Genomic DNA, 252,348 nt, shown 5'->3' on the forward strand with positions numbered 1-252,348 from the left:
GACATCTAGCTGCTGGGTTAGGTCAAGGTACTGCTTTTAGCAACTCTGGAGATTGAAAACATGGTATATTCTGTACGTAGCGCTCCGGAGGGGGATGGAAGTGGGGAATGACAGACTGGGTAAAGGGGCAGATTTTGTTTACTGCAGAGTAGGTGAGAGGCATGAAAACTTTCCACAGCAGTAATGGAAGGAACACAGAGAAAATGGCTTTGGGAGAATTTCAGGAGACAGAAATGCCAGGTGAGTGAGGGGCTGCTGAGAGAAACAGAGAGTGGGGAGTCCAAGGTAACAGGAAAGTTTCTGGTGTTAGTGGCTGTGCAGATGCTGGTGTCACCACCAGGACGGGAAATACAAGAGGCAGGGCAAGTTGGGGGAAGGGGCAGAATGGAAAGATGAGTTCAGTTCGGCACAAGTATTCATTAGCTTCTTGGGTCATTACTGGCGGCAGGTCCCTTGTCAGGAACAACCAGAAACAAGAAACAAGATCCCTGCTCTCCTGAAGCTTAGACTCCAGGGGTAGACGGTCAGCTTAGAGGAATAAACCAGCAAAATAACTGCAGGGGCCTATGTGAGCAAATGAAGTGGAATCATGTGATCGAGGGTGCTGCAGGGCGACCAGGGAAGGCCTGCCTATCAGACTTGGAGGGAAGATGCCAGCTGAGCTTGACAGTGACCCAAGGACAAGTAGAGAAGCAGCTTGAATATAGAAGCTTGGAGCTCGGAAGCCTGGGTGGCAGATGATCAGAAAGGATAGGCCAAAAGCGTTTTTGCAGGACATAATGCTAATTACAGAAAAATCAAAAATAAGTTAGGCTGTTTTATGTGTTTTCCCTAAGCTGGACGTTGAATACAGAGCTGCGGGATGCAATATGTAATTTATACACCTTTTTGCACATCGTATCACAAAAACTGAACTAAAAATACACTAAAAAAAAAAAAAAAAAAAGGAAGAGTCCCGGCCCTGGGTCCCCCTAGGCTTTGCCAAGGCGGCTCTGTCTGCATCAGAGCGCGGACCGAGCGGCGTCGGCCGGTTCTCACTCCCGGTGCCTTGGCCCAGGCCGGCCCCGCCCAGCCTTTCGCTCGGAGCCGACGCCCGCCCAGGCTGCGCCGTCGCCCCGCCCACGCTCACATGCCGGCCAATGGGCGCGCGGGATCCGGGCCCACACCCCCGCCGCGTGCCGCCCCGGGCTCGCGCCGCCGCGTGACGTCACGGCCCGGCCCCCGCCACGTGACGGCCGCGCGCCGGGCTCCGGCTGGTGCTGGGCTCGCGCCGCAGAGGCCGGTGAGGCGCCGGCGGCCACGCCGCGGAGGGCGCAGAGCGAGGGAGCGGGTTGTCCGGCCGCGCGCGCATGGAGGCGGCGCCGGCAGCCGCCTGAGGGCCGCGGGAAGAGCGGAGCGGGCCACCTCGCGCATCCCTCGAGCGGCCTCGCTCCCCGGGCACCCGGAGGCGGCGGGCCGTGGAGCCGGCGCGGCCATGGCGACGGGCACGCAGCAGAAGGAGAACACGCTGCTTCACCTCTTCGCCGGCGGGTGAGCGTCCCGTCCAGACCCTGCGTCCTCCCCCTCCCCACGCCCTGGGGCGCCCCCTGCCCCCCGGTTACCCGCCCTCGCCGGGCCGGAACGCCGGCTCCCAGAGGAGGAAGTCCCGGCGGTGGGGAGGCCCTGGGGGCGCGGGCCTTCCCCCACCTCGGGCCGCATCCCCCGGGGGTGGTTTCACCCCGAGCCCGCCGCGCTCCCACGCCCTTTCTCCCCCGCCTCGGCGAGTCTGGCTTTTTCTCCTCTTAAACAATCAGAGGCTGGCGTGACGAGTGTCACTCGGGGGCGGTCCTGCCTGGCCACTGTGGCTCGGTCCGCCCCACATCCTCCCGGCCGGCCGCCCTGGCTGTGCTGCACTCGCTGTCCTGCCCGGATTGTGCTCCAGGGCCTGTTTCCCAAGGGCCTGGGCAGTCTCGCGGGTGCTGGGGTGGGCCCGGGGGGGTCCTCGGGGTCGCACCGCGGCGAGTTCAGCCAGCCTAGAGGGCTGCAGGTGTTGGGCATCAGCAGGGGCCTGGAAAGTAGCGCTGGCGAGCCGCGATGCTGGCCCGCAACCCGCGGGAGGGCCTCTGGGGGCCTTGGGGTGGGGGTGGGAGGATGAGGTCGGGGCGGTGTGTTGAAATGCTTCTCACCTGCCGGTGGACGCGTCCACCGTAAGATGTGCCCTGTTTTGAGAGCTGCATTTTTTTGATCGTCATGCACCTTGTATTTTTCAGCGGTGGCAACGCAGTTTTAGGGAGGTTGGGTGGTAGGGGGGTTAGGAAGGGAGCTGATCTTTCGATTCTTCGGAAAATAGTAGTGAAAATATTTTTGAGTATTAGTAATTTTTTTTTTTCCTTTTAATACAGCTGGTGGCTGTGGGTCCTTTTGCAGCCTTCCAGGTATTTGGTCTTATTTGAGGACCTCAAATCAGAGGCCTGGCACAGCAATTTTTTAAGTGTGGGACAGTCTGCATAAAATAGAATTTATTGTGGATTATCATCTTGACTTGAGTATTTCAGTTGCAGCTTGGCCTGAAGTGTGCTCCTTATTACAAACCAGTAACGGTGGAGAACTTAACCTGCCCAAAAGTAAGGGATGAAAATGTTCCCGAACTCTTTGTTCTTATGTAGGTGATCACCTACTTTGTTTCTCCAGCCAAAAAGTTTCGGTTCTTCATAGATAGGAAGAATTTCTCATTCATCTCTAAGCTGTCCTTCCTTCTCCATCCGGTCACATCATCCCCCAGTGTTTCCTGAGAGTAACGGGTATGGGGGTGTATTCCTAAATTCATCTAGCGTATTAATTTTCATTCTGGGGAGTTTGAAACAGGTTGGCCGTGCACAAGTCATTTCTCAAGCCAAGAAGGGTAATTTTTAAAAATGAGTTCTTACTCCGTAATTTTGATTTCCTGTTTTTAGTGAGGTGGTTTTTTAAAAAAATTCTTTGTATCCCAGACTAGGAGAGTTACCTGGTCTGGAGCAGCTTCTGTGAGGCTTACTGCAAAATCTGTCGCCCTGTCTTGATGAATTTCCCTACCTGCCCTTCACAGTGCCCTCTGGCTGCTAATTCTCCTACTGGAGCTCCGGCCTCTTCCCTTGTGATGGAGGAGAATTGGCAGCAGCGGCCCAACTCACACGGACTGATTAAAATGTAGAGTTGATTAGGGTGGTGCCCGAAGCCATCGTGTTTAAGGGGTTTCAGTTCCATCTTCTACAGCAGCTCCGGATTGCTTGTAGATACTCGAAGGGCTGTTTTGGCAGTAACGAATTGGATTTTGATACATTCCCACTAGCTTAAGATACGTATGTTACTTCCCTTTCCTTTTATGAAAGAACACTAGTATATCATATAGTTAAAATCAGTAAAGCCGGTGGGGCCACCTGGCCCAAAGGCAGACTCCCTGCTTCGCTCTAACTAGTAGTTTCCACTGTTGTGAAGCTGGCATCTTTCCAAAACTCTGAGATTCATTATCTTTGGAAGGAAGTCAGAGCCCTTTGTTTGTAAATTTGTCACATTCCTCCCATGTAGTGAATAGCCACTGGGAACTAATACCAAGCAAGTTTAACGTATCAGTAATTAATGATATCGAATAACTATGTATCAGGTATAAGAGGCTTATGACTAAGTTGAAAATTAACCTTAGAGCCTGGGAAATAACAACTTCGCCCCAAACAACTCCTAGTCCTTTAAGTTTCTTTAACTTTGTTTTTAAAGACAGTTTCTTGGGTTCTTTGCAAAGGCAAAAAATACTCCTACATTAATCTGTAATAGTCCTCTTTTTAGCACAGTGTTACCCTTAAAGAAGAGAACTGCAGGAAAAACCACCCACAAAGCAACACCTAAAAATAAGCTCTTTGGAAAAGGTTCTCTGCATGTATATGGGTACCAAATGTAATTTCATAGCTAATTTTAAAATAGGCTCGTATTCTTTATGTTGCTTTCTTCTTAGTAATATATTGAGTTTTAATGACAGCACGGGAGTGAATTTTCTGAGTATACCTGTAGTCACTCCACTGTTCAGTGGTTGCCATGAAAAGGTGAACACAATTTCCAAGCCCAGTGACTGGAGTTCAGTGAGGATGTTAAAGTAACTTTATGACAGGGCTCCCTAACTTATTCTGATGACATAATTTCTTTTTTTTTTTTTTTAATTTTTTTTTTCCAACGTTTATTTATTTTTGGGACAGAGAGAGAGACAGAGCATGAACGGGGGAGGGGCAGAGAGAGAGGGAGACACAGAATCAGAAACAGGCTCCAGGCTCTGAGCCATCAGCCCAGAGCCCGACGCGGGGCTCGAACTCACGGGCCGCAAGATCGTGACCTGGCTGAAGTCAGACGCTTAACCGACTGCGCCACCCAGGCGCCCCGACATAATTTCTTTTTAATCTTATTTCTAATTTTTTACAAACAAATAACTGGACATCCTTACGTGTACATGTATGTGTAGGTCTCTGATTGGTTTCTTAGGATAAACCGTTAAAGGTACAATCACCGAGGCAAAACCCGTCTTTAAGGTTTTGACACCTACCAGCACATTGATTCGTAACCAGCTCTCACGATGTGTTACTTCTGCATGGGTGGACGTCATTCGTTGGATGTTGATTTCTAGTATCTTTAGGGATACTGCAGTTTTCTGCTTTCTTCCCTCTCGTCCCCAAATCTGGGTTGTATTGTTATCAAAGTAAAAAGCACGTTTAAACAGATTTTGTTACTACATAACAAAACCTGTGGTTCCTTTTCTGCTGTTTAAGCATTCTCAGGAAGAGAAACGCCGAAATCCTTTGGAGTGGCCCTTCTGGGTCCAGACGTTATATCTATTAAGAAAAATCCTTTAATGGGGTGCCTGGGTGGGTTAGTCAGTTAAGTGTCTGACTTCCGCTCAGGTTATGATCTCAGGTGAGTTCAAGTCCCGTGCGTCAGGCTCTGTGCTGACATCTCAGAGCCTGGAGCGTGCTTCAGATCCTGTCTCCCTCTCTCTCCGCCCCTCCCCCCTTCTCTCTCTCTCTTTCTCTCTCTCTCTCTCTCAAAAATAAGCATTAAAAAAAAAAAAAGAAAAATCCTTTAAACTTTCCTTCTCAGATGTTTCGGGGGTTCTGGCAGTCCACATAATGTTAGTGACACCCTTCGGCTGCAGCCAGGCGACGACTTAGTAGACGTGGCTCAGCACCTGGAAGAGCCGGGCTAAGCTGTCCCGGGAGTTAGAGGCAGATGACCTGGATTATCTGCTTTAGCCCTGTTTTGGTGGCATGTGTTTTTTCCTTTGTCGTCAAAGCCTTTAAAATGTATCTTAGTGGGACTATAGTATGTCTTTAAGGTTTTAAAATAGGTAATCCAAGGTGTGTCCAAGATGGAGTATCGCCCCCCTCCCCTGCATTATGGACATCTGTCACCTGGTATACTTGTACTTTGCTTGTGCCTAGGAACGTAATCTGTATCAGCTAATGGTCCCCTTGGGAGTGTGAGGCGCGTGTTGTGTTTGACAGGGGGCCTGCCGGGCTGAAAGAAATTTTGGTAAAAGACATGTCACAGTATGCACATGATATTTTATATATATAAGACTTAGTTATATCGAGAATATACGTTGGCTTTTGCTTCTTCAGTGTATTTTACATATGTGACAGACATTTTTTTTAATTTTTAATTTTATTTTAGAGAGTGCGTGAGAGCGGGGTAGAGGGGCAGAGTGGGGGGAGGAGAGGGAGAGAGAGAATCCCAAGCAGGCTCCATGCTCAGTGCAGAGCCCAGCACGGGGCTCAATCCCGAGACCCTGGGATCAGGGCCTGAGCCAAAATCAAGAGTTGGACGGACGGACGCTCAACCTACTGAGCCGCCCAGGCACCCCTGTGACAGACGGTTTTAAAGGCCGTGTGGTGTTTGTATGAAGGATTCCCGCTGGAAGTAGCCTTCATGGGAATAGCAACCGTGTCAGTTTTCATCACCTTTCGTCATCGGTACACTTCGAGTACAGTATCACACTTGTTACAGATGCCTAATCGATACTTATTTAATGATTGACTAACTGAATAAAAGGTAGTGTGTGGCTTATCTGGGGTTTAGATTTATGTGCTCTGTTAAATTGTCCCAAATAAAAGTAGTGCTTTGATTATTTATGAATTGGGAACATGGTTCTCTATTAAGATTTGCTGAAACTCTAATTGGCATACAGTAACATTATTTTGGATTTGTGGATTTGCTAAAAATGATTCTCCTCAGGTTTAGAAAATACTGTAGAGTTTTTTATTCATTCGGTAGGGCGCTATTTACCGGCGCCTAAGTGGCTCAGTCGGTTGTGTCCAACTTCAAGTTCCTGAGTTTGAGCCCTGCGGCGGGCTCTCTGTGCTGACAGCCTGGAGCCTGCTTCAGATTCTGTGTCTCCCTCTCTCTCTGTCCCTCCCCCACCTGCACTCGCTCGCATGCTCGCTCTCTCTCTCTCTCTCTCTCTCAAAAATAAAAAAAGAAAGTAGGGTGCCATTTAAATGTTCTTTCTAAATGATACAGAATATAGGAAATAGCATCTAAAAGATAATTAGCTGCATAAAAACGATGCATTTTGCTTTGAGTAAATACAGAATTTGCATTAACTGAAATCTTCTAAGCCTTATGCCAGGTACTCAAATAAGACATTCCAGAATATTATATATAAACAGGTACTAGTGTTTTCAAGTCGTGACTATGGAGGTAGCCAATGAAAAGGGGAATTACTGAAAACTCCATAGATTGGGATCACAGGTTGTCTGGCGGGTACCATTTGTTGGTGGAATCCACGTTGTAGCTATTATGTGGAAGCTGTGAATCTGGAAAACAGTTTACTCTCGGTTGGGTAGCAATTATAATAAAGAGCATATTGATCTTGGCTTTAGTGTCTAGGATGAGTGACTGTGTATGTGGAAAACCGGTTCTTGTTGAAAACATCTAGCTTTTGAAAGGTGTCCTTGTTACTTGATACTCAGAGTTTAAAAGGTAAAAATTTGCGTAATTAAACGTTTTTGTGTCGCTGGTCTAATAAAGATAGAAAAAAATCTAGTGTGAATGTTGTAATAGTGATAGTCTAGCTTTGTTCTGCATAAACTGGAAGAGAGAAACCTAGTCCATAGCGGGAAAATAATCAGGTACGGCTTATGTGGGTAAAATGAAAAGGTTAAATACATGTTTATGTGATAAACACAAGACTTCAGTTCTGGGCTGAAGGAATGAGGGGGGTGGTGCATATAAGAATAATTAGTAAGAGGGGGAAAAGACACAGAAAAATCCAGGTAATAGATTTTTTAGAAAATTGGGCAAATAGATTCTAGAGAGCAGCTCTCTCTCATGACCGCTTCAAGACATAATTTAACCGCTCGCTGCTCATGGCCTTTCTGCTACCCTGTTCAAACCCTTTCCATGGTTTCACTGAGTGGAATATCCCACAGAGAGTTATCTCTGAACTTGGGCATCAGTAGTTAGAGCAGTATTACCTTGGGAGCAAAATCAAAATCCTATCCAGGGAGTTTCCTCGTAACTGTTGGAAGAAACATAGCCTCCTAGAAACACAAGTCCTAACTGCTTTTTGGAAGATTATTGATAATACTTAAATTCTGTGAGTGGTTTCTTGAATTAGTGAGGGTGTAAATTTTTTCTTATTGACTAGGCTCATTTAGGAGGCTTTCATTTGTAAGTAATAAAAATTCACTTCCAACTGGCTTGATTATTGGCACATACACCTAAATTTTAGAGAACAGGCTTCGGGGAGGGCTTATTTAAACGGTTCGACATCACTACAGGACCCCTCAGTGATTCCTGTGTTCCAGAAATAGCCGCATGATTCCAAGATTGGAGATCATGAACACAGAATGGCTTCCAGAAGTTCCTAGTGTTTCTCCACCATTGAAAAGTCTTGAGCTTAATCTGATTGGGCCGACTCTAATGCACCCATCTCTAAACCAGTTACTGCTCCCAGGGGATTATGCCGTTTATTTTGGGCCGAATCATGTGCCCAACTCTGAACAGATGACATGGCAACATAGATGGTGTTACGTTGATTAAGTGAGTCAGGGCTAAAACCAGAAATGGGTTCGATGTGGTCCAAACTGCATGACTTAAGAAATTAGGCATCTTATGAAGACAGGAAGAGGGGAGTGGAGGCTGGCGAGGCAAACAGCAGTGCCCTCCACATTGGTTCTACTGCCTTCAAATATAATGTCCAGTTTGTTGATACAGAACAGCGTTTCTCAACCTTGGCCAGATCATCGTTTGGGGAGGGGCAGGGTGTTACTGTCGGTTTCCTGTGCGCCCCGTGCGGGATGTGTGGCAGCATCCCTGGTCTCTCCCCACCAGATGCCCAGTACCCCCTCCCCCAAGAGCAACAGCTAAAAATGTCTCCAGACCCAGCTGGGTGTCACTCGGGTGGGGGCATCATTGCCACAGTTGGGAACCACTGGCCTAGAGTAGTGTTCTGCAAATCTTGATCGCACAGCCCTATGATTAAAATGTTTGCGCATATCTGCATATGTTTATATTCTGTGGATTTCATACATATTATAAAGCATATACACAAAACAGAAAGTAAATGGTGGAGATTAGAAATAAACTGGAATTTTATTTTATTTTTCCTGTAATTATTTTCCTGTATTCCACTGTGCACACTTAGAGCGTGTCCCCCGCTTTGGAGACGAGTGGTCTTAAATATTGGTATCCAGTCAGGCTTGCTTTCCTGACGATGTGTTGCCAGCACTGTCACCATGGGTGTGACTTCTCCTGTTGTCCGTGCGTCCGCTGCCTTCGCCCCACAGCTGAACCCAGAGGAGTCTATCCTAAAACTTAGAAAAAGGGGGCAGAATCTGCCTGACTGCCGCTGACCACTTCACCCCACACCGTATATACAGAGCAGACAGGTTATAGTTGTCAGCCATGTGGAGTGTTGAGAGAGGGTTTTGCTGTCCCGTCCCATACCCTGTCCCGGTCCCTACTGATCTGGGCTGTAGTTAGAGGGGACTAGAAGCATAAAGGACTGACTGGTACCTTGCGCCATGGCCAGTGCCCCCTGCAGGTGAGAGGCTGCTGCATTAGTCATGCCAGATGGATGAGAAGGGACCGGTGTGGTGTGCTTAGGGCGGACATGGGGGTGTCTTCCCACCAAGTGCCAGTTTTGCTGCCCCCTGACTGGCATGGGAGAATACTCTGGTGGGCCCATTGGCTTGGCGTCACGGAGCATGGGGAGCAGAGGAAGGAAAGGCGCCTAGTGCTGCCTGCAGGTAAAGCTGAAAGGAAATCGGGGGACGAATTGCTGGTCGGACCAGTAGGAGGATTCCCGGTGTTGGGGCTCGAGGTGGAGATCGAACACCATTCCAAGCAGGCTTGCACAGCATCTACGCTGGAATCTGGAATCGTAACATTTGCCGAGGCCATTAACGTAACACACAGCCAGGTGGACCCGCGGCAAGACCAACCAATTGCGGAAGACCGCCGCGCTCCTCTCTGCCCTCGTGCCCAGAACACCCTGGAAGGAAGGGAAGAAAAAGCGGACCGAGTCCCATCAAGCCACACTTCTAGCTGGCGGTGCTGGGGGGACGTTTTGGGTCAGATTTGGGATTGAAGTTTTAGGGCTGAATTTGCTCTCTCTCTCTCTCTCTCTCAAAATAAATAAACTTAAAAAAAAAGTCTTAAAATAGATGGTCGTTTCTCTCATCTGAGGGGTTTTTTTCCTAGTAGGCAGGGAGGGGCTCACCCAGAGCAGTGACTTCTTACCATTGTTTACAGTTGGCAGTGTTTTTCCCTTTAGTCTTTTCCTGTAACAGCCTGAGGCCGCATCCCCTCTGTCTAGTAGAAGAGGCACCTGGTGAGTGGTCTAGAAGGCCAGGGCCTTTTCACACCCCTGCCCCTCCGGCCATAGGCACAGTGTGTAACACAAAAAGTGACCTGCGTTGAGTGTGGTCTGTTGCCCTCAAAGAGGTCACCGCCCTGCTCTCAGTGGGGCACTTGGCTTTGTTGGGTGAGTGCACCTTCCAGGGGGTCCTCCTTTGATCGGTGGCGTGGATTTGGTTGATGGTTGGCCAGACGAAGGAACGTAACTGACATGGGGACAAAGCAAAGGCGGTTGATCTGTGTTTGAATTTACTGACTTTCTTATGAAAGACTACCCAGAAGTTCTGTTTTTTCCCCGCGGTGTGGAGTGGTGTTATTGAACATGAATAGATTGCAGATATTTCTTTACCTTACTCTGCAGTGTGTAAGTTTTCCAGTATTTCCAAATGTTACACCTTTTAAGCACATGGTCATTTTCCTCATAAGTCAGGGTTATTTATTTTGTGTGAATATACCTGAGTTAGAAAGTTAATTTTTATCTCTTTTTTTAACACCTCACCACCACCACTTTCTTTAGTGGTGACCCATTTTCTTTGGATATATTCCAGTGCTTAGAGCAACTTATACAGGCCAGTATTCAGTTAGGCTCACAATTTTTTCTTGATGCAAAAGAACACAGAGTTTTAAAGGCCTGGTTGTCTAATCAGCCGTTTCCCATTTTGAGTGTGAAAGTAAATAGCCTAAATGAGCCAACAAAACCATCTTTCTGTCATACTCCCGAAGAGTATAGTGAGGGGGGCGCTGACTTTGGAGGCAGAGGGTCTGGATTTGGGTCTCCGTTGAGACACGTAGTCACTTTGTGACGTGGAGAAAGCGTGTGACCTCCTTGAGACCCGTGTTCCCCATCTAAAAAGTAAGGCTAATGCCACCTGCAAAGTCCGTGAGGGTCAAATGATAGTGGTTTGCTACTTCAACTCCTTCCTGCCTTTCTCCCTTCCCATGCCGATTGTGATCCCTAAATTGCATCTGTGGTTGGTGGGCTTTGGCCCACAGTTCAGAAAACACTGCTGCATGAACAGCTTCATTTACGGTGTGTTATTATCATGTTTTTAAAGCAGGTTTGCCTAAATAGCCAAAAATTACTGTTTTCCTCTCCACCCTCCCACAGCCCCCACCCCCCAGTCTGTATATATCGTTTTCTTTTTCTACCATTCATACTCCTCATGGTAAATTGGGGTAAATAATAACTCCTACCTCATAGGCTTGTTGGAGGATTGAATGCCTACCGTAATCAGTCATTGGCAATAATGCTATTATTTAAAGTGATAAATAATCACTGGAAGCCTAGTTAGCTTCCAGCTCTTAGTTATCTATATTTCACTCGCTCTATCAAACTTCGGGCTCTTGATTTTAAAATACTGCCTGTGAAGGGGCACCTGGGTGGCTAAGTGCGACTCTTAAGTGTGACTCTTAAGCAAAAATTGTGGCTCAGGTCATGATCCTCACGGTTATGAGATTAAATCCCTCACTGGATGTGGATCCTGCTTAAGATTCTCTCGCTCTCTGCCCCCTTCCCCACGTATATGCTCTCGCTTTCTCTCTCTTTCAAAATAGTAATAATAATAATACTGTTGTTATTATTACTACTACTACTGTATGGGGTTTTACTACTTCAGGGTCTGTGCCGGGTGCTGGATTCACTTCCAGATTTCCAACACTTCTTTCTGGTGGGGTAGGGAAGCTAACTTAAGTAACTCTGTGCCTGCCGGCGCCTGTCCTTGCCTGTTGTTACCGTTTCCCAATCACAGGTGCTGGTGCTTATCATTTCTATTGAGCCACCTGTCTGCCAGGTGCTGTCCTTGAAGTGCAAGAACATGTAAATACACAGTCCCTCCCCACGCGGAGCTCCTGGGCTAAGGGAGCCTGTGACAGAAGGTAGAGAGTATGTGCTGTTTTCAAACATTTAGATCCCTTGAAAGACATTCTCCTTGAAATCTCGATTTAATAATTCCTTTGCTTAGCAAATACTGTTTGTGAACTTGTGAGTCCTGATGCCAGGGATACAAAGATGATTCAGACACGGATCTTGATCATCAGTGTTTTCCAAAGAATAAAACATTTATTTGTGGTGGTAGGATGGTTTTAGACGATATGTCACGTTGCGAATTATAACTAGCACATCAAACGTGCAATTTCATGGGTTTTTTTTTTTTTATTTACATCCAAATTAGTTAGCATATAGTGCAGCAATCATTTCAGGAGTAGATTCCTTAGTGCCCCTGACCCATTTAGCCCATCCCCCCTCCCACACCCCCTCCTGTAACCCTGTGTTTGTTCTTCATATTTAAGAGTCTCTTCTGTTTTGCCCCCTCCCTGTTTTTATATTATTTTTGTTTCCCTTCCCTTATGTTCATGTTTTGTGTCTTAAAGTCCTCATATGAGTGGAGTCATATGACACTTGTCTTTCTCTGACTGACGAATGTCACTTAGCATAATAGCCTCCAGTTCCATCCACATAGTTGCAAATGGCAAGATGTCATTCTTTCTGATTGCCGAGTAATACTCCATTGTGTATCTATACCCCATCTCCTTTATCCATTCATCCATCAATGGGCATTTGGGCTCTTTGCATACTTTGGCTATTGTTGATAGTGCTGCTATAAACATGCACGTGTCCCTTCGAAACAGCACACCTGGATCCCGTGGATAAATGCCTAGTAGTCCAATTGCTGGGTCGAAGGGTAGTTAGATTTTTAGTTTTTTTAAGGAACCTCCATACCGTTTTCCAGAGCAGCTGTACCAGTTTGCATTCCCACCAACAGTCAAAAGAGATCTCTCTCCGCAGCCTCGCCAACGTCTGTTGTTGCTTGAGTTGTTAATGTTAGCATTCTGACAGGTGTAGGTGGTGTCTCATTGGGGTTCTGATTTGTATTTCCCTGATGATGAGTGATGTTGAGCATTTTTTCATGTGTTGGTTGGCCATCTGGATGTCTTCCTTGGAGAAGTGTCTATTCATGTCTTTTGCCCATTTCTTCACTGAATTATTTGGTTTTTGGGTGTTGAGTTTGATAAGTTCTTTATAGATTTTTGGATACTAACCCTTTATCTGATATGTCGTTTGCAAATATCTTCTCCCATTCCGTCAGTTGCCTTTTAGTTTTGCTGATTGTTGCCTAATTTCATGGATATTATTAAGAAAAGTGAAAGTGGGTATTTTAGGATAAACCAGGTGAGTTGTTTTGAAGAAAAATACTTAAATTCTTAATTGTGGTAATATTTTGATTTGAACAAATGGTAAAGGGTGATTAGGAGAGCCCTGATTGAGGGAGACTGAGGGACACGTGAGGACTTCATCATTAAGAGGAGCTTTATGGGGTGCCTGGGTGGCTCAGTCTGTTAAGCGTACTACTTTGGCTCTGGTCATGATCTCACGGTTCATGAGTTTGAGCCCCGCGTCAGGCTCTGTGCTGACAGCTCAGAGCCTGGAGCCTGCTTCAGATTTTGTGTCTCCCTCTCTATCTCTCTCTGCCCCTCCCCTGCTTTGTTACGTCTCTCTCTCTCTCTCTCTCTCTCTCTCTCTCTCTCAGTCAAAAATAAACCTTAAAAAAAAAAAAAGGAACTTTAGCTAAAGCTCCCTGGGATCATGACCTGAACCAAAATCAAGAGTTGGACACTTAACCGACTGAGCCACACAGGTGCCCTCAAATTAATCCTATTTCTTTTCATTTTTTTAGTTTATTTATTTTGAGAGAGAGAGCATGAGCAGGGGAGGGGCAGAGAGAAGGAGAGAGAAAGAATCCCAAGCAGGCTTCACGCTGTCAGCACAGAACCCAATGCAGGACTGAGCTCCTGAACTGTGAGATCAACCGAGAGTCAGACACTTAGCTGACTGAGCCACCCAGGCACCCCCAAATCAATCCTATTTTATTAGAAGTCTGTGTTGTGGTAAACGTTGATTTTTCAAAATAGTAGCATTACCTGAATAATACTTGTCTGTGAAAAGCTGCATTTTCTAGAATATTCATTGCAGCATGGCAGTGAAGTTGGAAAAGACTAACAGTAACAGGCTAAAATGTTGGCACAGAGTGATAGTACGTTGTCATTACAAATGATGATGTAGGTGTGGATGTGACACAGAGAGACAGCATCCAGGTAAGTGGTGGGGGGGGGGGCGGCATGGGGATTTAAAAGTCAGTAATGAAAACCCTAAAGGATCCGCTAATGTGTTAACCGTGGTTCTCTCTTTAGCTGCTGGGATTTCAACAAATTCTTTTTGCCCTCCCAGCATGTTCTAATTATGAAATAAACCTCGGTGCCTTTTTTCTTAATAGGGGAACATTAAATTTTACATTTTCTTTGTACAAGGAATGGTATAACATTTCTGATGTGATTGTGATTTCTTCTCTGACAGGTGTGGGGGCACGGTTGGTGCTATTTTCACTTGTCCACTGGAAGTCATTAAGACACGGTTGCAGTCTTCCAGATTAGCTCTTCGGACAGTCTATTATCCTCAGGTTCATCTGGGGACCATTAGTGGGGCTGGAATGGTGAGACCAGCATCGGTGACGCCTGGGCTCTTCCAGGTTCTGAAGTAAGTTCCCTCCCCTTCTGGACCCCTGCCCCCGCTCTCATCGGGCCCGTCAGATGAGACGGTCCGCTTGCAGTCTCTGTCCAAACTGAAGAATCTGGTTCCGGTACCAGAACCTTTGAGCTCTGACCTCCCCTGGCAGTGGGGCTGCCTGTGATCATCCGGCGATGGTCAGAGTAAACCTGAGAGAGCAAACCAAAAATCCGTGTTGAAAGTGTTGCATCAGAGTTGCTCTTGCCCCACATCTTTTGAGGGCCAGCAAGATCTGGGGTGGCAGAGTGAAGTTGAAAATGTTAAAGCTGCACCAGAGAAGTGTTGTGACTATTTTAAGAGAAAATAACACAGAAACAAAATGTTTGAGGTTTTTTTACTTTTTGTTTGGAGATCATTTACATTTACAGAAAAGTTGCAACACCTGTTTGGTGAAATTGTTTTTTCCCGTGTTTGTTTAATACTGAGGCTGCCTTCGTGGTGTATTATTTTTACTGCATTAAATGTGTCTTATTTGATTACAAAGTGGCTAAACATTCATAGGCTGAATTTGGCTTATTAGTCTCTATGCCTAAGGCAGAAGCAGAAATTCAGCAGGGCACCTGGCAATGCCGGCGTTTTAGTGGGGGGCTGTGTACTTGAAAAGAGGTGCCGTTGAATTGAGCTAAACGTGGTTGTCAGACCTCTGAGACATCACTGGGAAAGGGTGTGTTCAAGGAAGACAATGCTGCTTATCATTGTAGATGTTTACTGGGGAAACATCAGAAAAAGATGCCATAATATGGAAATGTTCTGTCTTAATAACCCCATCACTTAGCACTTTGGACAGAATTCAGTCACATTTCAGATAAGGTGGAATGAATTGGAAAGTGGTTCATTTATTTTTGGGGACATTTTGTTTGTAAAGTCTACTGATGAGTCACCCAGATGTCCATGCCAGACATGTGTATGAAGGAGCCTCTGAGTTTATTGAGTAAAACTGGACAGCAAAACCAGCCGCTGAGGGCAAGGACCCAAGTGGGAGAATCAGCTAGAGAAAAGGAGGCTGGTCCCCAAGACTCCAGGAGGATCAGCTAGTTCAGACAAACACCGAGGACAGGAGTGGAGACGTGAAAGGCGGAAAGCCTGCCTGGAGGTAGGCCCGGGAAAGAGAAACACAGAGACGTGGAGGTAACCCTTCGAGATCAGTAGAGAGAGAGACGAGTCCGCATCCTTAAATCCATGGCTGTGAAAACATCCCCATCCTGGTTTGCCTTCTGATATGTTTGGGCGGTGGCAGTGTCTCAAATGACACCTTTCTTCTGAGGAACACAAAGTGCTTTGGACATAATGAGACAGACAGGTAATTTGCCAACTTTACTGACATCCAAAAAGAACTTCCTCTTAGGTGCTTGCCAAATAACTCATGACCAGTAGATTTATATATTTACAGTAACTGGGAAACTGTTACCCAGAAGTTGTGGGTATCAGCAGGGCCACGCATGTGGCATGAGGATATTTCTCTAGTTGAAGTTTCTAGGGTGTCTGTTCTATATCTCGGGTATCTGTCTCTCCATCTCTTGTAAATCTCTGCTCTGTCTCTGTCTGCCTGTCTCTCTATATGTATGTCCTCCCCCCCCCCCCAAAATGGGCACAATTATGTATTAAAATGTAAATCAAAGGGAAAAAAGCCTGTCCATCTTGTAAAATACAGGAACAGTGCCCACATCACACTACACACAAGACAATTTGTTTTCACTGTGGACCCAAAGCAGCCATCAGTTCGTGCAGCCTCAGCTACACAGAAAAGAGCCGTCACTGACACATGAATACTATTTTTTTTTTTTAATGTTTATTTATTTTTGAGACAGAGAGACACAGCATGAGCAAGGAAGGGGCAGAGAGAGAGGGAGACACAGAATGTGAAGCAGGCTCCTGGCTCTGAGCTGTCAACACAGAGCCAGACGCGGGGCTCGAACTCACGAACTGTGAGATCATGACCTGAGCCGAAGTCGGACGCTTAACCGACTGAGGCACCCAGGCGCCTCGACACGTGAATACTTTTTAAAACCGCTTATTCTAAAACTGTCAAAATAGGAGTAATGGAAGTATTAAGTAAAATTTTTATCATAGTGATATTTTGTCAGAAAAGTATTTGTAAAGTGGCATTTTTCACCCAAGAGCTGTTTCGTTAAGCCTTATGCCCTCAACTTGGTGTATATATAGTTTTAAGATTCTCAACTGATACTTATTAGCTCTCAAGTTAAAAAATGACTACGCTTATGTGGTATTATCTCATCGATTTTTCACAAGAACCCTGAGGTTAGCACCCTGGCGTGGTGTTACCCCTGTTTTATGACGAGGAAAGGCAAATCGACTTGCTCAGTGTCGTTCCGTGTACATTCACCCGTTTCTGAGAACGACTGGAAGCAGCTAAGAGTAGACAACGGCAGGCCCCCTGACCCTACGCCGCTGCCGCGTGGAGACGGCCGAGTTCCAGCCAGAGTCCCCCGGGACCACAGTCCCGCCTCGCCGGCCGCTGCCTCTGCTCGCCTCCGAGTCTCCCGATGACCTCTTGATGTTGGAGGGCCCCGGGGCTCCTCTGGTGGCCCCTGCCCTAGCGGCAGCCCCTCCTTCCGGGAGTGGATCGCATTGAGTCTTGCGGCTTTAAGTGCCATCTGTAAGCTGACCGTGTCTCTCCTCCGAGCCTCGCACGTTAGTCCCCCTGCCTGTTTGCTCGGCTGTTTAGCGGGCGTCCAGAGTGGAACCTGTGCACCACTGAACTTTCCCAAAACTGCTGCTCCCAGAGTCTTGTCTGTGTCCATCAAAGGCAACGCCATCCTTCCCTCTGTGCGGATCTGAAGCCCAGAGTCATCCTGAGATTGTTCTCACGGTCCCACGGGAAACCTCCCAACTCCGCCTTCAGAGTGCGTGCAGGCTCTGACCCCTTTGCGCCACTCGCTCCGCCACTGTCCTGATGGAAGCCGCCATATGTCACCGGTGTTAGTGGTCTCCCCCACCCCCGCCCCTAGCCCAGTCCTCAGTGTGTGCTCCGCAGAGCAGTCGGGAGGTCTTTGGCTCAGATCTCTCCAGGGGCTGTCCTCTCCCTCCGAGGAAAAGCCAAAGTTGTAGTCGCCCCTCACCCCCTCACGAGGCTCCGCACAGGTGCCACCCCTCCCATGACTTCTCCTACTTCACCTCTGGCGTCGCCCCGCCCGCCCCCCGCCACGCTGGCCTCCTTGCTGTTCCGTCGCAGTCTTTTCAACTGGGAACATTGGAGCATTTTCCGGGAAGGGCCTTTGTACTGGACGTCATCTGCATGGCTGGCTCGCGTAGTCACCTTTGCGGGAAGGCCTTGCCGTGACCATGCTATTTAAAACAGCCTTCCCCTCACGCCCCATCCCTTCTTCCTGCTCTATTTTTATCTACAGCGCTCACCCCCATCCAGCAGTGTGGTTTACATATTTATATTGTTTATTTTCTCTCTCTACCCCCACCAGAAGGGAACTTTGATTTGTTTTGGTCCCTGAGGTGTCCCCACTCACCTAGAATGCTGCCTGTCACTCAGTAAGCTTAAGCTTTCAGTACAAATCGAATGAATGAATTTTGGCCTGTTGGGAAGATACGGAGTATAAAGTGCTCAACAGACACACACACACACACACACACGCACACACACGCACGCACACACACACACAAACGTGCGCGCGCGCCCGGCCTTGTAAAGAATACTGACTGCTGGGGTGCCTGGGTGGCTCAGTCGGTTAAGCGTCCGACTTTGGCTCAGGTCACTATCTGACAGTTTGTGAGTTCCAGCCCTGCGTCGGGCTCTGTGCTGACAGCTCGGAGCCTGGAGCCTGTTTTGGATTCTGTGTCTTCCTCTCTCTGCCCCTCCCCTGCTCATGCTGTGTCTGTCTGTCTCTCTCTCAAAAAAAAAAAAATAAATAAAAATTTAAAAAAAAAGAATACCGACTACTGTCACAATAGGTACCTCCTGTGCTTTTTTAACATGATTTACAACTGGGTTTTTTGGTGGCCAAGGCAAAAAGGGAAATATCTATCGTATTACATAATTCTCGTCTGAAGAAAGCATACTTGCTCTTCGGGGGAAGTGTGTGTCTTTCCCTGTTGCACGTTCCGAAAGCAGTCTGTTGCTCAGCACTGGCGTGGAGAGAGAGAGCGCCGGCCTGAGAGGTCTTTCAGGGTGGCCCAGGAGACCCTGACGGCTTTGCTCTGCGCCACTCTCCGCCTCCACCCTGGTCGAAGCTCCCCCTCCTCCTGCACCTAGATCATTAGGTAGCTTCCTCCTTCCTCCGTTGACGCGGCTGAGCTAAGGGCAGCGATGATGGTCCGCAGACAGGGCTTTTGACCTGCTAAGTGACTGGTGTCCGGCCTTTTCTCTAGACCACAAAGCCCGGCAGGGTTCGCAGTTTTAGAAGCACTGCTACCGGAAACCCAAACGAATAAAATGGTTATTCATTTAAAACTCAGCACCTTCTCTCTAGTCTTACTCTCTCAGGCGGTGCCACTTTAGAAGACTTAACAGCCAACAGACTTTGTTTACGGGGAGTTTATTTTTCAAGCTGCAAGTCAGTGTTTGCGTGTGTCTCATGTAAGGAAAGAAAGAATCCTCCGTTGAGCACCAGTAACCTTCACGTTTTTCATAGTTAACTTTAAAAAGGCAAGATGCTAGCATATTCGGCTCTATTAGATTTGCTAAAGGGAGTATTAATATATCCGTTTTATCTCTGAGGTCTGCTTTTAAAACAATCTTGTGAGTTAATCTTTTTTTTTTCTTTTCAGTCAGAGCTCCTATTCTGTAAACTATGCTGTCATTACCTTATTTTTATTTTTTCAGGTACCTTTTTTAATCTGTAAAGTAATTTATTAGCGAGCTAGTCTCTATCTTGTAAAAACTTAGGTACCTGTTCCGATGAGATCTTTGTTCTGGATTAGTCCGTAGTATGCGTGCTGTGATTTGAAACTAATGAAGACAAGGAAATGTTCCAAACAAGACCCTAATTTTCTTTTGTATCTCTTTTCTACGTGAAAGTTTATATGACTGTGGGAAAGTTAGTCTGGATCCCAACATGCTTTATTATGAAGCTTGAAGTGTGCCATTTATAGTAGAAACTTGATTGTTCCAGAAAAATTTTGTAAACATCCTGATAGGTTAGAAGTTTGAATTATGTAACAGATTTGACTTTTTGCCCACTGTTAATATGCGTCACTATGGAGACAGTTTTTCTGCAGTTCTTAAAAGGCCTGAGTCACTTGAGGACACGCGTTCCCTGCTGCATTATAGATGAGGGCTTCCAGCTTCCTGGAGCCAGAGACGCCCTTAATTGTGTTTGACTGACTCCCGGGCCTGGCTGCCCAGGGCACATTAACGGGGGCCACGGACCGAGTCCAAACTTTCAAAATGTTTGAACATACTGACCATTTGAAATCTTTTACGTACTGTATTCTGAATTGTAGGTCACTTCAAGGTGTTGCTTGAGAGAAGTTTTTGTTCAGACAGCTTGGGTTTTTAAAAGCACGGTCCTGATTTCTCTGGGTGAAAAGTTGCTGCGCTTAGTAAAAAAAAAAAAAAAAAAGTAAAATAAAAGCACCGGGCTGTTTTGAGAAAGAGGAAAAGTATTTACAGTTGAAAACACTAAATTGTCACGTCTCGATTAAGAGCCAGTTATCTTTCAGCCAATGTGAAAGGTTACTCGGAGGGCATGAGCTTCATTTGGTGGGTTAGCTTTGCAGAAACCCAGCTTTACCCCAACCCTTGCTTCTGTGAATTTATGAGCTATCGTCAAGAGTTTGGTATTTTTATAACCTATGACCTATACCTTTTTTTTTTTTTAAAAGAACTATTCACTTCGAAAGAATTTCAGACTTATAGAAGAGTTACAGAAACGGTACCAATAACTTGGTTATACCTCAAGTCACCAATTTGTAACATTTGCCACACTTGCTTTTTTTATCTTTGCTCCGTCTACGTATTTTTCTGAACCATTGGAACCTGGGTTACACTCATCATGCCCCTTTAGCCTTAACGCCTCAGGACAAAGGTATTCTCTTAAAGTCACTGCACAGTTTTCAAATTCAAGACATTCAGTATTCATATACTGCTTTTTAAGTGATCTACAGTCCATACTCCCGATGAAGCAGTCACCGTAAGTGATTGATTTCACAGAAGAACTAAATTTTATTTTAAAACTCTGTTCCCGCCAACATCTTTTCTGCTTCCTAGACCTTTCTCAGTGAGCCTTTCATTCCTCCTCACTGGGTTGTTTTTTGGTTTAACACAGCTTTATGAAGATGTAATTCATATACCATACAATTTACCTGTTTAAAGAATACCATTCAACTGTGTTTAGGATGTGCAGTCAACACCCCTAATTTGATTTTAGAACGTTTTCATCCCTATGAAAAGGAAACCCCTCACCCATTTGTAGTCACTCCCCATCGTCTGCCCCCAGCCTAGGCAACCAATCACTGTCTACTTTCTGTCTCCAGATTTGCGTCCTCTGGACATTTCACATAAGTGAAATCATACAACACACGGCCTTTGGTGTCTGGCTTCTTGCATGTAACCTAATGTTTCTCGAAGGTTCAGCCTTGGTGTTGTGTAACAGTACTTCCTTCCTTTTTTATTGCCGAGTAATATTACGTTGTGTAACTAGGTCTCATTTTAAATGCATTGCTTTGACATTCCCCAGATGCCATGAAAGAAAAAGAAAAAGAAAGAAAGAAATGTCCATTGTACTTCTAGCGAGATGTGCTGTCTAGTTGTCCAGTGTGTCAGAGGCCCTTCATGTGATACTCAGGGGTGGCCAGAGGGTTTAGGCTGGGCTGCACACAAACCAGAGTATGTCATGGGATCACTTAAAAGGGCCTGGGTTGATAACTGCCAGTAAGGAAAACATTCTATAATTAGAAAATAAGACTGTTGTCTCCCTAATATTTTAAAGTAATTTAATTATTTCGGTGGAACCGAGGTCTAGTTTAAAAAAAAAAATTTTTTTTTTTTCAACGTTTATTTATTTTTGAGACAGAGAGAGACAGAGCATGAATAGGGGAGGGGCAGAGACAGAGGGAGACACAGAATCTGAAACAGGCTGCAGGCTCTGAGCGGTCAGCACAGAGCCCGACGTGGGGCTCGAACTCACGGGCCGTGAGATCATGACCTGAGCCGAAGTCGGACGCCTAACCGACCGAGCCACCCAGGCGCCCCAAGTTTATTACTTATTTAAAGTAATAGGTTTATTGGGGCACCTGGGTGGCTCAGTCGGTTAAGCGTCCGACTTCGGCTCAGGTCACGATCTCACAGTTCGTGAGTTTGAGCCCCACATCGGGCTCTGTGCTGACAGCTGGGAGCCTGGAGCCTGTTTCAGATTATGTGTCGTCTTCTCTCTCTGTTCGTCCCCTGCTCACGCTCTGTCTCTCTCTCTCTCTCAAAAATAAATAAAGATTAAAATAATGGCTTTATTGAGTTATTATTCACATACCATAACATTTATCCTCTTAAAGTGTACAAGTGGTTTTAGTATAGTCACAGAGTTCTGTAACCACCACCACTATCTAATTCTAGAACATTTCCATCACTCCAGAAGGAAACATGTACCCATTAATAGTCCTTCCCATCTCCCCACACCCCTCCCCTGGCGACCACTGATCTGCTTCATCTCTCTGTGGGTAGGAATGTTACCCTTCTTGATGATGTAAATGGAATTGTTTTTTTTTATTTCCGTATTCAGATTATTCATTGCCGCTGTGTATGAATACAGTTGCTTCATATGTTGATCTTGTGTCCTGTAACCTGGCTGAACTTACTATAGTAATTTTTTTAGTGTATTCCTTAGTATTTTTTTTAACTTAATTGTTTTGAGACAGAGAGCACACCCATGCAAGAGCAGGGGAGGGAGAGAGCGGGAGGGAGAGGATCCCAAGCAGGCTCCGCAGTGTCAGCACAGAGCCCGGCGTGGGGCTCTGTCCCATCTCACAAACTGTGAGGTCGCGACCTGAACCAAAAACCAAGAATTGGACTCTTAACCAACGGAGCCACCCGGGCACCCCATTAGTATTTCCATGTAATAAGATTATGTAGTCTGTATGAATAAAGATAGCTTTGCTTTTTCCTTTCCAGTCTAGATACTTTATTTCTTTTTTCTTACCTAACTGCCGATCTGCTACTTTTGAGGGCAGCTCTTACAGGTACAAATATTCTTTCATTTTTAAGCAATTGAAATATTTTATAAACATCTAAAAATTTGAAGACGAGAAGCTAAGATTTATATTTTTAAGTTTGTACATTCAAGGACTCTAGACCATGAAAAATTACATTGACCTGAAAAAGGAAAGAAAGCTACGAATGGATAAAACTTGAACATTTTCCAGCGTGCCAGGGACCAAAACATCAATTTAACCTCTTCACCAAAAATTTCAGCTTTGTTTTTAGAGACTTTCTCTATGGGAAAAGTGGAAGGTAGCAGAAATAGAATTGGCAGGATTCACTTTACCAATAGCTTTTCCATGAAGTGGGAAGACACCCTTTTATTTTACTCTCAATGTCATAATGAAGCAAAGCATTTTATAAACTGTTGACAACAATTCTAGATAAACTCAGAATGCTGTCAGCTCGGAGGCCCTAATTACCGAGTGCAGAAAAATCTGCAGTAAGAAACGGAGATTAAATTTGAGAAGACCTCAACGTAACTGTAAATTTCTCTTGGACACCATGAAAATCGAGCCATTAAAAAGAATACGTGTAACCACATTTATTCTTCAATTTGAATCCTATGTTGGAGTGGGAAAATGCCTCTAAAGAATGTTCTACACAGTCCCTCCCTTCGTCGCTTTCAGTCAGAACACGGGGCACCTGGGTGGCTCAGTTTAAGCGTCTGACTCTTGCTCTCAGCTCAGGGTGGTAAGTTCAAGCCCCGCATTGGGCCCTGCGCTGGGCATGAAGCCTACTTAAGAGAAAAAGAAGAAAACACGTTAGCACTTTTTTTTTTTTTTTTTTTAAGTGTGTTGCCAAGGGTGTGGGAAAATGGGAACCCCTGTGCATTGTCGGTGGGGACGGAAAATGGTCCAGCCGCTGTGGTAGATAACCGGGCAGACTCTCAAAAAATCAAACCTAGAAATTACCACGCGAGCCAGCAATTCCGCTTCTGGGCATGTTCCCCTAAGCGTTTAAACCGGGGACCTGAACGGATACTTGGACACTCACGCAGTAGCCGAAGGCGGAGGCAGTTGACAGATAAATGGGCAAGCTGCATGTGGTAGACACACAACGGAGTATCACTCAGCCTTCAAAAGGGACATTCTGACACCTGCCGCGACACAGATGAACCTCAGTGACGCTGCCGAGTGACATAAGCCAGCCACAAAAGGACAAATACTGTATACTTCCACTCCTATGAGGTCCCTGAAGTAGTCTGATTCAGAGAGACAGAAAGCGGGACGGTGGTTGCCAAGGGCTGGCAGAGGAGAATGGGGAGTTATGGGGTGGTTTTTAGTTTTTAATGTTTATTCATTTTTTTGAGAGACCGAGAGCAAGTAGGGGAGAGGCAGAGAGAAAGAGAGACAGAATCCGAAGCAGGCCCCAGGCCGTTAAATCATGACCTGAGTTGAAGGCTGAGCCAGCCAGGCGCCCCAGGGAGTTCGTGTTTAACCCGGTGTGGATTTCTGTTTGTAGGAGATGAAAAAGGTTTGGAGATGGATGGTGATGGTCGCACAACCTTGTGGAGACACGTAATGCCCCTGAACTGTACACTTAAAAAATGGCTAAAATGGTAAATTTTTATGTTGTGTATATGTCACCATGAATTTAAAAAAATTAAGAAGCAAAAGGGATATTCTCTTTGACCCTGAGATACTATGCTTTGGCTTTAAATAACATTCGTCCAGGGACGCCTGGGTGGCTCGGTCGGTTGGGCGTCTGACTTCGGCTCAGGTCGTGATCTCACGGTTCATGGGTTCGAGCCCCGCATCGGGCTCTGTGCTGACAGCTGGGAGCCTGGAGCCTGCTTCGGATTCTGTGTCTCCCTCTCTCTCTCTGCCCCTCCCCTACTTACATTCTGTCTCTCTGTTTCTCAAAAATAAATAAATGTTCAAGAAGAAAAACTAAGTAACATTCATCCAGCCTATGAAAATCATGAGGTTTTTCCATTCTGTAGATCCCCGGTTGGGGCTCTTCTGCAATAAGTCAATGTCTGGAAGATAGGATTATTAGAAATAAGGAAAAAATCCCAAAGAAATATCATCCAGAGACATCTCTGAACCCGTTTCTCAGCGAATTTTGCTATAATGAGGGCATTATTCCGTGTATCAGATGCTCTGCCAGATGCTTGTCCTCCCTTACTCGGAGTGCGTGCGGAGTACAGACCCTGAATATCTCGGTCCCGTGTGAGCCAGGGAAAAGGCTCCTTGAAAACGTGTCAAACTGATGCTTTTGAAACCTGCTTCTCCACTGTAATACGAAAGCAGTATTCTTCAGATTTCGGATGCCGTATTGTGCTATAATCCGATAAGAGTCTGGGGTCTTGCAAACATTCTGTTCTTTCTGCAAGGAGCTGTGAGGGCCGATGCCTCAGTGTTTTGCCTAGGCTCTGCCTCAGGATTTTAAAGATCTTCTCTTATCATTTAGGTCGATCTTGGAGAAGGAGGGACCAAAGTCACTTTTTAGAGGCTTGGGTCCAAATTTGGTCGGAGTTGCGCCATCAAGGTAAGCTTTAAACTTTTCAGCTGGCTCGCTACCTGTAGTATATAATACTGACTTCTTTCTTACTGAAGCGCATTACTTCTAGATGGCCAGTGTCTTTTTCAGTATGGGATTTGCCTATAAACGTCTGACACATGGAATAGTGATTAAGTGCTGGTGTGTCTTTTAGTGTGGGTATGTGTGCACGTGTGTCGTGTGTGCGTGTGTGTGAAAGCATCTAGTTCTTTTATTCTTAAATGAAAATTCATCTGCTCACGTCACCTGGAATCTTCTCTAGACGAGTGTTTGCTACATCAAGTACGGTGCGTGGCCAGCACCGTGGGCATCACCTGGAGCTGGTTAGAACTGCACACTCTCGGACTGTGCCCCAGACCTGTATCATAATCTGCATTCTAACAAGATCCCCTGGTGATTCATATGCGCTTGGAACCGCTGATCTGAAGCAATTCTCAAGGCTTCTAGGCTTTACTTGATTTAAAACATCCTCCTTTCTAGCACAAGGCTTAATGCCCTGTAAAGTCTGTTTGACAAGAGTGAGTAATAGGTGAGTGTGTGTATAGCATATCTGTGAAAAGTGGATGAGAAACTGCTTCTAGCAATGGCCTGGAGGCCCGGCGGGGAGCTGGGTGGCGAGTAAGGTACTTCTGTTATTTCATAGAATACTCCGGTCGACTTTAAAGGGAATTATTTTTTAGAACAAAAACGAAAATGTCTTATACAAGGTAAAGACTAAAAGCTTCCTAGAATTCTTGCAGATCAGTGCTCCCAACTTATACACAAATCACCTGAGAATGTTGTAACAATTCAGATTCTTATTAAACCCTTTGTTCCTTTAGAATTTTATAGCATAGGTGTATAAGCTGTTTAAGAAATACAAGTACTAGTCTGTGAGATTATATGGGGTTTGCATTATTAATAGATGGTGGATACATATAGCAAATAAAGGAAATTGAGTTGTATCTCCTTGTGGATAGTTTGGTAACGCCTGTTAACCTGCTGTAGGTTCCTGGCTGCCACACCCGTTTAGAACAGTGGGGACCTATAAAAAGCAGACTAATGTTAAATAACAGATAAGTAGTCCAGATCCTAAGTTGAAAAATACACTCTATGATTGATGCGTTGGCCAGCCAAAATAAAGAAGCATTTTTCCCTGGCATTGCTGGTGAAGAAGCGGGGAAAACACCAACCAGCGCCTACTCCCCAGCCCCAGTAAGAGCCGAGTCAGAAGAGGGAAAGCAGAGACCGGACCAGAGAGCCGTGGGGAGGCCAGACTCCACCTATAGGGGTGGCGGTGGGGGTGGGGGGTGTGCGTGTCCAATGGCGGAAGCTCTGCATTGAAAACACGTATGCTGGTAGTTCCTACTGACCCTGAGTCCTCAAAAACCGGTCAGATTACATTTGACGTACTCATTGTGGTGTAAGGCAGGACAAGCGTGCTGTATTTTAGAAGTAGTATTAGAGATTTTAGAAGGTTTAGTGTGTATTTTGATGCTTAAAGGATTGACATTTATCCAGAATGAAGAATACAAATGGACTCTGTATATTACCCAAATCTCACCGGCCTCAGTTATTTTGGATACTTGACCCTCACTGGGCACTTTCTGGAGGGACACGCAGGAGCTTTCTGCAGGTGCCTGCAGCAGCTTTTGGTTTGACAGATAAGGTCCAGCGTCTGGGTTACACGTTAACCTTCTTTCTCCTAATTTCCTAAACTTTTCAGAGGTCGTGGAGGGACGCATATAGTGCCATGCCGATGTCTGTAGTGTTCTCTCTTTCTTCCACCAGGGCTGTGTACTTTGCGTGTTACTCCAAAGCCAAAGAGCAGTTCAATGGCATTTTCGTGCCTAACAGTAATACTGTGCATATTTTCTCAGCCGGCTCTGCAGGTAGGTCACCCCCAGTGAGTGGAGACCAGCTTCTCGCTTTCCTGAAGCACGTGTTGTGCCATGCAGCTTTGTCCAGGAATTAGAAATTAGCTCTCTTCCTCTTTGGCCTCAAACCATTTTTCTGGCGCTTCATGTTAGAACTAAGGAAGCATGAATGTTCGAGAATAGTTTGTAACTTGGTTCCATTTTCCCCGATAACTAAAACTTTTATTCTCCCTCAGAATTTACATGTGCCCATGCATACTGCTGGTCAGTGTTCTGTTTCTTTTAAAGGAATATCGGGCGCCTGGGGGTTCAGTCGGTTAAGCATCCGACTTCCGCTCAGGTCATGATCTCTCGGTTTGTGCGTTCGAGCCCCGCGTTGGGTTCTGGGCTGACAGCTCAGAGCCTAGAGTCTGCTTTGGATTCTGTGTCTCCCTGTCTCTGCCCCTCCCCCTCCCCCCCCCACACTTTTTCTCTCTCTCTCAAAAATAAAGAAACATGAAAAAAACTAAAAATAAATAAAAATAAAGGCATATAATGCATTTTCATGTCTTTCTGTTTCCTTAAATTATTTTAAAAATTTGAGGGCTTTGGGGCGCCTGGGTGGCGCAGTCGGTTAAGCGTCCGACTTCAGCCAGGTCACGATCTCGCGGTCCGGGAGTTCGAGCCCCGCGTCGGGCTCTGGGCTGATGGCTCAGAGCCTGGAGCCTGTTTCCGATTCTGTGTCTCCCTCTCTCTCTGCCCCTTCCCCGTTCATGCTCTGTCTCTCTCTGTCCCAAAAATAAATAAACGTTGAAAAAAAATTTTTTTGAGAGCTTTTTTGTGACTTCCCACGGTGTCCAGCGTTACCCTGTGTACTATTGGCATTTCTGGCCTTAACAACTGGACACTGTGACGAGGGCTTGGGGCTTGTGGAGTGTTCTTTGAGTAAGGCTCCTACCAGATCAGATAGTATCTATTCTCTTGAGGGAGTCATTGCACTTACTCTAGAAAATTCATAACAGGATTTATTCCCCCAGGAAATACTTGGAAAAGACCACGGACTTGCAGATTGCTGAGGGAAGGCTATGTCTTTACAGATATTGTATGCGGTTTTCGTTTTTTGTTTTTAAAGATTTTTTTTTTTTTTTAAGTAATCTTCTACCCCCAGCCTGGGGCTCGAACTCATGACCCCGAGATCGAGAGTCACACACTACACTGACCGAGCCAGCCAGGAGCCCCTAAGTGTCATTTGATGACTTGTGTAAATAGAAGGTATTTCGGAGAACTTTAGTTGGCATTCTGTGAAAAATCTCTGCCTTCCGCTGGCCTGTGAGGTGTGCGTCCACCAGTCTTGTCTGCCTCTGTCGCTCCAGAGGGAAGTTCTGGTAGCCCATCTGAGTAGTCACGGATGATAATTACTGGACCCCAAGCAGGAGGATAGTGAATGCAGAGCTGCTTCTCTCAAGAGAAAGGGGACCCTACTGAACATGGAGGTCCGGGGCGGGGGGACACGCGGAGCGGGAGCCAGTGGGTCCTCACTTCCGAGGGCGGTAGCGAGCCAGGAGCTCCACCCTGTCATCGGTTTTGAAACTTTTTGCCAAATTAACTCAGAGGAACCTTTGGTAAGGAAAGTGGACCCAGAAGGAGTTTCCTAAACCACTGTCTGGGTTCCTCATGAACCTGCTTCGGACCGTGGAGAGGACGAGGAATTCAGAACTCGCTGTGTGTCAGGCTGACACCGTGACACTGTGTGTTGGTTGGTCTGGAACAGTCAGTAGTACTAAGATGAGGAAGACCGACTTTAAAAAAATGGTTCCTAGAAGCATATCAGTCTTAAAACTTCAATTTCTTGAAGTGATGAGTTGGGTATTAAAATGTAGATGTTTGAATTCAGGTAAGTGGAGATTTCGTGGCTTCTGTTTTACATTTGATGTAAGGTGACCTTTTTGGGTCAGATCACCAGCTTCTTAAAACATACTTCTGGACCTGAAATTTATAAATTGAGGTTTAGAATAGTTTCCATATTTACCGTAGAGATTAGATTTACCAAAATATCAACAGCACCACCTACAGGTTGGAGAGACTTGACAGGGCTCTAGAAAATTGAGAGATTGCTTTTAGGTCCAGCGTAACGATGGATGTTACATTTTAGGGGACTGTAACTTCCATCTGCAGTATAGAATTGCTTCTTACTATTCCTTTTTTTTTTTTTTAAGTTTATTTATTTATTTTGAGAGAGAGAGCGAGCACAGGGGAGGGGCAGAGAGAGAGAATCCCAAGCAGCTTCCACACTCAGCATGGGGGACGATGTGTGGCTCGAACGCACAAACCGTGAGATTATGACCTGAGCCAAAGCCCGATGCTCAACCGACTGAACCATCCCAGTGCCTGTATCTATTTTTAGTATTAAGCCATTTAACTCCTGGCCTCAAAGTTTATCATATGAAATAGACAACTTTAATAAACATGGACTATGTTCAATGATGATACCTTCTGGATTTTATCTTCCAGCTTTTGTCACAAATACCTTAATGAATCCTATATGGATGGTTAAAACCCGGATGCAGCTGGAACGGAAGTAAGTTACCAATTGTTCCTTCCTTAATATTCTTGGGATCTTTTTCTTCCTCCCTATTCCAGTGGTGAAGTGATGGGCACGGAATCCTTAGCCATCCCCATCCTGGTTTTTTTCCTGAACATAAGCCTATGTAGAAACTCCTTTTGTTTTGAGATGTGTGTTGCCAGGCACCGTGGGGAGGTGAGGGCCAACAGAAACAACACCCAACAGAGGTTAGCAGTTCACTCACGTGGCCCCCGAGGTGCTCCTGACTGCCTCTCGGATGGTTGGTGGGTCTCTAGGCCGACCCCACCCCCAGTTGGAGCACTGAGGGATCTCCTCCAGATGGCCTCTCTCTCAAGTGGGCAGAGGGGAGGACAAGGGGAGGACAGCAAGGGCTGTCAGGCCTCCAGGACGCTAATAAAAAATTTTTTAAGTTTATTTTTATTTATTTTGAGAGAGAGAGAAAGTGGGGGGAGGGAGCAGAGAGAGAGGGAGAGCGAGAATCCCAAGCAGGCTCCACGCTGCCAGCGCAGAGCCGGACGTGAGATCATGACCTGAGCCCGAGTCAGATGCTTAACTGACAGAGCCGCGCAGGCGCCCCTGTACTAGAATTCTAAGAACTCTTGTGTGACTATGTCGTGGGGAAATGTGTGTGGGCTCTGGAAACTTTCAGCTAGTCTAGTCTAACTCTGAGCCACCTGTAAAGGGAGAACTAGAACATCCCCTGGAAGCGTAGCTAGGGGTCTGCCTTAGCTTTTCTAGTGACCACAAAAACCTCTGAATTGGTCTCAGATTCCATGTTTCCCTCGAGCCATTCTGTGCGAAAGAACCTTCTAGAATGTATCAGATCTCATTGTTTTGGACAGATCACTTGCTCACTCCTTCCAGGAGCCTTGTTTTCTCTCACGGTCACATCCTAACTGCTGGGCTTAACATCCAAGGTCCTTTGCAGTTTTCTAAAACCGTCGTGTGCTCTTACACGTCCGTCTCCCCGTGTGCTGTCCCTCGCCAGGACTCCCTCTCCCCCTCTGGTCCCTCAAGAACACCTGCTTGTCCTTGAGGCTTCTGAGCAGCATCCTCTCCTGGAAACCTTTGGTAATGACTCCGCACTTCAGGTGTGCCACACAGTCACTCCTGCTTAGTAGCACATACGTGTGCAAGTCAGCTCAGAGCCTTTAGGTGTGCTCTTTTAAATCCACCTGGGAACGCTCCACGTTGAGGACATTTTAAAGCTTCGTTTGGATGGGCTCTGCTAACACGTCCTGCGACAACGAGCGTGGATGCTTGCTGTGCACTGGTCACTGGGGAAACAGCAGGGAGTAAGACCTAGGCTCTGCCTTCCAGAAGCTCACAGCTTTACAGAAATAAAGAGCATTAGAGTCTGACGAGATAGGGGCCGGAAATGGTAAGGACCCCAAAGGGTCCCTAGTGCACTCCAGGCAGGGCAGGCACAGGGAGGGCCTCTTCCAGCAGTGATGGCCCCCTTACCTTCTGGGAAATAACTGGGGGTGGGCCGCACGGCAGGTGCATCGGGCAGAGAACGGAGTGTGGGGAATGTCTAGAGAAGCCTTGTTCGCAGGGAGCCGAAAGAAGGGAAACATCTGGAGTTTGCTGCACGTGCATGTGCTAAAGCAGGGGGAGGAGCCAAGGCTGCAGAAATGGGGGGGGGCCAATTCTTAAAAACCCTGGGAGGGCTTGGAATTTGGCCTTGGGCTGTATTTTGAGGGCCATGGAGAGCCATTAGAGCCATGGTTCAGGGCAGGAGTGGGGAACGCTTTGTCCCCCAGGGGACATTTGACAGTGTGTGGAGACCTTGTGACAATTCAGGTAGGGTGCTGCTGGCATCTACTGGGTAAAGGTTGGGGTACTGCTAAACTTCCCGTGATGCATAGGACAGCTTCCACAACAGATAATCATCTAGCTGAGAGTGTCAGTGCCCAGGTTGAGAAGCCCTGCGTTAGAGGATTTTAAGCAGGGCAGTGGTGTGGTTGGCTCGGTGCTAGAAAGGTCGCTCCAGCTAGGATGTGGAAAGACACAGTGAAGAAGCGAGGGAGCCTGCTGTGACCGGTTGGAAGCGGTGGGCTTCAGCCCCAAGGGAGGGGTCTTTGATGGGGGCCAGTGGAAACAGGGTCAGGTCCCAGGATTCGGCTTGCGTCGGGCAGTTTAGGATGCTTTCTATCGTGAGCCAAGAGCAGCCAAGCCTGAGGCCTTTTACTAGTTACCGGGCAGCGTTTCCATGTTCATAATTTCATAAATTGAGAAATAATGGGATCTGGAGACTCGGGTTAAGGAAGCACTCCCTTACACTCGCTGCCCAGTCAGAATGTTGGTGAGGTTTCCTTCAGCATTTTCTTAAAGCCTGTTTGTACCATGATTGGAATTAGACTCTGCATGTAATTTTGTCCTGCTTTCTGCTCACGCGGTTCCGCCCAGCTTCCTGCCTTTACAACTATTTCAATCTGGTGTGTGTATCATGGTTTACTTATCTATTTCTATTTTTAGATATTTGGATTGTTCTGATTATATTGCGGTTGTGTTTTCCTCTGATGAACATCTTCCTTTGTACAGCTCTTTGCAAAATTAGGTCAGGAGCTCTGGACGTGTTTTTAGGACTCTTGGTACAGATGCACGTAGTGTTCTGTGGGCTTATCGGGTGTCCCATCTGGTGGGCTAGGGCTCAGCCGAACACAGAAGAAGGAAGACACGTGTCACCTGCCGTGCGTACCGTTTCTCTTTATACTCAGCGCTCAGTTTTTGCGGCTTGGGACAGGAACCGGGCTCGTGAGCGTGCCTTTTAACGGCTTTTCGCTGGTCTTGTGTCCGCAGAGTGAGAGGCTCCAAGCAGATGAACACGCTCCAGTGTGCTCGCTACGTTTACCAGACGGAAGGCATTCGTGGCTTCTACAGGGGATTAACCGCCTCGTATGCCGGGATTTCAGAAACTATCATCTGTTTTGCTATTTATGAAAGTTTAAAGAAGTATCTGAAAGAAGCTCCGTTAGCCTCTTCTACAAATGGGACTGAGAAAACTTCCACGAGTTTTTTTGGACTTATGGCAGCCGCTGCTATTTCTAAAGGATGTGCTTCCTGCATTGCTTATCCACACGGTGTGTTTTGCTTTTTCTTCCCAAACAGTAGAACAGCCGTGAGGTTCGTGGCGTTTGGCGGTATCATCTAGTGTATCCGCAGCTCACATTGAAGTGCAGACACCTGCAGGTGCTAAGTAACGGGGCACGTGTGGAACTGGCTTCAGCTGTCTGTAGGTTACACGAGTGGCAGGAACTCAGCTCTACCCCGTTCCAGCTAATTGTGGCCAAAACGTACTGTGCAGAATGTGGGCCCTGTGTTGTAGAACTGGAGATGTTTTCAAAGAAGCCAAAAATCTGGATTTTATTTTACATTCCTCGATTTAAAAAAATGATACGAGTGCCAGACTAAACAAAACAAAACAACAAACCTCTCAGCTTCCACTTTGTGCTGAGTAAGGCTACTCTGCTAAGTCCATTTTTTAAGGAATTATAGACGTAATGTTCCATTGACCTACTTAAAAAAAATAGCTTAGTTTATTGTACCACGCAAAACAGGTTTTGTTTTCAAAAGCCTGCTACACTGTCGGCTATGACAAATGTACCTGTCATTTCACAAGCAGGTAATTGAGTTCCCATCATATACTAGGGCACGAAGCAGCCCCACGGGGCTCACGGAGAAGAGGGCGGGACACCTCCCGTGGGGTAGGGAGACAGAAGCGTGTGCACTGAGGTCTGCGAGACAAGCAGTGACAGGTGTCATGTTGGGGGTGCCTGGGTGGGGGAGGGCCAGGTGTGCCAAGGTTTGAAAATGGAGGAGAGGCAGCTTTTAAGCTGGACAGAGTGGAGAAGGATTTTAATAGAGAAGGTTGGGGAGTACATGAAAAAAAAAATCATGTTAATGATACTGTCACACTTAATAAAAATTACACCTTCCGTGAAATTACAGTGTTGGTTTAATTGAGAGTCGAAAACCACAGACTATCTTTAAATGAAGTCCCATTCAAACCAAGCTTTTTTTAATCCCTTAAAAATTACTTTGTACTTTTGTATTACATGTAATGTCCCTAATTGACCATTTCCCAGAGTCAGAAAAGGTTCTAAAAAGATTGTGACTTCTCATTGTTCCGAAGTGACCGTGCTGTCCAAACAGAGCTGAGATGGCAAATAGCCGGAGATGTACGTTGACAGTCCGGGGCTGTGTGCTTTGAATTCTCTCATCGTATTGCCTGATAATGCAGTCCGTTCGTAGCATAAAGTATGTGTTTCTCTCTGCAGAAGTCATAAGGACACGGCTCCGGGAGGAAGGCACCAAGTACAAGTCTTTCATCCAGACCGCTCGGCTGGTCTTCCGGGAAGAAGGTTACCTTGCCTTTTACAGGGGACTCTTTGCCCAGCTCATCCGGCAGATACCGAATACTGCCATCGTGTTGTCTACGTATGAGTTAATTGTGTACCTGTTAGAAGACCGTACTCAGTAAGAGGCCAGAAAATTGTGCTCTAGAATAAAATTGAAAAACTCTAGAGAATTTTTTTTTCCGTTGATGTTTAGAACGTTTGGGACGGAAACAGGAAAGGCCATAAGATATGTGGCTCGTATCACCTGTCGGACATTTCCTTTTGGATTCATGTTTTCTGGAAGGTTTAAATTCATTAACGTTAATAGTTAATTATAACTTTGGTGGGTTTTGTTTTTTTTTTTTTTAACTTAAAAGGATTCAGGATTGAGCAGCAGCTAAATTAAATCATGCTATTTAATTTCAGTATAAATTTGGTTTGTGTCCTTTTTTATGTTCACTGTGCTATAAACTATGGCTAAGGAATTTAGTGAAATGTAACCCTAGAAATGCAGAGAAAACCTGTAAAATCAGAATCCAACTTGTTTCGTAATCTGAAGCCACACTGCTGAACAGTAAGATGTGTCACATTTTGGTGGCACTGGGTGGACCAGGACAGAGTTCCCAGCCATTTTTCTTTTCTATACATTTCCAAGTCTCGTGCAGATTGATAATTTAAGCTTTCAGGCTACTGAGTTAAAAAAAAATAAATTAATTATAAAACTTTCTGCCACCAAATGTTTTAAACTGTGAACATGTTTCTAAAGTTATCCTTTATCCCCAGTTTGAACCAAAGGCAAGAGTTTTAACGAACTATGTACCAATTGCCTTACTCCTGGACCTATTTCCCGAAGTTTAGCCTGGTCAAGCCCAGGTACCTTGTTAAGTGTCGGCTGTGAATGTGGAATCTGGTGAGTAATACACCTTTCCTGTCAGGTCTTTAACCCTGTTCTTGGTTCTCTAGAACTGGAGGGGAAGAACCTGACACAGGGTTGAGTGCCCACCCCTTGGAGAGTTCACTTCATTCTGACAGGAGGTGTATTTAAATGTTTGTTTTTTTTTTAAATTAAACACCTAGAAATGACAAATTACCAGAATTTTAGCCACACTGAGTCACCACTCCCCCTTTCTTTTTTAACTTTATTTAGTTTTGAGAGAGAGAGTACACACGAGTAGGAGAGGGGCAGAGAGAGGAGCCAGAATCCCAGACAGGCTCCACGCCGCCAGCATGAGCCTGATGGGGCCCGAGCCCACGAACTGTGAGCTCGTGACCTGAGCCACGATCAAGAGTTGAACACTTAACTGAGGCATCACCCAGGCACCCCCACCACTCCCCGCTTTTAAAGGAAATTTAATAAGGGACAAAAAGCAATACAGAAGGCAGGTAAGACCAATGGTCTTTCAAGAGCCCTTTCCCTGGAACTTGCTTATTTGTTCACGAAGGTTGGTTTTCAGTCTGAATATCCAGAAAGATGCCGGATTCCAATGACTGACGCACAGTAGCTTCAGATCCGGTTGTAGATGCTCTGGTGGGGATGAAAGCAGGATGTTTTCAAATTGTGTTTAATAAACAAAATTTTTTTTTTAATTTTTTGTAATGTTTATTTACTTTTGAGAGAGAGAGCGCAAGTGGGAGAGGGGCAGAACGAGAGAAGGAGACAATGTATAACAGGCTCCAGGCCCTGAGCTGTCAGCACAGAGCCCAATGCGGGGCTCAAACTCATACACTGCAAGATCACGACCGGAGCCAAAGTCAGACGCTTAACCGACTGAGCCACCCAGGTGCCCCTAAAAAGAAGTTTTTTCTTTAACGTTTTCTTTTTTGAGAGAGACTAAGGCGTGATCAGGTGAGGGGCAGAGAGAGGGGGAGACACGAATCCAAGGCAGGCTCTAGGCTCTGAGCTGTCAGCACGGAACCCAGTGTGGGGCTCAAACCCGCGAACACGAGATCATGACCTGAGCTGAACTCGGACACTCAACTGACTGAGCCACCCAGGCGTCCCTCACATTGTGTTTACATTAGAGTTTAATTTTGTTCACCTTTAGTCATGAAGGTTATCGGTGTGCTTGAGCTCACTAGTGGAATTTACTTCAACTGTCGACAACTTTGTAAAAGTCAAAATAAATGACTTTAGTCAAGCATCAGTGCTTCTAAAATGCATGGCACTTGTTTCAGATTCTGTGTGTCTCCCTCTTTCTCTGACCCTCCCCTGTTCATGCTCTCTCTCTGTCTCAAAAATAAATAAATGTTAAAAAAAATAAAAAAAATTAAATGTATAAAATGCATGGCAGTCAAGAGATTTCTATTCCAGGAGCTCAGTTTAACTGCTGGATAGTGGCGTTTAACAACATTTTCCTGTTTTATTATTCATATTAAAACCTGCATTTTTCCTCAAGATTTTATCTAATGTGAAGTTTAAAAATTATGGGCGGCTGGGTGGCTCGGTTGGCTGAGCGTCCAACTTTAGGTCAGGTCGTTTCTCGCTGTTCAGGAGTTCGAACCTCACCTCGGGCTCTCCTGTCAGCGCGGAACCCACTTCAGATCCTCTGCCCCTCCCCTGCTCGCTCTCTCCCTCTCTCTCTCAAAAATAAATATTAAATAAATAAAAACTAGGTTGCTTGGGGTGTCTGGGTGGCTCAGTCGGTTAAGCATCCAACTTGATTTCAGCTCAGGTCTTGATCTCAAGGTCGTGAGCTCAAGCCCCGCACTGGGCTCTGTGCTCAGTGTGGAGCCTCCTTTAAAAAAAAAAAAAAAGTCGCTTAATATTCACTAATTGGTCACAAGAATTGTTTGGAAATCATTTTCATTTCTGCGTTCTCGAATTAATAACTTGGATGCTGACCTAGGATAATTTAGTTCTCTGCTTGCTTCTCCTGCACCAGGACATTGACATGAGACAGGTGAGCCCCAGAAATAGGAAGAAAATAAGCAGGAAACTCTATAAAGGGGCTTGTTGTTTGAAATGGGAATTGTCACTGTTTGAGCTGTCAGGGAGAGATCCCACGATTTCTTTCTCTCTTCTCTACAGGCTTAGTCCACGGGATGGCATTAATTTTGAGTAGTCCTAAGACTCGTAAAAGCCCCATTGTTCACCCATTGGGTGCCACACACTGTAAGAGGTTCCATATTTTCTCATCTGAGTTCTTTCAGACGCAACCTTGTGAGGCAGGCATTAACCACCCTCCACAGTTTACAAATAAGAGAGGCTCAAGTTTAATGACGTGCTCGAGGTCTGAGAGACAGTAAGTAGTAAAATGGCCAACAGTGGCTTCGTTGAATAGATGACCAGACGGTAGAGGGGGCATCTGAGCGTGTGGAATGGTCAGACTGAAGCCAAGTTCCAGCAGACCATTCCGTTCACTTAAGGATCACGAGCTCACGGGCATTACCACCGACGAAAGTGAGACGATACTAGTAACACCCAGGGCGGAATCGTTGGGTGCGTTCTCTGTCAACGTAGAACTCTGAGCCCATCCTGTGAGTGGGGGACGTGATGCGGTCGCTGACTCTGAACTTGGAAAGAAAACGGTACTTAAATAGAGTGCCACCAGTTTTGAAGGAGGTTTCACAGCTGCTGTTCATCCATTTGTGGTGAAGGCAGCAACACGCCAAAGGAAAGGCCTTGGCTCTGACACCCGCTTGTTAGGGAAGGGCCAGTGTGGCCACCGCTCAGCTTCCAGGCCCTGCTCCCTGCCTCCGCGGGTCCTAGTAAATGCATGACAAGGGTGTGGGACAGATTAACTGGCAAAGGGAAACAAAGGAAGCATTTGCTGCTAAATAACCGGGACACCGACACCCCACCAGAGGAAGAACTCTGATGTTGACGTCAGAAAACGCTGGAAAAGTGCACTGAGACGTATATTGTGTAATTAAACACAAATATCTACAACCAGCTAGAGGTTTCTTAGTTATGAAAGTAATTCCGCTCAAGCCAGTAACCCAGAAACTGGCACCAAGTGAATCTTCTCTAAATCCACCTGCCCGGGGTGACTTTGCCAGCTCAGTGTTAACAGTCTCCGATTCCCTACAAGCATACACATATTCTAGGGGGTTCTTAATTCAAACGTTGTTATTAGCGAAATCAATGTGCATGTCCCATTTTCTTGAACACTATCCTCCCTCCAGGCCAACGACACCCATGGACATGACCTACCCAAGCAGGGCTATCCTGTGATTTGTTCGCCCTCGTCCCTATGGGTGCATGCTCATGTTTCCATAAGCTAATTTTTTGTCCAGCGGAGTGGCTTAAAGAGCGGCAACTTAGGGCAAAACAGCTCTTCAAGACGGCCGGGCTGGGCCACGCGTTGGGAAGACCACACCGGCGGGAGAAACGACACGCAGTCTGTGGCCCCAGGCGCTAAGGTTGGCGGACTTCGCCAGAGGCGGCGTGCGCGGCGGGAAAGGAGGAAGGCGGGGCTGCCGGGCGCCGTGCCGCCTCCCCCCTCCCGCCGCTTGGGGGCGCGCGCAGGCTGGCGCCTCGGCTTCCGCCGGCGCCCCGCCCCCCGGGCTCGCCCCGAGCTCCGATTGGCTGCGCGGCGGGAGCGCGCCGAGTCAGGGGGCGGGCCCGCGCCGGCTACAAAGCGGCGAAGGTCACGGCGCGAGCAGGCGCGCGCCGCCGCCCCGCGTCCCGCCTGCGGCCCGCGGCCATCGGCCCCCCCCCCCAGCGGCCCACGGCCCGCCGCCCGCCGCCCGCAGCCCGCGCGGGGAGCCATGGAGGGAGTGAGCGCGCTTCTGGCCCGTTGCCCCACGGCCGGCCTGGCCGGCGGCCTGGGGGTCACGGCGTGCGCCGCGGCCGGCGTGCTGCTCTACCGGATCGCGCGGAGGTGAGTGCGCGCGGCCCACGCGGCCTCGACCCGCCGCCCGCCGCCCGCCCCGGCCGGCTCCGGGGCCGCACGGCGTCTCCCTGCCCGCGAGGCCGCGGCGTGGGGGTGGGGGCCCGGCCCGTCTGCCCCCGCGCGGAGACCCGTTCTGCACGCTTGCGTCCCCGGGGTGGGGGCCGGGTTTGGAATCTGGGGTCGGGAAGCGGCCGGGGTGGAGCGGTGGGCCCGGGGGATCCCAGGAATGCGGGGCGGACGACGACAGCCAGCGCGTGGGTTACAAACTTCCTCCCCCACGGAGACGCGTGCCTGCCGAGCCGCGCGATCTGCAGGGCCGCCCCACGCCCACCTCGGCGCCCGACACCCGCGGGAGATTCCAGCGGAGATCGGACTGCGCGGTTTTCCACCTTCAGCCCAGCTCCCTGCTCCTCGGGCGCGCTTTGGGGTGGCAGGGCACTAGCCGGCACTTTCTGGTCTGCATACGCGGTCTCAGGCGTTGTTCTGATTTCACGGGGGCCCGGTCAGAGTCACAACCCCTTGCCCTCTCTAGAGAAGGAAGCTGAGGGACAAAAGAGCTAAATTGCCACTAATTAGAAGAGCCACCGTGTGAACCGAAGCCTGGCCCTGGAGCCTGTATTCCTAACCCCTGGGCGATACTGCCCCCAAGAGCTGGAAAGCGTGATGATACTCTTAAATGGGCTGGGGCTGCTGCTGAGCTGAGCTGGTTCGATAGTTGCCCCAGCCCTTGGCAGGGCTCAGAGATCGTGCTGACCCCCATATTCAGAGCTGGCCTCTCTGATGGGGCCCCCAAGATCAGGGATTAAAAAGCTTAGTGGCCTCCTGCTTCGGCAGGGCCTCAGGAGCAGCCCAGCTGTTTCCCCATCTGATCCAGGCTCTCAGAGGACAGAGGGGAAAAGGTGGGGTTGTGCGAACGTTCTGGGGACAGAATGGGATCTGCAAGGGACCTGCAGAGCTCGGTTATGAGGTGAGAGAAGAGAAGGAACTTGCCTGCGGTCATGTAGCAAGCGGCTAGAGCTGGGATTTGAACCTGGGCAGTCTGGCTGTTCTTCCTTAATCACCGCTATGTACTGCTTCTCACCCAAGGGAGAGAGAAGTGAGGGTGACTGAGTCACAGGCTTCCTGGAGGAGGAAGGGTAGGAGGGACATCAGCTGCATCTGCAGGATGAGCCAGACTGGCAGGCCGAGGAGGGGGTGGCCTCCCAGGGGAAGATAGCTGGGATTGAAGGAGCTCCCAAGGGGGCCTCTGACACCCCACGTCTCCCAGTGTCCCAGTCGCTGCGCAGTTTCTGGAAGCACGGCCAGCGGGTTCAGAGTGGTCATTTTATGCAAGGGAGGGAGCTGAAGTGCAGAGGCGGGTGGCCATTTGCTCTGCTTCCCAGGGCATGTGGACAGCAGAGCAGAGGCCAGGGCCCGGTTTGTCTCCGGGACGCCGCTGCCTCCCAGTTTACGCTGGGATGGGGCGAGTTGCGCTAAGGATCAGGGCCTGGGCCAAGCTTCAGTTGTGTTCCGTGTGGCTGGATTTTGACTGGGTTTGCTCAGTGTCCCTCGAGCTGCTATGATTGTTCTCAGGGGTGCTGTCTCCCCGCCCGGGCTGGCAGCCACGGCTTTTTCCTCCCTGGGAGTCTGGAGACCTGGTGCAGTGCTGGCCAAGCTGGTTCCGAGGGGAGCCCCGAGGGTACCTGGAAGGCCTTTCACTCCAGCAGCACGACACCAGGGTGTCACCGTGTGGCATCGGGACCTCTTGGTTGGGCTGAGAAGGACCAGACCTTTCCCAGGATGCTCTGAGATTTTCAGAAAGCATTGGCTTTTGTCTGGGCGTCATAAATTGGCCACTGTCACGATTCACAGGCAAGACCAGGCTTGCAGAGACTGAGCCCTTCTCCCTCCGGCAGGGAAAACGCTGTGACTGGGGAGCGTTGGCTTTGGCCGCACCATGGGTTTTGAATGACCCTCGGGAGGTCATGTGAGAGTTGTTTCTGGAAAGTGACTTGGCCAGGTGGGTGTTTGTGGGCTCAGCAGTGGCAGAGATGACAGAGGGATATAGAGGGAAGACTGCCCCCCCCCCCCAAGCCTGGGGGAGAGGCCAGTTCCCTCCCCAAAGGACTGCAGCCCTCCCAACGCCGCAGTCTTTCCCAGATTATCATCAGTAACTCACTGCTGACGACCCGCGGAGGCACCTGCACACTGCTACCTCGAGAAACCCATTCTCCAGATGAGGAAACCAGGGCTTGGAGGAGTTGCGCTCCTGTCCTCCAGTGCCCGACTGTTAAACAGCAGATCCAAAGGGGCGCCTGGGTGGCTCAGTTGTTTAAGTGTCCGACTCAGCCCCACATCGAGCTCTGCGCTGATGGCCTTGAGCCTGCTTGGGATTCTCCGTCTCCCTCTCTCTTTGCCTCTCCCTCCCCACTTTCGCCCTCTCTCTCCCTCTCTCTCTCTTTCCCTCTCTCTCCAAGTAAATAAATCAACTTTTAAAAATATTAAAAAACAAACAACAACAAAAGGCAGCAGATCCACTCTAGCCTTTCAGCTCCTAACCAGGCCCCACACTCGCCAAGCACACGCGGGAGGCCAGCACTGTCAGCGTGGGGTGGGAGCCCGACTTACACTTCCGTGGGCTTGCTGGCCCTGCCTCCACGTGGTCATGATGGCTCCTGGGGCCTCCCCCACCCCAGACCCCCCACCTCTGGACTCTGGGGCTCAGCATTGTGTCCAGGGTCCATCTCGTGCCAGCTCCTGCCTGCTCAGGGCCTCAGGGGCCTCCCCTCCCGTGGTGTTTATTGCATTGTCCACTGGTGTTTGGAGACCGAAGAGAGCGGCCTCCTGGGTTAAGTAGCAGAGCCTCTTCCTGGCCTCCAGAGTCCCCATTTCCCGCCCGCCTCTGGCCACACTCATGGAACCGCACGCCGGCTGCGGGGCCCCGCTCCCTGGAACCCCGCCGGGTGTCCCCTCCCCCCCTGGGCCTAGTCCCGTCTGTTTGAATGCCGCCTGCTCACTTTGCCCTGCTGACCATTCTTTAGGATGATGGCAAATGCTCTGCTTGTCGGCCTTTCCTGTGACATCTGTCACCAGCTGCCCCGCGAAGTTGCTGTTCTTGTCCTCGTGTCCAGATCAGAAGTGGAGAGCTGTGCCTGTTTCTGGCTCTCAGACACCTAGCATGTGCTCCGCAATCACAGGTTGCGCCGAGGGGAAGGAGGGCAGTCGGCCGTCTCCAGGCCAGGTCTCCCCTGGGAGAGGTGGACCCAGGGGCTGTCTTGTGTCGCAGGACTGCCGTGGATCTCCCTGAGGTTTGCCTTTAGGCAGGGTGTGAGGCCTTGGAGGCCCCGGGCGACACCAAGTTGCCTTTTTTTTTTTTTTTTTTTAAGTTTATTTATTTTGAGAGAGAGCGAGCGTGAGTAGAGAAGAGGCAGAGAGAGGGGGAGAGAGAATCCCTCTGTGCTGACGGTGGAGCTCTAAGTCACAAACTGTGAGATTGTGACCTGAGCCCAGATCACGAGTCGGACACTTAACCACCTGAGCCACCCAGGCGCTCTGACACCAAGTAGCTTTTCGGCGCTGCTGGTGCCACAGCCCAGGAGACACCTGCTCGGTGGGCAGGGTCACGTATGTTGTCCATTCAAGGCACAGAGGAGCAGGTGAGGAGCCTCCTGGGGGTCCAGCAAGGATCCCCTCACCTGTGAGGCTGTCCTGGGCTGTCCTCTTGGGGCCCTTCGAGAGGCTAACCTCCTGGTTCCTGAGGGAACCATCCTGACTCTCCTAGAGACGGTCTTCCAGACCCCACCCAGCTGATGCACGGTGCCCAGAGTCAGAAGCTATATATATGCCAGGCCCCTCCTGGGAGGCTGGGTACTTCTCGCGGCCTGGTGGGAACATTGACACGACAGTCTTCCCCAGACTCGAAACCCCCTCGGATAGGGATTAAGCCCCATCCCTGTGTCTCCTCCCTGCGGCACCGTGCTGGGCTCACAGCAGGCGCCCGGGACCTAAAGCTGCCTCCCTCCGATGGCGGGCTCCCTCCTACAGCAGACACCCCTGCCCCCATCTGTAGGAGATGGCAGGATGCCCGGGCATGAGCTTTGTTTTAACTAAATGCGCGTCGGGGCTGATGGGGCAATACCGCGGTCGGGGTGGGGTGTGTTTGGGACCTGCGGAGGGGTGGGTCCAGAGCATGTAGCTGCCCCTTTCCCCTCCCAAGGGGCCCACCCTGCTCCTGGCCGCTTGGGGTCTCCTCTGGCTCCAGCAGAGCCCGGGAGCTCAGCACGCCGGCGGCAGAAGCTGGGTGAACCCTTCCAGATCCTCCTGGCCGCCCACCTGCTGGGGCCCAACCTTCCCCCCAAGGCCGCCTGGCCAGGGACCGGCTCAGTCTTGCCTGTGTCACAGGGACGTGCCGTCTTGTTACCTCAGAACTCCTCCCCGGCTCAGAGTGGTGCGTCCGAGAACCTCCCTGGACTGGGGGTCGGTGGCTGGGGGAGAAGCGGTTTGGAGATTTTATGAAGGGACTTGGGGGGACCTCCTGAGCAAGAGCAGGACCAGCGCTAAGCTGGCTCAGAACAGACCCCACCCTCCCGTGTCAGGCCTGGTACAGGTAGAGGTGGAGGTGGGCGCAGCCCAGGTCGGGTCTCACGCGCGGAGCCCGAGGAGAGGCGTCGCCGGTGGGGGAGCCGACTCGGGCCCGGCGTCCGAGCGCTCGCTGGCCCGTCCGCCGCTCCAGGCCCCGGACCCTTTCAGGGCTGGCTGCGCAGGAACTGTGGGGGAGGACTCGGTGGCCCGTGGACCCCCACCTCCCCACCCTCCTCGCCACCCTGGGCAGGGATTACCACGGGCTAAGAGTGACAAGCTAGAGCCACTGGCCCCCGGGACCAGAGCTAATCCCCTGCCTCCCCTTCCTGCCACCCGCTTCCAGGCCAGGCTCGTTTCCTGAGCGACAGGGCTAGAGGTTCAGAGTGGAAATGATGGCTTCCTGGGGCAGGAGGGGCTCCGGGGGCTCCCTGGGCCCAGAGCCACAGGTCCTGACGGCCTGCATGGGCTCCTGGGGCCTGTGTCTTTATGTCCTGCCCAGCTCTCTCTTTATTCTCAGACCTCCAGCTCCTCTGCTTGGCTTCTCTCCAGAGGCTGAGTGTGTCTTGGAGGGATGTCGAGGAGGCCCGTGGTGAGAATGGAGGGAGCCGGGGGTCAGGTGAGAGGTTTCTCACCCTGCATCGTCACTCACTGGGACGTGCCCCCCCCCCCCCCCCCCCCCGCGCGCTATGACAAAGAGGCCTGTAAAGCAGGTGCGGATCACAAAGAGAAAGCCAGAGTGCCAGCATCCAGGCAGAGCGGGTCTCCCCGCCTCTCACCTTGCCTGGCGCCGCCTTCCACTGCTCTTAGCGTGGAGCCCAGGGACGCCGTCAGCTTGCCTTGTGCCAAGCAGCTGCCGGGCTCAGCACTTTCCTAAACTCCCTGGTTTACCCTCTCAGCAGCCTCCCTTCGGGGCAAGGCTTATCGTTATCTCCATTGGCCAGATAAAGAAGTGGACGGTCCGGGAGGCAGATGCCTTTCCGCAGAAGGCCACACCACAAAACCGTGACCGCAGTGCCACACTGCCCGCTGCTGCCGTGGCCAGGCTTTGCTCTGGCCTCTTGCTGTTGACAAGATGCGGCGGTCCCTGGTCCCTCATGAGGGCTTTGGCCTGAGCAGGGGCAGGGAGTATGCCGCTGTGGTTGCTGGGGGTGATCCAGGGTGCCCTCTGTGGACCCTGGGGCTCCTCCTTGCGGCGCCTGGATGCATATCCTCCTCTCCCCCCTCCCCTTCTCACCATAACTACCACTTACTGGGCATTTAGACTGGCATTACTTCCGATCCTTGACACGCTCTTGTGCCCGGTTGGCAGGTGGTTAAGACTGAGGCCCGGACAACCCTCATAACCTGCCCGCGCTCCGTGGGGGGTGATGGAGGGGCACGGCCAGGAGGCAGCTGTGGTGTCAGGAGCTTCCTTTGAGGCCCCCGACAGGCCCGGGGACAGGAGGGTGACAGAGCTTGCCCTTTGCCTCGCACAGCACCTTTACGTGTCTCGTGTCAGCGGATGGTTGTAACACACGGACGCACAGGTTCCGTGACCGCTCGCGTTTTGCAGGGGCAGGCCAGGCTGGGAGAGGAGGAGCCTCCTGGGGCTCACATCTAGAGGCTGGCAGAGCCAGGACTCCTGGGGTCGTGCAGCACGTGTGCTGCGGCTGCCCGGTACGTTGGGGGCCCAGGCAGCGCCCCAGATCTGGAGGTGGCCTCTGGGGGACGACAAGGGGGATTAGGAGTCATGAGGCCGGGACCCCAGGGCTCAAGCAATTGCCACCCATCGCCTGCATTGTTGCTAGATCCCTGGGACTGGAGGCGTTTGTTGGGCAGTTGCTGTACTCCCCCCTTCCCTCCCCCTCCCCCCACCCTGCAGCCAGTGAGGTGGGTGGAGGGGCCCAGAGCCCAGATCCCCCAGTGTCTGGGCCGGGATTATCCTACAGCCCCCACCTGTCACCACACGTGTGGCCAACGAGGGCCACTGTGGATTGCCTGCCCTATCCCTCCAGCAGAGAGGGTTGGCTCCAGTCTGAGCAGCTGTCCCTAGTCCCCGCCCCTCAGCCTCCTTGACCTTACCCTCTTGGGGTTTTTTTTTTCATCTTTGGAGCACAGGAGGCTCCTGCCATCTGCAGACTCCCTGAGGAGCACTGTTTGCACAGCCCAGGGACGGGCTCAGGAGGTCTGCGGGCCTTGGGTGGGAGGGCGGTCCTCGAGCCTGGTCACTCTCGGCTCTGTGGCCTGGCAGGTTCTGGTCCGCGTTGCCCCCATGCCTGAGCCCCAGGATACCAGGGGCTGGTGCCACGGTATCTGGTGCGTCTTCAGCTGTCCCCCGGCGCTGGGAGGGAGGAGGCCAGGCTTCGCCTGGAGGCCTGAGGAGACGCTGTCCCCGCCTCGGCCTCCTTGCAGGTCCTGCAGCCCAGCCCCTCGCCTCGTCGCTTCTCCCGGCTGCGGCGTCTTCAGCTCCGGGTCCCCCGTCCCACTTCCCCATGCTTTCTCTGGTCCCCACAGCACGGGTGGCGGCGCCCTCCCGGCTGACCCCACCGTGTCCCCGTCCACAGGATGAAGCCGACGCACAGCATCGTCAACTGCTGGTTCTGCAACCAGGACACGGTGGTGCCGTACGGGAACCGCAACTGCTGGGACTGTCCGCACTGCGAGCAGTACAACGGCTTCCAGGAGGTACGGCCGGGCGGGGCCGGCGGGGCCGGCGGGGCCGGGGGCCCGGGCAGCTTGTCCAGTGTCCCTGCCACGAAAAGCAGCGGATCGGGGTTCGGACCGAGGTGTTTCCGGCTCTGAGGCCCCATCCACCGCTTTGCCTTAGACCGGGGGTCGGCAGGCTTTCTGCAGAGGCCGGACCGTGTTTTCGGTTTTGCGGGCTGTCCTTGCAGCGGCCCGTCCTTGCAGCGGCCCTGCTCTGCCAGGTGGTGCAGGCCTGAAAACTCGATTCACAAACACAGGCGGCCGGCCCACGGCAGGATTCCGAGGGAGGGGGCAGGCCGCACTCGCGGCGTCTTGCCTGTCGGGCTCCCCGTGAAGCTGCTTTAAAAGAAAGTCTTCTGCCGCTGCTTGTAAAGAAAGGGGGTGTTTGGGATCCGCCGCCACTTCCCCCGGGGTGTTGCCGGACGGGGCATCCGTGGCGGCTCTCCTGAGTCTCCCTCCCCGCTGCTGACTCGGGTCCCCTCCCACCCCCAGAACGGCGACTACAACAAGCCGATCCCCGCCCAGTACCTGGAGCACCTGAACCACGTGGTGAGCAGCGTGCCGGGGCCCCGCCCCCCCGCGCAGCCGCAGCAGTGGGTGAGCAGCCAGGTGCTGCTGTGCCGCAGGTGCAGCCACCACCAGACCACCAAGATCAAGCAGCTGGCCGCCTTCGCACCGCGAGACGAGGTGAGGTGGGCGCGAGGCGGGGCCCCGGCCCCCTCCCCCTCCCCCTCCCCCTCCCCCTCCCCCTCCCCCTCCCGCGCCGGCCCCACGTTCCGGGTGTGTTATTTCTTCCGTCCCCGTTGGAACACACTTCTCGCCCTCCCTCCGTCTCGCGGTTGCTGCTGCCCCGGGGCTCCAAGCCCAGGACGTCGTCTTAGAAACCCCAGTGCCTGCCAGAGGGGCGTGTCCCGGGGCAGGGGGAGGTCGGGTCCTTGGGTGCCCCACGCGGGCCCTCTTGGACCAGTCCTGTCCGCGTCCCTGAGTCCATCTTGTCCACTGGCCGGGCAGGCAGTTTGCCCTGCAGTTCCGGGGAGAGGAAGATAGGGGAGCAGCCTGGTGTTAAGAGTTCGCCCCCCACCAGGCCTCGCCCGCCCCAGGGGTTCCCTGACCGCGGGAGAAGAGCCCGGCTGAGGCCCAGAGACTGTGGCTTTCCCATGATCCCGCCGGGAGGGGAGGAGGCAGGGGTGACCGGGAACCTGCATAAAGAAGGGAAGGCGTGTGCAGTTTGGCAAGCAGAGAAGCTTTTGTGGCACATTCAGTCCCAGCCAGAGATCGGACTGATAACTCTCCTGGCCACTGCAGACTGAGATGTTCGGCTCCCCTGGCAACAGGGAAGGAGAGGTGTGTTGCTGCCTCTCTGGGAGAAGGGGGTGTGGGACTCGAATCTTCTGAAATATTCCTGGAGCCCAAAGAACCCTTCAGCTCCCACTGAAGCCCTTGGTTCCCTGGTGTTTTCTGGACCCTTGGTCTTAAGCACACGGGCACACCTCTGCCTCCATCTAAGTAGCGTCCACCCAGAGCTGGCTTCTCCCTGGGCTCACCTGCCCTGCTGGAGCTCTTGGGACCCAGGAGCGGAACCTGAAGCAAGGACCGCATCCCGAGCTCCTGGCCTCCAGGTGCATCCTGTGCGGCAACAGGACTCGGCTAGAGTGGCTCCTGTCACCTCTGGGCCCCTGCTGTGTGTCGGCTTCTGGGCCGGGCCCCACCCCCCGTGGCCAACATCGCCGCAGGCAGGAGGAGGCCATCGGGCCTGCTGGGCACGGAGGAAGCGGGTTGTGAGTGGGCACGACTCATTCGTGGTCACCGCCCTTGTAAGTGAACCCAGATCTGACCTGCTCGACACGAGCGGCCCCCCCCAGGACCCTGGGCCTCTGTCGTCCCCCCCCCGCAGGGCAGGTATGACGAGGAGATCGAGGTGTATCGGCACCACCTGGAGCAGATGTACAAGCTGTGCCGGCCCTGCCAGGCGGCCGTCGAGTACTACATCAAGCACCAGAACCGCCAGCTGCGTGCCCTGCTGCTCAGCCACCAGTTCAAGCGCCGGGAAGCCGACCAGACCCACACGCAGGTTGGAGCAGGGCACCCCACGGGGCGTCTGGGGAGTCACGGCCCTTGGTTTTGTGCGGGAAACCCCTGCTGGGGGGCTGAGCCCCCCCGAGACTGTAGGCAGCTCTTCAGAGCCGAGACCCTTTGCCTGGAGGCAGTAGCCTTCCCCCGGGACCCCTTTCCCAGCTGTTCACAGGCCCCTTCGTGCCACTGGCCTGAGCAGGTATCCCAAGAAGAGTGGGTCGGTGTTGTAATACGCACATATGTGTTTTCAAAATTTTTTAGTGTTTGTTTATGTTTGAGAGAGAGACAGACAGAGCACGAGCGGGGGAGGGGCAGAGAGAGAGGGAGACACAGAATCCGAATGAGGCTCCGGTCTCCGAGCTGTCAGCACAGGGCCCGAGGCGGGGCTCGGACCCACAGACACGAGATCATGACTGAGCCAGAGTTAGAAGCTTAACCAACTGGGCCACCCAGATGCCCCAATATATGTGTATTTGTGCGCTTGGGCCAGGGGTTGTGAGGGTCCTCCCGGACCCGGGCACTTCTCCGACACAGGCATGCGCTCCCCCCAGCACCCTTCGTGGTGGATACCCCCTGAGGCCCTGTGACTCCCGTCTACAGCTGTGGAAGCCAGACTCGGGAGTTCGCGAACTTGCAGAGGGCTGGGCGCCAAGATTTGAACCCAAGACTACCTGGCCAAAAACTTTTTAATTATCACTATACTTGGTTAATGGAATGTTCTGGTTTAAAAAACCTGAGGTAGTATGCTTCAGATTCTGTGTCTCCCTCGCTCTCTGCCCCTCCCCCACTCGTGCTCTGTCTCTCAAAAATAAATAAAACGTTAAAAAAATTTCAAAAAGCCTGAGGTAGTAGCAAGTGGATTTAGAAGTAAAAACCATCCCCTGCCAGAGACGTTCCTGCCCAGATGTGCTCTGTGTCCAACTGGCATGTGGTTTCCAGTCTGAGCGCCAGGTCCCTGACCGCGAGGCCACACCACCGGCCCGCGCGGCCGGTTTTGCACAGCAGGACGCTGACCTTCAGCTTCCCCCCTCACCGCTGTGTCCCTAGACCAAACAGCTCGTTTTTTGTGTTTTTTTGACTGGGTTTTTTTAACTTCAGTTTGGCCGGAGTCCTCTTCTCTGTTTATTGCAATTCCACTCAAAATCACGATAGGAATTTCTGATGAGAACCTGATGAAATGCTTAAAAAACTTATTTGAAAGAAACCCGATCACCCTACCACCAAAAGGGTTCCTCTGAAGAACGTGACAGAGCAGTCCCCTGCCGGCCGGGGTGACTTCCCTAGCGGGTGAAGGCCAAGAAAGGAGGCAGATGAGTGGAACCCAGCAGGAAACCTAGAGACCAAGCTGGGATTACGTAAGGGTTTAAGGCGTGAGGAAGGCGCCGCCTCTGACCATCAGGAACCAGGTGGACTCTTCGGCGGGCGCTTGGGGGCGCTGGCCGGCCAGGCCCTCGTGCAGAGTGGGCACCGGGAATGGCTGTCGGTGGCTCCGGCCACCCCTCCGACCGGTCTTTCTCCCTCAGAGCTTCTCCGCGGCGAAGGCCCCGGTCCAGGTCATTGTGCTCCGCGCCCTCGCCTTCCTGGCCTGCACCTTCCTGCTGACCATCGCGTTCTGCGGCACCAGCAACCCCTTCGCCCCAGAGGCCACCCTGCCCCCGGCCCTGCCGCCTGGTGGCAACGGCTCGGCCACACCTGACAACGGCACTGTCCCCGGGGTCGACGGCTGGCAGCAGCTGCTGGGTCTGCTGCCCGAACACGCGGCAGAGAAGCTGCGGGAGGCCTGGGCCTTCGGGCAGAGCCACCAGATGGGCGTCGTGGCCCTGGGCCTGCTCACCTGCCTGCTGGCCATGCTGCTGGCCGGCCGCATCAGGTGCGTGTGGGGCCGCGCAGGGCCGGGACTCGGTGGGAGGAAACGCGCTCGGGTTGAAGCCGAGAGGCTCTGCTGGGCACACGGCCACACGCTAGGCTCCGCGGTGTGGCCGGAGCCAGACACGGTCTCTCTTCCCCGGCAGCTGGGAGTCTGAGGGGCGAGAGGAAGACAAGTGGCCTGCCTGAGAGGGAGCGGTGGCACCCAGAGCCAGCCTGCCCCTCACCGCCGTGCGCTTGGGCCTCGTGGCGTGCTTTCGTCCCCCTCGGGCGGTGACAGTCACCTGCCTCTGCGGTCGTCGGGGGTCCGGGTGGGGCCCTTGTGCCCCCTGTGCGGTTGCAGACCCTGTAATGAGCGGCTTCCGTGTTGGCTCAGTGGCTCTGAGGGAGGTTCGGTTGTATAGACTGGGAGGAACTGAGCTGCTCAGCTGTGCAGCGTGGAGGTGTTGGAAGTGGGAGTCCGAGGCTCCCCGCTCTCCTCTTGGCCCTGGACTCTGTCCTCTGAGCCGGGTTGGTGGGGGGGGAGTGGACACAGGAGGGAGGGGGGGTTCTTGTCCTGCTGCTGGGGGCCCTCACCGCCGCCCCCACTCTGCCCCGCAGGCTCCGCAGGATCGACGCCTTCTCTACCTGCCTGTGGGCCCTGCTGCTGGGGCTGCACCTGGCGGAGCAGTACCTACAGGCCGCCTCGCCCGGCTGGCTGGAGACGCTCAAGTTCAGCACCACATCCCTGTGCTGCCTGGTGGGCTTCACGGCAGCCGTGGCCACAAGGAAGGCGACAGGCACGCGGAGGTTCCGGCCCCGAAGGTCAGAGAAGCAGCAGTGACTGCGGGGGGGAGGACAGACGGACGGACGGGCCCAGAGCAGGGCCCCTGTGACTTGCGTCTTTGTCACCTGCCTCACTCTTGCCCCCGCCCAGCCTAGAGCCACCCCCCCCCCCCCCCCCCGTGCTTTCCAGCACCAGCAAGCCACCCTCCCCGCCCACTCCCCAAGTGCCCTAGAGCCACCCACCACTGCCGCACCTCTCTGGCCAAAGAGCCCATCGCTGCCCCCAGACTGGGACACGGGTGGCCCACGCGACCTGCCTCTGACCGGGGGCCTTGGCTGGCAGTGCAAAGAGGCCACACCCGGTCCTGAGCGGGCGGTGGGGGTCAGGTCCCTGCTGCCTGCTGCTCCTCTCACTTTGCCCCATCTCAGGGGCTGGTGACAGTGGCTGCGGGCTGGGCCCTTGCCGTGTGGCCTGACTACTCGGGCTGCTGGGCATGGGCGGGTGCTGTTGAGCAGGGGCCAGAGCAGAGCCCCCCACCCTGTCTCCACGTCACTTCCCCGGTCTGTCCTTTCGGTCCTGCCCATTGTCCAGCCAGCCCTCACGGAGCCGGGGACCCAAGAGGACACAGGGCTCGCTGCCGCCGCCCCTCCACCCCCCCAGGATTCATAGCTCAATTCCTCCTCCAAGACCTTCCTGAGACCCATTGTCCCTCAGCCTCCTGCCCTGGGAACAGAGAACACAGTTCTTGGGTCCAGACTGGCCACGGGTGTGTGGGGCGAGGCTCTCCTCACAGTGGGCCGCAGAGAGGCCCACTGGCCCTGTGGCCAGCAAGCGTCTTAGCAGCCAGGCCGTGGGGGTTTCGCCCAGCTGGGGTTCTGAGCAGTCTTACTCGTCTGTGATTTGGGCACTGCTGGGGGCCAGACGGAACCAGGGCACGCATGCGCTGCTCCCTCTTCCGAGATGCACCTGGCTCTCCCCTGAAAAGGCAGGACTGCAGGGGCTGGGGTGAGGCCTCCTGAGCCAAGGCTGCCCTCGCTGGCTGGCGGTGGAGACCCGAGTGCCCTTGCCCTGCTCCCCCACTGCACACCTGGTACGTCCCGTCTCCTCCGCTCGCCCCCGCATGATGCCTGGGGAAAGTTCTCGCTCCCTATGGGCAGCACAGGGCAGGGGCCCAAGAGCGACACACATGGCAGCAGGTCATTTGTCACCTTGTCCCTCTCTGGCCTGTCACCACCCTCCTGACCTCTGGAGCCCCTCGTGGAGGGTGCCAGGCCTCCTGCCTTGTGCTTCCCTGTGAGGCACTTTCCTTTCTGTGGGTCAGGCGGGAGGGTAGGGACAGTGCTGACCCAGAGTCACCGCTCCAGGGGAACAGGGCTGCTACTCAGTAGCTGTGTGGTCCCGGCCAGGCCCCTGCTCTTCCCAGTCTCCGGTTACCATCTGTGAAATGGAAGGTGGGCCTCTCTCCAGGGTCTTTGAATGCTGACCTTGATGTGGATACGTGCGGAGGAAGCACTTAGCCCGGGGCACTGTCTCTGAGTGTCCGCCCCCCCCCCCCCCCCCCACCTGCGCTGGCAGCAGGCGGCCCAAGGCTGTCTCCATCCAGGCATTCTGCCCTCTGCTGACCCCACATTGGGCCCCAGATCCCTCCAGGGCCGGGGTGCCCTGCCACTCGTCACTCTGACTATAAGTCTCCCTCCAGGAGTGACCCCGTGCTCTCCCCTTTACAACACATCAGAGCCCGGGGAGGACAGAGGCAGATTCCATGCGTGTGAGGGTCACACCCGGCAAGGGGCCACCAGCTAACAGCCCGACGGGCCCCTCATGGGGCCTGAGCCCCACCGTCATGGTCCTCGTGTTCCTGGGGCCCTAAGAAGCCAGCCCACACCACTCACGCCCAGCCTGGCATCCGGATGGGTCTGGAGCGGCCCCCTTAGCCGTGTGGCCTCAGTCAGGGCCCTGCCTGGCTGGGCTCTGCTTGTTCTCTGTAGAGGGCGAGGCGCTAGGTGACTGGCAGACCCTGCTGGGCTGGGGCGGTGGGGGGGACTGCTCGTCCGCCTGTCCCTTCTCCCCCAGTCAGCCTGCCTGAGGGGGGGAGAGGAGGCGGCAGGTACCGGGCAGAGATCTGCTGGTCTGATGGCAGAGCCGCCCTCTTGTGTGGATCCCCCGTTCTCAAGGAAACTGATGGCGTGATGCTAATTACTGCTTTTCTTGGCGTTGAGTAGAAGCGGGACATCTGTGTGTATGTGTGTATTTAAGTTAAATTATTTATAATAACCATAACCGGCTCTCGTGCTGGCCAGGAGCCCCTGCCGAGCAGATGTCTCTCCTGCCCTCTCCGGGGACGGAAAGACGCCCTCGTGAGCCGAGCCTCGTAGGAGGGAGGCTTCCTGCGCTTTTTAGAGTTTTGTGTGACTTTTTAAAAATTACGTGTCTGTCCTTTAAAGTTCATGACCTGGAGCATATTCCCAGCGCCTTCTGATGTTACTGGCAACAGCTGAGGAAGTGCAGGCATCACTGGGATCATGGCTTATTAACTGGAAGTGTGTTGCCCCTACCGAGGACCTCTGTCCCCTCCACTGGGGACGACTGTCAGACCGCCTGGGGTCGGGGTGACCGTCTCCAAGACGCGAGGGAGGCCCCCCCTGGCTGTCCTCTCCCTCGGCGTCCGGGGTCCCCGCCACGGGCTGAGCCACCGCCTCGACGCACCTGCCCGGGAGGAGCCCGTGTGTCTTCTGTCCGTGACTGTTGCGCAGTGTCTTGCCCTCTGGTCGTGTAGTAGAACCGTGGACGATTGGCCGGTGACGCTTGCTGTAACCGTAACTCCTGGCCGTAGATGTCTTGTTTTTCATGCTGTATTTTCAATAAATGCCTCCGGGACTCTGCTTTTACCGGCGGCCGTCAGGTACCATGTCTTTTTTGTTTTTTCTTTCACGTTCCTTCAGAGGTTTCTGTGCCGGGGGCAGGGGACGCGGGGGTACAGGCATGCCCACGGGGGGTCAGATTTGGGTGCTGGCGCCGTGGGCATCGGGCGGCTCCGGGCCTGGCTGCCCTCACGTGCCCTGCTGGGTCGTCTTTTCCTCCGTCTCAATAAACTGCTACGTAAAATGTAGTTCTCTCTCTCCTTCTGCTCCCGTCTCGCACTGGGATTGGGTCGAAAAAGACCAGACAGCCCCCTCAGTGTCAGATGGGACACGGTACAGCCTCCTGACCTGTCCCGGAACCCATCTATCCCAGTGGACGTAGATTCGGACTCAGGGCTGAGTGCCTCTCTGAGACAGGGTGCTGGCTGCAGGGTGGTCGGGGTGGGGGAGGGAGGAGGGGGCCTTGCCAGAGGAAGCTTCGATACTTGTGAGCTCTCCGAAGCCTGGCAGAGATTGGGCTCTTTTGCGGGAGGTTCCCAGGGACCGTCTGCCACAGAGCCACGATGGGAGCTCGCTTGGCACTTTATGAGGATCTGCTGGTTGACTGATGTCACTGCGTGTCACGGCAAGAGGGGTCAGACCAAAGAACTGTCTCCTGCTCGGTGCCAACATTCTTAGTGGGATCAGAGATTGGGAACAGCACCTGTGCCAGATGGATGAGAGACTGAGCTTTAAGCACTGGGGTGGCGGCCCCAGGTGTGAGCAGGATCTGGGAAAAGCAGGGAAGAGCCGGAAAGACGCTGGAAGCCTCTCCCGGGCACAGCTGACCACTTCTGGACCCCGCAGCCCACCTTGGAGCCTCTCCCCTCACTCGCTGGTTGCCGGGGGTGGGTGGTGGGGGCGGATGCAGGAAGCCCAGCGCAGGGTCCTACCGCCTGCCCGACGGGCACTGGCGAGCCCTGCCTCCGTTGCATCCTCTGGGAGGTGCAGGCCCCGGCAGGGGACGGCTTCACACGTGATCAGAGCAAGTTGGCCAACGGTCCCAGGGCATCTTCAGTGAGTTCAGTGTCCCTTCCTCCCCCAGCTAATCCCCAAGGTGGTGGCGCCATTCTGCCATACGGTGTCACTGCTCTACAAATGATGACACAAAATCCTGTTCTCTGTTAAGAGGCAGACTCTATCCCAGCTGATGTGGGGGTGGGGAGGGAGGTGTCAGACAGGCTTGGGCAGGACAAAGTCAGCACGTGGAGTGCGGGCACGTCCAGCCTGGGGTTGTCCAGACCCTTCTGGTGATTGGCTTGATGAGTTCCTGCCTCGGTTTCCCCATGTCCCCCAAATGCAGGGCCCCGCCCTTGGTTCTGACATCCAGGTGGTCTCCTGGTGCTCCCGGAAGGCATGAAAAGGTCCCGTGATTCTCTAGGAGGGCAGCAGCAGACCCCACACTTGCCTCGTAGTAAGGGGTGTTTAAGGGGGTGGGGCTGAGAAGTAGCGAGCGAGTCAGTGGAGTGGAGTGTGGCTAACAGCGCCCTGAGAGTGTGGTCGTGATGGGCACAGGGCGGGTCCCTTAGGCCCCCGGCTCTGCTGCAGGGCCTGAGCCAGCCTGCCCCTCCATCGGCACATTGTCCATGGCCCCAATTGTCCCTTGGCACTGAGGTAAGGCTGGACCTCCCCCAGCTCCGTCCAGACGGCGGACTAATGTATTAACTGCCTCCGTCCCCCCCCCCTTCCCCCCATAATCGGTTGCCTTAATCAGAAGCATGGTTGACATTCTGGCTTTTGGGGCCACCGGGTCCCATCGTGTGATCTGTCCCATTCTCGAGTTAAAGAGACACTGTCACCTTCCGTCTTTTGGGCAGCCTTGCGATCGTTGACGGGTCTTCTCTAAGCTGGAGTTAGGCTTGCATCCCGCAAGAGCTCTTCCCCGGGGAGTCCCCAGCCTGGCCGCCCCAGACCAGAGAGCAGCAGTGGGGTTCCCAGAGGCCGGCCCCGGGGAGCAGGGGGCGCCTTGAGCTCAGCCGTCCTGTCAGGAGGCTCTGGGCACAGAGCCCAGAGTGGCGAGGGGGAGCCCGAGGTTTGGCCTTTTACTGAGCGCCTGGCACGGGGGTCGGGCGTTCTTGCTTCAAGGCGAAGGGTCGGCATGAGGTTGGCAAGGGCGACAGTGTCACTTTAATCCCGAGACTCGTAGTGGAGCTAGTTTGCTGTGAGGCTGAGTGGGACCCGAGGGGGCATGCCGGGAGGGGTGGGTCACGCTGGCACCTCCCAGCCACCCGCTCCTAATGGCGTGACTGTGGTCGAGCCGCTCCTCCGCTTCAACTAACGCACGCCTCCCTGGGACCCCGACTCCGGCCCCACCTGGCACCAGGGGAGAGGGGCCGGGACCTGTGTGGAGGCCGCCTCCAGGGCCTCCCGGGGCTGACCCTCCTCTTCTCTCCCGCGCCCGACGGGCTCCCGCAGGTGTTTCCCGAGAGACTCGGCCGGCCTTTTCCCCACGAGCCCCGGCCTGGCCGTGCCCTGCCCGAGCGCCACCGGCCCTTCGCCGTCTCTGTTCATCCCCACGCCGCCCGGCTTCCTGCCGCTCGCCAGCCAGCAGCTGTTCCGCTCGCCTCGACGGGCCTCGCCCTCCTCGCTGCCGGGCCGCCTCAGCCGGGCCCTCTCGCTGGGGACCATACCCTCCCTGACTCGGGCAGGTAAGAGGCGCTCCAGCGTGGGCAGGCGGGGGACACGGGGGCGCCCGCCGGGCACGGGGTGGGCTGGGGGCGGGAGGTGGTTAGAGCTCCTGCTGTAGAGACGGGCAGAGCTGGGGTCAAACCCCAGTGCATCCGCTCAGTGGCTGCCTCCGGTCAAGGGTCTTCACCGCCGTGAGCCTCAGGTGCCCTCAAAGAAAACGAGGACAGTGGTAGAGTAGAACCTGCCCCGGGGGTGTCTGGGGCAAGCGAGGTGACGCGTGTAAGGTTCCTGGAAGGGCAGCGGGCACCCGCTCGACGTCCACGCACGTTGGGGGCTGTCTCTTCCCACCATTCCCGCTGTTATTGTTGCTGCCGTTGTTCTGAGACCCCGGGGGCTGGAAGATTTGCCCCTAGCCTTTTGGTGTGACCCAGGGGGCCGGGGGTGGCTCGGGTCCGCCGCATTTATCGAGCGCTGGCTGCACGTGGGCTCTGGTGTGGCTGAGACCCACCTGGTCCCTGTGTCAAGACCCTCTGTCTCCTCCTTCACCTTCTCTGGTGGAATCTTCCTGGGAAGTCCGTTGCAAATCAAATCCAGTTTTTCTTTCCTCATCGCCCTCAGCTCTTTGGGAAGCCACCTGGCCAGACTGGGCTTTGCCTCTTCCTCCGGGTGGGTCCTGGGGCCTGGCTCCCGGGGTAGCAGCTTTGGGGGTGGGAAGCCGCCGTGAGGAAGTATCCCAGCCTCCAAGAATATGGGCGGCATCTGGGTTAGAGCAGGGTTGGTAGGGGCGCCTGGGTGGCTCAGTCAGTTGAGCGTCCGACTTCCGCTCAGGTCGTGATCTCCCACGGTTCGTGGGTTCGAGCCCCGCGTCGTGCTCTCTGCTCACAACTCGGAGCCCGGAGCCTGCTTCGGATTCTGTGTCTCCCTGTCTCTCTGCCTCACCCCGGCTCGCACTCTGTCTCTCTCTCTCAAAAGTAAACATCGAAAAACAAAACAACGGGCTCGGTGACCTGCGGTCAGGGTCCCCTTTGAGCCCCTCGGCAGCTCGGCCAGGTTGGGGGCTCCAGCTCCAGTCAGGTGCCCCTCTGAGCTCCCGTTTCTTACCCCCGTGACTTGCCCAGGGTCCCCCTGCAGCTTGGAGCTGAGCTTTGTGCCTGAGCTCAGGTTCCTGGCCCTGTCACGTGCTGGTCAGCGGCCTCCCGCATAGGGGGTGGGTCGTACCTCGGGAGGAACGGCTCAGATGGTGGGTGGGATCCAAGGTGGGATTGCCCTGAGTCCACATGCCTGGACTCCAGATAGTTCTGTGTAACCAGACACGAGCTGACTCCTCCTCTGGGAATGGTCATCCAGCAGAGTTCCTGACCCCCTGCCTGTGGCCCTGCTGCTGGTGGGACCTCTGTGGGCTCTTTGTGAACAGCATCTAGGGGTGTGGGGGCGACTGTGGAACTCCCTGGGTGTGGGAACCTGGGAGGCCCAGCAGCTGAGCCCTTCCCCCGGAGTGTTCTCTGGAACTCTCCATCAGGCCTTCAGGTGGGGATGGGGCTAAAGGGGCCCAAGGTGGGGACAGGGGCCCAAGCTCCCAGGACTCTGTGGGACTAGCTGGGTTCAGATCCTGCCAGAGCCCTCTGAGGGCCCTCTTGGGGAGAGAGGTGCCAAAGGCAGAGGACAGCAGTCTCGTTTTGCTCTTCATGTAAAGAATTTTTTTTAATATTTACTTATTTTGAGAGCCAGCATGAGCAGGGGAGAGGCTGAGAGAGAGGGAGAGGGAGGTTCCAAGCAGGCTCCACACTGTCAGCACAGAGAGCCTGACACAGGGCTCGAACTCATGAACCTCGAGATCATGACTTGAGCTGAAATCAAGAGTCAGACGCTTAACCGACTGAGCCACCCAGGCGCCCCTTGGTTTTTGCTCTTTGAAAAAAGGAGGGGCGCCTGGGTGGCTCAGTTGGTTGAGCATCCAACTTCGGCCCAGGTCAGGATCTCACGGTTCGTGAGTTTGAGCCCCGCGTCGGGCTCTGTGCTGACGTCTCGGAGCCTGGAGCCTGCTTCGGATTCTGTGTCTCTTTCTCTCCCTGACCCTCCCCCGTTCACGCTCTGTCTTTGTCTGTCTCAAAAATAAATAAACATTTAAAAAAAAAAAAAGAAAGAACTGGGGCACCTGGCTGGCTCAGTCAGTAGAGCATGTGACTCTTGATCTCCGTGTCGTGAGTTCAAGCCGCACGCTGAATGTGGAGCCTACTTTAAAAAAAAAAAAAAAAAGACCAGTTAATGTCCACAGGGTGCGAAGCAGGGACCGGGACCTCCGAGAGGCACCTTCCTGCTCCTCATGTTCCCTGTAGAGCAAACGCAGGGTTGAGAAACTGAGGCGTACCCCCACCGCCCCTCCCTCTGGAGAAAAGCCCAGCAGCTGCCAGTCTGACGGGGGCAAAATGAGGGGGCTCAGCCTTGCCCAGCTGTAAGCCAGGCTTGGTGATAATACACACGTCATGGGGTGGTTGTGAGCACCTGATGTGGCAGCCAAGTGCCAGGAGCCAACAGCTGGCAGCAGCCAAGCAGGCCCCCAGCCCGTGACCCTGGGAGGGTCTAATACAGACGCCTGTGCCTCCAGGCTGAGGTAGGCATGATATCAGGGAAGCTTCTAGAACAAAGCCCTCAGCAGACACGACTGCTGGCGTTAGTATGGGATGAGAACACCCTTAACAGCAACGACCAGAGGCTTAGCTCCTCCAAGGTGGCTAAAGGCCATTTTGCTTGTACCCCGAGTTCACAGTAGGATGGCTTTCCTCGTTTCCCTGAGCAGAGACGTCTTTCTCTGTCCCCAGTGGCTCTTGAGTAGAATGTGGAGAGGGGAGATGCCTGGGGCGTCAGGAGCAGCCCTGCCCTGGGCCCGACACTCCTGGGAGGACTCTCCATGCTCGCCCACCAGGACAGCAGAGCTGAGGAGCTTCCCTTTCAGACCCCTTGGGAGGGGTGGGTGGCATCCCAGCCACCATGGAGGACCCACGGTCTCCCTGTTACCCTGTGAGGTGTGAGGCAAGGGGACTCGGGAGCAGCCCTGCCCCAGGGGCCGCAGGGCGATTCTGTGGACACGGGCTGGTCTTGGAACGTTCAGTGGTCGGAGGGACCCCAGGGTCTCCACTGCCGGGGGGCATTAACGAAGAGTTTCTGCAGCTCCTTGGCTCAGGTAACCGGGAGGCACTGGTGGTCTGGGGCTCAGGCACTGGGCCAGGTTCTGCTTCCCTGTGTCTCTCTTTCTCGCCCTACTCGCCCCTGCACCTCCCTGATGCAGGCTCATCCCTGCGCCCCTGCAGCTCACACCCAGCAAAGAGACTGCTCTCCTAGCATCCATACAACCAGTCCTGGAAAGGACGCTGTGCTTGGGCCACGTGACCACCCTTACCCAGACACACGGGCTGGCCTGAATCTGCGTCCCTGGGCCTTATGGGGGAAGGGGCGGGGGGAAGGGGCGGGCAGCGTGCTGTGACCAAGGGACCCTCAGAGCCCCGAGGGTGGTGGAACAGCAGTTGCTCGTGATGGCACACGGTGGTCGCTGGATCTTTCCACACTCCGCTCTCGGCTAAGCGCTGGGGGAACACAGGGTACGTGGGGTGTAGTCTCTGCCCTTGGGGTGCACGTGACTGAGGAAGAGCAGCGTGTTCAGTGTTCCCCGAGGGGCAGCGCAGGCCGGCAGGCACAGGGTAGTGGAGGGGCAAGACCCCAGAAAGAGCAGGCTACGGGGGGAGAGGGTGGGTGTCGGTTTCTTTATCCCTGAAATGAGAGCAGGCCAACCGGATCTCCAACAGTAGTTCAGGGAGTCTGTTGAGTGCTCGTGTTTTCGAGAAAGTTCGGCCTGAGTGACGAAGGCTGGATGTCAGCAGAACGGGGGCTGGAGAATGGAGAGGGTGGGTGGCTGTCATTACCACGGGCCTGACCCGTCCCCCTTCTGTTTCCTCTCCAGACTCAGGGTATCTGTTCAGTGGGAGCCGCCCACCGTCTCAGGTGTCTCGATCTGGAGAGGTTCCTGTTCCAGGTAAGGAGGACAGGGAAGTGTGGGCCAGGGTTTCCAGAGCATCCTGTAGGATGGGACGGCAGCCTGGTTAAACATGAGCTTTGGGGTCCCACGGGGTTCTGTGTTCGAGTCTCAGTCCTGCGCCTCCCAGCTCTGCAGCCCTGGCCAAGTGACCAACAGCCCTGTGCCTCAGTTTCCTCTAGTTTCCTCTTCTGTGAAACGGGCGTGGTGGTTTCTAGGATTAGCTGTAATGCTGTCACCCTTATCAGTGATGACTGACGGAGACCACACTCGGGATTAGCTGAGTTAGCTGACCGAAATTAAGTCAGTGCCCTCGGGGGCGGGGGGACGCGGCTAAGGGTCTGAGATCCTCTCCCTTCCCTCAGCTCCTGGCGGGCTCCCCTCTGTCCCCAAGTTTTGGCACAGCCTCATCTTTCCTCTCCGGTTAACAGAGGAAAAGCACCAGGAACCACGCAGCCGTATCAGGGATAACGGTGCCCGTAGCAAACATTCAGCCTTGTTTTCATTCCTACCGTAAGCCGTCGTCTCTGCCGTCCTCCCGCCCTCCAGATTACTTCTCTCTCCTGTCGGGATGCTGTGCCTCGTCCCCACTCCCTTCCCCGGCGCCCTCCGTGGCCGGCTCCGTGGCCTCCAGCTCTGGCTCTCTGCGCCACCGCAGGCCCCTCATCAGCCCGGCCCGGCTCAACCTGAAGGGGCAGAAGCTGCTGCTGTTCCCGTCGCCCCCCGGGGAGGGCCCCAACACCCCCAGCAGCTCAGACGAACACTCGCCCCACAACGGCAGCCTCTTCCCCATCGAGCTGCCGCACGTCCCACAGAGATCGCCGGCGCAGGACACGAAGCTCACTGTGGGTACGAGCCCCCCCCCCCCCCCCCGCCCCCCGCCCACCCTCCCAGGAGGTGGGAGAGCCCAGCGGGGCCTTGACGGCGCCTGTGGTCGTGTGCGGCGCTGGGACGGCCCTGCAGGCGGCCACACGGGGCCTGCCCTTGCTCTTACCGAGCGTGTGCAGCCACTCTTCCCAAGCTCCAGACGCTCCCGGCCTGGCTTCTGGTGACCTTGAACGCTCCAGGACATGGCCTTCCGTTGGCTGATTTTATTTTCTTCTTTTGCAATTGACCTTGAGAGTCCTTTGTTCCTTGGGATGGGTCAAAAGCACGTGATACCGTGCTGGGCTGCATCTGTCTGGTCACGGATGTTTTTGTTGTGCTCAAGTGATGCTCTGTAAAGCATCTTTAAATTTTTTTTTTTTTTTTTTTAATTTTTTTTTTCAACGTTTATTTATTTTGGGGACAGAGAGAGACAGAGCATGAACGGGGGAGGGGCAGAGAGAGAGGGAGACACAGAATCGGAAACAGGCTCCAGGCTCCGAGCCATCAGCCCAGAGCCTGACGCGGGGCTCGAACTCCCGGACCGCGAGATCGTGACCTGGCTGAAGTCGGACGCTTAACCGACTGCGCCACCCAGGCGCCCCGCATCTTTAAATTTTTAAAATTAGGCTTCAGCGTTTAAAATTTTGAACTTTCACGTTAACATGTGGATTTCCTGTGTCTCTTACAATGTCGGAAGGCCCGGCCACAGTGGGTCTGAACACTGGCCAGACAGGTGGAAGGATGGGTTGAGATCCCAGTCCCAGCCTCTGCCACCCCGTGCCCCGCCCTGTGCCCCCAGAAGCCTCCTTGTGGCCGCCGTCCGCCTGTTGGCGACCGAGTTTGCTGCTGTGCATCTATAACCAGCTCCCTTCACGGCAGCCACGTGGCCGGGATATGAACGAGGACCTGGCCTCCCCTTGCCCGGGGTAGGGCAGGTGGGCTGGGACGGGCACGGCTGGCCCCATCTGAGCACTGTCCTGGGATTGGAAGTAGAGCCGGCCCACGTCTCTGCCTGGGGGTGAGCCGTGAGCACCCGCTGAGACACCTCTTCTCTCTGCAGACATGAGGTCGATGCCAGAAAGAGGCAGTGCCTGCAGCAGCCGCTCCATCAAGAAGGAGGATGATTCCTCTCAGTCCTCCACCTGCGTGGTGGACACCACCACCCAGGGGTGCGTGGAGGAGGCCGCCGCCTGGAAAGGTCTGTGCTCCGATTGGGAGGGGGGCGGGGGAGGGGCGGAGGGGCTGTGGGTCCGCAGCCACGGTCACCTGGTCCGTCTGGGACCCTGAGAGAGAAGGCGCTCCAGGGCCCTCGAGTGACAGAGGGCAACTAGATAACCCACCGAGCGCCTTCTAGGTCCATCTACCGCCCGGCGTACAACGTGGCCACCCTGGGATCAGGCCCCATCAGCAGAAGGTCACAGGGAGCTGTTTACGTTTAAGACAAAATTTTTTTTAATTTTTTTTTTAATGTTTTTGTTTAGTTTTGAGACAGAGACAGAGCATGAGACAGAGGAGGGGCAGAGAGAGAGGGAGACACAGAATCCGAAGCAGGCTCCAGGCTCCGAGCTGTCAGCTCAGAGCCCGACGCAGGGCTCAGACTCATGGACTGTGAGATCGTGACCTGAGCCGAAGTCAGATGCTTAACTGACTGAGCCACCCAGGCGGCCCCCAAAAAATTTTTTTAATTTTTTTTTTTTTTTTTTGAGAGACTCAGGGCAGGGGAGGGGCAGAGAGAGAGAGAGACACAGACTCCGAAGCAGGCTCCAGGCTCCGAGCTGGCAGCACAGGGCCTGACGCGGGGCTCGAACTCACAAGCTGTGAGATCATGACCTGAGCCGAAGTCGGACGCTTAACGGACTGAGCCACCCGGGTGCCCTGGGAGCTGTTTACATTTACCAGAGTTAACATTGCGTAACAGTAGAGACCTAGGTCCTCGGCTCTTCCAGCCACGTTTCCAAGTCCCCATTGCCCTGTGTGGGCAGTGGCTCCTCTGCGCCAGCACAGATACGGGGGGAAGACGCTGGCCAGAGAGCCTGGCGCACCGCGGGGCTAGTGCGGGGGCTGCAGGCACAGTATGAGCTCAAATCCTGGTTCCAGGTAAGGCACCAGGCACGCTGTGAGCACCCAGAGGCCAGCGCAACTGCCAGTGGCCCCAGGGGACACGCGTGTGGAGAAGATGGATGGACAGTCACGAGGGGAGTCTTTCTGCAAAGATGGTTCCCTGTCTCTGGAGCCGACAGGAAATGGCTGCTGTCCCCAGAGCACAGACCTGGGGCGGGAACCCCGGTCCGGAAACCTGGGCGGGGTACTGCTCCTCTAAAGTGTCTCTTTTCCGTCTGTAAAGTGGGGGTCATGCCCCCAGGCCCCCTCATGGGGGACGAGTACAGCACACCCGGTCCTCGCCTGGTAGCACGGGCTCAGGAGACGAGGTGCCTTCCGGGAGGCAGGACTGGGCCCACTGACCCTAGATTCAGGGGTCTTTCTGGGCAGGGAGGCTCCTGGGAGCAGGGCCTCAGGCCCCACAGCTGCATTTCCGGTGGGCTGGGCCGGTGGGCTGCTGCACGGGGACCTTTTAACCGGGTCTCTTCGCTCCCTCTCTCAAAGGTCGTGTTGGGCCCTCCCTGCTCCGGGGCCTCCTGGCCGTGAGCTTGGCTGCCAACGTTCTCTTCACTTCGGCCTACCTGTACCAGGTCCTGCGCTGACCCGCGGTCCGTGGCCCCCAGCGCCCGGAGGGGCCTGGAGACGCCCAGGTGCACGCTGCTTTCACCACTGCCGGCCTCAGAGCCCCCCTGAGGGGCTCCGCCATCCTCGCCAGGGCCTTTGACCTCGCTGGGCCGGTCCCGCCTTCGGGACCCCTGCACCTCACCTGGCCGACCGCAGGGCTGAGCGTGTCCGTGGGGTCACTCTCCTCCCTGCCCGTCTCCCTGGCCGAGATCAGTTGTGTTTGGTGCTGACCCTGATCCCGAAGCCAGGGATCCCCGAGGGGCCGTGGGGCCCTGCGGTCCCCTCCCTGCCACCCGGCCCGCCCGGCGGGAGTGCCACTACTGTAGCTACAGCGGGAGCTGGCTGCCTCTGGACCCTGTGCTGCGGGGCTGTGCCCGCATCTCGTACTGTATCTCCCCATCCCTCTGCGGCTGCCTCGGCTTCCCTGGCGGGGGGTGGGGGAGGGTGGAGGGACGGCCCCTGCGTCATTCGCTCTCGACCCTGCCCGGTGAAGAACAGACCCCTTGGGCAGGCCCCCTTGAGGATGGGCATCAGCTGCCCGTGTCTCCCCCCGTACTACCAGCCCCCTGGCTCTCCTGGGTGGGCAGGCTGGTACTTGGGGTCCCCGGGCCAGGGCCCTTCAGAGTTCCAGTGTAAGCACCCTGCTGCCCCCGGGCAGCGGCCCGTTACCCCGAGAACACTACCCAGGGCCCACCCTGCCCCGCTTCCAGGCCTGCGCTTCTGGGCCCCTCCCTCGCACACCGCCCACAGGGGCCTTGCTCAAGCCCCCGGCCTGCACTGCAGGACGGGCCCCGCCAGCCTGCAAGTCTCCAGTGAGACCACTCCCTGCCCTGCCACTGCTCCTACAGCCCGGCCCCCTCCCCTCCCCACCCGTGCCGGGGTCCTGTCCTGCCCCCGAGAGGAGGAAGGAGGGCCCTTGGCCTGGCCCAGGGAGCCCCCCCACTGCTGTGAGGAGGGAGTGTGTGTGTGCGTGTGGCCGTCCGAGCCCCGCAGCCCCTGCCCCCCGGGGCCTCGCACACAGGTACCGGCAGCCTGTGTCTCACACAGGCACGTGCACCCGGGGAGGAATTGGCAGCCTTGGTGACTCCTGAGACTTGGCGGCCGGGGGCGGGTGGTGGTGGTGAGGGCAAGAGGAAGGGTCTTTATCATTCAGGGATAAAGTTTAATTTTATTTTTCTACACATTTTTGCCAGGTAAGGCATTTTGCTGGTAAGCAGGATGCCCCCAGTTCTCCCTGCCAGGGAGGTTTCGTTTTTTTAAGCCTTGGGTGCTTTTTTAGTGATTTTTTTTTACCATGTGGGGAAGGAGTCGCTCTGACTTTCCCTCGCTCCTCTTCCCCCCACTCCTGTCCTGAGAGCTGTTTCCCGCCCTGCCCCCCACCCCGGGACGTGGGGGGTGGGGGGGGGGCAGGGGCCGCACCAGGACCCTGCGTCCAGCTGCCAGAGATGATTCCAACTCGAAGATGGTGCTTCTTGGCCCCCATTTGTATAGTGGGCACGTGTGTCCAAGTTTTTAAATTTTCTTTTTTGCCTAACAAAGCCAAACTCCATTCCCCAGTACCCTTCCTCTGTGGCTCTGAGGAAGCCCCAAGAGTGCCCTCTCCTCTCCTCGGCCCCTCCCGCCGGGGACCACCGGTCCCCACACCCCGCAGGGGCCGGGGAGAGGCCAAGTGGGGAGGGGGGCTTACTTATGTTTTCTTTCAAACAAAAAACACAACCTTATTTTTCTTTACAAAAGCAAAAAAAAAAAAGCAAAAAAAAAAGGAAACCAAAAAAGATACGAACCTTTGAACTATACCTTAGTCCGTCTCGTCTGTTCTGTTCACTGGGCGGCTCAGGCCTGGGGGAAGCGTCCTGGCTGCCCTTGGAAGTCAGTTCACTCCTGCCTTCAGTACAGCGTTGAGGGTGGGGTCCTGGGGCTTCTGGCGGGGATGCGGGTGCAGCGTGCCGCCCCTGGAAGGCTCAGGGATTTGAACGGGAGACCAGCTGCGCAGGGCAGGCCTGCCCAGGAGGGGCGACCAGAAGCTTGCTGAGCAGGGAGCCAAGGACCGCATGAGCAAGGGCTCCGGCAGAAAGTGCTGACTGTCGCCGCAGAAAAGCCCATCTTAACCAGCAGTCCCCAACCTGACCCCAGAGCTACAGGGGCAACGGACCTTGTTTCCTGAGCCCCTTCGGGATGGCCCCCTGGTCCTCCCAGCAGCTGGGGCTCGGCATCAGCCCCTGAGGCTTCACAGCCCCCCAGGTGAGCAGACCCAGCTTCAGGCCCAGCCTGGGCAGGTGCAGGGTGGGCCTGGAGAAAGCAGTTGAAGGTGCCGTGCTGGACAGAGACTGAGCCCGGAGACTGGGGACAGGGCCCAAGGGGTGGGCCTCCTTAGTGTCCAGTGTATGAGCTCTGCTTGGGCTGCCCGGTGACCACAGGGTCTGTGTTTCTGTGGGCTCAGTTTAATTCCAAAGTAACAGGCAAGGGGATGATCAAACCGCAGCACAACACAGGGGCACAGGCCCAAGGGGAGGATGGGGGGGTGGGGGTGGGGTGGCTCCCCGGGGGGCATTCGGGAGGGGGCCAGGCTGGGCCAGTCACTCTTCCCAGAAACTGGCCCTCTGGGATGGCAGGTGGAACCTCAAACAGACCCCGGAGTTCACTGACAGCGAGGGTCGTCCTGCCCCGAGGCCCTGACCAACCACCCTGCAAGGAGAGGAAGAGCTGGGGGCTCCCAGGTCCCCTGGCCTGTGCTGAGGAGGGAACCGGAGGGTCAGTCCCCTTGCGTTGTCCTTGCTGACGTCTTCTGTTGTTTCCTTATAAAAGGGGAACCTGTTCATCGTAGAAAATCTGGAAATAGCGAGCAAGAAAGACCATACACAGTCCCACAACTCAAGTACTGGCCTGCTCTCCACCCCCCACCCCCCCCCAACTTGTGTCTACATACATCTACTTTCACAGAAACAGGGCCTTTCTGTACCCAACACTTGGTCGCTTTCTTCCTCTCCCGGCTCCGTCAAATGCCCACTTCCATGCCGTCGAGGGAGCTCTCGTCCACCCAGAGGCCGTCTCCGTGCAGCACGGCTCTGGCTTATTGTCCCCGCCTGCTGAGCCGGAGGCTTGTCTGCTCTCCCCGCTTTTAGAACTGGGGCCGCCAGAAACCTCTCTGTACGGGCCTGCGGCTTCTGTATTTCAGGCTTTTCTATGTGTTGGCTGCTTGCGTTCTGGAAAGGACAGAAAATGGTGTCGTCCTGGGGTTTTGCACCGGTGTTTTGTTTGTTTTCTCCCTTCCAAAAGTCCTAAGCTGACTTTGCTTTGCAAACCTGCTCCCCTGGTCACCAGACAGCTTACGTGGCAAGCGGGATGGGCAAGGGATCGGGTTGGAATTCTGTAATGTTTGTGCAGAGAGAACGTGGGGGTGGGGGGCGGGGGACCTGGCACCACCCCCACTTCGGTGTCGGGCTCCACTTGAGTTGTTATGTCAGGAAAAATTCTGCTGATCTTTTAAAAACTTTGGGAAACCGCCGTTGGCGTCCCACCGCCCCTTACCAATAAGTCGTGTGACGCGGGGACCCTTCCGAGCAGCAGGACCTAGTGCATCTGGCCCTTCCCGGAGGTGACCAGAGGCGAGAGCCGCCACCACGGAGGGCACAGCTGGGGGTCCAGAGTGGTTCCCCCACTGCAGAGTGTTTTTATGTGGCAGCAACTCTGAGGACATTTTGCTGGGGGGGTGGACGTGGGGAATGGCACCAGGGTGCAGCCAGCGTGGCTTCAGGGCCACCATGGGACGGTGCACACTTGCTGGCTTTGTTTATGTTCCACACACACACACACACACACACACCCATTCACTAGGTGAGAGAGCTGGGTCACGGTGACGGAAGAGAGGGTCCCAGGATTTCCACGGCACGGTCTTTCCTTCGTTCCTCTGTCTCTGGCCAGATTTGCTCAATGAGTATTAGGGTGTCCCTAGCGTGTGCACGGCTGCGCCAGGCGCTGGGGCAACAATGGTGGGCAAAATGGTGGTGCCCCTGCTCCAGGGAGCCCACCCAGAGCAGGGAGGCGGGCCTGGGTAAGCATACAGTCCACGCGTTCGCGGCGGAGCGGCTGTGAAGTCAGGATGCCGGACGTGAAGCTTAAGGACAAGAGGGAGATCGCTGTGTGCAAGGCAAAGGCCCTGGGGCCAGCTTTCAAGGAATTGAAAGGTTAGTGTGGCAAGAGTCCAGGAGAGAGGAGAGCAGAAGGTCACCCGCGGAAGACTGCTGGGAATTTAGATTCCATCCTAAGAAGGGAGGGAAAGCCAATGCTGCATTCAGGCAAGGGAGTCACAGGAGCGAATGTGCATTTTTTAAAGGGCCGCTCAGCAGGAAAGGAAGACTGGGTGGGAGGAGCACAAGAATGAAATGAGGGGGGCGCCTGGGCGGCTCAGTCGGTTAAGTGTCCGACTTTGGCTCAGGTCATGATCTCACGGTTCACGGGTTCAAGCCCTGCATCGGGCTGTCTACTGCCAGCTTAGGGCCCGCTTCGGATCCTCTGTACCTCTCTCTCTGACCCTTCCCTGCACGCAAGCGCGCTCTCTCTCTCTCTCTCTCTCTCAAATAAACATTAAAAAAAAAAAAAAGAGTGAAAGGAGGAGTCAGCAGGGGCAACCCACAGGACTTGGCTATTGGAGGTGAGGGCGGAGGGGTGTCCAGGTTGACCTCTAGGCTTTTTGCGTGCACCGTCGGCTGGATGGAGGGCCCCTCCTGATGTGGGGAAACGGGGCGGGGGACGGGAGAGTTTTAAAATTCAGCTTTGAGCACTTGCATTGGATGCTTTGGAGACAGCCGATGCGCACCTGCCCCTGCTGAGCCCCGCCTGGAGCCCTCCTCCCCCAACCGCAAGCTTCAGGCACCCCTCACAGGCCACCTGCTCTGAGAGGCCTCCGCAGCCGTCTGGGTTCCCCTGTCATTCTCCTCCGGGTCCTACTGCTTCCATTGAGTTATAGGCAGCGGCTGTCTCCCCTTCGGAGGAGTAACTTCCACGAGAGCAGAGACCTTGGCTCACAAGATACTGTTGAGTGAACGAATGAACGTCCACTAGGAAGCTGGTGCGCAGGTGTTTCCTGGTCTCGCTCTGAGGAGAGGGGACAGGGGACACGGGGGGGGGGGTCTCTGAAGCCAGGGGAGACTGCCAGATGCTACCTGCAGCGGAGACTTAACAGCACCTGCTTTGGTGGGACCCTCACAGAACTGGAGGACAGAACAGGAGCAGACAAGGAGGGGGTGAGCTGGGGGCTGAGCTGAGACCAGGTTCCCAGGGAGGCTTGGGGTCGAGCATATCCTATCTCCATGGCGGGGGTGGGGAGGGGCCAAAGCCCCTTCACACCCTGAACGCCCATGACCCTGGTGGGAGGGGGGGGGCGGGGGGGGGGCAGAGAAGGTGGCAGAGGGCTGGTCTGAGGGAGGGGTCCTGAGGATCTGTAGCATTCGTTTCAAGTTGCAAAGAGCTGAGTGACACAAGCTGCCCCTGGGTGCTAGAGGGTCCCCGGCCCATGAGGGCGGGTGGAAACCCACCTCCAGTCTCCTACTGGAAGTCACTGGGGAACGGGTCTGACTTAGGCAGTTTCGACTTCCTGGATCCGTTCAGAGGTGAGGCACCCACCGGTACTGGCTGGGGGTCAGCCGGTCGGGGACAGGGGAGTCTCTCAGGAGGAGGAAGAGAGGACAGGCAATTGGGAATGGCCTGACTGATCTGGCCACCGGCCTGCTGTGACCCTAACAAAGATTAAGGGAGACAGGCTGGATCTGGGGCTGCGGGGCGGGACCTCACTGGAAAGTGGGTTTCTGGCCAGCAGGGAGGCCATCACAGAGAGGAGAGCAGGGGCGGAGGGATGGCCTCCCTCTGAGGTCCCAAGGTCACCCCCAGAGATGGACCTCCAACCTCGGAGGGAGCGTGCAGGCTGTGACGGAGCCTCTTGCTTTGCACAGAACCAGGGATGAAGCCTTGGCTGACCCTGGGGTATCTGTCCTGACCCCCTAAAGCCAAATAAGAAGCTAATGTCAACAAAGCTCAGGAGCTGCTGGGGACCAGGTTTCCCACCGGGTCGGCGCAAGCCCCGGGGCTGGAGGTTTCCCTGGAGAAAACCTCGGAGAACTGAGTCGTTGCTGCCCAGGAAAAGCACATACGATGTCAAAGGGCCCCTGGGACAGAAGAAGTGACGTCTCTCTTCTATACTGTTGGGTTTACAGAGAACAATTCCGGGGGGTGACTCCCAGGGCTTTGTTTATCTGCCCCACTCAGTGCAATAAAGTCTCCCAACTCCGGGCTGGGGGTGCAGGTGAGATTTCACGGAGGTCTTATCGTTCTGCGGATCCTGCAGATGGGAAGGGTTTTCAGGTGGTGATCTTTTTTTAAGTTTATTTATCTTGAGAGAGACTGAGACAGCACAAGTGGGGGAGGAACAGAGAGACAGGGAGAGACAGAATCCCAAGCAGGCTCCCTGCTGTCAGCACAGAGCCCAACGCCAGGCTCGAACCCGGGAACCGTGAGACCATGACCTGAGCCGAAACTTAAGCGACCAAGCCACCCAGGTGCCCCAGGTGCTGATTTTTTTTTTTTAAACTAAAAGTTGTTCAATTTTTGGAGAACCAAAAAAGGTCTGAGTCCGAGATCCACGTGCAGAGCAGCATTTTCTGTGTTGGGTGTTTTCCTCTGCCGAACTGAATCAAACATTCACTTACTTAGCTTGAATCTTGTGTGGAAATTAATAAACTAGTAAACACTAGAAATTACAGGGGTCACGGACAGGCTCCTGGGGCCACTCGGTGCCTTTTACAGAAATAATTTCTGTAAACGAATCTAACTCTTCCTTTTAATACTAGTGGAGGGGCACCTGGGTTGCTCAGTCGGTTGGTTAAGCATCGGACTCTTGGTTTCGGCTCAGTTCATGATCTCCCAGGTTCACGGGATCGAGCCCCAATGTGGGCTCAGCACCAATGGTGTGAAGACTGCTTGGGAGTCTCTCTCTCTGCCCGTCCGTTCACTTGCATGCTCTCTCTCTCTCTCTCTCTCAAAATAAATAAAGGTTAAAAAAAAATGTAGGGACACCTAGTGGCTCAGGGGGTTGAGCATCCAGATTCGGCTCAGGTCACGATCTCACAGTTTGTGAGTTCGAGACCCGCATCAGGCTCGCTGCTGTCAGCCTGTCAGCACGGAGCCCACTTCTGATCCTCTGCTCACCTCTCTCTCTGCCCTTCCCCACTCACGCTCTCTCTCTCAAAATTTCTTTAAAAAAAAAAGAAATTTTGGGGCGCCTGGGTGGCGCAGTCGGTTAAGCGTCCGACTTCAGCCAGGTCACGGTCTCGCGGTCCGTGAGTTCGAGCCCCACGTCAGGCTCTGGGCTGATGGCTCAGAGCCTGGAGCCAGTTTCCGATTCTGTGTCTCCCTCTCTCTCTGCCCCTCCCCCGTTCATGCTCTGTCTCTCTCTGTCCCAAAAATAAATAAACGTTGAAAAAAAAATTTTTTTAATAAATAAATAAATAAATTTAATATTAGTGGAACTTTCCAGATTAATCCACGCCAATGCTACACATTAGCACAAATCCACATTGCGGGGCCCCGACTTGCAGACCCCTGGGCCTGCTAGGTGTTCCGTCCCAGCAAGGAGATACGGGGTTTCCCCTTCTTAGCTTGCTGCACACCTGACACAGGAAGAAGACCGGGGTGGTTTTCTGAGGTTGACCTTACGGCAAAGTCTAGTACAGAGCGGCCGTCACTGTATTTTATGGTCCAGGCATTTTGTGACCTTGAGTCCTCCCCACAGCTGCTGAGGGGTTTGCTGAGCTGGGATTTCGTCTAAAGATTTAGTTTTCTTTTTGCCGAGACACTGACAATTTGCCATGAACTTGCAGCTTCCACACCCACTGTGGTCGGCCTTGAGGAACAGCCTTCTCTGTTTTGACTTTATAAATAGTAAAGAGGGGAAGCTGAGTTAATATTTCATTTTTATGTGGCCCCTTCACTCAAACCGGCCAAATTGCCGACTGCATTCGCTGATGACTCGACAAAAAGGCTGATATAAATGTCCCCAGGTGACCCCTGGCACGATCGAGCAGTCTAGAAAGAGACCAAATTAGCAGGTCCCCTGTTCTGCCTTTATGCTGAGTAAGCAGCAGGCTTAAGTTGCATGTATTTATTTGTTTGTTTATTTATTTATACTTATTTTAGAAAGAGAGCAGGAGAGGAGCAGAGAGAGAGAGAGAGAGAGAGAGAGAATCCCAAGCAGGCTCCACACTCAGCACAGAGCCCGACGCAGGGTTCGATCCCACGACCCTGGAATCACGACCTGAGCCGAAATCAAGAGTCAGACGTTCAACCAGCTGAGCCACCCGAGTGCCGCAGGCTTATGTTGCTTCTAAACACATTTTGTCGGGGTGCCTGCGTGGCTCAGTCGGTTGGGCGACTGACTTCGGCTCGGGTCACGATCTCAAGGTTCGTGGGTTCGAGCCCCGCCTCGGGCTCTGTGCTGACAGCTCAGGGCCCGGAGCCTGCTTCCGATTCTGTGTCCCCCTCTCTCTGCCCCTCCCCTGCTTGCGCTCTCTCAAAATAAGTAAACCTTTAAAAGCAATAACAAGACAAGCGCCCCCCCCTCCAGCTGCTGCCTGAGCTCAGCTCCCTGCCCCAAGTCAATCCCTGAGAGTGGACCACACTCTCCCCGTCTCCCCCCTGGACCGTCACCAGCTCAGCAGCCCCTCCACTGCTGCTCCCAGCCCCCACCCAGGGCCCTCGGTCCTCTCTTGCCCTCCTCCTTCACATGCTCCTGGGCCAGAGACCCCAAGTGGCCCTGAGGCCTGACAGCCCCTCTCTCCCAGGGAGGGTGACTTCGGGGCTGGCCGCCCCCCTCGGCTGAAGTTTGATGACGTGAAATCGGGCCTCTGTGCCAACTGCTTTCCTTTGTCCTCAATAAACATCAGGTTTTGTAATTAAAAAACAAAAGCCCCCCAAAACCTTAGGGGCCCCGGGGGGCTCAGTCGGTTGGGCATCTGACTCTTGATTTCCGCTCAGGTCACGATCTTGCGGGGGTCATGGGTTCGAGCCCTGCGTTGGGCTCTGCACTTTCAGATTCTCTCCCTCTCTCCTCTCTGACCCTCCTTCACTGTCTCTCTCTCTCCCTCTCTCTCTCTCTCTCTCTCAAAATAAATAAACTTTTAAAAAAGCCAAATATTAAAAAAATAAAATAAAAAAACAGATCAGTCGTCACATGAGACTGAATGACGGGAATGTTCTTTATCCTGATAGAGGCCATGTTTCAAGGTTGAGTACGTTTGTCAAAACTCAGCCAATGCAGTTTACAGTTCTTAAGTTGTGACTCCCAGAGGTTTATTTTACTATTAGTTTTTATTTGAGAGAGAGAGAGAGAGAGAGAGTGGGAGAGGGGCAGAGATAGAAGGAGAGAGAGAATCTCCAGCAGGCTCCTGGCTCAGCACGGAGCCCCACGTGGAGCTGTATCCCACGACCCTGGGATCATGACCTGAGCTGAAATCAAGAGTCGGAGGCTCGACTGTGCCACTCAGGTGCCCCCAAAAGGTTTATTTTTAAGTCTTTTTTTTTTAATTTTTTAAATGTTTTATTTATTTATTTTTTTATTTTTTTAAATTTTTTTTTTCAACGTTTATTTATTTTTGGGACAGAGAGAGACAGAGCATGAACGGGGGAGGGGCAGAGAGAGAGACACAGAATCGGAAACAGGCTCCAGGCTCCGAGCCATCAGCCCAGAGCCTGACGCGGGGCTCGAACTCACGGACCGCAAGATCGTGACCTGGCTGAAGTCGGACGCTTAACCGACTGCGCCACCCAGGCGCCCCTTATTTTTGAGACAGAGAGAGACAGAGACAGGGCGCAAGCAGGGGAGGGGCAGAGAGAGAGCGAGACACAGAATCTGAAGCGGGCTCCAGGCTCTGAGCCGTCAGCACAGAGCCCGACGCGGGGCTCGAACCTACGAACCGCGAGACCATGACCCGAGCCAAAGTCGGATGTTTAAACCGACTGAGCCCCCCAGGCACCCCCACACTCCTTTTCTGTTTTATTTGTTTGAGTCATCTCTACACCCGCCAAGGGGCTCACACTCACGACCCCAAGATCAGGAGTCACATGCTCCTCTGAGACAAACACCCCCCTTTTTTAAGTTTCTTTCTTTCTTTAAGTAATCTCTCCACCCGGTGGGGCTCGAATGGACCCTCCACACTCTCGTCCTCGGCCTGGCTGTTCCAGGCCACATGTTTCCCCTGGCACAACCCTCTCATTTTCCTGACGACCGCACATTCAGGAGGTTCATGTACGAGTGAAGGCCTGCACGTATTTATGAGTGTATTTAAGACGCAAACCAGGGGCGCCTGGGTGGCGCAGTCGGTTAAGCGTCCGACTTCAGCCAGGTCACGATCTCGCGGTCTGTGAGTTCGAGCCCCGCGTCGGGCTCTGGGCTGATGGCTCAGAGCCTGGAGCCTGTTTCCAATTCTGTGTCTCCCTCCCTCTCCCTCTGCCCCTCCCCCGTTCATGCTCTGTCTCTCTCTGTCCCAAAAATAAATAAACGTTGAAAAAAAAATTAAAAAAAAAAAAAAACGCAAACCAGACGGCAGAGCTGGCTTCAGGGGCATGGGGCCCACGCGGCGACACAGCCCCCTCCCCCCACCCCGTGTTCACAAAGGCCACTCTGCCTGCACCACCTTGAAAGTCTTAATATTTTTTTTAAGTTTATTTACTTAGAGAGAGAGAGCGAGCAGGGGAGGCACCGGGAGAGAGGGAGAGAGAGAGAATCCCAAGGAGGCTCTGTGCTGACTCGAGGCTCAACCCCACGAGCCGCGAGATCGTGACCTGAGCCGAAATCGAGAGTCTGACACTTAACCGACCGAGCCACCCAGGCGCCGCCCCGATTCTTAATAATTTTTGAACCTGGGGCCCCACATTTTCGTCTTGCATCAGGCCCCCCAATTATGTGGCCGGTCCTCACTGGTGGCAACACCCAACCCTGCGGAAGAATGAGAGCAGGAAGATTCTCTTGTAACCTTGTGTCTGCAAGCCCTCGAACGTGGGCAACTTACGTGTGTATATCCAGCACGTGAGGGGAGATGTTTAGGGAGAATCCAGGCACCCAGTGGAGAGGGTGTGGGCTGGGAACGGGCAGAGCTGGGTGGATTTCTTGTTTCTAGCAAGTGAGTTACCTGTCCACTCACCTTGGGTAAATTAATTACTCTGCCAAGAGTCTCTCCTCCTGGAAAAACAAATAAGCCCACAAACCGGGGGTTGTTTCCTACCTCCTAGAGCTGCCCGAATGGGACGAGTCCGCGGTGCGAAGGTGCTTGGTCGGGAACACGGGGAACAAACCGCTGCTTGTTACTGGGTGAGCATGACGGGGGCCGGGCGGGGCAGAAGTGCCCTGGAGGACCCACTAGTGACTAGAGACAAGAGGCTGGGGTCAGAAGTCTCGGCTGAAACATTCTGGGCGACAACGTGGGAGAAACCAACTCCGATCAGCTTCAGCCGGCAGAGACCCTGGGCAGGGGGAGAGAGGATCCAGCTGGGTTGTGCCAGGATGGGAAGCCCTCCCCCCCCCCCCCCCCGCCCCGCAGGACCTCGCAGCAACACTTGTCTCTGGACTTAGCGCCCAGCGGGGAGGCCTCCGGTTACCGCCTCTCTCGGCTGAGCCCAGACCCCTGTTGCTAGGGGACCGGTAACTGGGCTGGGTGCTCCTCGGGTGAGGGCAGGTGGGTGGGGGCAGCAGCCCAAGGCGGCAGCAAGAGGAGATGGAGGGGACAAGGGCAGGTGCACACCCACTCGGACCAAAGCCCAAAGTGGGGGAGAAGAGCTGCCACGCGGTTGGCTCTCACTTTAGCTGCATGACCACAAAACCTTGAGGGGCCTTCTGCGGCCCCGAAGTCCCACCCCTGGGGGGTCCTGGGGGGGCCCCTGGGGGGACTTTCCACACCCTCACTTCCCGCCCCTATTCTCAACATCTCCTCCCCTCTCCTCTGTCAGCCAACGAGCTCGCTTCCTACTTCACAGAACAAAAACCCGCAAAACCCAGGAGAGAAGTCCACCCACTCGCGTGATGCAGCCACCAGCCTCCGGACAGCTGCGCCTGCCCCTGCGCCCCCTGCCTGTCGCTGGACTGTCCAGACACCCGGGGCCCCGCCCCTCTGCGGGGCCCCGCCCCTCTGCGGGGCACCCGCTCCCGCTCCCTGCTGCTCCGCGACCCCATCCAGCGGTAGCGCCCCCTGCAGGCGCTGTTTTCTCTTCCCTCCCTTATTCCCACCAGGCTGCTCTTCTACCGGAAAACACCTTTCTTCAGGGTGTATGGGGTTCGCTGAACTACTCTTTCTGCTTTTTGGAGGGTTTGAATTTTTTTTTTTTAATATCCCGTTCAGGGGCCGCCCTCTCTGCCTGCTCCCCTTCTGTTCCTTGCCTTTCCCTCCTTTACAATTCAGTCCAAAGGGCACGACGGGGGGAGCGGGGCGGTGGAGGGGGGAGAGGCAGCTGTCCTGGGTGGCCGGGTGGGGTGTCGGACCCACAGTCTGGTGAGGGGGGAGTCCACACGGGAGGGTGGCCTGGTGGGAGGTATCAGAGCCTGGGGGAGGAATGGCGGGGGGGGGGGGAAATCCTTGCATGGGGTCATCGCCCAGAGAGTGAGGAAGGCAATGTGTGTGGTGAGGGCAGCAGCTGCGTGATGGGGGGGGGGGGGGGTGCAGCCCAAGCAGGGTGAGGAGGGCACCCCCCTGCTTCGTTCTCCAGAGCACCAACTGCCACGGGAGGTATTACAGAGGCGTGCGTTTGTTTCTTGTTTATTTCCGAATCTGCCCCGCCCCCCACCTGAATGTCCCGCAGGCAGAGTCGTTGTCACCGCAGTATCCTCAGGGCACAGGACCGTGTCTGGTGACATTTGACAACGTGTGTTGAATGGATGAGTGAAACTTGGAGCCTCGTCCCTTGGTGGTGGCACAGACCGCGAGGCTTGGTGACACCTGCAAGGGACAGCGGGGGAGAGGGGAGAAGTGAACCGTGAGGCGGGTTTCTGCTTTGGCCAGGGTGTCAAGAGGGACCACTTTCACGGTGGCAGGAAGGAAGGGAAGGACCGGGCTAGGTTGGGCAGGAAATTGGGCCGGGGTCAGATTCCGTTGAGGGGACTGCCAGCGTCCAGGTGGAGATGCCACAGGGCTGCTGGGGAGGAGCTGGGGAGCTGGGAGGGAAGCGCTGGAGGGCTCCCCTCTCTGGGCACAGGAGCTGCTGGGAGGGTTAGAAGCTAGAGGCCGGGCTGAGCGGCCCAGCACCAAGCTCAGCCTGAGAGCGGCTCTGGAACAATCTGCCTCTTGCGTGAAGGAACTGAGAAAGGAATAGGAAGTCTGGGGGAACGTACAATATATTCTCAGCAAAATGAGCTTCGCTGCTGCAATACGTGCCCCCAAATCACCAGCAGCCCAAGCACGGCAACCCCGGGGTGGAGGCGCACGTCCCCACCCCCGGAGGACCCTGGGCAAGGAGGAAAAGGAATTGCCTGCGCGCGGGCTACTCGGCGCCTTCGCCCAACGCGCCGCCAGGAGCGCGTGCGGGACGTCGCTGAGCGCCGATGGGACGGTGGTGGCGTTGACCTCCTGCCGCCACCAGGTGGCGCCCATGCCTTCCTGGAGCCCGAGCGGGAGGCCCCGAGCTGAGCGCCCCGCGGGAGGACTGGAGGGTGGCCCCGCTCCGGACCCACCTCTGCGTCTTTGTCGGGAGCAGCCTCGCGTCCCACCCTGCGCTCCTTTGGGGGTGGGGGTGGGGTACACCCAAAGCTGGCCTCCGGACCAGAGGGCACTGGCAGCCCGAGCCCCCAGCAGACTTAGCCTTGGATCCGTACTCAGCCACTTAATACTGCCTGAACGGAGGCATGTGGCTTCACGTCTGCCTCAGTTTCCTCGTCTGCAAATAGCAGCGTAATCCCGACCTCGCAGGGGTGTTGCAGAGATTAAATCACGTGGTGATGGTGATATACATATATTGAGCTTTATTTTTTAAGTTTATTTATTTTGAGAGAGAGAGGGCATGGAGGGTCAGAGAGAGGGGGGAGAGAGAATCCCAAGCAGGCTCTGCATTGTCAATACGGAGCCCGGCGTGGGGCTCAAATCCACCAACGGTGAGATCATGAGCTGGGTGAAACCAAGAGCCGGATGCTTAACGGACTGAGCCCCCCAGGTGCCCTGTCTTGAGCTCTTACTAAGGGCCGGGCATTGTTCTAACCGCTTTACATAGAACACCTCACGTTATTTATTTCATTTATTTCTTTATTTTAAGTGGGCTCCATACCCAATGTGGGGCTTGAGCTCACAGCCCTGAGGTCAAGAGTTGCAGGCTCCAGCCAGGTGCCCCCATAACACCTCATGTTAATAGTTCCCTTCTACGTGGAGCGGCTTGCGACCCGAGGCTGGGTCTCCTCTGCAAAGGGAAGGAGGCATCCTGCTGGCCCCGGGGTGCTGCTCGGTACTGGGGGGGACTGCCATCCAAAGAGGGCAGAAAGGGGCGGGCATGCCTTTGAGGCTGAAGGCCGGAGGGCCTCTCTCGTTTGCAGTCTGCAACCCAGCAGCCCGGCCTATGGGGAGCGGAGGCAGCAGTGGGGGGTGGGGGGTGTGTGTGTGGGCAGAGCCCACCCACGGCCCAGAGAGCAGCAGAGGGACCGGTGACGCAGACGGTGCCTCCGGGCCTGTCCATACCTGGCTTCTGCTGTGGTCTGGCAGCCCCCAGAGGCTTCTGGGAAAGGGACCCCTGTCGTGACGGGTGAGTGAAGGCCACAGCACGACACTGTGGTTTCGACCTCAGAGATGGGGGGTGGGGGGCCGCGGGGCCTTCTGTACGGGTGGCCAGGTTCCGTGGGCCTGGGGGGCTCCATCTGCGACTCTGTGGGATGACGGGGACCTGGACGTCGTGTCCCGGGGCCGGGAGAGCTGGGGTCCAAGTGAGGGCTCCGGTGGGGGGGGGGGCCTTCGGGGCGTTGTCTCCCCGCTCCTTGACCTCACCCCTGCCTGGGTACCTCTTCTCCTTGCTCTCATTCTGGCGATGCCTGTCAGGTGTGAAGCTAGAGGACTGGGGCTACCCGGAGTCCCCGGCTTGAAAGGGAAAGAGGGTTCTGGACTCATCTGGAGTTCTGAGTCCTTTGGGCTGTCAGCCGGCCGAACCCCCTCCCTGGTACCACCACCCCCGTCTCTAACAAAGGAACCAGGGCACTTGGACCTTCCCGCTCACACATTGCGGGAAACAGGCCCTCAAGGGATGAGCCGTCGGTCGGCAGCCTTTTCTTACCACCCGTTCCGATGTGCTCAGACCAAGGAGCCAGAAACAGTGCTCCCCCTCCGCCCTCCCCCCGCCCCCCTGTCCGCTCACAGGCCCAGAACAAAAACACACCACAAATAGAAATCAAAGTCTGAGAAAGAATCAAGGAGCCATGACCCGGCCGTGGGAAAGGCTGTGTGGCCTTGGCCGAGTCGCTTAACCTCTCTGAGTCTGTTGGCCCGTCTGTAAACGGGGGTGGGCGTACTAACCTTAAGGAGCCGCTGTGAACAGGTGAGAGGAGATGTCAAGTGCAGGACACAGATGTAGCGTTTGCTCTACAAGACACAGCCCCTAAAAATACAGCGGAAGGGTCTTTCCTGGACTCTCCCACCAGCACCCCCACCCCACGCCCCCACAGCCCGGGCTGGGGCTGCCCCCTCGCCACTTTCCTGTAAGGCTGCGGGTGGAAGGGCGGCCAACGCCCGGGGAGCGTTTCTGCAGCCTTGCTCTCAGGCTCCACTTCCTGTTTTTCTCCCCAACGAATTTTGCACCATTGCCCTTTCATCAGCGCACGCTGGGGGGTGGAGAGGTGAAGGTGAAGGTGAAGGCCGAAGCCCGCTGGGGGAAGGAACCCTGGGGGGCGGAGGATCCCAGGGGTGGGGGCCTCAGGAAGCTGGGGAGAGCAGTGTATTCCATGCGTTGCGCCATCCAGCTGCCAGGCTCTGGGCTCTGTGGTCTCCAGCTCGGAGCACAGGCAGCAGCGGAGGTTGGGAGGCTGGTGGGGGAAGCCGGGGTGGGGGGGGGTGTGGGGGTGCGGCTGCCAGATGGGAGGAGCAGAGGCGCCCTCCTTCCCATCCTCATTCTGGAAGCAGTGGTTTTTCCTAGACGTGGGAGCAGAACCTACGGATGGACCGATCCAGGCTGAACCCCCATGTCTGCTGACATGAGGGGTGGAGGGGCCGCTCTGGAAGGTGAGTCTGGACTCCCTGAGGCTGTCAAGCCTCTGAGCATCTGGCTCCCAGTCCCTGGGTGTTGGGCGCCTGCTGGAAGGAAAGGAAGGAGCTGTTCCCACGCTGGCAGGACCAGGACCTTTGTCCTTCCTCTCCCTTGGCTGCAGACCCCTGACCCTTCTGCTGGGCAAAGCCTGTCCAGCCATGACTGGGTCACTCATTCATTCATCCCACACTTCTACAGACTCACTTGTAACACTCTGGGTGCCGACACCGAGCTCACGCCGGGATGCCAGCCCGATCCACGCGGAAGCCCCGCTCTGAGGAGCAGCCAGCACCCAGGCAGTCGGAACTGAGCAGACCGAGTGCTACGGTGGGGGATGCTGCAGCCTGGAACAAAGACCCTTCTAGACAGGGGCCAAGTGGGTGATATCTGTGCCAACCGGCCAGGCAAGGAAAGAGGCGGAGAGGGCAAGAGGAACAGTTGGGAAGGGCAGTCCAGGCAAAGGGAACAGCATGAGTAAAGGCCCAGAGTCAGGGAGCTTGGGGTGGTCCGGAGCCACAAGTCGCAGCCCTTGGTGCAGCGTGAAGGGTGGGGGGAGGTGGTGGGAGATAACCCCAGGGGGCTAGTCCAGTCGGCTCTCTTGATTATTAGATGTCTTAAGTTTGTTCTCCAGCCGCAGCTGAGCCCATGCCCCAGGGTAGGTCGCTGTCCCAGCAAATGAGTGACCCCAAGAATCAGAAATCAGTCGCTGACCGCTCAAGCAGGAAAGGAGACTTTATAGCAAAGGCACAGGATGTTCTCATGGAGCCCGGACACGCAGCCCAGTTTGGAGCACGGGAACTCAGAGCTCTTGGATTCTTTCTCAGCACCGCTTGCTTGCCTGTCCCATTTGCCCACCTGCGTCACACCTGCCACACTGATGTGGCCTGGATCCCTTCTCCCAGAGAGAACTATGTCCGGGTCCCAAACCCCGGGAAGCAGGAATCGGTTATGGCCAGTGGTCAAGTTTATATGCTACACTTCTGTCATGACAAAGCGAGGAAGGGCTACGAGAAGAGGGGGCCAGATGGACAGCCAAGAGCATCCACTCTCCATCACACACACACACACACACACACACACACACGCTTAATTCCTTCGGCTCTCCCCAGATATCTCCATTCTGATTGGTCTTGCTTAATCGTTATACCACAAAGTCCACCGCAAATATCTCGTCCCCCTGCCAAATGGGAGGCGATCCAAGTCAGGTCCAACTATTGCGTCCAGGGCTCCATTCTCAAAGCTGGGATCTTCAGCTTACACCCGGTCCTGCCTATTTCTACGGAGTCTCATCTAAGGTGGCTCCTTGGATCTGTCTCAATCTATAGGCTAAGCGATCAGTTTAACGTCTCCTTCCATGCTTGATCTCTAGAGCAGAAAAGGGAAGGAAGATACAGAGAACACACCCTGGTCTTCTAGCCAGGAGGAGTAAATTAAACCTCAGGAACAAGATATTCACGGGGTTTGCTTTACTGGTTACCTTCCTCGGCTTCTTCGTCGGCACACATGGCCGCCCCCGGTCCTGCCCACTGGGAAGGGATCCCTTCTCTGGGGTCTTGCAGACCTGCCCTTGAGAGATTCTTGGGACACCTGGTTCTAGGAGGGGACACAGCTACCCGGGAACCTGCTTCACGTTGGTGCTGGGACGTGGGCTTAGGAATCACCCAGAGGGTAAGCCGTCACAAGCCCCAGTTTGCCAGGTTTTAGGGTTTCCTGGAATTTCAATTCCCACAGAAGCTTAGCTAGTTGGCTGTCAGTTTTGTTTTGGGTCATGTCATTGACCCAACAACCACTGCCATGAACTCCTGTCCAGTAGAATATTCAGCCACAGACTGGGCCATCCCCCAGGGCTGGGGTTTCTCAACAGCAAGCATGGTGGCTGGTTTTCTTCTTTCAGCCTAAAGGTGAGGAGAGGAAATCATCATCTAACCTGGGCGGAAAGCAGGCTTTTTATCTAATTTCTCTTCTTTTTTTTTTTTTTTAATTTTTAATGCTTATTTATTTTTGAGAGACAGAGAGACACAGCGTGTGAGCAGGGAAAGGGGAGAGACAGAAAGAGAGAGAGAAACACACACACACAGAATCCAAAGCAGGCTCCAGGGTCCGAGCTGTCAGCACAGAGCCTGATACAGGGCTCAAAACCATGAACTGTGAGATCATGGCCTGAGCTGAAGTCGGACGCTTAACCGACTGAGCCACCCAGGCACCCCTAATTTCTCTTGAAATGCTACCCCTACCTGCCTTCATGACACTTGACAATGAGAGGCTAAAGGGCCAGAGGTTGAGGGTTATTCACTCCCGTGACTCTTCCCAAATATCCCTGTTCCACTTGCTAAGCTCACAGACTTTTGTGTTTGGTGCATTAACCTTAGGGTCACGCACAATGTGGCTCCTGCTATGTGGCAGGTTCATGACTACTTGATGCGTGGTTGTCACTGGCTATAGAAAAAAGGACTTCCCCCAACATAGTTAAATATTTGCCCTGCCCTTCCCCCCCCACCCCGATCTTGAGCAGAATTGAACAAAAGCTCATGTTGTGGCACCTTCTGAAGGCTGCTAGAAGGAATCCACATACTAATATGCCGGACAAGTTTCTTAAAGCGTCTCCCTTGGTTGGCACATGTTCTGAGTCCCGTGAGATCACTGAAGACAGATGAACTGATCTGTTACCACCGGCGAGAACTGCTGATGTTCGTCCAGGGAGTGGGAATCCGCATCACCCTTCTCTCTCAAGTCTCTCTCAAGTCACCCAAGTTTCAATACCTTCTTTAAAAAGAGGCTTCTTGGGGGTGCCTGGGTGGCTCAGTCCGTTAAGCGTCTGACTTCAGCTCAGGTCATGATCTTGCGGCTCGTGGGTTCGAGCCCTGTGTCAGGCTCTGTGCAGACAGCTCAGAGCCTGAAGCCTGTTTCAGATTCTGTGTCTCCCTCTCTCTGACCCTCCCCTGTTCATGCTCTGTCTCTCTCTGTCTCAAAAATAAATAAACGTTAAAAAACTTTTAAAAATCAATCAATAAATAAACATTAAAAAAAACGAGAAAAAATAAAAAGCTGTTTCTTTCCATTCCGTTTCTGATGCCCATTTCTGTATTAATTCTGATTTTTTTTTTTCCAAAAAACAGAAATCAGGGAGCCTGCCTGGCTCAGTCAGTAGAACACGTGACTCTTGATCTCAGGGTTGTGAGTTCGAGCCCCATGTTAGGTGTAGAGATCACTTGAAAAACAAAAACAGAAACCAACTCAAGAGGGTTTGTACTGGGTTGAATATTATTCCCCCACCCCCCAGATTCATGCTCACATGGAAACTCAGAATGTGACCTTAATTGAAAATAGAGTCTTTGCAGATGAAATAAGATGAGGTCATCCTGGATTAGGGTATCTTTAGAAGAAGAGGGAGATTTGAACACAAACACAGACACATGGGGAGAATGCCAGTGAAGACGGAGGGAGAGATCAGAGCGTTGCATCAACAAGGCATTGAACGCCAAGAAGGCAGCACCAGAAGATAAGAGAGAGGCCTGGAACAGATTCTCCCTAGAGCCTCTGTAAGGAGCCAGCCCTGCCAACATCTCAATTTCAGACTTCTGGCCACTAGAACGATAAGAGAATAACTTCCCGTTGTTTTAAGCCACCCAGATTGTGCTAAGTTGACACAGCGGTCCTGGGAAATGGATACAGATTTTAAGCAAAATAAGGGAATAAAGCCTAAGGGTGTGAGCGACTTTCAGAAGAACCCAAGGGCAGGGGCACCTGGGTAGCTCAGTCGGTTGAGTGTCTGACTTTAGCTCAGGTCACGATCTCACGGTTCGTGAGTTCGAGCCCCGTGTTGGGCTCTGGGCTGACAGCTCAGAGCCTGGAGCCTGCTTCCGATTCTGTGTCTCCCTCTCTCTCTGCTCTTACTCTGTTCGTGCTCTCTTTCTGTCTCTCAAAAAATAAATAAACGTTAAAAATTTTTTTGAAAAGCTTATTTTATTTTTGAGAGAGAGAGACAGAGTGTGAGCAGGGGAGGGGCAGAGACAGAGGGGGACACGGAATCCGAGGCAGACTCCAGGCTCTGAGCTGTCAGCCCAGAGCCCGACACGGGGCTCGAACTCACGAACCGCGAGATCGTGACCTGAGCCCAAGTCGGATGCTTAACCAGCTGAGCCACCGGGGCACCCCTAAGATCGGCCTTAAAAAAAAAAAAGAACCCAAGGGCAAGAATGCAGTGGAACCTCAACAAGATACACGGAAAGGAGCTGAAAAGTTGCCTGAAATCGTATCTCTCACCTGTGACTGTCTCTCCCTCTCTGTACATCTGCTTCCTGATTCTCAGTCTCTGTCTCTGCACAGCAGCTTCTCTGATGGCTTCAGTCCTTTTGAGCAGCGTACGCGACCCACAGCTCCCTCGCGTGAGTGCACAGCACCCAAGCTCCAGGCACCCGAGGAATCACTACTCTGTATTCCTAAGGGAACCGCTGGCTGGCGAACCTGGGGCCAGGTGACCAGCCCCGGGCCGTCAAGTGGGGCATGCTTAAAGGCAAGGACATCTGACCAGAGACGGTGTGGGGAGCCACGTGGCTCAAGAGTCCCCTCCTGCTACACCCACGTGCACACGTCACATTGCCAGGGGGGCGACCCTGCACAGAGGCAATTCTGCAGGGAGCGTTGTTCGCTTGGCAACATCATCCTTTCCCATGATGCTACAGGCTTCAGAAGGCCGTCTTCGATGGGTGCACACCATTCCATCAGGTGGGCATGCCATGGCTTCCTCTGGACAATTCTGGCCCAGGGGAGAAGGCGGGCCCTTCACAGGGTTAAGGCGACACGCTTTCGTCCCCCCGTTTTTGGTTCAGTGCCCAACCTCCTGCTGCTGCTCGGCCAATAGACCTCACGCTCTTCCAGTCACCTGACTTCGGGGGCCTAGGAAGGCTGCCACTTAGGGCACTCCCACCTGCCCGCCGATGACCTTGGCGAGTTACCTACAGCATTGCCTTAGTTTGTTTGCCTGTGAAGTCAGGATAATAACAGCGTGTGCTCCACAGGAGGCTCCAAGGGGAGGAAACAGGACAGCCTGAAAAGCATGATAATGCTGACCGATCATATCGTTCTGCTTCGGTTCAGTTGCCGCATAGCCAGATTTACTGGTTGCGTGATAATCCCCCGAAGAAACGAGTGTGCATTAGTTTCCTGTGGCTGCTGTAACAAAGCACCACAAACCCTGTGGTTTAAAAAACAAAAGCCACACAGAAATTTGGGGTGCCTGGCTGGCTCTGTCAGTAGAGCATGTGGCACTTTTTTTTGTTTTTTTTTTTTAATGTTTATTTTGAGAGAGAGAGAGCGCGCCTGCGTGCGAGCTCATGAGCGGGGGAAGGGCGGGGGGGGGGGACAGAGGCTCCAAAGTGGGCTCTGAGCTGACAGCACAGAGCCCGACGCAGGCCCCGAACTCGTGAACTGTGAGATCATGACCTGAGCCGAAGTTGGAGGCTCAACCGACCGAGCCACCCCGGCGCCCCAGGCATGTGACGCTCGACCTCAGGGTTGTGAGTTCAAGCCCCAAGTTGGGTGTAGAGATTATAAATAAATACACAAACAAATAAATAAATTAACTAACTAAAAAAAAAAAAAAAGCCCACCAGATATTTATTCTCTCACAGTTCAGGGAGAGTTCAGAAGTTCAAAACCAAGGGCCATTCCCTCCAGAGACTCTAGGGGGGAATTCTTCCTGGCCTCTTCCAACTTCTGGTGGCTCCCGATGTGCCTCGGTTGGTGGCCGCTTTGCCCCAGCCTCTGCCTCCAAGCGCACATGGCCTTCTCCTCTGTCTCCACTTTCCCTCTGTCTTCCTCTCGTACGGATGCTTGTCACTGGATTTAGGACCCACTCAGATAATCCGGGATGACCTCATCCCCAGATCCCTCACTTAATTACGTCTGCAGAGACCCTATTTCCAAATAAGGTCGTATTCCTAGGTCTCAGGGAGTGGGGTTTGGACATACCTTTTCGGAGGCCACCATTCAGCCCCGTCCAGGAAGAACATGGCTCTCCTCCTTGTAACTCCTCTCTCTCCTTCAGCAATTTATGCTCTTTGCGTCTCATTTTCCTGTCTGGGGTAAAAAGTCACCAGACGTATGCCTTCTCATTTGAGGTTTTTGGGGTTTCACCGGGGGGTGCTCCTCAGACACAATGCCTTTAATGATCGATACCTATCTAGAGGGCTACTTATCTAGACAGAACAGGTCTAGATGCATAACGCAGGTGGCATTATGGCCGGGCTCAGCTCGCGAGCAAAACCCAGCTCCATCCAGCACCGTTCGTCTGCACCCTGTTTGCAAAGCTGCGTCTGTCTCCAAACCACTTTCACCGAAACATCTCTTGTCGGTCTTAGGAGCTCTCTGAAGCTGGGGTAATAAACCCCATCTTAAGGAGGAGGGGACAGGCTGGGGGTGGGGTGGGGCAGGGCTGGGTCTCAGGGTCCCCAGGGAAGGTTCAAAAATACTCTCTCCGCCCCAACAGGCTCCAGGGCCTCGCCTTCTCACTTTCTGCAACCGCCCCCCCCCCCCAGGGACTCTGACCCCCGCCCCAAACCATCGTATTCCACGCTGTAACACAACGCTTTCTCCTCCCACACCTCCCCGTTCTATTATTTTTTTCTTTAAATAAATGTTTAATTTTAGAAGAGTTTCAGATGTACAGGGAAGCTGCTCAGAGGATAGAGAGTTCTCACATACCCCACACCTAGTGTCTTCTCTTGCTACTATCTTATGTGACCACGGCACATTTGTCACAACTAATGAACCAACATCGAGACGTTATTATTAACTCAATCCGTACTACCTTAGTTCTTACCTCCTGTCCTCTCTCTGTGCCAGGAGCCCAGCCAGGGCACCACGTGACATTGCCATGACACATGACTCTTTAGGTTCTTCTGGGCTCTGATAGCTGCTCCAGTTTTCCTGGTCTTTGATGGCCTTGACAGTCTCGAGGACTGGGCAGGTATCTTTGTAGACCCCGCTGTCTCTCCTGCATGCCTCTGGCCTGCAGGGCACCTCTCTCCCCCCTCCTCCCCTGCCTCCTATTTCTTCCCGGGGCTTTACTACTTTAAGACACTGTAGCTTAGTTTTATTCTTCATAGTTTCTCTTCCCGCGGAGGATAAGCCCGGGGAGGGCGGGTCTTTGGCTTGTACAATGCTCTATCCCAGGGCCCAGACTGTAGCAGGCATGCACGCGGGCCAAATGAGTCAGTGTTACAAAACCTGGGTCATCCCCAGTTTATGGAGGCAGGAGGTCGGATTCGGCCTCGTGACCCCACACCCTGGTGCTCTTCTTTCCCCAATCCCTCCACAGCATCAGAAGATATGTTGAAAAGCCAACTGCTATTTCTGGAACACTGACTTTGTACCAGGGGCAGGACCCTCCCCCAGCCCCAGGTCGGCAGGGCTGGAGTGGTCCTCCCAGCCTTTGCACAGCTGGTAGGTGGTTGAGCTGGGATTCGAACCCGAGGCATCCTGGGTTTAGAGTTGTTTGTGTTTTCCAAAAAGGATAACTCGATTTCTGTTTGGAGCCCGTATTTAGTTGGGCCCAGACACTCAACCTCCATCAGTTCAACGCGGGCCCCAGAAAAGCCTGGTTCACCTGGGCCACCTCTGAGCTAATCTGGGTCTTTCTGGATCATTCAGTCCAGCTGTGAGTCATCGTCCACAAGGCACAGCCCGGGGATGGGGGCTGCAAGGACCCCTGCCTTCTTTTCCTCAGGCTCCTCCAAGCCCGAGTCCTCAGAAGTCAGCCTTTCCAGGAATCAGTTCTGACCTTGACCTCGTTCTCTCACGGTCTGCAGGGCCCTTCCATCACCACCACTGTGACCTTGTCCAAGGGGCCTGCGGTGAGAAATGCATTTTACATCTTGACCGAACGCACACTCACACATACCTAAAATCTGACCGTTTCTATCCTGCTCCGTTTTTTAACCTTGACCCACCGAACGGGTTTCCGGTACACGAATGTGTTAATAGGTCACAACCTGCGGCTGCTATGGGGAAATACTGTTGGAGAGCCAAGCACGGAGACTGTGTTCTAGGATAGCTCAGTAACGTTTTGGGGGGCGGGGGGTGGGGCTGGCTCACTCTGCTCAGTACTGTTGGAAGCCCTTTACATGTAGCACCTCGGGCGCTTCTCCGAACAGTTCTAAATGCTGAAAGCCAAGATCGGCATCCCTGTGTTTCAGATGAGGAACTGGGGGCACAGAAAAGGTAAGTCACTTGCCTGAGGTCACACAGCTCCACGGCTGAGTTTGGCTCCAGGACAGGTACTCCGAGAAGCTTCCCCACGCGTTTCTCCAAGGCAAAAGGGCAAGGGTTCGAGCTGGATAACGTCTGCCCTGCTTGGAAGGAAAGGAGCCGCAGCCAAGCGGGCAGGATGGGGCAGGGAGGCAGATGCCCGGAGCCCTTTGCGGAGGGGCTGAGGAAGTGGGCTCCCCATCCTTGCACCCCTGCACCCGGGGTTCTCAGCTTGGCTCTGGCTGCCCTGAGATAACCCTGCTTGTGGGCATGTGTGGGTGTCAGCGGTGAAGCCACTCGAGGTCGCACACCGATGCTTACTGCATCCGTGAGAGGCCGCGGAGGCTGGAAGGCTTTGGAGGGGGGAAGTTCTGCAGGAAAGGAGGTAGAAAGAAGCAGGCCCCAAGAGTTCCGTGTGTTCCTCTGGCCTGCAGGGCACCTCTGTCTGCCCGAGCCTGCTCCCCGCTGACCAGCACCCCTTTAATCACCGAGACCTCTTTTCCCTTCCATAAAATGAGGCCAGAGGACTTCCCCGTCAGGAGGTCACATGAGGAGTAAGGCACGGACTTCGTTGCAGCTAAGAGGCTTCTTTTCTCCTAGGACTGTGATAAATCCCCCACTATGGCTGGGTCTCTTTTGTTTAGGGTTCAAAGGGACCGTCAAGTAGCTTCCTCCAAATGCACCGGACAATAGTTAAAAATAAAATAAGAAAAGAGAGATCAGAAACCATAGAGAGGAAGGCGGGAGGCAAGTCTATCTAGCGATGACTGTGCTTGGGGTTACAGTCGGCCCGAATCTCCCGGCACTACAGGCGCAGAAGGAGAGAAGTCCTACGGTGTGGTCTCTAAAGGGAAATGTGCCGGGTTTTCAGGAAAGCGAAGCGTCTTTTTTTTAATCCTTTTTTTTTTTTTTAATTAAAACAAATTCATTTTTGAGAGAGAGAGAGAGAGCACGAGCAGGGGAGGGGGCAGAGAGAGCAGGAGACCCCAAATCCGCAGCAGGCCCCACGCGTCGGCTTCTTACACCGACCTCTGGAAAGCAGGGAGCAAAATTGTTTAAATTGCCGACTGGTAAAAGCAGGGCTCGGACAGGTGTTTGGAAACCTCAGAAAACGGGAAGCCTTCAGTAACCTACGCTTGCCCTTTCTTGGCTGGAAACCGAGGGCTCTGCTCCTTCCTTTGTTGCAGCCAGAGCTGGGCCCGCGCTGGCGCTGGGAGGCCGGCGGATCGCTTGGGTAGAAACAGCCCCTCTCCAGGCCTCAGTTTCCACATCTCTCCAAGGGGACCAAACAGGGGCTTTAGCTCCCAGACCGGAGGGGGGAGGGTCCTTTAAGTCATTGTTTGTGTAAGCAATTGACTTGACTCTTCCCCCACGCGCCCTAGAAGGATTTCTAAGCCACTTTTGTAATCTGGCGACTCCCACCCCCCCCCCCCCATGGTCTTGACTCCCCCAAGCGAGGAGACCACAGCTTTCCCCCCAGGGCCGAGCCCGTGGAACTCTGCGCTCCAGTCTCGTCTCCCAGGCCTCCTGTACCCTCCCTGGCGCCCAGCTACTGCGCTCTCGGCGGGCGGCGGGGCGGGGTGGGATGGGATGGGGGGACTCCCCGGGCGCCAAGAGCTGCAGCCGCCGCCTCCGTCTCCCGCCCTCCAGCCTTCCTCTGGCCACCGTGGAAATTCTTTGGTGTGTGAATGTGAAGGCGTGGGCTTTAGGACCTTTATTTAGTTGTTTTCCTTTGTATAAAAAGAACGCTTGTTTTGAAGACGGGCAAGATGCAGCTTTACAGACACACCTGGGATGATGGCCCTCCAGCCGCAGACGGGGTGCGGATTTGGGGGAGGGGGGGAGGGCGGGGGGTGCAGACAAGCGGCAGGAGGACCTGTTGTTTTTCCTGTTGCAAGTAAAAAGGAAACAAAGTGGGAAGTGGAGTGTGCGGGCTGTCAGCAGGCGGGGCGCCCCCACCGCGCCCCGCCTCCCTCCCTCGAGGCTCACTCGCGCCCAGCGCGCTGGCTCCTAGCGGCCGCCGGGCCGAGCCGCCCAGCCCCTGCCGGCCGCGCCGGGACCGGTAAGCGCTCGCCTCTGGCTGCGTCTGGGGAGGTGGGGGAGAGGGCGCTGGCACCGGGGGGCTGCGGGGGCTTCGGGGGCCCCGGGGACCTGCTCGCGGGCGTCTCCCGGCGCGCACCACCGGTGCGCCTCCCGCGTCCGGCGAGCCCGGCGAGGCGCGCCCCCCACCGGGGCCGGCCGCCGGGACCCGGGAGCGCACAGCTTCCCTGCGCCGCTGCTGCGCGCCCCGCGGAGCCCGACGGGGACTTCCCGGGAGCGGCGGGCGCTCAGCCGCGTGCGCCCTGCCCCGAGCGCTGGCCCGCCGGCCGAGGGGGCGTCCCGGCCGGCCGCGCTCCCACCGGCGGTGCGGCCCGGTGCCCCGGCCCGGGCGTCGGGGAGAGGGGCGCGCACGCTCCGCGGCGCCCTGGCCCTGCGCGCCCTCCCCGGCGCGGACGAGCAAGGTCCCCGGGGAAGGGGGAGCAACCGGAGTCGAGTCCGCCGGGCGCCCCCCCCTCCGCTCCGGCCCCGCCCGTCGGGCCTGGGGGCCCCGGGCCTAGGGCGCCGCTTGCCTCGTGTTTACTGCAGTCGCCGGCGGAGACCAGCCCCCGGATCTGCGGCTGAGCCCGGGTTACGGCGGCAAAACCGCCTCCAGCTTTGCATTTCCGGACTCTTTCCCCCCCCCCCCCCCACTTCTTTTTAATACTCTTACCCGTAATTCAGCCAGAATGAGGCTTCTTCTTTTTTAAAATCGGGTTTCCTGTTTTTATTTAGGCTTCCTTCTCTGCACTTCCCTTGAAATCTAGGAGAGGGGAACAGGGAGACCTTTCGTGGCGACCAGGATGCGGGGTGGGGATGGGGGGGCACGTAGCCGGTGATGCTCTGCCCTGGTGGGGAGATGGGGTCCGGAGAGTAAGGACTGATGTGAGACCCCGAACTGTGCTCTCCCGGAGGGGGCGAGGGCGGGGATGCGATTTCCCGGGCTGGGGTGGGGGCGCCTGGGGCGGCCCAGGCTGGTGGTCCAGTACCAGGTCGTCCCGAGGCACCCTTGCACCTGCCCAGTTTGCGGATGGAGCGCTCTGGAGCTCTAGAATGACCGAGCGGCTTTCACTTGGATCAGGTCCCCCGGAAGGAGGGTCTCGAACCCCAGCAGACTGTCGGGGGGGGGGGGTGGTGCTTCTGCACCTGGGCTCCCGCAGAAAGCCCCGTTGCGCGCCACCCTCAGAGATGTCCTACACCGTCGCGCGTGTATGTGGGGCAGGAGTGCCTTCCGGGGGCGGGGGGTCCTCTTTCAGGGGCTTCGAGGCGACAGTTCCCTGCTCCAAAGGGACTTTGAAACCGATTCATCCCACTGCTGGCTTCCAGGACAGAGGACGCCGCTGGAGTGCCTGGCAGTACCTTGGTATTGCCCTCGAGTGAATGGTACCCTTGGGACTCTTTCCAACCCTCCCAAAGAACCAATCGTTTTTCCAGATGTTTTCAGTTAAACAATGGTAGGACCTGAATGATGTCATCTCCACTTTCCAGTGGAGGAAACTGAGGCCCAGAAAAGTTAAACTTGCCCACCCACGCAATTTCCAAGTAGCTGATCCAAACCCCCAGTCAGTACCTTCCACCACCGAAGTGTTGAGTCGCCTGTAGGTGCTGTGGCTCGCAGATTAACGAAAATATTCCCTAAATGTTCTCTTGATGTAGGGATGGGGACTCTTGGGGTGCCCTTTCAAAGACGCAGCCTCTAAGGTACCCACCCTGATAACCCCTGTAAAAGCCTCTGCTGCTGTCAGCCGCCGGGTTTGACTGGCCTAAGTGGGGGTAAAGAGTCTGCTAATTAAGGAGGCTGCCGCCAAACATGAGGAGATTGGACTAGAACTTTCTCTTCTGCTCTCTAGAGCAGAAATTGCCAACCCTTTAGCATTTCCACGCCTTGCTGTGGATTGATTTCTTGACTTTAGGATTCCATCCATCCTGCCTCCTGAGAGCACTGTCTTGCACACGCAGAGATTGGTTCTTTCGGGGATTTGACGAGGTCCTACAAGTAATGGAGGACCCTCTGGGGTGCGGGGAACCGTGTTCTTGAAAACGAGTTCACAGCAGCCCGTTCTAAGACATCCAAGCGTGCCTCTTTCTGAGCCCCACTCCCCCCACCTCCTCTGCCCACGTTTAGAAACAGTGCTGGCCACTCTGCAAATACCGATGCTTCTGGAATTGGGGCAAGTGCCCCAGAGACGCCCTTGGCCACGCAGATGGTCCCCGTCCAGCAGGACTTTTCTCTTTCTTTACTGTGTCTAATAGGTATTTCTTGAGATCCCCCCTCACAGGGGCTATGTTAAGAACAAGGCAGGCAGGGAGGGTACCAGCCCTGTGGGTGGGGGGCTTACAAGACACGAACGATCCACGCATACTTAGAGACCAACCTCAGGCCTGGTTAGCCAGTACTCCCAGTGCTGCTGTGTCCAGAGAGTTCAAGGGGATGTGAACGTGGGGTCAGTTCCTGCTTCACCTTGTTTTTTCTTCAACTGCACAGTTAAAGGGAGAAGTGAATGTGTAACTCATGAAGCAGTTCCCCTTTGGCTGGCTTATTTTTCAAAACCATTTTTGTTTAGAGAGCAGTTCCCTCCCTCCCAGAAGCCAGCTGCTTCTGTGGGTCTGGTGATGGGGCGTGGGGCCTCACCAAATGTTTCCTTACCGTGGGACCTTAGTAAAGCTCTTTCAGCCACTCCCCAGGGGACAGACACGTTTCCCGGCAAAGCTGTTGTCGGGCAGGTCCAGGGGGAAGCCCTCCAGGAGGATCAGGGAGTGCCCACCGGTCTGATGGTGGAGGGATGCACTAATCGACCACCACCCTGTCTGATGGCGGAGGCGTGTGGTAATTGACCGCCAGCTGCAGGATGGCAGGAGCCTGAATCGTTGGGAGGGAGGCAGACATTCTCTCTGTGCCACTGCCAGTATTTCATAAATGACAAAGGTTGCAAAACTCCTCTCTCCTTGCAGCTAATGCTAAAACTGAATTTTCTTTAATTTGGTGGGTGGAAATCCCCCGCAATCATATCAGAAATGCTGCCAGTTTCAAGACGGAAAAAAAAAAAAAAATTAAAAACCCGGGAACCTCCCTCCCCGCTCTTTCCTTGCAGACAAACACCGTGACTTTCTGTGGGTTGTACCAAAATATGGCCCACTCTCCGCTCCCTGGGGGCCAGCCCAGTCCCCGGGGCCTGAGGTCGGGCGCAGCAAAAGCTCCAGCTGCTGTGGCCTGTGTGTGTATGAGACCCCCCCCCCTCCCCAGGAGTGATAACCTAGCTTCCCCTCAGATAAGGGTCAGGGCTCCTCCTAGAAATGGGTGCTCCCCAAGGCCTCCTACTTTCTGGGCCAAGAGGGAGAGTGATCGTAGTAATGGGTGTGGCATTTCTAAAGCGGTATTTCAGTTAGCTTCTGTTTCACTCGTTTCGGGGGAAATGCTTTCCACTTCGAGAAAATGCCAGAAGAGTGGGGCACGGGGGGGGGGGCGGAGTGGGGGGGAGGAACAGCGACAGAAAGGGAGCAAAGTTGGATTATGTCCTGGAATGATGCTGTATTTGTTTCCTGTGGCCGCTGTAACAAATTACCCCACACTTTGTGCCTTAAAGCAGCAGGAATCTCTTTTCTCACAGTTCTGGAGCTCAGAAGTTCAGAGGCAAGGTGTCGCCAAGGCCTTAACTCCCTCCAGGGGCCCAGGGAAGAATCCTTCCGGCCTCTCCCAGCTCCTGGTGGCTCCAGGCTGTCCTTGGCTGGTGGCAACCTCACGCCACCCTCCGTGCCCTCTTCACGTGGCCTTCTCCTCTGGGTCTGTGTCTTTCTGTTGTCTCTTAAAGGACGCTTGTCATTGGATTTGGGGCCCATCCCTAAGTTAATTGCATCGGCAGAGACCCTTTCTCTGCATAATGATTTTCCCAGAGAATCCACAGGTTCCGAGCATTGAGACACGGACATATCTTTTTAGGGCCACCCTTCAGCCCACTGCAGATGGACAGGATCTTCTGGGAAGGTGCTGGACAGGGTTATCTTGTCCCTGCTTCCGGGCCCCCTGCGGCTGCTTCCCAGTCTCCCCTCTCCCTCACCTGTCTCCAGCTTCCCTTTCCCCCAGCTTTGTGAACTGGCTCCCACCGCAGCCCCCTCCCCAGGGACAAGAAAAGACAACTCCCAGGCTTGAAGGAGCTGACTAAGTTCTAAGTCCTCCTGTCTCCCTCTTTCTCTTCAAAAACAACTCCTTCTCTGCTCAGGGCCCCTCCCGGCCAGGGCTCCCCACCCCCCCCTCTGTCTGGGGCCACACAGCCCCAGACGTTTTGGAGTTTCCTCTGTTGAACAGCCCCCAGGAGAGGTGGGGGCAGGGCTCGGTTTTGCTGCTGGGTCTGCCGGTCCTGCGGAGGGGCCCGGGCTGTGGGATAGGGTGGTGGCCGAAAGGGATTGGGAGCCCCCCCCCCCAATCCCGGTCAGTGAAGCTTGTAGGAGGTTAAGGATGAGGACCAGGGGGTGCGACAGGGAGTGCTCCAGGACTTCCGGGTCTCTGGAGGGCAAGGCCACACTCCTGCCTCCCTCCCTGGGGCAGGAGGGGAGCACGCGTGCATTGCGACTCTTTGCTTTGGTTGTGAAATCCCGGGAGAAGTATGTTCTTATCAACAGGGAGGCAAGATCATAGCCCTGTTATTGAAACTTTGAAAAGTCACTTAAGTATGGTGGGGTGGGGTGGGGTACAGACCGGGTGGAGGGATTGCCTCGGTGGAAGAAAAAATTCTCTCTGGAGCCAGCCAGACTGGGTCTTAATCTCAACTTCTTTTTATCTGCTAAGTGACCTTCGGCAAATCACTTAACCCTTCTGAGCCTCAGAATCCCCAATGGTCACGCTAGTGTGACCCTCAGTCTGTAGGATTTCATGTGCCGTCACGTGTGAAGGGCCAGGCGCACGGCCGCACGGCAAAACACACAAATGCCTGTGAAGGAGACGGTGGGTGGATTCATAACGATCCTTTATCCCACTAACCCCAACACAGACACTGCCGATCCGAGTTCCTTTACCCGCTTGGGGGGTGCATTTTTAATATCGTTGTCCCTAGTAAGCACGTGCTTTTTTATATATTTAAAAAAAAAATTTTTTTTTTCAGCATTTATTTATTTTTGGGACAGAGAGAGACAGAGCATGAATGGGGGTGGGGCAGAGAGAGAGGGAGACACAGAATCGGAAACAGGCTCCAGGCTCTGAGCCATCAGCCCAGAGCCTGACTCGGGGCTCGAACTCACGGACCGCGAGATCGTGACCTGGCTGAAGTCGGACGCTTAACCGACTGCGCCACCCAGGCGCCCCTTTATATATATATATATATATATATATTTTTTTTTTTTTTTATTAAAAAAAATTTTTTTTTCAACCTTTTTATTTATTTTTGGGACAGAGAGAGACAGAGCATGAATGGGGGAGGGGCAGAGAGAGAGGGAGACACAGAATCGGAAACAGGCTCCAGGCTCCGAGCCATCAGCCCAGAGCCTGACGCGGGGCTCGAACTCACGGACCGCGAGATGGTGACCTGGCTGAAGTCGGACGCTTAACCGACTGCGCCACCCAGGCGCCAATATTTTTAAAGTTTATTTTTATTGATTTTGAGAGAGAGAGAGGGCACGTGCACAAGCAGGGGAGGGGCAGAGAGAGGGGGAGAGAGAGAATCCCAAGCAGGCTCCGCACCATCAGCGCGTGGGCCCGAACCCACGAACCGCGAGACCATGACCTGAGCTGAAACGAGGAGTCGGATGCTCAACTGAGCCACGGAGGCGCCCCTGTATATTAATTTTTACGCCTCAATTGTAAAACAGACACAAGAAAACTTACCCTTTGGACCATATACAGTTCCGCGGCATTTAGCACATTCGTATCGTTGTGCAACCCAGATTGCCTTCTCCAGAGCGTTTTCATCTTGCAAAATTGAAACCGTGTCCCCATTAAGCAATAACGCCCCATTCTTCCCTCTCCCCGCCACCCCCCTCCGCCACCCCCCACCGCATCTGGCAACCACCATTCTGCTTTCTGTCTCTATGAATGTGACGGCCTTCCGCACCTTCTGTGAGTGGAGTCACACAATGTTTGTCCTTTTGTGACTGGCTCATTTCACTTAGCAGAATGTCCTCGCGGCTCATCCCTGTTGCCGCGCGTGTTAGAACTTCCTCTCGAAGGCAGAATAACCCTCCGTCGTAAGTCGATGCCATTGTGTTTACCCACTCGTCCGTCCTTGGATACCTGGGTTGCTTCTGTCTTTTGACGCCTGTGAACGTGGATCTACAGATATCTGTTCAGATCCTTGCTTTGAATTCTTTTGGGTATGTGCCCAGAAGTGGGATTTGCTGGATCATATGGTTGGTAATCCTGTGCTTAAGGTTTTGAGGAGCTGGGCATGTGCTTTTGTGGTTTGCTTTTTTCACTTAATGTGGGCTCATTAGGATTTTTCCGCTTTGCTTCGTAACAAGTCATCCTTTTCAGTGGCGCGGTGAGCGTCCTGAGGGGCACCATCATGTTCTCAAGAATCCTCCGTTGGGGCACATTTATGTTGCTTCCAGACACACACACGCGCGTGCACACACACGCATGCCTCCACACACACACGCACACGAGACTCTCAGAATACCGTCATTGACATTTTCAGGTATATGACTTTTCCCACATTCAAGAATTATGTTATTTAACGCCATGGAGTGTTTTTGTGGTTCTTCCTGCGAAATGGTTTTCCAAGAAAGACTGGATCCGTTCATCCTAGCGATACATACTAGCTTCACAACTCGTTCACTAGTGTTGAAGAATACTGGGAAGAAACGTTTTACTCCTGGGTAATGTGTTTCTCTTATTGCTAATGAGGTTAAATAGCTTCCTTTTGGGCTCTAGGTGTACGTATGACATGAAGTTTGCTGCAGCGTAATGCCGCGGTTAAATAAACCCTTGATCTCTGGAATTGGGTGGATTCCGATTCAAAACCTTAGCATCCCCACTTCCCGGCTGTGTGACCTTGAATAGATGACTTACCTTCTCTGATCCTCAGTTTCCTCCTCTGTGAAATGAAGCTAACACGGCCTATCTGTAAGGATGTCTCAAGGATTCAATGAGACAAATTAGATAACGAACATTACGAATCACATGGTCGATACTCAGTGAATAGGAGCTGTTGCTGCTTTCAGCGTTATTCTCATTTAACAACTCTTCATTCACCCTCAAGATTCATCTTGTTTCAACAAGGGGAGACGGTATACCCTCACGCCAAAGGGATTTAGGTTAAGCTCAAGGATCAGTTTTTCGCTACAAACGTAGACAGTCCTCGAAGGAAGCTGAGCTGACCGCCGTCCTCTTGATCAAGTGGACGGTGTCCGTGGCTGTCTGCTTGGATTTGGGTGTGAGCCTCCCTAACGCAAGCAGATGAACCTTGCAGTGGATACTTAATGTCCCTGGGCTGCAACCAGCTGCCCAGAATCAGGAGGCCCCCACAGGGCTGCTTCTCCAGGACCCCGTTCCCCTGGGGTCCTGCAGCCCCTGTGGCGTGCACATGGTGCATAAAGCCTCGCTAATGGTTGAGTCCAGAGTTTCATCTTGGTGGCTGTTCCCCTCTTGACATCCAGGTGCTTCTTCGAACAGTTTAGGAAACCGAGGCAGCCATTTCAAGGGCAGGACCCCTGGGTTTGGGCACCAGTATGGGCTGCCGCCCCTGAAGCCCGCTTTTGAAGCCCCCTGGGGGAAGGTGGGAGTCACTCTCCTCTCAAGGTGGACCTCAGGTAGCCCCCGATGAGGGCGGATGTTGGTAGGCACCCAGAGTTCACGCATGCTTAAATGCACGCGTTTTCCTAGCTTCCTCTGAGGAGGAAGTTAATGAAACCGAGATCTGGGTCTCAACCTCTTCTCGACAAGTTTCTTTTAGGGGGAAAACACCCAGAACCCTCAACTTCCCCCTCCCCAGTCTCTGCTTCTGGGTCCAAGAGCCGGATCACTGGGTCCTGAATCTTTGTTCCCTTCCCCGTTGTGTGATGCCGCGAATATTTGAATAACACAGCCCATCTGCTGTCATTTGGAAACCAGTGATGAATTGTGGTCTTTTTTTTTTTTTTAATTAAATGCAGCAGCCCGTCAAATATGTGGGGGGAGGGGGGTTATGTTTATTCATTTATTTGGGGGGCGGACAGAGAGAGAGATTCCCAAGCAGATTTCACACCGTCAGCACAGAGCCGATGCGGTGCTCGAACTCAGGAACTGTGAGATCATGACCTGAGCCGAAATCAAGAGTGGGACGCCCAACCGACTGAGCCCCCGGGCACCCCTGCAGTAGTTTCTTGAGACATGTGTGGCTTCATATTCCCAGTGGGCAACACAGTGCAAGGGCACAGAGTTGCGCGAATGAGTAGAAAGGAACTTAGGGTCAACAGTCAGAACTTGAGATGACGGTCAAGGTCCTGGCTTTGGGTGTGGACACACGGATGACCTGGCGAGGTACTTTCCCTCTCCGAGCCTCCAGGTTTTCTCCTGAAAATTGGGAACAAGTACCTCTTTTACTGGGTTGTCGTGAAGATTAGAAATGAGGAAAAACCTGTAACAAGTAACAGGCTCGCAAAAAAATTGCTGTTTTTGCCATCGGATGAATGAATCTCTGCAGCCTACGTTACCGGCAGGAGTGGATTTTAAAGGACCAGTGTCTCTGTCACAGATCATTAAGGTTTGCTTGTGGGGTAAAGTCAATCCACCCATTACCTCATTTGGCCCTCCCGGGACTGACCCATAGGGAATGCCCAGAGCCTGTGGCAATAAATACCACCATTTTATTTATTTATTTTAAAGTTTATTTATTTTGAGAGAGAGAGAGAGAGAGAGAGAGTGCACCCAGAAGTCGGGGAGGGGCAGAGAGAGAGAGAGAGACAGAGACAGAGGGACAGAGAGAATCCCAAGCAGGCTCCATGCCATCAGCACAGAACGCAATGCAGGGCTCGATCCCACGAACTGTGAGTTCATGACCTGAAGTCATGACCTAAAGTCAAGAGTGGGACCCAACCCACTGAGCCACCCACCCAGGCACCCCAATACCACCATTTTAGAGGTACAGGTTGGGATGGCTTTGTCCTTTGATATCAGCCTGCTCCTCTGAGGTGGGTCAAAGCCCAAAGGTTTGTTTTTTCCAGCTTGTTCTAACCCTTTAGGGTCTAAAGGAGCTTGGGGCACAAGAGCAGGGATCTTTCCAGATCGTTTCTTGCTTCCCGCGGGGAGGGGAGTTGCAGGAGCAGTCCCTGGACTAGCCCACCTGACCTGGACTGAGAGCGGATGAGAGCGGCCTGCCATCCAATGCCCTTGGCTATGGCAGGGGACTCTGGCTGGCCCTGTCATCTCTGAGCAGCAGCAGCGGATGGGGGCTACGGAGTGGGTGAGGTCCTGGGGGCAGCCATCCCAGGAGCCCTGCTGCTGCAGGTTTGTGGGAAAGTGGTTGGGAGACGGTCTGGTGGCTGGCAATGACCTTGGCCCTCGTGGACCATGCTTCTCCAGCTAGAGGGATGTGATGTGCATCCCTGGCCTTGTGCAGCCTACTGCAGCCATGACCTTGCTTTGAAGCTTCCAGTTGTTTTTTTTTAAATTTTTTTTAATGTTTATTTATTTTTGAGACAGAGAGAGACAGAGCATGAACGGGGGAGGGTCAGAGAGATAGAGGGAGACACAGAATCGGAAACAGGCTCCAGGCTCTGAGCTGTCAGCACAGAGCCCGACGCAGGGCTCGAACTCACAGACCGCGAGATCGTGACCTGAACCGAAGTCGGACGCTTAACCGACTGAGCCACCCAGGCGCCCCATTCCAGTTTTATTTTTAACGCAAACGTTAATTTTACATTCTATTCCATGATAAGCCCGTGTTTATTTATTTATTTTTTTAATTTTTTTTTCAACGTTTATTTATTTTTGGGACAGAGAGAGACAGAGCATGAACGGAGGAGGGGCAGAGAGAGAGGGAGACACAGAATTGGAAACAGGCTCCAGGCTCTGAGCCATCAGCCCAGAGCCCGACACGGGGCTCGAACTCACGGACCGCGAGATGGTGACCTGGCTGAAGTCGGACGCTTAACCGACTGCGCCACCCAAGCGCCCCAAGCCTGTGTTTATTTTACCATGAGGAATATTTCTCCCTAAACGTTGAGTCAGATGGACGCTCCGGGAAGACGCTTGTGTTTCTCCTGTGGCCTCCGCTACTCCCAGGACAGTGTCTCCCACTGTAGTTTAAAAGCGCGGGTTAGGGCAACACGACGCGAAGGATGATTGGCCGCAATCGCGACAAGAAATGCACGGTTTAATAGGAGTCCTTTCCTCCTTTGTGATTCGTTGGTTGAGTAGCTGAAACTCTGGCTCCTGTAGAGAGTCTTAAAATGCTACCCTTCAAGGGCGCCTGCGTGGCTCAGTCGGTTAAGCATCCGACTTTGACTCAGGTCACGATCTCCTGATCTCACGGTTTGTGAGTTCGAACCCCGCATCTGGGTCTCTGCGGTCAGCAGCGCAGAGCCCGCTTTGGAACTTCTGTCCCCCTCGCTCTCTGCCCCTCCCCACTCACACTCACTTTCTGTCTCTCTCAAAATAAGTAAGTAAATAAAAAAAAAAAACGCTCCCTTTGGAATCCAGGCATTTTCATTTAACACATATACACGTACGTCGGTTCATGGATGTACTCATGTGAGGCCAAGGGCTTCATTCTGAGCAGGGACCCACTGCAGGGGATGGTCCCTGTAAACTTTGATCATTGATCAAACTTTTCTCTGCCTTGCGCGTTCTAACGAGATGGAGAGTTTGTTTCAGTGGCTCCTCGTGGGGTTTCTAAAACGTTCTGCCTCACTGTCATAGAAACAGCTCTATCTGTACACACCTGATTTCGTCCTGCTTCTTCTCTTCTAACCGCCAGCTCTGGCCATCGGCCGGCAAGCGTCAAAGAGGGACTGGAGAGCCCAATTCGCCCCTGATTCTGCTGGGTCGAGGTGGAGACCGGCGGAGGAACGTAGGAATCCCAGAACAGGCGCCAGAGGCGGGTTAGAGCTCCCGTCCGAACCCCACCAGCCCCTCCCTCCGAGAACGGGCACCATGGGCTCTAGAAGGGAGGCGTTGCAGACCAGTTTCTTTTTCTGCGGATCCAGTCAGCCGGCATTCGAACTTGCAAGTTTCCCCGTCAGCCAGCTCAGAATTGCCACCTGTTGTTTCTCCTGCCGTCTCCTTGTCTCGTAGTAACGGTGACACTTTTGTTGTACCTGCTCTGTGCTAGGTGGTTCGTGGGCACTTTGAAAGTACACATTTATTCTTTTTGTTTTTAAGTCTTTAAATTTATTTTAAGAGGAAGAATGCGTGAGCAGGGGAGGGGCAGAGAGTGAGAATCCCAAGCAGGTTTCTGTCAGCACGGAGCCCCCCGCTCCCCCCCGCCCCAATCCATGCGGGGACCCATCCCACAAATGCGAGATCATGACCTGAACCGAAATCTGGAGTCCGATGCTTAACCGACTGAGCTGCCCTGGTGCCCCTACGAATTTATTCTTATAAGTTCTATTGTGATCCCTGCTTTATCGATGGGGAAACTGAGTCACAGAAAGCCTTAGCAACTTACTTAGGTATCGCCCAGCGAGGAAGTGGCAGGGTGTGTTCCTAACGCCTGTGCTGTGTTGTCTCCGAATGTGGCTGCATTCGGGAGGGAGCATTTGGTTGGGGCCGGGGGATCTGGACCCCAGGCAGGAGTGGGGGGCGGGCAGGCCTCCGGGAGTCAGTGGCTCTGCAGAGGGGTTTCCCTGCCCATTCTCACCCTTCCCCTCCGCCCCCAGGACTTAGCTGAGCTCCAGGCAGCCTATTCTTGCTGGTCCTTCGTCTCTGGTGGAGTTGGCATCCTGGGCTCTGGTCCTCCGCAGGGACAGAGGCCAAGAGAATGCAGCTTCTGCACCCAGCCCCGCCCCCGTCTGCCCAGTGGTGCCCATTCTGCCCCTCGGTCCCGAAGAAGCCGGGCCTGGCGTCTGAAATCTCAATCCCTTCCTCGCCCAACTCTTGAACCTTTTGCGGGAAGTCCATGGGAGAGTCCTCAAGCTGGTGGGTGACACAGGACAGCGGGACTCAGGTGTCTTTTCCGCCGATGGGCCAAATCCAGTTCCCTTGCGCTGATCCAGGTGGCGCGTCACCTCAGTAAGAGAGGCCGCCCGAGTCGACCCGGATCCAGATCCGCCTCTCCCGTTCGTTAGCGGTGCAGCTCTAAGCTGCTTGAGCCCCGCTTTCCTCTTTTACAAAACACACGGCCTGCCTGAGGGGCTTGGCGGGGCGATGGAAGGAGAGAACAGACATAAGGCACCTACAGTTGCCGGCTGATGGCAGGGGCCCGGTGATGGATGCTGCTGCCTGATAAATGACGCTAGGCTGTTGTTCTGGAGAATTCGGACTTACCCCAGAAGCTCCCAGGGGCAGAAGTGGCCCGGAGCCCTGCTCTGGGAGGGGGCACTTGCCAAGGAGAGACTGACCAGACGATGGGTGATGGAAGGAGGTGTTCAGGGGCACTGTGTATTGTCCTCAACACTCTGCAGGTTGGGGGTCTCGTGGGAACAGGAGAGGAGGCGGTCACATAAGCCCATGGCCAGCTGGGGAACCGGAGTATTGAGTGACCGGGCAGGCAGCCCGCTGCAGAGCAGATGCCAGGAGAATGGGGTAGGTCGCCACTTAGCTTGAGACCCTCAAGGAGGGAGCCCATCTCCATTGCCACCGTCTGTGTGTGTGTGTGTGTGTGTGTGTGTAGGCGACTAGGTTAGGGGTCAGGACAGAAAAGGAAAGTGGAATTTGCACTTTTAAAAGATTTATGTACGCATGCATTTATTTATTTTAATGTTTATTTCTTTTTGAGAGAGAGAGAGAGACAGAGTGGGAGAGGGGAAGAGACAGAGGGAGGAGAATCCAAAGCAGGCTCCAGGCTCTGAGCTGTCAGCACAGAGCCCGACTCGGGGCTCAATCTCACGAACCATGAGATCATGACCTAAGCTAAATTTGGACGCTTAACCGACTCAGCTACCCAGGTGCCCCAAAGATATATTTTCAATGTTCATTTATTTTGAGAGAGGGAGGGAGGGAGCACGAGCAGGAGAGGGGTGGAGAGAGAGGGTGACAGAGGAGCCGAAGCAGGCTCTGGGCTGACAGCAGGCAGCTCAGTGTGGGGCTCGAACTCACAAGCTGTAAGATCATGACCCGAGCAGAAGTCGGAGGCTTAACTGACTGAGCCACCCAGGTGCCCCAGTTTTAAAAGATATTCATTGGAATATTACACGGTGATCCAAAAAAATGAAGTCTTGCCATATTGTTTAATCGTATAGAATCAATACAAGCTAGTTATGAAATGTTTGTAAAGTCCAGATTTGCCAAAGGAAGAAAAAAAATCCATCATCTACCTATCCTAGAAGATCCCACCACCCGGGGGTTCCTAATCTTTCTCAGATTTTAAATCCTTTTGAAAATCTGAAAGATCATGGGCTTCTCCCCCAGAAAAAGGCTCCTACGGGATAAGGTCACGGGGCTCCTGGGTGTTCCCCAAGTTCATCCTAGATTCATTAGAGTGCACTAAAGGATGGTTTGAGTCCAACTGTTGGCTTCTCTGCATTATGGGATGCTGATTTCAAAACCAACGTCAAAGGCCAGAGCGGGTCAGAAGATTCCAGGTACCCTGAGGTCTCTGTGAGACGTGCTTGCCCGACAACTCGTTACAAGTCTGCTCTGAAGCTGCTTCTGTTTTCTGCCTTGACCACCTCCTAGGTACTGCGTGCAAGTTTACTCTGTGATCTTTAAATCCTTTCTTTTGTCTTAAATTCTCGGCTCCTTCGGGGTGGGGGTGGGGGCTTTCAGCAGGCATCGACTTCCCTGGATCATTTGGTGACTCTGTCCTGTAGGTTCAGCTCCTTAATGGGGCCAGCCGACCTTCGGGACAGTTGCAGCCTGCGGTGCTGTGGCCCTCCTTCTGCCTGAAGGGCCTTGGCTGGGGCGGGTAGAAGGGTCTCTGTGGTCTGGGTGCACACTATGGGCAGGTGGCATCATCTCTGGAGGACAGGAGTGCAGGGCCGTGTCTGGGCTCGGCATGTCGGGCTCCAGGCAGCTTGAGACCAGGCACGGTCTCCCTGTGAGAGCAGCAGAGAAACGTCTTCTTGCCAAGTTGAGGGGGGGGGGGTGGCCCTGAGCATCCCCCACCACGACACCGAGGCATCGGTCAGCTACCCTTAGACCTTAGCACCCTGGTCTCTGCCCCAGGCATGGGCAGACCCCTCCGATGCAAGTTTCTCCAGCCTTGCTGGTGGCCGGCCTCCCAGGGTGCCACTCCCTCCTCGGGACCGGTGACCTTGCCTGAGCTCCTTCCTCCTCCTCCTTTCTCCATAAAACAATCTCGATATTTCACTTAAGGTGCACGTCACGGTGGTCTTCACATATTCCCAGAGTTACGCGACTGTCACGAGAATCGATTCTAGAACATTTTCATCACTCCGGAAAGAAGCCTCCTCACTCCCATTAGCAGCCACTCCCATTTCTCCCCGGTCTCCCTGGCCCTCGGCGACCACGAATCTATTTTCTGTGTCTGTGGACTTGCCTGTTCTGGACATTTCATGTAAATGAAATCATACAGGATGTGGTCTTTCGTGGCCGGTTTCTTTCACTCAGCCTGTTGCCTCTTCTTCAGAAACATGTCTGACTCATACAGTTACAGTAGAGGGGTTGTTTGTACTGATCGTTTACTCAGTCGTGAGTGTTGAGGGAGCCTCTGTTGTACTAAGCCTGGAGCAGGTGCTGGGCCACACAGCAAGGAACACAGCCGCCACGGGTGGTATAGGAGTTATCTATTGCTGTGTGACAAATCACCCCAAAACTTAGCAGCGTAAACAACAAACACTAATTATCATCTCACAGTTTCCGTAGGGTCCAGAATCTGGAACCAGCTGGGGCTGAAGGTGTCTGAAGCTGGTCTGTTGGCAGGCCTCAGTGGCTCTCCTGCTGATGGCCAGGTATCTCCATCCCCACCCCCCATATGGGCTTCTTCGAGGGGCAGCTTGAGTGTCCTTACAACATGGCGGCCGGCTTATCTCATAGACAAAGAGGGACAAAGAGCACAAGACTGAGGCCCCACAGTTTCTGTGAACGTAATCTTGAAGGTGACCCGCCTCACTCTGCCATATTCTTTTGGTCCCATAGACCAACGCTGCTGTAATATGGGGGACGGCTGCAAAGACGTGTGAATATCAGGAGGGGCAAATAAGTGGGTGTGGTTTCATACGGAGACTGGCCCTTTTGTGAATGGCTGGCACCCGGCCAGCTTGTTCATGCAGGGCCCACAGGGCTGCCTCTGGATGAGCCTTGGGTCGACTGTGAGTTGTCTGGTCTCCACGCTCCGTTTAGGCCTCTTCCGTCTTTCCCCACTCTGTATTTGTAACCGGGGAATGGAGCATGTAAGTCTATTCATCGCACTTGGCCAGATTTACCCACTTCCCATAGAATCATTCTTACAGATGATCTCTCCAGGTGTTCGTGAATTCTATATGCATATCCATCAAATCGATGAGCCGGGTTTTGGATTTCCTTTCATTCTTGTCGAGAACGGTCCGCAAGACCCATCGCAGTGGGTCCGACACTTCCCGGCAAGGCACTGGGTCATGCCATCGAATAGAAGTCGCTAGAGACAACTTCTTTCCCCAGATGGCCCATGAGACCGTCCGGAGGGGCAGAATCAGGGCTTGTTTAACGGGGCATATATCATGCATTAAAAAACCAGGCCTCATCCCCTAACGAGTAGGATGAGTTGTCGTGAGGAGTTCTAGGTGGTGGTTAAAGGCGGGTCTGATCCATTGTTCTGTCACTTACTGTGTAGCTCTGGGGAAGTCTTGGACCTTAGTTTCTTCATGGAGATGAGGAGAACTCTCTCATGGGGTTGTTTTGAGTATTTAAGGAGATAATCGAAGTTCCAGGTATCTGCTGCTGCCTAAGAAACCACACGAAACTTAGAGGTACAAAGCTGTAACTTTTGTTATGTTCACCTATTGCGTGGGTCAGAAGCTCAGGAAGGGCTCAGAAGGATGGCTTGGCTCAGCTCCAGGATGCCCAGGGTCAGCTGGGAAGACTCTCAGGAGGCTGCCAATAACTCGAACAGCTTGGGAGCTGGAATCCTCTGGAAGTTTCTTCCCTCATGTCTAGTTGTTTGGCTGGAGATGACTCAAAGCTTGGGCTCAGATGGGACTGTTACCCGAGTGCCTACACACGGCTACTCTTTCTGGCTTGGGCTTCCTGGGGGCATGGCGACTTGGGGCAGCCACACTTCCTTCTTAATGCACAGAGCTCCAAGGGCAAGCATTGGAGTTCGGTTCACGACCAAGGCGAATGCTGCGTGGCCTTTTACGACCTAACCTCTCAAGTCACTTAGCATCACTCGTGCTATACTCTCTTGGTTAAAGAAGTCACAAGCTTGCCCAGATTTAAGGGTAGGGGACAGAGAGGCCACCTCTCAACGGGAGGAGTGCTCAAGAATTTGCCTCCTTAAATCTTCCACAATAAATGTAAGGTATTTAACACAATGAGTGCCATGGGGTATGAGCCAGAAAATGTTAGCTGCTGCTGTCCATATTGTTATTAGATTTTTTTTTTTAATGTTTATTTTTGAGAGAGAGAGAGAGAGACAGTACGAGCAGGGAAGGGGTTGAGAGAGAGGGAGACACAGAATCCGAAGCAGGCTCCAGGCTCTGAGCTGTCAACACAGGGCCCGACCTAGGGCTGGAACCCATGAATAGTGAGCTCATGACCTGAGCTGAAGTCAGACACTTAACCGACTGAGCCACCCGGGGGGCCCCTATGATGTGTGTTATTTTTTTGTTTTAAAGGTTGTTTATTTATTTATTGTTTGAGAGAGACAGAGACAGTGCAAGTGGGGGAGGAACAGAGAGAGAGGGAGAGAGAGAGAAGCCCAAGCAGGTTCCGCACAGCCTCTTGAGGGGCTCCAACCCAGGAAGCCCTGAGATCATGACCTGAGCTGAAACCAAGAGTCGGACACTTAACAGACTGAGACACCCAGGCGCCTCTTGTAGTTTTCATGTGTTTGTTTGCTTTAATTTTATTTTAGGAGGAGTGAGAGAGAGCGTGCAGTGGGGAGGGGCAGAGGAAGAGAGAGAATCTTTAGCAGACCCCACGCCCAGCTCAGAGCCGGAGGCGGGGCTCGATCCCCTGACCCGGGGATCGTGACCTGAGCCGAAACCAAGAGTCGGATGCTCAGCCAACTGAGCCACCCGGGCGCCCTCGCGTTGTTGGTAGCTTTGTATCTCAGGTTAGCACACTGGGACCTGACCGCGGTGGATCTAACCCAGTGACCCGGACAAGCCCCCGCCCTCTGTCTTAACTGAGCCATCTTTTTTTTTTTTTTAACATTTATTTATTTTTGAGACAGAGAGAGACAAAGCATGAATGGGGGAGGGGCAGAGAGAGGGAGACACAGAATCGGAAGCAGCCTCCAGGCTCCGAGCCGTCAGCCCAGAGCCCGTCGCGGGGCTCGAACTCCCAGACCGCGAGATAGTGACCTGAGCTGAAGTCGGATGCTTAACCGACTGAGCCGCCCGGGCGCCCTGTTAACTGAGCCATCTTTACGGTGCATCTGTGATCAGGTTTATTTTCATGCTACCAGATTCGTGTTTCTACCTCCTTCAAATGGGGCCCAGCTTAAAAAAATTTCCTAGCCCTTCGTTTGATTTTCATGCCCTCAGTGGCTTCTCAGACACATTTAGAAGCTTCACAAGGAGCGTCTAGAAGATCAGTTTCGTGAGTCCCCAGGGTATGTCTTTCCTGAGCCTTGATGTGTGACTCACACAATGAAAGCCCTGTTGTGCCCTTTATCCCCCTGCCCCTAATTTCGCCCAATACGTAGTCACAGTGGATCTTCTCCACAAACAAGGAATAGCTTTTCTTCCATAAAAGATACAAAGAGGTCTCAGACATGGTGTCCTCCCACGAGGATCGCATTCTGGAACTGCAAAGCTCAGACTCCAGGAAAGGGTGGTGGGGGGCGGCGGATCGCCGGATCTCCCGCTGCGAGGTCCTGGCCAGCGGCCCCCTCCGCATGCTGTCCCACTGCTCCTCGCCTCGGCTGGCCGAGCTGGGCACTGTGTGCCGGCACCCGCTTTCACCGATGAGGAGACCGCTCTGGAGTGGTTGGGAGACTCCCCCAAATCCGGATCTAATGCCAGGGACTCCTGTTCCGACGTCTCGCAGGACAGCCTCTGCAGCCACGAGTGCTTATGGTGTAAGCTTGCGTGAGCCCCGCGAACATGACCCCCCCCCGTTTCTCCCCTCTGCTTCCCGCCCCCTCCACCCAAGGTCACAAACTCAGAAAGTGCCCATTAAGGCAGACTTTTGCTTTAAGCTTGGGGAATTGGCCACAGGAAAAAAGAAAGAAGCTCCAGATGCTAATTAGCTTCGCTTTTTAACTACAGATGAGCCACTTTTTGAATTAACTGGTGGTGAGAGTCTCAGAGATGAATGGAAGTATGTGAAGATGGCCGGGGAACCGGGGCCAGACGCTCCTGTAATTAGGCTCCCTGATCTGTGTGCCTGGAAAGTGAAACATCAGGGGAACAAAAAGCCACGGGGGGATTATGTGAATAACTGTGGAAACTGTCCTCCCTTTCCAGGAGGATTATTTTCCAGAGCCCTTCTGTTTTTCCTAAAAGAATTCAAACAAACACGTAGCTGGGTTTTTTTTTTTTTTTCTTGTTAGTTGCATCGTATTGTTTCTGACTGTAACATTCCTATTCCCGTCTCCACTCAGCATCTTATCTGATCACACCTAAAAATGCTGCAGGGCAGGAAAAATAAATTCCCGTCTACCCTTCTAGATTCTTGACTGAACACCCCCACCCTCACCCCATGATAAAAAGATTAACAGGAGAAAAACAAATGTAATCACTAAAGCGTAGGAGCCCCGCAAAGACAAGAGATTCAAAGAAGCCGCCAGAGCCGGAATCTCTTCTCCTTGGACAAGAAACAATAAGTGTATGAAGGATTGACAAGACAAAGGGGTCTGGGTGGGGGTAGTAAACTAGTGAAGAAGTAACAAGGCTTGTTTATACGGCCTTCTTGGCCCTAAATTCCCAGTCTCTGGTGATCAGGATGCCTTCTGCCCTTCTGGTGCAGGGAGGGGTACCTTTCAAATGTGAGGTGTAGCTTCTGCTTTCCGTGGGACAAAGGAGGTTCACAGTGTCCTTCATTCATTCATGGCTGTTTCTCGAATCCCCTTAATTGAAAATAATCAGGGGGCTCCTGGGTGGCTCAGTCGGTTGGGCAACCGACTCCGGCTCGGGTCATGATCTCACGGTTCGTGGGTTCGAGCCCCGCCTCGGGCTCTGTGCTGACAGCTCAGAGCCTGGAGCCTGCTTCGGATTCTGTGTCTCTTCCTCTCTCTGCCCCTCCCCTGCTCTCTCTCTCTCTCTCTCTCTCAAAAATAAATAAGCATTAAAAAAAATGTTTGATTCAAAATAATCAGTATGCCAAAGTGGCATATTTGGGGACGACATAGGCTAAACCCCTACAATGCTGAGTGCCAAATTTGAGTAGGAAGAGCCCCCCGGAATCCCAGGGAGGTTGGTGGGTGGGATATCGGTGGGCAGCTGGGGGAAGGGGACCTGGTTACCTGGCAGCTGCCGGAGTGAAGAGTGGCTCAGGGAGCAAATAATCTTCCCTCTTACGGAGCGTGTTGAGCCAAGCAAGGGTTCTCACGGGTGGGAACAGAAGTTCATCTGGTTTCCTGCCTTGGGAACTTACAAAGAGGATCTCATCCTTTTCGCCTTAGCAAGCAGAAGGGCCAGCATCTAATCTCTCTGTTTACTCTGATTTCCTAAGAGTGGAGTGGTGAAACCAATTTATTCGCTAAACTAATTTCTTTATACCCTTGTCTGGATTCCAGAAAGGACCTAACAACATACCTGAGCCCTGAACGAGGAATCAGGACACTGTGGTTTTTCTTTCCTCTCTGCCACTGACTGTGTGACGTTGAGCAAGTCACTGCCTCTCTCTGCATGTTTCCCGTCCCGTCCACGAGAGCAAACACTGAGCAATTACTGCATGCACCGGGCACTGTGCTAGAGGCTTGTCTTGTATCTGTATTAATTCACTTCATTCTCTCCCAAACAAATCATTATGTTATGTATCTTTCTGGATTTGTTGGTGCGGTGCCGGTCCATCGTTGTAATATGGGCAGGATGAGTTTTTGGGGATGAGTTTTTGTCGCTTTTGCTGTTTCAAAGAATGCTGGATTTTCCTCTGGCTCCTTAGGAACCAGTACCTGATGCCCCCAATTTGAAACCCAAGCTATGCCATTGGGTTCCATTGCTGATAGGACCTTGTCTTTGCATGCTGGAAAGAAAGGGAAGTCTGCAGGACTGGGCCCCTAGGGAGAAGGGCACCACCCTGAAGATGGGGGAGAGGAACTACGGAAGCCTGTCTGCCCTTGGAAAATCTCCAGGCCTTGGCCCCCTCGGGTCATTATCTTTTCCTGGTTGGGGGTTGTTGGGGATACTACCTACTCCCAGCCAGGATGGCTGTCAGAGAACTCAGAGCAGTCAGCCCATCCAAGGTCGGTCTGTGACTTCTGGCGGCTTCTCATTCTGGTACTCCAACCCTCCCCGCCCCATCCCACCGCACCCCACCGCTCGCCGCTCCCCCCTCCCCCAGGAGTCAAGGGCGGCCCTGCAGGAGGCCTGCCCTCCTCCACCCAGACCTCCTTCAGACTGCCTCCTGCTGCTCAGCCCCCCTTCCCAGGCTGGAGGTGGGAGGAGGGAAGGGCAAAGTGGAAGCAACCAGCGGGCACAGCCCTGGGGTGGACCCGGTGGCCGGCTGGGTGGTCCCCATCCAGTGGCCCAGGCTCCGCCTTCGCCAGAGGTGATCTGCCAAGGGCACCACCAGCGCATGGGTGGCTGGGGGAGGTTCGGTGTGTGGACACGATGGGTGTGAGTGTGTCTGGTCACCGTGTCCACAGCGTGTGTCAGCTTACATTATTGAGTGTGTGGGCTTGTGTCTTTGTGAAAGTGCATCTGTGTGTGTCTTTGATCTCTGTGTCTGAGTGCGTGTGAGGGGGAATGTGACTTACTGTGTGTCAGTTTACATAATTGTGTCTGAGTGTGTAAGTGAATGATGTGTATGGGAGTGTTTGTGAGTGCAAGTCTGTGACATTCGGGGCTGGGTTGCCTCCTCTGGCCCTGAGATGCTGGGGACAGGGACACCAACGTCATCGAGGGTTCCGCGCCCCCCCCCCCCCCCCCCCCCCCCCCCCGCCCCCCCCCCCCCCCCCCCCCCCCCCCCCCCCCCCCCCCCCCCCCCCCCCCCCCCCCCCCCCCCCCGCAACTCGGCCGCCTGGCCCTCTCATCCCGGGTTTCTTCAACATTCCCGGAGCTCAGGGCCCTTTTTCTCCTTTCTGTCCTAGCGTGCACTCGGCGATCTGGGGCCCGAGGGAGGCTCAAGGGGCTCGGCTGAAACACTGGATGCAGTGGGAGACGACCACCAAAGAGTGGGCCTCAAGCCCCTTTCCTCCACCCCATGCCCTCCGCGTCCGCTGGGACACCCCTGGGTGATTCTGAGCCTCACACGCCCCTCCTAATGTTGAGCTCCGCGGTGGCAAAGCTTGAAGTCTCGTGTGGCCCCAAAAGCACATTCTGAGGGACGTGGAACATTGCAGGGCAAGAAGCGTAGCAGCCCGGTACCCAACCAAGCTGGTTCCGAAGCTCGCTCTGCCGCTGCGTGGGGACGTGTGTGCCCGTGAGGGCCTCCTTGCCCTCGGAGCTTCGTTTTTCTCCTTCACACCCCGAGGGGAAACAGCACCCCCCTCGCAGGGCGATGCGCGGATAAATCGGAGCGAAGTGCAGGGGGCGGTTACCGCGTTCCTGCACGAACGCCCTGCCAGCGCGCACAGTTCATTGTAGTGAATGGATGTCCTAGGGAAGGTCCCTGGCAAACCCATGTAGCTCCCGAATCCGACACGTCAGGGGAACCCCGATGGAAAGGAAGGCCCAGCGGCCGGGGAACAGCCTGCACCCTGGATGGGAGCCCAGAGCCCGGGATGGCGGGTGAGGCGGGTGACCCCGGCTCCCGATCTGTGACGGAGGTGCGGTGCCCCGCCCGTTCTGGTGACTCCAGGGGAACCGCGGAGCGGAAAGCGGTCCGGCGGACCACCAGCCCTCTCTCCCTTTGCAAATGGCACTTTCTATCCTCTGGCTACCAGGCAGGAGCGGGGCCGGGGCCAGCGAGCGCACGCCGCCCGGGGTCCCGCGGCGGCTGCGGGGGTGGGGGTGGGGGGCTCCCGGCTCCAGGTGCACGCGCTACCCGCCCGGCCGGAGCAGCGGGGGGTCCGGGGAGGATTTGCAGCGGCGTCCGCTCCGCTCCCCGCGGCCGCTGGCTCTCCGACACTCCGCCTGGCTGGGGCTGCCAGAATTTGCCGACGGTGCCCGCGGCGCGGCGGCCCCTGGCCCCGCCCCCGGCCGGCGCCCCGCCCCCGGCCCCGCCCCCGCCGGCCCGCTGTCCGGGCCCCGCCCCGGGCCGCGCCCCTCCGCCGCTGCCCCGCTAGCCCGCTCCGCGCCGCGGGCCTGCCCTCAGGCCCCCGCGGGCTCGGCGCCGCCGCCGGGAGGCTCGAGTAGCGCCGGGACCCGCCCGCCGCGTCCCCTGGGCAACCGTCTCCCGGGAGCTCGGGCCCCGCCCCCGGCACCCACACCCGGTACGGAGCCCACCTGTGCGGGCGTCTGCGGGGTCCCAGTGCCCCCCTGCACACCCAGCCCCGCCCAGCGCCGGGCTTTGTCCGCCTGGGGCGATCGGGGTCCAGGGGCGTGGGGGCTGGGGGAGGCGCGCGCGTCCCGGGGCGGACCGGACCCCGCTGGGGAGGCCGAGGCAGGGGGCCGCGCTCGCGTTGTGATTCTCTGGTGCGGGCTGGTTCACGCTCTCCTGCTCTCCCGATCTCCACGCATCCCTTTTGTGCCTCCGGGGCGGGGGCGGGGATGCGCGGTATCCCGCTGCCGTCCTTGATGGGTTGAGCGGGGGCCCTGAGCCGGGCTCCGGACGCGGACGCGCCTGTTCTGGGCGAGCTGTTTACTTGTCAGGGGCCCAGCAGTTGCCGTGCGCATCTTCCCCTCCCCCTGTCCCCGATTCGGGACGGAGCATCCTGCGCCGTGTCGGTTCCTGGCGTTGCCTCGCAAGCTTTGCCCTTGAACCCAGAGGGCTGGAGGGCGGCGGACCCAGATCCCGAGGTCCTGGGCAGCGTTGAGGGCCAGAGCAGAAGACGCACCTTCCTCCGGGAAGAGCCTCCTCCTTGGCCGCCCTCTTGTGAATTCTGCCCCAGCTCCCTGTTTCCTGACCTGAATTCCTGAGGACTAATTCCTTCTTGCCTCCCCTAACTCTTCCTTCTCGCGGCTCCGTCATGCTTTCTGCTTTGTCTTAGCTCGTTTTGAAAGTGCTTTCTCTATAATCATGTTTCATTTCCCTGTGACGGAGCTGCTGAGTTTTTGTCCTCCTGTTAACTCCATTGGTCAGCAATGGAAGTTATTTCTTCCTTGGCTCTTGGCGCTGACTTCTCATTTCTCTTGGGAAGCCCTTGCCACCTTCCCCTGGATGCTGGGCGAAGAGACCATTCAAGTCCGCGTTCCAAGCAGGGTCCACGGGGTATCCTTCCAGGAATTGGGCTCTCAGCAGTGAGAATGCCAGCTTGGTCCTGGGAAATACATTCTTGGAACAGACACCTTTTCCAGCGGCTTCCCAGCACTGGGCTTTTTGCCTGTGGAGAAGCAAGTGGTTTCAGTTTCCTGCTCCCTAAGAGTCGTCCCTAGCCGTGCCCGGTGGGCTGCAGGCAGGAGTCGCCCCGCCGTGGAGGTGGCTGTGCCCTGGGTTGGAGGAAGGGGCGTGTCCGACTCTTAAAATCCAGCCGGCTCGCTTCCGGAGCTCAGGTGTCTTCCAGTCTTTGGGGTTAGATTATTCCCAGGAGTGGCCCACGGAGGGAGGAGGGGGGAAGAAATACCACAGATGCGGTGACTGGGCCGCCGTCTTCCCTACACGCTCACTCTCTTCATCTCCAGGAAGCAGGGATGAGTCTTCCTGTATGATGCAATGTAGGACTTTATTGGGACCTCAAGTTCAGGAGTCTGCTTTTTGCAGCCATTGAGTGGAACTTGAACCCAAGCTCGGCTCAGATCACTTATTTTGCTTTCAAAACCAAACAAAAGCAACAAATAACTCGAAAAACCGATCTGAGTCATCTGTGTGTGTGTATATATATATTCCTGCCTCAGGCACTGGAGGTGCTCCTGTGGTTTGCTTCAGCAGCACCCAAAGGAAGGAGCTGGGGGAGGGGGGCGTCGGCACAGGTGGTTCTCAAGGCTCATCGAGCAGGATGTGATTGGTTTGCAAAACGGAAGCCTAGGTGAGACAGCTGAAGTCCTGTAAGGGAATGCAGAGGCTTGTGAGACTTCCTCTTTCAAAAATTTCATTCATTCATTCTTTCTCTCTCTCTCTCTCCTTTTTCTCCCCCCCACCCCCACCCCCAGACAGATAAAGGAGCTGAGAGTCAGGTGGGGGCGGAATGGTGCTCAATGATTCCAAAGCATCTTTGATCTGCCAGACCGAGGGGCCTTTGCTGCTGGCCATTCTTGGACCATTCCAGAGAGGTAGGTTGGGTGATGAAGCCAAGTGTGTGGGCAAAAAGGAGATGCGATTTTGCAGAGAGCTTAGGAAGGTGAACAGAATCCTCCCTCCCTGACTATCCAGTCAAAAGGAGAACCTCTCGGTAGGACTAGAACGCCGAAAGGAACACAACACCCCAGATGTGTGCTAGGAACCAACACGAGGAGTCGGACTAGACCTCGGCCAGCTCCCCAAGGGAGGGATGTTGCTGCCTGCATAAGGAAGCGGGGGAGGGGGGCGGCTGTGCTCCGAGCCCATTATTAAGCTGCAGCATTTGGGATTTGACTTGCTTCAGTCGTGGTAGAGTTGGGCTGGCCTGTCCGGGGAGAGAAAAATGAAAACACTCTTCCAAAGGAAGCGTGTGGAATTGTGAGAACTCAGCATTGCCTCTCAAGGCGTCTTTAAGGTAGGGGCACTTCTAGAAGTTGCTCCAGAGAGTTGACAGTCACTCTGTCAGTAAGACAGTAGTCCTTGGAGCCTCTCGGGTGTTTGCTGGGATATGAATGTAATCCCTTCATCGTGCAAATGAAGATACTGAGGCCAGAGATGGACACTGGCTGAGTATTAGCTGAACACACACCCCCTGCTTTGGGACCTGGGGCTAGCTGGGTATGGTCAGCTCCCCGATCGGTAGTCACAGTCCCTTCTGCAAGCCCTGGGAGTGCATATGTACTCCCCGTCTGCAGAGCACATTCCTCCTTACCTGGTGCTTGAACAACTACTGTCGTTTCTGATGGGAAGGTGCACAGGGTTACAGCATATGGTGTCATCCTTGGAAGATTCCCCCCGGCCCCACGCCAACCTCATGTTCTCTCTATCTTCATCAGTACTCTCCAGGCTTCTTTGTTTAGTGTGGAGATCTTTAAAAAGATCAGAATACTGGGTCAGCTGGGAGGCTCAGTCGGCGAAGCGTCGGACCTCGGCTCAGGTCATGGTCTCGCAGTTCGTGGGTTCGAGCCCCGCGTCAGGCTCTGGGCTGACGGCTCGGTGTCTCCCCGTCTCTCAGCCCATCCCCCGTTGGCACGCTTTCTCTCCTTCTCAAAAATAAATAAACCTTAAGAAAAATCAAAATATAAGCAGAATTTTGACCTATAAAGTAGATAAAAACAGAGCGCCCTGTGGTACAAGTAGAGACTGGCCTAGGATGTCCACTCAGCCCCCTATCCCCCGCCACCCTCTGAAGGTCTTGGGGTTGCCTCTGTGGAACTCGCTGGAACGTGGTCAAAAACCACGGACTGTGTAAACCTCCATTGGGGGATTCTCTTCTACACACCTGTTTACACCCCTGTTTTCAATAGCTTGATTCTTGTTTCAGAAGATGCCTTTTAATAATTGTTAACGCTCACGCTTTTTTATTAATTTTTTTAAATTTTTATTTATTTTTTTTAAAATTTTTTTTCAACATTTATTTATTTTTGGGACAGAGAGAGACAGAGCATGAACGGGGGAGGGGCAGAGAGAGAGGGAGACACAGAATCGGAAACAAGCTCCAGGCTCCGAGCCATCAGCCCAGAGCCCGACGCGGGGCTCGAACTCACGGACCGCGAGATCGTGACCTGACTGAAGTCGGACGCTTAACCGACTGCGCCACCCGGGCGCCCCGCTTTTTTATTAATTGAAAAATACCTGTTATCTGTTGAAAGTTGGCAAAAAAAAAAAAATATTAGCATAACTCTTTTATAACCCTGCCCTCCCCATCCCCCGGAGAACCATTGTCTCCTGGATGGAGTATCCTCCCGCAACCCCCCCAGAAAGCCTTCTCTGTGCCTCTCTTTGGACACTTGATTTTTATGTATTGTTAAATATTACTGTGAACTTCCACGAAAACGTAACTGACTGCGTGCATATGTTTGTCCTGGCTCTGTTTCGAAAGCCCACTAAAATGAGATTAAAGGAATAAAAAAGGAATAAATCCTTAAGGACACAGAGCAGGAGATGGGATTGAGGAGGAGGATGTGAGTAAACACTTTCAGAGGCAGAAAGCAGGCCAGTGAAAGAGATGGAAGGCTTGGAATGTTGAATGTCCTGGGCTGGCGGGGGGAGGAAGGCCCGTGGGTCCAAGGACCCACCAAAGGCCCAAGAGTGGGGCTACAGTGCTCCCGATGATGGGGTGCAGGGTGGGCTGGAAGAAGGAAGATTGACTGAAGGTGTCACAGCATCAGACCCCTCCCTCAGCCCACATGGCCAGGTGGCTCCCTCCTCTGGCCCAGCAGGAGACACTCATTCTCCCCCAGGTCTGCTTAACTAGGGCAGCTCAGGCCTCGGCTGTGTGGAGAGCAGTTGGGGGTGGGGGTGGGGGGACAGGAGGAAGCACTGTCCTGAGAACAGGAAGATTCGGTGCAAGTCTGTGTACTGAACAGTGAGACCCTCTCCTGGCGGGCTCCCAGAACATGTCAGCCTAGTTTCTACTCTTCGCCAGTCAGGGCCTTGGAGAACTTCTCTCTGAGGAAACTGACCTCACAAGACAAAAGGACCCTCAAATACTGACTCCGTGGGAGAGCTAGCTTGCTATTTTGTCATTTCACAGCAACGCCTGCCAAGCGACTGGCCTTACCCGTGCACAAATAGCTTTTGGTGCCTCTCTCTTAAATTTGAATGGGCAGCTCGGGATTATCCCACATAGAATAAAGCCTCTAGCATGAAAGACAGAGACCGAAACAAACAGAAAAAAGGGAGTCAGAAGTCATTAAACATGGCTGTTTAAAAACAGGAATGCTCCGGGGCGCCTGGGTGGCTCTGTCGGTTGAGCATCTGACTTCAGCTCGGGTCATGATCTCACAGTCCGTGAGTCCGAGCCCCACGTCGGGCTCCGTGCTGACAGCTCAGAGCCTGGAGCCTGCTGCAGATTCTGTGTCTCCCTCCCTCTCTCTGCCCCTCCCCTGCTCTCTCTCTGTTTCTCTCTCTCAAAAATAAGTAAACATTCAAATAAAATGGTAAAAAACTATGAGAGTAGAAGCAAAATTTTCAATAGAATAGAGTTGGAGATTGAAAGATAGAGTTCTAGAAAGTAGAACAAAAAGACTTGAGAGATGGGAAACAGGAAAGAAAATGAAAGAAAACTGGAGAATCCATTCAGAATGCCCAATCTCCAACTCATAGGAGGTCAAGACAATGAAGGGAGAAAAATGAAGAAGAGGAAGTTACCAAACTACAGGAAAAAAATTCTAGAACTGAAGGAGCTTCTACATTACGAGTCTCTGAGTAGATGTCAACAATGAATAATAAAAGACATACAAATAGAAGCAAAGTATGTACTACTGGACATCATCATGAACTTTCGAAACTCCAGAGACAGAAATTACCAGAAGCCAACAAAAAGAGGCCACAGATAACAGAATGACACTGGACCTTGCAAAATCAACACCAGAAGCTACAAGACCATGGGGCAACTCTTTTCAAATTTCTAGGGAAGTTAATTCCCTAGCAAGAATTATGTAATTGTCATTCAAGCAAAATAATGGAATAAGGGCATTTTTTAAGATGAGAATTTTCCATAAAAAAGCTCTCTGCGTGCGCACGCACTTTTGTATCCCTATGCAAGGAGACTACTGGAGATTATGCTCTACGAAAATAGAGTAAACTGAAAAAGAGGAACAATGTGTGATTATCTCTTGTTCTCATTTGGCTCAGCTTCCAAATGGCTTTCTATGTTTCAGCTTTGAGTTTTGTGAGTACAGAGAAAAATACCTAACACCTATCACACCATGGGAACTGAAAAGGACTCATTTCCAAGCTTTCCCTGTAGCCAGCACCTGCGACCTAGACTTCACTGATAACCTGCACCTATGCGGTATTTTGAGAGAGGAGAGGGATGAATCATGAGCTGTATCCGTGGTTATGCTGGTGGCAGCAATGATGGGCTGCGAGGTCAAATTCTTGGCACAGAAGTGGCAGAGGTCCAAACTGGCATTCGGTACTCGGTAAATAGGCAATAGAGGCAGTTTTGCCAAGAGACATGCATCATGGAATCCAGTGTACTAAGTTTTCTTTCTTTTTTTTTTTGCTTGACCTTTTGGTTTTCCTGGAGTTGGTAAGCACTTCATGTTTTTATTTACTATGTTTACTGTATTCACCAGTTGTTCCTCAAACTCTCCAACAGAACTATGACAATTCCTCGTAATGAAGCAAATAAGTCAGGTAATCTGTCAGCTCCTTTCCTGCTTAATCAGTGGGAGTTAGCCTCTTTCCTTGCAACCAAGAGCTTTGACTGGTGGAGAGAATGGTGAAGAGAGTTCCCTAATAATGGTGAAGCAAAGTTCCAATGCTACCGCCGTGCAGCTCATCTAGAGAGCAGGCAGGCCAGTTTGGAGCAGGATGGGCTGAGGACCGTAGGGGGACTGTCTCCAAGAAGAAAAAAAATGAAGATGATGGATTATCTGACATATTTACCACATTATGGAGTTTTATAGTTCTGTTGGAAAGTTTAGGGAAGAATTACGAATTTGGGTTTTTATAATGTTTATTTATTTTGAGAGAGAGTGTGTGCATGTGTGACTGGGGGAGGGGCAAAGAGAGAGAGAGAGAGAGAGAGAGAATCCCAAGCAGGCTGTGCACTGTCAGCACAGAGCCTGACTCAGGGCTCAATGTCATGAATGACAAGTTCATGACCTGACCCCAAACCAAGAGTTGGACACTTAACTGACTGAGCCACCCAGGCGCCCCTAGTTTTGTTTCGTTTTAAGAGAGAGAGAGAGAAACCTGTGGAGTGAGGCAGAGGGGGGTGGGGAGAGAGACAGAGAAAGAGAGAGAATCCTAAGCAGGCTCCAAGCTCAGCGTGGAGCCCGATGACGTGAGGCTGGATCCCATGACCCTGGGATCGTGACCGGAGCCAAAATCGGGAGTCAGACGTTCAACCGACTGAGCCACCCTGTGGTTTAGTTTTGAACAGTGTTTATGTGGTCATAATAATGTAAGCACTGACGTTGATTAACGAAAAATTATCACACAGCTATGTCCAGAACATGGAGGAGAGGACACGTGCGTGTGTGCAGGAAAGCACAAACTCATCTTCTAAGGAAGAAGTTAGAAGTTGAAAAGCCCATCGCTTCTCAGCCTTTTGGCTAAGATCAAGTGTAAAAGTTGAAAACCCATATAAATCTATTAATTAGAAACACAGAGATAAATACTCAAAGAAGCAACCACAATCAGGGGTGATAGGTTTGGATGCTCAGGGCTGGGGGCTACTCCTTTTTTGCTGCAAACATTTTAGTTTTTGTTTTGTTTTTTTATTTTTTTAATGTTTATTTATTTTAGAGAGAGAAAGAGAGACAGAGCATGAGCGAGGGAAGGGCAGAGAGAGAGAGAGAGAGAGAAACGGAACCTGAAGCAGGCTCCAGGCTCTGAGCTGTCAGCACAGAGCGCGAAGCGGGGCTCGAACCCACAAACCGCAAGATCATGACCTGAGCCAAAGTCAGACGCTTAATCGACCGAGCCACCCAGGCGCCCCACAAACGTTTTAGTTTTAATTAATTTTTAAAATCATGCTTGTATAACTTTCATAGATAACGAGCTTCTGGAATAATTATTATGATGTTCAAACCCACTCATATTATAGCTGTTTTCATTTTCGGCATGCTTTCTGAAATGTTTTGTCCACAAATAGGTGTTGCCATGGTAAATGGATGCTCATTTTTTGTTTCAGTGAACGTGGGGGATATTTGCAGTGCTGTGTAGCATACACAGGTGTCATCTTAGTGACTATATTTTCTCCTAGTAAGTTAATTATGATAGTTTCCCTATTAGTTTTGGTTTTCCACTTTCACAAACAGTCCCACAAATGAATGTCTTTGTATATATCGCCTTGTTTGGCTCTTGACTTACTTCCTTAGGACGGTTCCCGAATTTCCCAAATTGCCAGATTTGAGACCGTGGATCTTTCATTTGATTTTGGCGTGTAGTGGCAGGGGATTCCACTTGGGTGCAGGCCCGTGGCCTTGATGGGTGGGCCGTGAGCTGAACGTGATAAGAGATGGTTGGGATAGAATTTTTTTTGTAGGATAGTTGGTTCATTTTTCTGATGACAGCAGAAGGAGTCAGGAGTCTGTCTCTTGCTTGTTTGTAAAATTTTTAAGTTAATTTATTTATTTTGTGTGCGAGAGAGAGCAAGAGCTGGGGAAGGACAGAGAGAGAGGGAGAGAGAGAATCCCAAGCAGGCTCCGAGCTGTCAGTGCAGAGCCCTATACAGAGCTCGAACTCACGAGCCATGAGATCACGACCTGAGCTGAAATCAAGAGTCGGACACTTAACCGACTGAGCCACCCAAACACCCCTCTCTATTTTTTTTTAATTTTATTTTTTAAAATTTACATCCAAGTTAGTTAGCATATAGTGCAACAGTGATTTCAGGAGTAGATTCCTTAGTGCCCCTGACCCATTTAGCCCATCCCCCCTCCCACACCCCTTCCCCTAACCCTCAGTTTGTTCTCCACATTTATGAGTCTCTTCTGTTTTGTCCCCTCCCTGTTTTTATATTATTTTTGTTCACCTTCCCTTATGTTCATCTGTTTTGTCTCTTAAAGTCCTCATATGAGTGAAGTCATATGATATTTGTCTTTCTCTGACTGACTCATTTCACTTAGCATAATACCTTCCAGTTCCATCCACGTAGTTGCAAATGGCAGGATTTCCTTCTTTTTGATTGCCGAGTAATACTCTGTTGTGTATCTATACCAGGTCTTCTTTATCCATCATCCATCGATGGACATTTGGGCTCTTTCCATCCTTTGGCTATTGTTGATAGTGCTGCTATAAACATGGGGGTGCATGTGTCCCTTGGAAACAGCACCCCCGTATCCCTTGGATAAATGCCTAGTAGTGCAATTGCTGGGTCATAGGGTAGTTCTAGTTTTAGTTTTTTGAGGAACCTCCATACTGTTTTCCAGAGTGGCTGCACCAGCTTGCATTCCCATCACCCCTCTCTTTTTTTAATAGAACAGAATTTCCAGAGGACTTTGCCTCTTATTCTTCAATGTCGGTTTGGTTTTCCTCCATTGGGGATTTTTTTTTTCAGTTTTAAATATCCAAATTAAAAGTAACCGTTCTAATTTTTTAAAGTTTATTTATTTTGGTAGAAAGAGAGCATATGCGGGAGGGGCAGAGAGAGAGGATGCCAAGCAGGCTCCGCACTGTCAGCACACAGCCCAACGTGGGGCTTGGACTCATGAACTGCGAGATCATGAGCCAAAGTCAAGAGTTGGATGCTCAACCAACTGAGCCACTCAGGTGCCCCAAAAGTTACTGTTCTATTAAATCATATGGCTTCAAGGGAGACACATTTAAAATGGGAGAGAGTAAAAAGAAGAAGAAGAAAACAAAGAAGGAACTGAGGGAGGCAGAAGCGGATAGACAAGGAGGCAAGTTCCTGTCCTCGGCTTATCTGCCAAGCAGACGTGGGGAAGCCTTTTGCACAATTTCACGTAACTTATCACATGCATCTCGGCGTTCACCCCTCCCATCCCGTTTTCTTCTGTGACAGGGGCTCACGGTATCAGACAACCCTCCAGACAAGCCCTTCCTTCCTAGTCTTGGGCATGGTTCTGGGGATGTCTGACTTGGCTGGTCTCTGGCTTCTGGAGACTTCCCTCCCATCCCTTTTTTGGATACATGTTCCTCCTCCAACTGACCACCACGGGACAGTGGCTTCGCAATAGAGGGCAGAGGACAGCAGAGGCACCGCCCGCGTGGCAAAGGCCTCCCGTTTGCTGTGGCTGACGTCCCTTTCCTGGGGTGCGGAGACCCTTTCTGCCCTCAAGACTGTGGTGGCCTCTGGGGGTGGAGGATGCCTGCTGGTCTGGGGCCTCCCAGGGAGACACATTGAAGTGGTTTTCCCGAAAGATTCTGTATTTTGGGAGATCTGCACATCTGTCCTAAAACTGCACCTGTTGGGGGATGCCGGGCCACTCAGCTTTCCTTCTGGTCTATAGCTTCCGTTCTTTCTCAAGAAGATTCTTAAGGACAGGAAATTTCAAGGCTGGGTTTCTGGGATGCCTGTTCCTCGGTTGTTAAGGGCAGAGGATCGGGGTGTTTTGTGGCAGGTAGGGCCCAGGCTTCGCGAGTCTAGCCCCACCAGCTCTTGCCTGGGGCCCTGGCCTAATTGCTTTCCCACATCCATTCTTGGCTCCCTCCCTTCCATTTTCCTCACGGCAGCCAAAGCAATTTTTGTAAAGCATAACATCAGGCCATATCAACCTCCTGCCTGAAACCCGCTGGTGGCTTCCCGCTGTGGTGATAAGAAAACCTGACTCCTCACGGTGGCCACAAGGCGCTGCAGGCCTCCCTGCCTCTCCAGTCATCTCCCCTCCTGGTCCTGGCCTCCAGTTGCCTGGCCTCCTGCCTCAGGGCCTTTGCACTTCCTGTTCCAGCTGCCTCAACCCTACATCCTGGATCTCTGCCTGATCTTTCTCATCATGTGGGCCTCAATTCTGACATGATCTCATTCGAGCACCCTTCCCTGACCCGCCACCCAGAGGAGACCCCCCCCCCCACAAGCCCCTTTTATTACGTTCCACCTCTTCTCTGAAATCATCTTGTTATTCATTTTTCTTTTTATTTCCTGATTCATTTTTGCTTTCTCCTGTTAAACTAAAAACTCTGTAAGATCAGGGACGGTGCCTGTCCCGTTCATTCCCTGATGGGCACAATCCCTGATGCTCAAAGACATATTTGCTGAATGAATGAATGAACAGGACCCGCAGCCTGCACGCCCCTGGGCCAAAAAGGTCCCCCCACGTTCTTCTTCCCGAGGGTCCCCAGGAAGATGTGGTTATTGAATCATCTCTGGGCTTTCCCTGGCGGGTGGATACTAGAAAGCTCTTTTTTTTTAAATTTTTTTTTTCAACGTTTTTATTTATTTTTGGGACAGAGAGAGAGAGACAGAGCATGAACGGGGGAGGGGCAGAGAGAGAGAGGGAGACACAGAATCGGAAACAGGCTCCAGGCTCTGAGCCATCAGCCCAGAGCCCGACGCGGGGCTCGAACTCCCGGACCGCGAGATCGTGACCCGGCTGAAGTCGGACACTTAACCGACTGCGCCACCCAGGCGCCCCTAGAAAGCTCTTTTAAGACAAACACCCAGGAGCTCCACTGGGAAGCGGGGCCTCTGGGTAAAGCCCCTTTGGAGTTTGCCTCTGAAGTGTCCTCTCTCCACATAAGTTAGGCAGCAGGAGAAACAGCCATTTCATTCTCCACAGGAGAGAGTCTGGGAACCAGAACACTTATTAGAAGGACTATTTAGAGGCTGAAAAGTACCTGAAAATAAGCCCGGGTCAGCACAACCAGACTCTGCTCTGTTCAGCTTGATGCAGAAGGCCAGCCCCTGTGGCTCCCTGTCCCTTGTCAGGGTGACTGCTGGTCTCCTTACCTCCCAGCCGGGGTTGATGGTAGGCATCGGACAATGTGTGTAACCACCTTCTAGACGTTTCTGAGACGCCTCTTGAGCTCTTTGGCTTGTAACCTTCCTAGAGTTAAATGTTTTGTCCCAGAGTTAAAAGAAAGGAGCACCTCTCTCTCCGGACAGAATCCTAGCAATGACCCCGGGGGACCCTTAGACACTCAGTCTAGCGCAGCATGCGAAGGAAAGGAAGGTACGCGGCGGGTCTTGGCCCGGGCGGCCTCAGGGAGGAGGGCGTTTATGTCTCGGATAAAGCAGGATACAACTTCCCTTCTCCCTGCGGCTGGTCCCCTGCCCAGAGCCTGCTGAGAGTGACTCATGTGTTCCCTGGGGAAGCAGCTCCCGGGGGCATGTGACACGGGCACCAAAAAGCCTGGCTTTACGTTGACCAGGGCTGGGCAGCGCCACCTGCTCTGAGCGGCGGGCACATTTGCCACGACTGCCGGAAAGACGCGGAGCCCTGCCACACCCGGGAGGCACAGGGCGGCTCACAGCCGTAACTAACATGCAATTTCAAACGTGCAACTCCAAAGGAAAGGAGCGGGAGTCCGGCCCAGGATGGGGGGCTAGGAGGTGGGCCACCACCCCGTTCCCAGTCTGGAGGAAGCACCATGACCCTGGCACACTGCCTCCCCCGCTCGCCCTCCTCTCTTAGAAATAAGTGGGGGCCCTCGTAGCACGCCCTGCTGCGGGCTGAGAAGGACGGTGGCGCTTTTATGCAATCTTGGGGGAAACTCCCTTGGTGTCCGCTCAGGACGCAGAAGGTCAGACCCCTCAGACCTTCGCAGCGGGAGAGACGGCTTCAACCTTGGGCCGCGGAGGGTGCGTCTAGCTGGGCACGTCTCAGAACCGCCGGTGGGGGGGATGGTGCGCTGCCGTGGCCGAGACCCTCTGCCTTCCGCAGCCGTTCTGGGCACTGCGCTGGCCGGAAGCGGGTAGGTGAAAGGGACTGAGCGCCCTGTTGGACGTTTTTCTTTGATCTTTTATTAACGAGTCAGATGTGCACCGAGAAGTCGGCCACTAGAGTCTGGCTGACTGATTACTCACGGCTCATCTTTGGTGGAAGCCACTCTAGTGCCTTGAAGGCGGGCCCGGCCCTCGCCTACCTGCTGTCTCCCGGCCGTCTCATACGCCTCAGTGTGTAGCCCGCTGACCCCAAATTATGCCTTGAGAGCCCCAAAGACCTCTCCCCTAAGCTCCACGCCGGGGCGTGCTCCTTGGCTGTCTCCTTGGGGGTTTTCACCGACAAGAGTCCATATGTCTGAAATGGACATCTCGCCGTTTCATTGCCCCCAGATCTGTTTCTCCCCCACGCTTGCCCGTCCAGTGTATTTCCACCACCCCTCCAGTGTCCCAAGCCCGCACCTGGCTGTCATCCTTGCTCCATCCCCCGCGACCCTATCTCATCGGCCCGAGCTCCTACATAGATCTTGAGGGGCACCCGGCGGGCTCAGTCAGTTGAGCGTCTGCCTCTTGATTTCAGCTCGGGTCATGATCTCAGGGTTCGTGGGTTCGAGCCCCACACTGGGGTCTGTGCCGATAGTGTGGAGCCTGCTTGGGATTCTCTCTCTCCTTCTCTCTCTGCCCCTCTCCTGCTCATTTTTTTTTTCTCTCTCTCTCTCTCTCCAAATAAACTTTCAACAATAGTTGAAAAAATAGATCTTGATGCCCTGCCTTTCTCATCACCGGGGGCACGAACCTCCGTACCTCCCCATGCGCACACTTGCTTCTTTCCAGTTCTTTCACCCTGGGGCTGAGGCATCATTTTGGATGCAAATGGGATCCCCTGGCTCCTTTGCTGAGACCGCCCATCACTCTTTGCGTGACACCCAGGCATCTCCCCTGTAAAGGCTCCACAGGACTTGGTCCCTCCTGACCTCTTCAACCTGTCTTATCCCGTGGCCTCCCCTCCCTGCTCCACTCATGTGCTCCAGCGGCAGTGGCCTGCCTCCCATCCTCCCTGGACGCAGTCTGGTTCTCTGCTCTGGGGTCCTCTCCTCGGAGGGGTTTTCCCGGCCTCCCTACAGAGTTCTCCATCACATCGCCATTTGGAGCACTGCCTTCACTGTGTTGGTATAGCGTGTGGTCTGCGATGTGCTTGGGTATTAATGTCTCCCCAGCTGGAGTGTAAGCTTCTCCACCACCATCTTCCAGCACCTCGCACGACTCCTGGAACTTAATAAATACTCCTTGAGACTCATAACATCTCAGACTGAGCCATATGTACAAAATAGCAAATCCAGTAATCCACGAGTGCCAATTATTTCCATGAGATGAAGTGACCAACGATAATTGAGAACTCCTGCATTCAGATCCAGGAAATTAGCCGGGAGAACCCGGCTTACTGTGGGAAGTATCTAGAACTTACTGTGGGAAGTATCATGGGCAGCCAATGAACTCAGCGATACGACCGCCGAAGCACTTCCTCGGGGGGAAGGGCTGAGAGGCTCTCAGACTAAACAATGGGAGTCTGGTACCCAGAAAATTCTTCGGCAGTTGGCCCGTCAGGCCCCGCCCGCAGCATCTTGTTTTCTCAGAGTACCAAAGTTTGGCAAGAGTCTAAAAACCGTGTCATAGGGAGAACAGTCAGAGGTCCTGAGGCCACCATCCAGCAGCAATAGCCATCAGATGACAACCCCGTGTGCCTCTAGATGGCACTACAAAGATCAGGGTTGGCTCTTAGAGGCAGGCCAGTTTCCAAGGAAAGAACTTGCTAAACACCAGACCCTTCCTAAAACGGAACACGCAGCTGGGAGTGACAAAAAAAAAGAGAAAGAAACACAAAAACAAAAAACTCAAACTGCTCTAAGTTAAAAACAAGAACAAAACCAAAAAAAGCAGGTAGGGGGCAGGGGGAGTTTTTGGCTGAGAGAACTGAAAAGTCCAGGAGTGGAGTCTGGCTTCAGGCATGTCTCCATCCAGGAACCCAAGGACGCCTTCAGGACCTGCTTGTACTCTCTCTCCACGCCGAGCTCTGCTCTCCTCCACGGTCGTCTTTCCTCAGACCGCCCCCACCAAGGGCAGCGAGAGGTGGTCACCAGCAGCCCTGGATGGATATTCTTTCCCGCTACCCCAGGTGGAAATACCCAAAGAAGTCCAACGTCAAAACCCACTGGGCTGACTTGACATTCACATGCTCATCCTGGAATCACTGTAGACAGTGATTGGCTGGGCCTGAGCCCCCTTCCTGGTTCCAGTCCAACCCCTGTGGCCTGGTGGGTCTCAGGCCACGGGAGCGGCCAGGAATGAAGTCAAGCCATCTGAACCGCTGGGACTGAGGGTGTGTGGGGTTTGTGAAAGTCCCCAGCTCCCAGGTGAAGAAACTGAAAACTGCCAGTACCCAGAAGTTCCTCGTACCCCTTTCTCCTGGGGCGCCTGCCCTCCTTCTGGGGGTAGCCCCTGTCTCTTCTTCTGCCAACGTAGATTAGCTCTGCCTGTGTTTGTTCTCCGTGGAGTTGGAACCATGAGCACATATTCTTTTGTGCCTGACTTCTTTTGTTCAGCTTTATGTTTATGAGATTCACTTATACTGTTGTGTGTATTTGTAGACCGTGCATTCTCATGGCTCTGGAACATGCCGTTGGGAGAAGATACCGTAATTTATTTTTCCATTATACTGCTGATACGCACTTGGGAACGTTCCAGTTTGGGGCCATTACAAAGAGCAATGCTGTAGACACTCTTGTTCGTGTCTCTTGGTGCGCGTGTACTCGTGTTTCTGGCGAGCGGACACCTACGGCGCAATTAATTGCTGGCTCACAAGGCACACGGGTGCTCAGCCTTAGTAGACACTGCCAAGAGTAGAGACTTCGCCAAAGTGGTTGTACCAGCTTGCGTTCTTGGAGCAGCGCGAAAGCCCCTGGATTAGTCGGTATCTTTGTCGCGTACGTTTGCAGAGAGAGGTGTCAGCTTCATAGAGAGTTCGGGCTTGTTAGCAGCTGCCTGTGGGTCCTGGGCCCACAAAGAGAGGGAGGATTCCTGCTGCCTCCTGTCCCACCTCTGGCATTTGGTTATGCCCCGCCCGCACCCTCCTGTTCTTCCTTTCTCAGGGATGAGCTTTTTTTTTTTTTTTTTTTTTAAATTTTTTTTTTTTCAACATTTTATTTATTTTGGGGACAGAGAGAGACAGAGCATGAACGGGGGAGGGGCAGAGAGAGAGGGAGACACGGAATCGGAAACAGGCTCCAGGCTCCGAGCCATCAGCCCAGAGCCCGACGCGGGGCTCGAACTCCCGGACCGCGAGATCGTGACCTGGCTGAGGTCGGACGCTTAACCGACTGCGCCACCCAGGCGCCCCAGGGATGAGCTTTTTAAGAGCGAGTTTTCCCTTGCATCCCGCACGGGTGAGTGTAGTCGAAGCCTCCATTTCTATAGCGCTAAGGGGCAGAGGAGCCGAGGCGCCTTGGTCTCCGAGCACCCTCCCGTTGGCTGGAGTCCCGAGGAGCTCAGGCCACATGTGCTCATCTCGACCTCAGGATCGAGTGGCCACGGGTTCCCCTGGCTTCCTGAGCGTGGCCACAGGACAGTTAGCATTGTTAAGTGGATTCTCCAGGATTTTTGACTGTCCCCCACATTTTGAATTAAAAAGAAAGCCTTTGGCCTGGTCATTCTCAGAAAGAGGAACCCAAGTAGGATGTGGTTTTACAATCAGAGGAAGTGGATCCCAGCAGTGGTTACAGGGTGATGTGCCCACGTGCTGCAGCTCCGAGCAGATTCAGCACCAGCCGTTCTGGGAGGGGGAGTCCTGGGCCCAAATGGCAGAGCCCAAGAGAATCTTTCTCTTAAACTAAATTCCTTTCAATTATTTTTTTGGATGTTTGTTTATTTTTGAGCGAGAGCGACAGAGCACGAACGGGGGAGGGGCAGAGAGAGAGGGAGACACGGAATCCGAAGCAGGCTCCAGGCTCCGAGCTGTCTGCGCGGAGCCCGACGCGGGGCTCGAACCCACAAACCGCGAGATCATGACCCGAGCCGAAGTCGGACGCTTAACTGACTGAGCCACCCAGGAACCCCATTTTTCAATTACTTTTAAAAGTCATCGAAATCTAGGAGGATGTGACCTTCGGGCAGGGAAATATTTTTCTAAAGAATAAAAATCATAAAACACAAAGGAAAATATTTGACCACATCAACACTGCAAACTTTTGCTCACCAAAAAGACACTAAAAACGGAGTGAAAAGATGACCTGGACCAAAAGAAGACATTTCCAACTCCTTTAATCAACAAAGGAACTGAATCCAGAGTATATAAAAGAAACCCTGTCAACCAATAAGAAAAAGACAACCCCACAGAAAAAAAACGGGCAAAAGTTAAAAGCAGGCTATTTGCAGAGGATACAGGGAAATGCAAATTAAAACAACCAAAGAGCATTCTGTGACCATCAGGTTGGCGGAAATGAGTAAATGTGATGACCCCAAGGGCTGATGAAGGAATGGAAGTAAGCAGCAGACCGTGGTGGTGGTGCCATTGCCAACGGGCCCCTACGTTAGTAAAGTTCAAGGTGTTTGGCTCTCTAGGTTATTGTCATGATGTGACAGTTCCACTCTGAGGTGTATATATATATATATATATACACACACACACACACATACCCTGGACCTGTGCTGTCCAACTAGGCAGCCCCCAGCTGCACGTAGCCCTGGAGCACTTGAAATGTGAAGAGTGATGGGGCATCTGGGTGGCTCAGTCCGTTAAGCATCCGACTTCGGCTCAGGTCATGATCTCGCAGTTTGTGAGTTCAAGCCCCGCATCGGGCTCTGCGCCGACAGCTCGGAGCCTGGAGCCTGCTTCGGGATCATGTGTCTCCCTCTGTCTCTGCCCCTCCCCCACTCGGGTTCTGTCTGTCTCTCTCTCTCTCTCTCTCTCTCTCTCTCTCAAAAATAAACAAACATTAAAAAAATGTGAAGGGTGATGGAGGAACGGAATTTCTAAACAATTCGTTTAATTTTAATTCATTCAGATCTAAGAAATGGATACTCCACTCATTTCTTGGAAACCTTTTATCTGCAACAACTTGAGTCTCTGAACCTACTTTTTTAGCTGTAAATGGCATGAAATCCACATATAGATGAGGTATTTCTGATGGAAATCTAGTGCCCAAATTGCAATGTGCTGTAAGTGTAAAATATACACCAGGTTTCAAAGACTTAATACCAAAAAAAAAAAAGTGTAAAATATCTCATTAGTAATTCTTTTTTTTGTGATGACGTTTTGAAGTGACTATAGTTTGGATATATTGGGTTCCATAAAATATATCACTAAACTTAACTTTATCTTTTTACTTAAAAAATTTTTTTTTAATTTTTTTTTTTAATTTTTTTTTCAACGTTTATTTATTTTGGGGACAGAGAGAGACAGAGCATGAACGGGGGAGGGGCAGAGAGAGAGAGGGAGACACAGAATCGGAAACAGGCTCCAGGCTCTGAGCCATCAGCCCAGAGCCTGACGCGGGGCTCGAACTCCCGGACCGCGAGATCGTGACCTGGCTGAAGTCGGACGCTTAACCGACTGCGCCACCCAGGCGCCCCTTTTTTAATTTTTTAAAAAATATTTATTTATTTTTCAGAGAGAGAGAGAGAGAGAGAGAGAGAGTGAGCGAGCAAACAGGAGACAGGCAGTGAGAGACATGGAATCCAAAGCAGGCTCCAGGCTCTGAGCCATCAGCACAGAGCCTGACACGGGGCTTGAACTCACAAACTGCAAGATCATGACCTGAGCTGAAGTCGGACGCTTAACCGACTGCGCCACCCAGGCGCCCTATTTTTTTACTTTTTTTTAATGTGGCTGCTGGCAGTTTTGACATTACCCGGGTGGTTCCCGTTGTATTTCTCTTGGATACCACTCACCCAGACTCTACATATACACAAAGTGAGGTGTATAACGATATGCATTGTAGCATTGTTTGTAATAACCAAAAAGAGTGGAAACAAACCCTGAGGTTCATCGACAGGGGACGGGGTAAATAAATTGTGGTTTATATACACAGTGAATACCACAGGGGTTCCGGTGAATGAACTTGAGCTACACGTATCAGTGTGGATAAACCTAACTGACAGAATGTTGACTGGCAGAGAGATTGCAGAAGACCCGCCATTCATAGAAAGTTCGAAAGCATGCACAGATATTAGCAATTTTTCATGGATACCTATTAATGTAATAAGAATATAAAAACATGCACGGAAATTATAACCAGCCAGAATGCAGGTAGTGATGACCTGGAGCAGGGGAGATACAAGATCTTTAACTGTGTCTGCAGCATTTTGTTACTGAAGAGTGGGTATGACTGGGGGCGTTTGGTATGACTGAGATATTTCAACAAATTGTTTGATGGCCAAAGCCATTTTTAAACCACTTGGTTTCCGGTTAGAAAGTCTCAAAGAACTGCAGCCCCTGGTCCTTCTTGAGTCCTGGGTTGTCTGACCAGGGACCCTGCCATCCCCCGTTTCTGCCAGCTGGTGGCTGTGGCCGGGTCTCCCACTTGTGCGTGTGTTCCTGAGAAAAAATGATTTGGAACGGGTCTGTTGGTGTCTTGAGTTTGGGCCACTGCGGTGAGGGATGCAGACAGAGCGAGTGCCCACCTGTGATGACGGATGAGATGGGGTCTGGGGACAGTAGGAGCCACAAGCCACCCCAGGCAGGACGAAGTCCAGAGGGAGGCGAGCTTTGGGCGCCCACGGGAGGGACTCCTTCCTGAACATCCCACTGCCAAAGGTCCTGACAATCTGTTTTCCAAAGGATCCCTTCAAAGGATTCATCCAGCACCCTTAGGGTGCCTCATTTTGCCTTCTCTTCCTTTTCAGGACAGCTGGTGTCTTTGGAGTGAAAAAACAGGATGCCCCCTGGGGTTGACTGCCCCATGGAATTCTGGACCAAGGAGGAGAATCAGAGTGTGGCAGTTGACTTCCTGCTGCCCACAGGGGTCTATCTGAACTTCCCTGTGTCCCGGAATGCCAACCTCAGCACCATCAAGAAGGTACGATCCTGGGCGCCTTGGGTGGCTCGGTTGGTTGAGCATCTGACTTCGGCTCAGGTCACGATCTCATGGTTTGTGAGTTCGAGCCCCGCGTCAGGCTCTGTGCTGACAGCTCGGAGCCTGGAGCCTGCTTCAGATTCTGTGTCTCCCTCTCTCTCTGTCCCTCCCCCGCTCCCACTCTGTCTGTCTCTCTCATAAAATGAATAAACATTAAAAAATAATAATAAACGCTTACAGTTAGTGCCCAGCTAGCATTTTGAGTTCAGCTTCCCCCTTTATCAGTGCACGATTACACTCACCAGATTCCAGTGAGAGCTTCAGGGTGTGGTTCCCATGGTGGCCTTTCCTTCTGTCCATGACTGTGCCATCATTTTTCGGAACCACACCCCATCCAAGGCCACTTAAAAGAGTCTTATCTGTCTTCTCTCTTTAGAGCTGTCATCTCAGTAAACATCATCTTTGGAAATAGTTTTTAGTTTTCGTTGAATAATTGTCCGGGTGGATTACTGAGTCAAAGGGTTAGACATCTGGAAAGTATTTGGTAGATGTTGTCTTGTGATCTTTCAAAGGGCTTATCCCACTTACCAAGTGTGGGATTTAATGGGTCACGTCAGAGAGCAAGACCTCAGCTCAGAATTTTAAAAGCTATACTTGGGAGTTGAACACACACAAAAAGGGAAAGAAGCAAGGGATCATCTTGGAATTTTTGTTTGGTTTTTGTTTCTCAATCTCCCCTTCCTGGGAGGTTCCTTTAAAAATTAAAAAAAAAAATTTTTTTTTGTTTTCCATTTCAAAAGTAATATGGACACATTGATTTAGGAAAACGGGAAAAAAACAGAAAAAGGAAAAAAGTCACCTGTGATCCAGCCCTTGTGAGACAACCACAGTTAACAGTTTGGCTGCTTCCTGTTTTCTTTTCTGTGGAGTGTTGCTTTTTGTGATAATTCTGATTACGGACTTTGAGATCTCTTTTTTTTTTTCTGAGTTAACATTATAACATCTTTTTCATGTGAGTTAACTTTATGTAAATTTCACTTGAAGGGTAATCTTATCTTTCTGAACCAGGCATGCGAGCTACTACAATTCCCACACTGCAGAAATGCAATGTGCTGCACACACCCCCCGATTTGACTTCAGTTCCTTCATACTTTTTATACCAGACGCCAGAGAGTAAATATTCTCGGCTTTGCTGGCCATCTGATATTTGTCGCAAGCACTCAACTCTGCCAACGGAGGCCCAGAAGCAGCCCCAGACAATATGTAAATGAGTGGGCGTGGCTGTCTTCTAATAACTTGGGAGCAGACCGGGTTTTGCCTGCAAACCAGTCACTTTTGTCAAATCCTGGTCTATACTAATTACTCTGTTTATTAGAGTTGTGGTTTTTGTTTTTTTTTTTTAAGAGAGGGAGAGAGAGCACAAGCTCAGGAGAGGGGCAGAGGGAGAGAGAGAGAATCTTAAGTAGGCTCCATACCCAGCACAGAGCCCAACTTGGGACTGGAAATTACTACCGTGAGATCAAGACCTGAGCGGAAATCTGGAGCTTAACTGACTGAGCCACCCAGGTGCCCCTATTAGAGTTGTTTTTATGGACATGGGCTTGAATTAGATCTGCTGCTCTATACGTTGGGGTTTTTTGTTTTTTGTTTTTCCCACCCACCGTGTGTCTTGTGTCCTTAGATTCTGGGTCATGTCCCTGTACCAACCCCTTTGTGCTGATGGACCATAATTATCCGTCCCCCGTGGAAGAAAAATAGGGCTCCTTTCCCATCTTCTCTGTGACTCAGTGGTGAACAGTTTTGCAGTAAAGCTTGACTATTAGATGGCTCTCTCAGGGGACCCTGGGGACACCTTGCCCTGAGGCCACACACTGACCGCCTTAGCTGAACACAGCCCATGGAGGGTTTTATGGCTCTCTCAAGTTGTTTGCCTTTTCTGAATTAGCTGCCAACATTTAGAAATCAGGGTGATGAACCCCAGGACTGTTAGCTGGAGGTCATGTCTGGCTGGACGTCTCTCAAGGGTAACATACAGGGGGGACTGTGGACAGGACTTTAGCGAATACCAGGCACCTTCCACAGAAGGGCAGTGATGGTGACCCATGGGGTCAGTGCTCCAGGGGTCTGGGGAGGGCAGGGTCATGCAGGGGAGGGACACACCGACTGAGGTCAGCCTCCAGCCACCTCCCGGCTCCCCGTGGCCCCGCTCACTTTGGTCGGAGGGGCTGACCGGCCACTGTCCCCTCAGGTGTTGTGGCACCGCGCCCAGTATGAGCCACTCTTCCACATGCTCAGCGACCCTGAGGCCTACGTGTTCACCTGCGTCAACCAGACCGCGGAGCAGCAGGAGCTGGAGGACGAGCAGCGGCGACTGTGTGACATCCAGCCCTTCCTGCCGGTGCTGCGCCTGGTGGCCCGAGAGGGTGACAGGGTGAAGAAGCTTGTCAACTCACAGATCAGCCTCCTCATCGGCAAAGGTGCCCCGCGTGCGGGTGGGCCCTCCCCTCCCTGCCCGGCCCCGCCCCCCGTGTGCCTTGGGCCCTCCTGGCCCCGCCCCTGCCCCGCCCCGCCCCCCCCACCGTGTCCCTGCCCCGCCTCCCCTCCCGCCCCCCTCGTTCACTGCCCCCTTCCCGCCCTGCCCCGCCCCGCCCCGCCGTGTGCGACGGGCCCTCCCGACCCCGTCCCTGCCCGGCCCCCGTGAGTGGTGGGCCCTTCCCGCCCCGCCCCCGTGTGCGGTGGGCCCTCTTGGCCCCGCCCCTCCCCGTCCCCTGGCTGACCCAGCCTCCCCACGTCTCAGGCCTCCACGAGTTCGACTCCTTGCGGGACCCCGAGGTGAATGACTTTCGCACCAAGATGCGCCAGTTCTGCGAGGAGGCGGCCGCCCGCCGGCAGCAGCTGGGCTGGGAGGCCTGGCTGCAGTACAGCTTCCCCCTGCAGCTGGAGCCCTCGGCCCGGAGCTGGGGGGCCGGCACCCTGCGGGTCCCCAACCGGGCCCTCCTCGTCAACGTCAAGTTTGAGGGCAGCGAGGTGAGCCCGCGGTTCCTGCCGGGGACGCCGGGGCCCGTTTGCTGCGTCCAGGCTGCTGTGTCCAAGGGGGGGTGCTTCCCCGTGACACTTCCCAGTCCTCCGCCCACCGCCCCAAATCCACTCTCCTCCCAGTGGCGCCCGGTGGTACTTGTGGGCATCCATGCATGCGAGGATCTCGGCCAAATGTCCCACCCGGCAAGTCGGATGAGAGGCAGAATGACCAAATGGCCTTGGTCACTGGTCCACTCATTCGTTCAATAAGTATTTCTTGGGTGTCAGCCACGTGCCTGCATCAGACTCTGCCCTCGGAGCTCGCGCTGGGGGGGAGGGGGCACCTATTACAAATAGGCAACCACGCCCTCTGGGTCCCAGAGTCCATGCGCCACCCCCTCTGCCCCCCTCCCAAGGGTGGAGGGCTGACCCTCCCTCCCCTCCCCCCCCAGGAGAGCTTCACCTTCCAGGTGTCCAGCAAGGATGTGCCCCTGGCACTGATGGCCTGTGCCCTCCGGAAGAAGGCCACGGTGTTCCGGCAGCCGCTGCTGGAGCGGCCTGAGGACTACACCCTGCAGGTGAACGGGAAGCACGAGTACCTCTACGGCAGCTACCCCCTCTGCCAGTTCCAGGTGAGGGCGATGGCTGGGAAGGGCCCTGGGCCCCCCTTGAACATGAGGAGCCAGGCCTCCGGGGGTCCTGGCGAGAGCGTCCCCTTGCTGGGCTTGCCCGCCTCATGAGCCCAAGGAGGGCTCTGTCTTCAGGAAGCGGGTGGGGGCAGGAGAGTCCTCAGGAGGGGCCTGGCAGGCCTGGGGTAGGCGGTGGTCAGCATCGGGGAGCCCCCCGGGTCGGGGAACGCTTGGGGCTGCCCCGTCGGCCGCTCACTCTGTGCCCCCGTCTCAGTACATCTGCAGCTGCTTGCACAGCGGGCTGACCCCCCACCTGACCATGGTGCACTCTTCTTCCATCCTCGCCATGCGGGATGAGCAGAGCAACCCTGCCCCCCAAGTCCAAAAACCACGCACCAAACCGCCCCCCATTCCCATGAAGAAGGTGAGCCGGTGCCTTCCGCTTCCCCTCCCCTCCATCCCTTCCTCCCACCTGTTGGCCGGCCCCGGAGCCTCGTGGCCACGCCGCGGGCTGGCGGCCGGCCCAGGACGCCTCATCTCAGGCTCCTTGGTTGGTCAGTGGCGACAGCTGGGCCTTGAGCTTGGCCGGCCCAAACTACACCAGTGTGCTGGGTGGGGGGCGGGGGGCCGCCCGAGCTTTCCTGGGGCAGGGCTCAGGGGTCCCGGCGCACCTGCACGGCAGGTTTTCTGGTAAAGGCAAGTGGGTACTTGAGCCTTGCCACAAACCGGCGACACTCTCAGCCCACCTCTGAGTGGCCACGGGCCTTGCCAGGGGTCAGGGGCGCTAGCCACCAGAGCCTCCCCTGGATTCCTCTGCTTTGACAGCCCTGCTTCTCCCCCCCCCCCCCCCCTCCACCCCGTCCCAGCCTTCTTCCTTGTCCCTGTGGTCCCTGGAGCAGCCTTTCTGCGTGGAGCTGATCCAGGGTAGCAAAGTGAATGCGGATGAGCGGATGAAGGTAGGGGGCTTCTGGGGGGAGGGGGGATGTTTTCTGCACAAACAAGGTGGCTGTGGTCTAGAGGGGTGGTGGAGGAAGAAGGGGGGGGGTCACATGAAAGCCACCTGACCACATTACCCAGCATCCCTGCCTGGGGTGGTTGTGAGCCGCTTCAAAACAGGAAGAGGGGAGGGGAGCAGGCCGGCCGGCCAGAGAGGCTAATTCGTAGAAACCAGGCCCAGTGAGTTCTGGGTATTTGACTTTGGTAGAAGTGGTGGGCCCAGGCCCGGCCCAGGGATGTGGGAAGCACAGAGTCTGGGAGGTGACAGGTGCCGAAGAGGAGCGGCTCCAGCTGGGCCCTGGGGCCTTGGGACTCCCTGGGGACACTTGGGAGGTGTGTGGAGCACGGGCGGGGACCCCTGGGGGCCACGCCCACTTCTGGGCCGTTCACACACCCCATCTCCCTCAGTCCTCAGGATAGGATAGCCTGCCAGGTGTCTGTTTTACTGTCCCATTTGCTGGACATTACAGCTGGGTCCGCAGAGGTCGAGTCTCTTTGTGGAACACTTTTTGTTGGGGTAATTTCGCAAACAGGGCAGGTCTGGGGTTCCCGGATGGAACCCTGGAGCATCGGAGGGAAGCAGCTTTCTGGCTGGGCCGGAGGGCTGTCAGGGTAGAGCTGGAGGAGCCAGGGTCGGCGTGTTCAGGTGGCATTAAACATTCCCCTCCTCCTGGGGCTCGCACAATTCTGAGCCGTGGAGGTAGGCTTGGGCATTAGAACTAGAAGGGCCCCTGGAGTTCCCAAGCCCCAGTGGGGAAACTGAGGCCCAGAGCAGGGAAGTGCCATGACTTGGGGTCCCACAGAGGCATGGGGAGCCCATGCACAGCCCGTGGTGCCCTTCCCTTCACCCTGTGGCCCCTTGAACCTCTCAGGCATTCGGCCGCCCCTCTTCTGTGCCACTTTCTTCCACATGGAAAGTGGGATTCAGACCCATGTGAAATGTGGACATTTCGGGAGCTCTGAGCCTTAGGTGGTGGTGGGGGGAGAACCTGGGAGCGGGGAGAGGCTGGGTCTCTGCCACCTGTCACCTGCGCCTGCACCTTCCCCAGCTGGTGGTGCAGGCCGGGCTCTTCCATGGCAACGAGACGCTGTGCAAGACGGTGTCCAGCTCGGAGGTGAGCGTGTGCTCAGAGCCCGTGTGGAAGCAGCGGCTAGAGTTTGACATCAACGTCTGCGACCTGCCTCGCATGGCTCGTCTCTGCTTTGCACTTTACGCCGTGATCGAGAAGGCCAAGAAGGCTCGGTCCACCAAGAAGAAGTCCAAGAAGGCGGTGGGTGGGGCTGGCTGGGAGGCTGGGGCCAGGCCTCTGGGAGCCAGCCCACTGTGGGTCACTCCCCCTTATCCACTCAGAGCAGGAACGCACCTTGGGGATGGGGGGGGGGGAGTCCCGGGAGGGCTGGCCGACCCAACCTCCCCGCCCCTCCCGCACTGGCCGCCACCCCTGCTATGTGAGGGCTCTGGGTTCCAGGGCTCATGAGCATGGTGACTCGGAATATCTGGGCCTAAGCCTTCGGTCCTGGTGGGAACCCGGAGGCGGCTCCCTGGGGTAGGAGGACGGACGCACTGTCCTCACCGGGAGCAAGAGTGGCCTGAGTCAGCGGCCAGCAGGGAAGGCACGGTGGTTGAGCACTGAGTCACCAGGGCCCGGGATGTGACTGGCCACTGAGCCACGCTGACTTACCCATAGCTGAGCTGGGCCAGCCTTCTGGGGCCGGTGTGGTTCGTTTGGGGGTTTCTCAAGAAGCCAGGAGCAGAGATGCGACTGGGAGTGGAAGGGAGCCAGGAGGCGGCTGACCTTGCTGGCTTCCTCACAGGGAGTCTGGGTGAGGGCGGGGAAGGCGGCCTGGAGGCTACACCCATCCTGCAGATGAACAGATGGCCCTGACCTGCCCGTGGTCTTTCCCAGGACTGCCCCATCGCCTGGGCCAACCTCATGCTGTTTGACTACAAGGACCAGCTCAAGACCGGTGAATGCTGCCTGTACATGTGGCCGTCCGCACCAGGTCTGCCCCGGCGGGAGGGAGGGACCCTGGGGCGTGGGCTCCCGGCCGGTGGCGTTCCTCGTGCAACTCCCATCCATCCCTGTGTCCAGACGAGAAGGGGGAGCTGCTGAACCCCGCGGGAACAGTGCGGAGTAACCCCAACACGGAGAGCGCTGCTGCCCTAGTCATCTGCCTCCCTGAGGTGTCCGCCTACCCTGTGTACTACCCAGCCCTGGACAAGGTCAGCCCCCTCGCCAACCGGGCCTGGCGGGACCCACCCTCCCCAGAGGCTGTGGGGCTAAAGATGACCTTTCCTGACCCTGCCTCTGGGGATCCCCAGAGCATGGTGCCCCCCCTGGCCCCCCGCACCCCCCCCCACCATCCCCTAAGTGGCTCAGGGCCAGGGCTTGGTCACCACACACATTTGGGGACCTGCTTGACTCTCTAGAATCCTAACCCCCTAAAGCAGGTGGGGAGCAGTGGTTCTCAGTCAGGGCCGCTTTGTTCCCCAGGGGGTTGGGGCCACGTCCAAAGACACGTTTGGTTGTCACAGCTACTGGGAGAGATGCTCCTGGCATCCGGGGGCCGGAGGCCGGGGGTGCTGTGCGCAGGGCAGCTCCCAGTGCCCAGGCGTTGATGCTCCCCTTCCCCGGAGCCGCCCCTCCCCCCCCCCCTCCCCCAGGGCTGGCCCAGGCCCCGGGGCTCCGCTGAGACGGGACCGCTCATTGCAGATTCTGGAGCTGGGGCGGCACGGGGAGCACGGGCGCTTCAGCGAGGAGGAGGTGAGCTGGGGGCCGCGGGCGGTGGGGCGCCTGGCCTGGCCGCAGCTCACCCGGCCTGCACCCCTCAGCAGCTGCAGCTGCGGGAAATCCTGGAGCGGCGGGGGTCCGGGGAGCTGTACGAGCACGAGAAAGACCTGGTGTGGAAGATGCGGCACGAGGTCCAGGAGCGCTTCCCGGAGGCGCTGGCCCGCCTGCTGCTGGTCACCAAGTGGAACAAGCACGAGGATGTGGCCCAGGTGGGCGGGGGGGCGGGGCCGGGGGCGGGGTCTCCGCCGCGGGGCCCCCCGACTTGACCTCCTGCCCAGCCGCACCTTGACCACCCGCACCCCCAGATGCTCTACCTGCTGTGCTCCTGGCCGGACCTGCCCGTCCTGAGCGCCCTGGAGCTGCTGGACTTCAGCTTCCCCGACCGCCACGTGGGCTCCTTCGCCATCAAGTCTCTGCGGAAACTGACGTGAGTCCCGCGGGCTCCCCGCCCGCCCCTCGGAAGCGGAAGCGCGGTTTTGTCCCCGCCTCCTGGCGGCGGAGCCGGGGCGCCTCCCCCCCCCCCCCCCCCCAAGAGGACTGAGCCCTGCCTGGGGTCTGCTCAGGTGAGGCCGGCCTCCCTCCTCTGCAGGGACGACGAGCTTTTCCAGTACCTGCTGCAGCTGGTGCAGGTCCTCAAGTACGAGTCCTACCTGGACTGCGAGCTGACCAAGTTCCTGCTGGACCGGGCCCTGTCCAACCGCAAGATCGGCCACTTCCTTTTCTGGCACCTCCGGTACTGGACCCGCCGGACCTGGGGAGGCGGGGCCCCTGGCCGTTCCCACCTTGCCCGCCCGGCGCGGCTCAGCCGTCCCCTCCTTCCTCCAGCTCCGAGATGCACGTGCCCTCCGTGGCGCTGCGCTTCGGCCTCATCATGGAAGCCTACTGCAGGGGCAGCACCCACCACATGAAGGTGCTGATGAGGCAGGTGAGGCTCGGCCCGGAGTGCCTGCCCTGGGTGGGGCCCTGTGTCAGGGCAGGCTCGGCCCCTTCAGAGCCCCCCAGGCCGGGCTGAGGCTCGGAGCCTGTCCCCCCGGCCTTCCCACGCTGCCCTCCTCTTGTGTCTCCCCGCCAGGGCGAGGCGCTGAGCAAACTGAAGGCCCTGAACGACTTTGTCAAGGTGAGCTCCCAGAAGACCACCCGGCCCCAGACCAAGGAGCTGATGCACCTGTGCATGCGCCAGGAGACCTACCTGGAGGCCCTCTCCAACCTGCAGTCCCCGCTGGACCCCAGCACCCTGCTGGCCGAAGTCTGGTGAGCCCCGAGCCCCTTCCACGGCCTCCTCCCCCTGCCCCGCCGGGCGCCCCGCGGGGGGGCCCATGCCGACTGCTTTCTGGCCCGCAGCGTGGAACAGTGCACCTTCATGGATTCCAAGATGAAGCCCCTGTGGGTCATATACAGCAACGAGGAGGCGGGCAGTGACAGCAGTGTGGGCATCATCTTTAAGAACGGGGACGGTGAGCGGGGCGGGCCCCGGACACGCGCTGCGCGGCCCTCCCGGGGAAGGGGGGGCGGGCTGAGGGGACGGGGGGGGCCTGGGGCTGGGCGCGGCTGGGAGTGGGGAGCCCACCAGAAGCTCGTGCTTTTCCTTCCGGGGACGGCTGCACAGACCTCCGCCAGGACATGCTGACTCTGCAGATGATCCAGCTCATGGACGTTCTGTGGAAGCAGGAGGGATTGGACCTGAGGTGAGAGGCCCTCCTGGCGTCCATCTTCGGACTTGCCCCACGCCTAGGACCCCTGTCCCTTTGGAGGAGTCCTCTGTCAAAGCCGACGCTGACACCTCTGCGGGCAAAGGGGCCGTTCTCAGAGCAGAGACCAGTTTGAAGTCAGGGCCGAGGGAGGCGATGAGGCCGCGGAGTGAGGGCGCAGAAGGCCCGGCCGGGCGCTCGGCGTCTGTCTTACTCCATTGTTTCCTTTGCTCCACGCTCCCTGGCTTCCTGCCCCGTCTTGGGAAGCAGTGACATCTTCTTCTAAACCATCTGGATTTCTCTCTGAGCAAACACGAGCTCAGCTGAGGCGCTGACTTTTCCTCTCTGCATCTTGAGAGCTGGCGTTGACCTCTCCAAGGAGCCCTCCCCTAGAGTTCCAGGCGTCAAGGACGCCTCCCGCACACCTTTCTCCTCCCTTTCAGCAACCCCGCTGGCGTCTCCTGTGGCCGTTTTGGCTGTCTTGAGCTCCTCGGGCTAGAGGGGGGCGGTTCACACTGCCCCAGGGACAGCCCTTGACCATGGCATTTCCCTGCCCCTCCTCCCTCCTGGCTAGGATGACCCCCTATGGCTGCCTCTCCACGGGGGACCGCACAGGCCTCATCGAGGTGGTGCTTCACTCAGACACCATCGCCAACATCCAGCTGAACAAAAGCAACATGGCAGCCACGGCTGCCTTCAACAAGGATGCCCTGCTCAACTGGCTCAAGTCCAAGAACCCTGGGTAGGTTCTGGGCCCTGGGGACAGACACCCTTTCCAAGAGGAGTGTGGGAGTCAAAGGTGAGGGGAAGGGCCCGTGACAGTCTCCATGACTTCTTGGCTCGGCCGAGGACCAGGTCTGCTCCGTGTCGGGGTGGGTCAGGTCTCTGTTCCCCCAAGGATCAGTTAGCTATTGTCCTGTAACGACCACACTCATCTTAGGCATGTAAAACCACCACGGGTTATTACGGGCCCACAAATTGCAGCTGGACCTGGCCGAGCTGAGTGGTTCTTGGGCTGGAATCATTCATGTAACCGTTACCCTCTGGTCGCTTGACCGTGGTCGCTTGACCGGCCTGGATGGCCCCAGTCACGTACGTGTCTCCACGTGCTCTCCCCTCAGTGAGTAGACCAGCCTGGGCTTCCTTCCATGGCAATAGGTAGGTTCAAGCGCTACAAGGTGTGTGAAGGCCGAGGCTCTGGGACGAGTCCAACAGGGCCTCCTCCGTGTCCCATTGGTCCAAGCAAGTCGTAAGGCCAGATTCAAGGAGAGGGGACGCAGACCCGACCTCTTGGTAGCAGCTGTTGCAAAACGGCACGGCCATGGGTTTCAACACCCCTCCCCACCGACACACACACAGGGAAGCCTTGGATCGAGCCATTGAGGAGTTTACCCTCTCCTGCGCGGGTTACTGTGTGGCCACTTACGTGTTGGGCATCGGTGATCGGCACAGTGACAACATCATGATCCGCGAGAATGGGCAGGTAGGGGCCACGTGGGCAGCACCTGTCACCCCCCCAGCCTACCCCTCCGCCCCCCACCCCCCACCCCGCAACCCGACACCAAGGCACTCACTCTCCTCTCTGACGATGGCTTCTCCTTCCCTTTTCTCAGCTGTTCCACATTGATTTTGGCCACTTTCTGGGGAATTTCAAGACCAAGTTTGGAATCAACCGTGAGCGCGTCCCATTCATCCTCACGTACGACTTTGTGCACGTGATCCAGCAGGGGAAAACGAATAACAGTGAGAAATTTGAAAGGTGAGGGTGCTCGGGGGTCCCAGGCCGGCCGGGTGCAGGGCCGGGTCCTGTAGGAAGAGGCCGGGGTGTTGGGGCCTCAGAGGGAGCGGGGGCTGTTTCCAGGGCGAGAGCAGCGTGGGAAAGGCCGTGAGGACCCAGAGCCCTGCCTTCCCCCTCCCTCTGCTCCCCCCCGCCCCCCAGGTTCCGTGGCTACTGTGAGCGAGCCTATACCATCCTGCGGCGCCACGGGCCTCTGTTCCTTCACCTCTTCGCCCTGATGCGGGCCGCCGGCCTGCCTGAGCTCAGCTGCTCCAAAGACATCCAGTATCTCAAGGTAAATGCCAGGGCAGGGCCCTGCCAGGCAGAGCGGGCGGCCCCCAACTCCCCAAGGCCTCTGCCTCTTCTGAGCATTGCGGCCTGGGGGGCCCTGAGCTCAGTGGACCCCGCAGGGCACTCCCGGTGTGGGTCCTTCGCGCCACCCACAAGCCAGCAGCAGGGGGCCGGTGGGGTCAGCCCGGTTCCATTGCAGGAGCGTCGGGACCTCCCTGGGTCCACCGTCTGGTCCTTCACAGGCTGTAGTGGTTCCGCTTGTACCAGACGGCTGAAATAGATTCCCTCCCTCGACGATGAAAAATGCCTTTCCTTCCCACGTCTTTTCAGTTTGGGAGAAGCTGGGGGTCAGAGGGGGGCCGGCCTCAAGCGCCTCTTTGGTGCCCGGTTCATGCAGAATGAAGCTGCATGGGGCAAGTCCTCCTTTCCTCCTCCTGGGGCTAATTCCCACCGCAGAAGGCGAGCCTACCTGTCCACCCCGGAGGCTTTTGGGGCGGGGGGGGGCGGCGGGTCACAGCTTCCTGGCTGCAGCTGGCATCCTACTTTGAGGGTGGGTCAGGAGGCCCGTCTCGGCTTGGGATCAGAACAGAGTCCTTCCCAAGGGGGGCGTCGGCCTCTGTCTCCGGATTCCCCTCCCGCAGGGTGGCGGGGTCTGCCTGCCGTAACGAGCCCCCCTAATGGCTGGAGCTCACTGCTCTGATGATCTTCCCTCAGGACTCTCTGGCCTTGGGAAAGACAGAGGAGGAGGCTCTAAAGCACTTCCGAGTGAAGTTCAACGAAGCCCTCCGGGAGAGCTGGAAGACCAAAGTGAACTGGCTGGCCCACAACGTGTCCAAAGACAACAGGCAGTAGTAGCAAGCTTCTGGAGGCCCCTGGGCCTGGAGGGAGCAGACTGCCGGCCTGGGGAACCAGGCACCCTCAGGCATCCTCTGGGGCCCCGAGAGCCTGAACCGCACCCCACGGGAAGGAACCTACATGATTGCCTTTTGTTTACACTGGTTATTTATTTATGACTTGAAACATTTCAGGAACTCGACAGCCATAAACGGAAATGCATCCTTCGTGCAGGGGAGGGGCGTCCTCAGCCAGAGCCCCCGGGCTTTGGTGAGAAGACAGAGTCGGGCACTTCAGAGGCCGCACCTCACTAAGGACTGTAACCCCGAGTCTTCCAGCTGGTGAATCGGGACCCGGCAGAGACTGCTCTCCCCTCCGGGAAGCCTGCCTTCCTCCCAGGCTCCCGCCGGGCTGCCCGGGGCTTGGCCCCTGGCAGTTACCTGGTGCCCACTTCTCCGTTCACCCCCTCCACCTTCGTGCTCTCCACGGGCTGAGCGCGGGGCAGCTCCCAGAGGAAGTCTGGGTACCCTCTAGAATCAGGGATGCTTGCTTTCCACTTTTAAAGTGACTCTTGGGTACGGGAAACCCTCTCCTCTGCTGTAAAGCGGTTTTGTTTGCGGGTAAGGAAAAAAAAAACAAAAAACAAAAAAACACCCCAACTACTTACGGACCCTCTGTGGCTCAGAACAGCCTCCGCCCCCATAAAGTATATATGCTGGTCCTCAAGACATTAAAAAGATCTGAGCTGGATTTAGCTCAACCTGTCACGGATCGAGGCAAAAGCAGGTCAGAGTACTTTGCCCTGACCTGCCTCGCAAAGCAGGTTTTAAGGCCGGACCTGATCTCCAGAACTCTCTGCTTTGAGGAATCAGGTACCAGAAACCTGAGGTCTTTGGCGGAATCTTTTTCTACTTAGCTCGAAGCAGTTCAGGCTTAGCCTTAGGGGGATCCGAGGAGCTCTAGAAACACCAGGTTCCCGGGCCTCTCCCCAGCCGTCTGAAGACATCTCTGGAGAGGGGACTAGAAATCCGGGCTTCTAGAAGCCCACGGGTGATCTTTATGTGTTGGGAGGCCTCACGAGGCCGGGCAGAGTCAGGCGCAGCTGCCCTGTGGACAGGTACGGGAGCTTCAAGAAAAAGCCCACCGCCTTCTTCGGTCAGTTAGCAGAAGCCACGCGGTGTGGTTCATATGCAGAACACCACCGACCACACTCTCGTTCCCAACTAAGTGTGGAGGTCATCTGGTCCACCTTGCCAGTCCAGAAACAGGAACAGCCGAGTGTACGTCTATATGTTATTTATTGAAACGCGTCTGTGTGCTTCCTGGCGTTCTGGTTCCGGTACACAGCCTGGGTGCTTGGCGAGGAGAGTATTTTCTATTTTTGTTTTGTGTGTGTGTGTGTGTGTGTGTGTGTTTTAGTCTTTTCATGTTTCTGTATGGGGAAGGGGAGTTCAACACAACTGATGGGGGGTGAAGACCACCGCTCTGTGAAGCCTTCACGTGAGAGGTAACAGCCTACGGAAAGAAATAAAAGCTTTTTTATGTTGTGTTCTCCGGTCAAAAACCAAGCCAGAGAATGCAGGGTTAGAACAAAACCAGGACGAGACCTGAACGCGCGCTCCTACTGGAGTTAGAACCAGCACTTTATTGTAGCGGGTACACTTTCTGACCTCATCAATATACACATCTACAAAGTGACACCACGCGGAGTCCGCATTAGCATCTACCATTGTCTACACAGAGCAGCTACAGCGACAGGACGTGAGGGGCGGCCACACACGACGCAGGACGGCCGCAGTGTCCTTGCAACTAGCAGTTATAATCACAGAACAGTATTCAAAATTATTTTCCCCCAGGTTTAGAAATCTAAAATTTTACATGTAAATTAAAAACAAAGTGCTGTCGGGGTTTGAGCTCATGACTTGTCCTCTCCTTTTCCATCCCCCACGGGCCCCAGAAGCAGGGCCCCTCACTCCTGGGGAGCGGAGTTTGCCTCCGGAGCCGTCGGGGGGAAAGCTAGCGCTCGGCCTTCGGGCCAGAGCGCGTCTGTCCTTGGACGTTCTGGGTCCGGACCACTCAGGCCTGTTCTGTCTCCGCACCAAGTGGCCAGACGCTTTGTGCCATCGGCGTGCACACTCCCCGGCAGGGCAACAGACATCTAGTAGGCGTGAACCCAAAGCTGCACACGAGGAGTCCAGCTTCCTGTGCAAGGAGCTGCCGGTCCTCAGAGGAGTGTGTGAAAGAGGCCAGGGACCCCAGCTCCCCACCCCTCTGCCGGATCAGAAATGGGTAGAATCCCAAAGGAAAGACCTGGCCGTTTCCAGCCTCCGAGAGGGGTCTCCGATCCGGTCCCCTGCCGCTGAGCAGTGCTGGGAAGTCCGTGCCCCTTAACTGCCTGGCCGCCCGCCGAGGGTGTGCACTGAGAGGGGCCCGAGCGGGGCAGGCCCGCTCTCCTCCGGGGTGGGGGTGGGGCCGGAGCCCACGGGGTCTCTCCCGTGTTTCAAGCTTCACTTTGCATGCCAGTCCTGGGTCATACTAGCACGGAGGACACGAGGAATCCCAATTTATTTACAAAATATTAAAAAGTCAGTTCATCATCTACATATTAACCCCCATTCTGCCATTTTATACATGCACTAGTTTGGAAAAAATAAAGACTTTAAAAAAAAAAAAAAGGATTACGAGGCGGGAGGGGGCAATTTTAACCCTTTGTCAACGAGTCCAGCGATCGCAGCTTTTCTGGAGGCGCGAGGTGGGGGGGGGCCGCACAGAGCGAGCCGCGGGGAGCTCAGAGCGATCTGGGCGGAGGGCGGGGCGACAGCGAGCACAGGCGGGTGGTCAGCGATGGAGAGGGTCTGCAGACCTACTGGCCGGAATGACTTTGTACACCGTGGACCCTTGGGGCTGGGGCAGCAGAGTCTCCTGAAGCGGAAGGAGGGGCGGCGGGGGCGGCCCAGGGCTCAGTAGCTCAGGGTGGAGTCGTCCCACTCCAGCTGCTGCTGCCGGTTCGCGCTCTGCTGGTCCCCGTGCTCCCCCTCCTCCTCCTCGCTGCTTTCCGACTCGGCGCTGGTGATGTCATCCTCCTCCTCCCCGGCTTCGCTCTCCTCCTCCTCTTCCTCCTCCTCCTCCTCCTCGCTGCTGTGCTGGTCCTCGTACGTCTGACAGAGAGACGGCACGTGAGCCCCTGCGCACGACCCCAGTGTCCAGTGCCGCTCACCCTCTGGGAGTCACGGACGAAGGGGACGCCCGACAGGTCACCTCACCCGAGACCAAAGGGGAAACACGGCTCTGGTCACCACCCACGGCTGTCACGGGCAGGGAGCGCGTTTCTACCCTCGCTGGGCGGCACGAGCTTGAATGAGGCCTCTCTGTACCTCAGTTTACCCACCTGCACCTCACTGAGTTGTCACGTGGATCACGTGACATTCAAGCCACAGAAACGTGGAGATGCCACGGCCACGCTGCCTCTCTGGGGTGAGCCCAGCTTTGGGCCCGGCCGGTGGTGGTGTTCGGTTGCAGGGGCCACCGGCCCGCACCTACCTCCATGGGGTTCACGGTGATGGTCAGAGCGGAGTCATCCCAATCCATCTCGTTCTCCTTCCCGGTGTCCTGGTCCCGCATGGTTCGCTGATGAGCAGCCCGGATCCGGAAGACTCCCAGGATAATCATGAAAACCAAGAAGCTGACACACACCACAATGACAACAGTGGCGGTGCTGGGGACAACTGCGGAGGGAGGAGAGGGAACAGGGCTGTGGTGGTGTGACCCGCCCCAGAGGGCGGTAGTGCCCTTGGCCCTCATCCTCCGCAGACAGACGCACACACGCGCACACACACACTGACGCGGCATCTGACCCGGAAGAACTCGAAGAAACGTGAGGAGTCGCGGCACAGGTTTCAAGCCCAGGGCCGGCCACTTCCTGCCCTGTGGGGCTCCAGTCCCTCCCGGGCAGCGCGGAGTAAGAGAGGCAGGCCGGCCGTGGCTGTTCGGAGCCGGGGCCGGGCTCTCGGCGGGAGGCGGGAGGGTGTCCCCCCGCCCCCCCGGACCTGACCCAGCCGGCCCTGCTTCTTGCCCACGGCCCTACCTGCGAACGGGTGGGGGCTGGCCAGGTTGTGACCCGAGAGATCGACGAAGGCATGGCGCTCCGGGTGGACGAACTGCGGCTGGGCGGCCATGTGGCTGGCGTGCTCCATGGGGCCGGCCGTGTGAATGACGTTCACCTGCAGGGAGAAACACAGGCAGCCTGAACGGGTCCGACAGGCGGAAACGCGGTTCAGAAGCTAACAGGAGCAGCGCTACGCGCAGGGGTCCCTGGACCAGCCCTGGTGGGCAGAGGAGACAAGAACAGAAAAAAATCGAGGGTCGGCCCCTGGACGCCGTTGTAACTACCTGATATTTGCGCACATCCAAGAAACGTGGCACCGTCCTAATTCCTTTTTACTGTATTTCATAAAGGAATCTGTCCACAAAGGAACAGAAAAACCCCCACCACTGTCCCTCACCACAGGCCCATCTCCCTGCTTTTCCCCCAAACCACAGCGCATCAAAGAGCACAAATCCTCGCCATTTATTTCCCTTCAAATCCGCTACCCTTTGGCTCAAACAAGAGACTCATCGATTTCTCAGCACCGTGACTTCAGCGTTCTGCTGCTCTGAGGCCACCGTGCAGACACGCCAATTGCTGAGAATAACTTTGGGCCCATTTCTCCAGACCACAGAAGCCGTGAGGGACGACGGGGCTGCAGTCCGGGCCTGTGGAAGACTTCAGAGCAGGCGGAGCGCCCTGTGACCACCGTGCCCTGAGTCACCACTACCGGGCTCTGCAGACGGCACAGCAAGCCCCCCCCCCCCCCGCCCCCACGGCCAGCACTGCGTCTAGACCCCTCCCCCGGGGCCGGCAGTCTGCAAAGACTCTCTGGGTCCCTGGGAATTGCCCTTTGCAAAACTGCCAAATCTCAGCAAACAACCGTGCCCTACTCATGAGGTATTAACTGCCTCTAGCTCTTGACCACCTCCTTCCGAAGGCCCCGAAGGCCTCCGTGAAAGGGATGCACCGGACGCACCCCGGCCCACCCAAACCTGTGCGGGTCAGACCTGCAGCGGCCCCCAGACCGGGAAAGGCTGGCGCACCTGGGTTGTGGCCGAGCAGCTACCCAATCACCCACCGCCGGCCCTTCTCAGCGTGGGCCCGGCACGCACCTCCACCTGAAACTCGTTGCTGATGTAGCGGCCATTGAGCTCTGAGCAGACGAGCCTGAACTTGCGGTCAAGCAGGGACCTGGTGTGCCAGTTCCGATAGCGGAGGAGGCGCAGGACCTCCTCGTAGCTGGCCATGGTGTCCACGCCTGAGGGGAGGAGGTGAGAACATTGCCTGGTGGCTGGGGTCAAGGCCAGGGTCAGAGCAGGCTGGGGTCAGGCACAGGGGCAGCTGGACCACACGTGTGTGCACTCCGGCTTTCCAGTTGTGGGGAGAAATGCAAGCGTGTGGGCACATCTGTCCCTCTCCGGGGTGTGTGCCATCGTGCGCCTGACTTCCGCCCCCTTGTACGGACGGGAAGTAAGGCAGTGCCTGACTTCCCTTCCTGCCGGGACAGCATCGATCCTAGTGAGCCTCTCCTGTCCCGTGGCCTCCAGGACCCTCAGGGCCCAGAGATGACAGGAGGCGGGGCTGAGGCTCACGCTCACCTGTGAAGACCATGCCCAGGTCGGAGGCGCTCACCGCGATGCCCTTCTGCTGCAGGCGGGCCATGTCTACCTCCAGGCTCTCCTGTGCTGGGTTCAGTTCCTCCCCGTCCACGGTGACCTCGCAGGTATCCAGGTCATGCACGATCTCCTCGGACACGAGCGACTCTTGAACTGCAAGAACAGAACCGCAAATAGCAGAGGCCACGGAGCCCAAGGGGGCTGGTCACGCCGGTGGGCTGCTGGCGCTCCTCAAGCTCACAGAGCCCTTTGAAAAATCGATGACAGAGGCACAGGAGAGTCCCTTTCAAGAAACGGGGTGCTGGTCCCCAGACAGGCCCAGAACAGGGGCCACCCAGCAGGAGTAGCAGGTGCCCTGCAATCCGCTCAAATCTTCTCAGCCTCCCCTCAAGGGCATCTCAGATTCAGATGTCACGCCAGAGGAGGGGGAGAGTACTCTCCAGGTGGGTTTCCAAAGAGCATAATGAGCTCTAGCCCATGGGTCAGATGCTGACCCAAGAATAGCCTTAAAACATCCAAATCTCTCAAAATCCCAGAAAAAAAGAATTCAGTGAGAAAGTAGCAGCAGTGGGGTTTCAGCCGCGCCGCCACCCCCCCCCCCCAACTGGGTTTGAGCCAAGGTGAGGGCGACCATCGCAGGCAGAAGTGCCGTTACCTGTGGGGTCCTCGTCCCCGTCCCCTTCGGGCTCCACTTCTCTCGTGATGGTGCTGATGATCCGAAGCTCAGGGAAAAGGAAAACCCCCTCTGGGCTTTCAAATTCAGAAGCCGCTCGAGCAAAATGGTGGACCCCACTCAGGCTGATCTTGGGCTCCTCTGGCTGCAACACCATCACGTAACCATCCACCGGGGGCACCGAGATGCAAGGAGCTTCATTAAAACACCTGCCGACAAGGGACGGAGAAGGCGAGGGTCAGAGCTTCGAGAAGCGGTTTTGTAAGCTACACGCAATGGCACGTGGAGGTTCCAACAGGCAGGAATCCACAGCCCCTGGGGGGACAGAGGCCGCGGCCGTCTGGGAACGGGCCTCCAACACACCGATAAACACCATTCAAACCCTCTGGTAACCAGCGATGGCTCCCCGGTCTTTACAGACGGGAGGCTGGGTTGTCTTAAAAACCTCAACACACACGTTTTCTTCTCAAGAGTCACGACCAAAGGCAGATTTATAGTTAAAAATCAGCACGTACTTGACTGTGCTGGTGAGTTTGAGTCTCCGGATCCCAGGTGTGGGGAACTGCCGTGAGTTCAGGTAGGCGATGTGCTGCATGGCTTTATCCAGCTCCCCAACATCATCTCCCTCCAAGGTCAACGCCAACTGACTGGGGTTGGTATGGATCTGAAATCATACCAGACAGGGGCGAGAAAAACGGCTCTAATTGCAAGAAGCTGAAATCACAAACACGCTGGCAAAGAGGGCTAGCTGGGGATCGATCTGACTCGGTGACCTGGAGGGGAAAGGCGCACAGAATTGGCAGCGATGAGATCTTCTTCGGGGGTAAATTCCCAAGGAGCAAATGTATCTGTGATGTAAGAGATACAGGGGCCTGGCTGGCTTGGTTGGTGAAACGTGCAACTCTTCACCTTGGGGTCCTGAGTTTGAACCCCACGAATGGGTATAGCGATGCTTAAGAAACTTAAATCTTAGGGGCTCCTGGGTGGCTCAGTCGGTTGAGTGGTCTGACTCTTGATTTCAGCTCAGGTCATGATCTCACAGTTACTGAGTTTGAGCCCTGCACTGGGCTCTGCGCTGACAGTGTGGAGCCTGCTTGGGATTCTCTCTCTTTCTCTCTGCCCCTCTCCTGTTCATGCATGTGCTAAAATAAATAAACTTTAAATAAATGAACAAATAAATAAATAAATAAAATCTTAAAAAGAAAATATATATCTTTGGTCTCTGTCCCCAGTTTCTGGCACAGAGCCCTCTAAAATCCTGGAAACTTCCTGAGTGACAGAAGTACCTTTTCTCACGCGTAACAAGCCCTTTCCAAGCACACGAGCATCTATGTTATTGAACAGGCTCTGGGTGGCTGAGAGGGTTTCAGGATGGAGCCAGCTGCCACAGGAACCAGCCGTGTGACTACAGGGTTGGCACTTTCAGACCCGACCCTGACCTCTAGCCAATGACTTAACCAGCTGTGCCTAACGTAACAGAAGCTCCGGAAACACCCCTGAAGGACCCGGCGTGGGAGCTTCCAGTGTGGGGAGGGAGGCGCTCCTGGAGAGGATGGGGAAGCCCCATTCCCCCCTCCCCTGCCTTCTGCATCAACTCCATCTGGTTGTTCCGGAGCTGTATTCTTTAAAACAAACCAGCAGCGGTAAGTGAAGTGTTTTCTGGAGTTTTCCGAGTAGTTTAAGCAAATTACTGAAATCGAAAAGAGGGGGGATTATGGGGACCCCCGACTTTGTAGCCAAGTTGGACAGAAGCGTGCATAACCCGAGAGCCTGACACCTCCAACTGGCCTCCGCAGCGGGGGCAGCCTCGCGGGCCTGAGCCTCACACGTGGGGTCTGCGCGAAACTCCAGGCAGTCAGTGTCAGAAGCGAACTGAACTGTGGGACACCTGCAGGTGCCTGGAGAGCTATAGGTGCCTGGAGACCGGTGGGTGGAAAACCCCCACACATCTGCTGTCAGAGGTGTTGTGAGCAGAAGCAGGTCTGGACCGATCGCGGGTGGAGCCTCTGCCAACAGCCTGCACCCTTGTGCTCTAGGAGGCGGCGAGCGCCGCGCACGCGCACGCCCGCGTTACCTTCACGCCTCTGCCGTCCTCGGGGGCCTGCAGGTCCAGCCCTTCTTTGCAGGTGTACAGACAGTCAATCACCTTCTTATCTGCGAGTTTCCCAGAACGGACAGTCAGGCCAGCCAGATTACCCCGGAAAAACTGGGTCATGTGCAGGTCGCCACCTTAGGAACACGGGGGGACAAAGCGGGCAGTTACGCGTGCACCCCAGGGCCTCCTGCTTTGCTTCTCAATGCAGTGTTACCGGTGGTGGCGGCTTGATGGAGGGACATGCGGGTTAGTTCGTACCGAATCCTGTTAGCCTTGCCATCTAATGGAAGCGCAATGGAGAAATTAAGTCGTTTATGATCATGCATATGGCCTGGAGAAAAGAGGTGTTGGGGGGGGGTCCCTCACCCGAAGCCCAGAAGCAAGAGGTCCCACGAGTGTCCCCACACAACTGGCCGCTCCCCGGAAAGGGCGGCCTACGCTGCACCCATCAGCCTGGTGCACGGGTGACATTTTCCAGCAATGCCAGCCTTTTGGACCACTGCCTTCTCAATCAGCTGGGTCACGCTCTGGGTTGCCTTTTCTAACAGCACACTTGGGGATACCCACAAACTTGGGACTGAGCCCACAAGAATAGGCCTAGAAAGATAAAAGGGGTGCTTACTACCCTAGCCTGCACCTAAGAGGCCTCACATGCTATCTGGTTGAGCTCCATGGTGCCTGCCCCCAGGATAGCTGGGAACTGATGGTGTTATAAGGAAAAGAGAAACCCAGAAAGCGGTCCTCGTCACACTGTGGCCAAGAGCCAAAAAGCATGTGAAAAGAAGCTTACTCTCAGGGCACCTGGGTGGCTCGGTCAGTTAAATGTCTGACTCTTGATTTTGTCTTGGTTCATGGTCTCAAGGTTGGTGCATGGGTTCAAGCCCCATGTCGGGCTCTGCGCTGGCAGCCTGGAGCCTGCTTGGGATTCTTCCCCCCGCCCTCCCCCCCCCCCCCCCCCCCGCTCTCTCTCTGCCCTTCCTCGATCACGCCTACCTCCCTCCCAAAATGGAGTTTAAAAAAAAAAAAAAAAAAAAAAAAAAAGCAGCAGCAGCTTATTCTCGCAAAAGGACGGAGACCGATGCCCAGAGCATGTCTCATTCCTGATAAGGACGTCAGACACTGAGCCACCACCAGGGACTGCGATTTCTAAGAAACCTGCGTTTAAAATTTAGTATTGGTCAGGACAGAGTATCTAGAAACGAGCCTCTTCCTGTCTCATGGTTCAGCCACATGGGAACCAGGCGGTGGCCTCCCTGATGTGGCCTATGAGATTTTGGCAGGGAGCCTCATGCGGTGGGATCAGGGTAAAATTTGAGGTGGGCGGGGGGGGGGGGGTGTCCCCATCAGTGCAGAGCATTAATGAGTCATTTGCCCTCACTTCAACTGGAGTCAGAATGGGCAGAAAAGGGTAAATCCTGTGAAGCAGTGGTGGGGGGAGGGAGGGGCGCATAATGCAAAGCAGCAGCTCAGAAGGTGTCTGGGACCAAAATGCAACTCGGGCATTTCATGCGAAATGTGGAATGAATTGATGTCTTGTCTTTAAATGAAACACAAGAGTGAACCGTAGGGAAAGATCCAGCAACCTGCAGGGGCCATAGGCACAGGCTCGGTTTCATTGTCATTTTCAAATGCTGGATACTCTGCAGGAAAGCAAGACAAAGACAATAGAAAAGGACCAAGAGGTTAGGCTCTTCACATTGGAATTTGAAAATTAGTCTTGAAAAGCTGCCAAATATAAAACACAAAGGGAAGAATTCCCGCCTTGGCCTTGTCCCTCTCCGGGACATCTTCCCCCCAGAAGCAAGCTCGTACTGGATCACCTTTTCGGAAGTCCCCCGCCCCCTGCTTCTCTTCGTTCCTCCCTTGTCCCATCTTCCACGTCCACCTTGCCAGGACACAGACCAAATTCAAAATAAGGTGAACAAAAGCTTGTCCGTCGAACTCATGATCTCGGGCTGGTGCTACTGGGTGGGGCAGCGACGTGCCAGCCACCAATGATACCAAACCCCGGGCCCACGCACTTTTCTCCCAGAGAGGACATTTGTGCAGATGAACTGGGACAGCACAAGTATGCATCCAAAGCCTGGTGTGTGTACGGTATACACGGGAAAGTATGTAGTTTTTGAAAGCTCAAAATTTGTTCACTTTGGTCTAGATGTTAACCCCTAAGTAACAGAGATATAAAGGCGTTTTTATCCACTTTTTCTAAATAGGAAGGGAGAGTCAGAGGTTAAAAAACTCACCCAGATTGATAATCGGCAGTGGGTCTGGGGCCTCTAACCACTGACCTTCTCACAGGCCCCCCGGCTGGTGTCCTCACAGTAATGCCAGGTCAGGGAGGCACACAACCAGCAACCGAACACAGAATCTCTACTTTCTAGATCACATTGTGGGAGCACTCCATAACCCACGGCACGTCCCGTGCTACAGCAGCATGGGGGCACTGAGGGCCGGCCGGGCATGTGTGGCTGTGCTCCCACGATGCCCCCAGTTGCCTCCAGAACACCGTTAGGAATGACATTCCAGGGGTGCCTGGGTGGCTCAGTCAGTTAAGCGTACAAATTCTGCTCAGCTCATGATCTCAGGGTTCGTGAGTTCAAGCCCCACGTCGGGCTCTGGGCTGACAGTTCAGAGCCTGGAGACTGCTTCGGTTCTGTGTGTCTGTCTCTCTCTCTCTGCCCCTCCCCTGCTTGTTCTCGGTCTCTCAAAAATGAATACACGTTGAAAAAAAAAAAGGGAATGACATTTCAGCCAATGGGGGTGAGGCTGCTGCCCACAGCACAGGCTCTCCACCGTGAATTTGTATGAACTGTGGTTCCTCATCTGCTGAAGGAAGGAAGGAGACCTTCTTCCAGGTTAACGATATTTTACAAACCCTGTGTCTGGTTTGGGAATTTAGGCATGTTTTTCTGGCCGAGGATCTTGAGAAGCTGAGGTAGAAAGACGCTGTGGCACCAACAGGAACCGGGAGTCACTGCAGAACATGGGGCTTTATTTTAATTCAACAAGCAAAGCTCTCAGGTTTGCACTTGTATTTTTATTCTTATTTTTAAAACAACTCAAATTACTGTTTAATTTGGGAAGCAGCTCTGGACTGAAACGTTAAGACTTCACAACTAAAAAAATTCCTATTTCCCTGGTAATTTGCTCCTCATTCCTTGGTTTCAAGTTCCACTTTCTCATGGATGAACTGTCCCCGAAATTAAATCCGGGAATCAGCTGAAGAAATTCACTCTAAAATGCTACCTTAATCTTGTTAATTTACAAGGATCGGCAGAAAATTATGAAATTCAAATTCTCTAAAATTAAAGCAATGTTATTGTGGGCATTAGTCTATTTTGTATCTTTCTCACCTACCCCAAGATGAAATGTTTCCATAGGGAGAAAAAAATAATTCAAAAGGTCTGTTTAGCAGCGATGGCGACCCAGCCAAGTGTGACGGTTCACGTGAGGACAGACTGAGGGGTCCGTGATCTTGGACAGGAAAAATTATGTGCTTATTATTACTCCACTAACTTGTGAAGTTCAGCTTTTTCTTTGGGCCTAAACGTCGGCTCCAAAACACAGCGGCATTAGCCATCACGGCTATTTTCCCAGCATGCTGTGTTGCTGCAAATATCATAAAGCTCGTCACTATTTTCAAATTATAGCAGTTACTGAGCTTGCTGCTGAAGCTTTCTCTCCATCTGTCAATAAAGCAGCACAGGTATTACCATTTCAAAAGATCCACCTTTTAGTACTATGATAACTTTCTTCCAATGCCTTTGAAATCCTATGTATTGTATTTCACAGATTAAGAAGAAATTATCCCAGGAAGGGGTCCACATCAGACCACAGGCCCTAAATGCACCAACTTTATGGTTTCAAATCCAGATGCCATGATTAACCAGGCGGGGTGACCCTGGCTCTGAGCCTCAGTTCCTTTGGCTATAAAAGGGGATAAAAACTGCTCCTTCCCCACAGACTTACTGTTAAGGAAAGTAATGGACATGTGGCCCACCACTTAGAAAGTACAAATAAATGGTACTGTTGCTTCAGTGGTCATTGTCCTACCCCATCCCACTTCCGAGGACTCCCGTGGAGTCCTTTCAAGCACGGCCCTGTGGAGGGTGCTCCTGTTGGGTTATTTAGCACTAAACATTCTGGAAGAGTCCTCCGGGTCAAAGAACATTCCCAGTTTCGTGCCTGATGGTCCGCTGCGGCCTCTTTGCCTTTGTGAACTTTTCAGTGAACAGATTGATTTACAACAGTCCCTCAATGGCACTCTCCCTCCAAGTAATGCTTCCTCCCAGGTTCCCCGGGAAGGTGCCGTCTGCTGCAGTCCTGTAACAAACCGTAAGTGAGCGTCCCAGAGCATGGCATCAGCAGATGCCCAGAACGGCCACACCCAGGAGAAGGAACGGAAAGACGAAGGCAGCGAGGGTAAGGGGGTAAGACCCTGAGAAGAGCCTGCTTCCACCACCAAGGCCATGAGGCAGCAGGACTGAATTCCCGATGCCGAGCAGAGGGTGCCAATGGCCATTACCTTGCCAGCAAGCCCCAACCACGAGCTGGGTTTCAATCCTGGATGGATGAAGCGGGTAATCTTCGGTCACAGAGAAGGGCTCGTGAGAAACACCGTCCACATAGAGAGTCACGCTCGGGAGCTCCACGTTGAGGACGTAGTGATGCCACTCCTCATCACAGACCTGTGAGAGGCCAAGGGAAAAACCAGGGAATGAAAGGTCTACCTTCCCTCACATCCAGAGACAATGAAAGCAGTGCAACTGGGGACAGAGACCAAGTCACCCATACGGAATAATGGCTTCTGAAAAAGGAAAGGAATTTCTTAAAACTCTAATGATAAAATACATCTCACTCAACCACATCCCACCCAAAAGGGCCAAGGCAACACTATCGCCTCTAGGACGTTCCAGACCAGGGGGAGGTGCCCGTTCCTCATGTGACAGGGCCCAGTTCTCTTCTGCCAATAGTCTGACACCGGGAGATTCTTGTATCCGCAGGCTGGACAGCCCCCCACTGAGCGGGCTTAGCCTGTCAAGATCCACGCCTTTTCTGGATCAAAATGAAAATCACCTCCCATCTCAGAATAAGCCATGCCGTAACTCACATATTTTCTTTTTCAATTCAAAGGTGATGATCTAAATATAGGTGAGCATACAGCTCAGAGGGCGTGATAACTCAAACTGTGTTCCTTCCCCATCATGAATGAGCACCCCCGACCTCCACCCCCCCCCCCCCCACTGCCGAGGGAAAGTGCTGTCTGTCGGTAGCCTCCAAGGTCCGTTTGGTCTCGCACTCTCTGATCTTTGGCTTCAGAGGAAGAGGCAAGTACTTGAGAACAGAGACAGGCAGAGAAAGAGATGGAGTGGGATAATGTTTTTGTTTCTTAAAACATTTTTTTAAATGTTTATTCATTTTTGAGAGGAAGTGCGCACGCACGCGCACACACACAAAACACGAATGAGAGAGGGGCAGAGAGAGAGAGAAGGAGAAAAGAACCCGAAACAGGCTCCAGGCTCTGAGCTGTCGGCACAGAGCCCAATGCAGGCTCAAACTCATGAACCGTGAGATCAATGACCTGAGCCGAAGTTGGGATGCTCAACTGACTGGGTCACCCAGGCTCCCCGTGTTTTTAAAACTGTATTTCTAAATAAGCTTAACCAATTTACACATTCTAAAAAACTGAACCCATTAAAGTTAGACAGGAAACATCACAATAAATGAAGAAATTACCAAAGAATATCCGGCAGAGAAAAGTGGCTGCTCCTGAGTTTATTACAGAAAAAATCCAAACCTCTAACACTCAGCATACGCCTACTGCATATGCACAATATTTTTGTATGTATGTATATATTATGTGAAACCTTTTTAAATGAAGGAATTGCATGGCAAATCACTTTTGAGGCTGGTAATATCTTAATTTTAGCTTCTCTATTTAAGACAAGTTCTATAATAAAAGCTCCTTCAGAAAGCAAATTATATTTCATATATTTCACCTAGCTCTCAAAGTACGGCAGGTTTCTGGGAGTTTAGCAGAGTAACACCGTATTTGAAAGTCCATTTGGACTTTAGTCAAAAGTCCCTGAGAATATTGAGAAGACAGTAGTAGAATTGGCATAATTTTCTAATTTCCCTGAAAACTGGGTGATCAGGAGAGCAAAGCCCAAAGCTGTAGACAACACCCAAACACTCCTCAGTTCGGTGCCCGTGTGCACCCTGAGATACACGTAGTGGAGAAAAGCAATGGGGTTTCCAATCCAGAGGATATCATAGAGTGGTGAGGCCAAACTTACCGGTTGAGATGCCTTAACGACAGTAACAGAAGAGGGAGGCAGAGCCCTAAAACTAGAAAAAGGGTCATGCTATCCAACTCTCTCCTTTGAGAATGCAAAAAAAGTAACTGTATATAAAAATGAGGAGGAGGAAAAAGGATCACAGTTCAATCCCATATGAACTTTTCAAGAAAAAGAAAGCAAATGGACGGAATACTATTCCTTCAGACCCTGAAAGCATTACCTGAAAGATATTCCTGCAACAGACATGAAAACGATCATGTATTATCTCAGAACACTCCAATGATGTCAGGAAAGTGACACAAAACACAAAAGCACATAGATCAGGACCAGAGCAACTCAGACAAGAGCTGACGAATCAGGAATGACTTGGGTAAAAAGTGACAGGTAGAATACAGATAAAGAATAAGAAGGGTCCCCAGAAAAGAAAGAGCAAAGCAATGACGGGAGAGGGCTAAGAACTATAACACCAAAAACTTGCCTGAAGTACCAAACTGCTTTAAACTATATACTAACAAAGGGCATACCACATATCTGGGAAAACAGACCCAACAATCAAGACGTGCATAAAATTAATTAGCTTTAAAAAAGAAAAAGACACATCCTTTGGTCACCCAAACAAAAGAACCAAGTATCTTATAAGGGAAAGAAGATCAGATTGCCATCAGACTTCAGTAGCAATATCTTATGTCTGAAGACAATGGACAGAGAAATTTTCTGTTCTTGTAAATCTTTTTTTTTTTAATGCTTATTTTTGAGAGAGAGAGAGAGAGAGAGAGAGAGAAAGAGAGAAAAGGCAAGCGGGGGAGAGTCAGAGAGAGAGAGAGAGAGAGACACACACAGAATCTGAAGCAGGATCAAGCCTCTGGGCTGTCAGCAGAGTATGATGTGGGGCTCAAACCCACGGATCGCGGGATCATGACCTGAGCCAAGGTCGAAAGCTTAACCGAATGAGCCACCCAGGTGCCCCTGTTCTTATAAATCTTAAATATGAGCCAGAGATTTCATATCCAGCCAAACTGACTTCCACTATAAAAGCCACAGACAAACTATTAAACAAACATGAAAGAACTGAGGTTGTTCCCATGAATCTCTCCTCAGGACACATTCCCTACAACGCAGATGACAGAGACAGAATGCCACAGAACTTAAACATACCAGGAACATCCAAACCCAAGTCCAATAAAGCCTTTAGACCACACTACCAATTTACAGGCTCTAAAGAAGACAGTGGCATGTATGTTAGATGGAGTACAACAATGCAATCAGCCAAATCTAAACTATGGGAAACTCTGGGACAAAAAGCCTGATTTCTGTCATCAAATAAATTTCAGGAGAGAAGAGAAAAATCTACAGATTATAAAATAAACTCAAAAGGTATAGCAACCAATCACAGTCCCTTATTTGGATCCTGATTCAAATACAGGCTGTAAACATAAAAATACAGGGGTACCCGGGTGGCTCAGTCCATTAAGTGTCTGACTCTTGACTTCGGCTCAGGAGGACACCAGAGAATCCCTCTCTGTAGAGATAAAAAAAACTAAAATCTAGTTAGGCCAAAATCAATAACGTTATAACTGAGATGTAATCTCGAATGGATGCTGTGACAGTGAGGATGGATGAAGCAGAGCAGTGAATCAGTGACATAGAAGATAAAATTACAAAAAATAGCGAAGCTGAAAACAAGAAGGATACAAAGTCCAAAGATCACAATACAAGACTTAGAAAACTCAGCAACTCAAAAAGGAATAACATTCGTAACCTAGGAGTCACAGAAAATGAAGGGAGAGAAAAAGGGGCAGATGGTTTATGTGAGCAAATTATAGCTGAAAACTTCCCTAATCTGAGGAAGGACACAGACGTCCAGAAGCACAGAGAACTCCCATTAAATTCAACAAAAGCCAGCCATCACCAAGGCATATCATAGTCAGATTCACAAAATACACAGACAAGGAAAGAACCATGAAAGCAGCAAGGGAAAAAAAGTCCTTAACCTACAAGGGAAGACAAATAAGGCTGGCAGCCAATCTGTCCACAGAAACATGGCAGACCAGAAAAGAGTGGCAGAGTATATTCAACATGCTGAATGGAAAAAATATGCGGCCAAGAATTCTTTATCCAGCAAGGCTGTCACTCAGAATAGAAGGAAAGATAAAGAGCTTCCCAAACAAAAAATAAATAAAGGAGTTTGTGACCACTAAGCCAGCCCTGCAAGAAACTTTTAAGAAAAATAAAGAGCTTCCCAGACCAAAAATAAACAAATAAAGGAGTTTGTGACCACTAAACCAGCCCTGCAAGAAATTTTAAGGGGGACTCTTTGGAGAAAAAAACAAAACAAAAAAGACCAAAAGCAACAAAGACTAGAAAGGACCAGAGAACATCACCAGAAACCCCAACTCTACAGGCAACACAATGGTGCTAAATTCATATCTTTCAATAATCACTCTGAATGTAAATGGACTAAATGCCCCTATCAAAAGACACAGGGTATCAGAATGAATAAAAACACAAGATCCATCTATGTGCCGTCTATAAGAGACTCATTTTAGACCTAAAGACATCTGCAAATTGAAAATGAGGGGATGGAGAGGTGCCTGGGTGGCTCAGTTGGTTAAGTGTCCAACTTTGGCTTAGGTCATGATCTCAGTTTGTGAGTTCGAGCCCCGCATTGGGCTCTCTGCTGTCAGCACAGAGCCTACTTCAGATCCTCTGTCCCCCCTCTCTCTGCCCCTCCCTGCTTGCTCCCTCTCGCTCTCTCAAAATAAATAAACTTGAAAAAAAAAATTATGAAAGTGAGGGGATGGAGAACCATCTATCATGCTAATGGATGTCAAAAGAAACCCAGAATAGCCATACTTATATCAGACAAATTAAACTTTATTTTATTTATTGAGAAAAAAATTTTTAAATGTTTATTTTTAAGAGAGAGAGAGAGAGAGAGCGAGCCTGCGCGAGTTGGGGAGAGGCAGGGAGAGAGGGAGACACAGAATCCGAAGCAGGCTCTACGCTCTGAGCTGTCAGTGGGGCTTGAACACACGGACTGTGAGATCACGACCTGAGTTGAACCCGGACACTTAACCGACTGAGCCACCCGAGTGCCCCCAGACAAATTAAACTTTAAAACAAAGACTACAACGAGAGAAGGGCATTACATCATAATTAAGGGGCCTATCCACAAACAAGTCCTGACAATGGTAAATATTTATGCCCTCAACTTGAGAACACCCAAATATATAAATCAATAACAAACATAAAGAACCACATTGATAACAATACAATAACAGTAGGGAACTTTAATACCCCACTTACAGCAGCAGACAGATCACCTAAGCAGAAAATCAAGGAAACAACAGCTTTGAATGACACACTGGACCAGATGGACTTAACCGATATTTTCAGAACATTTCATCCTAAAGCAGCAGAATGCACATTCTTCTCGAGTGCACATGGAACATTCTCCAGAACAGATCACATACTGGGTCACAAATCAATCCTCAACAAGTATAAAAAGATCGAGATCATACCATGCATATTTTCAGACCACAATGCTATGAGCCTTGAAATCAACCACAAGAAAAAATTTGGAAAGACCACAAATACTTGGAGGTTAAAGAACATCCTACTTAAGAATGAATGGGTTAACCAGGAAACTAAAGAACTTAAAAAGTATATGGAAGCCAATGAAAATGAAAATACAACAGTCTAAAACCTCTGGGATGCAGCAAAGGCAGTCCTAAGAGGGAAGTATGTTGCAATTCAGGTCTTTCTAAAGAAGGAAGAAATGTCTCAAATACACAGCCTAAACTTACACCTAAAGGAGCTGGAAAAAGAACAGCAAATAAAGCCCAAAACCAGCAGAAGAAGGGAAATAATAAAGATTAGAGCAGAAATCAATGATATCGAGGGGCGCCTGGGTGTCCCAGTCAGTTAAGCGTCCACCTTCGGCTCAGTTCATGATCTCGCGGTTTGTGAGTTCAAGCCCCACGTCGGGCTCTGTGTTAACGGCTCGGAGCCTGGAGCCTGCTTCTGATTCTGTGTCTCCTTCTCTCTCCCCCTCCCCAACTCAAATTGTTTGCCTCTCTCCCTCAAAAATAAACATTAAAAAAAAAAAATCAGTGACATCGAAAAACAAAACAAAACAAAACAGGAGAACAGAGCAACAAAACCAGGAGCTGGTTCTGTGAGAGAATTAACAAAATCAATAAATCCCTGGCAAGATTTATAAAAAAGAAAAAGGACCCAAATAAATAAAATCACAAATGAAAGAGGAGACATCACAACCAACACCACAGAAATACAAACAATAATAAGAGAATATTATGAGTAACTCTATGTCAACAAACTGGGCAATTGAGAACAAATGGATAAATTCCTAGAAACATATAAACTACCAAAACTGAAATGCGAAGAAATAAAAATTTTGAACAGACCCATAACCAGTAAGAGAATTGAATCACTAATCAAAAATCTCTCAATGAACAAGAGTCCAGGGCTGGATGGCTTCCCAGGGAAATTCAAACATTTAAAGAAGAGTTAATACCTATTCTTTTGAAACTGTTCCAAAAAAGTAGAAATGGAAGAAAAACTTCCAAACTCATTCTAGGAGGCCAGTATTACATTGATTCCAAAACCAAAGACCCCACTAAAAAGGAGAATTATCAAACCAATTTCCCTCATGGATGCAAAAATTCTCAACAAGATACTAGCAAATCGAATCCAACAAAACATCAAAAGGATTATTCACCAAGATCAAGGGGGATTTATTCCTGGGCTGCAGGGGTGGTTCAATATCCCCAAATAAATCAACGTGATACACACATTAATGAAAGAAAGGATAAGAACCACATGGTCCTCTCAATAGATGCAGAAAATGCATTTGACAAAATACAGCATCCTTTCTTGATAAAAACCCTCAAGGAAGTAGGGATAGAAGTAACATACCTCAATATCATAAAGGCCATACACAAAAGACCCACAGCTAATATCCTCCTCAATGGGGAAAAACTGAGAGCTTTCCTCCTAAGGTCAGGAACAGGACAGGGATGGCCGCTGTCACCACTGTTGTTCAACACAATACTGGAAGTCCTGGCCTCAGCAATCAGACAACACAAAGAAATAAAAGGCATCCCAACTGGCAAGGAAGAAGTCAAACTTTCATTCTTCACAGACAACATGATACTCTACGTAGAAAACCCGAAAGATACCCCACCCTTGCAAAAAAACCCGGTAGAACTGATGCATGAATTCAGCAAAGTCGCAGGATATAAAATCAACATACAGAAATCTGTTGCATTTCTATACACCAATAAATGAAGCAGCAGAAAGAGAAATCAAGGAATCAAGCCCATTTACAACTGCACAAAAAACCATAAGATACTTAGGAATAAACCTAACCAAAGAGATAAAAGATCTGTCCTCTAAAAACTATAGAAGGCTGGGGTACCTGGGTGGCTCAGTCGGTTAAATGTCCGACTTCGGCATGGGTCATGATCTTATGGTTTGTGAGTTTGAGCCCCGCATCGGGCTCTGTGTTGACAGTTCAGAGACTGGAGCTTTCTTCGGATTCTGTGTGTGTGTGTGTGTGTGTGTGTGTGTGTCTAAAAAATAGATAGATAGATAGATAGATAGATAGATAGATAGATAGATAAAAGATTCTCTCTGCCCCTCTCTGCCCCTCTCCCCTGCTCACGCTCCCTCTCTAAAAGAAAAAAGCAAAAAACAACTACAGAATGCTTATGAAACAAACTGGCGAAGATACAAAGAAATGGGAAAACAATCCATGCTCATGGATTAGAAGAACAAATGTTCTTAAGATGTCTATACTACCCAAAGCAATCTATACATTCGGTACAATCCCTATCAAAAGAATACCAGCATTCTTCACAGAGCTAGAACAAACAATCCTAAAATTTGTATGGAACCAGAAAAGACCCTGAATAGCCCAAGTAATGTTGAAAAAGAAAACCGAAACTGGAGGCATCACAATTCCAGACTTGAAACTACATTACAAAGCTGTAATTAAGAGAGTATGGTACTGGCACAAAAACAGACACAGAGATCAGTGGAACAGACTAGAGAACCCAGACATGGATCCACAAATGTATGGCCAACTACTTTTCAATAAAGCAGGAGAGAATATCCAATGGAATAAAGACAGTCTCTTCAGCAAATGGTGTTGGGAAAACTGGACAGCGACATGCAGAAGAATGAACCTGGACCACTTCCTTACACCAGACACAAAAATAAACTCAAAATGGATCAAAGACCTAAATGTAAGATAGGAAACCATCAAAATCCTAGAGGAGTAAACATTAAAAAAAAAAAAAAAAAGTTAAAAAAATTTGGGAGGAGGGCTGGGTGGCTCGGTGGGTTAAGCGTCTAACTCTTGGTTTCGCCTCAGGTCACGATCTCTAGATTCATGAGATTGAGCCCCATGTCAGGCTCTGTGCTGCTGGAACAGAGTCTGCTTGGGGTTCTCTTTCTCTTTCTCTTTCTCTTTCTCTCTCTCTCTCTCTCTCCCCTTCTGCCCCTCTCCCACCCACCTGTTTTCTGTCTCAAAATAAATAAATAAACACTTTTTTTTTAAAGTTTAAAAAGAAACAGGCAGCAACCTCTTTGACCTAGGCCACAGCAACTTCTTACTAGACATGTCTCTAGAAGCAAGGGAAACAAAAGCAAAAATGAACTACTGGGACCTCATCAAGATAAAAAGCTGCACAGTGAAGGAAACAACAAACCTACAGAACAAGGGAAGATCTTTGCAAATGACATATCAGATAAAGGGCTACTATCTAAAATCTATAAAGAACTTATCAAACTCAACACCCAAAAAACAAATAATCCATTGAAGAAATGGGCAGAAAACACAAAAAGACACTTTTCCAAAGAAGACACCCAAATAGTTAATACACACATGAAAAGATGCTCAACATCACTCATCACCAGGGAAATACAAATCAAAACCATAATGAGATACCACCTCACACCTGTAAGAATGGCTAAAATTAACAACTCAGGAAAGACGTTGACGAGGATGTGGAGAAAAGAGAACACTTTTGCACTGTTGGTGGAATGCAAACTGGGGCCGCCACTCTGGAAAACAGTATGGAGGTTCCCCAAAAAATTAAAAATAGAATTACCCTATGACCCAGCAACTGCCACTACTGGGTATTTATCCAAAGGATACAAAAACACTGATTCAAAGGTACACATGCATCCCAATGTTTATAGCAGCACTATCAACAATAGGCAAATTATGGAGAGAGCCCAAATGTCCATCAACCGATGAATGGATGAAGAAAGGTGGTTTATATACACAATGGAATATCACTCAGCAATCAAAAAGAAAGAAGTCAGAGAAAGTTATGTGAAAGAAGTCAGAGAAAGACAAGTATCATAGGATTTCACTAGTATTTGGAATTTAAAGAACAGGACAGATGAACATAGGGGAAAGGAAGGAAAAATAAGATAAAAACAGAGAGGGAGTCAAACCATAAGAGACTTAAATACAGAGAACAAACTGAGGGTTGCTGGAGGGGAGGAGGGTGGGGCGATGGGCATTAAGGAGGGCACTTGTTGGGATGAGCACTGGTGTTCTATGTAAGTGACGGATCACTAAATCCTACTCCTGAAACCATTATTACATTATACGTTAACTAATGTGAATTAAAAAAAAAAATTCTCTCCCTCTCCCTCCGCCCCTTGTGCACACGCTCTCTTGCTTTCTAATATAAAAAAAGAAAAGAAACGATCTGCTGTGATTTTAAAGGAAAGGTTTCCTCAGTTTACAGCGCCCCCTTGTTTCCTGAAATGCACCAATTGTTTTTCACGTGATACTTGCTTTTTATCACAGAAACTATTGGGAAAGCAGCTTTGCAAAAGATATGCTATCATCAAAAGGGATGTAACGTGACCTAATGGTGACACTGTAAACTCCCTCAAGCTGGTAGTTTGTGTGGTTTCTGAAAGATGTCAAGATTGCTGGCTCTCTGACAGTCTAAAATATCCCACGGCACCCCTAAATCTGCTGAAGCAACCCGGGGGCTCCTTGGCACAATTTGGGAGGCAAGGCTTTAAATAATGAATAAACAAATACAAGGGTCTCAATCCCAATTTTTCATCAAGTGCTGCAAATTTCAATAAACTACAACACAGTATTTTGAATAAAGCATATAATTTCTTTATATTAATACTGGATGTGTCAAATACAAACGTATAAAATGAAAAACGTAGGCTTTCAGAGGAAAGGAGTTCAAAGGATTTATTTGCTATCCTATAACCCACAAGTAATATAATAAGGTTGTTTTTAAACGTCATCAGAAAAAACTAAATATGTACATTAAGACTATAGGTACTCGGGGCGCCTGGGTGGCTCAACCGGTTAAGCGTCCGACTTCGGCTCAGGTCATGATCTCGCGGTCCGTGAGTTCTAGCCCCGAGTCGGGCTCTGTGCTGACAGCTCAGAGCCTGGAGCCTGTTTCGGATTCTGTGTCTCCCTCTCACTGTGACCCTCCCCCGTTCATGCTCTGTCTCTCTCTGTCTCAAAAATAAATGTTTAAAAAATAAAAAAATAAAAATAAGAAAAAAGACTATAGTTACTGTAACAGAACTGTGCCCAAAGTGTCTACATACATTGCAAAAATTTTTTTATATTTTTATATTTATTCATAAATATAAATATACACTGCCCATAAATAGCTGGCCCTGTATGAAGCTGCAATACCTAGTTATACTCTCTGAAAGGTCATAAACCCGTGAGTTTTCCAGGCACTGACCTGATTCAATTTCCAGTGGAATTCTGCAGGTTTGTATTTCTTCTCTTCTGAAGGATCCTGACGGAGGAGGAAAGTGAGGCGGCAGCCGTGGACGTAGAGTGAATAATGGTGCCGGTTCATGTCTGCCGAGAGAAATCCTCCTGGTAAGCTGCCAACTTAATACCCAAAGGAGAAATAAAAGCTATTTCCTTAATGGATTTTGAAGACACGGTTCTATCATTTATCTGCATAAATGAACTCTCTAGTCGGGCCAAGGCAGGGTTTAGAAACAGATACACTTGGGTTTTACTGAGAAGTGGGGCCCAACTCACGGAGTAAAACTAACCACCAAACGGCAGTACAGTATCTTGAGGACGGAGAGCCCTAGCATAGAACACAGAAAAATGCGTGTCACCAGGAGCCTTTCGGGGAAGAATAGGGGGTCTTGCTTCCAGCGACCACCGCGGCGGCCACTCAAGTACGACGCCCTGACTGCAAGATTAACCTACCTGTTTTGTCTGAACTACAGAGAATGGTCTCCTTCTTCCTGCCAAAAGGCCCATGCCTCATCCACACAGAAATCGTAAAAGGCTCTTTCGGGTTGACAGAAACGACACCATCTGGGATCCTCACTGCTTGGGTGCCGTTGAACTCGAAGACCTGGTCACTGTCGTGGCCGTTGTCAGTGGGGAGGCCGACAGTCCAGTTCAAGGACCCACTTGGGGACGGGAGCAGCTCGGTGGTGCCAGACGCAGCGCCTAAGCCGACACGGTAACACTTAATACGCACAACGCGAAGGACTCGGAAGGTAGAAGAGTCTCGAGGCCACACTAAGGGCAACATCCTATCTTCCGGTTACACAATTTGCTAGCTTCTGCTTATGTTCCTTAAAAATAAGGGTTTTTATATTTTTTTAATCATAAATAATAACTGTGGATATTTGTGCTTAAAGGAAAAAAGGGGGTGCCTGCGTGGCTCAGTTGGTTGAGCATCCAGCTCTTGATTTCAGTTCATGATCCCATGGTTCATGAGATCGAGCCCTGCACTGGGCTCTGCACGGAGAGCATGGAGCCTGCTCGGAATTCTCTCTCTCCCTCTCTCTGCCCTTCCCCCTCTTGTTCTCTCTGCCTCAAAAAAAAAAAACAACAACAAACTTTAAAGAAAGGATAAAAGGAAGAAAGCATTACTTGTAATCCCACCCAAATATATCCACTATTTAAAAAAAAAATTTTTTTAAGTTGGCTTTCTACCCAGCGTGGAGCCCAACATGGGGCTTGAACTCACAACCCTGAGATCGAGACCTGAACAGATATCAAGAGCAGGATGCCCAACCAACTGAGGCATCCAGGCACCCCCCAAATGTATCCACTATTAACACCTGGGTGTAAACACTTCCAGTCTTTTCTCTACGAATATACACATTATAAAAAATAGAGCCCTACGATGTATAAAGGTACACACATTCCCATTAATATTTTTCTATAGCATATTTTTAAATGTCTGAGCATTTCACTGCACCGATATACTGTGACTTATTTAACTGATCTCCTTGGCAAACACTGAGACTGTCCCCACTCTTTTCTATGACAAACCCTGCCTTCACGAGGACCTCTGTGTGATCCACGATTATTCCCTTAGCATCAATTCCTAGAAATGGAATCAGTGAACCAAGGAACATGAAAAAAATCTCCAGCTGTCGTTACACACTGCCAAGCTCATTTTTCTTTTAAATGTGCCCACGGAAGAAGACTTTGGGAGCTCTCCCCGTCACCTGGTCCTCTGTTCCTAGGAGCAGCATGACCTCACATACGACCTCGGTCAAATGCCAGTGCCTGCCCCTTTCTTCCTAAAAGCGAGAACTTCTCCCCCTCCTCTCCCAACTGAATTCCTCAGTAAAAATGAGGTCAACACCACCTCGTTGGTGGGCCTGATGGGCACACTGAATGAAGGAAACATACAGAAATGTAGAATGTGCAGGAAGCACTCATGGGGGAAATTCTTCCCATTCCTCCTTCCTAACTGTAAACTGTTCTGCTGAGAAAATGTTCACTTAATGCCATAAAGAATCATGGCACTGGAGAGAGAAAATAAATCTTAAACGTTACACTTAAACGTACATAGTTTAAAATATGTCCCAGACCTCTCACCTTCCATGTAGATTTCAGTACGTGACTATTTGGACCCAGAGTCAGGCAACACGGAGAATATTAACCATTAGGATAAGCCAGCAGAGGATAAACTCTTTCGTTTTGCATATTCCAGTTATGTAAGAAATCTAGGTGCTCAATCCTACAGGCTGTCTCAGGCCGGTGGAAAGACGGGGACACGGGAAAACACCTCCCGCAGAGCTGACGCCAAGTAGCTCCTGAGGCACAAAATACCCTCTGAGCACGGACAGCTCATTTCAGTTACGGGGGTTTCGTTGCTGGCCAAGCGGCACACTCTTCCTCAGCATTTTCCACGACAGGCATCCATACCTCACCTCTACCTCATTCAGATAAACCAGAAAAACACCCACAACTATTGGTGAAGACGGAGGGCAAGGCTTTGATGGGATTCGTAACCACGGGGTCTCTGGATTTCACCTAATGTTTGTGGTAAACAATCTGCTGAGACTCAGAATGAGACGTGAGTGTCCGTAGTTTCGGCTTTCTACTTCGCGTTTGCCAAAAGCTATCTGTGCTTTATCTGTATTTTTTTCTTCAGTCCTTAGGTGCAAGGACATTCACTGAGCATTTCACTCATTTCAAACTCACTCTACTTACATAATCCCTCTCTTTTGATTATCCTCAACATATGTCAGAAACACTTTCCTCGCATCACCGGCTCCTAAAATGCACACGCATGTAACACTCTGAACAGGCTGTAAAGGGGTTTATGTACCTCCTGAAGCCCATCCAGCATGACAATCAGCCAAGGCAGTAACAGCCGTGTCAGAAAGTCAGAGTCTGTTCCGGTTTAGGGTTATAAACAAACCCCCCCTCCCCACCGCCAACACACACACTCTCTTCCATCTGAAAGGGTGTCTCTCGCCCTCACCGAAGACCACCAGGCCCCCTTACCACACAGCCGGTGAAGAGACTGCTCAGAGTAGGTGTCACGGTCACAGCCTTTCCCGATGTGGCCGGTCTCCAGCTCTACCGTCGCCTGCACTGAGGCCACGGGTTCGTCGCACGTCTCCAGGTGCACATTTGGGAAGAGGGCCAAAGAGCCCGTGCCAGGCTCATACTCGACCCTCTTGTTCCATCCTGTGTGGGTCCACAAATCCGGGAAGGAGGGAAGGAGGGAAGGAGGGAAGGAGGGAAGGAAGGAGGAAGACTCACACTTTAGGCCCTCTGGTATGTGACGTGTCAGAACAGGTGTGAGAGCAGAAAGGAGAATGAAGCTCACCTTGCCACCCGGGGGTGCAGGTGGGCTTGACGCTGACCTTCACCAAGACGTCTTCCGCTGCCCTTCTCTTCCCGCAGTCGTAGGCGGTGATGGTCAGCTTGTACTGGTGTTCTTTCCCATAGTTTAGCTTCTCTGTGTTTTTTATGTAACCTTCCAGAGGGGAAACAAACAACAGTGAGAAGGCAAAGTTGTGCCGAAACACAAAGCACACCTGCTCTGGGGCACCTGGGTGGCTCAGTCAGTTAAGCATCTGACTTTGGCTCAGGTCATGATCTCATGGTTCATGAGTTCGAGCCCCGCATCGGGCTCTGTGCTGAAAGCTCAGAGCCTGGAGCCTGCTTGCGATTCTGTGTCTCCCTCTCTCTCTGCCCCTTCCCCAGTCACAGTCTGTCTCTCTCTCTCTCTCAAAAATAAATAAACATTAAAATATTTTTTTTAAATAAAAACACAAAAAACAAAGTACATGCGTTCTAAGTGTTATAAACACGGACACGGAAATCAAACTGATGCTCGAGATAATTAATGCTTGGTCTTGCTTTCCGGCGCTTGAACGCATACTAAATCCATCTTTAAGGGCTGTTGAAACAGAAGGAATGAATCTACACAATTCAACCTCCATTTATTCTTATAGTTTTTCTTCTTTGGTTTTACATGTGCTTTAAGATTAAGTAGTTAATATATGAAAGAATAAAGAAAAGTAATTTCAGTACTTCAAATACTAAATACTAGATGAAGCTGCATTAAATATTTCTTGCTCAAAGATTTACTCTGTGTGTGTGTGTGTGTGTGTGTGTGTGTGTGTGTGTGTGTCACAGAGACAGGAAGAGACAGAGATTCCCTACCCCCACCTACTAGAACAGAAGCCTGCTTCTGAATACGGGTACAGACGTCTGCAAAGTGTTTGCAATGTCCGTAATTTCATCAAAGATTCTGGACTGTGCATTAACAACAGAGACACTGCATCACCATCAAGAGGCCATAACCTAATAAAAAAAAAGCTGAGCTCCAGCATGAGTTCATTCTGCTCAATTACAAAGGACTGGAGCACCTGGCAGTAAGGCAGAAACCTTCGTCTTCAAGATGAGACAGAAGATCCAAATCGAATGGAGAGCAGAAGACAGACCAACTAAAGGTCAGTCTTTTCAGATGCACTTTGATAGAGAAGTGAGAAGGTACAGATTAAAAACATGTCAGGTGGGGGGTTTTTTATTAGACCTTGGCGGAAGAAGCAAAAATAGGGCGCCCAAAAAAAGAACCCATGACTTCAGGTGCCAACAAAAAGGCTTTCAGGGGACAGAGTGAAAAAATATTTATCTGAAACTCACACACCATTAGGTCTCTGCTATGAAATGAATACTTGTCCCCTCCAAATCTGAATGCTGAAGTCCTAACCCCCAATGTGATATTAGGAGGTGGTGCCTAGGGGAGGAACTGAGGGTTAGATGAAGTCGTGAGTGTGGGGCCCCCATACCGGGATCCCAGAGGGCTCTCTCCCCGCTATGTGAGGACGCAGGGAGAAGATGGCCACCTGGGAACCGGGACTCGGGTCCTCATCAGACACTGAATCTGCCAGCACCTTGATCCCGGTCTCCCAGCCTCCGGAACAGTGCAAACTGTTTACTGTTTGAGCCCCCAGCTCATGGTACTTTGTTACAGCATCCTGAAGGGATGGATGAAGCCGGTCTCCAATCTGAGTTTCGCCGACGTGCAGAACTGCCAATGGACCGTCACCTTGGTGAGGAAGGCCTGTTCCTCTGACTCACCATCTTTGTCGATAGCAAACGGCACGTCTGGAGTGACGACTTCATAGCTGCATATCTGGCTGAACTGGGGGGAGCAGTCAGCGTCCACGGCCTCCACCCTCAGGATGCTGTCATACTGCTTCCCCTCGATGACGGTCGCTTTGTAGGACTTCTCCTTGAACACAGGTGCATATTCGTTCACATCGTTCACCTGAATATGGACAGTTGCTCTGGAAGAAGACAAAAAGCTGTGTGTTCGGTTTGTTTTTTTAACCCAAAGTACACCAGTTCTGCCCCATTTTTATGTTTCCTTTTGCTAGTATCTTATTTCATGAAGTTTGTATGATGGAGAAAAAAATTACACTAGTCACTGTTGTTATTTTAGCATGGAGAGGACTTCAGAAAGTTAAAATAGGAATTTAAGTTGATTCTTCCAGGTCCTAGGAGTAAGACAGCTGGTAAAAAAAAAAAAAAAAAAAAAAAAAGAGGCAGTAAAATAAGAGACTTGGAGACTTGGGGTTTTCTGGACAATACGGGACAGGGCATGCAGAAGGGAGATAAACTAGATCAGACACAATTAGACCCAAAGGAAGAAGGAGTAAGACACAGAAGATGGGAAACGTGGATGGGGAGTCTGATCAGGAGCATGGAAACCAATCCTGTCCTGCTTCTAGGGAATGGAGACGGCTCGCAGCCCACTGTTGCCCATGACCCACTAACTGATCCAACAAACGAAGGTCCTCCAAGCGACCTCAATGCTCCCTCCCTGGCCGACCCCGTGCTGCCCTTCCACCTCCCCATCTTGGGCATGAGAAAACTAAGGCACCACAGACTTGGCTACAAAGAGAGGAAAGGGTCAGTCTCAGGGCTATTGATCCGGGCGTGTTTCTGACTCAGACAGGATCTCTGACTCACAGAAGGCTTTTTCAAGGACAACAGTGATATCGCACGGTGTGAAAAGGATGAGGAGTAGTTCTCTGGCACTCAGCACCCCCGGTGTGCACCAAGACCCTCCACACCCAACGCCGCTCATCCTCCTGACCCTCACGATGGGTCTCGTGGCAGCGGGCCCCTCTCTCCCTAGCCCAGGAGCCAAGTAGAAACCGAGACTCAACAAGACGAAACTTGCCCCGTGCCGAAGGGACAGAAAATGGCGGAGAAAAGACTGGAATTCTAAATCCAGGTCTAGTTCAGAGTCCTGTCTGTTCCACCAGCAGTTCTCAAAGGATATGGATATGAACACGTCCAGGATGGGGCGCCAAAGTCAGCCCGCTCCCACCAGCGTGAATGAATGCCCTGCCTTTTGAATTTGCAGGAAAAAGAAACCTAACAACAAAATATCCTCCTGGAGGAAAAAATGAGCTTTCCCAATTTTCAGTGTAGAGCTCTAGTTTCTGTCATTAGAGTGCTGGGTGGGATAAAACTGCCCATTCATTTGCTTATTCGACAACTAATGCTGCAGGGTAATAAACAGACAGGATTCCTATCCTCAAGGAGCTTACAATTTCGGTGGAGAGCCAGAAATACCTTCTGCCTCATCTCTAAGAACACAGAAAGTCTCGGGGACACAGAAAGAAAGCAAGGGTCAGCACTGCTTTCTTCGCACGCGCTCTCTCTGATCAGCTTACTTACTTATGAGACTTTTTCGCGTTGGCGCCATCCGGCCCCTGGCCGCAGTCATAGGCCTGGATGGTGAATGTGTAGTCTTTCTGTAGTTCACAGTCCAGTTTCTCTTTTGAGCGAATTATTCCCTCGCCAGTGGACTTATCCACTACCACTGCATCAAAGGGGACATTCTGCCCATGAATTTTAAATCCACAAATCTCACCTAGGGAGTCAAAGCAGCGCAGGTTAGAGTTTCTGCCGCCCGGAGTCTGCGTGCTCCCCTCCCCCTTCCCATACCTCCCCCCCAGAAAAGAAATGACAACAGTTCGGCAGCCAGGGGTTTAGAGGGTCTGTGGACAAAGCAAGGGCACTGTGCTTGGACAGGGATAAGTTCTGGGGCTTTAGTAAAAAGAAGCATGTTCTCGCTTTCCAAGCAACTTGCTTAACTTTGCATCCATTCATGCAGGAATACAAAAGAGAAAAAGAGAAAACATAGACAGGCATTTCACAGGAGTACTTATTAGGACGGCTCCAGGGTAAAAGTGGTCTCGTTAGCAAACAGCCATGGCCTGGTAACGCAGAGAAACTGTCCCCAGCTACTGGGGACAGCCGGGCAGCGATTTTGATTTGGACCAGAGAGAAGGCTAAAATGCAGTTAAGTGTCGAGAGAGGAAGGAGGGTAACATAAAAGGTTCAGCACCGTAATTACAGAAATTCTGTCAAAAAAAAAAAAAAAGTCAAAAGAAACAAGTCTTCCTGTGCAATGAGCCTGGCTAAAATTAGGGAATCAAAACAAACTACTAAATGAGAAAGGTAGAAATACCAACTTTTCAGGCATCCATTTCAACAGCTATGGTTTACTATGAAGATCGGTTCCATCACAGGGAGGGATTTGCTAGACTTGCCTTGGTTTCCAAAGCTAGCCTATCAGACCTGCGAAACAAGCCTGCCTGGGGACATCAGGACATCAGCACCTGGAAGTTGGCTCACAAGCTTAATGAGGGGTGAAATCTAGGTTTCCATTCTTGTCGGTGGGAGAACATTAAGTCTTTTGATGTATACGTAGATGTTCAAAAAAAAAACGTATTTCATGTAAAAATAAGGCTGCACTCTTCCAAAATTACAACTCCTAGAAAATGGTTGCAAAGTGAATCTCTTAAGTTCAATTAAGAAACAAATGTACAGTATTATCCGAACAGTTCAAATGGATGTCTGATTTCTAGATATTTCTAACCAAGGGTTTGGTTACATACAATTTCCATCAATATATTTAAAAATAGAAACAAAGTAGGAGAAAAAATCAGGGTAAAATAGCATGACAGTTTCTTCTGTTTAAGGGCTGATTCCCAATTTTATAAACAAAGTTAGTGGGTTAATATTCATAGGAGGGATAGAAAGAACCCTTTATCACCTTCTTTGGTGACTGTCACCTCAAAACTCTCTAAAGGGAGAAAAGATAAACCCATGTCAGTAATGCAGGAAAGAATAAAGACGGAACAATAAGGAAAAAAGTCAAAGATGCACATATTACACAGAAAAGCTTGACATAAATTCAACCATCAGCTCCGGGCCACTCGTAGACTCCCAACAGCAAAACCGGACCCTCGGCAGCAGGATGTCTCTGAATGCAACTTACCACAAACCACTAGGTAATTTTGAAATTACACTGACCTACAGATGAAATCTGGTATAAAGATTGATTCGTAACGCCCTCAGGTGTCGTTTGGACTTTTCTTCTAACCAACACTTTCACGATAACGGTTCATAAGTAAACATAGTTGTTATTTTACAATTTTCGGATTTTTCATTTTCAAACTAAGTTCTTGCGGCTCGATTCTGGTAACACTCAACTCAGCATGAGACAAGAGGAAACAAAAAACAAACATTTGGAGCAAAGGGTTTGGCTAAATAACAAGGGCTTAAGGAACCCGACCGCGGCAACTGACGTAAGCCACCCCCTCTTGTAACCGAACACGTGCTTCACCGCGAACTGAAACCAGATTCATTGCTAGCTTCGGTGATGCCACAATGATCACGGCTTCTAGTGAAAACGCTGTCCTCACAAGTCCACACAAGTGGTGCCTGCTCACCCCAGGGCGGCTGCAGACGAGTTGTGACAACGTGCAGAGGCCAGGAGGTCAGGAGGGGACAGAGCCGGCTCACTGGGGCATCTTCTCTCCACAAAAAGCATCGTAGCCTGAATTCTCTTGCCTTTTAATGGCTTTACCATGTATCTGTATACCCACGAACAGTGTTTCACTTTGCTTGTTTTTAAGGTTTGAAAAATGCTATCACATGGTAGGCAACTTTTGTGACTTGCTTTTCCCCTCAGCCTTGTGCATCTAGGATTCATTCACCCCTGTTGGCGGAAGGCTATAGCGTATTTCTTTCCACTACTATGTTCAGCAAGAATCCAAGGGGTTCTGGCAGGTCAAGTGCTTGAGACACCGCCTGGCTTAAAGAAAGCACCCAACAAATAAATGTTTGCTCTTACTGTAATTATTTTCCATCCTGTGACTATACCGTAATTCCAGTTTCCTGCTACTGAACTTTCTGTGGTAGAGATTTCTAACCACGCTTCCTGCTGTCGCTGTGGGTCTTGTGCTGCCCAAAACAGGAGCCACGAGGCACGTGGGTTAAAATTAAATTTAAATTCATATTAAAATTGAATAATATTTTAAAAAATCAGTTTCTCGGGGCACGTGGGTGGCTCAGCCGGTTAGGCATCCGACTCCTGATTTCGTTCAGCTCACGTCATGGCCTCATAGTTTGTGGGTTTGAGCCCCGCATCGGGCTCCATGCTAACAGCAAAGAGCCTGCTTGGGATTCTCTCTCTCTGTGCCCCTCTTCCACTCGCTCTCACTTGTATGCATGTGCTCTCTCAAGATAAACAAACAAACATTAAGAGAGAGAGAGAGAGAAACTGGTGATCCAGATCCGCATAATCTGAGTTGGCATAACTGACTTGAGGGTGCCTTCCCGACAAAGGCCGCTGCACAGGTTAGTGCAGATTTAAGACCCCAGGATGAGGTATCTGACTTGGATAAGGCTACCTACATAGTGCATTGCTTAATAAAAGTATAAAGACACTCATTCAAGCAAAGTCCTTGGGACTGTTTCCGATCATGAGATTATCATGAGAAGTGGAACTGTTTGCCAAAAGATGTACACTCCCTAAATCTCTCCTTCGAGATACCAGGCTGGGAGGAGGGAGGAGAACTCAGAGAGTAGGAAGGCGATGGGGTGTTTTAATTTTTTTCTTAATTTTTTTTTTTTACATTAATTTATTTCTGAGAGACAGAGAGAGACAGAGCACTCCTTGGGGAGGGATAGAGAGAGAGGGAGACACAGAATCCGAAGCAGGATCCAGGCTCCGAGCTGTCGGCACAGAGCTTGACGTGGGGCTCAAACCTACGAACTGTGAGATCATGACCTGAGCTTAACCCACTGAGCCACCCAGGAGCCCCTGGGGTGTTTTAATTTTATACTTCAGTTGTCCAGGGGAGGTTTCGCTGATAATGTCTGAGTAGAAACCAGAGGGAGCTAAGGAAGCAAGCCACATGCTTATCTAGGGAAGAATTTCAAACAAAGGGGACAGCAAGTGCAAAGGCCCTGAGGCAGGCCTGGGCCTGGCCTGGCTTAGGCACTACTGCAGGGGAGAGAAGGTGAAGCCAGACGAAGATGTACTAGTAATGTGAAGCCATGGCGGCTGCTACAAGAAGTGAAGTTTGTCCTCCAAGTGAGAAGGAATGACTGGAAAGCTTTATGCAGAGAAAAAAATCAATACGGTTTATATTTTAAAGAACCCAACTGGCTGCCATGGTGAAAATAAATCAAATGTAAGCAGGCAAAGGGGCTGAGCTGGCTGGCTCGGTTAGCAGAGCATGGGCTTTTGATCTCGGCGTTGCAAGTTCAAGCCCCATGTTGGGTGTAGAGATTAGTTAAAAACACAATCTTTAAGAAAAAGATATGTGTATCTATATGGCAAAAATGGTTACTGGAGTAACACAGGCACGAGAAGCTGAAAGCCAGAACCAGGGGTGTGCAGGGTGGTGAGGAACAGTCAGATGCAGGGTGTGTTTTGAAAGTACGGACAATACTGTGGGATTATGAGCGAGAAACCCAAGGATTAATAAATCGCTTTCGGCCAACATGGAAGAGAAGGTCCGGATGGGGGAATGGGAATCCGAGATTCGACTGTGAACATGCATGGGTATTACAATTTGTTACAGAACCGCATCTCAAAGGTAGGAATATCCAATAAAAGAATATACATTGTTTCGAAACTCACGTGTGTCTGGGCTGCTCTCTGAAAGACTGGATCTATTTATAATGAGCACAACAAAAGTGTGTACTTGTCCTTTCTACAAATCCGTGCCTGTCTGGAGTATTAACGGAGCTACTTGAATAACGGGCTATACCAAAAGTACGTGGCGCCTCAAGTCCACGGGTGCCTATTAAATTGCTGGCAGGCTGGGTCCTTCTGCCTAGAATGACTTGAAAAACCATCTGGCCAGAGGGCAGCACGGGCCTCACACTTGGGCGGACATGGGCTTTCTCTACCGTGTGACACTGCACGTTGTAAGCCTGCCACGCTGTCACCTGCAGACCTGGCGGTATACCCACCTGGCGGGCCCACCTCTTTCTTCCACCCACAACCTCGGTTTCAGTGAGGGAGACAGGCCCGAGGGCAGCAAGGTGAGGGGCAAGTAAACAAAGGAAAATACTGCAGTCTTTCAGACGAGATGTGGTAAGGGCCAAACACAGGCAGTCTCAGGAGGAAACGTGGGGGATTTTCAGGACCGGCAGGGCTTGGAAACCAGCTGGACAGAGAGAGGGGTCTGGGGTAACTCCCTGGGTTTTGGCTGATGGTACCAGTTAAGGAACTAAGGCCCAGAGGTCTGCTCCACTTATTCTCACCAACTCCCTGCTTGTTTCTTAGCTTGAGTATTTAAAAACATTTTTTTTAAGTTTATTTATTTTCGAGACAGAGCACGAGCCGGGGAGGGGCAGAGACAGAGGGGGAGACACAGCATCGGAAGCAGGCTCCAGGCTCCGAGCTGTCGGCACAGAGCCCGACACGGGGTTTGAACCCGTGAACCGTGAGATCATGACCTGAGCTGAAGTCAGATGCTTAAGTGACTGAGCCACCCAGGCGCCCCTGGCTGGAATATTTTAAGGCCAGACTTTAATGCATACAATGTTCATTAGACAGACTTTCGTTAACAGAACTACAGCAACGTGGCTCAGCCAACAAAATTAACAATTCCTGAGGTATTTTCACAGTATCCAACTACACCCAGTTTACGATCTTCTTCTCCCCAGCCAGGGACCAGGTTGTCACGTTCTGTCCCCATTCTTTTAGGAGCTGATGTTTCAAGTTGTCATAACCCGTTCTTCCCTCTTTCCTCCGTCCTTGTGCCTACAGCTCTATTAGTTACATACACATGACAGCTACCTACGTGCATTACACGTGTCCCATGGCATCACACCCCGGGGACTCTGCCCCTCTGTGTTCCCAGGGCTTCTCCCCTGGACTCAGCCTTCCTCAGCCTCTGCAAGGAAGGACCTCTCAAAGTCACGTCTCCTACTCTATTCTTCCTGCCCCGCCCCTTCCCACCCGATTCAGACCACCTACTACCACTGCTCTGCCAGGTAAGCCCGCAGAAGCCCTGCTCTCTTCTTGTACGCAGGGCCCCACCAGCATTCCCGATGTCGTCAGGTGTGCTGGCCTCTGAATACACAGACCTCTCTTCCCTGTCATTCCCCAAGAGCATCCGAAATAGTCAAAAGTAAGTTTACTGAAGCACTTTTTTTTTTTTTAAAGCAAACCATAAAAACAGAATGACAGATAAACCCAAGAAAGTATACATTTGACTTCTCAATGTCCAAAGTCACGTCCAGGGTTCCTGGCTCACAGTGGTAGCCCTCCCTTTCCCGTTGAGAAACCTCGGTTTCAGGCTGGCCCCGCCTTCTCTCCACATCTTCTTCCAAACTGGAGTATGGCCCCGCGCTACGCGCGACACTGGAGGGTGTCTCTAGCCCATCCTACGGTCTCCCAGATCCCAGGGAACCCTGCCCTCATATACACTCCTTATGTAAGTCACTAGTGCCGGCTCGGACAGTTAGGGTTCCAAGAGAAAGGGGACTCCAGTGAAAAGCCATCATCAGCAGCTCGTGGAATTGACTGCACGCCAGGGAAAAGGATGTGGAAATAGCCAGAAGCCAAGGCGGGGACAGAGACAGGACTCCCAGAGCAAAACAGCCTGGGTGGCTGGGATACGACAGCAAACGGCATTAGTGTCTTGGACCCTCTGCTCAGTGTTCTCGTCCAAGAGGGAAGCATCTGGTCGGCCCAGCCTGGGCTTGTATGCGCTTGGCTGGAAAAGTCGGGGTCATGGACTGTGGATCCACCAACCTGGACGCGGTGGGAAAGAGGTCAGGGGCCGTTAAGTTGAAAATGGACATGTGCTGAGCAGCAAGTGTCCACCACGATGTCCCTGCTAATCCCACTCTTGTCCCTAACCCACTTCTATGCGGCCCTGGTGCCCATGCTCCCAGCTGCAGCCCAGCTCCCAGGCTGACCCTGATTTTCAGTGACTTCTGACTTCTTTGCTTACTGGTCCAGGCTAATTTCTGGCACAAGCTCACATGTTGCTCAGATCAGAGCAGTTTTCCAAGACGCCTTAAACGTGCCGCTGAGCAACAACCACCACACCCCCAAGGGTCACCTTGCACAAGCCGAGGACACTGCCCTGGCGGCTCCTCACTGGCTACAGTAAGGCTCTCAAACGTCAGCGTGCCAAGAACAGCCTGAGGAGCTTGTTAAAAATGTGGTTTGTCAAGCTCCAGCCCCAGAAACTCTGACTCAGTAGCAGCTCTGGGGTGGAGCCCAATAATCTGCATTTTTAACGAGTGCCATCTGATGGTTCCAACGCAGGCAGGCCGTAGTCTACACTTGAGAGACGGGCCTGTCCGTGGCTTCCGAACCTCGCTGTCTGGTTACAGATTTCTCAGGCTCTCCTGGAGGCACAGACTCAGCCACGAGGACACCTGCACTGGACGCACGGCCTGGGCGATCCGGACACGGTGTAAACCCACATGCGCAGCACAGCCCGTCTACTCAGCCTGGCAGCAGAGATCTCGTGGCCCCAAGCAGACTTCAATCCTCCTGTGCCAGGCGCTCACCCCGCCCACTGACTATTCATCCCTCCCTTTGGAAGCCCCTCTGGTTCCCAGCCTTGCTCCTATTTTCCCCCTGCCTGCCCCGTGTTCATAAGCTCCACCCACCCTAACGCCCACTTACTTCTGTACCCTCTTTAACCAACCTCCTGTTGCCTTTTTAGGACGCCAGTCCAGACTGGGTGTTGCCTCTCTCACTGGGTATCTCCACTTAACTCTTTGTCAGTGCTGGTTCTGCTTTCTCATCTAGATTACCGGCTGCTTTGGGAACAAGAACGCACTTTTATGCTTTTTTATATTCTCTAGGAGATCTGGCACGGCTACCTAATATTTACTGATTACTATTCCAAACCTCTCCTGGAGGCATCCAGAATGAATTCACTCTAGTCCATAACTTAACATGGAGTTTCTGTCCTAATGTCCAGATACTTAAAACCATTAACTCAACGGGGGCACCTGGGTGGCTCAGTCGGTTGAGCGTCCAACTTCGGCTCAGGTCACGATCTCACGGTTCGTGAGTTCAATCCCCACGTCAAGCTAGCTGCTGTCAGCACAGAGCCTGCTTCGGATCCTCTGCCCCCCTCTCTCTGCCCCTCCCCCACTTGCACGCTTTCAAAAATAAATGAGACACTAAACAAAAACCGCTGACTCCATGGAGTACTGCCTTATTTTGGGCCGAACCACATGAGATTTCTGGCACTCCATTTTTTCAAATATTTGCTATTTTCAACATACAAAAATGGTGATTTCATTTGGCTGAACTGAATACATCCAACTGACTGCAGCAAAAACGTCTGCCTAGTTGCACATGTTAAAAAAGCCAAAGTGGGTGGTCATGTGCCACAGTCAACCCCACAGGCCTCATCAGGACACATGAGTCACACGAACTGCACAGAATACAGAGAAAAGAATCACAGGTCTGTGTCGGTTCTAATTAAATATCGACAAAGACAAAGTTCCCATTCTTGCCCTGAAACTTCTTTCGGATTCTCTTCGTACCACGATTGTTTCATCTTCTAGGTTACCCGAACTCCGTCTGGGAAGGCAGGAGAAAGTGCTGACATGGAACCGGCTTGTACAGGGAAGAGCCTGAAAACAAGGGGCAGGGGCGGAGAGGGAAGCCTGGGCTCGTCATACAGGCAGGGAGGCGGGAGGACGGTCAAAGCCGCAGCACCAGGGCCTACACGGTATGGGCTCTGAACTCAAATATATCAAATATACAACGTATGTGTATTTGCGTGTACGTATACAACAAATGTATCAACTACACAATATATTTTCATACCCACATCTACTCAGGATATTAGCAGATTAAGGAAAAGGGGTGAGTAAGGACCTGACTCATGTTAATTTCCTAAAATAGCTGCCAAGTACCGAGACTTTAGCCTCTTGATTTCCCCCATGAAAACAATCTGGCTAGACAGACCCTGTCATCGTTCAACACGAATGCCTGATTGGCGACAGTTTACCACGCACTCTAGAGACTAAGCTTCCGATGTTACACATGTATTTATTTGGGGGCTTTGACGAGTTACCTCTGGTGGTTATGTTACTCACACTCACATCCCGTGATGGGACACGACTGTGAACCGGGACGTCTCCAGAGTTTTCAAGGTAACGTGAGGGAAGTGCACACGGTGAATGTGTGAATCCACACTGGAGTCAGACCGTCTGGCTGGAAGGCAGCCCTGTCGCTTACGAGCCGTGCCATCGTGGGCAAAGCCGTTCGTGCCTCCTACGGATTCTGTGGGGCACAACCACCCCACCCCCCATGCTGGCCCGGGGGGTGGGGATTAAATGAAGAACAAGGCTGCCATGCCACTGACGGACACGCTCCATCCTCCCCTCCATCCTCCATCCTCCCCGGCCTCATCCTCCCCTGCCTCATCAGGGAAGCTGGGAGTAGCCAGAGTGCCTCCTGTAGGAGACTGTTGAGAAGAATCCGAAGAAGTAACCCACGTAAAGCCCTTAAAACAGGCTCCACCACACTGTTAAGAGCTCAGCAAGTGTTGGATGCCACCGCCACCCCCCGCCAGCACCCTCATGGGGGTAAATCAAATTCAATGTCATTACCGAAATCAATCTAAGATCAAAATAAGCCTCCAGATCTGGCCTCTGCCTTACCCAAAAGACTACCTAAGAAAGTTAGTGAGAAAATAGAACACTATGAAGACTATCACAGAAAAACGCAAACATATCTCTCACAGAATGTTAAACACAAATGTATTTTTTTGAGATTCTATTACTAATAACAATAGCAGCAAACACTGGATGTATGGGGCACTTACTATGTACCAGGCATTGTTTCAAGCTTTTCACATTCATCAATAAATGAGCTAATAATCCCAGCATCCCATGAGGCACGTGACATTGCTATCCTTGTTTTACAAACGATCAAACTGAGACACAGAGACGGTGAGCAATTTGCCCAAGGCCATCCAGCCAGGAGTGGCAAAGGCAGGACTCAAGTCCGGGCCAGCCGGGTCTGTTCCTGCTGCATCTGTCGGCTCCGGCCTCATGGGGGCAGTGTTGTGTGCTGCAGCTGGACAGGTACCAGGGCAACAGAGGAGGCACAGCTGCTCACCCTGGGGCAGAGGGACAAGGGCTACGCTTTAGTGGGAGTACAGACTCCACGCCCAGGTGCACACCCAAGCGCTAGGAAGACCTACGTCCACGCAAAAACTGGTGCGCTAATGCTCAGAGCAGCAAGATTCGTGATGTCCAGAAAGTGGGAACCGTCCAAATGTGCGTCGGCTGATGAACATATAAGTGGGAAATGTGGTCTGTCCATACGATGGAATATTATTTGGCAATAAGAAGGAACAAAGGCCGGATGCGTGCTATTCCCGAAGCACGGGTGAAGCTTCAGACTACCGTGCTAAGTGAAAGACACTAGGCACAAAAAAATCCAGAATAGGCAAATCCACAGACACAAACTAGATTAGTGGTTGCCAAGGGGATGGGGAGATGGGGAGTAGCTGCCACTAGGTGCAAGGGTTTCTTTTCGGGGTGAGGAAAATGTTCTGGAATTAAATAGCGGTCGGGGTGCCTGGGTGGCTTAGTCAGTTAATCATCCAACTTCGGCTTACATCATGATCTCACGATTCGTGGGTTCAAGCCCCATGTTGGGCTCTGTGCCGACAGCTTGGAGCCTGGAGCCTGCTTCAGATTCTGTGTCTCCCTCTCTCTCTGCCCCTCCCCTGCTCGAGCTCTGTCTCTCTCTCTCTTTCTCAAAAATAAACATTAAAAAAATTATTTTAAATAGTGGCTGATGGTCGCACACTCCTGTGAATATACTAAACCCCTGGGAACTGTATACTTTAAAAGGGCTGCTTTTTAATATGTGGACTATATTTTTTAAAAAGAATATAAGAATAACTGCTTCCCCATGAAAATCTCCAGAAGGAAAGAACTGATTTACCTAACTATGGCAAATGCAATCCAATTAGCACTATGACTTGACTCTACGTTGCTTCTCTTTATAGTTTTTTAAAATCTCAATATGTAACTTTTGCACATCAATAAAAAACAGCTGGGAATCCCGTAAAAACATAAAACTTTGTAAGTATTATTTCATTCATGATAATACATTAGGTTTTGATAAATGATACAACAGCATTAAATCAAATGAGAAAGAAAAAAATAAACGGCATTTTATTAACAGGACTTTTTCCTTCAAAGTTAGTACTCAAGGTCTATTTCACTTCCTGCTTCCCTTGCAGCATCCTGCGGTGCCTCCCGGGGCCTCCTTGCAGCAAAGAGCCACTTGCCGGGCTCAGAATCCTGCCTCTCACACGCGCTGACAGATAAGGTCACCGCTCTGTGTCCCAGCTTCCTCTCCTGAAAACGAGGATGGCGGGCAGCCCCTGCGTTCGCTTTTGTTCTGTTTGTTGACAACGACTTGTGCTAGAGCACAAAGCAAGTCCTCTCTTGCAAGCCAGAACTCACTGTGCAGATGCTACAGGGGAGAAGGAACAAGGTACCGAAAACAGGTACAGTGATGGTGGGGGTGCCCGACGAACGCGAAGGGTGGCTCCAGGACTGCAGAATCACTGCAGGCAGGGGATATAAGGGAAATCTCAGCTACACGGAATTAGTATTCTAATTTTAATGTTGGCGTGAAACAAAGATGCCTTCTTTTCTCAGGTTTTTCACCGGAGAATACAATGTCTGCACTTAAATGTACTGGAACATCCCCAAAATCTGTACAAGTCTAGGGGGTGAGAGTCCAGGGGTGAACATGGTTTGAACGTCTTCGTGTTAAGAGGGTGTCTGAAACTGAGAACAAGGCAAGATCCATCTACTCTGACCCAAAATGTGGGGGGATGTTTGAAGGATCCCCATGTTCAAGTGGAGATCAAAGGAGCCCGACCGGACAAACCGTGGGCAGACGGTGACAACTGTGGACCTAGCAAAAGTTCTTTTTAAAAGGGCTATTTTGAAGATTATGATTCTGACTTCAGAGGAACTAAGCTGATCGGCAGTGGAAGGAATCACATGTAAAATTCCTTAAATATAAAAACGTATTGACTTTAAGAATAAATCAATAAATAAAACAGGGATGGCAGGAGCATTCTTACCTCCTAAGATTGTTGCAGATTAAACAGAAATTTGTAGAGCACTTAGAACAGTGCCTGGAACATTCCAAAGGCTTTATTTATTTATTTTTTTTATGTTTATTTTTGAGAGAGAGAGAGAGACACACACACACACACACACACACAGAGCACTAGCTGGGGAGCGGCAGAGAGAGAGGGAGACACAGAATCTGAAGCAGCTCCAGGCTCTGAGCTGTCAGCACAGAGCCTGACGCGGGGCTCGAACTCATGAACTGTGAGATCATGACCTGAGCCGAAGTCGGACACTTAACCGACGGAGCCACCGGGGCACCCCTGCAAAGGCTTTATAAACGTTCCCTATTATCAGTAACACGGCAGGAGGGAGCTCTGGACACAAGGGGTGAACGGCTGGTACTTCACTGCGAGGCCTCAGGGAGTGAATCTAGCACTCCGGGCTGCAATCCTCTCAGCATTTATGAAATGTCAGAAACGGGTAAGTCCACTCAAAAGCGTAAGCTAGGGCATCCGATAAGGTTATTCACACAGCACTAAACGTCACACCCCCAAGGAGGCACCGTGCATACTAACTTCGTAGCACACGTGGGTCGCCCGTGTATACGTGTATACACACAGACACCCCGGAACCCAGGCAGGTCCAGGGGAAAGCGATATGCGATGCTAACATGGTCTTAAATCTAGGAGCAAACAAAACCAACCACCTCCGTGGACAAACACTGCGTGCGGTCACAGCACAGAGCGCTTCCTCGGAGTCCTGTCCGTCTCACTGGGTTTCTCTGGAAAAACCAATAAACAAGAAAAACTAACTGGCCTCAGGTTACGTCCCTGAAAATGGGACACGGCACTCGTACAGAATGAAGAACAAATTCATTTTTAAAATAGCTCTTCAGAGGGCACCTGGATGGCTCAGTCGGTAGAGCATCCGACTCTTGATCCCAGGGTCGTGAGTTCAAGCCCCAGGTTGGGTGTGGAGCCCGTGTAAAAAAAAAAAAAAAAAAAAAAAAAAGCTCTTCAGAAATGACCTCACATTCATTTCCCTCAATTTACCACAGAAAAATTAATGTATGATAGAATGTGTACGAGTTAATTGAATTTTCCTTATCTGTCCGTAGGCAAAGAGAACAAACACCCTCTTTCATGTGAGAGACTGTGTTCTGGAGAAGTATCAGGCAAACACTAGTCTTTAAAAATTAACATCACAACGTCAGTTTTGATCCTGAGGCAAACAGAGGGTGAAGTAACCCTTTTTTCCACCAGCTAAGGAAGCTACTAAGGTCACTGCGTAAAAGCAAGAGCATTCTGACTTGGAAAGTGCTATTTAATGTCACAAAGCAGACAACCTCCAAAGCAATCCTAGAGATCTCTTATGAACACCCAGGTTACAATCTTACGAGGTGACTCAAATTAAAAATTTACTGAAAGTAAAACCTGAGCCAAAAAGATTCTTCTATGAACACGGCTCCAACTTTTCAGCTTAGCCTCTTCCGGTACCCAAAATCCAAGCAATGCAAGGACAGTCCAGGGCGCAGTTTATCTAGGTCCTTGCCGCTCACGACCCAGCAGCACTAGCGGCCCCAGGTCAGAAAGGCAGATTCTCAGGTCCCCCCCGGGCCCACTGTAGCCAAATCCGCATTTTTGCGTGTGTGATGCCAGGAATTACGGGGCTCTTAGGAAGTACAGATGACACTCAATGTTACAGAGATTCAGGCAGACCCAAATCTGCATTTTTAACACAATCCTCAGGTGCCCTGTGCGCACGCTGGTCTGAGGTGCACTGGCCTAGGTGTTCCCGTTTCCGGTCACACCCAGGAATTATACAAGGATGCAATGAACGTTTTGCCTTCCAAGAAGTACAGGCTTTTTTTTCAGCTGCGCCAACTATTAGAGTTAAAAGGAGAAAATGCAGCACGCAGGAGCCACAAACACCTCTTAGCTATCAAGACATTTTCAGGGAGGCTCAGAAACGGTCCGAGTGGGGTGTGTGAAATGCTTCGCATCCAGTCGGGACTTTCGGGGAGAGAAAAGCCACGTTCGTACCTGCGAACCGCAGAGGTGCGTCTTTATCCAGGGCGATCAGCGGAGGGTCGAGGAGCACCGCGTTGTCGTTTTCTGTGACGATGCCATGATAGGTGGGCTCGAGCCACGGCTTGTGCTTGTTAACTGGGTTTAGAAAGAGAAGAAGAAGAAAGGAAATAGACCAGGTCAGAATTATTACTTTAAACTCAACTGCTTTTAAAGACACACGTCTATTACTAAAATAATCAAACCTCTCACTAGCCTGGAAGGCAACACTTGTATCTGTTGTTGCAAAGTTTCGTATCAAGACGCTCAAGGGGTCAAACTGTGAATTCCAGAGTCAGTGACGTAGAAACTGAGTCTATGGAGCAACCAGAAGTAAGAAATAAATTGCTCTAGGGGCACCTGGGTGGCTCAGTGGGTTGAGCGTCCGACTTCAGCTATGGTCATGATCTCATGGTTCGTGGTTACACACGCCATATCCAAACCAAGAGCAAATCCCGCGTCTTCACTTTCAAAGGAATCCAGACCCATGGCAGTTGCCGTTTAATGGGTACAGAGTTTGTTTTATGACCTGAAAACAGTTCGGGGAACTGGCCGCACAACAGGAGGAATGATACTTAACACTACTGAGGCAGACACTTAGAAATGGTTACGATGGGAGGTTTTATGTGTGTGGTTATCAGTCTTCAAAAATACACACACAAGGGGCGCCTGCGGGGCTCAGTCGGTCAGGCACCCGGCTGTTGATTTCAGCTCACGTCAGGATCTCAACAGTTCGTGAGTTCAAGTCCCACATCTGGCTCTACGCCGACAGCACTGAGCCTGCTTGGGATTCTCGCTCGCGCGCCCTCTCTCTCTCTCTCTCTCTCTCACTCTCACTCTCTCTCTCTCCTCTCCCTGCGCCCCCCATGCTCATGTGTGGGCACTCTCTCTCTCTCAAAAATAAGCTGAAAACACACACACACACACACACACATACAAAATCAGTGTAGACAGAGCCATTTCTCATCATCTCTGCTGCTCGCCTGGATATTTACAGAATCCAAGTGACCAGCCTCACCCTTACCCTCCTGCACCTGCTCTGCACACGGCAGCCAGAGGGACGCTTCTAAACTGGCGGCGTGGTTCTCCACCTCTGCTCTCAGAGCCCACTGACACCAAATGTTACTGAGGACCCTAAGCAGCTTTTGTTTACGTGGGATCTATCCTCTCGATCCCTACTGGCATTTACTGCACTGGAAATTAAAATCAAGAAAAATTTGATTACTGGGGCATCTGGGTGGCTGAGTCAGTTAAGGGTCCGACTTTGGCTCAGGTCACGATCCCAGAGTTTGTTGGTTCGAGCCCCGTATCAGGCTCTGTGCTGACAGTGCAGAGCCTACTTGGGGTTCTCTCTCTCTCTGCCCCTCCCCCACTCACACTTTCTCAAAAATATGCTCTCAAAAAAAGAAAAATTTTATCGATTCATTTTTAAAAACAAACCTATTATATGTTAACATAAATAACATTTTTATGAAAATAACTATTTTTGAAAACAGAGTTAAAAGAGTGGTAACATTTTACAGTTTTGCAAATCTTTCCACCGTCTGGCTTCACAGAAGATGGCTGGGTCCTCACTTCTACCGCGGCCAGTATGCCACGCTGTCACATGTCACCCAGCCCCTAGAGAGCACCCACCGTGCAAGTGTGAGAGAAGGAGGAGGAAGGGATGTTATTAAAACCGCTCTGACCTCCAGGGGCGCCTGGGTGGCTCAGCCGGTTAAGCGTCCGACTTCGGCTCAGGTCACGATCTCACGGTCTGTGAGTTCGAGCCCTGCGTCGGGCTCGGTGCTGACAGCTCAGAGCCTGGAGCCGGCTTCAGATTCTGTGTCTCCCTCTCTCTCTGACCCTCCCCCGTTCATGCTCTGTCTCTCTCTGTCTCTCTCTGAATCAAAAATAAATAAACGTCAGAAAAAAAAAAAAATTAAAAAAAAACCCAAACCGCTCTGACCTCTGGAGTCCCCTGGCAGGGTCTCAGGGGACTCATCCCCTCAGGTCTCTGTCAAACGTTCCCTCCTCCAGCACTCTGCCCCCACTTGCTCTCCTCCTTTTCTTCTGCTACTCATCGCCACACTGCTGGACAGAGGGCAGGGCAGGGGGTGCAGCCTGGGACGTTGGGGCAGGTTACCCGGCTTCCCCCACGGGTCTCAGTTTCCTCATCTGTACTAGTGGGTACAGCACTGGTACCCACCTGATAGGCTGCTGTGTGATCAAACCAGTCACGTGTGAAACGCTCAGGACAGAGCCTGGCACCCGGTAAAATGCCACTGAGGTGTTGCTGTTACTCCTCCTAAACACGTATGTGAACAAAAACACGGATTCTGGGAGAGTGAGACCCCTTGTTCCCCGTTAATCCCCAGCACCCAGCACTGCACCTTTACTTGGGAACTATTTGGTAAATGGATGCGTATATAAACAATTTCACGTACAGTACAAATAAACCCAGTGTTTGGTTTGTAAATTCTCAGAGAAGATGGTTTTGGTGCTGAGAACAGAAAACCAGGTATGGCTTGGCGTTTTACCACTGGGAAGGTGCTTTTCGTGTTTTGTTTCTGGCAGGTGGGTGTTCCAATTCCAGGAGGCTAGAGAATCTGGAGGAACAGAACACGCTGAGATACTGCGGGATCTGTCTGGAGAGGCAGGCTGGGATTCGGTTACGGGGAGACGTGATGTGAGATCAAACCCAGATCATGAAGACCCAACATTTAAAGGGCCTCCGGAAAGGATCTCCTCCACTCACAAAAGCTGCTGCCGGGACAGGAGATTTGGCAAAGAAGAGAATTAGATGGGTAGGCTGCACCTGCCCTTCTTCAGAAATACCCTCTAGGACAGTGGCGAGTACCTGGGGGCGTGCCTGGCACGGGCCCCAGTTTGCTGCGGCCTCTGGTCTGAGAGGGTCCCACTGGGCACACGAAATAACCTTGCTCTGCCGTCAGGCTGAGTGTTTACCCTGTGGCTGAGACTCCCGTCCTCCCCAGGTACCCTGTTAACCTGTCCTGGGGACACAGGTGGACGGGTGCCTGGAGTCACAGGTCTAGTACCGAGAAACGGCGGGTCTTGAAGGAAGCGGAGCAAAGCCTCCGCTGTTTGTCACTGATCTCATTTGAAAACACAGAAGATGTGAGTGCAACTTACTATTGACAATGGACCTTTCACGGCAGTATTTGACTCCCACCTGTTTTCATATTAAGGTGGTATTAATGAAGTTATAAGCACAGCAAATAAAGCTGCAGACTATTCCCACGGGTGAGTCCGTGAAAGTGCTGACACTTCAGCCGAGTGAGCGTATTCAGTCCAGAAGGAATGTGGAAATGCCAGGTGGAGCAGACTGCATAAAGCCGGCGATGGTCAGAAGAACGACGCATGTACTTCTGCCCCGCGGCTGAAAATGGCTGACGGTTCGAGGCAAAAAGAACTGTCTGTACAGCCCCGGTCCCAGGATCCTCGTTTTGTAATTCACAATTTATAAACTGCTCCTTTCAGCTGGCTGCAGAATGAAGAGGTTCGGCCGGTTCCAAGGACTGAACTTTTAAAAATTTAATAAATGGTATTTTTAATATTTCATCACATTCAATTGGCCTTATCAAATATTTATAGAAACAAGTGAGTGATATTTCTGTCATCTTCCCCCAAAAATCACAGATAAAGGAACACGTCACCCATGTTGACAGCCTTTACCTGATTCACTTTACCACATTCTAGATCATTAAAAAGCCCACTAAATTTTGAGTGGCACAGTCTTTTTTTTTTTTTTTTAATTTTTTTTTCCAAGGTTTATTTATTTTTGGGACAGAGAGAGACAGAGCATGAACGGGGGAGGGGCAGAGAGAGAGGGAGACACAGAATCGGAAACAGGCTCCAGGCTCTGAGCCATCAGCCCAGAGCCCGACGCGGGGCTCGAACTCGCCGACCGCGAGATCGTGACCTGGCTGAAGCCGGACGCTTAACCGACTGCGCTACCCAGGCGCCCGAGTGGCACAGTCTTAACGGAAGTCCTGGCACACTAAGGCTGGCAGCCGACCTTCCGTACATAGGTCACATCTGGGGGACACGCCTATGATTTGGGGACACGGCTGGTTTTTGAGGCTGCGGCAGATCTTAATCACCAGAACTTGCCACCGATTTAAAAAACCAAGATGAAAACAATACAACGGCCAACTCCAGGGCTAAGTTTAAATATAAAACGTACGCCTCCGTAGGACAGCCCAGCTCTGTGGGCCAAGGAGGGCTGACTCCTTGTCCAGGGCACACCAGTCACCCACCCGGTGAGGTGGTTCCCAGGCCTGCGTGCTGTGGCCCTGACACCCACCCAGCACCAAACGGCTCCCTTCTGATTGCTTTCTTCATCTATAAAGAGAATTACACTGCTTTCAAAAAGATCACTTGATGTGTCCCCCTTCTCATTCCAGAAACCTGGGATGGTCGTACTAGGCCAATAAGGACATAATAAATAACAGCTGAATGTCCTAAGAGATTGCCAGCACGTCATCAGCAAATCCTAGACGATGTTATGTTTTGTTTGCAGATTCCATTTTTAAGCTTGGGCCATCAAAAGAATCTGCAATTAAGGAATGCTGCCACTAGGTGGCGTCTGGTCCCTGGGACTACAGGCTGCAAACCACCAGACTTGGATGAAAAAAATCCAGCCCTTTCCTCCCCGAAGGAGCGGAAAGTGATCTGTTAGCGGGCCCTTTGTTAAAGATGGTCTGCACAGAAAAGTGGCCTAAACTATGTAAGTATAAAATCTCCAGCTGATTCTTCTTTTCCTCAAAGACATTCAGAATAAGCAAAATATTCATATAGTTCCAAAATCAAAATACAAAAAGGCACAGGTTCTCGCAGACTCTCCGAAGCCCTGCCCTCAGTCATAAATTCTCATTTAAATCAGACTATCCCTGGTCTTTCGAACCAGCCTAATGTCAAAGGTCCTTTCAGCTTCACAGCCCACTGACTTTGAGTTTGTTCCAAGAAATCTTTCCCGAATGTCTACTATATGTAAGCACACTGCTTACGCACGCTTGGGCGCTGGGCTCTGGGGAATCAAGTCCCAGTCTCTCGGAGAACACAAACATATCAATGACCATCTACATTCCAAAATGGTGTGGCTATAATTAAAGGGTTATACAATGTGGTAAAAACAAAAACAAAACTATAAAAGGGGACTCACTCAGTCTTGGGAACTTTATGAGTCAGCAGAGACCAATGTGACCAAGTAGCCACCATCTCAAATGTGGCCATGCCCTGTGCCAGAGGGCAAGGGTGGGCACGTGGGAGGGTCTTCTTGTGGGACCTAACCTTCCACGAAGAGGGGAGACATGGCTCCTAACTCACTGAAACAGAACTAGTCACCTGGCCCCTCCCAAACCCTCCAGGGTGGAGGGTGGCCACCCCACCACGTGTCCGGAAGAGGGGCTGGAAATGCTAGATCGGCTCTAGGACCCATCGGAGAACAAGCGGAGACCTCCCAAGGACATCTTTGAAGAGATCATCGAGGGCTCTTGGCTGGGAGGGAGTATCGTGAGCAGTGTGTGTGTAGCAGGTACAAAGGAAGTAAGCACAGGGCACATCCTGGAACTCGCGAGACTGGTAAATGCACGGCTCTGAGACTGGAAGGAGGTGCAGCTGGAGAGGGGCCTGAGTTACCATTGACGGGGAGCATCTCCCTTCAGTGCCACACCGAGGAGTGCTCTCGATTCCCTAGGTGGCAAGATGCTGCTAGAAGTTGTAAACGGTGCAGTCTGGTCGAAAAGGCAGGAACCCTGGGACCGGACAGAACTTAGTAAATTAATGAACTCTGTTTCTGACCCACTCTGTAACGAGGTGCGGATTAGTTCACCACCCCCTGCCTATTTCCGCATCGTCAAATCAGGAATGGGGACAACCTTCCACAGCCTCGCTTTGAGGATTAGAAACAACATCAGCGAAGGGCCCACGCTGTGCCTCCCACACAGACGCTCAACAAATATTTATTTATTTTTAAAAAAAAAATTTTTTTTTCAACGTTTATTTATTTTTGGGACAGAGAGAGACAGAGCATGAACGGGGGAGGGGCAGAGAGAGAGGGAGACACAGAATCAGAAACAGGCTCCAGGCTCTGAGCCATCAGCCCAGAGCCTGACGCGGGGCTCGAACTGCGGGACCGCGAGATCGTGACCTGGCTGAAGTCGGACGCTTAACCGACTGCGCCACCCAGGCGCCCCCAACAAATATTTATTGATAGATTAATTATAAGCAAGAGCTGTCAGCGCAGAGCCCGACGCGAGGCTCGATCCCACAAACAGTGAGACCATGACCTGAGCCAAAATCGAGACGTGGTTGCTTAAGCGACTGAGCCACCCAGGCGCCCCTGAAGAGGAAACTTTTTACTTAACCAAAGGAACACTGCATGGAATTCATGAACAGTAGCTCCCCTTTTCGGCTGACGGTGTTCCTAGTGATGCTTTTGGCTAATACTGCGTCAGTTTTTCTCTGACTTTGTAAAATACATTTCGTAATCACTCTTAACTTTTTTTCTAAAATGAGACACTTCCGGAGCATCTCTCGACAAAATATGTAAGTGGAGGTTTAAGGGCTTCCTCACAATTCCAAATAAATTTAATATTAAGGTGTTTGGAAAATCTCTGTGTATTAGATACCATTTAGCTCAGGGATGCCCATCCATCCTCAGCGGGACTGCCGTTCTGAGCCAGAAGATTCTTTGCTGTGGGGCCGTCCTGGGCGCTGTGAGCCGTTCAGCCGCATCCCTGGCCTCCGTCCACTAGGTGCCAGTAGCACCCTCCCCAGTGGTGACAACCCAAAACGTCTCCAGACATCACCAGGTGTCCCTTGGGGGCAAACGCCCGCCCGGGAGCCCTGGAGAACCACTGACATCTCCGTTTCCTTAAGGAAAACCATGGATTTCCACTTGAAAACCATTTGCAGACTTCAAAATAGCCAACTTTATAATTTATGTGCATTACATTACAGTGAAGCTCATTTTTAAAATAAAACCACGTTTCTGTGTGAAACGAAGCCTGAAATTAACCAAACAAGCCATTAATCTCGGGCGCGTCTGTTCACTTGTCACGTGACAAGCATCCCGTGCACTGTGCACTGACACCCGGAGCGCGCGGGGGGAGCACGGTCATCTTACAGCAGGTGGGGATGGTGACCTGCCAGGAGACACCGGCCGGTCCCTCAAGTCTGCCCGGGTGAGGGCGGGCACTGCGGGTCTGCGCTGGGCGCGGGCTCCCCATCAGCCACACTGGAAGACCAAAGGGCTCCCCGCAGTTCCACGTGGCCAGGAACACGGCCCGCAGGAGATGCCACGAGGTAAGACAGAGAGGAAGCGGGAGCAGAACGGGAGGAGCCTTGATGTGGTTTCCCAAGTTCAGATCTCACAGGATGCGCAAAGTGGGGAGGCACCGAAGGAGGCAGCGGGGTGAGACCTGACGCCGCCCCCGAGGAAGGTCGTCTGCCTCAGAGTGGAAGTGACAGGAGGGGCAAGCGTGGAATCACGGAGTCAGACGTCAGCTACAGGGGCAAGACGAGAAACGGTAAGGGGCCGAACCCAGGCTGTGGTTTAGTGTCTAGACATCTGCGACACATGATGATGGGGCGGCTGGTCCCATCTGGGGATGAAAGGTTAAGAGGGACAACAGGACTGGGGAGAATCCAGGGAAAGGGCTTCTTTTTCCTTTCTTTTATCCAGCGGTCCATCCGTCCGTCCGTCCGTCCTTCCTTCCTTCCATCCATCCACCCATCCACCCACCCACCTGCCCGCCCATCCATCCGTCTGTCTATCTGTCCACCCACTCATCCATCCCTTCACCCACCCATCTTTACCAAGCCCCAAGTTGTCTCCTAAGTGCTGAGGAGACAATGGTGAATTAATGGGTCCCTGCCCTTATAGCTTAGGTTATGGTTAATTAAAATAGTAATTTTAACCATATTCTGGAAAAGAATTCTTAGGGAGCAAAATCACACTTTCTATAAAACCAACTTTTCAGGGATTAAAGAGGACTTCTTATCATTCTTTCAAAATCCAAACAAAAATTTTTTAATTGTGGAGTAAAATACAACATAAAACTTACCATCTTAACAATTTTTATTTTTTTAATGTTTATTTATTTATTTTTGAAACAGAGAGACAGAGAGGAAGGGGCAGAGAGAGAAGGGGCAGAGAGAGGGAGACAGAGAATCCCAAGCAGGCTCCCTACTGTCAGCACAGAGCCTGATGCGGGGCTCAAACCCACGAATCATGAGATCACGATCTGAGCCAAAACCAAGAGTCAGACGCTTAACCAACTGAACCACCCAGGGGTCCCCATCACCTTAACCATTTTTAGGTGCGCCGTTCAATGGTACAAGGTACATTCACACCGTCGTGTAGCCATTACCACCTTCCATCTTCAGAACTCTTTTCCCGCAAAACTGAAACTCCGTCCCCATTAAACAATAATTCTCCATTCCCCTTTCCCACAGCCCCTGGCCATCATTCTCCTTTCTGTCTCCATGAATTTGACTCTGCTAGGTGTCTCAAATAAGTAGGTTTTTTTTTTATGACTGATTTATTTCAGTTAGCGTAATATCCTCAAGGCTCATTCATATTAGAGCACGTGTCAGAATCTCCTTTGCAAGAGGCCGAATCATTCCGCTGTGTGGAAAGGCCACACTTTGTCTAACCTCATCCATCAACGGACACTTGGGTTACTGCTCCCTTTGGCTACTGTGAGAAATGCTGTCATGAATAGGAGAGGTCTTCTTAAGACCCTCCTTTCAACACTTTTGGGTACGTACCCACAAGTGGAACTGCTGGACCATACAGTACTTCTATTCTTAATTTTTTGAAGAGCGGCCATACCATTTTACATTCCCACCATCAGCGCACAAGGGTTCCAATTTCTCTACATCCTCACCAACACCTGTTATTTTCTGGTTTTTGATAGTAGCCATTATATGGGCGTAAAACCAAACAACTTTTATGTCAAGTAATTTTATCTTTGTGTATTACCTAATATACAAAAGTAGACAGAACAGAGTAACGAACCCAGTGTGCCCATGACTCACCCACTACAATGATCAACACAGGGCCAATCTCGTTTGATTTATACACCATGCCCACCACCAATTTCAAATAGTTTGAAACAAATCCCAAACTTCCTATCACTTCACCCCTCAATATTTCAACATACATTTCTAAAAGATAATGACTCTTTTTAAAACCATAATGGCATTATTATCTTAAAAGTTCACAAAATAACATCAAATTTAATAGTATCAAATATCCAGTCAGGATTCATACTTATCTGATTATATTGCTAGAGCAAATGATTTAACTCAATACGTTTCTCTGCAACATTTCACCGTAAAGTCTACTTGCTATGAAAGAAAAAACTTTAATAATGCGTTCATGGTTTCCACAACTTTCCCAACTTTTTTCACCATTAAGTATGTCTACTAATTAGGTTTTTGTTTTTTTTTTTTTTTATCACGAATGGGTATTAGATTTTGTCAAATGTTATTTCTGCTTTAATCGACATGATCAGGTGATTTTTCTTCCTTAAGCTGTTGATATGGCAAGTTACTGGTTTTTTTAACACTGGAACAGCCTTGTGTTCTTGCAACAGATCCCACTGCAAGAACACCATTGTCTTGGTGTATAATTCTTTTCATACACTGTTGGACTTGCTCTGCTAATGTTTTACTGAGGATTTTTTTTTTCTAACAGCTTTCTTGAGACTGTCATTTTTAAACGTCTTTCAGTAAAATGTTTCAATTCATTTCTGTGTTGACCTGAAAATTCTACTAGCTTGAGGAGCACCTGGCTGTCTTGGTCAGTGGGGCGTGTGACTCTTGATCTAAGGGGCTCTAAGTTCAACCCCCAGGTTGGGTGTAAAGATTTAATAAAATCTTAAAAAAAAACAAGAACAAAAACCTACTGGCTTGAATATATCCAGTTTTGTATGTTCAACACCAAATACAACATGTATTCATGGATCATCAACTATGTTCCAGGCACTCTGTTTGCTCAATCTTGCTTACCATTAAGGCTAATTTTCTAAAAAAGATCCAGCTACACAATTAGGCAAGAGACAGCAACAGTCACGACGCTATTTTTGAGAAATCAGAGTGTGATGACTTCAAATGTGCTTTTAAAAATCAGGATACGGGGCGCCTGGGTGGTGCAGTCGGTTGAGCGTCCGACTTCAGCCAGGTCACGATCTCGCGGTCCGGGAGTTCGAGCCCCGCGTCAGGCTCTGGGCTGATGGCTCAGAGCCTGGAGCCTGTTTCTGATTCTGTGTCTCCCTCTCTCTCTGCCCCTCCCCCGTTCATGCTCTGTCTCTCTCTGTCCCTAAATAAATAAATAAATAAATAAATAAACAAACAAACAAACGTTGAAAAATCAGGATACAAAGAAAAGCCAAGCGGGATGAATGTTTCTGATATTAAGTCTGGCTTAAATAGAGCACCCCCAAGCTCAAAGGCAAATAACTGGACAACTGTTAGGGAAGTAGCCTGACTTCCTAAAGCCAAGTTCTAACTTTTTCAGACCACAGACTCTTCTGAGAACCTACCGAAAGCCACAAAACCCCTCCCAAGGAAAAAATGCAAACATACAAAACACTTGGCAGAAGGTTTTCGGGGCTTCAGACTCTGGCTGAAACCAGTCCAGGTTAAGAATCACTATTGTAGGGGAGCCTGGGTGGGTCAGTCAGTTGAGCATCTGACTTCGGCTCAGGTCATCATCATCTCATGGTCTGTGTGTCTGAGCCCTGCATTGGGCTCTCTGCTCTCTGCTCTCAGCACGGAGCCAGCTTTGGATCCTGTGTTTCCGTCCCCTCCCCCACCCCGCCGCCACCACCACTGCCCCCGCCCCTCCCCTGCTCAGGCATGCTCTTTCTCTCAAAAATAAATAAATAAACACTTTTTAAAAATCACTATCCTAAGACATAGTGAAATCTCTTAATGACCTTCAGAAATCGAGCGTCTTCATCTAGCGCCTCACTGTAACTAGAGATCAAATTGTAACACTAGGTCTCTTATGCCCGTGGTTCTCAAGTTGCACTTGTCTTGTCGTCAGCAGCATTATCTTAACAGTTCGAGGGCGACTTCCCCGAGTGCTACCCGGAGGAGACAGACCAGGGAGGAAATACAAATCAAGTGTCGTATTTCTAGAGGACTTAAAGGCTAGTGACACAGAAGGGTAGAAAGCAACAAAGAAGTTAATTTGCAGCTGAAATGACAGTATACCTTGAATAATGGTGAGAAGTAATAAAGACAGAAACACGGGGCACCTGGCTGGCTCAGTCAGTTAAGCATCCAACTCTTGATCTCAGCTCAGGAGTTGGGCTGGATATCGGGGTCGGGAGTTCAAGCCTCATGTTGGGCTCCACACTGGGCCTAAAGTCTACTTAAAAATAAATAAATAGGTGGGGTGCCTGGGTGGTTCAGTCGGTTAAGCGTCCGACTTCAGCTCAGATCATGATCTCAGTCTGTGGGTACGAACCCCGCACTGGGCTCTGTGCTGACAGCTCGGGGCCTGGAGCCTGCTTCGGATTCTGTGTCTCCCTCTCTCTCTGCCCCTCCCCCGCTCATGCTCTGTCTCTCTCACTCTGAAAAATGAATAAAGGTTAAAAAAAATTTTTTTAATAAATAAATTAATTAATTAATAAATAGGGACGCCGGGGTCGCTCAGTCAGTTGAGTATCTGATTCTTGATATCGGCTGCGGTCACCTCATGGTTCCTGGGATTGAGCCCTGCATCGGGCTCTGCACTGACATCGCAGAGCCTGCTTGGGATTCTCTCCCTCTCCCTCTCTCTCCGCCCCTCCCCTGCTTGTGAGTGCACTCTCTCTCTCTCAAAGTAAATATACATTTTAAAAAATAAATAAAAATAAAGACAGAAACACTGTGCTTTTATTGAGAATAACAAAACAAAACAAAACAAAACAATAACTTCCAAGAGGGTGGATTCCCTTCTTGTTCCCTAATTAATTGCAGAGATGCACATCTTTGGGACACTAGTCAGCAGGTTACCTAATCACTCTCCCTCCACTGTGATGAGAAAGATGAAACATAAACTAGACAGATGGGTGGGTAAATGGATGGACGGAGAGATGGACAGACAGACGATACAAGGATTTCTTTCTTTAAAACAAGTTCTCTGGGTGATGGCTATTGAGGAGGGCACCTTTTGGGATGAGCACGGGGTGTTGTATGGAAACCATTTTGACAATAAATTTCATATTTAAAAAAAAAAGTTCTGTATGTTCCACAGAGGGGTCTGTGAAGCTCTACTCTGTGGATGCAGAGAATAAGTGGTCCTAAGGCATCAAGGATACTTGGTATATTTTACTCACTGTTATCAGCAAAACGCATAGACTTTAAAAAAGTCTTTAACAGATTTTTTTTTTTGAAGATTTTATCTTTAAATAATCTCTACACCCAATGTGGGGCTTGAACCTACAACCCCGAGATCGAGTCACATGTTTCACCGACTGAGCCAGCCAGGTGCCCCTTCAATGATCTTTTGTTAGTGTTTACATTTAAAGAGGCTACACCTCAGTTACTTATCGTCTCATTTTTCTACCACCCGGACTTTCATAAAAAGTTGCATTTCATTTTCCAAAGTAACTCAGTATCATATTCACAAACTTTTCTGGCAGTCAAATCAAAACACTTCACTGGCACAAAGTGCAGAAGTCAATTACTTTTCTCATCAAGTGTTGTTTTACTCAACATGAAGATTTACCACATAAAATTAACAGGCCAGGCACCAACCCAAAACAAAACCAGCAAGTCGAACAGTAATTTAACGTGTGTGTTCCACTCTTAGTCTCCCGAGCTTCAAGAACAACTATCTCGCGTATTAACTGAGAGCCTCCCTTTAATGTCACAAACGTCACGTGGCAGGCAGCCACTCCACTATGGGAACCTTGTGTCCAGCTACGGCAAGATTTCCAAAGGCAAAAACTCTTGCATAACCCTTCCAGAAGCTCCAAAGATGACGGGCAATGCGGACAAGGAAGATAATCCTTGGACTTTTAGGAAAGAAGGGGTCTCCCTCGGGCTGTGGCTATAACGGCAGAGGGCACCGTCGTGGCAGGATCCTGCTCAGGCCCCAGTAATTAACACCCTGCGGCCATCCTTGCTGCCCTGGAGCCAGAGGCCCTGCCCTTAGCTACAGTATCCCTGGCAACAGAGGAGGCACTTGGCCTGACTCCCACAATGCCCCAGAAGTGACGCATAAAGATGGGTGCCTGAAAGAAAAGCACTGTTTGGCTGGTCTACATCCCCAGGGAACTTGGGGATCTTCTTTGATCAACATGGGAGGGGGCTGGGTTAGGTCCAGAGGGCCCTGTGAGTTTTTCTCAAGCTCTGTTATCTCAGGTGGTGGATGTTCATGTAGGAATACTGAGTGGTTGAATTTCAGAACTAAGTTTTCTGAGCAGGAGTGAAAAGGGAGGAAGAGCCAGAGGTGGAGAATGTGTCTTCCTCCCCCAGATGTTTCTCTCTGCAGCAAGTAGAGGTAGGAAACTGGAGACACTATATTGATTAACATGAGGACCCTAATGGAGGAAGGGAGTCCAAACCAGAGAGTAAGGAATGGGCCTCAGTTTACCGGCCACAGCAGTGCTCCCTGGCCGGGTGGGAGGCCGAATCCCCTAGACTTCTTCCATCAACTGTACCTCCTGGGCCCCCACCCTGGAGTCTGAGTCAGTCAGGCTGACCTGGGGCCAGGCAGGTTTGTAATAGAACATTCTCTAGGAGATTCTGACGCACTCCCCAACAAAGAACAAACGTATCACAGAAGGCTCATGAATAGAGGCATTCAGAGAGTTTCCTCGTTAGAGAAACTGGGTAATTTTCACTTTTGCTCTCTTAAATGCCTGCTTACCCTGTGTACTCCCCCCCCACACACCTCCCCCACTTCCGAACTATTTCGGTACAGACCTGTCTTTGGCTTCGCTTTTCTAGGACACTTACTCATAACTGGTTCCAACTATGGCCACTGGCCCCTTGCTTATTTTAGTGCAAGAGCCCCCCCGCCTGAAGCAAAATCATCTCATGCATGACTGTTAATTCTCACAAATGTAATGTAGAGCATTTCTCAAAGCAAAGCAACGCAAAATCTGAAGTTTCTCTCCAGTATCAATCCACTGCCTTCCTACATGTGCTACTAACAGGTTCCCAGAACTTCCCCTGGCAGGCCAGTTTCCAACGTGTACAGACGCCCCCACCCCCATCAGTATATGCCTCCAGATTTTCCTAACCGCTTCATTTTTTTCGTTTTAATTTTTTTAAGTTGGGGCACCTGGGTGGCTCAGTCAGTTAAGCATCTGACTTTGGCTCAGATCATGATCTCACGGTTCGTGAGTTCGAGTCCTACGTCAGGCTCTTTGCTGACAGCTCAGAGCCTGGAGCCTGCTTCAGATTCTGTGTCTACCTCTCTCTTCCCCTCCCCTGCTCATGCTCTGTCTCTCTCTCTCTCAAAAAACATTAAAAAAAAAAACAATTAAAAATAAAGTAAGTAAGTGAATAAAATAAGGGGCACCAGGGTGACTCAGTTGGTTAAACGTCTGACTTCAGCTCAGGTCATGACCTCACAGTTCAAGGGTTTGAGCTCCGCTTCGGGCTCTGTGCTGACAGCTCAGAGCCTAGAGCCTGGAGCTGCTTTGCATTCAATGTCTCTCTCTCTCTCTCTCTCTCTCTCTCTATCTGCCCCTCCCCTCCCCTGCTTGCTCTCTCTCTCAAAAATAAACATTCTTTTAAAAAGCCGCTTGATTAAATAAATAAAACTTTTAAAAGTTTATATATTTTGAGACAGCGTGAGTGGGGGAGGGGCAAAGTGAGAGGAGAGAGAATCTCAAACAGGCTCTCTACGCTGTCAGCGTAGAGCCTGACTCGGAGCTCGATCTCACGAACCGTGAGATCATGACCTGAACTGAAATCAACAGTTGGACGCTCAATCAACTGAGCCACCCAGGCGCCCCCAGATATTCCTGACCTCCTCATCTGCACCAAATCAAAACTTACCCGCTGCAACTTTCCACGTCTCACAGTCCTGCTAAGACTGGGTGGCCGGTCTGAGAACTGAACAGTTGGGTGCTAATCAATGACAATGACTTAAGGTGCCCACACTTGCGTTTTGCAAAGACCTTCAATGCCTTCATACAAAAGCGGAAATGGAGGCAAACTGCAAGCTGCTGGAGGACGGTATTTTTGGAACAGAGCCCTTTCACGCCTCTCAGTTCATAGCTTATGTGCATGAAGATGATTCAGAGCACATATATTTTTATGCAGTTTTCGACAGAATTAAATATATAACATGACAGCAACAAATTCACTGCCCAGACACGATCAGAACATTTCAAGTTGTTGGTTTGTACTCATCCATTTATCAATTAACCCTTAGACTGCCAGTCAATCAGAAATCTAGTTACACAACCCAGGGGAGGCCACGAGTTCCTTAAATTTCCTATTTTGCAATGTTATCAGAAAACACAGGCCAAGTCTGCCCTCTGCTTTCTTCTTTATCATTCTCACATTTGTCTCGAATTCAAATAGGACAGGGCGCTGTCCCGAATCGGAACATAATAGTCTGGTGGTAATTTCCAAGTTCTGTGTGGTTTTTTTAGTCTCCTGACCTTCATCTACAATGGAAAACTTTATCGTATATAGTTCAGAAAAGGCCACCTAGTATTAAAGACCTGCTGACATTTGTTATCAATGCGGAGTTAACGGGCGGTTACCCAGCCCCGAAATACCATCAAGAGTTGACTAGAATCGCCTAATAAATCCAGGACAACTGGTCAGAAAAGTGAAGATTCTGTCCTTGCTCCCTATTTTTTTTGCTCATTGCTTACGTTCTTACACTACTCACAGCAAGATAAATGTTTTTACACAAAGTTCTTACATTACGTAAAAACCAATGTAACATTTTTATGATGATAAACACAGAAAATAAAACCGCTCGATCTTATCCTGCCACCATGTTTCTCAAGAAGCACGTTTAGAGTAGAAACAGCAGAGTCGATACAACCATGAGAGAACTCAAGGCCAAGACTGGGGAGGACACACAGACAAAGAACAGCACACGCTTCTCCTAAGTTACATGGGGGGTTAAGGGACGGTGAGAAAACTCATGAACAGAACTGCTAACCTACAGTACAGTTTAAGAAATGTGCAAAGTACATCATATCTGAATTTTCAGAATGGGACGAAGCTGGACAGTTTAAAACTCTTTCAGTGAGTTGGATGGTGATCATGAACAAAATTCTAGATCAGTCTGGTAATATTATTCACAAGTACGAGTGACCCACACCTTTTCTCTTGTGAGAAGGTTATTGGGAAAGCCATGGGGATGCTGGAAAGAGTAACATCAGGCACAATTTATGAAGTCCCAAGCACCTCCATACAAACTCTGCTTACCACCACTCAATGGAAACTCTAGAAAAAGTGAGTTAAACTGGGACAAGGCATCTGGCGAAGACTTTCATTTCTTTGTGACTAAGAACAAGACAGCAAAATGGAAAATGGATGGACATAAAGATGGGCGGACTTACAATGGGTTGAATCACACCCCAAAAGGACTGTGTAATGAACCTGAGAAAACCTAGAACGGTCTCTCATAACCTTTCAAAGGTTCATCCTTAGTTGGCTCTTTCCAGCCTTTACATCAAATTTGAGAATGAACAGATGGAATGTGGAGTCAAGATTAAAAAATCACTTGACAGAATTGGGTGGTGAGTCACACACGGCAAAATGAAATGTAATGGAAAGGAATGGAAAGATGTGCACTAAAACAAAGCCTCAAGCTAGAAGATGAGAAGCATGGTTCAACACCAACATGGGGGAAGAACTCGGTTAAATAAAGTCGGTGTGACAAGGTACGTGACAAGCACAGACAAGGGGAGCTAACCCCACACCACCCCAACTCTGATCCTATGCGCAGAACTCTATTAAACCCTCTGCCTCCTCTGAAAGGTAGTATCTATGCCATGGAGCACTCAAGGAGAAAGAAACCAGACAGACTGGCAGAGATTTTAGAAATAAAGTCACAGGTCCTACAAAGAACAGTTGAAGGACTAGAGGATGCTTCACTTTGAAATGTAAACAGTCGATGTGTGGCAGTGGGGGGGGGGGGGAGTGGTGGTAACTCTCTGCAGACAAGAACGTAAAATAGTTCAGACATGTTTGGTGATTCCTCAATAAATCAAAGAATTACCCTATGATCCAATAATTCCACTCCTCAGTATATGCCCCCAAAACTGTTCCAGGTACTCAAATACTCATACATTAATATTCAGGGGGCGCCTGGGTGGCTGGGTGGTTTAAATGTCTGACTTGAGCTCAGGTCATGGTCTCACCATTCGTAAGTTCAAGCCCCATGTCGGGCTCTGTGCTAACAGCTCAGAGCCTGGTGCCTGCTTTGGATTCTGTGTCTCCCTCTCTCTCTCTGCCCCTCCCAAAAATAAATAAACTTTTAAAAAATGTGGTGGAATATTATTTAGCCATTAAAAAGAGATGGGGTACTAACACATGCTACAATGTGGACGAAGCCTGATGTAATAAAAGGTCACATATGGTACAGTTCTATTTACATGAAATATTCAGAAAAGCTAAATCCAGAGATGGAAAGTAGCTTAGTGGTTACCAAGGACTCAGGGGAGAAGGGAATAGGAAGAAACCGTCTAATGGGTATAAATTTTCTTCTGGGGTAATGAAAACATTTTGGAAGTAGACAGAAGCGGTGGTTACACCACACTGCAAATGTACTAAATGCCACTGGACTGTATACTTTAAATTGTGACACTGAGAACTTCTGGCTTCTGGTCCAGCATGTAATGAGTTTACAAGTCACCATTTTGTCCTAACAAGTAAAAACCTGAGCAAACTGAAGTATCAGCAACTCTTCTTACACCATCAGAGATGTGATGTCCCAGGGCAGACCACTGCCCCCTGAACTGCAGTGACCAGATACAGAGAGAATTAACAACCCACCTGAGCAGAACCCTAGGCAGGAGCCAGCGCCCAGGGAGGAGAACCTGAGCTGCCACCTGATGAAGAGCTGGGGGTTCAGCGTGGATGAGTCTAAAAGGTAAAAACTCCAGGAGGGCCCCATCACCGGGGGGTCCCCACGCTTGTGAGTTCTATCTCCAGGAGCCCTAGGAGATACTACACAGTGAATATCAGAGAAAAATCCCCCCATGCTCCCAAGGGAGGACAAGGAGAATAACCATTATGAAATATACCAGGGCATTCTTTACAAGGTCTGCCCACAGGAGGAACTATTTTATCAGACCCTGACCTACCTGGAGGAAAGGAGATACCCAACTCCAACCCAACCTTGCCATCCAGTCCCACTGAAGTGGGGAGAGGGATGACTGAGAGGCACTGGTGGGGCTCACGGTCCCAGGGCGCAGGTTACTAAAAACATGAGACCTAACAGAGCACTGGGAGGCACCCTTATACACCTCACCACCACCTCACTGAAGGTCTGCTCACTGCAGTTCCTTTCACCCAGCACATCCTGTCCACCGTTCAATGAAAAACTACAAGACATAAACGACAACACAGTTTGAAGAGACTGCACAAACATCAGAAGCGCTCACATACGGCAGGAGTGTTGGGATTATGAGACCAGGAGTTTTTTTAAACTATGATTAATATGCTAAGAGCTTTAATGGAAAAAGTAGACAACATGCAAGAACAGATGGGAACATAAGGAGAGAGATGAAAATTCTATGCAAGAATAAAAAAGAAATGCCAGAGATCAAAACCTACAGTGTAATGGAAATGAAGAATATCCCTCAAGGTCTCAATCAGACCAGACTGGACACAGCCAACGAAATGCTCTTGAACTTGAGGATATAACAACAGAAACTTGCGAAACTGACAGGCAAAGAGAAAAAGACTGAAATAACAAAAGAACAGAATATCCAAGAACTGCAAGATAACCACAAAAGGTGCAGTATGTGCATCATGGAAACACCTGAAGGAGACAGGATGGAAGAAATATTTGAAACAATGACAGAATCTTCCCCAAAGACAGCAAACCACAGCAGCTCAGAGAACACCAATCAGGATAAATGAAAACAAAACAAAGCAAAACTATACCTAGGCATATCATAATCAAACTGCAGATAATCAAAGATAAAGAAAAAACCTTGAAAGAAGTCAGAGGAGAAAACATTTTTCCTATATGAAAGCAAAAAATAACCTTCAATTTTGCAGAATTCATGCAAACAAGAAGAGAGCAGAGTGAAATATTTACTGCTAAGAGAAAAAAGCCCACCAACCTAGAATCTGAATTATCCTTCAGAAATGAAGGGAAAATGAAGACTTTCTCAGACAAAAATTGAGAGGATTTGTTGCCAGCAGACCTGCCTTGTAAAAAATGCTAAAAGTTCTTCAGAGATAAGGAAAATTATGTAAATCAGAAACTCATATATAAAAGAAAGGAAGAGCAATGGAATATGAATAAATGGAGATAAAATAAAAACTTTTATTTTGGGGGGTGCCTGAGTGGCTCAGTCGGTTAAGCATCGACTTCGGCTCAGGTCATGATCTCGAGGTTTGTGAGTTCGAGCCCCGCGTCGGGCTCTGTGCTGACAGCTCAGAGCCTGGAGCCGGCTTCGGATTCTGTGTCTCCCTCGCACTGCCCCTTTCCTGTTTGTGTTCTCCTTCTCTCTCTCTCTCAAAAATGAATAAACATTTTTATTAAAAAAAAACGACTTATTTTTCTTACTCTTATTTGATCTAATAACAGTCTTTCAAAATAATAGCAACAATGTATTTAATAGTGTGTGTGTGTGTGTGTGTGTGTGTGTGAGCTTTTATATGCTTACATGTAAAGTAAAGCGAATGACCATAATAATGCAAGTGACAGGAGGGAAGAATCAGGAATACGTTGTTTTTATAAGTACATGCACTATCTACGGAGTGGTATAGTGATATCTGAAAGTGGACTTGGGTTTTACCTGTAAGAGTACAGTGGAAACTCTAGGACAATCACTTCAAAAAGTGAAAAAGGGAGGCACCTGGCTGGCTCAGTCAGTTAAGCATCTGACTCTTCACATCGGCTCAGGTCATGACCTCACGGTTCAGGAGTCGGGCTCCGCATTCACACCACAGAGCCTGCTTGGGATTCTCTCTCTCCCTCTCTTTCTGCTCCTCCCCCGCTTGCGTGCACACACGCGCACGCTCTCTCTCTTTCTGTCTCAAAATAAATAAACTTTAAAAAACCGAAAACCTGGTCTGTCATTTAAAAATAAATAAGATAAAAATTAAAAACTTAAAAATAAAAAGTAAGAGGAAGTATAATTGGTGTGCTAACAAAAGGAAGAAAATGGAATCATATAAAATGTTCAATTAGAAGCACAAAGGCAGAAAAAGTATGGAAGACAAAAAGAGGAACAAAGAACAAGACAACAAAAAACAGTAATGAATACAATAGATATTAAACCAACTAAATCAATCAGTCACTGTAAACATTATCGGTTTAAATCCACCAATTAAGAGACAGAGATTGTCAGAATGGATCAAAAATAAGACCTAACTATGTGTTACCTACAGGAAAGCCACTTCAAATGTAAAGAAAATACAGATTAAACGGGGGTCGCCTGATGGCTCAGTTGGTTAAGAGTCTGACTTCAGGTCTGGTCATGATCTCACGATTCAGGACTTCGAGTCCCGTGTTGGGCTCACGGCTGTCAGAGTGGAGCCGCTTCAGATTCTCTGCCCCCCTCTCTTTCTGCCCCTCCCTGACTCACACGGGCTTGTGCTCTCTCTCTCAAAAATAAGCATTAAAAAATAATAATAGATTAAAAGGGAAGGGATGGAGAAAGATATACCATATTAACACTATCAAAAGAAAGCAAGTGTAATTTGATTTAATTAATTTCAAGGCCAAGTTCAGAGCAAGGAAAATTATTGGGAATAAAGAGGAATTAATGACAAACAAGTCAATTCTGCAAGAAGACTAAACAATCCTTAAATATTCAATGTTAGGCACCTCGGACCCACACCTGAGCCAACAGCACATGCCATTTCTCAGGTGCAGATGTTGGGTCGGGAGGGACATCTAGACTAATTCTGCCCAGAGACACGTGACGTATCCTTTAGTACCGGGGCCTCTACGAAAGCTTCTCACTCTTCTGGAAGAGCCACCAAAAGGACACTCTCCCCTCTATGGGCAGGAAACCTGGGTCTGTGGATTCTTTTTGCCCCTGAGAGAAGTCAGGTTTGAAACAATGCTGACAAGGCTGAAGGCAGGAGCAGCGAAGCAGTAGGGGGTCTTCAACGCATCAAACCACCCGGAAGCCTATCTTACCCTGGACTTTCTAGTTCTAACAGCCAGTAAGTCACTTGCATTGCTTTAAAGAAAAAAAAAAAAAAAAGTCAGGCAGGGAGGGATGCCTGGGTGGCTCAGCTTGTTAAGCATCTGACTTCAGCTCAGGTCATGGTATCAGGGTTTATGGGTTCAAGCCCCGCACTGGCTCTTTGCTGACATCTGGAGCCTGGAGCCTGCTTTGGATTCTGTCTCCCTCTCTGCCCTGCCCCCAGTCATGCTCTGTCTGTCTGTCTCTCAAAATTAACATTAAAAAAAATTTTTTTTAATAAAATTAACTGAATCAATAATGAATAACCTTTCAAAACAGAAAGTACCAGGCCCATATGGGTTCACCAGTAAATTCTACCAAACACTTAAGAAGAAAATTCTCAGTCCTCCATAATCCCTTCCAGACAACAGGCAAGCAGAAGGAATACTTCCTAATTTCATTCCATGAGGCCAGCATTACTCTAATACCAAAACCAAACAAAGTTATTACGAGAAAACTACAGACCAATATCTCTCATAGAAAAATCCTCAGTAGGGGCGCCTGGGTGGCTCAGTCGGTTAAGTGTCTGACTCTTGATTTCGGGTCAGGTCATGATCTCAGTTTCGTGAGTTCGAGCCCCACGTCGGGCTCTGTGCTGACAGTGAGGAGCCTGCTTGAGATTCTGTGTCTCCCTCTCTCTCTGCCCCTTCCCCACGTGTGCTGTCTCTATCTCTCTCAAAATAAACTTAAAAAAATTAAAAAAAAAGAAAAGAAAAATCCTCAACAAAAAACATTAGCAAATCAAAACCAATAAGGTACAAAAAGAATTATACAGCATGACTGATTCAGATTTATCCTAAGTATGTAAGCCTGGCTCAACATTTAAAAATCAATCAATGTAAAGAAGCCATCACATCAACATGCAAAAGAAGAAAAACTGCCTGATCCTACCAAAAACTGCAGAGAAAGCATTTGACAAAATACAAGACTCCTTGATTAAAAAAAACAAAAACAGAAACAAGCACCCGGGTGGCTCATTCGGTTAAGCAGTTAAGCATCCAACTCTTGGTGGCGGCTCAAGTCATGATTTCATGGTTTGTGGGATTGAGCCCTGCGTCCAGCTCTGTGCTGACAGCGAAGAGCTTGCTTGGGTTTCTCTCTCACCCTCTCTCGGCCCCTCCTCCACTTATGTGCACATCACACACTTTCCCTCTCAAAATAAGTAAATATTTAAAAAAAAACAAACAAAACAAACAAAAAAACACCTCACAGCAAGCTAGGAACAGAAAGGAACTTCCTGGAGCACCCGGCCGGCTCGGTCAGCAGAGCATGTGATTCTTCACCTCAGGGTCATGAGTTCAAGCCCCATGTTGGGCACGGAGCTTACTTAAAAAATATCATTAAAAATTAAAATTAAAAAAAAAAAAGGAATTTCCTCAACTTGGTAAAGCACACCTACAAAAACCCTACAGCTAATGTGATACTGATGTTAGAGAAACCTGAAACTTAAAATATATCCCTTATCACCACAGCTCAACATTGTGCTGGAAATCCTAGCTAATGAAGTGAGAAAAAAAACAAAAGGAAATACAAAGGTCTACAGCTTGGGATGGGAGAAATAAAACTGTCTTCTGTTCTCAGATGACATATGACCATCTATGTGGAAAATCTGAAAGAATTAACCAAAGAAAAAAAAAACTTCTGGAAATAATAAGTGATTATAGGAAGGCTACAGGAATAGAAGGTTTATATGCAAAAATCAAAGCACTTTCCTACATACTAGCAGTAAACAAATAGGACAAAATTTTCAACACGTTACCATTTACATTAGCACCCCAAAAAATGAAATGCTTGAGTATAAAGCTAACAAATTTATGCACAAGATCTATGTGAGGAAAACTCCGGTCAAAGATATTAAGAACAACCAAAACACGAAGACAGTCCATGTTCATGGATACGAAGACTCAATATTGTCAAGATGGCAGTTCTTCCCAACATAATTCCAATCTAAATCCCAGCAGGTTGTTTTGTAGATGTCAATAAACTGATTGTAAAATTCACAGAGAGAGGGAAAAGACCCAAAATAGCCAATTCAGTATTGAAGGAGAACGAAGCTTTATCTAAAGCTACAGTAATCAACACAGCCTGGTAATGGTGAAAAGAACAAATAGATCAATGAACAGAATGGAGAGCTTAGAAACAGACCCATATAAATAGAGCAACTGATTTTTGACAAAGGGGCAAAAGCGAGACAACGGAACCAAATCTCTTCAACAGATGGTGCAGAAGTAGCTGGACATCCACAAGCAAAAAGACGAATCTAAACACAGACGTTACACCCGTCATAAATAAAATCCAAATGGATGTAGACCCGAAGGTGAAATGCAAAACTATAAAACTCCTGGGAGATAATGTAAGAGAAAAGAGACAACCTCAGGCATGGTCATGACATAATCCACGAAATGACAAACTGGACTACGTTAAAATTAAAAACCTCTGCTCTGTAACAAGTAATGTCAAGAGAACGAGAAGACAAGCCACAAACTGGAGAAGATATCTGCAAATGACACGTCTGATAGAGGACTACTGTCCAAAATATACAAAGAACTCAACAATAAGAAAACAATAGGATTTTTTTTAATGGGCAAAAGACCTGAACAGACACCAAACAGACAGACAACGTGTCATCAAAGACACACAGATGGAAAGTAAGCATATAAAAAACATGTTCAAGGGGCGCCTGGGTGACTGACTCAGTTGAGCGTCTGACTCATGATTTCGGCTTAGGTCATGATCTCGGGTTCATGGGATCGAGAACAAGCTGGGCTCTGTGCTGACAGGGCAGAGCCTGCCTGGAATTCTCTCTCTCCCTCTGCTGCTCCCCATGTGCAGCATGCACGCACGTGCCCTCTCTCGCTCTCTCTCAAAATAAACATAAAAAAAAAAATTAAGAAATAAAAATACGTTCAACATCAAATGTCATTAGGGAATTGCAAATGAAAACAACACACCTATTAGAATGGCCAAAGTACAAAATACTGAGAACACCAAACGCTGGGGAGAGTGTGGAGCATAAGGAACTCTCATTCACTGCTGCTGGAAATACAAAATGGTGCAGCCACTTTGAAAGACAGTTTGGCAAGTTTCTTACAAAACTAATCATACTCTTAACATATGATCCAGCAATCACACCCCTTGGTATTTACCCAAACAAGTAGAAAATGTATGTCCACACAAAAACCTGCACATGGATGTTGATAGCAGTTTTATTCGTAATTGGACGCAACCAAGCTGTCCTTCAGTAGGTGAATGGATAAACTGCAGTCCATCCAGACAAGGGTTATTTAACCCTAAAAAGAAATGAGCTATCGGGGCGCCTGGGTGGCTCACTCGACTGAGCATCTGACTCTGGAGTCCGGCTCAGGTCATGATCTCACGGTTCGTGGATTCGAGCCCCATGTTGGACTCCACGCTGTGACAGTGTGGAGGCTGCTTGGGATTCTCCCTCTCTCTCTCTGCCCCACATGTGCTCTCTCTCTCCCAAAATAAACTTTAAAAAAAAAAAAAAAAAGAGGAGCACCTGGGTGGCTCAGTCAGTTAGTCCGACTCTGGCTCAGGTCATGATCTCTTGGGCCCCGTGTCGGGCTCTGTGCTGACAGCTCGGAGCCTGCTTTGGATTCTGTGTCTCCCTCTCCCTCTGCCCCTTCCCCACTCATGCTCTGTCTCTCAAAACTGAATAAACATTTAAAAAAAAAAAAAAGGAAAGAAATGAGCTATCAAGCTATGAAAAAGCATGGAGGAACCTTAAATGCATCTAATTGAGAAAAGCCAATCTGAAAAGGCTACATGCTGTAGGATTTCAACTGTATGACATTCTAGAAAATGTAACACTATGGAGATAGTAAAAAAAATCAGTGGCTGGCAGGCTGGGGAGGCGGGGATGAACAGGTGGGGCACAGAGGATTGGTTAGGGCAGTGAAACTATCCTCTATGATTCTACGGTGGTAGAGATGTGTCATCATATGTTTGCCAAAACCTACAGAACATACAACAAACTATGGACTCTGGGTGACAATGACATGTCAACGTAGGTTCTTTGATTGTAACACATGTGACACTATGGTGCAGGGTGTCAATAGTGAGGGAAGCTGTACATGTGTGGGGAACGGGGTATATAAAAACTCTGTATTTTCCAGGGGCGCCTGGGTAGCTGAGTCGGTTAAACATCTGACTTTGGTTCAGGTTATGATCTCACGGTTCGTGAGTTCGAGTCCTGTGTCTGGCTCTGTGCTGACAGCTCACAGCCTGCAGCCTGCTTCGGATTCTGTGTCTCCCTCTTTCTCTGCCCCTCCCCTGCTCATACTCTGTCCCTCTCTGTCTCTCAAAAATGAATAAACGTTAAAAAAAAAAAAAGTTCATGGGGGCACATGAGTGGCTGAGTTTATGAGATCAAACCTTGCATCGGGCTCTGCACTGACAGCACAGAGCCTGCTTGGGATTCTCTCTTCCTCTCCCTCTCTCTGTGCCTCCCCTGCTCTAGTTCTCTCTCTCCCTCTGTTCTCTCTCTGTCATTTTTTGTTATGTGAATTTCACCTCAATTTTTTTAGGGAAGGAGAGTTCTCTGGAATTGAACTAATAAAACAGCAAACACATGCTTACTCGGTAGAATAAATATTCCTGAAATTGATACAGTCATCTTAACAACCCTGTGATAGGTTATATCCCTTTTATAGATGAAGAAACTCAGGTACAGAGAGATTACGTAGTCTGCTCAAGGGCACAAAGCAAGTTAACGGCAAAGCTGGATTCGAACCCCAACAGGTGAGCTCCAAAGTCCATGTTCTCAACCATACAACCACACTCCTGCAGTGCCCACATGTGCTCTGCCAGGATCCAGACGTGGAACTAAGACCAAGGACTTTCTGCCAGTGAAGGTTGCCTCCCAACATGAGAGGAGCTCCCTGATAGATGAATTCGAGCAGAGATTAGCTAACTGATGCCAGTCCTTATTGTAGACAAGAATCCCACGTAAACAATCGCTGTCAACTCTGACGCCGATTTGGGCACAGTGTGCAAACTTCTGGGATGTATGCATCAGCCAAGTGCACAACGTTAACTTTATTAATGTAACTTTAACACAACGTACTCTTCCTCCAGAATTTTTATTTTTTTTTTAAGTTTTTTAATGTTTATTTATTTTTGAGAAAGGGAGACAGAGCATGAGCTGGGAGGGGCAGAGAGAGACACAAAATCCGAAGCAGGCTCCAGGCTCCGAGCTGTCAGTACAGAGCCTGACGTGGGGCTCAAACTCACGGACCTCAAGATCATGACCTGAGCTGAAGTCGCTCAACTGAGCCACCCAGGCACTCCCCGCCAGAATTTTCTTTTTTTTTACTTTTGATAGTTTATTTATTTATTTATTTATTTATTTATTTATTTATTTTTTAATTTACATCCAAGTTAGTCAGCATATAGTGTGCAACAATGATTTCAGGAGGAGATTCCTTAGTGCCCCTGACCCATTTAGCCCATCCCCCCCTCCCACACCCCCTCCAGTAACCCTGTTTGTTCTCCATATTTGAGTCTCGTCTGTTTTGTCCCCCTCCCCGTTTTTATATTTTTTGCTTCCCTTCCCTTGTGTTCATCTGTTGTGTCTTAAAGTCCTTATATGAATGAACTCATGATATCTGTCCATCTCTAATTTCGCTTAGCATAATACCCTCCAGTTCCATCCACATAGCTGCAAATGGCAAGATTTCATTCTTTTTGATTGCTGAGTAATACTGCATTATACACACACACACACACACACACACACACACACACCACACACACACCACATCTTCTTTATCCATTCATCCGTCGATGGACATTTGGGCTCTTTCCATACTTTGGCTATTGTCAACAGCACTGCTATAAACATGGGGGTGCATGTGTCCCTTCGAAAGAGCACACCTGTATCCCTCGGATAAATACTTAGTAGTGCGATTGCTGGGTCGTAGGGTAGTTCTATTTTTAATTTTTTGAGCAACCTCCATACTGTTTCCCAGAATGGCTGCACCAGTTTGCATTCCCACCAACAAGGCAAAAGAGATCCTCTCTCTCTGCATCCTCGCCAACATCTGTTGTTGCCTGAGTTGTTAACGTTAGCCATTCTGACAGGCGTGAGGTGGTATCTCATTGTGGTTTTGATTTGTCTTTCCCTGATGATGAGTGATGTTGAGCATTTTTTCATGTGTCGGTTGGCCATCTGGATGTCTTCTTTGGAGAAGTGTCTATTCACGTCTGTTGCCCATTTCTTCACTGGATTATTTGGTTTTCGGGTGTTGAGTTTGATAAGTTCTTTATAGATTTTGGATACTAACCCTTTATCCGATATGTCATTTGCAAGTATCTTCTCCCGTTCCGTCAGCTGCCTTTTAGTTTTGCTGACTGCTTCCTTCGCTGTGCAGAAGGTTTTTATTTTGATGAGGTCCCAGTAGTTCATTTTTTCCTTTGTTTCCCTTGCCTCTGGAGACGTGTTGAGTAAGAAGTTGCTGCGGCCGGGGCGCCTGGGTGGCGCAGTCGGTTAAGCGTCCGACTTCAGCCAGGTCACGATCTCGCAGTCCGTGAGTTCGAGCCCCGCGTCAGGCTCTGGGCTGACGGCTCAGAGCCTGGAGCCTGTTTCCGATTCTGTGTCTCCCTCTCTCTCTGCCCCTCCCCCGTTCATGCTCTGTCTCTCTCTGTCCCCAAAAAAATAAATAAACGTTGAAAAAAAAAATTTAAAAAAAAAAAAAAAAAAAAGAAGTTGCTGCGGCCAAGAGGTTTTTGCCTGCTTTCTCCTCGAGGATTTTGATGGCCTCCTGTCTTACATTTAGGTCTTTCATCCATTTTGAGTTTATTTTGTGTATGGTGTAAGAAAGTGGTCCCGGTTCATTCTTCTGCATGTCGCTATCCAGTTTTCCCAGCACCACTTGCTGAAGAGACTGTCCTTATTCCATTGGATATTCTTTCCTGCTTTGTCACAGATTAGATAGCTATACATTTATGGGTCCATTTCTGGGTTCTCTATCCTGTTCCATTGATCTGAGTGTCTGTTTTTGTGCCAGTACCATACTTTTTTTTTTTTAATGTTTTTTTATTTATTTTTGAGACAGAGCATGAGCAGGAGCAGGAGAGGGACAGAGAGAGAGGGAAACACAGAATCTGAAGCAGGCTCCAGGCTCTGAGCTGTCAGCACAGAGCCCGACGTGGGGCCTGAACTCACAGACTGTGAGATCATGCATGACCTGAGCTGAAGTTGGACGCTTAACTGACTGAGCCACCCAGGCGCCCCAGTACCATACTGTCTTGATGATTACAGCTTTGTAATACAGCTTGAAGTCCGTCCCCTCCAGAATTTTTAAAACTTACTTCAATTGGGGCACCTGGGTGGGGCTCAGTCGGTTGAACAGCTGACTTTGGCTCAGGTCATGATCTCACAGTTCAGGAGTTCCAGCCCAACATCAGGCTCTGCACTGTCAGCACAGGTCCTGCTTCAGATCCTCTGTCCTTCTCTCTCTGCCCCTCCCCTGCTCACACGCTCTCAAAAATAAATAAACTTTAAAAAAAAAACAAAAAAACCCACTCCAGGGCACCTGGGTGGCTCAGTAGGCTTGGGCATCTATCTGACTTCAGCTCAGGTCAAGATCTCACTGTTCACGAGTTCAAGCCCCCCCATCGGGCTCTGTGCTGACAGCTCAGAGGCTGGAGTCTGCTTCAGATTCTGCGCCTCCTTCTCTCTCTGCCCCTCCCCCACTCATGCTCTATCTCTCTCTCAAAAATAAACATTAAAAATTTTTTTAAATCCACTCCAATTTCATAATCACTCCTGACTCAACTGCACATGAAAGGTTCCTACCAAGTCACTCAAGTTTATGCTTTCTGAATATTCTTTATTACAGAGAGAAAGGGGGTTAAAGACACTCTAGATGGGGCTCCACATATTCCTGCTTTTCATATTCTGAGCTATAAAAATATACTGACAACAATAACCACTTCAGTTGTTTCCTCTTTGGTAAAATGGGCTGAATGGGTCAAGTTAATTCTAAAATCCTTTCCATTTCTAGAATTCTAGCCATGTAATCCAGAACCTGTTTCCTTTTTTTCAAATTAGCATATTTTTAGGTTTCCAGGTTTAAAAAAGTACTTAATGTCCTAATGCAATAATATACAAGTGTAACCAGAGATTATTTAAGAGGGAAGATAAGTTGTCAGATTTTATTTATTTTTTTTTTAATTTTTTTTTTCAACATTTATTTATTTTTGGGACAGAGAGAGACAGAGCATGAACAGGGGAGGGGCAGAGAGAGAGGGAGACACAGAATCGGAAACAGGCTCCAGACTCCTAGCCATCAGCCCAGAGCCTGACGCGGGGCTCAAACTCACGGACCGCGAGATCGTGACCTGGCTGAAGTCGGACGCCCAACCGACTGCGCCACCCTGGCGCCCTGTCAGGTTTTAAAAATAAGAGGACTGGGCCGCCTGGCTGGCTCTAGTCGGTGGAGCGTGCGAATCTTGATCTCAGGGTTGTGAGTTTGAGCCCTGAGTTGGGTGCAGAGATTACTTAAACATAGTATCTTTTAGAAAAATAAAAAATAAACTAGAAGTAAAGGACTTACCGTAAAGGGGGAAAAGGAATTAGATGACCTTTCAAGAGGAAGGTGGATTTATGGAACGTAGTCCAAGCAAGAACGAGATCAAAAGTATCGCCAACCCAACTAACCAGCCATTCCCACGAAGACAAACCGGACAGGCACTTATGCATAACTTACTCCAGATTCGGAGAGAACTCCAAAACGACTTCCTTTATTTATTGTGATAGTTATAAAAATCACTTTTACAATGAAATCAGCCATTTAAAGATCTCAAAAGGGCCATCTCATGAGGAAACACAAAGATGGTCATCTTTCCTTTTTTTTAGTACTGAATTAAAAAAAAAAAAAAAAGCTTGAGTTTTTTTTTTCCAGATCTCATTCTAGAAATACTAATCAAGTGAGTAAGTGTACACCCTCCAAGAAACAGCCCCAAAAATCTGACTGTAACATCTTCTTCTACTTTTTCATGTATTCTGGCCTTTTCCCTCATTAAAAACATGTCCTCTGGTAAAATTTAAACAAAAACCACAGTAATAAACCACAGGCACACAGATCCTGATTCCTCACACGCAGGATACCGACTGCCTATGGAGCTGTAAAGGCCCCTCACCGGGCGGCAGCAAAATGTGACGTTACAGGCAAGTCCAGCCGGGGGCCAGACTACACTCGTGTCTTCTGCGCTCAAGAAAGCAAGTGACAACGTAACTAGAGAGAGACAGGATTACAGGAATCGGTTGAATCAACTCTAGTTTCTCTCTCTCTCTCTTTAAATAAATCCTTTGCAAGCTGTGCCTTCTACTCCGTCTATTACTTAGAAGCAAATTACAGGCAACATATCCCTCAACTGGATTTTGACCATCAACCACTGTCCTAAAGCAGCAGTTATCAGAATGTGGTCTGAGAACTCCTGGGGGCCCCCAAGACCCTTTTAGGAAGTCCTTCGCAGAGCCCTCCCTTCAGCTACGTGTTTGTGTGAGGCTAAACGTTCTTCATCTGCTTCAACCAAACGACAGATAGCAAGGGGTTGAAAACAGAATCCGGCAGACTTCTCTTACCCCCACATTAGAGAGATTAGCAGTAATGGAAAACAATGCCAGTCTTCTTGCTGAGAAGACCGACTTCCACCGGTTTTTGTTTTGGAAAATAGTTATGTTTCATTAAAAATATGTTACCCAACTACATTTCAATTTCAGTATATGTATATCATGTTATCATTTAATGGGTTTATTGTTGCTCTTTTAAATAAATTCAGAAATATTTTAATAGGTTCTCAGTTTAATTTCTAAGAGTAAATATGGATAGATAAAATCCACATAAACACAACCTCTTCAAAGTCTTCAATAATTTCTGAGAGCACAGGGTTCCCGTGACCGCACAGTCTGGGAGCCCTACAGGATTAAACAGATCCTACTACATCCTTCTAATGAACATGCCCACCACACCCAGGACAAATGTTTAACGAACGACACCGAGAGAGTTACAAAACAACTTGTATAAAATTTTATTTTGTTTCAAACTTTGACTATGATTATAAATTTTTACAAGGCAAAAGAATCTAGAGATATACACAAAAGGATTAAGACTACTGATCCCACAGACGTAGTATTTTTAGGTCATGTTAACCTATTCTTTTTTGGACTCAATCGTATTTTTCTTTTTCTACCACATGGAGGTAACAGCATTTCCCAAACTGCTCTATGGCACAGTGGGGTCATGAAAAGAGCCCACGGTAAAGTGACTTGGATGAATGTGGGTTATTATCCCCCACCACACGCCCCGGCAACTCTTCAACACAGTCTGCTAAAGGTTCTGGGAAGTCCTACAGCAAGGAAACCCGCCTGACAGCATTTCCCAAACGTAGGCAACTGATAGACCCCTCTTAGCAAGCGACACCTACCCATGTAACATCCTTAGGCAAACACCGCGTGAGAGATCATCCGATACAACAATGTGAAGAGGGGCCTGCAGCCATCCTTTACCGTGACGGTTAGGAGTCACCACGTCACTGGGGTGCCTGGGTGGCTCAGTTGGTTAAGCGTCCGACTGCGGCTCGGGTTGTGGTCTCGCGGTTCGCGGGTTCGAGCCCCACATCGGGTTCTGTGCTGACAGCTTGGGAGCCTGCTTTGGATTCTGTGTCTCCCTCTCTCGCGAGCGCATGCTCTCTCTCTGCCCCTACCCTGCTCACACACTGTCCACACTGTCTCTCTCTCTCTCTCAAAAATAAAGGAAACAAAAAAAAAGTCACATCACCATTATTTAGAATGGATGACCTCTAGGACACAAGACATACAAATCCAATCAAGAATATTTGAGGGCCATTAAAAAAATTTTTTTTTAAAAAGGGGCTCCTGGGTGCTTCAGTTGGTTGAGCGTCGGACCTCGGCTCAGGTCATGACCTCACAGTCTTGGGAGTTCGAGCCCTGAGTCAGGCTCTGTGCTGGCTGCTTTGGATTCTCTCCCTCTCTCTCTCCCCACCCCCGCTCACACTCTGTCTCTGTCAAAATAAATATATAAACTTAAAAAAAAAAAAAGAGTATCTGGGGGCTATGGAAACCACCTTTTTTACATTTGCTTCAGCAAAATACCTCTACAAGGAGTAAATTTAATTTGTATACATTTTAGAACCTGGACAATTCAAGGAATGGTTTTATTTTATTTTTTTAAGTTTATTTATTTATTTTGAGAGAGAGACAGAGCAAGCATGAGTGGCAGAGGGATAGAGGGAAGCCCAAGCAGGTTCTGCCCCATCCGCACGGAGCCCGACACAGGCTCAAAATCATGGACCGTGAGACCATAACCCGGGACAAAATCAAGAGTTGGACACTCAACCCAGTGAGCCGCCCAGACGCCCCCCCAAATGGCAATTCTTAAGTACAATTTTCTTTGATGAAAAACATAAAGCGTTATTTGACCACAAGTCATTCCTTTAAATGATGCACGTTATCAGTTAGTTTCTCTGAACGGGGTGACCGGCACACACGGGCAGTTCTTGGTGGGGCGGACACACAGCTGCTGGCAGAAGGCTCACCGGGCGGGTCGTGCCTCTCCGCCCCCCCCCCCCCCCCCCCCGCAACCCCCTCCGCCCCCCCAACCCCCGCCCCCGCCCCCCCTGCAGTGCTAACACCCGGCCACCAGGGGGCCTTGCTGGCCCACGGCTCCCCTCTTCTGCTCCCTTCCTTTCCAAGATCACAATGAACAGGCCGCATTCCCTCTTGTCCCTCTCACAGGTCAGATCACTTCCAATCAAGTCACCCTCTTCAGTCCAGCTGCGAACCAGGAGTGACTGATGACGGCTGATGCTCCCCACAAAATCGTCTCAAGTTACTGTACTACTTCAAGACCTACTCACCACCACATCTTAAGTAGCACTTCATCAGCGGTTTATAAAATTATTAACACTGTAATGGTGTGTGTGCTGTGTTTTACTCTAAATTTGCCTGGTTTTCACTTGGGTTATGGGTTAGACAGGTTTCTGGCGATCACTTTTAGAGCTTGAACAGTTTAAAACAAAGTTTCTGGGGGAAATGCAATGTGAGTTCTAACTTCAATTCCTAACAGACGGATATGAATTGCCTTTTCAAGTCAACTGGGCATCAGAAATGGGTCCCAGGAAACAATGCGTCAAGTCAAAGCTAGGACAGGGCGCCCGGGCAGCTCGGTCGGTTAAGCATCTTGACTTCGGCTCAAATCACGATCTCGCAGTTGGTGAGTTCAAGCCCCGCGTCAGGCTCTGTGCTGACAGCTCCGAGCCTGGGGCCTGCTTCGAATTCTGTGTCTCCCTCTCTGCCCCTCCCCTGCTCATGCTCTGTCTTTCTCCCTCTTCGCTCTCAAAAATAAACATTTAAAAAAAAAATTTTTTTTAACTCAAAGCTAGGTTAATGCAGTTGACAAACGGTCACTAGAAGTCAGTACAGAGCTGAGGTGGTCAAGAAGCTTCAGCTCAGAGGGACTTCACTGTACCCAGGCAATTGAACATGAGAATAAAGAAATAAAATGTGCCTGAACATTCAGGAGATAAGATCTCCATCTGACCGGATCTGAACATGGACTAACTTTTGTTAGCCACTGCTGAGGGCTTCTCTGTTGCTGGGGCTCCATCGCTGCCCAGTGCACCAGCCTGCCTCAATCTGCCTGCCTATACTTGGATTTCCAAAAGATAAGAAGGTACAGGCAGGACTGGGGCGCCTGGGTGGCTCCATCAGTTAAGCGTCCAACTTCGGCTCACAGTTCATGAGTTCGAGCCCTGCATCAGGCTCTGTGCTGACAGCTCAGAGCCTGGAGCCTGCTTTGGATTCTATGTCTCCCTCTCTCTGCCCCTCCCCCACTCGCTCTCTCTCAAAAAAAAAGGTACAGTCAGGACTGCTCTGTTCCAAGTCAAGGATTTTACCCCAAATCCCTATCTGCTCTCCTATACCAATGAGCTGAGTTACCAGATAAAAGAAAGAAACTTCAGGAAACCCTTCTAGCCTTCATCCTTCAGTCCTAAATCACCAAAGCCTGGCCAAAGTGGCCCATATTTGCTTTCTCACTGCCCCTGGCTTCATTCTGTCCATCAGCACTGAAAACCATGTAAACACACACTTAATAGGAAAAGAAAAAAATGCAACAAAGACATACTTGCCTTATGCATTACTTTTTCAAAGTAAATATATGCTAATAATCACCTATCTAAAACATGTCCTCAAACAAATATTAATGTTGTGGTTGTTACTAATTAAAGTCACCATCAAGGGGAAAGGGAAGAGGTTGTGATATTATCCACTGGTACATGTTCCTCCAGTGAGAAAAGGTTTAAAAACGACCAAGTTCATATAAAAAAAAAAGCATTTGAATCACTTTCTATTCTGGGTTTTGTATGTTTAGATGCTTATTAGTTGCACCTCTTAATTAAACAAGAAAATGTTTCTTATGCTTGGGCATGGACCTTTTAAAACTCCTGTCAAATGCAAATGCTTCATTCAAGAACCTTGAGCGGGTATTAAAGGATATCTTACAAACAACTCAGAAGCAAGATCAAAAACGTTGCCAATTCAGGGCTTTATAACACACACTGGGGATTATCGAGGTACCCTGCCATTATCACAGCGCTAGTGACTGAGGTGCTCCTGTACCAGAATGGCTGCTGCCCACCTTTTAATCCCCGCCCTGTCCCTTTAATAACTGCAGCCCCAGTGAGTCCAGCCTAGAAGAAAATGCAATTCAGGCTAGTGCATTTTGCTACTTATTAGCCACTCTGATAAACGTTTGGAAAGCGTAGCAAAAAAAAAAAAAAAAAAAGATTAGGGATTATCCAAGAATTTTAATTATTTCTGTAGTCCTCGTTACTGATTCCCTAAGTAATAGGAAACTGGCATGAATTAGTCAAGGCGTTTTAAAAGTAAACGTAATCTGCTGACGCCAAGGCTTTAATCCCCCAAAACAAAATTGACCCTATTCCTCAATTAGCTTCTACCTCTGATCTGCGGACACTATTGTAATTCAAGTATACTCGGCTTCTACCAGGTGATCAGGAGAGAAGAGGGTAACCCCCCACGCTGAGGCCACCAGAGAACACGAGTCTTGCCTTGAGGAGGTGGGGGGGGGGGGGTGTGCTGGGAAGGACAGGGGTTGGGAGTGGGGGGGAGGGGGAGTGCTGCTGAGGAGAGCAGGGCATCAGCTGGTTCATCTGAGAATGTCCAGAGGACCAAGGGCTCTGGTGAAAACCTCAGGGCCAGGCCCACGTTCTGAATATTAATACCCTGCCCTGTAAGTCTATCAATATTCAAGACAGTGTCCTGGGTTTGCTGGGCCCCATGTTGGTTTAATGCTCTTTGTCGTCTTGAAATTATTAGTAAGTTTTGAGCAAAGGGACCCACACTTTGATTTTGCACTTGGCCCCACGTATCACGCAGCTGGTCCTCTCCGTATTCATCACTAACTACATCCGAAAATATGCAACATCAAATGTGACTGGATTCTGCATTTCAGAGGGAATAAATTATGTCCTTTAAAAGTCACTTAATAGACAACTTCACACAAATCATTCTCGAGTTTTACATATCTTCAATTTAAGTTTATGACACTCAATTTTTTTCTTGGTGATCCTTAACATCAAGCTACTGTATAATCTGAGAAGAAAAAATTCCAGGATTATGAAGAGCTCAGAACAAATGTGTGTTACACTCTGGTCTTCAACAGAGATGCCAATCTTATCTACTAAGTTTTAAAATTCACTTTGAATCTAAAGACAGAGATTTCTAAGTGCTTCATACCATTAAAGACTGGATAAATAACAAAAAGTTACTTAAATAAAACCAAAGGACCAGACAAAGTGATTTACTTCAACAAAGCCTATTTTTAAGCCAATGAGAAGAACAAAAATGTAATGAATGAAGAAACATCATATTCTGTTTTTGTTTTTGTTTTTTTGAGAGTGAGAGAGAGAGAGAGAGAGAGAGAGCAAGCGCGCACCAGTGGGGTAGGTAGGGGCAGTGAGGGGCAGAGAGAGAGAATCCCAAGCAGGCTCCATGCTGTCAGCACACAGCCCGATGCGGGGCTCGAACTCACAAACCGTGAGATCGGGACCTGAGCCAAAAAAACAAGAGTTGGATGCCTAACCGACTGAGCCACCGGGCGCCCCAAGAAGCATCATATCCTAAACTAGTTGGTTAAGAATTCTAGCGTTTCGTCCGGTTGCTTTCAGAGAGTGCAACCCTGCTCCTGGAACCTGGGGACTCCCCCTGCTTGTCGCCCAGCCATGGGGTCTGTACCGTAGGAGCTCATTCCTCAGATCACAGCCAGAAATCAGGGCCTGGGGTGGGATGCAGGCTGCAGAAGGGCTCAGCCTTTCTTTTTTTTTCAACGTTTATTTATTTTTGGGACAGAGAGAGACAGAGCATGAACGGGGGAGGGGCAGAGAGAGAGGGAGACACAGAATCGGAAACAGGCTCCAGGCTCTGAGCCATCAGCCCAGAGCCCGACGCGGGGCTCGAACTCACGGACCGCGAGATCGTGATCTGGCTGAAGTCGGACGCTTAACCGACTGCGCCACCCAGGCGCCCCGGGCTCAGCCTTTCTTAAAGTGAGCGGTGGTGAAAAAGAAGCTGCAGGGCCGGACGTGACAGAAACCTGAAGGGTTGGTAAACTCCAGACCTAAGGAAAGCCGACTCAAGTCTTTACACCGTAAGGAAAGCATTGCTTTTGTGCTAGCAGGTGCCCACGCTGAGTGATCAAATGTCAGGGAAGTGCGGGAAACATCTGTGTTTACAGGGAAGGTGGTGTAGGGGGCACCTCTCAACGCTGGAAACGATATGGGAGACAATGGTGGAGGAAGAACTGGTTGGATGAAATGCCAGTTATCACTAGAGCAGAAAACATCAGCAACTTAAAACTCTGCTAAGAAAACTTAGACAACTGTGAAATATGTATCTGATTAGGAAAAAAAAGCTCCCAGGAGTGATTACCGAGGTCAAGAGTGAGTGTAAGACGGTGTGGCCACTTTGGGAACCGTTCCGCGGCTCCCCAAAACGTTGAACGGGGTCACCACACAACCCGGCAATTCCAGTCTTCGGCGTACACCCAGGAGAACGGAAAACGTACGTCCACACAAAGCCTGTGCACAAAGGTTCACAGCAGCATTACTCACTCACTGTAGCCACAAAATGGAAAAACCACCCAAATGTCCATCAACTGATGAACAGACAGACAAAACGTGGTATCCATACAAAGAAATATTGTCTTAGTCCGTTTCAGCTGCCAAAACAAAATGCCATAGACGGGGTGGCTTAGAAACCACAGAAACGTCTCTCACAGATCTGGAGGCTGGGAAGTCCGAGGTCCAGGTGCCAGCATGTAAGTTCTGGTGAGATCCCTCCTCCGGTTTGCAGATGGCCATCTTCTCACGGTGTCCTCACTCGGTGGGAGCGGCAAGGGGAGCCCTCTGGCTTCTCTGAGGAACTCATCCCACTCACGAGGGCCCTACCCTCATGCCCTAATCACCTCTCGAAAGCCCCATCTCCAAGTACCATGATCCCGGGGATCAGGTTTCAACATATGGATCCCGGAGGGACGCAAACCTAGGGCAAACGTGATTCAGCCATAAAAAGGAATGAAGTTCTGGTTCCTGCTACAACATGGGTGAACCTTGAAAATACCAACTGAAAGGAGCTCTTTACAAATAGGCCACATGGTGTATGATTCCAGTGATATGACATGTCCAGAAGAGGCCGATCCACAGAGACAGAAAGTAGATTAGTGGTGACCAGGAGCTGGGGGGAAGGGCAACTCAGAGTGACAGCTGAGGACCATGGGGTTCCTCTTCGGGATGACAAAAATGTCTGAAAATAGGGTGCCTGGCTGGCTCAGTCTGTAAACATGCAACTTCTGATCTCAGGGTCATGAGTTCGAGCTCCACGTTGGGTATAGAGATTACTTTAAAAAAAAAAAAAAAAAGGTTCCAAAATTAGTGGTGATGGTTACACAGTTTTGTGAATACACCAAAATCACTGAAATGTGTGCTTTAAAAGGGTGAATGTTGGGGTGTCTGGGTGGCTTAGTCAGCTAAACACCAGACTCTTGATTTTGGCTCAGGTCACGATCTCATGGTTGGTGAGTTCGAGCCCCACGCTGGCTCCACACTGACAGCACGGAGCCTGCTTGGGATTCTCTGTCTCCCTCTCTCTCTCTCCTTCTCCCAAACTCGCACTCTCTCTCTCTCTCTCTCAAAATAAATATACTTTTTTTTTTTAAAAAAGGGTGAATTTTATGGAATGTGAATTGCTTTTCAATAAAGCCGTTTAAAAATTTAAAAAAGAAGGATGCCCGGCTGGCTCAGTTGGTAGAGGGTCCAACTCCTGGTCTCAGCATTGTGAGTTCGAGCCCCACGTTGACCGTAGAGATGACTTAAAAATAAAAATCTTAAGGGGTACCTGGGGTGGCTCAGTTGGTTAAGCGTCCAACTTTGGCTCAGGGCATGATCGCTCAGTTCATGAGTTCGAGCTGTGCATCGGGCTCTCTGCTGTCAGGGAGGAGCCTGCTTCGGATCCTCTGTCCCCCTTTCTCTCTGCTCCTCCCCTGCTTGCGTGCCCATGCTCACACACACAAACACACACACACATACACACGTGCACACTCTCTCTCTTTCTCGCTCTCAAAAATAAATAAATATCTTAAAAAAAAAAAAGATTCTTTAAAAAAATGTTTTTAAGGGATGAAGGAAAGAAAAGAAAGTCTTCTGCTGTACTAAACAGTGATTTTAAGAAAATACAGATCAAGGCAGACTTGAAAAGTAGCAGACTCTGAAGCTGTTGTCACAAGAGACTCAGACGAGTCCAAAAGAGACTAGAAGAGAATTCTCACGTCTGACCTCAGGTAAAAGAGGCAAATACGATTCCTCCTTTACCAGCTATTTACTGGGGTTCTGGAACAGGAGATGCGTTTCATAGGGTTTTGTTCTAAGTTCAGTTACTGTGAAGTAAATGATTTTGCACCTAAAACTTTAAAAATGAAAAAGCCTTAGCAACACATCTTACGAGAAACTTGAATCTAAAATAATATCATTCTACAGCTAAACAAGAAAATGAACAAAAAATATGCCTAAAACACAGAGGAGAGCGGACCTACCAAATCAGGGACAAACAGGAGGAACTGTTTGGATGACTCAGTCGGTTAAGTGTCCAACTTCGGCTCATCAGGTCATGATCTAGGGGTTCAGGAGTTCAAGCCCCACGTCGGGCTCTATGCTGACAGCTCAGAGCCTGGAGCCTGCTTAGGATTCTGTCTCCCTCGCTCTCTGCCCCTCCCCCACTTGTGCTCTGCCTCTGTCTCTCTCTCTCTCTCTCTCACAAAAGTAAATCACATTAAAAAACAAAAATTAGGGATAAACAAATGCAGTATCCCAATTCCTAGGTGGTGGTGGCTCCACGAGAAAACAGGCAAGGTACATCAGCCTGACAGCAAGCAGGTGAAGGTCACAGTTCAAGGGTTCCCGTCTCCGGCCTTTGCAAAGTCTCTGCCGGTTATCAAAATACCACTTTTGCTTTGTTTTTCTTGGTCAGTCAGATTCCCACCCGTCCTGAACCCGTATTTCTGAAGCTCTACCACAATATGTATTTTGTAACGAAATCGATCACCTTGAATCCTACTTAGAAAAGACGGAACATATCTTCAAATATCTCTGATCTAACCAAACGAAGACCACAGAAAAAACAAGGTGTATTTTTTAAAAAGCGTAATGATCCCAAACCTCAATTACCGGAATATGTGAAAAATAGACTCTCAGTGATTTTCAGGATATTCAGACCTATTTCGTTTCAACTTTTAAACAAAAACTTTACCACCACCTCCCCGCCCCCCTCCCCGGCCGAAATGATATTTTCCTGCCTCAGAAAGCAACAATAAAAATAATTCAATCTTTTTTTAAAAAATGTCTTAAAACTTTAACATCCTCACTTGAAACACTAAGAGTTGGTCTAAAAGCATTCTGCAGTCAGAAGAGGGACTCTAGTTAACTGAAGGTTCCAGTTAACTGAGTTAAAGCTCTTAAACTGGCATCCTTCCAGAATTATTAATTTTATCATTTCTTGAGCAATTACAGGGCTCCTGTGTGAAACAAATGACCTTTACTCCCGCAAATACAAACGTGAGATTAAGTATAATATTGAAGTCTATACTCAAATGACTCTTCCTCAAAGTTGGTTCTGAAAAACAAGGTAATAAAAGAAGAAACCATTTTCCAAAAAAAGCAGAGAATTACAGTATTTTTAAGAAGTAGGCTCAAAGTGGTAGCCACAAAGCTACAGCCTTCAAGAGCTGCTACAGATTTTTACGATCTAATATCTCCAACACTGCAATCAACAGGTCGCTGAAAAAAATACCTATTAATCAATTTCTATGCCCACATTGCAGAATTTAAGTTTGTTTTACACTCTGTGATGCCTCTTTCAGTATGTAACATTTATCTGTCAGATGAAAAAAGACAGGACATAAAAGGCCTATGCTGTTGGGGCGCCTGGGTGGCTCAGTCGGTTAAGCGTCCGACTTCAACTCAGGTCACGATCTCGCGGTCTGTGAGTTCGAGCCCCGCGTCGGGCTCTGGGCTGATGGCCTGCTTCGGATTCTGTGTCTCCTTCTCTCTCTGCCCCTCCCCCGTTCATGCTCTGTCTCTATCTCAAAAATAAAAAAAAATAAACGTTAAAAAAAAAAAGTCCTATGCTGTCAAAACGGACAGGTGTCCGTCCATTCAATCACTTAACAAATACTGAGTACCTACGGGTACTGTGTGGGGGTGACAGGATTCACACACACACAAAACACACCAAACACCTGTCCACCTTGGAAGGGCCAATGTCCTAGTGAGGGGAGCCAGACAATAAACAAAATAGAGGGGTAGAATGGGGTTAAGTGCTACAGAAAGAGAAAAAAAAAAAAAATGAGGCAGGGAAGGGAGGATTCAGGGGTTCACAGAGAGATGTCATTTCACACATGAAGGTGGGGACAGGCCTCACTGAGAAGTCTGTGTACAAACCGGAAAATAACAATAAATATTATTTCTTTGGCTTTGAAATGCAGTCCACAATAGCATTTTTTATTTTTTTATTTTACTTTTTATTTTTTTATTTTTTTTAACGTTTATTTATTTTTGAGACAGGGAGAGACAGAACATGAACAGGGGAGGGTCAGAGAGAGGGAGACACAGAATCTGAAGCAGGCTCCAGGCTCTGAGCTGTCAGCACAGAGCCCGACGTGGGGCTAGAACTCACGGACTGTGAGATCATGACCTGAGCCGAAGTCGGCCGCCCAACCGACTGAGCCACCCAGGCACCCCAACAATAGCATTTTTAAAAAATACTCCTGGGGCGCCTGGGTGGCTCAGTTGGTCAGGCATCTGACTTCAGCTCAGGTCACGATCTCATAGTTCAATGGGTTCGAGCCCCACATCTGCTTGGGATTCTGTGTCTTCCTCTCTCTGCCCTTCCCCTGCTCATGCTCTGTCTCTCTCTCTCTCTCTCTGTCTGTCTCAAAAATAAATAAACATTATAAAAAAGAAAATTCTCCTAAGCTTTCTATAGTCTCTATTTCAACTTATTTCCTAATTATTGATTGACTGCCTGGAGAGAAAGCAAGCAGCCTAGGGCATGCCAAGGATATGCCTGATATTTTGATTTACTCTACGTTTTTTAAAAACTACAGCTACAAATCAAAATCTGGACTTCTCTATTAAACAACTAATTAATAGTCAAAATGCAGTTTCTGTTACAAACCCTAACATTCTCTCCAGCAATTTATACTGGTATTTACCCCATTAATAACTATTAGAGTATGACCGGAAGCTCATATCAGCTCTCTTATAGCAATAAAAAAAGTCAGCTATTTGGGGCGCCTGCGTGGCTCAGTTGGTTGAGCATCTGACTTCAGCTCAGGTCATGATCTCAAGGTTCATGGGTTTGAGCCCTGCGTTGGGCTCTCTGTGGTCAGCATGGAGAGGTCAGCTTGGGATCCTCTGTCCCCCTCTCTCTCTCTCTGCCTCTCCATTCTCTCTCTCTCTCTCTCTCTCTCTCTCTCTCAAAAATAAACCTTTAAAAAAACTACAGAAATTGTTTACAAAGTCAGGTATTAGTTGAAATGATCACCTTTAAATAAAATGAACCCACAGAAAGTGTCTCCACAAACATATGTAACCCCTCAAAATGAGATCATTTTATTAGCATTTCTTGTAGCATTCACAACATTTTTTACCTAGTAGGCTGGAGGGGGGGGGGGTGGAGGCGGGGAGGGAAGCAACAAAATAACTGATGTTCAAAATGTGTTTTTATTTTGAAGACTAATTATTCTTAAGTACTATAAATGCACCAGAAAAGCTTAGAAAGTTAGCAATTTACAAAGGACTCAGCCCTCAACACATCTTTCAGGTAAGATTTCCACCATCATGAATATTTGATAGTTGAAATTTCTATTTGTTAAGTATCCAAGTAATTCAATAATGAACAGCAAATGGAGATGAATAGACAAACGGGAAAATATGGATTTTAACAAGAAATGCTATCACCGACTAAACTAAATACATTTGAGCGGTTCCCAAAATACCCAATCCAAGCACATATCTTTGAAATGTGTGGGTTTTCCCCAAGAGAAGCAGAACTTTGACATTTTCTCTTGGATATATTAGACTTTCAGACCTCCATTCCACATCTGGAAAGAACACTTCAAACTCAGCTTGATACAACTTTTAAAAATCAAACTGAGAGCCATCAGATAGTGACTAAGACTTGACTATGTCCGTCAACACAATGTTAGAAATGAACTGAAAGAAGTATTCAAAGTTCATTATCATCCTCGATGTGAAGGAAGGAACATGGGACAAAAGATGCATTTGCCTCTTCTGCCCTTTAATTTGTGAACACCATACTTCTCTCCATATGTCATGCCGAGAAAGAGAAAATGACGATTTTTTTTTTTAAAGACTGCTAGTATGAAATACGACCGTTTCATCTAGCCTATCAGCCCTCTCCTCCCCCCCCCCAGAAGATTTATTAAAAATTAAAAAATCGAAAGAATAGATCCAAGGACTCTATAGACGACACCTAGATTACTTTGCTCCAAGGCCACGGAAAATGTTTACGATTCCGAGATCCATTCGGAAGCACGTATCTGCAATGCGTAAGCTTTTCGCTGGCAAGATCAGTCAATATCAGAGAGCGCGTACTGTTTAAAAGGTTAAGTGGATGAAGGTTAAAACAACAACGATCAATTCACTAAAAAATACATATATATTTATATATATATTTATATTTTTTTCTTTTCTTTTTTTTTTTGCCAAGTAACCATCACATAATTTCGGCCCTGAGGAATCCGAGAGGGGTTTCCGTTGAGGACACGTAAGCCCTCGCACGATCTAAATTACCGTCAGGAAACCTGCACCCAGGTGTCGGGAGCGGAGGAGACGCGGGTTTCTAACGCCGGGTGCGACGGCGATCGTACACCTCAATCACAACTGCACCTTTGGGCAAAACGTGGGAGGGAAGCGAGAAGTTTCAGCCTCTGCTCGTCTGAAAACAGACAAGGTTTAAAGGACCCCGGGGAGGGGGAGGCGGAAAGGGGCGAGGATGCGGCGTCCGCGGTGCAGCGGCCGGGAAGCGGGATCCGGGAAAGGGATGCGGAGGAGTGGGCTCTTATGTAAGCGCACACCGAAACCTGTGCGTGCGCCCCCAGCCCGGTGCACGTCCGAGCACACGACACACGTACGCGGCCTCTCGCCGGGCTGCACCCCCGCCTGCGGGCGCCGCGGGGGAAGGGGGGGACCGACCCTCGGGCCCGCCGGCACGTCCCCCCCCCCACCCCCAGACCCGCGCGGCCGCCGCCCGGGGCCCGAGCCCGGCTTCCCCGCCCCGGGCCCGCCGCTTACCTCGCGTGGCCCAGACCCCGCCGCCGCTCAGCAGCCCGGCCAGCAGCAGCCAGGCGGCCGGGGCCGGCGCGAGCGCAGGGCGGCGCAGCATCGCTCGGGCTCCCGGCGCCGCGGCCGGCTCGAGGCGGGAGCGGCAGGCAGGCGTGCGGGGCGCCGAGCGGGGCTCTCGCGGCCCGGGGCCGGCTGCTTCCCGCGGCGGAGAGCTCCGGGATCCGACGAGCCGCCGCCGCGACGCTGGGCCGCGCGCTCGGGCCGCGGGCGCCCTCCCCTCCGCCGAGGCAGCGCTTGGCTGGAGGCAGCGGCAGCAACTAAGATGGCGGCGGCGCGCTCTCACGGGTCCGACGAGGGTACCGGCGGGGGCGGGGTGGCGGCGGGAGGGGAGCGCGCGCGCGCGCGCGCGGGAGGGGCGGGGTGGCGGCGGGAGGGGCGCGCGCGCGGGAGAGGCGGAGGCGGGGCGCGCACCTCGAACCGCCGACGGAGCCCGGAGCGCGCGCCCGCGGGGCCGCGCCCGGGGAAGGGGTGGCGGCGGGGGGGGGGGGGGGGGTTGTCTCCCGGGCGGCTCCGGAGAGTCTGGGGGGGAGGGCTGCGCCCCCTGCCCCCGCTGCGGCCGAGAGCATCAACCCCTCGCCCCCCCCCCCCGCCACGAGTTCCCCCCACGCCGGCTCCGGAGCCAAGCGAGCCGGCCTTTCAACCCTCCGCACCCCCAGCCCCAGGGAGTGCAGACCCCGCTGGGGGGGGGGGGGGTGCAGCCCGCCGCCCCTGAGCGCCAACACGTTGAGTCACTTTGGGCAAAGCGCGTCGCCTCCCAGAGTCCCGGTGTCCTCCTCTTCTGCCCCCGTGGAGGTGGTGAGAGGGAGCCTGCGGGGTCGGGAAAGGTTTTCAAGGAGATCGAGGTCAGCGAACCGCACTTTGGAAACAGCCCAAGACTGCGCAGCACGTGCTGCGAAGGTTCAGCCCTAGGAGGGGGCATTCGCTGCCCCCAGGGAGTCCGCCCTGAATTTGTAACTCAAGATTCCTTTATTTGCCGAAGAAGTGTGTGATGATGGATGATCTTCGTGTGACGCCAGTGGTCCCTTAGAAATGCAGAGATCCAAAGGCATTAAGAAGGGTTCCTCCCAGGGGCTTGACTCGTCCCCTTTTCCTTCTGCCCTGGCGCCCCCACCTTCCCTCGGCCGCTGCGACCACCCCACACTAGAGGAAAGGACTGGAACGGCCATGGATGGGCTCCTGTGCCAGGCACTGTGCCCATTACTGGCACCATTTTGCAGGTGAGGACACAGACTGAAAGGCAAAACGACATCCGCGATTGCAGGGCAACTACGGTAAAAAGAGCAACCAGCCCTCAAGGACAAGGTGGTGACTCTAGGGAGACTCCAAGAGCAAAAAGTTAAATAACAATGAAATGTGAATTAGTCGAGACTGTGCTGGAAGGAGCTTTCAAAGGTGATTCAAACCCTGCGATTGCCACAGCCGTGATAGCTGAGAGCGGCTGGCGGGCTGGTGGGCTTTGTGGAGGCCAGCGTGGGGTGGGGTACAGGAGGTGGGCCCCTTGGGGGCCAGGAGAAGTAAGAGGAGAGTGGAGGACTTACACAGGAGAGTAGCGGGGTGAAGTAGATTCTGGCCAAACCGGGAGGTGCCTTAAGTGACGGGAATACCCTGAACAACAGTGAACAGAGGCACGATGGGACCTGAGGGCAGTTGCAAAGCAATCTGTAATGGGCTACGCTCTTCCCTGTCCTTTGTCCCTCAAAAGCATCCCTCCACCAAGGCCTGCAAATTCCATCTCTCCTTCCGCCGTCACCCCCTTCCCTGGGTCCAAGAAGACCAGACTCCCCTTGGGTGGACCCCTCCCGTGGTACGTGCCCGGCCCCGACCATCTCCCAGCCCTCACCTCTCCAACTCCTTCCAGCCAGCACTGCAGCATCATCCTCTCCAGGCACTGCTTTCAGGGATTCTGTTCCTGCTAGCTCCTTGTTGCCACCTTATCTGGTCCAGACAGCTCTGCCAGGCTTCCCGCTCGCTCCATCTCAGGCCCCACCCCGCCGACCTCAGGGCCTGCAGACTGTCTCAACACTGTGCTCAAGTTCATTCCTGCCCGGGACCAGCTGTGGGTAGCACGTCCTCCCCCACCTTTGCCCTAAGTCACACGTGGGCTATCTCCTGTAGGAAGTCCTCCTGACCATCAGGCCATCCCTCCCCCATCCGCACCTGCTCTGAACCAGGCAGTCCCGGGTTGATAATCGGCTACTTCGTGTGCCATTGACTAACCCACGCGTATCCTTTTCTTCTCCCCGCTGTGTTCTAGTAGAAAGGACCCAGATGGTACCATCAGACAGCACTGGACAGGAACTCTGGCTGCTTCTACTACGGATGATCTTGACAAGACGCAGAACTTTGAGTCTCTTTCCTCACCTGTGAAATGGGATAGCAATACTCATTTCCTGGAGTTGTCGGAATCAAATAACGACGCGGTTAAAGTGCGTCACAGAGCCTTGCACACAGTAGGTCTAAACGCACAGGAACCTCTTTTGCCCTCAGGCAACTTCTGAGCTGCTTGTATACAGCTGAACATACGGGAGGCACTCCATAAATACTCGGCGATGAACCAAGTGAATTGCTGCGTTCATGTTTCTATTGTGGAGATCACACCTCGGAGGATAAGAAACATACCCGGTAGGTTTCCAGGGACCTTTGAGATTTACAAAACATAAAATCAGAAAGGTATAAATCTCAGAACTATGCCTTGAGTCAATAGACTGATGCCAAGAGGGAGAACGTAACGTATTCAGTTCTATTAGAAACACAAACAAAAGCTCTTTGGTGTCTGGAATCCTGATCCCTTTATCTTCTTACCCTCACTGTCCCTTAAAGAAACAAAGAGGTAGATCAAAAGGGTCCAGCGGCAGGTGGGCAGACAGACAGCCGGCGAGCTCAGTGCAACCTGCGCATGCTGAGATTTTGCCCACGGGAGAGTTAGTCCAGCCGCAAAGCTCAGCTTGAGTGTCTTGGAAGCCAGGGAAACCGGTGAACTCAGTTTCCGGTCGGCCTGACAATAGCCTCGGCCACATTGGCACTCGTCAAAGGTCTCCGCGGGACAGATCAGTTAATCCTCAAAACGGCCCCGAGATGGGGATCGATCCAGGCTTAACAGTTAGCAGAGAGGGGCCTCTCCTGAGCTGAGCCAGCGGCCGAGAGGGCCCAGAGCCGTGGGAAACGAGGCGCCACCCGGGCTTGTCCTTTGTCGGGGTCAGACATGGCAGGATAAGGAGGTGACTTTGAGGGGCGCCTGGGTGGCTCAGTCGGTTGAGCGTCCGGCTTCGGCTCAGGTCGTGATCTCACGGTCTGTGAGTTCGAGCCCCACGTCGGGCTCTGTGCTGACGGCTCGGAGCCTGGAGCCTGCTTCGGATTCTGTGTCTCCCTCTCTCTCTGCCCCTTCCCCACTCATGCTCTGTCTCTCTCTGTCTCAGAAATAAACATTAAAAAAATTTTTTTAAAAAGGAGGTGACTTTGATAACTAAGCAAGGAAGACTAGAGCTTTTGAGCATATAGTCAACCTATCTGTGCATTAGGTAAGAAGGACACAGAATTTCCAGGGAGCTGCATCTTTTGAAATGATTCTTGCTAACGACACAGTCTCTACTAAGCCCTTTACTGGTGACATCTCATTTATGCCTCCAACCACCTCTCCAGAAGGTGCGTGTATTGTTCTAGATGAGAAAAAAATGTGAAATTTGATGAAGAGCCTATTGCTCGAAAGAAGGACACCCGGGTTTCAATTTTATGTCCGCCTGAGCCCAAAACGATGCCTCAGCCCCTATATGAAAGGATACCTCACCTCAGATGCAAAAAAAGAGAGAGAGAGAGAGAGAGAGAGAGAGAGAGCGAGCCCTGTACAGGATCCTACAGCTTGGAGTTGACCTGGTCTACCACAGAAATGGGGCTGGGCCACCTTGCAGCTGTTATCAGGCCATGGGAGGCACCCTCAGCTAGACTCTGTTCCTCACCAAGACCGTCATTCCCCGGTCCAGAGTTGCTGAGAGGAGGAAACATGGTCACGTGCGGGAAAACTCTTTGCCAGGAAGCTGAACCGCTCTCCGGTGGCGTGTTAAGCCATCTGTAAGCACAGTGCGCTCGAGGCCAGTGTTGGTGAGGTTGAGCTGGAGGCAGGTAAGCGGCCATTGTGGCCACTCTGTGGATGATGTGCTTGGGAGCCAGCCCACTTGGGGGCTGCAGAAGACAGATGTGGGAGTCTTAGAGCCACCGATTACAAAGCCCCCCAGATACTAAAATCACAGCCCCCAGCACCACCACAGGCGTCCCCCTGGGGCCCTGGAAGGTTCCAGGTCTGGCCCCACCTCTGTCTTCTGCTGGCCTGGCCACGCCTCTCCATTGCTGTAAGAAGGGATAGTTAATGGGGGACAAAAGCAGCAGAGACTCCAGTTGGACCCCGGGACTCAAACCCATCTCTATCTGTTTCCTTTCCTTTTGCAAAATTTCAATGAATTTTGTTTTACGGCTGTATTAAATAGTTACACGGTTCCAAAGTCAAATCCAGAAAACAAGGTGCTCAGAAAAGTCTAGTTCCATTCCTGTCTCCTCCTCCCTGTCCCTTCCTGCCCATAAAATTACCATTTTGTCTATTTTTGGCTTATCCTTCCACTGTGGGTTTTTAAAATACAAGCAAGGATTTGAATATATTTCTCTCCCCTTTCTTAGATCAAAAGAGGCATATCACATCCGCATCTTGCTTTCTTTTCGCCTAATAAAATATCCTGGAGATGTCTCCATCTCGGTATCCCTTTCATAGCTGCATTGTACTCTTGTATGGTGTGATATTCTGATATAATAAGAAACAGATAGGGGTGCCTGGGTGCCTCAGTCGGTTAAGCGTCTGACTTCAGCTCAGGTCATGATCTCACAGCTCGTGAGTTCGAGCCCCGTGTTGGGCTCTGTGCTGACAGCTCAGAGCCTGGAGCCTGTTTTGCATTCTGTGTCTCCCTCTCTCTCTGATTCTCCCCCACTTGTGCTATAACTCCCTCTCTCTCTCTCTCTCAAAAATAAATAAACATTAAAAAAAAAAAGAAATAGATAATCGTTCATCATCTTCAATTCCTAGCACAGGGCTGCTAAATCCCTTGGGATTTCCTGGGTGAGAGGAGCATCTTTTACTGTCACGAGGCAACTCTAGGTGGGGTCCTGGATGGCTTCTGAATATGGGCCGGTCACCAGAATAACCAAGCCAAGATGAGAAGCTTGGAAATTTCAGCCCCACCCCCACCAATTTGGGGGAAGGCAGGAGGGCTGGAGATGAAGGTAATGATCAATCATGCCGATGTGATGAAACCTCCACAAAAATGCCCGGACTCCAGAGAGCTTCTGCGTTAGTGAACGCACCCACATGCCCTTAACTCTTCAGGGACAGTAGCTCCTGTGCTGGGGACCCTTCCACACCTTGGCCAATGTACTTCTCATCGGGCTGTTCACTTGTATCCTTTATAATAGCCTTGATAATAAACTGGCAAATGTAAATAAAGCATCTCCCCGAGTTTTGTGAGCCCTTATGGCAAAATACTGAACCTAAGGAGAGGGTCATGGGAACCCCTGGAATTGCAGCCAAGTTGAACAGAAGTGGGGGTCACCTGGGAACCCACTACTTGAAATTGGCATCTGAAGTGGGGGCAGTGTGAGACTGAGCCCTTAACCTGTGGGGTCTGTGCTGACTCTAGGCAGTTTGTGTCAGAACTGAATTGAATCCTAGGACACCTAGTTGGTGTCTGCCGAGAATCAGAGAATTGCCTGGTGTGGAAAACCCACACATTTGGTGTCAGAAGTGTGACATACGTATAAAGTTTCTATGTCTGACCTATAAACACGTAGTGTTTTCCTTCGTGCGGATATACTGGAATTCACTTAATCAGTCCTCTATTAATGGCTACTTCTCCCCCACTGATGGGTTGTTCCTAGTCTTTTCTTTTACAAAGAGAGTTGCAGTGAGCCTTTTTGTGTCCCGCTAACTGTGTGGATTGCTACCTCTTAGGTAAGGCCCTTCGTCTCTCCAATGTCAGTATCTCATCTGTAAAACAGCAATAAGTCAGTGCCTACCTCAGTGGGGGTTGTGAGGAATAGATGAGCCAACACACAACATTAGCTGTCATTATTGTTCATTACCGCCCATGGCCCAGAGCTTCAAGTCTCTCTGGCAGTGGCAGGAGCCCTGGCTTAGGAAGGGACGTTCCTGTGGTCTCCAGGGAGTCAGAATGAGGCCTGAGGGTTTGTTTCAGCCTCTCCCTAGTGCTTTCTATGGCTCTCTATTTGCAAAGGAAGCAGGAATTCCCATGCATGCAGCATCAGCTATCACTGCCTACTGAGAATTTCCAAAGAAGGAAAACCTCACTTTCCGTGGAGGCTGAGCAGCTTGCTTTTGCACCTCCAAAAGGCGGGACAAGGTTGGGGTTTCCTGCTTATGCTTCCTCCTAAAGGTAACACACAGCATATTCCCCTTCTCTCTTTGAAGGGGCAGCTGGGGAAGACACAGGACCTCCCCACTTCTCTGGGTGATGGAGGGGAGGAGGGTGGCTCTTTCATTCCGCAGCATGAATCATACACCCGATGCATCATGCACACACACAATATATGAACAAACATGGCCCCTCTGTGGATGCACAAGTCAGACGTGATGTGCCCTGTCTGTACATAACCTCTCAACAGACAGGACTGGACCAGGTTTCCTGGGAAGAGCAAGGGAGGAGGGAAAAAACAGAACAGCTTCCCCAGCTGAACAGCACCTCAGAGGAAGTACGCCAGTGCTCGGGCATGGTGGAGGCAGCACCAGACCTGGGTTCCGTCCGTAGCACCATCATAGTTCCTGGAATTGAGGGAGGGGGTAGGATAAAGGGGCTTCAAAAAACAGGAGGAACAGGGGTGCCTGGGTGGCTCAGTCAGTTGGGCGTCCCACTTCAGCTCAGGTCACGATCTCACCGTTGGTGGGTTTGAGCCCCACGTCGGGCTCTGTGCTGACGGCTCGGAGCCTGGAGCCTGCTTCCGATTCTGCGTCTCTGCCTCTCTCTGCCCCTCCCCAGCTCACGCTCTGTCTCTGTGTCTCTCTCTCCAAAATAAATAAACATTTAAAAAGCGTTTTAATGGAGGAATGTCTTACTCACATGGTCTGGATGCAGAAAGACCTGGGTTCCAGTTATTAGCAGAAAAGACCAGAAACTGTGAGCTTCCGCTTCCTTATGTGCAAAGTGGGCATAATAATAATAATGACGCCCCCTTTGGATTGTTGGGAAGATTGAACGAAAGGCTGCATAGAAAGGGTTTAGCTCATAGTAGAGCTCAATTAGCGGTAACTGCTCTCACGGCGATGATATACGGGAATCCGCTTTGAACCATCTGAGGAGATGACAATGGACACAACTGCTTTCACACAGCCCTTTACAGTTTGCCCTTGCTTAGCATACTCCTTTTTTTCAAATGGCGTCGATAAACTTTGGGGCCTCACAGCAATCTTCCTGATAGAGGTTTTCATTCTTCCTTATTTAATTGATGGGAAGCAGGAGTTCACAGGGGTTAGTCAGTGTAGAATTAGTAGACCTGGCCTCAGGTGAGGCTCCCCAGTGTTTTTGTGCTTTTTCCTTCCCCCGAGGCTCCCTGGGCCAGCAAGCACCAACAAAAATTGAGAGCCAGACTTCAGAAGTTCTGACTCTTTCAAGCCTCCAGCTCATTTACTTGCTCAGAATTACTTCTCTTGTTCTCCTTTCTCAGCTGTGTGGCAGGAATTAACCATCCAGAGATCAGAATAGTGTTTGCTGTGTGCCAGCCTGCACGAAGCATTCTTTTTTTTTTTTAATGTTTATTTTTGAGAGAGAGAGAGAGAGAGAGAGAGATGCACAGTGCGAGCAGGGAAGGGGGCAGAGAGAGAAGGAGACACAGAATCCGAAGCAGGCCACACGGCTAAGTGGTTGAGTCAGGATTTGAACCTAGATCTTTCTGGCTCCAAAGCAGAAACTCTTACCCACGACACTATTATCTCCCAGAAGCCGCCTGATGGCGAAAGTTTCTGCAAGGCCCTGGAAAGTCAGAGGACATAAGATGGAGAACTGCTCGGCTGATCCCCGTCTGGCGCGTGATGTGGCGGGTGGTCAGGACTGAGCCAAGAAGTTCGGCGGAGCGTGAGGGAAGCAGATGACCTGACCAAGGGCCCCCTGCTCTGTCCCAAAGGGCAGCCAAGAAGCCCCCTCTATGTAAGGACAGGCTTGTCCTGATCACCCCAGGCTGGCCCCCACCCTCACACACACGTGCAGACATGGCCTTCTCACCCGCATGCAAACCTCTTCAGGTTACCCGCTCTTTCTGGGACCTTCTCTCACGTGACCCAGAGTCTGCCACTTCCTAGCTCTGTGGCCTCTCCCCTGTTTTGTCATCTATAAAATGGGGATCATAATGACACTTGCCTTATAGGGATGCTGTGTGTTTTAAATGTGGTAACGCGCGGAAAGCACTCAGCACTGGTCTGGCACACTGTGAGTGCTGGTACATGTGGGTATCATTCCAGTGAGGACACTATCGGTCACAGGTGGACAGGGAGGGGTATGGGGTGGGGGGGAGATTAACCCTCTTCTCTTACACCCCCCCCCCCCAGTCCTGCTGCTTTAAGACCCCTGAGGCCTGAGTCCTTGTATGTCTGACCAGGAAGGCTGAGCGAGGTCACTTCCTCCCAGAACCTCCCTTCCCCCTGGTCCTGACCCAGGGCCCCAGCCGTCTTCAGGGCCTGGAACATCAAAGCAGGCCTTGCTGACACAGACCTGACACTGTCCCAACTGTCCTTTCAGCCTATAGGAAAAGCAGGGGAAGGTAATGCTTACCTACAGACGGACTTCTGCCCCAGCCCCTTTCTGCACGGCTCGGGCCTCCTGTTTCCAGGGCCCCTTGGGCCTCAAGGGGCAGCAGAAAAGTGGGAGGAGTCCTGCCTCTTCCCCCCTCCCCAGCCAACCTCACTGAGTTGCAGCGCTAGGCTTTGATCATCTGAGGACATTGATTTAGAGGATGCAAATGAGGAGGATGTCTGTTGGAGGAAGATTGTCTTCTCGGGCACAGCAGATAGGTCTTCGAGAATTCTCAATGAGCCTTGCGTTGACTGGCTTGGCAGGAGCCACAGGGAGGGGGGCAAATTGCAGGAAAGTGCTGAGCAGGTAGGACCTCTCGCTCTCACAGCCCCGGGCCAGGGAGGCAGGGGAAACGTAGCGGCTGGAGGGGTGGGGAAGGAACCAGCCCAGGAGTCTGTTAACCCTACTCCCACCTCACCTCCGCCCCTGGCTTCACAGGCCCCGCCAGGTGCAGTGATAGGCGACAAGGGAAGGGGACTTGACCTGCAGGCTGACTCCCTCTCTGCGTCCGTCCGCGGCAGCCAGCTGGAGGCTGGAAGAAGAGGGGAGAGGCAGATGGGGAGGCCAAGGCCAAGGAGCCCCGAACACGCGACGAGGGGCGGGGTGGCTCTGCCTGACATTAGCCGGGCAGGCAAGGCTGCGAGTTGGCGGCTCACACCAGCCGCCTCCAGGCCTGAGCAGGGCGCCTTCCTGCCGAAGGAGGCAAGCACCTGCGTCGGGGGGAGACAGCCTGTCCCTGGAGTCACAGAGGCACAAGGCACTCAGGCCTGCGTGCTGAGAGGGCAGAAGGAAGAGAGGCCAAAGAGCACTTATCCGCCCTTCTGAGGGGGGTTTGCCCCTGTCGCTGGCCTTGACCGCCACCCCAGGCATGGAGGAGGAGAGGTTGCCCCATTTAGCCTTAAGCCTCCAAATTGACTCCAACCTGCCCCAGGGCCCCAGATAGTGGCAGTGCTATGTGAGTCAGCCCCCACGCCCCAATCACAAGAATTCCTGCCACCCCGGGGTGGGCATCTGCCAAGGTGGAAAGGTCTGGATTCCTCTCTCCTTCGACGCCCTCACTTGCCTATGGCTCCAAAGATCAGGCCTGGGTGCTTGACTCTGGACAGGATCTGACCAGGGCGCCCCGCCATCCATCCCCATCCCCAAGGCTCCCCCCATAACTCCCCTCCGAGCAGGGCGAAGGAGAAACATGTTAATTTGCTCATCTTTGCTAATTTGAAAAGGAGCATAAACAGTAGAGCTCAGTTGCACTGCACTGCCGAGGGTGTAGTTGAAGTCCAATTATGTGCTATTAGTGTATTTGCTCTTTGTTCCCGTGGCATATTAATTGCAGGTCTAGTATTGTGGCAATTAACACAATTATGGGCCCTCTCTTCCGGCAGGCCACAATCCACATGCTTTCGGCCAAGGAACTGGGCCGGTAAGATGGAGGGAGGGGCCCGCCGGGGGAAATGCCCACCGTTATGGGTTGGATCGCGTCCCTCCGAAAACCAGACGCTGAAGTCTTAACCCCTAGAACCTCGGAATGCGCCCTTGTCCGCAGACAGGGTCTCTACAGAAGTGATCTGAGTTAAAATGAGGTCACCGGGGCGGACCTAATCCAATGGGACAGGGGTCCTCGCGAAAAGGGACCATGTAGCCACACAGAAGAGACCAGGGAGAAGCCCAGGGGAGAGGCCTGGAGCACCTCCTCCCGCACCGCCCTCAGAAGGAGCCGACCCTCCTCGCGCCTTGATTTTGGATTTCTGGCCTCCGGAGCTGTGAGACAGTCTGTTTCTGTTGTTTCAGCCGCCTCCAGTGTTTCAAAAGGTAGCCCGAGCGAACTCGCAGACCCACCTCTGTCCCAGGCAGAGTCCCCCCCCCCCCCCCCCCCCCCCCGCTGCAGGGGACAAGGAAGGCCGGTGAGAGAGAACACCAGCATTGCTCTCTGCTCAGAAGTCTCAAGGGCATCGGCAGGGATAGTCAGCGCCTCCCTCCCACAAGACACCCCTTCCCAGGGCTTGTCTATCAATGTCACCTCTGTTCTCCTGGCCCCTGGGCCTTCATTCTTCACGGAACTGCCACTGGGGCTCCTTCTCCTCTCTGTGCCCATCTCTAATTGGTCACCTGGCTTGGCCAATCCCGGGTGAGTCACTTCCTTTGCCTTTGGCGTCCCCTTACCCTGGAAGGTAAACAGTGTATGTATTTTCCTGGTCAGGGCAGTTATAATGATCAGGTATCTGCACAGAGCTTTACAGCTTACAAGGTACTTAGCAAAGGCCTGTTCTCCTTCCCCACGTACAACAATCCCGTGGGGGTTGATTTTACTTCTTATTTTACAGATGGGGAAACTGAGGCTTGGAGACGTCACATGCAACCCATAAAGTGACAAGTAACAGGACTCGGAACCTGAGCTCTGATCTTATCCCTCGCGCTCTTCCTCCACAGCAGCAGTTCTTATGGAATGTTCTATGGAACATTTAAGAAACTTAAGAGTTCTGGGGTGCCTGGGTGGCTCGGTCGGTTGAGCGTCCGGCTTCAGCTCAGGTCATGATCTCACGGTTCACGGGTTTGAAGCCCCTCATCAGGCTCACTGCTGTCAGCGCAGAACTCGCTTTGGACCCTTTGTTCCCCCCTGCTCTCTGGCCCTCCCCCACTCTCATTTTCTCTCTCTCCCCCCCCCAAAATAAATAAACATTCAAAAAATAAATAAATAACAACAAAAAAAAAACCCTTAAGAGTTCTGTGGTCAAATAGATGAGGGAGAAGCGAAATGAAATGAAATGGATCATCGCAGGACTTTTCAGAACCTTCAGACCGTCCAAAAGAATGGGTACAGCATGCAACGTTTTCGAGCCTCCTTTGACTTTTGTGGGACACCTGCTGTTCCAGATGGGGCTTCGTGACATCGCGGGAGTGCTCTGGGGTGGCAAAACCAGGTCCAAATGGGGGAGAAGAAAACTCTGGTCTCCAGCTCAGTGGGAGGGTCCCCTTCCTACCCCTGCTCCTCCTCCCCCCCCCCCCCCACCAGGGCAGGCTGGCTGAGCACCAGGGCTGGAGTCACTGTGGGATTTCCTCACTCAGAGGTTCAGCCGGCACCAGAGGCTAGTCGTGGACAGTTGGTCCCTGCCCACACGACATTCTCCCCTTTAGGTACCACCACTGCCCCCTGCATGTGGTTCTGGTGGTGATCTCGATACCCCACTCCAGCCACAGCAGCTGTGGGTTGGCCCAGTGGGTTGGCACACTACCCAAGGAGGGCCAACCAAAGACTGCCCTGGGTTGGGGGCACTGAGAGAAAGCATCTTTCCTCTCACTGAAGCTGCCAGGAGCTGGGTTCTGCTATCAGGGGAGCTCAGTCCGAAAGGGGATGACGGGGCCAAAATGCAGTAAAGCAGAAACCAGCAGACATGGATTTAGAGGGAGAGAAGGTTCTGGAAGCATCGAGTCCCCAGTTCCCATCCCTGAGGCCCTGGTTCCCACAGCAATTGCCTTAATCCTATGAACTACCTCCCCCCCGACCCCAAAGTGAGCCAGTTGGAGCTGGGTTTTGGTTGCTTGCAAACCAAAAAGTCCTGACCACGGCCGGCCGCCCTGCCCCATGAGTAGCCCAGAATTGTGGGCGCCGGGGCCCAGCCCCGCCGAAAGGTGCCCTGAGGCCTCAGCCGGAGAAACAGAGAGGATGCCCTCCTCTCCACAGGTCCTTTCGGACAGTTGTCGGGACAACTTTCGCTCAGAAAATGGCGTCACTGTCCCTGTGGGTCACAGAAGGCTCAGCAGAGGAGCCATCTCAAGGTCAAGATTATTCATTCATTTAAAAATCAAACGTTCATTGAGAGCCCACGATGTATCAGGTACATGTCACTGGGGACACAGCAGAAGTTGTTGGACAAGGGCCCCGCTCCCATGAGCTTCCCTTCTAGCGGAGCAGATATTTCAGATAAAGAAAAGAGAGCACGTCAGAGACTAGAAAGCAAAACAAGGTGGTCAGTTAAGAACCTCTGAGGGAGTGGGGCATCTGACTCTTGATTTCGGCTCAGGTCACGACTTCCTGGTTCCTGGGATCGAGCCCCGCATCAGGCTCTGCACTGACAGTGGGGAGCCTGCTTGGGATTTTCTCTCTCCTCTCTCTATGTCTCCCTCCCTGCTGGTGCTCTCTCTCTCTCTCTCTCTCTCTCTCTCTCAAAATAAACAAATAAATAAACATTAAAAAAAAAAAGAACAGGACGCCTGGGTGTTTCAGTCGGTTAAGCGGCCGACTTCGGCTCAGGTCATGATCTTGTGGTTTGTGAGTTCGAGACCCGCATCGGGCTCTGGGCTGACGGCTCGGAGCCTGGAGCCTGCTTCGGATTCTGGGTCTCCCTCTCTCTGCCCCTCCCCAGCTCGTGCTCTGTCTCCCTCTCTCAAAAATAAGTAAACATTAAAAAATTAAAAAAAAAAAAAAAGACCCTCTGAGGGGGTGTTACGATCTGAACGTTTGCGCTCCCCCCAGAATTGTATGTTGACATCCTAACACCCGATGTGGTGATGTTAGGAGGTGGGGTCGTGGGGAGGGGATTAAGTCATGAGGACAGAGCTGTCATGAATGGGGTTAGTGCCCTCTAAAAGACAGCCCACAGAGCTCCCTCGGCCTCCCCATCACGGGAGGACACAGAAGGCAGAAGCGGGAAAGAGGCCCTCACCAGAACCTGACCACGCTGGCCCCCTAACCTTGGGCTGCGAGAAATGAATTTCTGTTGTTTGTAAGCCACCCAGCGTGTGGGATTTTGTTACAGCAGCCGGAGGAGACTGAGACAGGGGGTGACATTTAAGCCGACAACTGAAAGGTGAGGATTCAGTCGTGTGGGAAGAACGCCACAGGAGGGAACAGGTGGGGCGGGCTTGGCATGGCTGGGGGACTGAAGGCTGGGCTTCAAGAGCGGGGGACAGCGCGGGGAGATGAGATCAGAGATCACCCGGGGCCAGGTCCCTGCCCGGAGTGCCCGCAACAGGGAGGGGAGATTTTTATCCTGAGTGCAAAGGGCAGCCACTGCCCTGTAGAGTCCGGGGTGGGGCCCCGGGCGGTCACCGGTGTTTTCTCAGGCCCCAGAGAAACCGAGCAGCTCCCAGACACGACCTTTCAGCGGAGCCCTCGAGCTGGGAGTGGGACAGAGTGTTCTCAGCTACGGCAGGAGTCAGAAGCCACACAGCTTCGAAGGCTCAAGATCACTGAGGCAACGCAGTGGTCCGGGGAGGCCAGCCGACGGTGGAGGAACAAACAGACTCAAGAGCCCCAGGGCAGCAAACCGCGCGCTTCCTTCCTCGCGTGTGGACTGGCTGGGGCCTTGCCAGGACACAGGCTGACGGGGCAGCCACCTCCAGAACGTTCCCGGGAGGCCCTCAAAGCCTCCACCTGCAGGGGCGCCTGGGAGGCTCAGTCAGTTAAGCCTCTGACTCTTGATTTCGGCCCAGGTGGCGATCTCACGGTTCGCGAGATCAAGTCCCGCCTGAGGCTCTGCTCTGGGCGTGGAGCCTGCTTAAGATCCTCTCTCTCCTCATGGCCCCCACTCGCACGCTCTCTCTTTTCTTTGAAGATAAACAAAAGGCTTCGGCCTGCAGGGACCCGTCACTTCTACCCATACTTCACGGGCTAAAGCAAGCCAGGGCCACCATTACTGGAAAGGAGGAGAGGAGGACACAACGCTCCCACCCGCCTGGAGGGTAGAGGCCGAGAGGGTCTGAAGAGCAGCGCTGGCTCCCACAACCCTGTTTTACAGATGGGAAACTGAGGCTCGGACACACGGAATAGAATCAGCCAGGGTTAGTGGACTGGTGGTGGTCGTCCGGTGCTCTCTCCGCGGTGCCCCGTCCTCCCCTCACCCTCCCGGCCTCCTCTCCTGCCTAATGCCCTTTAAGAGCTTAATCCCCTAAACCTGAGCTTGTCCTGGCTCTCGGAGGGCGGGACAGGGTACTGGGACACCCCCTTTCCTCTTTCCTCTCCCTCTGGGGAGAGGGCCCTGAGCGGGTCACACAGCCTGGGGAGCGGGTGGCAAGAACAGGGCCATCCAGCGCCAGCAGGAACCCACTAGGCCGGGTAGGTAATGGGGGCCTCCTGGGTTTCCAGCCCGAACCCCGGGGCTTGCCCTGACACATCTCTCCATATGTTTCCTCCTTCTGAAGCAGCTTCCTGGGTTTCTCGGCTGCCCTCTCTTGGTCTGGTTACTGGGGAGGAACCAGGGACCGGCCAGGGCACCCACAGGCCTCTGCTATCACCTTGGCCTCACCCCAGCATGAGCTGCACGGCGTGGCAGAGAGAAGGACGGCCCCCAGGCAGGTGCAGGAGCTCTAGGGACCCTCCTGACCGCCTCAGCTCCCTGAGGACAAGCCTGGGCGTGCCAGCCCTGTTCTGCCTCAGTGACCGGGGAGAGGCGGAGGCGGGGGGCTTCCTTTGCTGCCGGACGCTGCTCAGTTGCAGCCTATTTCCAGGTCGGTCTGCCCCAGCAGCCTCGGGGACCACAGGGCAAGGCTCCGTCTCTCATCTCTGCCTCCTCGGCTCGCGCACAGCAGGTCCTGGGTCAGCAGATCCTGACTGGCTAGATGCCCGGCCGGGGCTCAGTGGTGCAGCTGGGCTGGGTTAACTCTCCGGGAGTCTGGAGAAGTCTGGGGGTCATCCAGGTGGCTCAGGGTTCACCCCCCTCTGGAGCAAGCTGTGAGAGCTATGAAGGAAGGTTCTGGATAAAAACCTTGAGGGACCAGAGTCGAGGCTGCCCACCGCCACCCTCCCCCGCCCCCCCAGGGTTTGGCTTTTCTGAAGTCTAGGCAGTTCCACGTGGAGTGTGGGGATGATTCAGCCAGAGAAACGTTCCCAGACCACCTTCTCTTGGGAGGCTGGACCATCCCCCCCAGACAGATTTCCACGGGGCGGGCCAGCAGGAGCAGGGCTGAGCAGGGTGGGTGGGTCAGGCTATTTCTGAGGGAGCACGGAGCCAGCTGCGCCAGGAGTCGCCCACTGAGGCCAGCGAGGCTGCTTCGGGCGCTATGGCGGTGGGTAGGGGTGTAGGAGCGGCCGAGGGGGAGGCAGGCCCCACCTGGGGCTGTCCCCCCTACCCCCTCAGCCGGGCCCCCCTTCTCCACTCACAGCTGAGCCCCCAGCACGCCCGGGGGCCGGGCTGTGCTGACTCTGGCTCCCCAGGGTGGTCGGTGTTTTGCTTTCACACAAGGGCTCATGAGGATGTGCGGTGGAGGGTAAACAAAGAGCTATTTTTATCGCCTCATTGTTTCCTCTCTCAGCATCCTAGCTCCCAGGCCAAGGGACACCTCAGTCCTCCCTCCTCACGCCCGCCCGCCACAGGCTCTGGCCTGCCAGGTGCCCCCAACCAGGTCACCGCGCTCTCCCTCAGGGGCGGCCTCAGAGCCAGTCCACAGACGGTGGCCGAGAGTCTGGGAAGGGACACAGAGGGCGCCAGAGCCAGGCCTGGGAGCCCTATGGCCGCCCCGGGTGTCCCAGCCTGTCTCCCCCCCACCCCCCGACACCTGGCTGTATCGACCCATGGCCTGTTCAGAAGAAACCCCTAGAGCTGCCCCAGCCCCTGCCTCAGGGGAGGTCGAAGTTGGGGGCACCTACCGCCTGACCAGGGGGGACCTACCGCTTGACCGGGGGGACCCCGCTGCTGCAGCTCACTCACTTCAGGCAGCAACCCTGAGATAGAGCCATTACTACTCCCGTGTTCCACATTGGGAAGCAGGCTTGACAACATCACGTGACTTGTCCCCATCAAACAGCTTGTAACCGGCAGAGCCTGGACTGGAACCCAGGTCCGTGCAGCTGAGCCCAGAGCCCAGGAGGGCCTCCCCGACAGCAGCTACTGCCTGAGGCCTACAGGGGCATCATCCCACTGCTCGGGCTTCAGTGCCGGGAGGGAACCCTCGGGGCCCCGGGGAGGCTGAGGTCTGTGACCCGATCTGAGATCTGGGAGGGCCCAAAGGAGGGGGGGGGAGGTGCCGGGGGGGGGGGGGGCTCGGGGCTCGGGGCTCCGCAGCTCGCCGTCCTCCTCCTCCCGTTTGCTCCGAAGCAGAGCCCGTCTGCAGTGGGAAGGAGCCTCTGGCTGTGATGGGTTTTTTTTAACCACTTGATCATGATCAAGGATTTAATTTTATCCCCTTCTCTGGCTGGCTCTGATTCTATTTGGAGTTCAAGCACGAGCTAGTGAGCAGGAGGGCTCCCTGGAAGACAGGACGCCCGCCCCCAGACTCGGCGAGGCCCCTCCTTGCCTGTCCAGCCTCCACAAGGTCCCTCCGGGGGTCCCCCTCGGCTCTGCGCAGTTTCCGGAAGGCTGAGGGACGTTCCAATTAACGCCCTTCTCCCCGCCTCCTCCCCCTGCCCTGCAAAGCTGCTTAGCGGAGGAAGAGGCCTGGGGTGGGTCAGGGAGCAGGAGGCAGCTCTGTCCCTATGAAGGGATCGTCTTAGCCTTTTCCTCCTCATCAAAAAAGCATTTAACAAGCACTGACTGGACCTGGGGCCACACTGCGCCCCTCCAGGAGCTGCACACAGGCCTCGTGCCGAATGACTTCTAAGCAGAGGCGATGGGGGTGTGAGCCAGTGACCACCCACTGTGGGCAGGTCTCTGCTAAACTAGTCATTTGCATCATCTCATAATTCTCAGCAACAGCCTCATCCCCATGAGGGATAGATGCTCTTGTTTTTTGGTGGGTTTTTCCCCATTTTTTGGCAGATCTCGTTCTCAAGCCCACCAGGGCCCTCACTGTCTTCCGGCTACGGGGACATAAAGGTTTATACTGTGGCGGTAAACAGTACAAACCCGGGTCAAAAGAGGATTCTGTCTGGCAGGGGTCGGGTTCAAAGCATTCTTGCGTAGAATCTGTCGAAGGTGCGATTGTTTTTATTATTATTCCCATTTTACCGATGAGCAAGTGAAGGCCGAGGCCGGTGCCAGAGCACAGAGGTCACAGTAGGGAGGCAGGGCTCCCATCCGAGCCTGCAGTCCCTCATCTCTGAGCTCCCTCGCTGACCTCACGTGGGGACAGGCGTCTTCGAGGCTAGGCTGCCAGACGCTGGCCAGGGGCTGCGGAGAAGGGAGAAGCGCTGACCTCAAAGCAAATTATGTTATTTCCTCCTTGCCTCACACACGACTGAAGATGGCGGAAATACAGGGCTGTGCACCCGCGCACGGGCAGCACCCGACACACGTTCCCTGCGTTGTGGAGACCAGGACGAGGCAGTTACCTGCGTAAAAGATGGGTGTGGAAAACCTCCCTCCCTCCAGGGCCGAGGCCAAAGGCCAGGAGGGGGAAACTCTCACAAGTTCTGGGTCTGAAGTCGCCTCCTGGGACTGTGTACGTGGGGCCAGCCTCCCCCGCAGGTGTGCAAACAAGGCAGCCCAGGCAGGGCAGGATGGGGCTTAGGCCCTGTCAGCGGCTCTCCTGACCTCCTTGCCGGGCAGGACCGCCCGGTCCCTCTGGGAAACCGGTCTCCAACGTCAAGGAGAGAAGTGAAGGCCGGGCACCTGCTGACATTCAAAACGCACCTCACTGCCTTTATCCTTTAAGGAGGCCTTTGTTTAAATTAGGGCTAGCAGTTGTCGTCCCCACAAGCCTCCCAAATCTCCTCAACACCCGGTTATTGCCCAAGGAAAGGGAGTTCCTTCAGTAGAGACAGAGAGAAGCGTGTTTTCTAAACGCGGCCTCAGGTCAGTCTATTTCCGGGAAAGGGGTGGGTGCGGAAGGCAACAGGGACGTGGAGAGAGTGATGACCGGCCCGTGCGGGTGTGGCAGGTGGGTACTGGTAGGGCTCCCGGCTCCGGGAGCTGGCTCCTGCCCCCACCACCGAACCAGGTGCCCCAGAGGGATCGGTTTCCCTGCTACAAAGGGCCCTGTTCAAAGGCTGGAACAGCCTGGATTCTCGAAGCTGCCAGTCACCTGCAGGGACAGGGAAAAGCACTTTATAACCGCCCTCCCCCCAGGGCTGGGAAACACCGCCAAAAGGCAGGGTACCCTGCCCCCCCCCTTCTCAGCCCACCCGGCCTCCCCCAGACTCAGCCTGGCCTCCGGCTGCCTCCGGCCTCAGCAGACCCGATCCCAGTGGTTGTCGTCATTTCTGGCTGTGTGCACCTGTACCCAGGAAGGTGAACCCAGAAGGCCGCCTGCTGTGTGGGCCGAGGGACCCTGAAAGACGCCGCGCGCCCCCCAGTGTTTTTCCTGGGCCTGCTGTGGTGTCCCACCTCCTCTTTCTTGCTGGCCTAATTCCCACAAGAGACACAACCGAGTTAGACAACTCTGGGAGGGCGCCTCCCTCCCGGGTCAGCTCCCAGGGTCTCTGCTGGGGGCTGGGCAGTGGCACCAGGGCCAGTCAGCGCCTCCCCCTGCTCAACTGCTCAGTGTAGAATAGCAGATTAACGCCAAGGTTAACTCCCGACAGTGCAAATCAGAACACAAGTAATTTACCTAACGTGAGCCCCTGGAGATTGTGTCTCTGTAATGTCTGGCTAACACAGCTGTCTTTTTAAAAATTTTTTCCTCGGGGCACCTGGGTGGCTCAGTCGGTTAAGCGTCTGACTTCGGCTCGGGTCATGATGTTGCGGTTCGTGAGTTCGAGCCCCGCGTCGGGCTCTGTGCTGACAGCTCGGAGCCTGGAGCCTGCTTCGGATTCTGTGTCGCCCTCTCTCTCTGCCCCTCCCCCCCTCATCCTCTGTCTCTCTCTCTCTCTCAAAAATAAATAAACATTCAA

At 51.7% G+C, this 252,348-nt stretch overlaps 4 protein-coding genes and 4 long non-coding RNA genes across 14 annotated transcripts; 5 read left to right on the top strand and 3 right to left on the bottom strand.

The window, feature by feature from the left end:
- The first annotated feature begins 1,232 nt into the window (after positions 1 to 1,232).
- On the top strand, positions 1,233 to 35,429 carry SLC25A33 (solute carrier family 25 member 33). The gene is made up of 7 exons (XM_043573728.1): positions 1,233 to 1,530; positions 14,207 to 14,386; positions 24,996 to 25,073; positions 26,856 to 26,956; positions 29,432 to 29,498; positions 32,307 to 32,587; positions 33,785 to 35,429. The coding sequence occupies exons 1-7, from the start codon at positions 1,475 to 1,477 to the stop codon at positions 33,985 to 33,987; spliced, it is 966 nt and encodes a 321-aa protein (XP_043429663.1). The 5' UTR covers positions 1,233 to 1,474; the 3' UTR covers positions 33,988 to 35,429.
- On the top strand, positions 22,346 to 23,121 carry LOC122479910. The gene is made up of 2 exons (XR_006296471.1): positions 22,346 to 22,561; positions 22,666 to 23,121. It is a non-coding gene; the product is annotated as an uncharacterized LOC122479910 (long non-coding RNA).
- A 2,997-nt stretch (positions 35,430 to 38,426) lies between the features above and the next one.
- On the top strand, positions 38,427 to 65,491 carry TMEM201 (transmembrane protein 201). 2 transcript variants are annotated; one of them, XM_043573729.1, is made up of 11 exons: positions 38,427 to 38,667; positions 45,783 to 45,903; positions 46,417 to 46,611; positions 47,819 to 47,995; positions 49,521 to 49,867; positions 50,464 to 50,667; positions 55,945 to 56,177; positions 60,113 to 60,184; positions 60,734 to 61,033; positions 62,112 to 62,249; positions 63,656 to 65,491. In XM_043573729.1, the coding sequence occupies exons 1-11, from the start codon at positions 38,555 to 38,557 to the stop codon at positions 63,751 to 63,753; spliced, it is 1,998 nt and encodes a 665-aa protein (XP_043429664.1). In that variant the 5' UTR covers positions 38,427 to 38,554; the 3' UTR covers positions 63,754 to 65,491. The 2 variants fall into 2 exon arrangements, with proteins under 2 accessions (XP_043429664.1, XP_043429665.1); XM_043573730.1 differs by lacking the exon at positions 63,656 to 65,491 and adding an exon at positions 63,149 to 63,631 and having other exon boundaries at positions 38,428 to 38,667.
- A 12,365-nt stretch (positions 65,492 to 77,856) lies between these two features.
- On the bottom strand, positions 77,857 to 79,819 carry LOC122479912. The gene is made up of 3 exons (XR_006296472.1): positions 79,297 to 79,819; positions 78,472 to 78,655; positions 77,857 to 77,910 (listed from the first exon to the last, which is right to left on the bottom strand). It is a non-coding gene; the product is annotated as an uncharacterized LOC122479912 (long non-coding RNA).
- On the top strand, positions 79,811 to 81,472 carry LOC122479913. Its single transcript, XR_006296473.1, has 2 exons — positions 79,811 to 79,998; positions 80,222 to 81,472. It is a non-coding gene; the product is annotated as an uncharacterized LOC122479913 (long non-coding RNA).
- A 4,149-nt stretch (positions 81,473 to 85,621) lies between these two features.
- LOC122482066 lies at positions 85,622 to 88,108 on the bottom strand. The gene is made up of 2 exons (XR_006296981.1): positions 86,844 to 88,108; positions 85,622 to 86,101 (listed from the first exon to the last, which is right to left on the bottom strand). It is a non-coding gene; the product is annotated as an uncharacterized LOC122482066 (long non-coding RNA).
- Positions 88,109 to 90,226: 2,118 nt separating this feature from the next.
- Positions 90,227 to 147,092, top strand: PIK3CD (phosphatidylinositol-4,5-bisphosphate 3-kinase catalytic subunit delta). 3 transcript variants are annotated; one of them, XM_043578482.1, is made up of 24 exons: positions 90,227 to 90,332; positions 114,869 to 114,988; positions 132,193 to 132,365; positions 134,611 to 134,839; positions 135,160 to 135,389; positions 135,833 to 136,012; positions 136,284 to 136,433; positions 136,876 to 136,965; positions 138,055 to 138,276; positions 138,913 to 139,009; positions 139,099 to 139,229; positions 139,720 to 139,770; positions 139,839 to 140,006; positions 140,103 to 140,224; positions 140,387 to 140,530; positions 140,623 to 140,722; positions 140,870 to 141,048; positions 141,139 to 141,251; positions 141,404 to 141,482; positions 142,060 to 142,227; positions 142,845 to 142,968; positions 143,099 to 143,244; positions 143,425 to 143,557; positions 144,268 to 147,092. In XM_043578482.1, exons 3-24 carry the CDS (start codon positions 132,225 to 132,227, stop codon positions 144,403 to 144,405), a joined length of 3,135 nt encoding a protein of 1,044 aa, XP_043434417.1. In that variant the 5' UTR covers positions 90,227 to 90,332; positions 114,869 to 114,988; positions 132,193 to 132,224; the 3' UTR covers positions 144,406 to 147,092. The 3 variants fall into 3 exon arrangements, with proteins under 3 accessions (XP_043434417.1, XP_043434416.1, XP_043434419.1); XM_043578481.1 differs by lacking the exon at positions 90,227 to 90,332 and adding an exon at positions 112,890 to 113,052; XM_043578484.1 differs by lacking the exon at positions 90,227 to 90,332 and adding an exon at positions 112,898 to 113,052 and having other exon boundaries at positions 139,842 to 140,006.
- Positions 146,002 to 233,150, bottom strand: CLSTN1 (calsyntenin 1). 4 transcript variants are annotated; one of them, XM_043578485.1, is made up of 19 exons: positions 232,762 to 233,121; positions 188,441 to 188,563; positions 176,056 to 176,085; positions 174,672 to 174,867; positions 173,061 to 173,269; positions 171,298 to 171,447; positions 170,970 to 171,155; positions 168,417 to 168,665; positions 167,929 to 168,050; positions 157,384 to 157,546; positions 154,442 to 154,498; positions 152,838 to 152,992; positions 151,279 to 151,427; positions 150,746 to 150,972; positions 150,073 to 150,243; positions 149,587 to 149,732; positions 148,472 to 148,607; positions 147,928 to 148,112; positions 146,002 to 147,545 (listed from the first exon to the last, which is right to left on the bottom strand). In XM_043578485.1, exons 1-19 carry the CDS (start codon positions 232,850 to 232,852, stop codon positions 147,348 to 147,350), a joined length of 2,943 nt encoding a protein of 980 aa, XP_043434420.1. In that variant the 5' UTR covers positions 232,853 to 233,121; the 3' UTR covers positions 146,002 to 147,347. The 4 variants fall into 4 exon arrangements, with proteins under 4 accessions (XP_043434420.1, XP_043434421.1, XP_043434422.1 ...); XM_043578486.1 differs by lacking the exon at positions 176,056 to 176,085 and having other exon boundaries at positions 232,762 to 233,150; XM_043578487.1 differs by lacking the exon at positions 154,442 to 154,498 and having other exon boundaries at positions 232,762 to 233,120.
- Positions 233,151 to 252,348: the final 19,198 nt, after the last annotated feature.

The sequence above is a fragment of the Prionailurus bengalensis genome, chromosome C1 (assembly GCF_016509475.1).
Source record: "Prionailurus bengalensis isolate Pbe53 chromosome C1, Fcat_Pben_1.1_paternal_pri, whole genome shotgun sequence".
NCBI lineage: Eukaryota > Metazoa > Chordata > Mammalia > Carnivora > Felidae > Prionailurus > Prionailurus bengalensis.

What these genes read in the sequence shown, in the direction of transcription:
- CLSTN1 (XM_043578485.1), bottom strand. Translation starts at nt 232,852, where the DNA reads ATGCTGCGCCGCCCTGCGCTCGCGCCGGCCCCGGCCGCCTGGCTGCTG. An exon ending in CCTGGGCATGGTCTTCACAG is followed by an intron (nt 149,733 to 150,072) that starts GTGAGCGTGAGC and finishes TCCTCCCCTCAG; the next exon opens with GCGTGGACACCATGGCCAGC. An exon ending in TCACCGTGAACCCCATGGAG is followed by an intron (nt 147,546 to 147,927) that starts GTAGGTGCGGGC and finishes TCTCTCTGTCAG; the next exon opens with ACGTACGAGGACCAGCACAG.
- PIK3CD (XM_043578482.1), top strand. Translation starts at nt 132,225, where the DNA reads ATGCCCCCTGGGGTTGACTGCCCCATGGAATTCTGGACCAAGGAGGAG. An exon ending in TCAAGTTTGAGGGCAGCGAG is followed by an intron (nt 135,390 to 135,832) that starts GTGAGCCCGCGG and finishes CTCCCCCCCCAG; the next exon opens with GAGAGCTTCACCTTCCAGGT. An exon ending in AAGACATCCAGTATCTCAAG is followed by an intron (nt 143,558 to 144,267) that starts GTAAATGCCAGG and finishes ATCTTCCCTCAG; the next exon opens with GACTCTCTGGCCTTGGGAAA.
- TMEM201 (XM_043573729.1), top strand. Translation starts at nt 38,555, where the DNA reads ATGGAGGGAGTGAGCGCGCTTCTGGCCCGTTGCCCCACGGCCGGCCTG. An exon ending in CGGAGGTTCCGGCCCCGAAG is followed by an intron (nt 50,668 to 55,944) that starts GTCAGAGAAGCA and finishes GGGCTCCCGCAG; the next exon opens with GTGTTTCCCGAGAGACTCGG. An exon ending in TGGAGAGGTTCCTGTTCCAG is followed by an intron (nt 60,185 to 60,733) that starts GTAAGGAGGACA and finishes CCCGCCCTCCAG; the next exon opens with ATTACTTCTCTCTCCTGTCG.
- SLC25A33 (XM_043573728.1), top strand. Translation starts at nt 1,475, where the DNA reads ATGGCGACGGGCACGCAGCAGAAGGAGAACACGCTGCTTCACCTCTTC. An exon ending in GTCGGAGTTGCGCCATCAAG is followed by an intron (nt 25,074 to 26,855) that starts GTAAGCTTTAAA and finishes TTCTTCCACCAG; the next exon opens with GGCTGTGTACTTTGCGTGTT. An exon ending in TTTCTCAGCCGGCTCTGCAG is followed by an intron (nt 26,957 to 29,431) that starts GTAGGTCACCCC and finishes TTTATCTTCCAG; the next exon opens with CTTTTGTCACAAATACCTTA.